This window comes from Aotus nancymaae, unplaced genomic scaffold (assembly GCF_030222135.1).
Source record: "Aotus nancymaae isolate 86718 unplaced genomic scaffold, 86718_ANA_hifiasm-v0.15.2.pri h1tg000099l, whole genome shotgun sequence".
Lineage (NCBI taxonomy): Eukaryota > Metazoa > Chordata > Mammalia > Primates > Aotidae > Aotus > Aotus nancymaae.
In genome coordinates this window covers 7,487,709-7,766,646 of record NW_026988514.1, presented here as the reverse complement: position 1 = coordinate 7,766,646, position 278,938 = coordinate 7,487,709, and the positions used below count along the sequence as shown (strand labels likewise).

At 43.3% G+C, this 278,938-nt stretch overlaps 4 protein-coding genes, 1 long non-coding RNA gene and 1 pseudogene across 9 annotated transcripts; 4 read left to right on the top strand and 2 right to left on the bottom strand.

Moving 5' to 3' along the window:
- Window positions 1-42,778: 42,778 nt before the first annotated feature.
- On the bottom strand, window positions 42,779-150,262 carry LOC105734598 (chimeric ERCC6-PGBD3 protein). 5 transcript variants are annotated; one of them, XM_012477475.3, is made up of 22 exons: window positions 150,105-150,177; window positions 148,160-148,357; window positions 144,096-144,531; window positions 142,266-142,386; window positions 139,932-140,043; window positions 135,736-136,483; window positions 114,230-114,358; window positions 108,487-108,645; window positions 101,130-101,265; window positions 91,796-91,966; window positions 91,133-91,309; window positions 80,435-80,551; window positions 78,310-78,405; window positions 75,831-76,046; window positions 75,276-75,386; window positions 74,710-74,829; window positions 74,141-74,235; window positions 72,777-72,922; window positions 71,984-72,691; window positions 47,913-48,117; window positions 46,994-47,072; window positions 42,779-45,850 (listed from the first exon to the last, which is right to left on the bottom strand). In XM_012477475.3, exons 3-22 carry the CDS (start codon window positions 144,515-144,517, stop codon window positions 45,431-45,433), a joined length of 4,488 nt encoding a protein of 1,495 aa, XP_012332898.2. In that variant the 5' UTR covers window positions 144,518-144,531; window positions 148,160-148,357; window positions 150,105-150,177; the 3' UTR covers window positions 42,779-45,430. The 5 variants fall into 5 exon arrangements, with proteins under 5 accessions (XP_012332898.2, XP_012332899.2, XP_012332900.2 ...); XM_012477476.3 differs by lacking the exon at window positions 150,105-150,177 and adding an exon at window positions 149,537-149,763; XM_012477477.3 differs by lacking the exon at window positions 148,160-148,357 and having other exon boundaries at window positions 150,105-150,262.
- On the bottom strand, window positions 56,998-57,817 carry LOC135271954 (pyruvate kinase PKM-like; annotated as a pseudogene).
- LOC105734600 (small ribosomal subunit protein uS8-like) lies at window positions 120,532-120,982 on the top strand. Its single transcript, XM_064370064.1, has one exon. It carries the CDS (start codon window positions 120,545-120,547, stop codon window positions 120,935-120,937), a length of 393 nt encoding a protein of 130 aa, XP_064226134.1. The 5' UTR covers window positions 120,532-120,544; the 3' UTR covers window positions 120,938-120,982.
- A 64-nt stretch (window positions 150,263-150,326) lies between the features above and the next one.
- LOC110568583 (uncharacterized) lies at window positions 150,327-160,050 on the top strand. Its single transcript, XR_010340096.1, has 2 exons — window positions 150,327-150,612; window positions 159,733-160,050. It is a non-coding gene; the product is annotated as an uncharacterized LOC110568583 (long non-coding RNA).
- A 61,105-nt stretch (window positions 160,051-221,155) lies between these two features.
- SLC18A3 (solute carrier family 18 member A3) lies at window positions 221,156-223,565 on the top strand. The gene has a single exon (XM_012477471.3). It carries the CDS (start codon window positions 221,583-221,585, stop codon window positions 223,179-223,181), a length of 1,599 nt encoding a protein of 532 aa, XP_012332894.1. The 5' UTR covers window positions 221,156-221,582; the 3' UTR covers window positions 223,182-223,565.
- Window positions 223,566-228,032: 4,467 nt separating this feature from the next.
- On the top strand, window positions 228,033-277,804 carry CHAT (choline O-acetyltransferase). Its single transcript, XM_012477467.2, has 14 exons — window positions 228,033-228,098; window positions 231,617-231,808; window positions 232,382-232,500; window positions 233,899-233,952; window positions 237,455-237,635; window positions 239,538-239,715; window positions 258,497-258,666; window positions 261,763-261,863; window positions 262,800-262,928; window positions 265,187-265,309; window positions 268,294-268,435; window positions 268,576-268,638; window positions 275,110-275,247; window positions 277,535-277,804. The coding sequence occupies exons 1-14, from the start codon at window positions 228,033-228,035 to the stop codon at window positions 277,802-277,804; spliced, it is 1,926 nt and encodes a 641-aa protein (XP_012332890.2).
- Window positions 277,805-278,938: the final 1,134 nt, after the last annotated feature.

Sequence of the window (278,938 nt, the reverse complement as noted above, 5' to 3'; positions counted from 1 at the left end):
GGGAAAACTGACTAGTCGTGCAGAAAACAGAAACTGGACCCCTTCCTGACACCTTACACTAAAATTAACTCCAGATGGATTAAAGACTTAAACATAAATCCTAAAACCATAAAAACCATTGAGGAAAACTTAGGCAAAACCATTCAGGACACAGGCATAGGCAAGGACTTCATGACTAGAACACTGAAAGCATTGACAACAAATTCCAAAATAGACAAATGGGATCTAATTAAACTCCAGAGCTTCTGTACAGCAAAAGAAACAATCATTAGAGTGAACCAGCAACCAACAGAATGGGAAAAATTTTTGCAAACTACTCATCTGACAAAGGGCTAATATCCAGAATCTACAAAGAACTAAAACAGATTCACAAGAAAAAAACAAACAAACCCATTCAAAAGTGGACGAAGGACATGAACAGACACTTTTCAAAAGAAGACATATATGAGGCAAACAAACATATGAAAAAATGCTCATCATCACTGGTCATCAGAGAAATGCAAATCAAAACCACAGATACCATCTCACGCCAGTTAGAATGGTGATCATTAAAAAATCTGGAGACAACAGATGCTGGAGAGGATGTGGAGAAATAGGAACACTTTTACACTGTTGGTGGGAGTGTAAATTAGTTCAACTATTGTGGAAGACAGTGTGGCAATTCCTCAAGGACCTAGAAATAGAAATTCCATTTGACCCAGCAATCCCATTACTGGGTATATATCCAAAGGATTATAAATCATTCTATTATAAGGACACATGCACATATATGTTCATTATGGCACTGTTTACAATAGCAAGACCTGGAACCTACCCAAATGCCCATCGATGATAGACTGGACAAGGAAAATGTGGCACATATACACCATGGAATACTATGCAGTCATAAAAAATGATGAGTTCATGTCCTTTGTAGGGACATGGATGAATCTGGAAACCATCATTCTCAGCAAACTGACACAAGAACAGAAAATCAAACATCATATGCTCTCACTCCTAGGCGGGTAATGAACAATGAGAACACATGGACACAGGGAAGGAAGCATCACACACTGGGATCTGTTGTGGGGGAGCAAGGGAGGGACAGCTCAGGGGTGGAGAGGTTGGAGAGGGATAACATGGGGAGAAATGCCAGATATAGGTGACGGGGGGATGGAGGCAGCAAACCACATTGCCATGTGTGTACCTATGTAACAATCCTGTATGATCTGCACATGTACCCCAGAACCTAGTACAATAAAATATATATATATATATACATTTTTTTAAAAGTGTACTTGTGTATGTGTGTGTGCACGCATGTGTGCCTGGAGAGAAACAGAAGAGGAGGAGGGGAGGAGAGAGAGAAAGAGAGGAGAAGAGAGATGAGGAAAGAAGGGGAAGGGAGAGGGGAGAGAGTATAAATGGTAAAACAAATGGAACAAAAAGCTAACAGTTGGTAAAATCTGGATCAAAAGTGTGTGGGAGTTCTCTACCATTCTCATAGTTTTTCTGAGTTTGAAGTTATTTCTAAATAGAAACATCTTTAAAGTGAAAGATATTTGACTGTGTGCTGATCCAGATGCTCTGCTTTGAGCACCAAGGAAAGAGTGACAAAAGGGTGTGGCTGACAGCTCCCAGCCCCCCAGCACCTGTGTGTGAGGTATCTGGGGACTCTCCCCAACCATGACCTCCCCACACCTAAACACTGGCGCCAGAAACACTGGAGTAGGCTCCTCTGAGATGAAGCATAAGATGAAGCATACAGAAGCATCGGGAGTAGTGTCTGGCAGGTTCTGGGTGCTCCAGACACTGCTCCCCTCACCCCTGAACCCCTCAATCCAGAAGGTCCAGGCCCGCCTCCTCTTATGTCTGGGTAACATCAAATGTTAGCCAGCCTTGAGAGGCCAGAGGTACGTTTCTAGTCAAGAAGAAGTTCCCTCCTTCTAACTCTGGGGTAGATTGAAGGAACTTGTAAATTTTACCTGGGGACATAGCACCCTTGCCATGAGCTTAGCCCTCACTCCCAAAAGAGGAGAAGAAAAGCTATACACAGTGCCCTTGAGAAATGAGATGTAGGTGCAAGAAAAGCTTGTTGCCATGCAAGCAGGGAGGTGGAAGGTGAAGGGTCTCTGACCTGGAAAGCCTTGCAAGAAACTGATGTAAAATGAGAGGGGAGAAAGATTTCATGCATGGAAATGTCCAATAGTGTTATTTATAACAGGAGAAAATGGGAAATTGATGTTAAGTAAATTATGATACAGGCTTGATACAATATTATGTGATCCAAAGAATTCTTAACGGGGAAAATGATTGGATTAAGACATCAAATGAAAATATATGGATAGATAAACTATAATCTACCATGAAAAACTATTCATAAGAAAAACCTGGAAGGAAATACATATGGATGTCAATTACAGTTGCTCCTGAGTAGTCCGATCATGGGTGTATTTCTTGCCTCTCCTTTAGACTTTACATAGTTCCCATGGGTTATGTCACCTTGTTGCCTGTGGAATAAAATCCAGCTTCTTTGTTCCCATTCCAGCCCTCCTTGTCCATGCTGTCCTCCTCCTAGAGTCCCTCATGGGCCTAACAATGTCTCAGCACCTCTCAAGTCCAGCTCAGATGACAGAAGCACTTCTGGGGAAAACGCTGGCCTCCAGCACTGCCCAGTGATGAGCGTGGAGGAGTGAGTGCAGTGCCACCTTGGACACCTGTCTCCTAGACATCTAGCTCTGTCCCTCAAGACCATCCCCAGACGGGCATTGCCCTGCCTCTCCATGGCTCCCGGAGAGCCTGTCTCTCCACCTTGTCTCCTCAAATCAAGGTCTCTGAGGACAGAGCCCTTACCTGACTTACCCTTAGAAATAAACAACAAATACCAGTAAAGGAGTGAGGGGAACAGGGAGAGGAAAGGAGAAGGCTGGGGCTTGTTAGATCACCCGGAAACACAGAGCGCCCACCTTGTGCCACCTGCATGCTGGCTGCTGGGTCGCCCACCCTGGCTCCTTCAGAAAGAGCTCTGGGGCCAGAACAGCTGCCCTCGAGGCTTCTCTCCCACAGGCCTCCCCCAGCGAAAGCTTGAGGCCAGGAAGCTGGCTTGCAGGGAGCCCAGGGGAAATGCACTGGGACCGGCCAAAGCCAGCTGTCCTCCCTAGGAGCTCTCCCTCCAGTGTGGACTAGCAGGCCCCCTCACCTGTGCTAATTCTAGGTCTTATTACAGGAAGGGGTAACCTGCGGATGGCAGAGCTTGAACAGGTGGAGCTGAACTTGGCTGTCAGAACCTTCTCAAACTTGGCCCCGAGGAGACCCTGGAGGAAAAGGCGGCATTCGGTGCTGTTAGGAGCCTGCGGCCCCTCGCACTTGCCTTGGGCCAGGTTGGGAATGAAGATAAGGCCAGGGAGGCTGGATCCAAGGAAGAAAACGTTAGGTCTGGGGTGGCATTCCTGTCCTCGAGTGGGGGGACCTCACTCTTGCTCCCCCTCTCCCCATCTGTTCCCCTCTCCCTTCACCCACAGGCCCCCAACTCCAGACCAACCCACCAGGCAGCCCATTGCCCCCTCCCCCGGAAGCAATACACAGTGTTGCCGGTGGCGGCATTGGTCCTTGGTGACCCTGCTGGGGTTGGCACCCCTCTGGAAGGGGTCCTGCATGCAGCCAAGTGTGCGTGGGAAGCACATGGTCACGCTCCTCCAGGGCAACAGGTGTTCCATCCCCCACACCAGTCGCTTCTCCTTCTGGGCCTCCTCCCTGGCCACCAGCAGCCCCAGGCCCAGGAGCAGAGGACCAGGCTGGCCCAGCACCCCATAGGCAGTAGCTGCAGGGCAGTGGCTCCCACCCTGGGGCTGGGGGTGGTGACCAAGGGCTGGGCGGGTCTGGCCCCACACTCCCTGGAAAGGAGTCCTCCTGAGGAGACAGAGTGGGCACCCTCTGTGCCTGGGACCATCCTTGTGTTTGGGCCTCAGTTTCCCCATCTGCAAAGAGCTCCTGAAACCCCCATAAGGGGTACTCGATGGACACTCTGAGGTTGCAAGTGGAGCACCAGCAAAGCACAGGCACCAAATATTAACTAAGTTAACAATTTCACACTGGATACCTAAAGAAAAAAAACCCAATCCCAGAAGTGCGCAAGAGGAAAATCAGTGCTTCGAGGGGCCTCCCGTGCTTGTATTTGGTATTGTTTTTATTTGGAAGTGAATTGTAGGGAAGGGCATTTTATCATCTTCAGGTTTGGGGGGTTCCAAAGACCCTTATAGAACTCTCACCTGCCTCTCATGCCCTCACAGAGGCAAGAGTGGAGCCCCGATAGGGAACGCTCCCAGGACAGAATGTGGGCCCCAGGGGCATTTCTCAACCAAGAGTTCAGGCCACAAACCCGGCTTCTGCCCTGCCTCAGCACCCAGAGCTGGGGGCAAATCACAACTGGTCCTGCCTCAGTTTCTCCATTTGCAGTCGGGAATGAACACGTCATGCACCGGACTGCAATGAGTAGTAAATCAAATGAGGGTGTGAGCCTACCCAGCTCACAACCACTGCTGGACAAAACCCAGCTCTGCCCACCCCATAGCTCTTTCAAATTCCCAAGTAGGCATGAAAAAGATTGGTCAGTCTGGTTGGCCCCCAACATTTTTAAAACCAGAAGTTTGAGAATCTCTTTTAGGGAAAATATGGGAACAATGTTGTGGGTGTTCCACCAGCTCGGTTCAGTAAAAAGAACTTGGCTTGGAGTGATGGTGTCCTAATTTCTGGTTCTGCCCCTATCAGGGATGTGTGCAAACTCAGGCATACTGCTTGAGCTCAGCTTCGTCATCTACAAACAGGAATAATAACTCCCCTGCCAAGGGCTGTAGGGAACATCAGGGGTCAAGATCACTCCACTCACCGGCTCTGTGGGAGGCTTGGTGCTGGCTGAGGTGTGCTAGTGACTGTGGCCCCAGGACACCAAAGGTCAATGGGAAATATCCAGGTATGATGGTGGATCCTGGGAGTGCCTCACAACAGCTACCTTCAGCCCAGGAGGACTTTGGAGACCCTAAAGATTGAACCAAAAATGAAGCCCCTGCCCCTCTCCCCATATGGGATTCAAACTGAAAAGCTACACCATAAAATAAGGGAAGCCACAGAAGCAGAGTTTTCCTCCTGGGGGCAAGCCTGACACTTTTCTAGAGTATTAAAATCACTCCAACCCTGTTTCTCGTGTAGACCTTGGGTGACTGACCCAGGAGAGGACCTGGGAAACTACTACCTTCCAGGCAGCTCTGGCTTCAGCCTAAATGGCCTGGGGCTGTCAAGAACTCCCTCTGGGAAGAGCTTCCTGGCTGCCCAGAACCCTCTTTCTCGCTCCTGCATGTGACTCTGAGGGGTGTCACTCACCCCAGCAGCCCAGGGTCACCAAGACCACCATTCCCCAGGGCTCAGAGGGGCTGAACAAACATCCTTGTGTGTGGAGGGGTAGGGAGTCTGGAAATGGGGAATCATAAGATTGCACCTGCCTTGGGATAGGCTCCTCCTTGGTCCAAGGGTGAGTTGGGTATGGGAAGTGTGTTAGTCCATTTGTGTTACTATAAGGAGTTGCCTGAGGCTGGGTAATTTATAAAGAAAAGTGGTTTATTTGGCTCAAGGTTCTGCAGGCTGTACAAGAAGCATGGCACCAGCGTCTGCTTCTGGTGAGGCCTCAGGGAGCTTCCACTCATGGAGGAAGAGCGAGCAAAAGAGAGAGGGGAGGCACCAGGCTCTTAACCAGATCTCGTGTGAACTCACAGAGCGAGAACTCACTCATTATGGTGAGAACAGCACCAAGTCATTCATGAGGGTTCCACCCCCATCATCCAAATACCTGCCACTAAGCCCACCTCCAGTATCGAAGTCTGCATTTCAACATGAGATTTGGAGGAGAGAGTCATCCAAACAATATCAGGGAGAGGGGCCTGAACTGGCTCCCAGTTCATGGGGAGCTCGTGTGTTAAATCCTTGGCAGCTTCATGTCACCTGCACTACCGTGGGCTGGCAGCTGCTCCAAAGTCTCCATTGGCTGATGACCACAGGCAAGAGCCAAAGTGGGGCAGAACCAAGCCTCTAGCAGACACACAATCAACCTCCACCGGGACAGCACCTCTAAATTATTTGAGAGGTAGCGGCTAGCCGATGGATGGCCTTTAAACCCCAAATACTTCAGCATATATTTCCTAAGAACAAGGACATTCTCTGACGTAACCAGTTGCCAAATCCAGAGAGTTCACAGTGACACGCTGCTACTATGGAACAAACTACTCAGTCTGCACTCTAACGCAAATGTCCAGTTCTTCTCTGATCAGGGGCTTCCTGGACTGCATTTAGAACTCTAGTCCTTCGTGTCTCCCCTCTTGTAGAACAGCCTTTTGGGCTGTTTTACGACTTAACATTTTTAATGAATTCAGGCCAGATTCTTTTATAAGGCACTGTTTCTAAACAGAAACGGTATCACGTTGCAAGGTCCTGTTCCACAACAAGTTTTTCCCACTTAGCTGTATACGTGTGAGCTATTTCTGCGTCAATAAATAAACAGCCGCTGTGTCCCTTTGAAACTACAGCACTCAGGACTGTGACCAAACCATGATTAGTCCTGCCTGGATAGACAATAGGTTGCCACAATTTGAAATGAAATGCCTGTGTATGTGCCTCTTTGTCAATAATTGTCAAGAATAGAGATCTGGACTTGCAATTTAAATAGATACCGCAACCTGGTCAGTTTACATTTCCATCAGCAGAAAGCTCCCCTTTCCAAAATGGTCAATAGCATCCGTTTTCGGTTATTTTTCCCACATAATGGTTCACAGGCACCTCCACTGTGGCTGTGGTGGGTCATTTGACTCTGCAGTCGAGATTCTGCATCTGCACCTGATACTGACCATGTGAACTTCTCCAGGCATCATTGTTTTCTTATCACTTTCTACATGGTTTCTATATTTTGGGTACAAATCTTGTGCTGGAAATGTCGCAGGTATGTTCTCCCAGATTGTCTTTTATCATTACTTACAGTGTCTAGTACAGCTCAGCTTTAAAGTTCTGACAGATTAAAATAAATACATCTTCCCGTCTGTGTTTTATAGTTCCTTATGTGGGTATGTGGATGTGTTGCTTTTGAAGGCCTTTCCTAGTCTGTTTATACACAAGTTATTCAGTACTTTCTCCCAGTGTTTTTAAGTATTTTTGGGTTTTTTTTTCCTTTTAGTTTTTCAATTTGATTTTTCTTTTTGGAGACAGGGTCTCACTCTGTCACTCAGGCTGGAGTGTGGTGGTGCAATCACGGTTCACCGCAGCCTCAAACGCCCAGCTCAAGGGATCCTCCCACCTCAGCCTCCAGAGCAGCTGGGACCACAAGTGCACACCACTACACCCTGCTAATTTTTTTATTTTTTAATTTTTTTTAGAGACAGGGTTTCACCATGTTGCCAGGCTGGTCATAAACTCCTGGGCTCAAGCAATCTGTCTGCCTTGGCCTCCCAAAGTACTGGGATTACAGAAGTGAGCCACCTCACCTGGCCTTGAAATTAATTTGTAGGTGATTATCTACAACTATCTGCAATATTTTACAAGTAGATCCAGGTTTTCAGTACTGTTTGTTAAGCAAGTCACCTTGTCCTTCCAGTCCCAGACCACGTAGATTTCCTGTGTTCATACAGGCTGTTACTGGATCCACTCTGATCCATTGATAGGTTTGTCTTTTTCATAGACCAACAATGCTTTATCATTATCATTATTGTGTAACTCTGTGATCCATCTACATGTCTGGTGAGGCTGGCCTGCTCTCTCTGGGCCTCTTTCTCAGAGCTTTCTTGGCTAACCTGCCCTGTCGGCTGGGTCACGCCACCCTCCCTTCTGCGCCAGGCTGAGTTTCTATGGTGGAAATTCCCCTTCCCCATCCCAGTCTCAGTGATCAATGGGTAATTGATAATTAGCATAATTCCACTTAATTCCTGCCGGCCTGAATTTGTGTCTTCACACCCAGAGGAAGCAGCCAAAAGCCAGACAGCCCCTCCCAGGTGGAAAAGAAAACCCCTGCAGGGCAGTGAGTTACAACAGGAAGAAAGCGCTGAAACCTAGGACTGGAAGCTTTGTTTTCACAGAGTCAGAGGGCAGAGGCCCCGGAAGAAAAGGTACTTGTCCCAGGTCGCCCAGAAAGAGGTTCATGACCCCCACCAGAGTCCCTGTCTTCTCCCTCCTGTTGAAAGAGATCCTGGCCCAACCAGAGGGCCCTCCCCTCAGCACTCCACTCTTTCATAAGGAAATCCATACTGATCTCCTCCACCCAGCCCTGGTTGTGCAGCATGAGGAAGTGACCAAGAGAAGAAAGGCCCCAGTTCCTGGCAGCAGCTGCCTGGGAATCTGCATTTCCCTCCCTTAGGGAACCTGCTTTAGAGGGAAAGGTTTGGGTTGACCCTAGGACAGGAGAGCCTCCTGGGCAGAGGAGAGTGGGGCCCAGGCCTTCCCTACTAGCCCCACTCCCCGGACCTCTGGCCAGGGACTTGGGGAGGACCCATCAGAGTCCCCTCAGTGGCCGGAGCTCCTTGGTGCAGCCGGGGCTGATGGATGCCTTTAGCCCAGGCCCTTCCTGAGAGATGCCATGGGCCCCTCTCCCTCATCTCTGCTGCCAGCCTTGGCCTTTGAATTTTTCTTGGGCACCTTGGAATCACCTAGAATGGAAATAAAATCCTCTTTTCTTGAGCTGCCTATGGCTCCAGTTCAGGGATGCTTTCTTCATCCAAAGCTAGGAATATGGGTGCCCCAGGGATCCTGCTTCTGCACAGCACAGCCTCACCCTCTCCCCACAGGCCCCTGCTTGTCAGCGTATCATGTGGTGAGAGAGGAAAAAGATGCTAGGCTCGTTTTGACAATCAGATCTCACAGCCGCAGAATGAGAATGAGAACTCATTCATTACCTTGAGGATGGCACCAAGACCTTCATGAGGGATCCGCCCATATGACCCAAACACCTCCCACTAGCTCCACCGCCAGCACTGGGGATCACGTCTCTATGTGAGATTTGGAGAAGTCAACTATCTGAACTGTATCACCCTCTGTCATCTGCATCCTGACTTGAAGAAAATTTTTAGTATGTCTCAACCACGGTTTCCTCCTGGTTCTCCTGCCCTTGTGGGTTTACACCACAGGGTTTCAGGAAGGAGTGGGGAAAACGCGAGCTCAATCTCCCTTTCCAGCTCAAGGCCTCTGCTTCGTTTTCTAAGTTGCTATAATGTTGTTTAGGGTGTTTCCTAACTTCTCTGGGCATGGATAACCAACCACCTTTGTAAGCCAAGAATGCCGAGTTTCAAGCATACTTAAGATCTCCCAAGTGCCCCAGGTTGTTGGTGGCCAGGATAAAGAACTGTCTTTGAGATAATAACTTTTCACTGATGGCAGACCATGGCACTGGAGGTCACAGCATGGAGCAAAGTCTCTGCAATAAAATTCGGTACTGAAGCCAAAGGGAGTCTCTGAAAAAAGAGAAAGAAAGAACGCCTATTCTGCTTTCGTACCAGATGGGCCACTCCTCTGGAACATGGCCTTGGCTTCCCCATCCTTATTTGGATGAAAGCACCATTGTTCAGGGTGCAAGAACCAAGGGAGGGAAAGGATGTCAATGATAAATGGAAAATGGTGAATGGAAGTGAATATGGTTGGTGAATAGTGAATAGTGGGTGGTGGATGGTAAATAGTGAATAGTGAATGATGGATGGTGGCTGGAGAATAGAGAAAGGTAAACAGTAAAGGGAGATGGATGGTGAATTTAGGCGGAAGGTGAATAATAAATGGTGGGTGGTAAATAGAGGTGAATGGTGGATGGGGAACAGTGGATAATGAGTGGAGATGACTGATAGATGGTAAATGGTAGATGCTGAGTGGAGGTGACTGTAGATAGTGAATGGTGGTTGGCGAATGGTGAAAAATACAAAAACTAGCCGGGCATGTGGCACGTGCCTGTAGTGCCTGAGGTGGGAGGTCAAGGCTACAGTGAGCCATGATTGCACCACAAGATCCTGTCTCAAAAAAAAAAAAAATACAATGGGAGCCACAGATTGAATTATAAATGTTCTAGAAGCAACATTTTTAAAAAGTAAAATGACACAGGTTATGTTAAATTATGTTTTATTTAAACCAATACATCAAAACATTATTATTTCAACATGCATCCATATTCAAATGTATTGGAATATTTTACTTTTCTTTTTCACCCAAGTCTTTGAAATCTCACGTGTATTTTAAGCACATCTCAATCTGTGTGCGCCACACTGCGAGCACTCAGCAGCCCCCTGAGCCTGGTGCTTACCGTACTGGAAGGGGCAGCAGCGCTGGATGCTGCCCCACCCACACACCCCTCTGGGAACCAAGAACTGCCCTGGGGTGAAGGCGTGCGCCCACGACTCTGATGGCGCTCTTCCTCTGCAACTGTCCCCTTATTACTGGGAGTAGACATTTCATCACTGATTTCACATTCAGAAAATTCACACTTGCATTTGAACATCTCTGTTGCTCACTTGTGATAATTAGCCCTATCCTTTACTGAGAGCGAACGACAAACCCGAACACCATAATCCCAAACACTATAATCCTGAATGTTGAAATACTGAAAGAATTGAAATCCTGAAAATATAACTCTGGAAAAAATAATTTTAAAAAATTATTGAAAAGATATTTATTTACATTTTCTAAATGGGATTTGAGGAACGTATAAAAACATAACAGAACACAGGCTGAGGTGCGCAGATCACTTGAGGCCAGGAGTTCGAGACCAGCCTGGCCAACATGGTGAAACCCCATCTCTACTAAAAATACAAAAAATTAGCCGGTGTGGTGGCCCATGCCAGTAGTCCCAGCTACTCGGGAGGCTGAGGCATGAGAATTGCTTGAACCTGGGGGCCAGACATTGCAGTGAGCAGAGATAGGGCCACTGCACTCCAGTCTGGGTGACAGAGCAAGACTGTGTCTCAAAAAAAAATAAAATAATATAAATGACAGAACACTTCACAGGCCACTTTACACAATGGGCAATAATAACATACATAATTTGCAAGCATAAACACTCAGGTCTACTAAAGACAGTCACATGCTTATAACAGTAATGAGCAGATATTCATGAAGAAATAGGTCAAAAAGGGATGTATAAACACATATCATTATGGTCAGTCATTGTGTGCATCCAGCTTTATAACTGTGGTCATCTGAAATACCATGATGAACAGTCGATCTTTTCAGAAGATCGATCAAAAAACCACAATGGGTCACCACCACATAAGCAGTCACCCAACCAGCCAAGATCTCAAGAAATCTCTTTCACAAATTCAGATCTACAAAAATAACATCTCTTCATTTATTGAAGAAATTTCAACATTCCTATGTATACACACAATACTTAACACACAGTCAATGCTGTGATAATGCACTCTGGAGTCAAATTTGCAAAAAAATGCATGAAACAAATTAGAACTCTCTAGAAGTCTCTATACAATTTATACCTCCAGTATTGGAAATGATGCAAAGATGATATACATAGCCATATACATCTCCTTGAACCATACTTAATTTTCACATGAAGACAATATGAAGGTAATAGTTCCACTTAACATGATGCAGCTATCCTATGTAGAACAAAAGCACTAATCCCTTCCTCAGAATTTGGCTTTCAGGATTTCAACATCCAGGATTCTAATCTGTTGGGATTGTGATTTTTGGCCTTTTAGACTGTAGGAATTTAGACATTAGGGATGTTGATTTTTTGGATTCAGCATTCAAGATTATGGCATTCAGGATGCATCCTCCAAGATTATAATTCAAACCCACTTTACTACCCCACAAAGAGAGAGGAGAAGACGCAGTGTGTGTGTTCAAGCTAGAGAACTGGAACTACGTAAAGGTGAGATTCTTGAGAGTGGGAGGCTGCTATGAAAGGAGAATGAGGAAAATTCTGCCCACTAGCATATAAGAGCCCAAGAAAGCTGATATCTGCCTAGAGCACTGAAGGGAAGGAGGAGAGAAGAAGGACTCTCCCAAGGGAAACTGAAACCCTGAGCTTACATTATGCACAGGTTTGAAGTCCATGTGTCACTGAAATCCCTAAACTGAGAAAGTAACATGACAATTGTTTATAATTAGTTGAGACTTCAGGTGTCTCAGAGAAAGCAAAAGCAAAACCCATCCTTAGAAACAATTTCCCAGACCAGAGATTCCTACATAAAAACCAACAAACAGAAATCCTGCCATATAGGAGGTCCCAATTTAAAAATTTCAAAATTCACAAGGAAATAAGGCACAATGAGTAAAAATCAACGGAACTATTCCACTCAGTTTTTCTGCAAACCTAAAACTGCTCTGAAAAACAAAAAAAAGCAGAAAAGGCAAACCAGATTAGCCTCTCCTGACCCTAACCAAACTTGAGTCAGTAAAACATTATGAAAAAGTTTATAAAATAAGACTATTTCAAAAGATTAAGGAAACTAAAAACCATATGAGAAAAAGAGAACTTCTAACAAAATAGGGAAAGGAAAAATTAAAACATTAAAAAATATAAAAAGTCACTAAAAGAATAGATTTTAAATGTTCTAACTACAAAAAAATGGTAAGTATGTTAGGTGATAGGTTAAACAGCTTGATTGTGGCAATCATTTCAGAATGTATAGATATATCAAGTCATCATGTACACTGTAAATATATACAATTTTTATTTGTCAATTATACCTCAATAAAGCTGAAAAATAAAATTAGAAGGCATTAAAATTAAAAACTCAATGGGCAGGTTAAAAGCAAGTTAAACACCTGTGAGTAGAGAATTAGTAAAGTGGAAGATAGTTCTGAGGAAATCACCTAGAATGCATTACAGAGAGATAAATAGATTTTTTTAAAAAACCTTGAGGGGCTTAAAAACTGGAGAAAAGAATAAGAGCTGACACATAGCTGATGGACATTCAGAAAGGAGAGCTTTCTGAACGAAGAGGGAGGAGAGGCAATATTTGAGAGATTTGTCATTTTAAAGAAATATTAAAAATATAAATCCTTGGGTCAAGTAAATACAAGTAGTTCTGAGCACAAAAAGTAAAAAATGAATATATAGATTGGGTGTGGTGGCTCATGTCTGTAATCCCAGCACTTTGGGAGGCCAAGGCAGGCAAATCACTTGAGGTCAGGAGTTCAAGACCAGCCTAGCCGACATGGTGAAACCCTATCGCTACTAAAAATACAGAAAATAGGCATAGTGGCATGCACCTATAATCCCAGCTACTCAGGAGGTTGAGGCAGGAGAATCACTTGAACCCAACAGGCGGAGGTTGCAGTGAACCATGATCATGCCACTGCACTCCAGACTGGGAGACAGAGCAAGACTGACTTAAAAAAAAAAAAAAAAAAGAATACATGGTTATACCTCAATAAAAATCATAAAATGTCAGAGACGAAGAGAAAATCCAGATAACAACCAGGGAGGAAAGACCAATAACCTAGCAAGCAGTGCCCACTTGACTGATTGCAGATGCCTAAAGTACAATAGAAGAAACTTGAAGACAAGAGAATCTCATCTTCAATGTGCTAGAAACAAATAACTTTTAACTGAACATTCCTTGCCCTGTTCAACAAGCATTGTAGAGTGAGAGTGAAATGATTTTTATTCAAGTAGAGCACACCCCCTGCTCCCTACCCCCCCACACACACTGAGAGAACTAGTGAAGAACATACTTAAGAAACACAGAGTGAGATGCAAGGAGCAGGAAAAGTTATAAACATGCAGGGAAATCCAAACCTAGTGCCCACAAACTGTGTCAAACAACACTAATGGTGGATGGGGCTCATTAGAAACAGGGTGGAACTAAAATTAAGACAATAGAGCATGCAAGCTGAAGGAAAGATACAATAATAATAGTTAAGGAGTTCTGTGGTTCTTTTATTCTGGGGAAAGAAGATGAAAATATTGGCTTTAAAAGTGCATATTAAATTTGTAAAGACTTGTAATAAACTGTATAACTTTAGTGAAAAAGGGACAGGGAATAACAAAATTCCAATTAATTCATAGAAGACAGTGCCAGGCATGGTGGTTCATGCCTGTAATCCCAGCACTTTGGGAGGCCAAAGTGGGTGGATCACCTGAGGTCAGGAGTTCGAGACCAGCCTGGCCAAAACATCTCTACTAAAAAATACAAAAAACTAGCCAGACATGGTGGCAGACGCCTGTAATCCCAGCTACTTAGGAGGCTGAGGCAAGAGAACTGCTTGAACCTGAGAGTCCAAGGTTGCAGTGAGCTGAGATCGCACCACAACACTCCAGCCTGAGCAACAAGAGCAAAACTCCATCTCAAAAAAAAGAATTAATAGAAGACAGGAGAGGAAAATAAAGTTAAAGATGAAAACAAAGCATGATAATAAATACAACACACCCACAATGACAGATATAAATCCAAATTTATTAGTAATCTCAGTTATAAATTGACTATATTTGTATACTGATGAAAATGATTTGTATACTGATGAAAATTATTTGTAAAATAATGAATGGAAATACATACTAGGCAAATATTAATCAAAAGAGAGCAGTTATAGCTATACTTACATTAGACAAAATAAACAAGACAAAAAGCATTATTAGGGTCAAAGAGGTTATCATGTGATCATGGGAACAATTTCTATCACATATGACAATGAAAATTCACCATAAAGATATTTTTAAAATCCAGAATCTGTATGTTTCTAATAATAGAGTTTTAAAGCAGAAAAAGCAAAAAGTCATAAATTTATCAAGAGAAATTTTAAAATTCATATAACGGAAAAATTAACATACGTTCAATTCAGATTAAGCAGAGAAAATAAAGATTAGCAAGGACACAGAAAATTTAAGCAGCCCAGTTTACATGCTTGACCTAATAAACAGTCACAGAACACCCAACAATCAGCACAATCCGACCAGTTGCTAAACAACAAAGCTGGCCTCAATAAACACCAAAACAGCCGACCCCACACAGATCACAGCCTCTGACCACAGTGAAATAGCATTCAAAATCAATTACAGAAAGACAGTCTACCCTGCAAATGTATTTGAATATTCAACACTTTAAACACCTTATGAGTTGAAGAAGAAACCATATTGAAAATTAAAAATTAGAACCAAATAATGATGAATGCATAGCATATAAAAACTATAGGATGCACCTAAAGTGGTACTTAGAGGGAAAGTGATAGCTTTAAATGTAAGTATTAAATAGCAAGGAAGAGGATGGGGTGCAGTGGCTCATGCCTGTAATCTCAGCACTTTGGGAGGCTGAGGCAGGTGGATCATTTGAGGTCAGGAGTTCAAAACCAGTCTGGCTGACATGCTGAAACTTTGTCTCTACTAAAAATACAAAAATTCATGGTGGCAGGCACCTGTAATCTCAGCTACTCAGGAGGCTAAGGCAGGAGAATCACTTGAACCTGGGAGGTGGAGGTTGCAGTGAGCCGAGATACCGTGCCACTGCACTCTAGCCTGGGCAACACAGGGAGACTTCGTCTTAGAAAAAAAAGAGAAAAGAAAGTAAGGAAGACTAAAAAATCATGAAACAAAGATCCAACTCAAACTATTATTTGAAGAATAACAGACTAAATTCCAAAGCCACCAAAGGAAGAAAATGATGATGAGCGTATTCATTTGGGGAAACAAATGCAACTGAACCTCTACCTCCTGCCATGCTTAAAAATTAACTGTAGCTGTATTAAGTACTTAAATGACAAAAGTAAAATGGACACAGGGAGGGGAGCACTATACACTGGGGTCTGTTGTGGGGGAGTGGGGGGGACAGCAGGGGGTGGGGAGTTGGGGAGAGATAGCATGGAGAGAAATGCCACATATAGGTGAAGGGAAGGAAGGCAGCAAATCACACTGCCACATATGCACCTATGAAACAATCTTGCATGTTTTTCACATGTACCCCAAAACCTAAAATGCAATAAAAATAAATAAATAAATAAATAAACAAAAATAAAAAATAAAAAAAGTAAAAATTTCAGTAGGAAATATAAGTAAATAACTTTCCAAATTTATAGTAGGAAAAAATTTTTTAAACAAGACACAGCAAACACTAGCAATAAAATAAAAGATCGATAAATTTGACTATATATAAAAACATAGGCTCATCAACAAATATCTTAGTGAAAGAGAAAGACACATTACAAACTGGGAGAGAATATTTCCATAACCTACACTGAATCTGAATCAAGAATACAAAGAACCCCTACAAATCAATAAGAGAAGGACAAACAAGCCAATAAAAATGAACAGGAAAAAGAACTGAAAGGGAAACGCATATGAAGAAATGTCTGAAACATAAAGAAAATCAAAGGTCAGAATGAGATTTTAAACTCATTTGGTCTACAAAAATTAAAAAGTCTGATAGCATTACATGTTGGAAAGGATACAAATCAGCAGGATTTCTTATACTTGAAGTGTGATGATTTGCACAATGAATACAATTCCATTCCTGGCTCTATGTCCAAACGACCACCTCACTAATGTGTATTACGAGGCATATATCAGAATGTTGATAGCTGCAGTATTTATAATGGAAAAACCTAAGATAACTGAATGCCTTTCAATAAGAAATCACATAGGAAATTACAAAATAGAACCAGATAAGAGAGAATAGATAAATTGTGGAATATACAAAATGGCATATCATACCATGGTGAAACTTAAAGTACAGTGATATGGTTTGGCTGTGTCCCCACCAAATTTCGTCTTGAATTGTAGCTCCCATAATTCCCACCTGTTGTGGGAGGAACCCGGTAGGAGATGACTGAATCATGGAGAGTGGTTTCCCCTATGCTGTTCTTGTGGAAGTGAATAAGTCTCAGGAGAGCTGATGGTTTTATAAGGAGAAACTCCTTTTGCTTTGTTTTCGTTCTCTCTTGCCTGCTGCCATGCAAGACGTGCCTTTGTTCTTCCCTCACCTTCTGCCATGATTGTGAGGCCTCCCCAGCCTCGTGGAACTGTGAGTCCACTAAACTTTTTTTTTATATAAACTACCCAGTCTCGGGTATATCTTTATCAGCAGCATAAAAACGGACTAACACATACAGCTACATGCAATAATGCAGATAAAATACAGTAGTATAACATTGACTTTAAAAACCAAGTCTCAGAATATTATGTACAGCAAGATGCCTTTTTATTACATTAAGAAAAACTAAAAATAATGTTCTTCTAGGTATACATAAACATAGAAGCAAGGAAATAGCACGGAATTGAGCATTTTGGTTACTAGCTGAGGAATAAAGGTGGAGGAGAGGAGAAGAATAAAGAAATAGCTGTGAGTTACTGGGGTGTCCTTTCTCTCATGCTGGGCAGGGGGCTCATGAGTGCTTACTAGTACAGACATAACCAAAATGAAACAAGCATGACAGGATGAGTGGGAGCCTCTTCTGCCAAGAATTCTGACTTATCTGGTTCTGAGCACCTGAAGTCTGTTAGAAAGCTAACAACAGAGTAATCAAATAAATAATAGAAGGACAAAAGCTGATTTTTTTGAAGAGACTAATAAAAGAGACAAACGTCCAGCATGGGATCAAGGTGAATAAAGGGAAGAAAAACATAGAAACCATCTTAAAAATATTTTTTAAAAAACATAATTGTAGTTAAAGTCAAAATTTAAATAATCATTTGAGAATGGGACACATGTGCATATGACCTAGGCACATCCTCCTGTGTACTTTACACCATTTATAGACTACTTGTAATGCCTAATACAATGTAAATAGTATACAAATAGTTGTCATACTGTCTTGTTTTTGTTTGTATTATGTTTTATTGTATTGTTATATTCTAAAAAAATATATTCTTGATATGTGGTTGGTTGGATCTGCAGGTGTGGACCCTGGGGACAGTGAAGGCCAGGATGCCATGGTCAGTGAATCAAACACACCTGGAGACCAATACATATCAACTTTAGAAGGGGAGTATATTAGTCTGTTTTCACCCTGCTGATAAAGACAACTCAAGACTGGGAAGAAAAAGATATTTCATTGGAATTCCAGTTCCACATGGATAGGGAGGCCTCTGAATCATGGCGGGAGGCAAAAGGCACTTCTTACATGGTGGTGGCAAGAAAAAATGAGAAAGTAGCAAAAGCAGAAACCCCTGATAAACTCATCAGATCTCATGAGATTTATTCACTATCACAAGAATAGCACTGGAAAGATCAGCCCCCTTGATTCGATTACCTCCCACTGGGTCCCTCTCACAACATGTGGGAATTCTGGGAGCTACAATTCAAGTTGAGATTTGGGTGGGGACACAGCCAAACTATATCATTCTGCCCCAACCCCTCCAAATCTCATGTCCTCACATTTCAAAACAAATCATGCCTTCCCAACAGTCCCTCAAAGCCTTAACTCATTTCGACATTAACCCAGAAGTCCACAGTCCAAAGTCTCATCTGAGACAAGGCAAGTCCTTTCCGCTCATGAGCTTGTAAAATCAAAAGCAAGTTAGTGACTTCCTAGATACAATGGGCGTACAGGCACTGGGTAACTACAGCCATTCCAAATGGGAGAAATTGGCCAAAACAAACAGATTTCAGGGCCCATGTAAGTCCAAAATCCAGCAGGGCAGTCAAATCTTAAAGCTCCAAAATGATCTCCTTTGACTCCAGGTCTCACATCCCGGTCTGGCCGATGTAAGAAGTGGGTTCCTATGGTCTTGGGAAGCTTCACCCCTGTGGCTTTGCAGGATACAGACTCCCACCCAGCTGCTTTCATGGGCTGGCATTGAGTGTCTGCAGCTTTTCTAGGCACATGGTGCAAGCTGTTGGTGGATCTACCATTCTGGGGTCTGGAGGATGGTGGCCTTCTTCTCACAGCCCCACTAAGTGGTGCTTCAGTAGGAACTCTGTGTGGCGGCCCCAACCTCACATTTCCCTTCTGTACTTCCCTAGCAGAGGTTCTCCATGAGAGCACTGCCCCTGCAGCAAACTTCAGCCTGGGCATCCTGGTGTTTCCATACATCTTCTGAAATCTAGGTGAGGTTCCCAAACCTCAATTCTTGACTTCTGTGCACCCTCAGGCTCAACACCATGTGGAAGCTGCCAAAGCTTGGGACTTGCACCATTTGAAGCCATGGCCTCAGCTCTATGTTGGCCCCTTTCATCCACAGATGGAGCAGCTGGGATGCAGGGCACTAAGTTCCTAGGCTGCACACAGCTGGGGGGCCCTGGGCCCAGCCCACAAAATTGCTTTTTCCTACTCTGGGCCTGTGATGGGAGGGGCTGCTGTGAAGACCACTGATGTGTCCTGGAGACGTTTTCCCCTATCTTCTTGGGAATATAGGGAACATTTGGCTCCTCGTTACTTATGCAAATTTCTGCAGCCAGCTTGAGTTTCTCCTCAGAAAATGGATTTTTCTCTTCTAACACATTGTCAGGCTGCAAATTTTCCAAACTTTTATTCACTGCTTCCCTTATAAGACTGAATGCCTTTAACAGCACCCAAGTCACATCCTGAATGCTTTGCTGCTTAGAAATTTCTTCTGCCAGATACCCTAAATCAACTCTCTCAAGTTCAAAGTTTCACAAATCTCTACAGTGGGAGCAAAATGCCACCAGTATCTTTGCAAAAACATAACAAGAGTCACCTTTGCTCCAGTTCCCAACAAGTTCCTCATCTCTATCTGAGACCACCTCAGCCTGGACCTTATTGTCCATATTGCTATTAGGCTTCTGGTCAAAGGCATTCAACAAGTCTCTAGGAAGTTCCAAACTTTGCCACATTTTTCTGTCTTCTTCTGAGCCTTCCAAACTGTTTCAACCTCTGCCTGTTACCCAGTTCCAAAGTCGCTTTCACATTTTTGGGTATCTTTGCAGCAACACTCCATTCTACTGGTACTAACTGACTGTATTAGTCCGTTTTCACACTGTTGATTAAGACATGCCTAAAACTGGGAAGAAAAAGAGATTTAATTGGACTTACAGTTCCGCATGGCAGGGATGGCCTCAGAATCATGGTGAGAGGCGAAAGGCACTTAGGTGATGGCAGCAAGAGAAAATGAGAAAGAAGCAAAAGCAGAAACCCCTGTAAACCCATCATATCTCATGAGACTTTTTCATTATCATGAGAATAGCATGGGAAAGACCAGCCCTGTGATTCAATTATCTCCCCTGGGTCCCTCCCACAACACATGAGAATTCTGGGAGCTACAATTCAAGTTGAGATTTGGGTCAGGGCACAGCCAAATTATATCATGGAGTTACCTCTGCAGAGAGAGGACATGGAAAGAAACTGGGGTGGCTAATTCTTTTCATCACATTTATTTCTAAGGGAAAAGGAAAAGATCTGAGACAAATTTTGCTTGATATCTTGTTATCTGTTAAACCAAAGATGCAATGTCATTGTAAAAGGCAGAATGGCACCATTTAATTGTGCCTTCACAAAAATGCACAAGTCTAAAAGGTAGGTTTCAAAAAGAAGTCAATAGTTAACTAAAAAACGGGGAGAAAATCTCTGAGAGGAAACTGGTGAGCAGCCAGGCTTGGTTTACAGGTGTGGTGGGCAAGGCAGGCACTGCTTTATTGGACGCTGCTGGCATGGCCTCTCTGTTAACTACAGCAAAGTCATAGTCACAGAAATTCCTAGAGAAGATGACCCTGGAATGGGTGCAATGGGAGGAATGGGAGGTGGTATGGGAGGTGGCATGTTTTAATTCCTAGAATCGTGCTTTACTTTTATTAATGAACTGTGACAGGAAGCCCAAGGCAATGTTGCTCAAAAATAACTTCAGAGAAGTCAGTTGGAGAAAATAAAGAAAAGGCTGGCTGTTTAAGACATCACTATAACCATCAGTTACCGGTTTCACTTGACAAAATATATAATGGTTTATTGCTGTCATTGTCCATGCCTACAGATAATTTATTTTGTATTTCTGAATTAAAAGATTCGTACAGCCAGGCATGGTGGCTCACTCCTGTAATTCCAGCACTTTGGGAGGCTGGGGCGGGTGGATCACGAGGTCAGGAGTTCAAGACCAGCCTGGCCAAGATGGTGAAACCCTGTCTCTACTAAAACACAAAAATTAGCTGGGCGTGGTGGCGTACGCCTGTAGTCCCAGCTACTCGGGAGGCTGAGGCAGGAGAATTGTTTGAACCCGGCAGGCAGAGGTTGGGGTGAGCTGAGATCGCGCCACTGCACTCCAGCCTGGAGCCTGGCGACAGAGCAAGACTCTGTCTCAAAAAAAAAAAAAAAAAAAAAAAAAAAAAAAATTAGCCCGGTATGGTGGCAGGCAGAGGCTGGGGCAGAGAATTGCTTGAACCCGGGAGGCGGAGGCCGCAGTGAGCCGAAATCGTGCCACTGCACTCCACCCTGGGCAACAGAGTGAAAATCAGCCTCAAAAAATAAATAAATAAATACACACACACACACACACACACACACACACACAAACACACACAGAACCAAAAAAAGATATTTGTACATTCCTGCTACTGGGTTCAAGAGCCATGTACCAATGTACTGCTTTCAACTTAAATCACTGAGGCATTTTTACTACTATTCTGTTAAAATCAGGATTTTAGTGCTTGCCACCCCCATATGAGAAGTTAAACAGCCTTTCTGTTGAGGCCGAGGAAAACCATCGACGCACGCGGCGCAGCTTCCACACTAAGGTCACCAAGTGGAGGAGGGGCCTCTCTCTCAATGCAAATTACAATTATTCTAAAATGCGATTGTTAGGAAAGCACGATTAATGAAAAAAAATAAATAACTCACGTTGTCCTCTTAGTAAACTCAGAAGAGCTGTTTACATTTCCCCCTCTTCCCTTGCCTCTGTAGACCCAATTCTGCACGGCGTGCCATTTTGCATTCTGATTTCTTAAGCACAAAGCGAGCTGTCCCCCAACCGCCGGCGTCTCTGCAGGTAGGGCGCTCTATTTCCTGTCTGTTGGCAGCAGCGGGTGCGGACGGGAGCAGGGAGTTCGCAGCCGGGGTGCTTGGGTGCGCGCAGCGCTCTCCCTCGCAGCGCCAGCCCCGCTGTGCATGGGGTTTTCCTGGTGTCACGGGCTTTGTTTCGGGTTTGTTTATTTATTTATTTATATTACTGGTTACGACCAACTTTTGGGTTTGTTTAGTTATTTATTTATATTACTGATTACGACCAACTAAAAACTAAAAGGAGAAAAGGCAGCATATGAAAGAACCAGACAAGAACAAAGGCAGGCAGAGAAAGGATGCTTTGCCAAGAAAGCAAAACTTCGTCCTGTGAGTTGAGCCGAGAAACTCCCGGGAGCGGAGCGGCAGAAGGGCCTCCTTCTCCTCCAGGGCAACCTTTGTTGCCCTAACACATCCCCGCCCCGGGGCGCCGGCATCAAAACAAGACCCACGCCCCCCGGGGAAGGGGTCGGGGTCTGTCTTAGGAAAACCAAGCTGAATCGCCAGATCTGTAAATATCCAACATTGTTTTTCCCCAGGCAGAAGAGTTAAACAAATGCCTGGTTTTCCTAACTTGTATCACTGTCCTCCAAAAGACAGGTAAAACGAACGAGTGAGCTGAAGAACGTGGACCCCCACCCTCTCGCACTTTCTTCCTCCTCCGCGCCCGGTGCGGGGTCCGGACGCTGAGTGGGGGACCCATGACCAGGTCAGCCTTAATTGTCTTGCACAGAGAAAGCAATAACATAGGGCACCGAATTCACTGTGAAGAAGGATCAGTGGTGATGGCCAATATTGAGAAACGCAGTTCCTCAAACCAAGGCACAAAGCTAAGGTGCTGCCATTCCTAGCTCCCAAAGAAGCGGAAAGTTGAAACAAGCAACATCGAAATTCTTGACAGCCACAATGCCAGTGATATGCATTAGTCAGATTTTTCCTGTCTTCAGTCCAGAAACTGGGCAAAACAATACAGTAACCTCTGTGGACGTTGGTGCCAGTCTTCTTTTAAATCTGAAACCTACACTGCACGCAAGGGGCGATACTCAGCACATTACACGGTGCTTGGTTGACCATGCTGGGGTAGGTGGTCATGGAACCAGGAAAGCCATAGGACTACAAGAGTTTCTTCTGTTCAGATGAACAATTACCTTCCCAAGGCGCTCACTGCAGACTTCTTTCCATTCTTCCATCTTTTTATTCCTATTTTTAGTGAAAAATATTTTCTATTTTAAGTACACTGTACTTGCTCAGCAAAATGTAAGTTTTATTCTCCAGATTAAAACAATTTCAAAATTCTATTGCAAACATTAATTTGAGGATTAAAACATACCCAATAGACTGAAAATGTTAGAGTGTCACTCTTGATCTGCAGATAGAGTGACTTTGTTTTCATTTTCTTCTGACACTTGTGTCAATGAGGGTATAAAATGTATCCTTAGTGTGGCTTGGTGGGCAGGAAGTTACCTCTTCTGTTAGATCACATTCCCAGATTTAACGGAAGAGACATTGAATGGGAAACTGAATTTCAACTTCTGAAAGAACCTTTCGCCATTTGGATTGTAAAGATTCAGATTTTAAAAGTATGTTCAATTACTTTCATGAATTGTTAATAAAATGAGGTTAAAGGAAAGTTAGATCAGTGTCGTTAGATGAAGACTGGATCAAGTGGCAGACTGAGCATAAATGCTGGACACCCTTTCCAGATAAAATTCTGAGACAACAGAAAAAAATAATATATGTACACACAGAAACACTCATAAATACTTGTATACTATGTAGCTATATACAATCACACACCACATAATGATGTTTCATGGATGGAATGCACAATGGTGGTCCCATAAGACTATAATGGAGCTGAAAATTCTTACCACCTAGTACATCACAGCCCTCAGAACACTGCAGTGCAACATATTATGTGTTTATCTTGACGCTGTTGTACACTGCCAGCTTTATAAAATGTATATTTATATCTTAGGCCTTCACAGTCACTCACCACTCACTGACTCACCTAGAGCAACTTCCAGTCCTGCAAGCTCCAGTCATGATAAATGCCCTATAGGGGTGCACCATTTTCTTTTACACCTTATTTTTCCTGCACCTTTTCTGTGCTTAGATATGTTTAGATACACAAATACCATTGTTACAACTGCCTACAGGAATCAGTACTGTCACACGCTGTACAGGTTTGTAGCCATATAGCCTAGGTGTGTAGTAGCTGTACCATCGAGGTTTGGGCAAGTCACTCTATGAGGCCTGTACAATGATGAAACTGACTAACGACATGCTGCGCAGAACGTGTCCTTATGTCCCTGTCATTAAGTGACAACTGTCTGTATATATATATTCATAAGTGGTGGATAACAGGAAAAGGAGGGCCACTGTGAATCAGAAACCACATAGGATGGAATAAGAAGGAAAGTGCACTCAGATGGGGCAGGTGGTGGCTGCCAAGGTGGGAGTGCTGGCAAGGAGAGCTGCACTGCGCCCACAGGCAGCAGTGCTGGAGCCCACAGGGTCACTGCATTAGGATCAGCCAGAGATTGGGTCCTCCCTCCCCTGCCTCTGCCACACAGAGACCTTCATCTACCTCTGCCCCAGCCATTTCTGTGGACACTTTGACAAAGAGGCCTTGCCATGCTCTCAGGACTGGAAGCAACCAGGAGAAATAGGAGCCTTCACCCTACTGAGACATGCTCCTAGACACCCTCCCCAGCAACCCCACCTAGCTCTCTCCACAGTGCTGGAGGCAGGTTAGGCTCCACAGGATCAACAGGACAAGCAAACATGGGGCCTCAAATATATCAAACATAGCTAAGACCACCCAAGATCTGAAGAAAACCAACACCACAAAACTCAACCAACTGCAGCACTGGAGGAGGCAAAAGGAGATCGGGAGGATAGATCTTGTACCTTAGGAGAGCCCAGTACATCCACGACACAGGACGGAGCGTTGCGAAAGAAGGACCAAAGGCAAATCCTAGGAGAGAATAGTTGATTGTGAAATTACAAGAAAACAGCTGGGCATGGGCAGAATACCAGAATTGACACCACTGAAAAGCAATTTAGTGAGCATGAGGATCGCGCTGAAACCTTCTTCCAAAATGTACCAAGCCCAGTTTTACAAGTAGTCTATGAAATGTGCATATAATTCCTATGTTACAGGAACTCTTTTCAGAACATAAAAAAGTGGAGCATTTCCCAACTTAGTTTCCAAGACAAGAATAACTTTCACACATGCGTGCATGCACACACACACAGCACAGCAAAAAGTAAAGAAAAAATAACTATGCAGCAATTTCCCTTATGATCCTAGAGGTTAAAAATCTAATAAAGTATTAGCCACCTGAAACCAGCAGTATATTAAAAGCAAAATGCATCATGACCAAATAGGGGTTACCCACCATCATCCCAGGACTGGGAATATTCTAGGAATGATGAAATGAGTTGATTAAAAAAAAAAAAAAAAAAAAAAAAAAAAAAACAACTAAGTTACTATGCTAATCCAATTCAGAAACCTCATAGATTAAATAAAGTATTATCATCTCAGTACACGCAGAAAATGCAACTAAAAAATTCATCATTTGTTTCTAATAAAAACTGTTTGCAAGCTAGGAACAGGAAAAGAGATTCTTAACTCATTAAAAGGTGTCAACCAGAAATTTAGAGCACATATGCTTGACCCATACAAAGGGTTCCTCATTCAAGTTAGGAAAAAGACACAGGTGACCACTCCCATCATCATTCCTGGCTAATCCTGGGCTAGAGGAGCATGGTAGCACACTATTTGTATATCTAGAAAATGGCCAGGCGTGGTGGCTCACGCCTGTAATCCCAGCACTTTGGGAGGCCAAGGAGGGTGGATCACAAGGTCAAGAGATCAAGACCATCCTGGCCAACATGGTGAAACCCTGTAAAAAATTAGCTGGGCATTGTGGTGTGCACCTGTAGTCCCAGCTACTACGAGCCTGAGGCAGGAGCATTGCTTGAACCTGGGAGGCAGAGATTGCAGTGAGCCGAGACTGTGCCACTGTACTCCAGCCTGGTGACAAAGTGAGACTTCGGGAAGGAAGGAAAGAAGAAAGGAAGGAGGGGAGGAAGGAAGGGAGGGAGGAAGGGAGGGTGGGAGGACCAGTTGTTGAAGCTTTAGAACTATAATAATCCGGCAGGCAGGCAAGCAGGCAGGCAGGCAGGAGAACCAGTTGTTGAAGCTTTAGAACTATAATAATCCAGCAGTAATAAAAATCAAAAGACAGTAAAAATGAAATAGCTAACACATAGCTCTTATTTTTGCGCCAGGCACTATTCTAAGCCCTTTAGACCAACATGACAAATTAGAAAATGTAATCGTTTTAGCAACATAACAGGTAAGATTACCCAGAATACCTTCTAAACAAATGTTATTATAATGTTAAATATAATGTGACCAAAAAAAAAAAAAAAAAACCCTGTTAACAACATAGCTGAGATCTTAGCAAAGTCAAGTGCCAGGAAACACAAATGAGAAAGAAACTGTAGAGTGGTCCATACTGCCTGAAAAGTGCTGTTCCTGAAAAGAGAAGTTTGGATTTAACACCAAGGCATGGATAGCAGACAAAAATGTGGGTTTGCTTCAGAGAAAGAGGGAGAACAGGGATCCCCTCATACAGCCGTGGCCTTCAGAAAAATGATGGGCTAGAATGTTAATAGAATCCACCTCCTGCTACAGAGAAGCTTTGCTGTTTGAGCTGGATTCTTAGTGGGGGACTTACTCTCCCTTGTATCTCACCCACCTCCACACTCGGACAATTCATAACTATAAGTTCATATGAATTTGGAATTCAAACTTACATTACCACATGATCCAAAACACTGAAAGTTAAGAAATAACCAGAAAAATATTGTCCCCAGGTTGATAATACTTATGAGACGCAAGTATATAAAAAAACCACGCTGGTGAGAAAGCCCCCATGAAGATGACTCACCCATCTTTACATACAAAAAACACCCCCCGCCACACACACACACACAACCAATTTACTGTGAGGGAGAGCCAGCAGACACCACAAAGAGCAGGATCAACAGCAAGACCTGCACCCAGTGCAGTAATCCTTTGGAGACTATGAAACAGTGATGTTTAAAATTATTATAGCCACAAGAAGAAAAACTCAATGTAAAAAAAGGCATTGTAAGACAAAATCGGGAAGCTTAGAGGGGAGAGAGAAGCAATTTTAGAAACAGACATTATAGTTGTAAAATTAAAACTTCAGGCTGGCCACAGTGCCTCATGCCTGTTATCCCAGTGCTTTGGGAGGCCAAAGCAGGAGGATTACTTGAGGCCAAGAATTCAAGACCAGACTGGGTGACACAGCAAGACTCTGCCTCTCTGAAAAATTTTTCAAACTTTAGCCAGGTATGGTGGCACTTTCCTGTAGTCCCAGCCTCTTGGGAGGCTGAGGCAGGAGGATCACTTGAGCCCAGGAGTTTGAGGTTGCAGTGAGCTATGATCAAAAGTTTGCGGTGAGCTATGATCTGAGCTATGATCATGCCACTGCATTTCAACCTGGGCAAAAGTGAAAGTATGTCTCAAAAAAATAAAAATAAAAATTCGATGGATAGTTTAACCAGAAAGTTAGAAATAAAAAGTTCCAGAAGGGTGAGAGCAAATGAGGAGAGGCAGTATCCAAAGAAGGAATGCCTACAGTCTTCCAGAACTGTTGAAGGACATGAATCCTTAAATTCAGGAAGCAAAGTCTTCATACCAGATGAAAATAAATCCACGTTATCTCTGAGGACTGAACCAGAAGGGGAAAAACCACATAAATCAGAACAAAACTACAGGACACCAATGACAAACAGATGATATCCACAAAGGAACAACTTTTAAAACAGACAAAATAAACAATTTTCTAGAAAATTATTACCAAAATTGACTGAAAGAAATATTGAACACCAGAAGATATTTTTTAAAATGTACAAATCAGCGGCCTTTATTACATTCACAATGTTGTGCAGTCACCACCTTCATCTAATTCTAAAGCACTTTTATCACCCCAAAAAAGAACCCTGTACCCATTAAGAAATCACTCCCCATCCCTCACTCCCACCCACCCTCAGCCTCTGACAACCACTCATCTGCTTTCTGTCTACAGAATTCCCTGTTCTGGGTATTTTACATAAATGGAATCATACAGTATGTTACCTTTTGTGTCTGTTGTGTCATCCATGTTGTTGCATGTATCAGTACTTCATCCCTTTGTAGCTGAGCAATATTCCACTGCATAAATATGCCACATTTTGTTTATCCATTCATCTGTCAATGGACGCTTCAACTGTTTCCACATTTTGACTATTATAAATGTGCTACTATGAATATTCATATACAAGTATTTGTTTGAGCATCAGTTTTCAATTTTTGGAATCTTCCACAAAGTGTAATTGTTGAGTCATACGGTAATTCTGTGTTTAACTTTTTGAGGGACCACCAAACTGTTTTTCACAGTGGCTGCACAATTTTACATTCTCACCAGCAACATATAAGGGTTTGTTTATCCACGTCCTTGTCAATACTTGTTATTGAGTTTAAAAAACTTTTTTATTACAGTCATGCTCGTGACTGTGAAGTGGTTTCTCATCACGGTTTTGACGTGTATTTCCCTAAAGACTAATGATCTAAAGCGTCTTTTCATGTGCTTTTTGGTCATTTATCTTCTTTAGGAAATGTCTATTCAGAATTCTTTAAGCATTCTTAATTGGGTTGTTTGTCTTTTTGTTAAGCTCCCAAATCTTCTTGTACCTTATGTTATTTATTAACAACTGTACTGAGATATAATTCATATACCATAAAACTTATTTCAGTAGTACAATTCAGGAGCTTTTAGTATATTCAAAAGATACATGCAACCATCGCCACCTCAATTGTAGAACATTTTTATCACCTCAAAATCTAAAACGTACCTCCAAACCACCAACTTTTTCTTTTTTTTCGAGACGGAGTTTCACTCGTTACCCAGGCTAGAGTGCAATGGCACGATCTCAGTTCACCGCAACTGGGACTACAGGCGCACGCCACCATGCCCAGCTAATTCTTTTAAACTATCGTCCTCACTTATGACCCTTTAAGCAACCTACTTACCACTCTTTAATCAACCACTAACCTACTTCCCGTCTCTATAGAGATTTCCCTCTCCTAGACTTTCATATGGATGAGATCACAGCGTGGGGTCTTTTATGACTTTTTCACTTAGCAGAAATTTTTAGAGGTTCATTAGTGTTGTAGCATGTATCAGTCTTTCATTGCTTTTTGGGTCTGAATAATATTTCATTCAATAGATATACTGCACTTTAAAATCCATTCACCTGTTGAGGTATATTTAAGCTGTTTCCACTCTTTGGCTATTATGAACAATGCTGCTAGAGACACTCATATACAAGTTTCTGTGTGGACACGTTTTCATTTCACTTGTTTATATACCTAGAGGGGAATTTCTAGGTCATAGGCTAGCTGTGTGTTTAATCATCTGAGAAACTGCAACTGTTTTCTAAAGTGGCTGCACTATTTTACATTATCACCAGCAGTATCTGTGGCTTCCAATTTCTCTACAATCTCTTGTCAACACTTGTTAATGTCTGACTTTTTTATTTTGGCCAACTTAGTGGGTGTGAAGTGATATCTCATCGTGGTTTTGCTTTGCATGGCTCTGATGGCTAATGATGTTAAGCATCTTTTCTTTTTTTAATTTATGTATTACACTTTAAGTACTGGGGTACATGTGCAGATCGTAAAGATTACATAGGTATACATGTGCCATGGTGGCGGGTTTGCTGCATCCATCACCCCATCATCTACATTAGGTATTTCTCCTAATGCTCTCTCTCCCCAATCCCCCTACCCCCTGCTATTCCTCCTCTAGCCTCCCACCCCTAAGGCCCCAGTGTGTGATGTTCCCATCCCTGTGTCCATGTGTTCTCATTGTTCGACACCCACTTATGAGTAAGAACATGCAGTGTTTGGTTTTCTGTTCTTGTGTCGGTTTGCTGAAAATGATGGTTTCCAGCTTCATCCATGTCCCTGCAAAGGACATGAACTCATCATTTTTTACAGCTGCATAGTATTCCACGATGTATATGTGCCACATCTTTTCACATGCTTATTGGCCACTTTTATATATTTGGAGAAATGTCTAATAAGATCCTGTGTCCATTTTTAAAGTTATTTCTCTTTTGAGTCTTTATTAGATATGATTCAGAAATATTTTCTTCAATTCTGTAGGTTATCAGGTTATCTTTTTACTTTTGTGATGCTATCCTTCGGAGTATAAAAGCTTTAAATTTCAATGAAGTCCAAATCCTTTTTTCTTTTGCTGCTTGTGTTTTTAACGTCATATCTAAGAAAGCTTTGCCAAGTCCAAGTACATGAAGATTTACCCATTTTCTTCTAAGAGTTTTATAGGTTTTGCTTTGACAGGTCTTTCATCAATTTCTTTTTTCTTTTTTCTTTTCTTTTTTTTTTTTTTTTTGAGATGGAGTATCACTCTGCCACGTAGGCTGCAGTGCAGTGGCACGATCTCAGCTCACTGCAACCTCCGCCTCCTGAGCTCAAGCAATTCTTCTGCCTCAGCCTTCCGAGTAGCTGGGACTACAGGCATGCACTACCATGCTCAGCTAATTTTGTATTTTTGGTAGAGATGGGGTTTCACCATATTGGCCAGGTTGGTCTTGAACTCCTGACCTTGTGATCTGCCCACCTTGGTCTCCCAAAGTGCTGGGATTACAGGTGTGAACCATCATGCCCAGCCTCTTTCATCTATTAAGAAAAAAAAAATTTTTTTTTTTGAGATAGCATCTTAGTTTGTCATCCAGGCTGGAGGACAGTGGCATGCTCATGGCTCACTACAACCTTGACCTCCTAGACTCAAGTGATCCTCTCACCATAGCCTCCTGAGTAGCTGGGACTACAGATGCACATGACCATGACCAGCTAATTTTTTTTTTTTTTTTTTTTTTTTTTCTGTAGAGACATGACTTTGCCATGTTGCCCAGGCTGGTCTCAAACTCCTTGACTCAAGCAATCTCCCCACCTTCACCTCCCAAAGTGCTAAGACTACAGGCATGAGCTGTCACACTCAGCCATTTTAAATATAATGTGAAGTGAGGTTCCAACTTCATTCTTTTGCATGTGACTATCCACTTGTCCCAGCACCATTTATTAAAAAGACTGTTCATTCCCCATTTAATGGACTTGGCACCTTTGCTGAAAATCAGTTGACTACAGATACTTGGGTTTATTTCTGGAATCATCATTTTTTTAAAAAATTAATACAATTATCTATGTCTATCCTTGTGCCAGTAACACTTATTAATTACTGTTGTTTTGTAATTCAGAATGAGGAAATGTGAATTTTTCTTATTCTGTTTCAGGATTGCTTTGGCTATTCTGGGTCCCTTGCAATTTCATAACTCTTAGCATCAGCTTGTCAACTTCTGCAAAGAAGTCAGCAGAGATTCTGACAGGAATTATGCTGAATCTGTAGGTAAGTTTGAGAAATATTGTCATCTTAACAGTATTAATGCTTCTGATCCATGAATATAGGATGTTTTTCCATTTATTTAGGTCTTTACTTTCTGCAATGTTTTGTAGTCTTCAGAGTATAAGTTTGACACTTTTTGTTAAATATGTTATTAAGCACCTTGTTCTTTTTGATGCTCTTATGAATATTCTTAATTTCATTTTTGACTATTCATTGCAAATGTGTAGAAATATATTTCTAAATATTGATCTTGTATCCTCCTATCTTGCTGAACTCATTAGTTTCAACAGTTTTTTTCAGGAGATTCTCTGGAACTTTCTTCATATAAGATCATGTTATTTGTGAACAGAGCTTTTCTTCTTCCTTTCCAACCTAGATGCCTTTTCTTCTTCTTGCATAATTGCAATGGCTAAAACCTCCAGTATAATGTTGAATAGAAGTGTGATAATGGGCATCCTTGTCTAATTCCTAATCTTAGGGGGAAAGCATTCAGTTTTTCACAATTAAGTATAAAGACAGCTGTAGATTTTCATAGTTACTCTTTATCAGGTTAAGGTAGTTTCCTTTCACTCCTAGTTTTTTGACCATTTTTTATCACGAAAGGGTATTGGATTTATTCAAATGTACTTTTTTTGCATCAATAGAGATCTTTTTTTTATTATATTGATATAATGTATTACATCAATTTTCACGTTAAGCCAATCTTATATCCTGGTGATAAATCCTACTTGGTGATGGTGTATAATTCTTTTTATACGTTGCTGGATTTGGTTAGCTAGCATTTAGTTTAGGATTTTTACATGTATTTCATCAGACATATTGGTCTGTAGTTTTCTTGTGGTATCTATCAGTGTTTTTGGTATAAGGGTAATACTGGGAAATACTCCCTCCTCTTCTATTTCTTGAAAGAGTTTGAGAATAATTGCTATTATTTCTTTGATTGTTCGGTAGAATACAGTGATAAAACTGTCTGTGCCTGGGCTAGTCTTTGTGGGCAATTTTCTGATTCCTGATTTGATCTGTTCAGTTGCTATATAGGTCTATTCAGATTGCCCATTTCTGTAAGCTTGGTGGTAGTGTCTACTCTTTTATATCAGATCCTAGTAATTTGAATATTGCCTTTTTATTGGTCAATCTACTAAAATATTTGTCATATTTACTGATCTTTCCAAAGAACCAGTTTCTAGTAATATTTTCTCTACTGTTTTTCTATTCTTTATTTCATTAGTTTCTACTCTAACTTTGTAATTTCCTTCCCTCTGCTTGCTTCAGGTTTAGTTTGTTCTTTCTTCAGTGACTTAAGGTAAAAGGAAGGTTATTGATTTATTTCTTCCTCTTTAATACAGGCATTTACACCTATAAATTTCCCTCTAAGCACTGTTTTAGCTACATCCATACAGTTTACTTGTGTCTTCATTTTCATCAGTCTCGAAGGACTTTCTGATTACCTTCTTTTCTTCTTTGGTCTATCGGTTATTTAGTAGTGTGTTGTTCAATTTCCTAATTGTGAGTTTTTCAAATTTTCCCATTTTTTAATTTCTAATTTAATCCTATGATTATCATCACAAAATGCTCTTTGCATTATTTCTATCCTTTTAAATGTATTGAAGTTTCATGGCCTAGCATAAGGCCTATCCTGAAAAATGTTCCCATGAGCATTTGAGAATGCACATGCTGTAGTGCTTGGGAGAAGTGTTCTATAGATGTCTGTTGGGGCTAGTTGGTTTACAGTGTTGGTCAAGTCTTCTATTTCATTGTTAATCTTCTGTCTAGTTCTGTCCATTATTGAAAATAGGTTATTGGAGTCTCCAATTACTATTGTGGCCATTTTCTTCCTCCATTTCTGCCAGTTTTTGCTTCTTGTGTTTTGATACTAAGTTCATATATATGTTTAAAACTGTTATATCCTTTTGATGGGTTAACATTTTTATCATAATAAAACGTCTAGGAGTATTTTTGTCTTAAAGTCTACTTTGTCTGACACAAGTATAGCCAGTCTAGCTTTCTTATGGCAATTGTTTGCATGATTTCTTTTTTATTTTATTTTATTTTATTTTATTTTTATTTTATTTTATTTTTTTATTGCATTTTAGGTTTTGGGGTACATGTGAAAAACATGCAAAGTTGTTGCATAGGTGCATACATGGCAGTGTGATTTGCTGCCTCCCTCCCCCTCACCCATATCTGGCATTTCTCCCCTTGCTATCCCTCCCCAACTCCCCCCCCCCCGCTGTCCCCACCACTCTCCCGCAACAGACCCCCGTGTATAGTGCTCCCCTCCCTGTGTCCATGTGTTCTTGTTCAACACCCTCCTATGAGTGAGAACATGTGGTGTTTGGTTTTGTGTTCTTGTGTCAGTTTGCTGAGAATGATAGTTTCCAGGTTCATCCATGTCCCTACAAAGGACGTGAACTCCTCATTTTTAATGGCTACATAATATTCCATGGTGTATATGTGCCACATTTTTCCTGTCCAGTCTATCATCGATGGGCATTTGGGTTGGTTCCAGGTCTTTGCTATTGTAAACTGTGCTGCAATGAACATTCGTGTGCATGTGTCCTTATAGTAGAACGATTTATAATCCTTTGGATATATGCCCAGTAATGGGATTGCTGGGTCAAATGGAATTTCTATTTCTAGGTCCTTGAGGAATCGCCACACTGTTTTCCACAATGGTCGAACTAATTTAAACTCCCACCAACAGTGTAAAAGTGTTCCTATTTCTCCACATCCTCTCCAGCATCTATTTTCTCCAGATTTTTTAATGATCGCCATTCTAACTGGTGTGAGATGGTATCTCAATGTAGTTTTGATTTGCATTTCTCTAATGACCAGTGATGATGAGCATTTTTTCATATGTTTGTTGGCCTCTTGTATGTCTTCTTTTGTAAAGTATCTGTTCATATCCTTCGCCCATTTTTGAATGGGCTTGTTTGTTTTTTTCTTGTAAACCTTTTTTAGCTCGTTGTAAATTCTGGATATCAGCCCTTTGTCAGATGGGTAGGCTGCAAAAATTTTTTCCCATTCTGTTGGTTGCCGATTCACTCTATTGACTGTTTCTTTTGCCGTGCAGAAGCTGTGGAGTTTGATTAGGTCCCATTTGTCTATTTTGGCTTTTGTTGCCAATGCTTTTGGTGTTTTGGTCATAAAGTCCTTGCCTACGCCTATGTCCTGAATGGTTTTGCCTAGGTTTCCTTCTAGTGTTTTTATGGTGTTAGGCCTTATGTTTAAGTCTTTAATCCATCTGGAGTCAATTTTAGTGTAAGGTGTCAGGAAGGGGTCGAGTTTCTGCTTTCTGCATATGGCTAGCCAGTTTTCCCAACACCACTTATTGAACAGGGAATCCTTTCCCCATTGCTTGTTTTTATCAGGTTTGTCAAAGATCGGGTGGTTGTAGATATGTTGTGTCGCCTCCGACGCCTCTGTTCTGTTCCATTGGTCTATATCTCTGTTTTGGTACCAGTACCATGCTGTTTTGATTACCGTAGCCTTGTAGTAGAGTTTGAAGTCCGGTAGTGTGATGCCTCCTGCTTTGTTCTTTTTGCTTAGAATTGACTTGGCTATGCGGGCTCTCTTTTGGTTCCATATGAAGTTTAAGGTGGTTTTTTCCAGTTCTGTGAAGAAGGTCATTGGTAGCTTGATGGGGATAGCGTTGAATCTGTAAATTACTTTGGGCAGTATGGCCATTTTCACGATATTAATTCTTCCTAACCATGAACATGGAATGTTTCTCCATCTGTTTGTGTCCTCTCTTATTTCGTTGAGCAGTGGTTTGTAGTTCTCCTTGAAGAGGTCCTTTACGTTCCTTGCTAGTTGTATTCCTAGGTATTTTATTCTCTTTGTAGCAATTGTGAATGGCAGTTCGTTCTTGATTTGGCTCTCTTTAAGTCTATTATTGGTGTATAGGAATGCTTGTGATTTTTGCACATTGATTTTGTATCCTGAGACTTTGCTGAAGTTGCTTATCAGTTTCAGGAGATTTTGGGCTGAGATGATAGGGTCTTCTAGATATACAATCATGTCATCTGCAAATAGAGACAATTTGACTTCCTCCTTTCCTAATTGAATACCCTTTATTTCTTTTTCTTGTCTGATTGCTCTGGCTAGAACTTCCAGTACTATATTGAACAGGAGTGGTGAGAGAGGGCATCCTTGTCTAGTGCCCGATTTCAAAGGGAATGCTTCCAGTTTTTGCCCATTCAGTATGATATTGGCTGTTGGTTTGTCATAAATAGCTTTTATTATTTTGAGGTACGTTCTGTCGATACCTAGTTTATTGAGAGTTTTTAGCATAAAGGGCTGTTGAATTTTGTCGAAGGCCTTCTCTGCATCAATTGAGATAATCATGTGGTTTTTGTCTTTGGTTCTGTTTATGTGGTGAATTACATTTATAGACTTGCGTATATTGAACCAGCCTTGCATCCCCGGGATGAATCCTACTTGATCATGGTGGATAAGCTTTTTGATGTGCTGTTGCAATCGGCTTGCCAGTATTTTATTGAAGATTTTTGCATCTATGTTCATCATGGATATTGGCCTGTAATTTTCTTTTCTTGTTGAGTCTCTGCCGGGTTTTGGTATTAGGATGATGTTGGTCTCATAAAATGATTTGGGAAGGATTCCTTCTTTTTGGATTATTTGAAATAGTTTCAGTAGGAATGGTACCAGTTCCTCTTTGTATGTCTGGTAGAATTCGGCTGTGAACCCATCTGGACCTGGGCTTTTTTTGGGTGGTAGGCTCTTAATTGCTGCCTCGACTTCAGACCTTGTTATTGGTCTATTCAGGGTTTCGACTTCTTCCTGGTTTAGGCTTGGGAGGAGGCAATTGTCCAGGAATTTATCCATTTCTTCCAGGTTTTCTAGTTTATGTGCATAGAGTTGTTTGTAATAATCTCTGATGATGGTTTGAATTTCTCTGGCATCTGTGATGATATCCCGTTTATCATTTTTTACTGCATCTATTTGGTTATTCTCTCTTTTCTTTTTTATTAGTCTGGCTAGTGGTCTGTCTATTTTGTTGATCTTTTCAAAAAACCAGCTCCTGGATTTATTGATTTTTTGAAGGGTTTTTCATGTCTCTATCTCCTTCAATTCTGCTTTGATCTTAGTTATTTCTTGTCTTCTGCTAGGTTTTGAGTTTTTTTGATCTTACTCCTCTAGCTCTTTCAATTTTGACGATAGAGTGTCAATTTTAGATCTCTCCTTTCTTCTCATGTGGGCACCTATTGCTATATATTTTCCTCTAGAAACTGCTTTAAATGTGTCCCAGAGATTCTGGTATGTGGTGTCTTCGTTCTTGTTGGTTTCGAAGAACATCTTTATTTCTGCCTTCATTTCAGTGTTTATCCAGTCAACATTCAGGAGAAAGTTGTTCAATTTCCATGAGGCTGTGCGGTTCTGGGTTGGCTTCTGAATTCTGAGTTCTAACTTGATTGCACTGTGGTCTGAGAGACTGTTTGTTATGGTTTCCGTTCTTTTGCATTTGCTGAGGAGTGATTTACTTCCAATTATGTGGTCAATTTTAGAGTAGGTGTGATGTGGTGCTGAGAAGAATGTATATTCTGTGGATTTGGGGTAGAGAGTTCTGCAAATGTCTATTAGGTTTGCTTGGTCCAGGTCTGAGTTCAAGTCCTGGATATCCTTGTTAATTTTCTGTCTCGTTGATCTGTCTAATATTGACAATGGGGTGTTGAAGTCTCCCACTATTATTGTGTGGGAGTCTAGGTCTCTTTGTAAGTCTTTAAGAACTTGCCTTATGTATCTAGGTGCTCCTGTATTAGGTGCATATATATTTAGGATCGTTAGCTCTTCTTGTTGCATTGATCCTTTTACCATTATGTAATGTCCTTCTTTGTCTCTTTTGATCTTTGTTGCTTTAAAGTCTATTTTATCAGAGATGAGAATTGCAACTCCTGCTTTTTTTTGTTCTCCATTTGCTTGGTAAATCTTTCTCCATCCCTTTATTTTGAGCCTTTGTGTATCCTTGCTTGTGAGGTGGGTTTCCTGGATACAGCACACTGATGGGTTTTGGCTTTTTATCCAATTTGCCAATCTGTGTCTTTTGATTGGGGCATTTAGTCCGTTTACATTTAGGGTTAATATTGTTATGTGTGAATTTGATCCTGTCATTTTGATGCTAGCTGGCTGTTTTTCCCATTGATTGATGCAGATTCTTCATTGTGTTGATGCTCTTTACCATTTCGTGCATTTTTGGAGTGGCTGGTACTGGTTGTTTTTTTCTATGTGTAGTGCCTCCTTCAGGAGCTCTTGTAAAGCTGGTCTGGTGGTGATGAAATCTCTGAGTGCTTGCTTGTTCTCAAAGGATTTTATTTTTCCTTCACTTATGAAGCTTAGTTTGGCTGGATATGAAATTCTGGGTTGAAAGTTCTTTTCTTTAAGGATGTTGAATATCGGCCCCCACTCCCTTCTGGCCTGTAGGGTTTCTGCTGAGAGATCTGCTGTAAGTCTGATGGGCTTCCCTTTGTGGGTAACCCGACCTTTCTCTCTGGCTGCCCTTAGTATTTTCTCCTTCATTTCAACCCTGGCGAATCTGATGATTATGTGCCTTGTGGTTGCTCTTCTAGAGGAATATCTTTGTGGTGTTCTCTGTATTTCCTGGACTTGAATATTGGCCTGCCTTGCTAGGTTGGGGAAGTTTTCCTGGATAATATCCTGAAGAGTATTTTCCAGCTTGGATGCATTCTCTTCGTCACATTCAGGTACACCTATCAAACATAGATTAGGTCTTTTCACATAGTCCCATATTTCTTGTTGACTCTGTTCATTCCTTTTTACCCTGTTTTCTCTAATCTTGCCTTCTCGTTTTATTTCATTGAGTTGATCTTCGACCTCTGATATCCTTTCTTCTGCTTGGTCAATTCGGCTGTTGAAACTTGTGCATGCTTCGCGAAGTTCTCGTGTTGTGTTTTTCAGCTCCATCAATTCGCTCATATTCCTCTCTAAGTTGTCCATTCTCGTTAACATTTCGTCAAGTCTTTTTTCAAGGTTCTTAGTTTCTTTGCATTGGGTTAGAACATGTTCTTTTAGCTCACGGAAGTTTCTTATTATCCACTTTCTGAAAGCTGATTCTGTCATTTCATCACGCTCATTCTCCATCCAGTCTTGTTCCCTTGCTGGTGAGGAGTTGTGCTCCCTTGTAGGAGGAGAGGTGTTCTGGTTTTGGGTGTTTTCATCCTTTTTGCACTGGTTTCTTCCCATCTTTGTGGATTTATCCACCTATCGACTTTGTAGTTGCTGTCTTTCTGATTTTGGTAATTTTAAGTCTGTAGTAGCTGAACTCATAAACCCCCTTTTCTTCCCCCTAGGTGGTCTGTCCCAGGGAATTAGGGCGTTATGATTTTCCGCTGTTGCAATGGTTTTCCCTGCCCACAAGGTGGCAGCCTTGTCACACTCAGCCTGCAGAGGCTTCGTTGAGCTGCTGTTGGCAAATTGTCCTGGGAACTGCAGGGTGTTTCCCGGTGGGTGACGCCCCTCCTCCACAGAGCTGGACTGTCCCGTGTTCAGCCGTGTTTCCAGAGGCGTCCTCTTTGCCCAGGAAACTCTTGGGTTGAGTCCCTGCCTCAGCTCCCCTTGCTGGCCCAGAGGGGATCCGGTCTTGCTCACTCTGCACAAGGGGCCGCTGCTCCCTGCCTCGGGTGCAGGCAGAGCAGCCGCGCCAGTCCAACCAGCGGCACTGGCAACCCGTGGAGCTTCTCCACCTGTGAATCTCCTGGTCTGTGGGCAGTAAAAATCCGCTGCCCTGTGAGCCGCTGCATCAGCCAAAGCAGCGGCTCTGAGATTCGTGGCGCGCCCTTGCCCGGGAGTGTCCTGGCTTGAATCCCTGCTTCAGCTCCCCTTGCTGGCTCAGAGGTGATTCAGTCTCTCTCGCTCTGTACATGGATCCGCCGCCCCCCACCTCAGGGCGTAGGCCGAGCGGCGCGCCGCTCCGTTCAAACCAGCGGCGCTGGTGACCCGTGCGGCTCCTCCTCCTGTTAATCCCCTGGTCTGTGGTCAGTAAAAATCTGTCTGGAAATGCGGCGTCCACTCACCCTCTGCGCCTTCTTTCGGAGCTGCGATCCCGACTTCTTCCTAATCGGCCATCTTGAAACCGGTCTCGCATGATTTCTTTTCCTATCCTTTTAATCAATCTATTTGTGTCTTTGAACCTAAAGTGTGTCACCCATAGATAACACAGAGTTGGGTTGTATTTTTCTAATCCAATCTGACAGTCTCTGCCTTTTGATTGAATTAATTCATTAACATTTATTATTGATAAGTTGAATACATTGCTTCTTGTTTTCTATATGTTCCATTATCTTTTGTGTTCTTTTCATCCTCTTTTACTATTGCCTTTTGCATCAAGTGAGTATTTTTAAGGTAGTATTTTATTAATAATTTTTCAACTATATTTCTGGAGTTATTTTCTTAGTGGTTGCTCTAGGGTTTACCATATACATCTTATCAGAATCTATTAGAATTATACAAGCTTAACTCCAATAATATACAGAAGCTTTACTTCTATATAGCTATTCCCTTATCTCTTTTTTGTGACATTTTACTTATACATACTGCATCTATTAATGTTCCAAATCCAACACATTGTTATAATTATTACCTTACCATCTGCCATCATTTCATTAGTCTATTACAGCTTTATTCCCAGCCACGTCCTTTGTGCTGTTTTGACAAATGTTACACATATATGACACTGCTATATGTTATAGCCCAACAATACATTATATACATACTATTTGATATAGTTGCATTTTGAATCAGTTTTGAGAAGAAAAATGTGTATTTAAACATTTATGTGACTTTTATAATTATATAATTGCTTTCACTGGTGCTCTCTGTGTGGAGTAGAATTACTACCTAATATCACCTGCTTTCAGCCTAAAGAACTTCCTTTAATACTTATTAGGCAGGTCTATTAACAACAATTTTTCTGTTTTTGTTTATCTGGGAAAGTATTTCACTTTCATTTTTGAGTAATATATTTCTGAATACAGAATTCTTGGTTGACAGGTTTTTTTTTTTCTTTGAGCACTTTGACTGTTATACCTACCTTCTGGCCTGTATTATTTCTTCTGAGAGGTCAGCTGTTAATTTTGTTCCCTAAGTGATGTATCTTTTTTCACTTACCACTTTCAAGGTTTTCTCATATTTGTTTTCAGCATTTTTTACTACGATATGTCTGTGAATCCCTCTGCATTTATCATACTGGGAGTTCACTAAGCTTCCTAGATGTTTTCCAATCAGCTTGGAGAGTTTTCAGTCATTATATCTTTAAATATTTTTTTCTTTTTCTTCTGTCCTTCTTGTACTCCCATTACATGCACACTTAATGGTCTTAATGATGCTTCATATGTCTCTGAGGTTTTGCTCATTTTTCATTCTTTTTTCTCTCTGTTCTTTGGATAGCATATCTCTTTTATTCTATCTGCCAGTTGGCTGACAATTTCTTCTGCCAGTTAAAATCTACTATTGATCCCCTTTAGTGCATTTTTTGTTATTATACTTTTTAACTTTATGAATTTAGCTCTTGCCACTTGGAGCTGGAGGGCATTAAGAAATGTTGGCATCTTGGCCCTCTCTGTGAGGTACCATATCCCTGGACAGGGAGCTGAAGGAGAGGGAGCTCTGTCTTCTTGGCTCCACCCACTGAAATGGGAGAGAGAGGGCATGTGTTATGGCTGAAGTGTCAGATTCACTGTTCTTAGCAAGATTTGGATTTTCTTGAATAAGTGTTACTTTATTCTACATGCTTTTAGGACAATTTTTGGAGACATTAAGTGTGTGTGTGTGTCTCAGTATAAGAGGGAGACATTTATTTTTTGTTACAATTTTCACCAGTTATAGCTAATTCCTAGGATAGTGGGTCCACAGGGCCCTTCACATTGCTATTCTGGAAGTGAAAGTCTAAAGGATATTTCAATGTTAGAAAACTTAACTGTATACTGTACTACACTAAGAAAAGCTATACAATTATATCAATATATACCAGAAAAGATTTTGAGGATAACCATTTGTGATAACCAATTGTGACATCACAATGATAAAAACAGTGGGTTACTAGCAAAGTTAGATAAATGGACCAATTTAACAGAATGCAGAGCCAAGAAAAATTCCTATAAATTATATGTAAATTGGTAAAGGTGGCCTTATATATCAGGAAGAAATTAATAAAATTTTTTAAAGGGAAACTAGCTATTGATATGGGATTAACAATTTATGAGAATGTATTCATGGCCTTAGGTAGGGAATGGTTCTTAAATAAGGATACAAAAAAAATGGTAAGACAGAATTTACTATATTTTAAAACTTCCATATGATAAACAGCACAAAGTAGATACATGAATATGCTAATTATCCATATTTTTATATAAAAGTTAAAGATTCACAACTAAAACTAAAAATCTATACAAACATCTAGGAATAAGACTATTATGCAATGTGCAAGACATTTATGAAGAAAGTTATTAAAATTTCATCCAGAATATAAAAGACTTCAATAAAATAAGGCCTATCACAATACTAATGGGAAACGTTGTATTAATTATAAAGAAGTCTATTATTCTCAAATTAATGTGTAAACAAACGCAATCCTAATCAAAAGAACACAACAAATTTACTGGAATTTAATAAACTAATTCTTGATTCAGCTGGAACAGAAAACACAAAAGAATTAGACACTGAAGAGGTGCAGAAAGGAAAAGGAACTTGCCCATGAATAGCAAAACAATGCAAAGCACCAAATGACAGTGTGAAGACCGTGGTTGGTAGAACAAACAACTGGATCGACTGGTCAGAAAAAACATAGCATGTGATGAGTTGAAAGCTGACATTTCAAACTGGTGGAGAAAAGAATATTTGTTGATCACTGGAATAACTGCCTTTTTGTTTTTGTTTAGGGGAGCAATCCTAAAAGATAAAAAAACCACAGAAAAACTAGGCAAGTATAACACAAATAGGCAATGTATGGTAGAGAGCTACAAATGGCCAATAAACATGGAAATATTTGATTTTATAAGTAATCAGAGAAATTCAAGTGAAAACAAGATATTTTCAATCATGATACTGGTTAAAACAAAACAAAACAACCTACCAATACTGATACCACTTACTGTTGTCAAGGGTTGGAGGAATGGGTCCTTTTGTGGAGGGTTAATTGAAGGAAGCAATTCTGCCACATCCACTGACATTTAAAATCTACATCATTAATCCAACAATTCTATGCAGGCAGAGCTATACTTACAGGAATAAAAGTCTTGCATATAATATTAAATGAAAAGTTAGTTGCAAAATAAGGATGGTATAACCCCATTAATATCAATTACATATATAAAGCAGACTAGTTGCTGTAACAGAGAGACTTCAAAAGACAGTAGTTTAAGCAAGTCAGTACTTTATTTACTCTTAAATAACAGGTCAAAGGATAGCAGTTCAAGACTGGCAAGCCAGCTTCTCCTTCCTCAACACATGACTTCCATCTCTTGAGATTCCAGGTCACTACTGAAGCTCCCACTGGCCTCCCAGACAGCAAGAAAGAGGAATGTCAAGGAGAGTGCATACTTTGCTTCTTTATTTAAGGGGCCAACTGGCAAGTTTAAAACTTAGTCATGTGGCCACAATTAACTGTAAAGGAAGCTGAGAAGTATGGTCTTAAGTTGAGCAGCCAGACGTCCAGGTAAAACTCAGAAATTTTATTAGTAAAGGAAGAATGAGAAAATGAAATTATAGCAGCAGTCTGTGTCACGTGCTTCTGTAAATGCATAAAGAGTAAACACCAAACACAGGACTGTACTTAGCTGTGGAACAAGAGCAAGACGGTGTGGGGGTGGAGAGGCAGTGTATTGCTTGAACGCTTTTAATAGTGATGGTATTAACATATTTAATTTTTGACAAAATTTTAAAATCCTTTATCTGTGCTGATAAAACATGTTAAACACATTAAATCTGTCTACAATGTACAAAGCTTTTAAAGTTCCAAAAATTATAGATTTTTATCTAAATGAATAAATTACTCTATATCACTAAAACCATTCTACTTACAGCACTGTTCTCCAAGTCCCTCCATCTGGGAGGCACAATAGCAATGTGTACAGATCTCCACACTGAGACACCACCTTCCCAAGATCATGGTACATCACTAGCAGAACTGAGACAAGAACTGGAACAAGGACCATCTTGCTCTTGCTGCATTATAGCTGTTGATAGCATCTACTTCTTGAAGAGAAGGCTATACCCTGTCTAGCTCATACAGTTTATGCTTCAGACAGTATAAATATGATGCCCAAATGCTTCACATGGGTGAACAAGGTCAGTACGTCACCCTGAGAACAAGGAAGACACAATTTCCTTATAGGCTAATGATTATGGAAATAGAAATTAAGAGCTCCCCAGAAACAAACCACTTAGTCCAAAAGAAAGGAGTTTTGACTTCCTTCTAAGCCAAGTACTCAAGTTTATGACTTACCAGCCTGTTTAAAAATTCTTTCTATGACCTCTAAACAGTGATGGCAAAGTAACAAAAATAATGTAATCATCTTCTCTCGTTATATATAAACTAAACTAAAAACAAAAGAAATAAACTATAATCAAAAAAAACTAGAAAATCCTGGTGGGAATCATGTAGAACATCTCTAAGAAAGAGATTCTTGGCTTAAGCAAAGTATTAGAGCAGAGAAAGCAAAACCCATGTCTTCTCATGCAGTCTGATGAGGCTCCCTGTGCCCAGACCCCTCCTCTCTGAGTCACGGGGATGAGCGGACAGATCTGGACACAGCTGTCCACATTAAGCATAAGTGAGATATAAGCAGGGTAGGAGGGCAGACATACTACAGAAAAACAAGAGAGAGGAAAAACAGCAGGCCAGAGAACACAAACCCAAGAAACAAACTGCACTGAGACAGTTACAGAAGAAATTCCAGAAGTACAATGAATTTCAGAAAACAACACTTCAAAGATGAGATGATAAAATCATACTGAGAAGCAAACAAGAAAAACAAGGGTAAGAAGATAAACTGAGGATCAAAGCAACACCATCATAGAACCATAAACACATAAACAGTAGGGAGAAACAAACAGCCTTGGCTGGAAACCAAACCACAGAAACAGGAAAGCCGCTGCAGGGAATGCAAAGGCAGGCACACAACGAAGGCAACTGGAGAGAAGACAGCCTGCCAGCCTGCAGACAGAGAGGCCTGGAATGGTGTCACTTCATGGTAATGATGGCTGTGCCTGCTGTGGGCTGCAGTGATGTTTGTGTGCATGCATATGTGTGGTTTTTATGTACTTATTTTTGGCTTTAATTGGATTTTTTTTATGATAACACATTTTGTGACTAGGAAGGAAAAAGTTGCCCTTTGCTTAAAGGAAAGCCAGGATAAACTGAATACCCTACAACTTTCCACAAATACATGTCTCATCATTTATTATCATGCTATTTCATGCTTTACTAATAAAAATACCCACCAATTTACCAGTACCTTGAAAAGAGGATCTTTTCAAGACAATTAATATAATTAACAAACAACAGATAACAAACCTGATCTTTTTGGTGGCAAATGATACATTTAAACATCTAAAGGTTATGCATCAAAATAATGCTGTTATCAGACATTGATTAACTAATTTACTGAACAGGTTTGACTGAATGTAAGATCTGTTTTTAGCACCAATAAAAAAAATTACTGAGATTTCTGTTCTGCAAACTTGTAATTATGCTCCCTCACAACATTTTTTGGGTAAAGGAACAAATATGCTCAAAGGAATAACTGTAAGGTCCCTGATTTTATAACATAATTCAGAATGCCAAAAAAAAAAAATCAATCCAAGTATTTTCTCCTTTAGTTAGCATTATTAAAACTTTTAACTTTCAGAGAAGAGTTTCTTCTTCCTTAAAATTTTAATTCTGAGGTAGACATCATGCAAACAAACATCAAGTGCAGCTAACTTCCGTCAACAAGCATGATTATTAATAATAATAATCAGAAATGCTGTTAGAAAAAGTGACTTGAAAGTTTAGGAAGCAATGTTGTTTAGCAGTATTCTGGCTTGAGTTTCCAAATTCCTTCACCACCAGAAGTTCTATGAAAAGTGCACAGATTTCTCAATAGTTCTCGGAAGACACAAGACTGTGATGCAGATAACTTGGATTCGAACTCCTGCAGTATCTCCCTAGTGCTGGCCTGGCCATCAGTGTGGGCCTGGAAAGCAATGAAGTTTCTCATCTCCACCAGAAGGTCATCATGTTCTGTGGTGGGCAGTGGGGCAGAAGCTTCCTGCAGGTGCCCACTTTCACTTTCTAAACGTTCTGGCAGAATCAGGTGGTTTCTAGCTCTCATTTTAGCCAAAAGTGAGGACGAAGCGAGGGCCCCAGATGAAGACTCTGCATCTTCTGCTCTTCCACTAAAATGCCCAGGGACATTATCTTTTCCCTCCTTTTTCATGACGCCATCCTGGAAAAAGATGACCACTGTATTGATATATTTAATTTCTAGTTTATGCCCCACTTCCTTCCCCAAAGGCTATGAGGGGTCTCAAGACAATACACATGCCAGGGTGGTAAGGTTGACCAGGTAAGACTGAGACTCCACCTAATGAAAACGAAATGGAGGAGAGTCCGGTATCTAAATCCTACCACTGTTAGAGACTATTTTCTAAAAAAATTAATTAATTAAAGGGAGGGCAACAAAGCCATTCCCTTAGCCACCATTGCATGGTGGTGGAAGGGAAGGCATAGTAGTGGCTACCAGGCAAGGTTCTAGGGAAATCTGTATCTAGGAGGCCCAGGACTGTTTTCAGTGCCTGTGGGCTTTTCCTGTTCTTCCTCTCAAATGGCCCCTGACCTGTACACTGTGAATAAGGAACAATATCATAGCTATACTTCTTTTTCTTCACTTTTAAGTCTTCTTAGTCTTTCCTACCTTACATCTAATCCAAGTTTCCTTAAAAATCAACAACATGAATCTAACTCTGAAAGAGTCTCAAATTCCTACTGCTAAAAGCACAGAACATGGGAAGTCAAAAAGGTAGTCTTACTCCTAAACATGTTCATAATTAACTTAAAATTAGAGTCTGAATCTGGGAGTTTTAACATAATCCTTAATTAGAAAGACCAGAAAGACTTCCACTGAGTGGTGAAGTCTGGACTAGTCTTACCCACTGAAGCACTCAAGGCATGCAGGGTGTTCTTGAACAGAGAAAGACAGGCACTCTGCTCTAGCAGTTCGTGAGTTATAGACAGCAACATTCAAGGCAGTTTCTGGACCTTCATTTCAGAGGCTTGTGGTCTCTGGAGCTGGCACTTCCCCTCTAGACAAGGCAAGCTGTCTCGGCAGCAACATACCTATCCCTGTGTTAACCTTCTAATGGCAAAACAGAAATGCTGCTAAGGATCTTGGGTTAAAGACTTTGTCTAGGAAATCAGCGGGTCCTTTTAGATTCAAGTGAATGTGCATTGTAAATCAGATCACAACACAAATATCAGGTGTCATTACACCAGAGATAACTATTTTCTTCATATTCAGAATCAGCTGAAATTTTCAGAGCATCCAATCAAGCAAGTCTCATCCTGAAAAGCAGAAAGGTTATCATATTACCTGGCACTTCTCTGCTGGAGATTTTAATGAAGGATGCTGCACAGAGAAGTTAGAATTCCTTTTCTTACCAAATCTACTCCTAAAGAAGGAAAAGAATCACAACAGATTAAATGTTTGCTTTTGAGACTTAGAGATCAAAATACTCTTTCAACAATGAACCTCTTCCTGGAAACATTTCCAACTGCATGGTTATGCTTTCACAGCCATGCCATTTCTGCTCTATCACCCTGATTCTTCCACTTCAGTCTCCTAGAAAGTAACTGCTAGTCCCAGCACTTTGGGAGATTTCACATAGTGAAATCTCGTCTCCACTAAAAATACAAAAATTAGCCTGGCGTGGTGGCAGGTGCCTGTAATCCCAGCTACTTGGGAGGCGAAAGCTACAGTGAGCTGAGATCACACCACTGCACTCTAGCCTGGGCAACAGAGTGAGACTCCATCTCCAAAAAAGAAAAGAAAAGAAAGTAACTGCTGCATCTCAGAATGAAAACAACTCAGTATCTTTGTTCAAAAGATAATGGGAATCGCCTTCAATTCCAGGTAGGAAAACCATTCTAAAAGAGCATACTGAATAGCAAAGTAATTACTGTGTGTTGTAAATTGGCTAATTATCTCATTAAAGTTTAATCATTATTCTGTATCTCTTACTATTTTTATCAACACCATCTCTCAAAAAAAAAGCAATCTCTTCTTCCCCTGATCTTCCCCTGAAACCACTTTGGAAAACAAGGGATGAAAGCAAGGAGGAAGGCAACGTTATAACAGGGTTTCTCCAAGTCACCCAGATTTGGCTGCTATAGTCCCTCCCTGAGGGACTTCCTATTCCTGAAGGGAATAAGCCTTCTACACCTGCCCTAATTTTATTTCTAGCCTTAGTTGTTTGGCCTCCTTACAAGCATGGCATGCAGCAATCTCTTACTTTGTTCCTGCTGGTGCACCAGAAATTCCCCTGTGGCCAGTCCAGGTGGGAACACCAGACACTGCTCCCAGACACCGCTGACGAGAGAGCCTCAGTGCTTTCAAGGCATCCTGGGCCACTCGGTTGGCTTCTGCCTCCACCAGCACGAAATCTGGGCTGGCTCCATCCATGATGGCATCATGCTTCAGGACACTGTGCACGCCAACTAGCAAGAAAAGAAATAGCACAGTGATATTTCACTTTGTACGCAAGAAAGACACTTTCTCCTCTGTATAAGTATAATGTTGCGATAGACAAAAAACAATAAATACTTCTAGCTGCTATTTACTGAGTGGCTATTATGACTTACGAACCTCATGAATGCCATTTCTATTCACAGTGTCACCACTACCATATGAGGTATTTTCATTGTCTCTGTTTTATAATAATTGAAGCATAACACTTTAATCACAACTTTAACATTTAATCTTCCTGCTACCTAGAAGGGAAGTGAAAACCTTCCACTAAAAAACTTTTCATGAAGGAAAAGTATAAATCAGAATTATATAATTTCTAAAAATAATAATCATGAAAACAATGCATTATCAGAATCACTGGGATACATTTAATGCAGTAAAAAGTAGAGAATTCATACCCTTGAATACTTAAATCAATAAAATGAAAAAAGATAATAAACAAATACTTGAATTAGTCTTGAGCAAGATGGCCAAATAGGAACAGCTCCGGTCTGCAGCTCCCAGTGAGATCAACACAGAAACAGGGTGATTTCTGCATTTCCAAGAGGTATCTGGCTCATCTCATTGGGACTGGTTAGACAGTGGGTGCAGCCCATGGAGGGCGAGCCAAAGCAAGGTGGGGTGTTGCCTCACCCAGGAAGTACAAGGGGTCGGGGAACTCCCTCCCCTAGCCAAGGGAAGCCCTGAGCAACTGTGCCATGAGGAACATCACATTCCGGCCCAGATACTATGCTTTTCCCATCATCTCCACAACCCGCAAACCAGGAGATTCCTTCAGGTGCCTACACTACCAGGGCCATGGATTTCAAGCACAAATTTGGCGGCCATTTGGGCAGATACCGAGCTAGCTACAAGAGTTTTTATTCATATCCCAGTGGCACCTGGAATGCCAGCGAGACAGAACCATTCACTCCCTTGGAAAGGGGGCTGAAGCCAGGGAATCAACCGGTCTTGCTCAGCAGATACCATCCCCATGGAGCCCAGCAAGCTAAGAACCACTGGCTTGAAATTCTCGCTGCCAGCAGAGCAGTCTGAAGTCAACCTGGATTGTTCAAGGTGGGTGGGAGGAGGGGCGTCTGCCATTACTGAGGCTTGAGTAGGCAGTTTGCCCCACACTGTGTCAACAAAGCTGCAGGGAAGTTCGAACTGGGTGAAGCCCACCACAGCTCAAGCCACTGAAGCTAGACTGCCTCTCTAGATTCCTCCTCTCTGGGCAGGGCATCTGTGAAAAAAAAGCAGCAGCCCCAGTCAGGGCTTCTAGATAAAACTGCCATCTCCCTGGGACAGAGCACCTGGGGGAAGGAGTGGCTGTGAGCGCAACTTCAGCATACATAAATGTTCCTGCCTGCCAGCTCTGAAGGGAGCAGCAGATCTCCCAGCACAGAGCTTGGGCTCTGCTAAGGTAGATTGCCTCTTCAAGTGGGTCCCTGAACCCCATGCCTCCTGATGGGAAGACACCTCCCAGCAGAAGTTGACAGACACCTCATACAGGAGAGCTCCAGCTGGCATCTGGCAGGTGCCCCTCTGAGACAAAGCTTCCAGAGGAAGGAACAGGCAGCAATCTTTGCTGTTCTATAGCCTCCACTATTGATACCCAGGCAAACAGGGTCTGGAGTGAAACTACAGCAAACTGCAATAGACCTGCAGCAAAGAGGACTGACTGTTAGAAGGAAAACTAACAAACAGAAAGTAATAGCATCAACATCAACAAGAAGGATGTCCACACAGAAACCCCATCCGAAGGTCACCAACATTAAAGATCAAAGGTAGATAAATCCACAAAGATTAGGAAAAAAACAGTGCAAAAAGTCTGAAAATTCCAAAATCCAGAACACCTCTTCTCTTCCAAAGGATTACAACTCATCACCAGCAAAGGAACAAAACTGGACAGAGAACGAGTTTGATGAATTGACAGAAGTAGGCTTCAGAAGGTGAGTAATAACAAACTCCCCTGAGCTAAAGGAGCATATTCTAACCCAATGAAAGAAAGCTAAGAATCTTGAAAAAAGGTAGAGGAATTGCTAACTAGAACAACCAGTTTAGCAAATAACATAAATGACCTGATGGAGCTGAAAAAAACAGCACGAGAACTTCGTGAAGCATACACAATTATCAATAGCCGAATCGATCAAGCGTAAGAAAGGCTATCAGAGATTGAAGATAAACTTAATGAAATAAAGCATGAAGACAAGATTAGAGAAAAAAAGAATGAACAAAGCCTCCAAGAAATATGGGACTATGTGAAAAGACCAAACCTATTTTTGATTGATGTACCTGAAAGTGACAGGGAGAATGGAGCCAAGTTAGAAAACACCCTTCAGGAAATTATCCAGGAGAACTTCCCCAATCTAGCAAGGCAGGCCAACATTCAAATTCAGGAAATACACAGAACACCACAAAAATACTCAAAGAAGAGCAACCTCAAGACATACAATCGCCAGGTTGAAATGAAGTTAAAAATGTTAAGAGCAGCCAGAGAAAAGGTCAGGTTACCCACAAAAGGAAACCCATCAGACTAACAGCAGATCTCTCTAAAGAAACATACAAGCCAAAAGAGAGGGGGGGGCCAATATTCAACATTCTTAAAGAAAAGAATTTTCAACCCAGAATTTATATCCAGCCAAATTAAGCTTTATTAGTGAAGGAGAAATAAAATCCTTTACAGACAAGCAAATGCTGAGAGATTTTGTCACCACCAGGCCTGTCTTACGAGAGTTCCCGAAGGGAGAACTGAATATGGAAAAGAAAAACCAGTACCAGCCACTGCAAAAACATACCAAAGTGTAAAGACCATCAACACTATGAAGAAACTTTATATATATATAAATATATTATATATATATATATATATATATATATATATATATGGACACATCCCATACAGGAGCACCCAGATTCATAGGGCAGAAATATATGTTATTTGAAACCAATGAGAATAAACACACAATGTCCAGAATCTGTGGGACATGGCTAAAGCAATATTTAGAAGGAAATTTATAGCACTAGTTTCATGAAGCAAGTTCTTAGAGACCTACAAAAAGACTTAGACTCCCACACAATCATCGTGAGAGACTTTTAACACCCCACTATCAATATAGACAATTCAACAAGACAGAAAATTAACGAGGATATTCAGCACTTGAACTCGGCTCTGGACCAAGCAGACCTAACAGACATCTACAGAACTCTTCTCCCCAAATCAACAGAATATACATTCTTCTCAGCACCACATCGCACTTATTCTAAAACTGACCACATAATTGGAAGTAAAACACTCCTCAGCAAATGCAAAAAAAACAGAAATCATAACAGTTTCTCAGACCACAGATGCAATCAAATTAGAACTCAGCATTAAAAAACTCACGCAAAACCTCACAACTACATGGAAACTAAATAACCTGCTCCTGAATGACTACTGGGTAAATAACCAAATTAAGGCAAAAATATATAAGTTATTTGAAACCAATGAGAACAAACATACAATGTACGAGAATTTGTGGGACACAGCTAAAGCAGTGTTTAGAGGGAAATTTATAGCACTAAATGCCCACAGGAGAAAGTAAGAAAGATCTAAAATCGACACTCTAACATCACAATTAAAAGAACTAGAGAAGCAAGAGTAAACAAATTCAAAAGCTAGCAGAAGACAAGAAATAACTAAGATCAGAGCAGAACTGAAAAAGATAGAGACGTGAAAAACTCTTCAAAAAAAAAAATCAATGAATCCAGGAGGGGGTTTTTTGAAAAGATAAACAACATAGATAAAGAAAAGAGAGAAGAATCAAATAGACACAGCAAAAAATTATAAAGGGGATATCACCACTGATCCCACAGAAATAGAAACTACCATCAAAGAATACTATGAACACCTCTATGCAAATAAACTAGAAAATCTAGAAGAAATGGATAAATTCCTGGACACATACACCCTCCCAAGACTAAACCAGGAAGAAGCAGAATTCCTGAATAGACCAATTAACAAGTAACAAGTTCTGAAACTGAGGCAGTAATCAATAGCCTACCAACCAAAAAAAGCCCAAGACCAGACGGATTCACAGCTGAATACTACCAGAGGTACAAAGAGGAGCTGGTACCATTCCTTCTGAAAGTATTCCAAACAACAGAAAAAGAGGGACTCTTCCCTAAATCATTTTATGAGGCCAGCATCATCCTGATACCAAAACTTGGCAGAGACACAACAAAAAAAGACAATTTCAGGCCAATATCCCTAAGTAGCATCAATGCGAAAGTCCTCAATAAAATACTGGCAAACCAAATCTAGCAGCATATCAAAAAGCTTATCCACCACAATGAAGTTGGTTTCATCCCTGGATGCAAGGCTGGTTCAACATATGCAAATCAATAAACATAATCCATCACATAAACAGAACCAATGACAAAATCACATGATAATCTCAGTAGATGCAGAATAGGCCTTTGATAAAATTCAACACCCCTTCATGTTAAAAACTCAATAAACTAGGTGTTGATGGAACATATCTCAAAATAATAAGAGCTATTTATGACAAACCCACAGCCAGTATCATATAGAATGGGCAAAGCTAGAAGTATTTCCTTTGAAAACTGGCACAAGACAAGGATGCCCTTTGTCACCACTCCTATTCAACAAAGTATTGGAAGTTCTGGCCAGGGCAATCAGGCAAGAGAAAGAAATAAAGGGTATCCAAATAGGAAAAGAGGAAGTCCAATTGTCTCTGTTTGCAGATGACATAATTGTATATTTAGAAACCCCCATCATCTTAGCCCAAAATCTCCTTAAGCTGATAAGCAACTTCAGCAAAGTCTCAGGATACAAAATTAATGTGCAAAAATCACAAGCATTCCTATACATCAATAACAGACAGAGAGTCAAATCATGAGTAAACTCCCATTCACAATTGCTACAAAGAGAATAAAATACCTAGGAATACAATTTAAAAGGGATGTGAAGGACCTCTTCAAGGAGAACTACAAACCACTGCTCAAAGAAATAAGAGAGGGCACAAACAAATGGAAAACATTCCATGCTCATGGATAGGAAGAATCAATATCGTGAAAATGGTCATACTGCCCAAAGTAATTTAAAGATTCAATGCTATCCCCATAAAGCTACCATTGACTTTCTTCACAGAATTAGGAAAAACTACTTTAAATTTCATACAGAACCAAAAAAGAACCCGCATAGCCAAGACAATCCTAAGCAAAAAGAACAAAGTGGGTGGCATCATGCTACCTGACTTCAAACTATACTACAAGGCTACAGTAATCAAAACAGAATGGTACTGATACAAAAACAGATATACAGACCAATGGAACAGAACAGAGACCTCAGAAATAACACCACACATCTACAACCATCTGATCTTTGACAAACTTAACAAAAACAAGCAATAGGGAAAGGATTCCCTATTTAATAAATGGCGTTGGGAAAACTGGCTAGCCATATGCAGAAAACTAAAACTGGACCCCCTCCTTAGATCTTATACAAAAATTAACTCAAGATGGATTAAAGACTTCAACATAAGACCTAACACCATAAAAACCCTAGAAGAAAACCTAGGCAATACCATTCAGGACATAGGCATGGGCAAAGACTTCATGACTAAAACACCAAAAGCAGTGGCAACAAAAGCCAAAATTGACAAATGGGATCTAATTAAACTAAACAGCTTCTGCACAACAAAAGAAACTATCATTAGAGTGAATAGGCAACCTACAGCATGGGAGAAAATTTTTGCAATCTGCCCATCTGACAAAGGGCTAATATAATCTACAAGGTACTTAAACAAATTTACAAGAAAAAAACAACCCCATCAGAAAGTGGGTGAAGGATATGAACAGACACTTCTCAAAAGAAGACATTTATGCAGCCAACAAACATACGAAGAAAAAAAGCTCAACATCACTGGTCATTACAGAAATGCAAATCAAAACCATAAAGAGATACCATCTCACATAAGTTAGAATGGTGATCCTTAAAAAGTCAGGAAACTAGATGCTGGAGAGGATCTTAAAAAGTCAGGAAACAATAGATGCTGGAGAAATAGGAATGCTTTTACACTATTGGTGCAAGTGTAAATTAGTTCAACCATTATGGAAGACAGTGTGGTGATTCCTCAAGGATCTAGGACCACAAATACCATTTGACCCAGCAATCCCATTACTGGATATATACCCAGAGGATTATAAATCATTCTACTATAAAGACATATGCACACATATGTTTACTGCAGCACAGCGCTGTTCACAATAGCAAAGACTTGGAACCAACCCAAATGCCCACCAATGATAGACTGGATAAAGATAATGTGGCATATATACACCATGGAATACTATGTAGCCATAAAAAAGGATAAGCTCATGACCTTTGCAGGGACATGAATGAAGCTGGAAACCATCATTCTTAGCAAACTAATGCAGGAACAGAAAACCAAACACCATATGTTCTCACTCATAAGTGGGAGCTGAATGAACAATGAGAACACATGGACACAGGGAGGGGAACATCACACACTGGGGCCTGTCAGGGGGTGGCGGGGTTAGTGAAGGAATAGCATTAGAAGAAATATCTACTGCAGATGACAGGTTGATGGGTGCAGCAAACCACCATGGCACCTAAACGTTCAGTACACGTAACCCAGAATTTAAAGGATAATTTTAAAAAAGTAAAGAAATACTTGAATTGATAAAAATGAATTTTTAAAAAGAAAAAAGCACTAAAAAAAGAAAATAAATTAATTTTCAAGTAAAGTTATAAAAAGAAAAACATTAAGTCAAAAACTCCTACCAAAATGCAACAAAAACAAAAGCATGAGGAAAACTTTTATCTTGCTTTTAAAGGTAAGAGCAAACATTAATGAGGTAGAAGACAACCATGAATCTAATTAATAAATTAAAATCCTGGTTTATGTAAAAAAAAAAAAATCACAAAACAGACAACCCACTAACTTAGCTTAAGCAATGAAAAGAGGAAAAATATACAAAATTATAAATGACAAGAGGGAAATTTTCTTGAAACAGAAACACATTTTAAAAATCATTTAAAAATTACTTCATACACCTGAATGGAAACTTGAAAACTAGACAAAATACATAGTTTCCTAGGAAAACAGACCAAAATTATAGAACAAAAAGAAAGGTGCCAAGAAACTACATTACAAAAAAACATGAGGCCCAGGTAGTGTCACAGGAAAATTTTAACAAATCTTCCAATACCAGTTAGTCCCAATGCTAAATAAATTATTCTGAAGAACTAAAAATGAAAAGAATTTTTCAAATTCTTTTTATGAAAAAGTATATATTGAACAGTAAACATAATATATAATATAAAATTACACAACAATATAACTTATGAACATAAATGAGAAAATACAAATACTTTAGCAGACAAAATCCAAAAGCAACAACAAAAAATACACTACAACCACGTAAAACTTATGAATTCAAAGTTAGGAATTCAAGGTTGGTTTAAATCTATTATGCAATAAACTTAATATGGTTTATTACCTCCACAGATAATATTCCTATAGATTCTAAGAATGCCTTTGACAAAATTTAACATTAATGTCTGATGAAAACACTCAGAAAATTGGGAATTAATACTTCCTTAATCTAATAAAACATATGCCTTCATCTTAACACCAGAATCTTAATGAGTAAACACAGGAGGTTATTCCCACTAAAAATAGGAAAGATAAGATGTCCACTATCTCCAATATTTAATATTTATTTCATATGTGTTAGTGTAATTACAAGAGGGAAATCAATTAGAGACATAAGAACTGAAAATGAAAAAGTACAATTTTCTTTCTGAGGATTTTTTAAAAAAAAATGATAGTACACCTAGAAAACCCTAGAGAATCAATGATAAAACTTGAACAGTAAAATAATTCAGGAAACATAAAAAATATAAAATTCACATACAGACACCTATAACCTTCCTATTTACAAACAATAGCCAGCTAAAGATATAATGGTGAGAAAATTCTATCTACAGTAACAGAAAAGATTAATACACTTAGGAATAAACCCAAGCAATGTGTAAAGCTTAAACAGAGAAGACGTGAAAACACTCCTGGGAACATATACTATTAGACTTAAACAAACAGAAAGACTTCCCTTGCTCTTGACTAGAATGACTCTATAACCATTCTCTCTGAGTTAATTTATATATTTAATGCAATTTCAATAAAAATATCAAGCTGTTTTATGAAGCCAGACAAACTGAAAATGAAGTTCATATAGAACAAAAAACTTTCAAGAACAGATCAGAAAACACGGAAAATGCAAAGTGACACTCTATTGGACAATAAAACATGCTCCAATTACAACAGTCTGGTGCTGATGAAGGAAAAGAGACAACAGGAGATTAACTAGAAACTAGAAATAGATCGAACTAAATATGGAAAGGTACTACATGATAAATGTGGCATCTCAAATCACTGAGAAAAACAGATTTGAAACAAATGATGCTAGAAAAGTTGGGGCATTATTTGAAACAAGATAAAATCTACACCTCATTTTCCAAATGGATCAGAAATCTGAATGTAAAAAGCAAAACCATACAAGTAATACAAGAAAACATGGTGAATTATCATATGATCTATATGTAGAAAAGGCTTAGAACTATGACTCCAAATTAGTAACAGATAAATCTGGCAAATTTATTTTTAAAAAACCTGTTTCATAGAAAAAAAGTCATCATAAGTAATAAAGGATATCCCATGAGGAAATACTTGTAACATACATGAAAAATGAAAAGCTAACATCCCTAATATATTAAGAACTCTTTAAAACTAAGGGTAAAAGGGGGCCAAAAATCTGATTTAGAAAATGGACAAAAGGCATGAACAGACAAATTCACATGAAGAAAATTTTAAAAATATAAGTTTTTACAGCCCAGAGTGAGCTCTACAAGTGTTGCTGGCCTAATGGATGGGTTGGGGGAAGGGGGTGGGACACGGGCTGGAGGAGGGGCTCTGGGGTCTATCACGGCACAGGAACAACACGCATGGTGTTGGTGAAGCCGGAGCCAGGGCGCTACCCGGTCAGCACAATGACCACATCTCCCTTCTTGAAGAAGCCTCGGGCCTTGCCGACATTCATGGCCAAGTTCACCTGGAGGTCTACGTCCTCAGCCCAGGCCTCCTGGACAGGGTCCTTACACAGCACGGGGAAGATGCCACGGTACAGGTGAGCCTGACGAGCTGTCTGGGGATTCCGTGTCACAGCAATGATGGGGGCATGTGGGCGGTATCTGGCCACCTGGTGAGCAGACCTGCCAGACTTGGTGAGGACGATTATGGCCCCATTGCAGCACTTGAAGGAGGCCTCCACGGCACCCACGGCGGTGGCTTCTGTGGGGTCGCTGGTAATGGGCGCCAGGCGGCGGAGTTCCTCAAATAATTGCAAGCAGTAGATGGCAGCCTCTGCCTCACAGGCAATCAGGTGCTGCATGCGCACAGCCTCCAGAGGATAGTCCCCTTTGGCTGTCTCTCCAGACAGCATGATACAGTCAGCTCCATCCAGGACTGCATTGGCCACATCACTGCCCTCAGCCCGGGTGGGGCGGGGCTTCTTGATCATGCTCTCCAGCATCTGAGTCGCACAGATGACAGGCACTGGTGGGCTGGGACACCAGAGAAGAAGATAAACGCCTCGCTGAAACATGGCTGTGTTTACAGCCTGCTCTGGTGGGACAGCCCAGAGCCTGGCTGCCCATCATGCGGCCCCACCCAGTCAAGGGAAGAAGGAGGAATGCCGGACTGGCAGCCCCAGGAGCCAGATGGCAAGAGGGTGACAGCTTCCTTTCCTGTGTGTACTCTGTTCAGTTACTTTAGAAAATGGATGCCCAGAGGACTCCCAACCCTGGTCTGGGGTTGGGAAACAGCCAGCGAGAGTTAGGGGCCTTAGAGCACAGAGCAGTTGTTCCATTTAAGCCGACTCTGGCCCTGGCCCTTACTTGCTTCCCCAACCCCCTGGGCCTCCGCAGTTCACACCTGTCCCCACAGTTCACACCTGTCCCCACCCTCCACTCAGCTGTCCTGCAGCAAACACTCCACCTTCCATTTTCCCCCACTACTGCAGCACCTCCAGGCCTGTTGCTATAGAGCCTACCTGTACGTCAATAAACAACAGCTGAAGCAAAAAAAATATATATATATATATATGTTTTTAAATTTATATTTTTATATAAATTTATATATGGTCCTATAAAAAGTTCAATTTTACTCAAAGAAAATAAATGCAAATTAAAACTTGAGATATCCTTTCTCACCTATCAGACTGGGAAAAATTAAAAGTATAACACCACACTCTTGACAAGGCTCTGGGAACAGACAGTTGTACATTGCTGGTGACAATTCAAATTGATCTAAACCTTACAAAAGGGAGTTAGGCATTATTCAAAAAAAATAAAAACCAACCAACCGAAACAACCTTACATTTGTGTTTACCTTTTGATCTAGCAATCCCTCTTGTATAAGCACAGGATTATTTACCGCAGCATTGTGGCTGAAAGAAGCTATAAACAATCTAAATTCTGATATGTGGATAAACTGTGGTACAGGTTGAATATCCCTTATCCAAAATGCTTGGGACCAGAAGTGTTTCAGATTTCGACTTTTTCAGATTTTAGAATTGCATATACATAATGGGATATTTTGGGGCTCAGCCCCAAGTCTAAACACAAATTTATATATTTTTAACACACACCTTAAACACATAGCCCAGAGGTAATTTTAATACAATACTTTTATCAATTTTGTGCATGAAACAAAATATTGACTGCATTTTGACTGTGATCCATCACATGAAGTCAGATGTGGAATTTTCCACATCTGGCATCATGTCAGTACATAAAAGGTTTTCAATTTTAGAGCATTTTAGATTTGGGGTTTGGGATCAGGAATGTTCAACCTGTAGGTCAACATAGCAGAGCACTCTAGCAATAAAAATTGCTACAAGGAGGAAGAGCTCTCTGCTAACTAATTCTGGAGTGGCTGTCAGGATATATGAAGTTTCTTTTTAAAAGTACAGAACGGGGAGGATCCAAGATGGCCAAATAGGAAGAGCTCTGGAGTGCAGTTCCCAGCAAAAACAATGCAGAGGGTGAGTGCCCACCGCATTTCCAAACAAATTTTCACTGCCCACAGACCAGGAGATTCCCGGGCCAAAAAGTGCCACAAGTTTTCAGCACGGCAGTTTCAGCCAGTGCCGGGTTGGCACACAGAAACTCACACAAATCTGGGTGGCCATTTCAACCGGTGCCTGGAACACCTGGGAGACAGAGCCGCCAAATCAACTGAAAGGGAGGGGGCAGAGACAGAGAGCCAGATGATCTAGCTCAGTGGGTACCACCCCCACAAAACAAGCAATCTGAAATGCTCTGGATTGAGAGTTTTGCAGCAAGTGCAGCTGGACCCAGGACAGTCCAGCTCCATTGGGGGAAGGGCAACCACTACTACTGAGGGAGTTCACACAGCAGCTGTGGCAGCTCAGCAACACCTCTGCTGGCAGACTGTGACTAGACTACTCCATGCAGGGCAGGGCATCTCTGAAAAAAGGCAGCAGCAGGACAGGAACTTATAAATAAAGCCAACCTTCCTAGGACAGAGCATCTGGGAAAAGAGATAGTTATGAGTTCTGCTGCAACAGACTTAAAAGTAACTGCCCAGCAGCCCTGCACAGAACAACGGAGCTCCCAGCACAGCACATGAGCTCCTAAAAGGGACAGACTGTCTCCTCAAGCAGCTCCTCAATCCCTGTATGCCCAAAGAGACACCTCATAAAGGAGAGCTCAGGCTGACATCTGGCAGGTACCCTTCTGGGATGAAGATAACAGAAGAAGAAACTGGCAGCAACCCGTACTGTTCTGCAGCCCCCATGGGTGATCCTCAGGCAAGCAGGGTCTGGAGTGGACCTCCAGCAGTCCTGCAGCAGAAGGGCCTGACTAACAGAATGAAAAATAAGAAACAGAGAGAAATAACTTCATCATCAACAAAGAGAAGGTCCACTCAGAGACCCCATCTGAAAGTCACCAACTACAAAGACCACAGGTAGATAAAGCCACTAAGATAGGAAGAAACCAGCGCAAAAAGGATGAAAACACCAAAAACCAGAACGCCTGTCCTCCTCCAAAGGATCACAACTCCTCACCAGCTAGGGATCAAAGATGGATGGAGAACATCCATGAATTGACATGAGTCTGATGAATTGACAGAAACAGGCTTCAGAAGGTGGGTAATAACAAACTTCTCTGAGCTAAAAGAACATGTGCTAACCCAATGCAAAGAAACTAAGAACATAGAAAAAAGGTTAGATGAAATGCTAACTAAAATAAACAGCTTAGGGAAGAATATAAACGACTTGATGGAGTTGAAAAACATGAGAACTTCACGAAGCATACACAAGTTTCAATAGCCAAATCGATCAAGCAGAAGAAAGGATATCAGAGATTGAAGATCAACTCAATGAAATAAAACAAGAAGACAAGAATAGAGAAAAAAGAGTGAAAAGAAATGAACAAAGCCTCCAAGAAATACGGGATTATGTGAAAAGACCTAATCTACATTTGACAGATGTACCTGAATGTGACGGAGAGAATGAATCCAAGCTGGAAAACACTCTTCAGGATATTATCCAGGAGAACTTCCCCGCCCTAGCAAGCCAGGCCACCATTTGAGTCCAGGAAATATAGAGAACACCACAAAGATATTCCTCAAGAATAGCAACCCCAAGGCACATAATCATCAAATTCACCAGGGTTGAAATGAAGGAAAAAATGCTAAGGGCAGCAGAGAGAAAGGTTGGGTTATTCATAAAGGGAAGCCTATCAGACTCACAGCGGATCTCTCCGCAGAAACCCTACAAGCCAGAAGAGAGTGGGGGCCAATATTCAACATCCTTAAAGAAAAGAACTGTCAACCTATAATTTCACATCCAGCCAAACTAAGCTTCATAAGCGAAGGAGAAAGAAAATCGTTTATGGATAATCAATTGCTGAGAGATTTTGTCACCACCAGGCCTGCCTTACAAGAGCTCCTGAAAGAAGCACTAAACAAGGAAAGGAACAACCAGTACCAGCCACTCCAAAAATGTACCAAATGGTAAAGACCATCAACACAATGAAAAAAATGCATCAACAAACGGGCAAAACATCCAGCTAGCCTCAAAATGGCAGGATCAAATTCATACATAACAATATTAACCTTAAATGTAAATGGGCTAAATTCCCCAATCAAAAGAAACAGAGTGGCAAATTGGATAGAAAGTCAAGACCCATTGGTGTACTGTATTCAGGAAACCCATCTCATGTGCAAGGATACACACAGGCTCAAAATAAAGGGATGGAGGAAGATTTATCAAGCAAATGGAGAGCAAAAAAAAACAAGAGTTGCAATGCTAGTCTCTGATAAAATGGAATTTAAACCAACAAAAATCAAGAGACAAAGAAGGGCATTACATAATGGTAAAAGGATCAATGCATCAAGAAGAACTAACAATCCTAAATATATACGCAGCCAATAGAGGAGCACCCAGGTATGTAAAGCAAGTTCTTAATGACCAACAAGGAGACTTAGACTCCCGCACAATAATAGTGGGAGACTTTATACTCCACTATCAATATTAGAGAGATCAATGAGACATAAAATTAACAAGGATATCCAGGACTTGAACTCAGATCTGGAGCAAGCGGACCTCACAGACATCTACAGAAATCTCCACCCCAAATCCACAGAATATACATTCTTCTCAGCACAGCACTGCACCTACTCTAAAATTGACCACATCATTGGAAGTAAATCACTCCTTCGCAAATGCAAAAGAACTGAAACCATAACAAACAGTCTCTCAGACCACAGGGCAATCAAATTAGAACTCAGAATTCAGAAACTAACTCTGAATCACACAGCTTCATGGAAACTGAACTGGCTTTTGAATATTGACTGGATACACGATGAAATGAAGGCAGAAGTAAAGACGTTCTTCTAAACCAACAACAATGAATACACAACATACCAGAATCTCTGGGACACATAAAGCAGTGTGTAGAGGGAAATGTATAGCAATAAATGCCCACATGAGAAGCAAGGAAAGATCTAAAATCAACACCCTATCATTCAAATTGAAAGAACTAGAGGAGCAAGATCAAAAAAACTCAAAAGGTAGCAGAAGACAAGAAATAACTAAGATCAGAGCAGAACTGAAGGAGATAGATACACGAAAAGCCCTTCAAAAAAATCAGTAAATCCAGGAGCTGGTTTTTTGAAAAGATCAACAAAATAGACAGACTGCTAGCCAGATAAATAAAAAAGAAAACAGAGAAGACTCAAATAGATGCAATAAAAAACAATAAAGGGGATATCACTACTGATTCCACAGAAATACAAACTACAATCAGAAATTACAACAAACAACTCTATGTACAAAAACCAGTAAACCTAGAAGAAATGGACAAATTCCTGGACACTTGCACCCTCCCAAGCCTAAACAAAGAAGAAGTTGAAACCTTGAACAGACCAATAACAAGGGCTGAAGTTGAGGCAGCAATTAATAGCTTACCAGCAAAAAAAAGACAGGTTCAGGTGAGTTCACAGCTGAATTTTACCAGACGTACAAAGAGGAGCTGGTACCATTCCTTCTGAAACTATTCCAAACAATACAAAAAGAAGGAATCCTTCCCAAATCATATTATGAGACCAACATCATCCTGATACCAAAACCCGGCAGAGACTCAACAAGAAAAGAAAACTTCAGGACAATATCCATGATGAACATAGATGCAAAAACCTTCAATAAAATACTGGCAAACCGATTGCAACAGCACATCAAAAAGCTTATCCATCATGATCAAGTAGGCTTCATCCCGGGGATGCAAGGCTGGTTCAACATACGCAAGTCTATAAATGTAATCCACCACATAAACAGAACCAAAGACAAAAACTACATGATTATCTCAATTGATGCAGAGAAGGCCTTTGACAAAATTCAACAGCCCTTTATGCTAAAAACTCTGAATAAACTGGGTATCGAAGGAACATATCTCAAAACAATAAAAGCTACTTATGACAAACCTACAGCCAATATCATACTGAATGGGTGAAAACTGGGAGAATTCCCTTTGAAATCTGGCACTAGACAATGATGCTGTCTCTCACCACTCCTATTCAATGTAATATTGGAAGTTCTAGCCAGAGCAATTAGGCAAGAAAAAAAAATAAAGGGTATTCAATTAGGAAAAGAGGAAGTCAAACTGTCTATTTGCAGATGACATGAGTGTATATTTAGAAACCCTATCATCTCAGCCCAAAATCTCCTTAAACTGATAAGCAACTTCAGCAAAGTCTCAGGATACAAAATCAATGTGCAGAAATCACAAGCATTTCTATACACCAATAACAGAAAAACAGAGAGCCAAATCATGAGAAAACTCCCATTCACAATTGCTACAAAGAGAATAAAATACCTAGGAATACAACTAACAAAGGATGTAAAGGACCTCTTCAAGGAGCACTACAAACCACTGCTCAAGGAAATAAGAGAGGACACAAACAGATGAAGAAACATTCCATGCTCACGGTCAGGAAGAATCAATATCGTGAAAATGGCCATACTGCCCAAAGTAATTTATAGATTCAATGCTATCTCCATCAAGCTACCAACAACCTTCTTCAAAGAACTGGAAAAAACCATCTTAAACTTCATATGGAACCAAAAGAGAGTCTGCATAGCCAAGACAATCCTAAGCAAAAAGAACAAAGCCAAAGGCATCATGCTACCTGATGAAACTATTGTAATATAGTAATATAGTTTAAACTATACTACAAAGCTACAGTAATCAAAACAGCCTGGTATTGGTACCAAAACAGAGATATAGACCAATGGAACAGAACAGAGGCCTTGGAGGCAACACCACACATCTACAACCATCTGATCTTTGACAAACTTGACAAAAACAAGCAATGGGGAAAAGATTCCTTGTTTAATAAATGGTGTTGGGAAAATTGGCTAGCCATGTGCAGAAAACAGAAACTGGACCCCTTCCTGACACCTTACACTAAAATTAACTCCAGATGGATTAAAGACTTAAACATAAGACCTAACACCATAAAAACCCTAGAAGAAAACTTAGGCAAAACCATTCAGGACACAGGCACAGGCAAGGACTTCATGATTAAAACACTAAAAGCAATAGCAACAAAAGCCAAAATAGACAAATGGGACCTAATTAAACTCCAGAGCTTCTTTCCAGCAAAAGAAACAATCATTAGAGTGAACCAGTAACCAACAGAATGGGAAAAAAATTTTGCAATCTACCCATCTGACAAAAAGCTAATATCCAGAATCAACAAGGAACTAAAACAGATTTACAAGAAAAGAACAAATCCATCCAAAAGTGGGCAGAGGATATGAACAGACACTTTTAAAAAGAAGACATATATGAGGCCGATAAACATATGAAAAAAATGCTTATCATCACTGGTCATCAGAGAAATGCAAATCAAAACTATATTGAGATACCATCTCACATCAGTTAGAATGGCGATCATTAACAAATCTGGAGACAACAGATGCTGGAGAGGATGTGGAGAAATAGGAACACTTTTACACTGTTGGTGGGAGTGTAAACTAGTTCAACCATTGTGGAAGACAGTGCAGCACTTCCTCAAGGACGTAGAAATAGAAATTCCATTTGACCCAGCAATCTCATTACTGGGTATATATCCAAAGGATTATAAATCGTTCTATTATAAAGACACATGCACACAAATGTTCATTGCAGCACTGTTTACAATAGCAAAGACCTGGAACCAACCCAAATGCCCATCAACGATAGACTAGACAAGGAAAATGTGGCATATATACACCATGGAATACTATGCAGCCATAAAAAATGAGTTTGCATCCTTTATAGGGATATGGATGAATATGGAAACCATTATTCTCAGCAAACTGAAACAAGAATAGAAAATCAAACACCACATGTTCTCACTCACTGGCAGGTGATGAACAATGAGAACACATGAACACAGGGAGGGGAGCATCATACACTGGGGTCTGTTGTGGGTGGGCCAAGGGAGGGACAGAGGGGGTGTGGGGAGGTCAGGGAGGGATAACATGGGGAGAAATGCCACGGGGGGATGGAGGCAGCAAACCACATTGCCATATGTGTACCCATGCAACAATCCTGCATGATCTGCACAAGTATCCCAGAACCTAAAGTACAATAAAAAATAAATAAATAAATAAGTAAATAATAAAAGTACAGAAGGGAATATAGTGTAGAACCTTTTGTGTAAGAGAATAAGGGAACAGGAAATTATACATGCGCCTACTTATTTCCACAAAAAGAAACTGATAAGGTTCGGCTGTGTCCCCACCGAAATCTCACCTTGAATTGTAACTCCCACAATTCCCATGTGACATGGGAGGAACCTGGTGGTAGGTAACTGAATTGTGGGGACAAGTCTTTCCTACACTGTTCTCATGATAATGAATGAATCTCATGAGATCTAATGGTTTTAAAAACTGGAGTTTCCTTGCACAAGCTCTCTTTGCCTGCTGCCATCCATGTAAGATGTGACTTGCTCCTCCTTGCTTTCTGCCATGATTGTGAGGCCTCTACAGCCATACGGAACCGTTAAGTCGATTAAACCTTTCTTTTGTAAATTGCCCAGTCTGAGGTGTGTCTATCAGCAGCGTGAAAACAGACTAATAGGATACAGTCAGCTGGCACCAGTAGAGTGGGGCGCTGCTGAAGAGATACCCCAAAATGTGGAACTGGCTAACAGCTAGAGATGGGAACAGTATGGAGGGCTCAGAAGAAGATAGGAAAATGTGGGAAAGTATAAAACTTCCTAGAGACTTATTGAATGGCTCTGACAAAAATGCTAATAGTGATATGAACAGTAAGGTCCAGGCTGAGATGGTTTCAGATGGAGATGAGGGATTTGTTGGGAACTGGAGCAAAGATGACTCTTGTTATGTTTTAGCAAAGAGACTGGCGGCATTTTACCCCTGCTCTAGAAATCTGTGGAACTTTGAACTTGATAGATATGATTTAGGGTATCTGGCAGAAGAAATTGCTAAGTAGCAAAGCATTTAAGAGGTGACATGGGTGTTGTTAAAGGCATTCAATTTTATAAGGGAAGCGGTGCATAAAAGTTTGGGAAATGTGCAGCCTGGCAATGTGATAGAAAAGAAAACCCCATTTTCTGAGGAGAAATTCAGGCTGGCTGCAGAAATTTTCAAAAGTAACAAGGAACCAAATGTTAATCCCAAGACAATGGGGAAAATGTCTCCAGAGCATGTCAGAGACCTTCATGGCAGCCCCTCCCATTACAGGCCCAGGGGCATAGGAGGAAAAAGTGGTCTCATGGGCCTGGCCCATGGTCCCCGTGCTGTGTGCAGCCTGGGGACTTAGTGTCCTGCTTCCCAGCTGCTCCAGCCATGGTTGAAAGGGGTAAACACAGAGCTCAGGGTGTGGCTTCAAACGGTGCAAGCCCCAAGCCTTGGCAGCTTCCATGTAGTGTTGGGCCTGCAAATGCACAGAAGTCAAGAATTGAGGTTTGGGAACCTCCACCTAGATTTCAAAAGGTAGATGGAAATGCCTAGGCGCCCAGGCAGAAGTTTGCTGCAGGGCCAGAGTTCTCATGGAGAACCTCTGCTAGGGCAGTGCAGAAGGGAAATGTGGGGTTGGGGCCCCCACACAGAGTCCCTACTGGAGTAATGCCTAGTGGAGCTGTGAGAAGAGGGCCACCGTCCTCCAGACCCCAGAATGGTAGATCCACTGACAGCTTGCACTGTGCTCCTGGAAAAGCTGTAGACACTCAATGCCTCCCGTGAAAGCAGCCAGGATGGAGTCTATACCCTGCAAAGCCAAAGGGGTGGAGCCTCCCAAGACCACAGGAACCCACCTCTTGCATCAGAGTGACCTGGATGCAAGACAGGGAGTCAAAGGAGATCATTTTGAAGCTTTAAGATTTGACTGCCCCACTGGATTTAGGACTTGTGTGGGGCCTCTAGCCCCTTTGTTTTGGTCAATTTCTCCCATTTTGAATGGCTGTATTTACCCAATGCCTGCACCCCTACTGTATATAGGAAGTAACTAACTTGCTTTCGATTTACAGGATCATAGGTAGAAGAGATTTGCCTTGTCTCAGATAAGACTTTGGACTATGGACTTCTGAGTTAATGCTGAAATGAGTTGAGACTTTGGGGGACTACTGAGAAAGCATGATTGGTTTTCAAATGCAAGATATGAGATTTGGGAGGGGCCAGAGGTGGAATGATATGGTTTGGCTGTGTCCCACCCAAATCTCATCTTCAATTGTAACTCCCACAATTCCTACATCATGGGAGGAACCCAGAGGTGACTGAATTATGGGTCAGGTCTTTCCTGTGCTGTTCTCGTAATAGTGAATGATTCTCATGAGATCTGATGGTTTTAAAAACAGGAATTTCTGTGCACAAAGTCTTTGCCTGCTGCCATCCACACAAGATGTGACTTGCTCCTCCTTGCCTTCCTCCATGATTATGAGGCTTCCCCAGCCATGTTGAATTGTAAGTCAATTAAACCTCTTTCTTTTTTAAATTGCCCAGTCTCAGGTATGTCTTGATCAGCAGTGTGAAAATGGACTAATACAGAAATACATGAAGGAAATGCCAGAAACTCATCGGACTAGAAAGGGAAAAAAGGGGTGGGGACAGGGTGAGGGATGACACTTCTTTGAGTATACCTTTTTGTCTATTTTGTCTTTTGTAACTATGTTAATGTGTTACTACTCAGAAGATAACATAGAGTCAACAAGGATGGGAAGAAACCCTAAAGTAGAATACAAACAAATTAACCTACTGTATTTTAAATTGATAGTACACACTGATAATACAATGAAGGGTGAGAAAAAAGAACCAAGTTATTTTGACCCAAGTAGTGTTCTAACCAAAAATTTAAAGACAAAAAACATATAAACAAATATGGACTCTATTTAATATAACGTTTTTTTGCCATAGTTCAGGTTAAAAATTCTAAAAAACTACCATGTATCCTAGGATTGAGGAGTAAGTCAGTATGTTGTGAATGAAGGTCTTGAAGGGAGCTACAAACATGGAAAGGGCCCTAAAATGAAATTAGGCACTGAAATGAAATTGGAGACAACAGTATCCCCTCATTGTATTTTGCTTTTTGGAGCTTATTAGAGTATAACTCATATACAATAACTGCTAAAGTACAGTATTTGGTTTATGACATACCATGAAACTATCACTACAATCAAGACAATGAACATAGCCATCCTGGAAAAACTCATGTCCCTTTGTAATCTCGCCCTCCCAGACTCCATCCCCAGACAACCAACCTACTTTCTGTCATGACTGTGTGTTTTCTAGAATTTTATGCAAATAGCATCAGAGTATATACTAATCTTATTAGTCTGAAAGTCATCCATGCTGTAGCATGTATCAATATTCTATTTCCTTTCATTGTTGACTAGCTTCTTTTTTTTGTTTTGAGATGAAGTCTCACTCTGTCTCCCAGGCTAGAGTGCAATGGCACGATCTCAGCTCACTGCAACCTCCACCTCTCAGGTTTAAGTGATTCTCCTGCTCAGCCTCCCAAGTAGCTGGGATTACAGACACCCATCATCATGCCCAGCTAATTTTTGTATTTTTGTAGAGATGGGGTCTCACCATGTTGTCCAGTCTGGTCTTGAACTCCTGCCCTGAGCTGATCTGCTCACTTCGGCCTCCCAAAGTGCTGGGATTACAGGCATGAGACACCACGCCCGGCCTATTGATTAGTATTTGCTACGCCATGGTTAGTTTAACTGTTTACCTGTTGGTGAACATTTGTGCATTTCTCCATTTTGACTATTACTAATAAAGCTGCTATGAATATTCATGTACAAGCCTTTGTATGACCATATCTTTCCATGTCTCTTGGGCAAATACATACCCAGGACTGAAAAGCCTTTATCATAAGGAAAGTGCATGCCTAATTTTTAAAAAACTGCCAAACTGTTTTCCAAAGTGATTGTGCCCTTTTACAGTCCCATCAGGTGTGTATGAGAGACCCAACTTCTTCACATATTTACCAACACTTATTGTGGTCAGTCTTGTCTCATTATCGTTTTAATTAGCATTTCCCTAATAACTAATAATATTAACAAGCTTCATATACTTATTTGCCATCTACATATCTTTCTTGGTGAAGTCTGTTCAAATTATTTGTCCATTTTAAAAACTGGGTTATACATAGTTTTTCTTGAGATGGGGTCTCACTCTGCGCCCAGGCTGGAGTGCAGTGGCATGATCACAGCTCACCACAGCTTCAACCTCCCAGGCTCAAGCAATCCTCCCAACTCAGCCTCCCAAGTAGCTGGGACCACAGGTGTATGCTACCACATCCAGCTAATTTTTAAAATTTTTTTGTAGAGATAGGATCTCACCATGTTGCCCAGGCTGATCCCAAACTCCTAAGCTTAAGAAATCAACCCACCTCAACCTCTCAAAGTGCTGGGATTACAGGCTGAGCCACCACATCCAGCCAGTAATTTTTGACTGGGTGCCAGACATTGTGAATTTCATCCTATTGGATGTTGGGTATTTGTATATTCCTATAAACATTCAGGTGGGGCTGAAGCAGTGCTCACTGTAAGGCTGATCATTCCCTGCAACAGAAGCAAGACCTCCTACTCTGTACTATACCCAATGCCCCATGAAATATTTTTCCAGTCTAGCTGGCAGGAACAGGCACAATCCCTGGCCATGGGTGAGCACCAGGCATGTTTCCTCTAATCCAAAAGTTAGAGAGGAAAGGCCTTTTCACTGATGTTAAGTAGTTTTCTTGCATAGTGTGCTGATCAGCATTCAGCAGAGTGCCAAAGGAGACTCTGCAGACCTGTGGGGCTCTCTCCCTGTGCAGAGCTCTCTCCTCTATTGTCTCTTTCATATAAACACCAGCCACCCTGGCCTCCCCTGATGCTCAGCTGTGTCTTCTCAACACAGGGTCTGCCTGGGGCTCCATCTGGGTTCTCCCTCTTTCTGTCACAGCATGAAAATTCTCTCAAGGCAGTAGGGCAGGGCAACTGGAGAGTTCAGTTCATTTGTTTCCCATCTCTCAGACATCACTGCCCTTTGGTGCCTTGGTGCCTGAAAACCATTGCTTTGTATGTTCTGTTAATGTTTTCATTGTTTCACATGGAAGGGTAAACGTTAATCTCCCTTTGCTGGAAGTCAAACTCATGGTTTTTCTAGACATAGAGACAGATGTATCTGTGCAATTTGTTGTGCATATATATGCATGTATGTATGTGTATATGTATGCATACAACAAACACATACACGTACATATATCTATTTCCTGATATACTGGCTAGGAAAGCAGTGACGTACCAGTAGCAATGAACACTCTGAGAATCCAGATCCTAGTTCCTAAATACCATTCTCCAGGGATTCCTGAAGAAATGGCTGATTACAGGGCTGGCATAGAATATAAATTGAGTTTGGCATATATTAGTATGCCAAGAAGAAAGGAGGTGCTCAAAGAATAGCGGGGACACACCAGAGGCACAAAGGAGCCAGCTTGAAGGAGCTCCCACCCACGAGGCAAATCTAAGACAATATGAGCACCACAATACCCCTACTAATGGATTACAGTCATGGAAAAAAAGAATCCATTAGTCCATACTCATCTAAAAACAAATTAATAAATAAGTAAGGGAGAAGGAAAACCTTCCTTACAATAGAATGTTAATCACCATTTGGCAACCACTGTAGCAATAACTGACTGAGGAAAGAATCATCAATGGATGTTAAAACTAGTGGATAAAAGTTTGATGAGAAACAGGATATTTACACAGTCTCAAAGTATATTCCTTTAAAGCACAAATTAATTACAAAGTGAAAAATATTAATTTTAGCACTAAGAAACCTGGCAGACTCTACTTTAACCCAGTGATCTTAAAAATTAACCTGTAATAGGTCAAACCAACATGTGTCTCCTGATAGATGCACTGAGTTAAGATACAGTATCACCTCTGTGGCATTCCTGCCACAAAAATGTATGCATAGATGTGTGTGTGTGTGTGAATGTAAAGCAAAAGCTGAAAAATGTTCATAACTTGGATAAAGGATATAGGAGCGTTCTTTGTATTATTCAAACTGATTTAAGTTTGAAATTACTTCAAAATATGAAATTAACAAAAAAAATTAACCATGCTAAACAAAAGTCTTTCTAAAATGCTACACATAAACCTGCCTTTTTAAACTGAATGTCGTGAACAGCAATCTCTGGTAACTCAAGGCCATCACATTGTGAACACAGTGACTGCTAAGGGATCACTAAGCAGGGCTATCTATACGCCATGGTCTTGAGCAATTGTTGAATCTACATCTCCTAACTTTTCTCCCTTGACATTAGCTATCAGCTTTCATGCTTCTAGAATGCCTGTCACTAGCCACACGCTTGTCTGTCTCTCTTATGATGATACTTTAATCTCCTGTGGATGGAAGATCAGATTAATGTAGCACACAGCATGTAAAGAAACTGCCTACTAATGTTCAGGTAGTACACATCTACTTAAAGAATTGCACACCTCCCATGAGTGGTCGTAAGTACTATTGTTTTCCAAAGTTTAAAATTATTCTAGGTCTTCAGAAAAGATGTGTGAATACAATTTTTTAAATGTCAATATATTTCAAATCTAAATTTTTGAAGAGAAACACCTCTGCCTGAGAGCCCTCTATGCACCATCAGTTAAAGGCTGCTATTGCTAAAAACAGCCTACTCATTTTCTGATCCTAGCATCCCTGTGGCAAATGTATCAAAAGGATTACCTGATTTTTTGAAAAGCTTTTCCAAAACATAATCATCATTGCTCTGTTCCTTGGCCTCACTCTTGTTTTCAGTGTCCTGCTTCTGATACCGCCTTTTCTTCACCAGGTGTGGAATTCGAGTTCCTTCAAACTTGGCGTCTCTGCAATGCTTAGGGTTCTTAGACTTTTGCTTTGGTCTCAGATGTTTCTCCAGGATCTTTTCTTCTGCTGCATTATGATGTTTTGTTTTTGACTTGTGCTTATAAAACTTATTTTCCGTTTGTTTATTCTCCCAAAAAGATTCTGTTTGAGCCTGGCTGGGTATTTCTCTTTTATAGGAAAGACCGAACTTTTCATCAATACTTTCGTCACCAGATAGCCTAGAAGTTTTGTCTGTTCTTGAAGAATTTGAACATTCCCCATTTCCACTAATCACTGATGACTCTTCTGGTCCAGACACTGCATTTGTCTCTTCTCCAAGTCTATCATTGCTAGTTACATTACTACTCATGTGAGGGTCATCTTTCAAAGGATCACTTTGACTAGAAGTTACTGCATTTACTTCACCTCCTTTAACCTTAGGTTTCTCTTCAGATGATGTGGCATCATTTATAGGTATATTAGAAGCAGGGAACTTTTTGTGTTTTGGAATATCATGGTCTGCTCCAAAGGCTGGTTGAATCTTTCTTTTTAAATGGCATTTGGGTGACTGAACATCTGATCCAGTTCCTGTAAAGAGGAAAAACACAGCTAATACTATATTGTATCATCTTGTGCAATTGATTACTTTAAATTAAATGATTTTACAAAATACCTGCAAAAATAGCACTTGTTTCAGTGCTCTGGGATGCATCAGGACTAGTCAGAGTAAACAGCTCATAGAGATCATTGGATTTGAAAAACCGCCTTTGTTTTGGGTCTTTTAGCACTCTATTTGTCAAAAACTGCTTGAAGATTTGTCTAAAAAAATAAAAGGTAAACTGGTATAAAACAACATGTACTCTACCTAAAAATTCAAGTTATAAAGCAATATGAGAGAGAGATGGTAATAGCAGCTGCACATATGGCTAAATAATCCCCCAAACTTTCAGCCTTGGAAAATTATAATTCGGGAAAGATATAATACATCAGTTAATCTCCCATGTCTTACAGAATTTAAATTAGAAATAATACCTTTTATTTACACCAAATGAGCTTTTTCAACCTCCAAAATCTAACACATTTCAAGAAACACCTTTTCACATGCCATCATGTGACTCAGCCTCTCTTAGCCTCCTTGACTTGAGTACCAAGGGTCCTGCCCTGCCTAGGACCCTCCTATCATAGGGTTCAGCAAACTCTCTCACCCAGGCCTTGCAAGGTCTTCACTCTGACCTGTCTCTCCCTGCTCCAACCTGCAGGTCCACACTCTGCTGAAGCCCCACACCACTGCCACTCTGGAACAGGCACCTTCCCCAGCCACACTGTCCCTCCCTGTCATTTATTCTCCTAGCTAAAGTGTGAATCTATAAGAGGAAGCTCTCTTCTCACAGAATCCAACTCATCCCCCACCCTCGCACAACAGTCCCTTGAAAACATATAACATTCCAGGAATAGCCCAGCATATGGTGAAGGGCACAGGAGCCAGGCTATGGCTCAAGGATAAAGTCTGTGGTGGGGCAGTGGGAGAATCTGGCAATGTCTGGATTCTACTGTTGAAGTTATTACTGTCTAAAATCCCCTAGTCATTATATAGAAAGACAGAGTAATAAACAGGCATCCTGTCAACTTCTCTGTAAGGGGCATCAGAGTCAAAGACCACCAGGACACCCGCACTGATCCCACCTGCATGTTGTGTGTAAATACCAATATTCAATCTTGTCGCTTTTTAAACATTTCCGAAGGCAACACACCATAGTAGGCAGAAATATTTCTCTCAAATAACAATTAATATGAAGTTTACACATAAGTGATTATTGAGGTAGAATAAGGTAAAAAAATTATCATGTTCTAAGACATTTTCTGACAACTCACAGTAAGCCATCTAAGCATGTTTTAAAGAAAAAGAAAAAATACAAAACAAAGACCAAAACCTTAAGTTATAGCAACTATTACTCCAAGATGTAAAGACTTTTAAAAACAACACTTTGGAAAAATTCCCTGCATGCCCAGCCAAGAGCTGCTACTGGGTGCACTGACCGGTGGTAGATCTTTTCTTCAATGGTGCCCGCAGTCAGGAGCCTGTACACAGTCACCTGCTTCTTCTGGCCTATTCTCCATGCTCGCTCCCGGGCCTGCGGCAGAGAGAGAGAGAGAGCTCTCAACAAGAATCCTTCCCAATGACAAGCACTGACTATAAGAAACAAAGCCAGCGGGTCACTACCTTTCATCCTGAGAGTTAGAATTTTGACTCATGATGTCAAGTGTACCTAAGGCCTGCTCAGGAAGATGAACAGCCAGTTGAAAAGACATCTCTACCTGAAAGAATGTTTGTAACTTTGCCTATGTTCTTTTGACCCCAACTCTAGGAATGAATGCTATGGATAAACTGCTGAAGATGGTTCCTGTCCATTTTCAACACTTTGGCTCTGACGGGTGCCTTCAGGGTGTGTGACTCTGAAGGGTCTCTTCTTCCGTGTCAAATAGGAGACAACCAAAATGTGAACTGTACGCTGAAGCCAACCAGAACATCAAACGAGTCATAAGAGCTAACCATGAAACTATATTTCTAGTAATACATTCTTTTTAAAAAAGAATTTAAAACAAACCTGTGTGTCGGTGCTTGGGTTCCAGTCAGGGTCATAGATGACAACTCTGTTTGCCCCTGTCAGGTTGACACCTAAGCCTCCTACCCGCGTAGTCAGAAGAAACACAAATATGGACGTGTCCTAGCGGTAAGACACAAAACACCGAGCACACACATTTACGACCAGTTGCAGCTCTCAGCCTCTGCCTCCATATTGTACACGTGGAACTACTGGGCTGTTCCCAATACAAGGAATGGTAATGTCCTAGAGACCTCTGGTGAATCAAAATCTCATTTCACAGCTTTTATTTTTAGTATTTATTAGAAATATTTAAAAATTGGGTTTTTAGGAGGAAAACACATTCTGTGGAAAACACATTTTTTGTTTGAGCACACACGCCCACCACCCCGTCCCCCGCCGAATATCCAAAAGTGCATAGAGTTAAAAGCAACAAGTCTCCCCTTAGCACCCCCTCCCCAAGCCCAGATGTCAACACTACTTCAGTGGGTAAGTGTGTGGATACGCTTAATACTTTCCCTCCAGACACAGCAGCACCGCTCAACTTCCCTGTTACATTCCCATGTTACCTCATTGTATCTTGTAATTAGTGGCTGTCTTGAAGCTATTGTAGTGGTACCATCCATCTTGAGATAGGTATACTTTTGGGCTCTAAGGAATACTTCGAGTATGTCCAGCATCTGTTTGTTTGGAGGTGAGGGATAAGAGTTTGCAAAGCAAATACACATTCCCAGTGAGTGCTTCTCTGTTTATACAAATAGTCACACCTTCCCCAACAGGCCTAAGTTAAAAGGAGTTTCTTGCTTTATGACAAATAAACAGAACTGTTAAGAGTATTTTTGGTGTTTCCTTATAGTTAATTCTTACAACTTTTGTAAACAACCGAAGCTCAGGCCTAAACACAGTTGCACACCAAAATCACACGGTGAGCTTTTTTAAAAAGTCAACTTCTAGACATCAACTCTAGAGAAAGATCTAAACTCCCAAAGAAATCGGCAGACTGCCACCTCAACGTGAGTGGTAGACTTGCTTCAGAGTCATTACTTTAGATTGAATCCCATTTTGTGAGTTTATGGCTGTCATAAAGAACCAGCCTGTTTCCCGTATGAAGTCTGCGCACTCACCTGCCTTGACTGAGAAAATAGCAATACTCGCTGACCCTGCTTGTGCCATATTTTCAACAAAGACTCAACAACAATCATTTTCCCAGAACGTTTCCAGTACCCAAACTGATCTTCTTCTAGTTCATTGTCAGGAAGACCTTTGAGATTCTTGGGACCTCCAGAAAAGAGATCAGGGTGGTTGCAAATTTTTCTTAGGGCTATAAGTCCGGAGAAAATCTGTGGTAAGAAAGAACATAATATGTGCAATCAATGACCCCATGTAAAATAAGATTCCCTAGGGAAGGAGGCTGTTTAACATATAACAGACTAAAAAAACTGTTCTCCACAAGCTTCTTAGTTTCTTCCCTAATCACAGCATTATCAGGAGCTGGGAGAAATTAACTTTCACTCATCTTGTTTCCCTGTTAGAACAAGTTCTCAATAACAAAAAAATTCTACTGGACTGAACACGTTTACAGGGGTCATATTCAATTGCTGATAATTCATTTTCCCTCACTAGAAAAAAGGTATGCATTATAAACTTAATATAAAAGAGGAACTTGCCTTTTAAATATAGATCAGAAATGTCCTATCAACCTAAATTTGGAGATATCAGTCATATGACTTATCAAATGCATTTAAATATTACACTCCTAAGTACCTCACTAAAAGTTATGTAGTTTAATTAATGAGTCAGAAGTTGAGGATCCATTGACCTTTAGATTATTTTTAGATCAGAAAAAAAATGCATGAAAAAATGCAAATATGTGAAAGATATGAAGTATGGCCCATGCAGCAGAAGGGTATAAAAGACGAGGGGTGAGTGCTCCTAGCTCATCCCCATGAAAGGACATTAACAAAACTCCAATAATGGGGCTCTTCCAGCCTTGAGAGGATGACTCAAATCAAACTCACTGGTATAAAAGCTTGAGCAGCTGGGCACAGTGGCTTAGGCCTGTAATCCTAGCACTTTGGGAGGCCAAGGCGGGTGGATCACGAGGTCAGAAGTTCAAGACCAGCCTGGCCAAGGTGGTAAAACCTCATTTCTACTAAAAATACAAAAATCAGTCAGGGGTGGTGATGGGCACCTGTAATTCCAGCTACTCGGGAGACTGAGGCAGGAGAATTGCTTGAACCTGGGAGGCGGAGGCTGCAGTGAGCCAAGATCACGCCACTGCACTCCAGCCTGGGCGACAGAGCGAGACTCTGTCTCAAAAAAAAAAGCTTGAGCAGAAAAAGAGAAAATCACCATTAAGCCAATAATCAAAGGGTATGGTAGCCATCACTAGTAAACAACAGTTAAACAGATTAACAACAATCTGAATAAGTCAGGAACACTGGCAAACCTCCCCAGAGTCATCTGTGACTCATTTTTCTTCCTTTCAATCTGCACTGTCCAATGCAGTAGTCACCAGCCACATGTGGCTACTGACCACATGAAGCATGGCGAGTCCAAATTGTGATGTCCTGTGCTGCATATGTAAAATACACACCCAATTTCAAAGACAGTATAAAAAAGGAGTAAAATACCTTGTTAATCATTTTTAATTTTTGATTACATATTAAAATATTTTAGATACATTAGGTCAAATAAAATATATAATCAAAATTAATTTCACCTGTTTCTCTTTTTCCCTTTTTTAATGTGACTACTAGAAAATTTACAATTCCAAGTCTGGCTTGCATTCTCTCTCCTGAATAGTGTGATCTAGACCCCCTAACTTGGAGAGACCTGAAGGGGAGATTCACGGAGATGAATAGATGTGAATGACTAAAAAACCTCTTGTAGCTACCAATAAGAGATAAAATAAGAAATCGTGAGAGATGATTAAAAGAACTGAAATGACCTAATCACACTCACATATTTATACAATAGAGTCTTTTGGAGAAGACACTAGCTAGGAACTTCTGAATTCCGGACACTAGTAGAAAGAGAGCTTTCTCAGTATTGAAAAAAATAGAATCACCATAAATACATTACTGTCATACCCTGGGGACAACCAGAATTAGAGTCAGGGACATTTGAACCAAATTTATATCTGGTTCCTAACATTGTAATGGTTCATAAACATTTATTGAGGCATGGGCTCCTTTAGGAAGCTGATGAAAGTTATGAATTCTCATGATCCTCTCCACAAGATATATAATTTTGGTCATAATTTCTGGAAAAACCCAGCTATGCACCTGACACCCGCCCACCTACCAGTTAAGACCCTCGGGAGTAACAGAAACTGCACAGCTTGCCGTTGCATCTGTGTCTGGGTTCAGATTCACCGTGCACAGCTGTGCAACCTACCACCTTCCACCAGTTACCTAACTCCTCTGCACCTAACGGCTCCAGGCCATAGACTGACTGCACATCTACCACGCAGGACTGCATGCAAGTGAACTGAGATGACAGTATGTGAAAAGCCTGGCGCACTCTAGATCCTAGTTTCCTTTCTTCCCTTGATTCCCTTGGTCCACAATTCATTTCTCCAGCTTCTATTCTTTAGCTGACCTGCATCTCTCCATTGAGAATCCTGTAAACTTCTTTGGAATCAATGAAATTTTGGTAGACTTTATGCTGCTCATCTGTAAGACGGCAAAATAAGACCTACAGAAGGAAAAACAAGGAGACTATAATTTCAAAAAAAATTAACAGAAATAATTAAAATATCAACAAAACTTCCCGATCAAAAGAGCACAATGCATGCGATTTTAATGGTATCTCTATTATTAATATTAAAACAACAAAGGGTGATGATACTTCTCACCACACCCTGCTCACCAGCCCCTTCATCTCTGTCACTCATCTACCTCCAGCCGCCATCCCACAGTCCCCAAAGACTGGCTTCCTGCTCACCAGCAAGTTCAGGGACCAGGTGCACAGACCATCCTCCATGTTAGCCTCCACATGGTCAAACCATCCCATCTCCTGTGACTCATGCCATGCTCTAATCAGCAGAACTGACCAGAGACCACAACCTCACCTGGAGCTCTCCCTTTCCTGGAGCTCTAAGTACAGGTCCACGAGATACCAGACTCACCTTGGACAGCAACCCTTACCCTCCCAGCCCACTGCACCAACCACTCCATGCCATCATGCTCTGTGACCTTCCACCTCCCAACCCTCCCTCCTTCACCAAGTCCATCACCAACAGTTACATTCCCATGGATGCTCATTCAGCCACCCCTCTGCCACCTACCTGGACCCCTTTCAACCCCCTGCATATTCCCTGTAAACTTCTAAATGTAGGTCAACTCAACCATCAGCCTTCTCTAGGCCTAAGGTCAGTGCTGGTGCTGCTAGAGAAAAGCTCCTTCCTGGCAGCATACTGCCACGGGCTGTCCTGCTCCACAGAGTCCTCCACACATGCCCACCCAGCACCTTCCACAAGCCCAGAGCAGATGTGCCCGTGTTCCTCACCACCCAGCCACCCACAACTCTGTCTCAACTTTTACTTAAAAACAATCAGACAAATAAAAACAACATGAAAATCAAATCTGAACCTACCAGGATCAGGCACAATTCCCTGGTTTTCACTCCCTAATATGTCTCTACTTCTGCACCCACTTTGGCTCATTGTCCTTTATTCCAAGAGGAAGAGGTTCCTGTACAGGATGGAGGGCAACCCTTCAACCTGTGCACTACATTTGAAGACCCACTCATTCTCCTCGGTATAGTGCCTCACCTGTTAGTCTCCAAGTGGAAGATGGGGGCGTCCCTGAGAAAATATGGTCCAATCCCTACCTCCATTTCCTCACCTCCAGTCACTCCTGAAGCCTGCACCCAGAGCAAGCCTCATGGGCACCTCTGTTGATGCCACTGAGGCATCACTCATGACTTCCTAGGGACCAAACACATCGGGTCCTTCCCAGGTCACCCCACTCACCTTACAAGGCCCAGGCCTTCACTTCTGTTCACGTATCTGTTTGATCCAGCCTCCCCAGTCTTTCCAGCTAGCTCCTCCTCTTCTACCCTCCTTGTTGCTCCCAGCCCTGACCACACTGGCCTCCCTGCTGTCCATGGATGCCCCAAAGCACTGTCACAGCCCACCATCTGCAATGCTCTGCCTTCGAAACTGGTATGACTCACTCCTTTGCCTTCTTTAGGCCTCTGCTCAGATGTCAGTTCATCAGAGGTCTTCTCTAACCATCCCTTATAAATGGCCCACTTCCCCAGCAATTCCAGCTTATCCTTGAACCCTGCTTCATTTGTCTGCACACTTATCGCTGCCACCTGACATCTTCTATACCTTTCTGTGACACTCTCCTCAAGAATAAATGTGAGTTCCCATAAGAAAAAAACTTGCTTGGTTCACTGCTATATCTCAGAGCCTAGGGTCATGACAGGCACATGGTTGACACCTGATACAATTTGTAGCATGAATAAATTAGGGACTTAAGGAGAATGGAGATGTTTAAAAGAGTAGCTGTAGGAACCCATGTGTCAATAAGGGGGAGGTCAAAGCCTGTGGACTAGAGAAGAATCCACTGAGGGCAGAAGCCACAGCAGGCCTAGCCTGCCCACAGTCCCAGGACCACACCTCACCAGACTCTCTCACCCAAAGAGAAGAATCAGGGTGAAGGGACAGACACACTTATGCTTTAGGAATGCTTTGTTAACTCCTGCATTTACAGACCTGTTCATTTTTATCTGGCAAAGAAAGGCTCATCTTGACATCTGACTTCATTCTCCGCAGTAGGTATGGATTTATGGTATCTCGTAAGACACATGCACACTTGTAAGCAGTTTTGACCTTTAATAAGAGCATAGAGGGAAATATTACTATATATGTTTGAGGAACGCATTTGTTCTTACCTCTCAATTGCTTCCATTCCTTAAAAAATAGAAGAATGACCAACAGTTGTACAAAATCAGTGGGAAATGATTGCAAAGTGGTTTGAAAAAGCAAGCATAAGCTCCATATACTCCAAGGGGTGGTAGCTTTCATAATATTATCAGTTAAAAAAAATCATCTCATTAACCAAAATGTACAACAAAAGAAAAACTGATAATTTTGTGCCTTATTTCTCTTGTACACTTTGCTTTAATTATTATTATACAGTTAAACCCTAAAGTAGAGACTTATTGGGTTCTTGACCACCACCCCCTAGGGGAAAAACTGCTTTTGTACAAATCTCTGTTTATGATCTTGTATTCTCCAAAAGCTACAAAGGAGCTCTGCTAGGCTGAAGATCAAATGCTAACTCTGGGGAAAAGATGCAGTGATGGAGCAGTCAGCCAATAAGCAGAGATTACTGCCCACTGGAGACTTATAACAGTAAGTTCAACAAGAGCCCTCTGATCCCAGAAACAAAAGGTCACTCTGCCCTAAAATGCAGCATATGGTTCTGTAATGGAGCACATCCACATGAGATGGGTACTAAATATATGCAGAAAAGCAAAGCCCCACAGTCCAGAAAACCACTCCCTCTGCAATTGACTTACAGGCAAAGTATTCAGTAAATTATTGCTACTTCAAAAAAACAATCTAAATAGGCTTAACAACTTAGTAAAAACTATTTCATGGAAAAAATTCCAACCAAAGTTTAAATTTAAGAAAGTCAGCTGTAAAATGAATGATAATAAAAAAGAGCTTGGCCACACATGTTAAAAAATATTTTAAAGAATGCTAAGAAACCTCACTCATGCATATATATGTATGTGTACTTGTTGTGTGAATGCATGTGCATAAATATTAAAATAGGCTTTACGGGGAGGAGTTCCAAGATGGCCGGTTAGATCCAGCTCAGATTGCAGCTCCGAATAAAAGTGCAGAGGGTGAGTGGACGCTGCATTTCCAGACGGATTTTTATTGCCCACAGACCAGGAGATTTACAGGCGGAGGAGCCCCACGGGTCGCCAGCGCGGCTGGTGTGGCTGGCGCGGCTGTTTTGCCTGCGCCGCAGCGCAGCGGCTCTGGGTGCAGAGTAAACGGGACTGTGTTCCCACTTAGCCAGCGAGGGGAGCTGAAACAGGGAGCCAGACCAGGAGATTCCCGGGCAAAAAAAGCGCCATGAATCTCAGAGCCGCGGTTTCAGCCAGCACAGCCGCTCCCGGTGCAGAGTAAACGGGACTGTGTTCCCACTTAGCCAGCAAGGGGAGCTGAAACAGGGAGCCAGGCCAGAAGATTCCCGGGCAAAAAAAGCACCACAAATCTCAGAGCCGCGGTTTCAGTGGCGCAGTGGGTCGCCGCACGGGAAAACACACAGATCCCGGCACCTATTCAACAGGCGACCAGGTCACCTGGTAGAGAGCGGACCTTCAACAAAAAAATAAAAGGCTCTGAGGCAGGGAGCCAGGAGATCGGGTCCGGCTGGTCCCACCCCCACAAAAACAAAATTGAAAACAAAAATACAGCAATTGGAAATGCTCTCTTTTGAGAGTTTCACAGCAAACACAGCTGAACCCGAGACGGTCCAGCTCTGTGGGGGAGGGGTGTCCGCCATTACTGAGGCAGCCTGCTGTTGCTGTGGCAACGCACCATTACAGAGAAAGTCCGTGATTACAGAGGCGGGCCAACATTGCGGAAGCAGCTCTAACTACACCCATATAAACAGGACTGCAGGGAAATTCACACGGCAGCCGGCCAGAGCCCACAGCAGCTCAGCGAAGCCTCTGCAGGCTGAGAGCGACTAGGCTGCCTCCTTGTGGGCAGGGCAGCCCTGAAGAGAAAAAAAAGGGCAGCAGTACAGCTGAGACTCATAAAGCCCTAACTCCCTGGGACAGAACACCTGGGGGAAAAAAATAAAAGGTGCAGGTTTATGAGTTCTGCTGCTGCAGACTTAAATTTACCAGCCCAGCAGCTCTGAATGAACAACGGGGCTCAGAGCTCATCACCTGAGATAATATAAAGGACTGTTTCCTCAAGCAGCTCCTGACCCCCGTATATCCAAAGAGTCACCTCATAAAGGAGAGCTCAGACTGACATTTGGCAGGTATCCTTCTGGGACAAAGCAGAAGAAGAAACTGGTAGCAAACTTTACTGTTCAGCAGCTGCTGCAAGTGATCCCCAGATAAGCAGGACCTGGAGCGGACCTCAGCAGTCTTACAGCAGAGAGGCCAGACAGTTAAAAGGAAAACTAAGAAACAGAAATAACTTCATCAACAACAAAGAGAACGTCCACTCAGAGACCCAATCAGAAAGTCAACAACTACAAAGCCGACAGGTGGATAAATCCACAAAGATGGGAAGAAACCAGCGCAAAAAGGATGAAAACACCCGAAACCAGAACACCTCTCCTCCTACAAGGGAGCACAACTCCTCACCAGCAAGGGAACAAGACTGGATGGAGAATGAGTATGATGAAATGACAGAATCAGCCTTCAGAAAGTGGGTAATAAGATACTTCCGTGAGCTAAAAGAACATGTTCTAACCCAATGCAAAGAAACTAAGAACCTTGAAAAAAGATTTGACGAAATGCTAACGAGAATGGACAACTTAGAAAGGAATATAAGTGAATTGATGGAACTGAAAAACACAACACGAGAACTTCGCGAAACATGCACAAGTTTCAACAGCTGAATTGACCAAGCAGAAGAAAGGATATCAGAGGTCGAAGACCAACTCAATGAAATAAAACGAGAAGGCAAGATTAGAGAAAACAGGGTAAAAAGGATTGAACAAAGTCAACAAGAAATATGGGACTATGTGAAAAGACCTAATCTTCGTTTGATAGGTGTACCTGAATGTGACGAAGAGAATGAATCCAAGCTGGAAAATACTTTTCAGGATATTATCCAGGAAAACTTCCCCAACCTAGCAAGGCAGGCCAATATTCAAGTCCAGGAAATACAGAGAACACCACAAAGATATTCCTCAAGAATAGCAACCCCAAGGCACATAATCGTCAGATTCACTAGGGTTGAAATGAAGGAGAAAATGCTAAGGGCAGCCAGAGAGAAAGGTTGGGTTACCCACAAAGGGAAGCCCATCAGACTCACAGCAGATCTCTCAGCAGAAACCCTACAAGCCAGAAGAGTGTGGGGGCCAATATTCAACATCCTTAAAGAAAAGAACTTTCAACCCAGAATTTCATATCCAGCCAAACTAAGCTTCATAAGTGAAGGAAAAATAAAATCCTTTGTGAACAAGCAAGTACTCAGAGATTTCATCACCACCAGACCTGCTTTACAAGAGCTCCTGAAAGAGGCACTACACATAGAAAAGAACAACCAGTACCAGCCACTCCAAAAACACACGAAATGGTAAAGAGCATCAACACAATGAAGAATCTGCGTCAACCAATGGGCAAAACATCTGGCTAGCATCAAAATGGCAGGATCAAATTCACACATAACAATATTAACCCTAAACGTAAATGGACTAAATGCCCCAATCAAAAGACACAGATTGGCAAATTGGATAAAAAGCCAAAACCCATCAGTGTGCTGTATCCAGGAAACCCATCTCACATGCAAGGATACACAAAGGCTCAAAATAAAGGGATGGAGAAAGATTTACCAAGCAAATGGAGAGCAAAAAAAAGCAGGAGTTGCAATTCTCATCTCTGATAAAATAGACTTTAAAGCAACAAAGATCAAAAGAGACAAAGAAGGACATTACATAATGGTAAAGGATCAATGCAACAAGAAGAGCTAACGATCCTAAATATATATGCACCTAATACAGGAGCACCCAGATACATAAGGCAAGTTCTTAATGACTTACAAAGAGACTTAGACTCCCACACAATAATAGTGGGAGACTTCAACACCCCATTGTCAATATTAGACAGATCAACAAGACAGAAAATTAACAAGGATATCCAGGACTTGAACTCAGACCTGGAACAAGCAAACCTAATAGACATTTACAGAACTCTCCACCCCAAATCCACAGAATATGCATTCTTCTCAGCACCACATCACACCTACTCTAAAATAGACCACATAATTGGAAGTAAATCGCTCCTCAGCAAATGCAAAAGAATGGAAACCATAACAAACAGTCTCTCAGACCACAGTGCAATCAAGTTAGAACTCAGAATTCAGAAACCAACCCAGAACCGCACAGCTTTATGGAAACTAAACAACTTTCTCTTGAATGTTGACTGGATAAACAATGAAATGAAGGCAGAAAAAAAGATGTTCTTCGAAACCAACGAGAACGAAGACACCACATACCAGAATCTCTGGGACACCTTTAAAGCAGTCTCTAGAGGAAAATATATAGCAATAAGTGCCCACATGAGAAGAAAGGAGAGATCTAAAATTGACACCCTATCGTCAAAATTGAAAGAGCTAGAGGAGTAAGATCAAAAAAACTCAAAACCTAGCAGAAGACAAGAAATAACTAAGATCAAAGCAGAATTGAAGGAGATAGAGACACGAAAAACCCTTCAAAAAATCAATAAATCCAGGAGCTGGTTTTTTGAAAAGATCAACAAAATAGACAGACCACTAGCCAGATTAATAAAAAAGAAAAGAGAGAATAACCAAATAGATGCAATAAAAAATGATAAAGGGGATATCACCACAGATTCCACAGAAATTCAAACCATCATCAGAGATTATTACAAACAACTCTATGCACATAAACTAGAAAACCTGGAAGAAATGGATAAATTCCTGGACAGTTGCCTCCTCCCAAGCCTAAACCAGGAAGAAGTCAAAACCCTGAATAGACCAATAACAAGAGCTGAAGTCGAGGCAGCAATTAAGAGCCTACCATCCAAAAAAAGCCCAGGTCCAGACGGGTTCACAGCCGAATTCTACCAGACATACAAAGAGGAACTGGTACCATTCCTTCTGAAACTATTCCAAATAATCCAAAAAGAGGGAATCCTTCCCAAATCATTTTATGAGACCAACATCATCCTGATACCAAAACCCGGCAGAGACTCAACAAGAAAAGAAAATTACAGGCCAATATCCATGATGAACATAGATGCAAAAATCTTCAATAAAATACTGGCAAGCCGATTACAACAGCACATCAAAAAGCTTATCCACCATGATCAAGTAGGATTCATCCCAGGGATGCAAGGTTGGTTCAATATACGCAAGTCTATAAATGTAATTCACCACATAAACAGAACCAAAGACAAAAACCACATGATTATCTCAATTGATGCAGAGAAGGCCTTTGACAAAATTCAACAGCCCTTTATGCTAAAAACCCTCAATAAACTAGGTATCGATGGAACGTCAGCAAAGTCTCAGGATACAAAATCAATGTGCAAAAATCACAAGCATTCCTATACACCAATAACAGACTTAAAGAGAGCCAAATCAAGAACGAACTGCCATTCACAATTGCTACAAAGAGAATAAAATACCTAGGAATACAACTAACAAGGAACGTAAAGGACCTCGTCAAGGAGAACTACAAACCACTGCTCAACAAAATAAGAGAGGAAACAAACAGATGGAGAAACATTCTATGTTCATGGTTAGGAAGAATCAATATCGTGAAAATGGCCATACTGCCCAAAGTAATTTACAGATTCAACGCTATCCCCATCAAGCTACCAATGACCTTCTTCACAGAACTGGAAAAAACCACCTTAAACTTCATATGGAACCGAAAGAGAGCCCGCATAGCCAAGTCAATTCTAAGCAAAAAGAACAAAGCAGGAGGCATCACACTACCGGACATCAAACTACACTAAAAGGCTACAGTGATCAAAATAGCATGGTACTGGTACGAAAACAGAGATATAGACCAATGGAACAGAACAGAGGCCTCGGAAACAACACAACACATCTACAACCACCCGATCTTTGACAAACCTGACAAAAACAAGCAATGGGGAAAGGATTCCCTGTTTAATAAGTGCTGTTGGGAAAACTGGCTAGCCATATGCAGAAAGCAGAAAATGGACCCCTTCCTGACACCTTACACTAAAATTGACTCCAGATGGATTAAAGACTTAAACATAAGATCTAACACTATAAAAACCCTAGAAGAAAACCTAGGCAAAACCATTCAGGACACAGGCGTAGGCAAGGACTTCATGACCAAAACACCAAAAGCATTGGCAACAAAAGCCAAAATAGACAAATGGGACCTAATCAAACTCCACAGCTTCTGCACGGCAAAAGAAACAGTCAATAGAGTGAATCGGCAACCAATAGAATGGGAAAAAATTTTTGCAGCTTACCCATCTGACAAAGGGCTGATATCCAGAATTTACAACGAACTAAAACAGATTTACAAGAAAAAAACAAACAAGCCCATTCAAAAATGGGCGAAGGATATGAACAGATACTTTACAAAAGAAGACATACATGAGGCCAACAAGCATATGAAAAAATGCTCATCATCACTGGTCATCAGAGAAATGCAAATCAAAACTACATTGAGATACCATCTCACGCCAGTTAGAATGGCGATCATTAACAAATCTGGAGACAACAGATGCTGGAGAGGATGTGGAGAAATAGGAACACTTTTACACTGTTGGTGGGAGTGTAAATTAGTTCAACCATTGTGGAAGACAGTGTGGCAATTCCTCAAGGACCTAGGAATAGAAATTCCATTTGACTCAGCAATCCCATTACTGGGTATATATCCAAAGGATTATAAATTGTTCTACTATAAGGACACATGCACATGAATGTTCATTGCAGCACAGTTTACAATAGCAAACACCTGGAACCAACCCAAATGCCCATCGATGATAGACTGGACAGGAAAATTGTGGCACATATACACCATGGAATATTATGCAGCCATCAAAAACGATGAGTTCACGTCCTTTGTAGGGACATGGATGAACCTGGAAACCATCATTCTCAGCAAACTGACACAAGAACACAAAATCAAACATCGCATGTTCTCACTCATAGACGGGTGTTGAACAATGGGAACACATGGACAGAGGGAGGGGAGCACTATACACTGGGGTCTGTTGGGGGGAAGTCGGGGGGACAGCGGGGGGTGGGGAGTTGGGGAGAAATAGCATGGGGAGAAATGCCACATATAGGTGAAGGGGAGGAAGGCAGCAAATCACACTGCCACGTATGCACCTATGCAACAATCTTGCATGTTTTTCACATGTACCCCAAAACCTAAAATGCAATAAAAAAAAATTTAAAAATAAATAAATAAATAAATTTTAAAAAAAGAAAAAATAAATAAATAAAATAAAATAGGCTTTACTTGGAATAATACATACAAAAGAAGCTCAACTAATCAACAACTTTTAGTTATATATAATCCCTTAAATGTATCATTCATTGATAAAAATCACCTTGAAAATGATGATGAGGTACATATTATGATTTCTGATGCAGAGATGATGGAATTTCAGAATTTAAAAATACAGTCCCACTGAAGAAGCACAAACGTACAGTGTGTGAAGGAAACTGCCCCACATCCTCCCTCTGCCCACACCCCCTCAGGCAGAAGAGCAAGCATGCTGGTTGGAGGTGTTTGGTCAACTAAACCAAGGCTAGGCTGGGGAGTGGCCAGGCTGTGGCTCCTGCTCTCTCCTGCATGACACCCTATGGAGATGATCTTCTATCTCATTCCCAACTGGCTCCCAGTCTGCTTCTCTGTTCATAAAAACACAAGGTGGGGATCCAGCTAGATTTCTCTACCAATGCCCACACCCCAGTGCTATGGAAAACGGACACCTTATTGAGCATGCCCACACTCTTTCCCTCCTGACAAGGCAGAGCTCTTCCTCTTCCTGAGCACAGTGATCAGGTTAGTCACCAGAATGCTGAGAATCAAAAACCTTGCTTGTGAAATGAAGAGGTTCAACGAGACATCCCTGTAGGCTCTTCTCAGTTCTCACATGCTCTGCCCCAGTTGAGCAAACCAACCTCAGCAGCAGTCTGTATTTGGGCTGCTGACATGCTCCCCATCACCTTCCTCACCTTTCAGGCCCCAGCTTAGTCATCCCTTCTCCAGAAAGCCTTTCTGAATCCCATAAGCTCTGACACTGGGCATCTCCCCTGATCACAGTCCTCACCGCCCTGTACTGGAACCAGGTTTTATTTGTCTTTTTCCCCTGTGCCCACCCTTACTGGACTGGAAATATTAGTCATGGGAGGGTTCCGGTTTCCAGCCCCTGCCATCATTTTAGCACCAGCATGACAGAATAAATACCAGCACACGGACTATCTTCATAGAATTCAATAATACAAAGCAACATGGTCTTAAACAGAAAGCAAATACAACCAATACTCTGCTCCCAAGTATCTTACCTGCTACAAAGGAGAGAAAGGTAAGTACATAAACTCCTAAAACAAGAACTTCAAGGAAAAAATAATAGATCATAATGACATGTTCTCAAATCATTTTTCTATAAATGACTTATTAATGCCAAAGGAGAAGGGGTAACATCACAGTTTAGATCTGGTCAACGCCACCTTACTTAAAGTAATCAGAGTTAACATCACCCATAATGGGAAAAAAAGACAGCATGTTCCTCCAGATACCATGCACTGAGGAAGACACATCGCTTCTGTGATATTCCTGGCTAAAATGTATAACCTGAATCCTATCATGAAGAAACGTAAGGCAAACCCAAACTGAGGTACATTCTACAAACTAATAGGCCTGTAATCTTTAAAAAATGTCAAGGTAATGAAGGGCAAAAGAAACTGTCCCAGATTAAAGAGGACTAAAGACATGGAAACTATTGGAACAACTGGCAAAATATGAGTGATTATAGACTAGGTAACAGACTCTTATCAATGCTAAACTTCCTTCTGATTTTGTTGCTTACACTGGCTATGTAAGAGGCTATCCCTGTTCTTGGAAATACACAGTGAAGGATTTGGAGGAAGGGGCATCATATCTGCAACCTGCCCTCAGATGGTTAGAACACTAACTTTAGCTGTGAATCTACATGGCAAGAGGCTGGGGAGAAATGATAAAGCCAATGTGGCAAAATGTTTGCAAAATGCTAACAATCAGTGCCTCTGGGTGAAGTGTACTTAAGAGGGTTTTCTTGTTTGTTTTTTTACAATTCTTGCAACTTTTTGTTAAGTTTGAAATTATTTCAAAACAAATTTTCTCTTTAAAAAAGAAAGAATGGTATAACAGGAGATTCGGAGAAAGAAGAGTGTCCTTATAAAAGTTAACTGAAAACCATTCAATCTCAAAATGCAAAACATATTAAAATTGTTTTTGACAATCTTTTGATCTTAAAGGTCTAAAATTATTTTTCTAATTAAATACTCCAAAATACAAGAGCTTCTCTTTTGGTGAACGACCTAATCCCTGGCTCAGCCATGGCCTGGTAGGCACAGCCCCACCCATGAAGGGCTGTGCAGAAACCCTGCCTCCCACCCAGGCTGGAGCCTGCCCTGCAGGCCACAAAGCTCCCTGCAGCTAACTTCACCTCCTGACATTCCTGCCTGTGACCACCCATTCCATCAGGTGCCAGGGCCTAAAACCTCAGGAGTCAGTCAGTCAATCACAGCAAGCTTAGCCCCTACTCCATCTCCTCGACCCTATCAGCCTCCAAAATGTTTGTTTGTTCTGCCTAAAAATGCCACCTGGGTATCCTGCCTCATCACCTTTCTCAGACCACCACCCAAGATCAGGTCCAGGTCCTCATGGCCCTCACCCCAGTGGTTCCTACAGGTCACTCAATGCCAGCCTCCCTCCTGTGACTACCCTGTAGCCTGAGGAACCCCTGAGAACCAGCATCTTACAGCATCCTGCTCAGACACTCTCAGTAACCCAGCTCTCCCTGAGTGCGACTACTTCCCTTTCAAGGTCCCCCAGTTCTGGCATCCATAGCTTTCTAGCTATGCCCTCACAAGCATCTCCAGTCCAGTCAAATGGGTCTCCTCACTGCCCCCAGCCACATATGGTGGCTGCATCCACATGGTTGCCCATCTAGAACGCCCTCACTCTCCGTGGCCTACATTCCCAAAATCAGGTTAAGGGACATGTCTCATTAAATCATCCCCAAACAGTCCGATCCTCCTGGTGTCCCCTTTTCTAAGTTTCTCCAGTACTTTATAAGATGCACTACCCCAATTTACAGAACTAAATTACATGCTGTCCCAAACTGGTTTGCCCATTTCGTAATTTCTAACTGTTCTTCTGACCACATGTGACATCTTTTTAAAATTTCTTATCCGACCAAAACATCCCAGGAACACAATGCCAAAACTGTTTAATTTCTATTAAGCAAAGAGAAATTTTATTCTAGGGTTTTCCTCTCTGTGAATGTATTTCATGTTTTAAGTGAAAAAATATGATCAAGCAAAAATAATTTTGTGATTTTTTTTTTTTTTTTTTTACCAGATACCAATAAGCTTGGTCATCCTTCTTACATTCTGGGTGACTTGGTTACAAAATACAGTATTTAGTAGGAGCATTTTAAATATTAAAATGCCAAAAGTGTTATCTTCCTAATATATTACCTGTACTGGGGAAGCATTTGAATATCCCCCCATGGTGATGGGGACGGAGAACTGCTCCAAAAACACAGGCAACGTGCCTAACTTTCCCGGGAAGATGAAGTCGAAGAGAGACCACAACTCTCGGAGGTTATTTTGCATCGGTGAGCCAGACAAGATGATCCGATGAGGGGTGCGAAACTATTTGAGGAAAGAAAACACCTTTTTATTAAATGTACCCTGTAGCATACAATCACCATGCCTATCCCAAAACGCTCCTCTGCAATATTATTTATACATTTACTCATCATTCTTGCATCGTTTTGGTACACTCTAAAACATATACATTTTATGCAATTATAAATCCTTAATTACATTTAGATGAAAAAATGAGGAATAATTTTTCCTTATTGTTCAAGCTGAATACTATAGATTAGAGTTGGGTTTGGTTACATTCTAACAACTGGTCCCTACAAGAGACATTAAATAACATGAACAATCAGCATTAAAGACATGATTAAGGGTAAAAACACAGAGTTTTCTGCATTAAGGAAAATGCATATTTTAAATTCCTTGTGCAAAAGCACAAGGAAAGATTCAATAAATGTGTTACTAAAAGCAGAGAGTTTATTCTGAATTAAATATTCTTCTCCACCTGGAAATCTCCCTTGTTATAAGAGGTCATACCTGTTTGCAAGCAAGGGTGATAGCAGCATTTGGATTTCGAATTTTGTGTCCTTCGTCCAAGATCACATAGTGCCAGTCATACCTGCTAATGTCATCTTGCATCAGTCGAATGTAGGAGTAAGATGTGATCAAAATTCCATGACAATGAACAACATCTCGAATTAGTTTCTCCTAAGACCATAATAAAATGATAAAGTCAGTTTTAAATAAGAAGTGACACCCTTTCAATCATGACACAATCTAAAGCACTTTATAAAAGTGCACAAATACAAACATAACACTCACAATCAAAGACATTATCAGCACTAGAAGTGTACTTGTTAACCTGGCAAGTAGTAAACACTGACTAATACAGCCATTATTGGGGAAAGGAGACTCAAAAAGATGACAAAGTTATAATACATATACATTAAATATATATATATATATTACATTTTTATTTTTTCACAACAATCCTTTGTGTCCAACCTTGTTAAAACAACAATGTGGATTGAAAATATATTGATTTAAAACAAAAGCGAGAATATCCAGAGACAAGGCAGACAAACCTAGGATCTCTAACAGTGTATAACATGAATTCCAGGACACAGTGGAAAGGATATAAAAGCAATTATTTTAAAATGATAGAAAAAGGCCAGGTACAGTGATTCACACCTGTAATCTCAGCACTTTGGGAGGCTGAGGTGGGTGGATTGCTTGAGCCCAGGAGTTAAGAGACCAGCCTAGGCAACGTGGCAAAACCCTATCTCTACAAAAAATTTTAAATAGCTGGTTGTGGTGTCAAGCACCTGTAGTCCCATCTACTCTAGTCCCATCTACTCAGAAGGCTGAGGTGGGAGGATCCCTTGAGCCCAGGAGGTCAAAGCTGCAGTGAGCAGTTATGGTGCCACTGCACTCCAGCCTAGGCAACAGTCAGACTCTGTCTGAAAAAAAAAAAAAAAAATCTCCATAAATGGAGCCAAGATCTGAATCTACAGAACAAAACATCTCCCAGAGTGTCAGGCAGAGACACACAAAAAAGACATATCTGTAGACATATCCTACTAGATGTCTGAATTCCAAAAATAAAAATAAAAACAGCCAGGCCAAGTGGCTCATGCCTGTAATCTTAGCACTTTGGGAGGCTGAGGTAGGAGGATCACTTGAGGCCAAGAGTTCAAGACCAGCCTGAACAACAAAGCAAGACCCCTGTCTTGACAAAACAAAAAAATCAGCAGTGCATGGTGGTGCATAGCTACAGTCCCAGCTACTTAGCAGGCTCAGGTAAGAAGATCCCTTGAGCTCAGGAGTTTGAGGCTGCAGTGAGTTATGATCACACTACTGCATTCCAGGCTGGGCAACAGAGTGAGATCTCAACTCAAAAGAGAAAAATATTTTAAAATATAAGGAGAAAATATCATAGCTTCTAGTCAGAAGAAAATAGAAAAAGAAAATATTATCATCAGAGGAAAAAGACTCTGCCTGCATTAGACATCTTTTCTGCAACACTAAAAATGTCTGAGGGCAAAGAGGAAAATCTTTACATAATTCTAAGAAGGAAAAGTGGTGATCATGCATTCTGCATCAATCCAAACTACCAGTCATGCTTGACAAAGAAAATAAATTCCAGCTTCAGATAGGCAAGGATTTGGAAGACCAGTCACCAACAGATGGGCTAGCTACAGTGCACTGTACCCAGACAGCAGAGTGGCACCGTTGTGGACAGAAGAGGAAGGATGAAAAGATACTGCACCCTGAAGAAGGGAACACAGCAATGCTCCCACCCCACATTCTCACCACAGACCATGCTCACAGCAGCTCCCTAAGGAAGGACAGAGGGGTCATCACTAACCCCATTTTACAGACGAGGGAACTGAGACTTGGGGATGGTAACTAATGTACCAGGTCACGCAGCTGCTAAGTGGTGGAGTCAGAATTCAAATGGAGGAAGGCAGCCAAATCCAAAGCTAGTACTATTAATATTAGGCTACACTACCTCCTACTAAACTATAAAAGAAAAAATTTAAAAAGATTTTATGTGATATACATACCATTTCTTAAAATAAATCATTAAAGCATAATGACTAATTATGCCTAATAAAGCCTAAATATTAAACACTTAAGTATGAATGAAACTATTAAGAAAGGATCTAAAATATTAAAAGGCATATATTTTTAAGTGTTACTGTAATTCCTGTTTAGTTTCATAAAAGCTGGAGTGAGATTAGGAGAAAATAAAGGTGGACTAAAAATCTCATTCTGTCCAATGGTAGAATGAGACACAGGCAATAGATAATGTTTAATTCTTAACCATGTGATAAAAATGTTAAAATAAATTTGTCAAAACTTTAAGCTAATTACTGAGTAACAGTTGCTATTTCCACATAAATAATAGAGAATAAATAGAACGTAGAACTCTCAAATCATTATAGGGAAAAATAACAGAAAATAGCAAAAATTAGGAGAAAACAGAATAAACAAAAACAAGGTATCAGGTTTCAGACTAAACCTGGTAACCTACCACAGGACAGTGGGTTATTAACAGTGAGATATTCCACTGGGTAAGGCAAAAACCTAGCCTTGTGTTTAAAAGAGACCCAAACCAGACTGGCACTCAAAGTTGTAATATGGGAATTATCAAAGATATATCAAAGAAATGCAAATGAAAAAAGGCCAGGATTAGCAATATAAATATGAAACAAAAAGGAGTGAACAGAAAGAAGAGGGATATTTTATATTTTAATGGGGATGCCGCAATGAGAAAACAGACCCCTGAACCTTTACCTACCAAAAAGCAGAGCAATAAACACAAAAGCAGAGCCCTTAGAGCTGCCTGTCAAAGTGACACACCCACAGCCTACCCAGAGAGCTGACCACAGCCTCTCTTAGAGGGAAAGTAAGATCAAAGAAAACAAAATGTTTAAAAAGAGGATGCAAAGGATTTGAGTATCACCATCAGAGATCCTTTTAACAGTGATCAGCAGCACTTTATACAAAGAATATTCATTCTTTACACTCTATTAAGAAAGGCTGAAATCAAAACGAGCAGTCAACATAACCTGCTAAAAAAGGAAAATGAGAGAATTAGTAACATAAAAATTAGTGGGTATTAAAAAAACCTGGTAGAATTGATAAAGCAAAATAATAATATCCCTTTGGAAAGACTAAACCAAACAAAGCTTTGAAAAGTCAGCCCAAAGAACATATTCAGATGTACAGCATCAGAAATGTTAAAGGAACACAATTACAGATGTAGGGAATACAAACTGGTGACCAATATACATGCCACAAAATCTGAACATTCTGACAGAGATGATAGCTAAAAAAATCATTGCCAAAATGTACCCAAGAAAAATCAGACCAACAGAACAAAACAATACTGAAGACTGTGAAAAAGATGTTAAACTCTTCTCACCAAAAGTCTACCAGACCCAAAGGGTTTCATAAGTAAAGTAGGAATAGATCCTGTTATAAAGTAGGAATAGATCCTGTTATAAAGTAGGAATAGATCCTGTTACTGAAATTGTTCCAAAATACAGAAAAATAATGCATTCCAAATCACTGTTACAAGGCTAGCAAACCCTGTTTTCAAAACTGACACAGCACACTTACATGTGTGTATATACTCCTCTAAACTAGAGAGCCATTACTTTACAGATAAAATCTAGTAATATATTAACCTAATAAGGCTTATCACAGGAATACAAGAACAGCTCTCAGGAAGCCTAATATGATTCATGTAATCACAATTATACAAATTTTATAAAATTCAACATCTTCAAAAAATGGCAATTTTATCAGTATCTTCTTAAAGAATTAAGATTAAAATATGTTTTAATTCAACAGAGTATAAAAGGTTACAAGAAAGGCTAAGAAAGTCTGAAGGAACAAAACAAAGAAGGGAAACTGTCTTCTCATATGTTGTAATTCATGTGACATTCAAAGAGTTAATACAATTGCTGCAGAGAATAACCACAATGCCTGGACCTATTAACAATCTGACAGGTATGTGCCATACTTTTATTACTATTATGACTACTCATCTTCCATCTTCCCTTTCACAATATTCAACACCTGCACAATACCATATTGAAAGCCACACCTGAAAGAACCATTTCCTGACTTTTGACCTCACAATAATATAGCAATAAACATCTTGGGGTACATAACAGCCTTAAAAGCACATGTACAGGTTCCCTCAGGACTCCCTCACAACCAGCCCCACTCAGCTGCTGGTGCCAGTGAAGAAAGCAGTCTGACCAAAGAAGCACCATCCACCTCCAGCACCTCACCTGGTCAGTCCTGCTACCTTTAGAAGCCAACACTGAAGTAAATTCTGGACATTGCCTAATGTAGCTAGAGGTTTGCCACAATTACCAAATGAGACACCAAGCTTTTTAAATGTATACCGCTGGAATGATGTCTAGTTTCTTTTTTTTTAATTACACATTAAGTTCTGGGGCACATGTGCAGATCATGCAGGACTGTTACACAGGTATACATATGCCATGGTGGTTTGCTGCATCCATCCCCCTGTCATCCACATTAGGTATTTATCTTAATGTTATCACTTTCTTATGCTTGCTTAAGGATTGAAGTTTATTTAGAAAATTCTAAATATTATTACAGCTATAGAAATGTTAACTAAAGAAATACAAAACTTCGACTGTGTTCAGGAAGATGTATTAATGATTAACAAGAATTAAAAAGATGCATATATAAAAAGAACAAGAAATTGTTCCAAATGTTCCAATTGAAAATATATTCTCCACTTAGCCACTGGGTAAAACCCCATCTAAGACCATTTGTTATTATCTGATTCAATCACAGAATTCTATAGCTGCCTAGACTGGAGTTTCAATAATGGTGAATTGTTGAATATTATGGACGTCTCTATCCAAACACTTAAGACAAATCATCTCGGGCGGTTTCAAATTAAAAGCTTGTAAAATATGTAACCTCTCCTAGTTTTTGCAATTAATAGGGTACATCTGCAATTAGCCTGACTTACTGAATGCAGTGCTGTTGTCATTAAAAGATGTCTGTGAAAGTGCTGCTGTTATTATGGAGGCTCAAGAGACCAATCCCTCCTAGAGGGCAAACAGTGGACTGGTGGAAAACAACAGCCATAAATCACACTGTCAGGTGGCGGGGAGAGGAGTGAAGCACAGGCACATGAAGGCCATTCACGGGAAACACTGTACAGCCGCTTCCTAGGCAGGATTTACTGCACCTGTAATTAATTAAAATTTCCTTCAAGCTAAATCTTTAATAAACAAGGATTTGTGCTGACAATAAGAAAAAAAAGGGCTCCAGCAACATAATTTTACAACATACCTCGCAGAACAAGCCCAGCATCTATCAAGTCTTCTATCAGGTGTATACACTGACTCTAAAGTTAATAGGAATGTTACCACTTTGCATTCTATTATAATTTGTGTACTTAGAATGCGTCTGAAACATTTCAGATGCTTGAGGGATAATGTGGCCCCTTTCTCTTTTTTTATGTTTTTTATTCCCTTCTAGCTTTTTAAAAAGCCATGTCTTTTTGCTCTAGTGTTTCAGAAAACAAGCCCTTTTAAAGAACATGTGATGGGAGTTTTATCAGATGGCCACGTTTTTGTGTCATTTGCTTTTTAACCACACCCTGTACTTCATTCTTTCCATTTGGGGCCAAATGTATCTAAACCTGAGAATAAAAGGTCTAGACGATGTTGAATGACCATGAACATTTTTGATAAAGTAATAGACTACATATTCAGTCAATCAGAAATGCCTAATTCAGCATCTTTTCTCAACTACTGAGGTGAAGAGGCCAAAATATTCTTTGTTTCTAACACCAGCAAGAATTACCTGAGTAAATGTTACCTATTAGGGACCACACTGAGCTCTTCATACATACATATTAACCCAAAAAGTCCTCACAAGCTTATAAAAACTTACCCATTTTACAGGTGATCAAATCAGGCTCAGAAAAGCAAGTGACTTGCCCAGGGTTACAAAGTTATAAAACAGCGGATCCAAGATTCGAACCCTGGCCTGGTAAGCACAAAACCAATGCACTTAAAACTGCATGCTCTTCTTGCTTTTCCCACTCTTATGCATCCACATGATCAAAATGAGACAAAATTCTTTACATTATCTAAAATGTTACATTACTAGATCCTACATAGCAAAAAAAAAAGAAAAAGGTAGGAGAGAGACAACTGTTTCAGAACATAAGCAATTTCTCATTATGTATCTTCCAATAAATTGAAAAAAGGATCCTTAATCATTAAATAAACTTTACAACACAGTGCTAAAGATGTCACCACCTACTATGAGTAACGGGATAGATACCATGAGACTACCTCCTTTCATTATCTCTTCATTTATTATATTTTCTTTCCCCAAGGAAACAGTTGGTTTATTAAGGTTAGTTAAAAACATCATATCCATTTTTTTTTGGAGCCCTAGCAACATCAAACACCTGAAATGCAGTGTTTATGGTTGTTTTAACAAATAAATATTAATCAACTCACATGAAAGTTGCTCTATATTAGAAAAAAGAATCATAAAACATGAGAAAAAGGAAATCTTGAACTTTTATTAAATGAGATTTCAAGTGACCATTAAGAGATTCAGAAGTCTAAAAATGTCTTTATCAGATTTCATAATGTGGTTGAAACTATCAGTTGTATATTTTTTTGCATGGCTGCTGGGTGTGCATTTGACAATTCTAAATTATGCTGCCAATCAGAGACTATTAACAGAGCTAATATAGGATCAAAGGGTGTGAGAGGTAGGAAGCTAAAGGGCAATTTGGGGAAGAAGAATGACAGATATGCTCTATTGAGAAACTGACCATTTGATATTTTTCCAAATGAAAAATTTTTTAAATTTATGTCATACCAACTACAACAAAGCATTTAGAAAAATAAAGATAATCTACTTGAATGATAAGCAAAACTATTCTGGCATTATTATATTTTTAAATATTTCTAAAGAGAAATTCTCTTTTCTTCCCTGTTCTGTCCAGTATTGAATGTTCCAATGTCAGAGTACCATTATTAAATTTAAGACAAGACAGCCAGTGGGCACAGAAAGCTCACTCACTGCAAAAAGAAATCACAGCTGATAAGGAAGTCAGGCATTAGATGCTGAGTTAGAGAACAAACCACCATAAACAGAATTTCTGAAATTAGAATAAGAAATATAGACTCTATTGCAATTTAATACACATGTAAGCTAGCAGGTAGGCATGTGTGGTGACAAAGATATGCATATACACAGAGGACAGAAGGTACAGAGGAAGCAAATACCCCTTCAGTAGTTGAATCCAGAAACCAAAGTTATAATCTTAGAAATGTCAACAGCAAGGCCTATGGAAAGGAACTATTAATACATTTTCAAAGTATCATCACTGCAAATAATAAACCAATATTAACATGAATGAAAAGTAATAAATATAGGGCTTCTAAGTCAAGAATATGGTTTGATAGGTATAAAAGTACATCTTTTCTATCTTTTGCCTAACAGTTTACATCTTTAGTGATCTGAGATACTTTACAATGGAAAAGGAACAGTAGGAAGAGAGTTAAGAGTCTAAGTAAAAACACAAGGAAACTGTAATGCTGTTTTTCCTCAAAAGTTAAGTAAGAATCTTCAAGTTGAAGTCCTTGGTAAACTGTAAAACACTGAAAAAATTATTAACAATCATACGTATGCATGTGTCTGGTACGTAAAACAACCTCAGAAGGTAGAACCACTGCAACCAAAAGTGAAGTATCTCTTCTTATAAGTTTGCCCTCCAAAGTTAAGGAAGCAAATTTCACCAAGTTCACTGTCAATTCTATTTCCATAATGAGTCCATGTATGTGGTTTACATGAAGGCAGTTCTTCAGACTATGGTGACAAAGGGACTGGCAGTAAGCCACGATCCAGGTGAAGGTGTCCAATACACACACTTTACTACTCCAAAAGAAAATAAAAGAAAAAACAGTTTTTAAAATTGCCATTACAAGACAAACATCAGCTAATGAGTCCTGCTACTGGATTTGGCAGCACAAAACACTAAGAGATGTTAACAGTTTAACAGAAATGAAAAAGGAACCACAAATGTTCTACAAGGGTAATAACAGGATAGTTTAAAGTTTGACAAACAATTTAAGGTTGGCAATACAATAATTTAAACTGCTATTATCTTCATACTGCTAAAAATCACTTTTTATAACTCACAGCATTTACCCTAATTTAATAATTATCTTAATTCCAGTTTATTTTCCATTTATCACTTAAAATTCTGGGCAAGGTCAGTTGGTTTTAACAGTAACAGTGTAAGCAAGATTCTATCTTGCCTTATTTGAGCTACCAAACCATAGATCTTCCTGAGTCACTTCTATCAAAAGTTTGCTTTTCCATGAACACAAACACAACAGGAATCCTGGAGTTTCGTGGTCCCCGTGCATCTGTTTCCGTGAGGCAAACATTCCATAGCCCTTGCAGCTGGCATTGCTTTCCTGGGGCCCAAGAATTCACTCAAGAGCTCAGAAGACTCAGCAAAGAACAAACTAATTCCTAACAGACTGCTGCTTCTCCTCAATAATGTAACCTGCAAATCCACAGTGAAACTGTATGATTACTATTTACTCAGCAAATGCTTATGAATCACCTGGGATACAAAAATGAATCAGACACAGTCCCTACTCAACAGAGCTCACAGTCTGGATGGTTAGACAGATGAGAAGAAAAAAAGAATACAACATATCTGTGCTACCCACAGGAGCACAGATAAAGTTCCTTCTTGATACTGTGATGTTACCAAACTATAAGTGAAGAAATACAACTGTCTATATATGACAATCAAGGATTCAGGGAACAAAATACAACTAAAAGCAACAATACTTGCAAAATTCTCAAAATGGAAGGTTTCTTCTTTCATTCAACAAAAACAGGATTTAAAAGCATATTAATGAATGCGTTTACCCATTAAGAGTTGTTATTTTACTTTTGTATACACCTTTCTAAAACCGTTTAAAGCTGCTAATGCCCAGAGTTTCTCCTTACTGTCCACAGCCACCTGACTTATGACTCCAACCCACACTGCCAGGCTTGTGCCCTGTCCAAGACGATTCATATTTCGCTGGACAAGAGACATGTCACAACACCACCAAAGACTGTTAGAACAACAAGGCCTATAATCATAACTTCTGAAAACACAGAGCTCTAAAATAAGTCAATAATAATAAAATAACTTTAAATGCAGGAAAGAAATACAGGAATACACATTTGAGAAATACATGGATCAGAGAAAAGCCAAGTATGTAAAATGGAGGGCTTTAAAACAAAACAAAAAGGTATTGAAATATTATGTTACCTTTTTGTGGGTACAGGAACCGGTTTCATGTAGAATTGCCACTCTGAATGGAGGCCACCACGTGTGAAATTCCTTCACCCACTGATGCATCACTGTTGTTGGACAGACAATTACAGTTGGACCCAACCCCTCAAACCTGCATCCAAAGGTCCAAGAAGAAAACAATCATGAAAGAGCATATACAGTCATCAACTGCTCAAACCATCCCCAAAGCAAACAAACAAAAAACTTAGTTCAAAAAAGAAAATGCAATGTATGGAAAATTATTGATATTTTCTTTAAGAAAAAGTTACTGAGGTTAAAATCCAATAAGTAAACTCTCATAATCCCATTCATCAATTAGTGGATGTAGGTGTTAAGAGAAAACATTAAATAACACATTAAGAGATATAACATCTATAGTAACATAAAAGAAAAAAATATATTATTTAACAAAAATACTCTTCTTTTCCCTTCTATTACAGTTAGTGAAGTTTTTACACAGTGTATCTTAACCTAAGTGAACATAATAGGATCTTAAATTTGTCTGAAGGCTGATAGTCTACCAAGAGTTTTCAACCCACAGAATTTCAATCTCACTGCCCTGCGAAGCAAGCAGGCCAGAAATGTTCCACTCATGGGGGCTCAGAAGGCTGGCATTGCCCAGGTGACATGGTTACCAGGGGACGGAGGGCTGCCCAGTGGCCAGTCTTCACTTCCTGCAGCCTGTCCTCACTACACCACCCCATCCTGTCTGCTCCTCCAAGCCATGAAAGCACTGTAGAGGAGCATCCCAGTGAGTGTTCTCTCCTGGGAAGACCACACCAACTGACCAAGTGCAAGCTGGCACTGCTGTGTGGGGAGGCAGTTGAGCAGCAAAATCAAGAGCCTTAACAGCACTCATGCATTGACTCAGCGATCCCAATGCAAACATTTACACTGCGTGGACTCAGCAATCCCAATGCAAACATTTACGCATTGGGATACACACTGGAGCATTCTTTATACTGATGAAAAAGTGGGCACTACCTACATCCATAGCGAAGAGGAAGGCTGAATGAACTACCCCATTTCTTTAACACAGCACAGGCCAGTGGTTAGGGGCACTGCCTGGATCTGAATCCCAGCTCTGCACACACTGTATGAGCTCGGGCACACTATTTAACCTCTGGGAACCTCAGTTTTTCATTTCCAAATGCGAATAGCAGTATTGATCTTATAGGGTTATTATGAAGATTAAATCAGTTAACATCTTTAAAGTGCTTAGAACAGGACCATATGAAAAATACTCTAAGATTCTGTTAAATAAGATGGAATATCATGTAACTATTAAAAATCATTTTGAGGAATAGTTAATAATCTGGAAAAATGTTCATAATTTCTAAAAATTATTTATGGAATCATCCCAATTTCCTTAGACATAAGTATAGGTGGACAAACTGGTTGTAGCCATTGTCTCAACATCCATTCCCCTCTCTTCCTCTTGAAGAAACCGATTTCTGCAGGTGCCCCTCCTTCTTCCTTCCAGCAGACACAGTTTATGGGACTCTGACCACTGCCTGGCTCAGGAGCAGGAATCCTGGCTCATCTATAGCCCGTCAGTGCATGGTACTCCCCTGAAATTCTCACTAGTTGATAAAGCTGGCCTAGGAAGACTGATGGACTGTGTAAGGAAGAATTACATTCTAGGTTGGGAGAGAGTTTTCTCTCCTGGTCTCTTTGGCTACAGGTACAGACCAATGGTCACTGGGTAAGGAGATCTAATGATCACAAGGAGACCTGGCCTTAGGCAAAGGTCTGGTTCCCTGAAGACATCATTGGGCTGCTGATCATGCTGTGTCCACCAGCCGCCTCCTCTGTAGGTTTCTAGGTGTACCATACATTTGTGAACATTTAACCCAATTTGAGGCCAGGTTTCACTTAGGAGCAGTCAAACACCCTGATACATCCTACACTGTATTCCCTATCTGCATCTGCACTCTTCCTGCCCTTCTGGGACAATGGGACAAGTGTCCTTTTTCTTGTTTGAAACCAATTCCTTTACCTAAACTCTTGAGCTTGTATCTCCAGGAGCAACACTCCCATTACTGTAGCCAATTTATCTTCAGTCTTGCAGGGGGTTGGGTGACAGTCAGTGCTTAAGATAAAAATTAAGAAGAAGTCAAAACTAACTGTGGCAACCTCTTCAACAACACACTCAGCTCATGCTACAAGAGGCAACTAAGAACTGGGACTGACTGAGGGCACCACAGGACCATACGCATTCCTCTCGCACACCTGGAGCAGAGTCACTGTACTCTGCACCCTGTCATTCCTCCCCTCCACTCCCTTTTCCTGCCCCACAAAGATGCTGACTGTGGGAAGCAAAATGCATATACATTACTCCATTGTATATACTACCCCCATACTCTCTCACTAATTCCCACAATTTCAATTCTAGATGCTGGTAATACCATATCTAGGTCTCCAGCCCAGATTACTCTTCTGAACTCCAGACCACCACACACTAGATATCTCACTGCTGACTGGGATGTCCCCATAGCACCACATACCATCCTTCCCAACATGGCTGTCCCCTGCCCCCGTGTTTGCAATCCACTGCATAGAATTGTCCCCCACTGTCCAGATGCCCAAACCAGAAACCTAGGCCTCATCCTTGAGCCAACCTGTTTGCTCTCCACCATGAGCAACCTACACTGAGTTCACATCACTTTTACCTCCTGAATCCTTTCAGTAGCCATGTCTCTCCCTCTACGCTGTTGCTATGCCAGTTCCAGCCACTCACCTCTCTCATCTGGGTTACTGCATCTTCGAGGATGATCATTTCAAACAGCAAAATCTGAATTCCTTATCCCCTCACTTCAAAACCTCTAACGGCTGCCCACTGGTCTTGAGACAGAGACTAAACACTTGGACCTGGCCTATGAGGCCAAAAAGACTGACCTCTGCTGGGCTCTCCAGCCTTACCTCTCATTGCCACTATCCTAACACTTGCTCCTGTGGCCAGCAGTCCCCAATCGACCTTCACCTGGTCCTGATTACACTCTTACTCCTCCAGCTACATTCTACTCAACATGCAGATCTCAGCTTCCTCGACAAAGCCTTCCCCGTCCCTTTCTCTATAAATAAGTTAAAGACTCTTCCTTGGTTTACCCCACACTAACCCTGTCAGAAAGCAAATCATCTTTACTGTAATTGTATGAGATACTCCCTAAACTCTTAGAGAGCAGAGATAATCTCTTCTTCAAATGATCTCAATGCCTACCTAACAGCAAGCAATTAATGAATACTAACTTTATTAAATTAAAACATTTTTTAAGATTGGAAGAAAATATGTCAACATGTTAAAAGAGATTATTTCAGAGTTGGGGAATCATGTGGTTTTTATTTTCTTACTACAGCTCAGAAATAAATGATTCCTGAACTTAAAACAACTTTTGGCCGGGCATGGTATCTCATGCCTGCAATCCCAGCACTTTGGGAGACCGAGGCAGGTGGATCACCTGGGGTCAGGAGTTCGAGACCAGCCTGGCCAACACTGAAACTCCGTCTCTACTAAAAATACAAAAATTAGCTAGGCATGGTGGTGGGTGCCTGTAATCCCAGCTACATGGGAGGCTGAGGCAGGAGAATTACTTGAACCCGGGAGGCAGAGGTTGCAATGAGCCGAAATCACGCCACTGCACTCCAGCCTGAGCGACAAGAGCAGACTCTGTCTCAAAAAAAAAATTTACAAATAAGAGTAAATCATACAGTGCTTAAAATATTAAAAATCATCTACTACACAACTGAAAAGTAATTTGTAGTTCTATAGAAAAACAATAAAATTTTGGTCAAGCCCTAACTTAAATGAGGCCTACCCTTATACTCCAACATGATAAAATGCCTCTGTCTACTTTGAAACACCCCTTGCCTCCAGCTACAGTCATTGTCCCTGTCCTTCAACTAGGTGGAAAGGGTCAAACTACAAGAGATTCCGACACTTCCTACGGCTTTCCTAGGCCATGCTCCTCACCAAGGCAGGACCTGTCCAGGTGCCCCTCAAACTCCCTGATGAAAGTGGGACTCTGCCCTGGTCCCTTCCATGGCAGCAATCCTCTCTAAAAGGATTAAATACACCAGCTTCTTTCTATCCTCCAAGAGGAATAAAAGAGTTATCATCGATATGCACTTAGCAGGGATTAGAAAACAACCAAAGGCTGTCCAAAATATTTTACAACAAACTCATATTCAAATAAGCATAAACACATGCATATGTTTTTTCAGGTTACACATCACTTTTTCCTCTTTTATAATATGCCTTCTACAAACTGCTACATTGATGACTCACATTTTGTCATCTGCTAGTACATTCTTCTGGCTGAATATCTATCTGGTATTATCATGATGCCCTTTAATTTCTGCTATTTTCTCTCTAGTAGAAAAATTTTGAGATTTTCATACTGAGTTGAGATCCAAGGGCAGACCCAGATTGTTGCTGGATCACAGCAGGACAATCAACTCCATTAACAGTCACATCATCAACTGAACCACCCTTTCTCAACCCTTAATACCAGTAAGATGAACATGAGAAATGGCTAAGTCTACTACAGTGATTAGCATCAATTACCAAACAGACTACAATTCCTTTAATCTCTGATTACCATCGATTACCTAATAAATTTAGGGCAAGGCAATAGCTCCATGGTCAAATATATCAACCTGCTAGTCATACCCAGAACTTATCAGAAATTACAAAGTAAAATATTTATCCTTGAAAGTTTATTAACTTTAATAACATTAGAAAATTAACAAACAGATTCCAAGACTTTAAAAAATTAACTGAAGTTTGAAAAGTTAATTTTTTTCCTCTTCATTATAAGATTGAGGGACCTATCCTTACAATATGAATGGCAAAGTGAAAAGAAGGTGGTGTATCTATTATGAACAGGGAACACAGCAACCAGTGTAGATGTTTATTAACCATGTATAATATGCTTCACTGTCTTCTAGAAATATGCATACAACATACATTTTTAAAAAACAACAAATCAAACTTCTTTTACCATGAAGTTTCTTGGTATCACAGAGACACTGTTTCCATTTCAATGTTCACGGTCCTTAAAATTATAACACTAAAATGATCTCAAATTAGGGACCCTCTACAGTTTGTATGAGTTCACAGGAAATATACATAGCCAATGAGGCATTAACAGCTCACGCAGAACTTCATTTGACCTTAAGAGCTATTTTTCTGTAAGACATAAATATAGAGAACTCCCAAGTTCAACTGGTTCCAGAGGAGGGCGTGTTATGAAGTTGTTAGGAAGATGTGATCCAGTCTGCCCTGGCACATGTGAGTGAAGGGGACCACACGCCTCTGTAAACTTCTACTCATGAGGAGCCCAAGTGTTTGTGGTGCAGCACCACATTCTTGCAAGCCACTTCCACCAATACCATCTTAAGAAAGACAATCTAGGCTATAGTCCAATATGCTACATTATTTCATTATAGAGAAGCGGATATAAACATTGATAGTTAATTGATTACAGCTGCTGTTCATTATTAGCCTTGACTTCATTCTTAGTAGGACTGTCAATACTCAAGAGAGCATGTTTTAATATTTAGATCAAAACTACACTGCAGGGATGATTTTAGGTTTCCTAGGACCTGAGCATTAGACTCCACATAAGTTTCATGATAATAGGAAGGGAAAGAAAAGAAATGGGAAACAAGAAAATTCCAAAAATCATTTAAGGAGAGAAAGAGTCCTAGAAACCACTTGGAGGAGTTTGGGGTAGTCTAGTTACCAAAAACACCCAACAGAGTTGCAGAAAACAAGCCAACCAAAGAGCTTATTTGAAACAGAAAAAGCATTTTATTTAAAACAGAAAAAGTATATTAAAAAAATAACAGTCATAGATAAGACAACACTAAATACCCACTTTCAACTTTGAGTTTTCCTTTGCTCTGGAATGCTTTCACATGCTTCCAAGCAAAATGTAATAGAATTCTCCTATTTGAAAAAAAAATCTCCCGCTTCAATATAACCTCCTTGTAACAACAACAACAAAATGTTTAGCTTTCAACAATCTCCAAGTGTTTTCTTTCCCTTCCTACATCTGTATAAATGCAACTGGGATTCTAAAATATTCTAAGACTCCAAACACTCCTCACATGAAATACTGATCTGCTAAATCAATGAAAGAGTAAGAAATAAAAACAAAACACTAAACTCTGAAGGCTAAAGAAACGTGATCTTGAATCAGTTTATGGTTTGTATCTGGCTCTCTACTAAGCATTTTGCTGCTGATGAGCTGGAATGTAGGAAGAACTTTCGGCAGTTGCTGACTGCAGGCACACTGACACTACTGTAAAGGTATCTACAAATCATACATAGTGAGTGTCTGAGGTTTCCAGGGCACACCTCTCCGGTAAATACCTTGCTCTTACTCTTTACATAAGCCTACTGAAACACAGGAGCTTGCACTTATCTGGGTTCAAGCTGATGAAATATCCTACATAATTTACCTATCAATATTTTTACCAATACCAATTTCTATAAAGTTAATGTACAGTTTAAATATGGAAATGCTCATAGAACTTTCTTTCAAAATAAAATATTTCAGTACTACCATACCAAATAGATTAAATGCTTATTTCTTCTGGAATACAAAAGCCTTAATAGTTTATTTAAATTTCTAAAGAGAATAAAGATTAACATCTAAATAGTTTCCTACCATTTTAGGTAGTCACTTAGGTTTTGGCCTTAGAATTTATTACATAAAGTTCACAGATTGGGAAGGGCAGAAAGCACAGGGATCAGACAAACAACTTCATTCAAAAACAAGAGAGAGAGAGAGCTATCTAGAAATGCTATCATGCATACTCATTATAAAGGAAATTAGGGAGAATGGCTTCTTCAAAGCTCCAACTCTCCCCATGAATAGACTTTGTACTTACTGTAATGCTCACCTGGTCTCCTGCCAGAACAAATATTTTAATGTAAAATTTAATAAATGGAACTAAAGGTATTATGTCTAATTTAAAATTCCATATTGTGTAAACTATTGATATTAACATAATTGAGTTTGTAAACAATCCATTTGTAGAAGCTAACCTTAGACATCGTATTGACCCAAAATATCTAGTGGGGCTCATCTGCAAAATGAAGCATCAATGCCTGGAATTCATTAAAAGTGTTACATGTTTAATTTCTCCTGCCCTACAGCTCCATTGTCTCGTAAAATTTTTCCTTTGATGTCCCCCACTAAAAGAATTAAAGGAATATTGTAATTGAAATGTCATCAATAATTCACAAGACCCTCCTCCACAGCAATACATCTGATGAAATATTAATTGAGCTCCACAGACTGACAGTCTGCAGAGGAGCACTTGCCTGTAATTTGAACCACGAGTCCTGATCTTGCTGTAGCTCAGACCTGCCAAGAAGGCAATTATCTGGATGGTCTTGCCCAATCCCATTTCATCTCCCAGAATTCCTCCTGCCTGCTGGCAGTGCAATTCCCACAGCCACCTAACACCTGTCTGCTGGTACCTACAACAACAAACACCAACAAGAAAAGAGAAAATGGCAAATGGTGGATAATACAGATCATAACAGAAAGTACTCATGAATTAATCATTTGGCTAGGTTCTAGTACCAGTCAGAGAAACATGCGGGATGTGTGTTTTACATGAGTATTATATTTATAAGGTCATACATTTTTGATCACCTAGGCATAAAATCACAAATTTTTCTTTACAGAACATTAACACATTTCTAATTAAGCTGATGGATAGGGTAATTAGAGACTATTTCCTTTCTTTTCAACATTAGAAATAGCTTGGTAAACAAGCATAAACTTATTATTTTTTACTCACTTTCTGGGGGAAAAAAAATTCCAAATATTTTTTATAAAGTTCCATTAATTTTTCTGCAAAAAAAGCAATCAATCGGAATAGGCTCAAAAAAGCAGGACGGAGAACACCACAACCTAGAGCTTATACTGTTGAAAAATCACTTCGTAATCATATTCTCTTTTACTAGAAAAAATTAAATTTTAAGGCCATAAACAAGTCGAAAAAATAGGGCTGCTCTCAAAATTAGTACATAACAGATGATTTTGTCATATTATTCACAGATGCAAAAAAGAAGTTTAAAGACTCAACAATACAAAAGGTCTTTTTAATATGTCAAAGCAGAAATTGATTCAGGGATTTTACCATAAGTACAAAAAGATCATAGCTATTAAGATTTTAAATAAGGAATATGGGTCAAAGAGAAATAATTTACCCCCACCCCTGCAAAACACAGAAGTTGATATTTTTCTTTCTCCATCAATGATACGTTTAATTTAATAACCTAAAAATAAAGTTAAAAAAGTAAAAATACAAAAAAATCTTTCTGAGAGTGGAAGAAACACTTAATAACAGGGAATGGTATGAAGATTATATGTCAAGTTAAAAAATCTAAAGCAAAAGTCACTTGAATCAAAAGATGATGGGTTGGATGAGGTGGCTCATGCCTGTAAATCCCGGCACTTTGGGAAGCCAAGGCAGGAGGATCACTTAAGCCCAGGAGCTCGAGACCAGCCTGGGCAACATAGTAAGACCTCATCTCTATATGAAAAAAAAATTTAGCCTGGAGTGGTGGCACGTGCCTGTAGTCCCAGCTACCTGGGATGCTGAGGTGAGAGGATCGCTTGAGCCATGGAGGTTGAGGCTGCAGTGAACCATGATTGCACCACTGGACTCCAAACTGGGCAACAGAGTGAGATCTGATCTCTAATAAATAAATAAAAAGATGATGGAAGCTAAGGGATTTTTTTTTCAAAGAAAATATCAAGGCTAAGGGGCTACCCACCTTAAAAGAAGATTGGGGAGGGATAGCATGGGGAGAAATGCCAGATATGGGTGAGGGGGAGGGAGGCAGCAAATCACACTGCCATGAATGCACCTATGCAACAACTTTGCATGTTTTTCACATGTACCCCAAAACCTAAAATGCAATAAAAAAAAAAAAAAAAAGAAGATGGTTTTGTTGTGCTGCCCAAATATTTACCATCTGGTACCTGGTATGTCTATCTAAAATTTCAATTTGGACTTCAGCTCATTTAACTGGTTTTATTTAATCTCCTCTCAGTAAATATGTCATAATTAACTTTCCCCCAGTATTCTGCAAAGCAATTCTAGAAGTCTGACTCTAGCTGTTCCATTATTACCTATCACAGAAGGAAAACTCTGAATGAGAATTTTGCTGCTTATTAAGTTTGCAAATTATAATACACACACTGGATATGCACCTTGGAGAAAAGGACTAAAAATCAAAACACAATGAAGTCTAGTACAGATACAAGATCATTTAATTTGGGAAGAAGGACGAATTCCAAAAATATGTGGTATGTAATCAGAGAATAATGGCTACCACTTAAGGAGCTGACTGCCGTAGAGGCACCAGGCCAGGTGGTTTGGACACAGCCTCACAATCAACCTGTACAAAGGAGATTAAGAGCACACTTTATAGTTAGGAAACAAAAGCTCAGAATGGTTAAGTAATTTGCCAAAGGTCACATCACTAGAAAAAAACAATGAGCAAGCCAGAGCTGAAATACAGAATTGTATGTTTCCAAAGTGATTCTGGAAATGACCTAGACCAGTAGTTCTCAGCCAGGGGTAATTTTGCTCCCTGTGGGACATTTGGCAATGTCTAAAGACATTTTTGTTATAACCAAAGAAGTGCAATAATATAGGCCAGAGAAGCTGTTCAATAACTGACACTGCACAGGACAGCCCCCACAGCAACAAATTATTTAGCCCTAAATGTCAACTGTGTCAAGGTTGAGAAACCATGATTTAGAAGAAAAGCTGGTTCATGAATTGGCTACACTAGAATAATCTCAACTTTTGAAAAAGACATATTGCAAAAAGCTCTCCAAAAAAACTGATGTGCAATTAGTTTCCAGAATCACTAAATTCTAGTCAATGACCTCTTTTTGCTGGGATACAGAACAACCATGGGACCAGCTCCTTCAGTCAGGGAACAAAATCTCCCAGTGATCATTCTGGTGTATTACCCCTATACCATACTGCCTCCATCCTACATGGGTCCAGCAACTCTTTTTGCTTGGGGCTCATCAACTTAATTAAAGTGGGAAGAATCTGGAGAGGAGCAATTGAGAAATTATTAAAGGAATGGTAGACAGCATAGGATCCCAAAAGGACTTTGGGAAGGGGTTAAGAAAACTAGATTCTCTGTGGCCCAGGAGGGGCAGCATACAATGTGCTGGGTGTTTCCTCATCTACAAATCTAATCTTCAAGGGCTTTCAAACAACATGTGTGTGTTTACAAGATGATCAGCACTACAAAAATGACATTAAAAAAATATCTTACTAGGCAGCATGTAAGTCATATCTCTAGCAGGATCCCCAACAACTAGGGATAGTTACAAAGACAGCAAAGAGTGGCTCTTTCCACACAACACATGAAGGCCCTCAGATGGTATTTAAAGAAAATTCACTTGCAGATTAAAAGCACCAGCCACACAGTTGGTAGATGGTATACATAGCTGGTATTGCCAGATGAGGAGTTAGGAACCTGAGCTCAGGTTTCGGCTGTGCCACTAAATGACTTTGGTTTTGTTGTTTCACCTTCCTAATAATAAACAGTGTAAAACAATTAGTTTAAATAAAAACATCTTATAGAATCTAGTTTTCAAAATTTTTGAAAAGCATATAAAAATTACTCTTTAGGGACAGTTAAAGATTTTTATAAATATAAAACATTAAAAAATCTATTCTGCTATCCCTTGAGACTGAAGCATCACAATGTGACCACAGATCATTGGTGTACCTTGGCACTGCCATACTAATCCAAGATTACATTTACTAGTGTGGCTGAAAGTAAGGTCAAAAGATTGACATTTGTCATTTGACTGCTAATTAGATAGAGAAGTGTACTTGCTGGGCAAACTTTCATAACAGAAATTTAAAAGTTAAACATTATCTTGCAGAAACTAGTACTTAAATGGCTAATTGTACCTTCTGACTCCCTTGTGTACAACTCTATACCCTGTTAATTCAATTCCACAGAATGCAGCAAATACAGTAAAAAAATATATCTACAGTTTAAAATTAAATTGGCCTTGCTAAAACATAATCATAAAAAAAGTAGACTCCGCCGGGCGCGGTGGCTCACGCCTGTAATCCCAGCACTTTGGGAGGCTGAGGTGGGCGGATCACGAGGTCAAGAGATCGAGACCATCCTGGTCAACATGGTGAAACCCCGTCTCTACTAAAAATACAAAAAATTAGCTGGGCATGGTGGTGCATGCCTGTAATCCCAGCTACTCAGGAGGCTGAGGCAGGAGAATTGCCTGAACCCAGGAGGCGGAGGTTGCGGTAAGCTGAGATCGCGACATTGCACTCCAGCCTGGGTAACAAGAGCGAGACTCCGTCTCAAAAAAAAAAAAAAAAAAAAAAGTAGACTCCATCAATCCTATTTCTTCTTTTCATATAGCAGAAGAAAATGAACAGAAGTTTTATGACATTTATAAAATATTTAAAATACTATTTTTGCAGAGATTAAAACAACACAATACTTTACAGGAAGGTGCAATTAAGACTAATTTAAAAAATATATATATATATTATTTATATTAAAGAGTTTTGTTAATATACTGAATCCTAAACACTTTTAGTAAGCAACGTTTATTTCTATTAATTGTGAAATATCTTTGCTAGAAAATCTGACATTTATACAAAAACGCACACTCAACTTGATCCTTGAGGATATTTGCCAAATCACTTACTACGCGCACACAGAAGTATCCTGTCTTTTTAAAATCAATTTAATCTATAATTTGGGTATTCCTTTTGCTAGTACAACACTGATGCTATTTGGCCTGTTTCTCAATAAACAATCACTTTAGAGAAAACAGAATTGCCAATAAATGTGGTCTTTATTTACCTTTCCATAGTTAATTTTCATTTGAGAGAAGCAATAAACAAAGCAACCACCACTCTGCAAATATTATTAAAGATTAGGATTTCAATCTCTACATGGTTGTTCCTCATCCAGCTACGGCAATCACATCAAGTCATTTCACATTTAGAGTTTGGCTTTCTATAATGTTTAGTGGGATAAAATAATTACTCTTCACTTTCCACTACCTCCATACAGAAAAATTAAAACTATAATATAAGCTCTTTGAGAGAAACTATAAAGAGCATGTTGTTTTTAAGTAGACTTCTTCCACAAGTTTAGGGCATGGCTGACAGCTGAATCTATAAAGACTAAACTTAATCATCTTAAAGAAAGAACTTTGCATCCTGCTCTCAACTACAAATTGATGATACAAAAGAGAGAGAAGCTACGTAATGGTTTAACTTCCTAAATGCATCTAAGAAGCCTTCCAAAAGTATCTTGTTAAGTAAATCCCAGGAGTGATGAGACTGAAAATGTTCCTCAGTATTTACATTCATCATGGAGACTGGCCAGCCCTCACAGACGACGCGCACGCATCTATCAGGGAGCATCCGGTCATCTGCAATGCTTGGCCACTTACACAAGAAACTTAACTTCAAATAGCAACTTAATCTTTAAGGTGTTGCCATATCTTCTCTTTTGACTTTAGAATGACATCTACATAAAATATTTAGATGCACATTTGATCAGTTCAAAAGTATTATACCCTCAGGTACAATATAAGACACTCAAAATACCTCAAAAGTTTTTTATTTCCACATAGAAGGAAAAAAAACCCTTCTTAATATTGATTTCAATATGCAAATCTTCCTATTAATCTGATTTAGGAAATTAGGAGTTTGGCACCTTAAAATTACTAAGAACAAAACAATTATTCAACATCAATGGCTTTTAAATGTGTTGCTTTTAGTCTGCTGAGATATGTCCATATAGATTCATCAGTTTACAAACATACCCAATGCACCCTTTAGTCAATTTATTATCATCTAATTTTAATGAACAGCATGTGGCTAAAATTTCATTTGACAGTATCTGTATTTGCAATAAATTGCTGCAAATACCTTCAGGGCCCACAGGTAACTACTATGTAATTCCTAAAATGTTAATTTGTACATAATGGCTTGAAAGCAAATAGGAAAGAACACATGGTACATACTTAAAAAGCTTTTTGAACAGAAAACCTGGCACTTTAAAACCTTCATCAAATTCCGCATCGCTTTCCTCCGAATCGTCCTCCAGCTTCAGACGTTTCTCTTTGTCCTGCAGTCTCAGTTTATTCCATCTCCTACCATGAAAATAAAAATAATATTTCCATTATTTTGATCACAAGACAGATTTAAAAAGGTAGCTCCTGATAATGTACAAGAAAAAAACAGGCAAATTATAATGGTCTCTTAGGTTTCTGCTGCCATTATTACCCAAAACACTGACATTCAAAGAGGAAAAACAATTCTCTTCTCCAGCCATCTCAATTCATTTCTTATGTAAATTATTATAGCTGCCCTAGAAATATTTCTTTAAGGTCCCATTTCATTATCAAAACTACTTGCTCCTCTTCTGGCATACCCTAAGGGAAAATTTCTCTGCTAGTTCATAAGACATGAAATTAGTTCTAGAAAAGATTCAGTAAAAATTTCAATATAATTGAGTGTCTCCACAACAGCAATACTGTGTAACAAAAATAGATTTTATTTATAATTACTATTTCTGTGCTAAAGATATGATAGTTACAGCGTAAAAGAGCAAAGTACCTTGAACATAAAGCAAATTTTGGGTCAAAATAGCTGTATTAGGTTCACATTACTGATTACTTAACTGGGGGAAGAGATATCAGCAATATACAATCACTAATAGTACTAACACTCAAAAAAATGTGTTCATTGAATAAAATCTAAGTTACAAATTCAGTAATATGACACTTTCAGATATAAAATAAGGTGAACCCTTATATTTCAGAAGGGTAACACCATGTATGTGCAACAGAAGAAATGTCAGTCATCTAAATAACTGAAAGTCTTAGCAATACACCAAGGTTGTGGAAAAGGTGCAGCCATTTAACCAGGCTAATTTTACATTCATATAACTATAATAGACCCTAGTTGTCATGAGTGGGGAAAAAAAAAACAAAACAAAGTCAGCCTCAAGTTCTATACACTTTCAAAATAAAAAGATGAGTTTTTTCATTCAGCATGGTACAACTGATGCTCTGGATTTCACAAAACAGTAGAAATGGAATAAAACAATACAGAGAAATGCTTTCAAACTACAATAACTCACAGGAAGCAAATAGAGCAGCAACACATATAAGAAGGCATTTATCTGCCACTGACTATGCAAGAGTAAGACAGAATGTCTGAGGGAAGGCAAGAGAAAATGGAAGGGTAATACTACACATACTGCCTGGCCAGAGGTATGGTGTGTTTTCCAGTATCCATTACAAAACCAGCACAGAGGCCAATGCTAATATCTAGGTAGCTGCTAGTGGACCTTAAAGGACATCTTCTGATAAATTCTTATCCTGTTGGAAACTTCAACTCTTCAAAGTAATAAAAGGAAGGGCTAGCTGAAATTTACTTGTGATCAATAAGAACTGGTGATCTGAAATTGCACTGCACGGTAGTAAAGGACCTATAAATAAGATCAATGAAGCACTGTTGGTCATTTCCAGAGAAGAACAGTAAATGGAAGAGGCAGTATATGGCCAAGTCTAAGGAAATAGCTATCATCTAACAACAGTTTAATAAGTGATACCCTTTTATATAAAAATCTAATGTCCTTTTTGTGCTTAACTTCTAAAGGCAATCTATTCTTCTCTATTAGTATTTTTCTTCCTTAAAAATAATCTCCATGCAACGGACAAAATGAAGTATCTCTATGTGGCTGTAAGAGTCTTCTGAGTTTCATGTTATTTACAAATTTAGTTAAATGCAATGGTGTACAACAGTGGTTCTCAATGGGGGCAATTCTGTCCCTTCAACCCCTGGGGTAATCTGACAATGCCTGGAGATATTCTTGGTTGTTATAACTGTGGAAGGAGTCGGGAGGATATACTATTACTGGCATCTTGCAGGTGAGTCCAGGTTTACTGCTAAACATCCTACAACACACAGGACAGCCTCCAAACCCTCCAGTAAAAAGTTATCAGGTCTCAAATGTCAATAATGTCAAAGATGAGAAGACCTGGCATGTAGGTAACCCTTACTATCAAAACTTAGAAACTGAACAGATATATATATGCTTTCCTGATACACATCTCTGAATTCTTGCCACTCTGAAATTCAGTCATCATAATGAGATAGTCCTCAGTATCAAAACTCTTACTATGAAAACTCAGAGCCAAACTTCTGCATAACAAAGGATACTTGTATTTATCAAAGTTGTAGATAACATAAACCTTGGAAGAATCACAGCCACTTAAATATACTTCACTTTGCAATTTCTCCAAGATAATTTTACAGAAGGAGAAATAAAAATACCAGGAGATATTGCCTTTAGAAGTTTAGCACAACAAGGTCATTAAATATTTTACATACAGGGGTATCACTTTTTAAACTTCATTGATAGATGACAACCATTTCCTTAGACTTACCCAGCCAATCTTTGTGGCTGTTAAATTTTCCACCACATCACTCTGCATCGACAAGGTTTAGCTTCCTCCTCCTCTCTCCCTCCTAAAATATACAGGCATCTTGTCACCACAGAACTCAGCACCTAGGAAACCACATAAGCCACTACAGAAACGATTGCATTCTAGTGTCTTCCGCTTCATAAAGAAAGATGAAAAGGGCCGAACACTTATTCAGTTTGGCTAAAGGATGACTAAAGGTGGTAGGGAAAATCATTATTGCCTGCAAGCATTTGTATCATTGTGAAGACAAATCGCCCCAGTAGAATTATACACATATTAAAGACAGAAAACACCATGGTTATAAACCACATGCATACAAAGCTGAGGCGAAGAGATTCTTCTGTTCCATAAGCAATACTTCCTCATGTGGCTTGCAGCCAAAACAGACCTGACCATCTGATGAGGGTCGACTGAAGCAGCACAGCTGAAGTGGGGGCTGACAAGTACACCACAGCACACTAGGGAAAGGGGGAAGAGAACCAAGTCCATTTGCACATACATAGAAATATGCCTTCCCCATACCAGACACTGCCAAGAGACTGAAAGGTGCTCCCTTTAGCATGTCTAATCAACTTGTCCTGTAGTCTGGCAGGCTGAGCAGTCTATCTGGCCAGCAAATGTAAATGGATTCTGTGTATGAACATGCTAGGTTTGACATACGCAAAAACGCAGGCCCAGGCACAAAAGTCTGAGCTCAGACTGGCTGGAGTCAAATCCTGGTGCCATTTACTAGCTCACAAACCCTCAGCAAGTAACTTAACTTCGTCAGCATCTAAGTTTCCTCCACTGGGAGATAGGGAGAACAGCAGCACCTACTTCACTGGGTTCTGGGAAGGATTAAATGAGGTGTCACATGTAAAGCACTTTAACACAGAGCCTAGAAAAAGAAGTGCTTAATAAATTAATATAGTATTATATATAACCACATATACTTTCTGAAATCCTCACGACAACCCTGCAGCAGATACTATTACTATGTTCACTGAAAGAAAACAGGTCATATATGTGGCCCAATATAATGTGAATATTGTAATGTATCACAACTGTTTAACAGAACTGCCTGAACATATATACTTGAACCGAAACTATGATAGCTCATCAAATGGATGCTCAGTAAATTATTATGAATAATGTGCTCACCACTGGAGTAAAGACACCTAGTGTTCAGATGGTATCTGCTGGAATATCTCAATTTAAGAATTCTGTCACAAATTTGTAAATAGTAAACTGTCATTAAGTATGGTAGAGTCTTTCACATGATGGTAACAAAAATAGATACAGATTGACTTAAGATTGGTAGGGAGTGGGTCAGAATTAAGATCTGAGTCAAGTGAGCTGAAATCTTAAAAATGAGAAATGACCTCAAAATGTCTAAATTCCGTCATTTCAATAAGTAGACCAGTTAACTAAGAAAAAGCAGAAGAGGGCAGTAAATAGTCCAATATTTACCCTTTTAGAAAAGAAATTACTTTTTCATGTTCTCTCTTCTCTCATTTTAAGAAATCCACACACATAATAGTCACAGCTGCAGCCACATAAAACGAAGTAGTGGGCATGGTGTTCACTGGCTGTGTTTCTAGCTCCTCATACAACTGCCAGTTTCAGCCTGCTGTCAACTCCACTGGCAGCCAATTACAAGAGAAGCCGGGAACAAACATAAACCTACAATTCCAGTCAGATGCAGACAGAGAAAACACTCCCTGGTTTCCCTATATTCATGTAGGAATGAGAATCTGGCCCAGGCTGTGGGGCCTGGGGCTGAGATTGCAATAATCATCTGTCAGAAGCAACTCAGACCTAGCACAGCCAGTTGAACTACACCAGGAACAATGCTTCCTCCAGTTGTAACCTATTAGGGTGCCTTGTCAATGGAACCCTGAAAGCTAGCTGCTGCCATTTAATTTATTTTAGAAGAATTTCCAGCATTCCAAGGATGTTCAAAATAAATAAGTGGAAAGACAAAGCTAGCTACCACTGCGCCATACCATGTATGCGGCCTCCTCATCTCTGTGCACCTGCATTTCCGTACTGTCCCTAAATCCTTCCCCTAACACACATATCCACCCACTCAGCAGACCTTTCAGACCCTCACTCATGCAGAATCACCTCTCACAGAAACCTCCCCTGACCAGCTAGACTTAAGTGTCCTGTCTTCTAAGGGCCCTCCTAATCCGGTGACATCTTGGACACACCTGGGATCTCTACTATAGTGCCCATCAAGTGTAGCCTATTGTGAAATCCATACCAGTATCCTCCACTGGACTGGAAACCACCTGGGGACAGACACTATCTTAGACATTTTTCCAGCACTAGAGACTAGTATAATGCCTCTTCATGGCAGATAATAGCGCTGAACGAACGAAGTTCAGAATTCGGTCAGGGATAAGGAAGATAGAGACAGAGAAGCATGGCTTGAAAATGGTCAAATGAGGTCATCCAGAAATGGGTTCTGGAAACTTTCTATCTCATTTAGAATCTACTTCTTGTTTCATTTCCTGCTCCTTCTACCCATATGACTTTAAAGCACTGCTCTTAGCTCTGTCCACTAGATAAAGATGGTTATGGTCCACTATAAAAAATGACCCATAACACAGGATGGCTGAAATATCAGAGAAGCTCGTAATTTAGAATCTTATAACAAAAAAAAGAGAGAGAGGAGGAGAAGGAAAGCTCATTGTCTTGAATAATAAAAAGGTAAATAAATAAAATTAAAATTGTGTGAGTGATTTAAGTCTGAGCTCCATTTTTCGGGTTCACCACCAGTAGGTCTGCTCTGTAAGGAGCTTGGTTTCTGCACACCAGCTGACGGGATGAACCAAGAACCCTGAGTTTGGTCCCAACCTTCCCCAGGACCAGGTGGGAAATTCGGCTGGGTAAAAGAAGCACCTTCTTTAAATAATTCTTATGATGTGAAAAAAGTCTAGCCCTAAGCTATATTTACATTACTAAGAAGGAAACAGTGTTTTTGATGTTCCCACTTTCATTTTTTTCTTTCATCTATACATGAAAAAGTCACAGCTGCAACCAAATAAAACAAAGTAAGTGTGCTGTTCATCAAGGCATATTCTTTTTTCTTTTTAAGATAGCTTCTCACTCTGTCACCTTGGCTGGAATGCAGTGGCACAATCTTGGCTCACTGCAACCTATACTTTCCAGGTTCAAGCAATCCTCATGCCTCAGCATCCAGAGTAGCTGGGACTACAGGTGTGTGCCAACATGTCTAGCTATTTTTTGTATTTTTTGGTAGAGATAGGTTTTGCCTTTTTGTCCAGGTTCGTCTCAAACTCCTGACCTCAAGTAATCTACCTGCCTTGCCTCCCACAGTGCTGGGACTGCAGGCATGAGCTACCATGCCTGACCCATCAGGGCATTTCCTAAATCCTAAAGCCCCTGTCGGGCTCCGGTGGTGACCACCGGAGAACTCAGCAACAGACACAGACTTAAGATAACTACAGAGAGCTGAAAACTGAATGTACACAAAAGAGGTGCATTACAGGCCTTTAACTGGTAAGGGGAGGCCTGAATTTTAGAAAACATCATATAACATTGTTGAATCTGCCTCCTTGACCACAAAATGAGCCAAATGACTTTTTATGAGGACTAAACGAAATAATGTACATACAATATACTTTGGAAACTACATATATTTCAGATGCTATCTTGTAACAGTTGGTAGATTACACAAAAAGGTTGATAAATTTTAATTGCAGGTTAAATGTGAATTAAAAATAACAAATGTCAAAACATCTTTTGCAATCTTGGGCCAGGAGGAGCTCAGTTCAGACCCCAAACATAGAAGACTGTCATGCGGTCCTCTTTCCGCCATCTTTCTGTGCCGCCACAATGGTGCGCATGAATGTCCTGGCTGATGCTCTCAAGAGCATCAACAATGCCAAAAAGAGAGGCAAACGCCAGGTGCTTATTAGGCCGTGCTCCAAAGTCATCGTCTGGTTTCTCACTGTGATGATGAAGCATGGTTACATTGGCGAATTTGAAATCATTGACGATTACAGAGCTGGGAAAATTGTTGTGAACCTCACAGGCAGGCTAAACAAGTGTGGTGTGATCAGCCCCAGATTTGATGTGCAACTCAAAGATCTAGAAAAATGGCAGAATAATCTGCTTCCGTCCCGCCAGTTTGGTTTCATTGTATTGACAACCTCAGCTGGCATCATGGACCATGAAGAAGCAAGACGAAAACACACAGGAGGGAAAATCCTGGGATTCTTTTTCTAGGGATGTAATACATATATTTACAAATAAAATGCCTCATGGACTCTGGTGCTTCTTAAAAAAAAAAAAAAAAAAAAAAAAAGAAGACTGTCATGCTAGCTCACTCCATACTGGTCAGTCAAGATTGATAGGACATTCCAGTGAGGACATCCTATTATCCAGGACAGCAAAAAGTCTGGAAATCAAGCCAAAAGAAGAAGACACAGAAGAGATACAGAGAATGATCTGGTACATCTACCTTAGAATACAACTGTGAGAAATCACTCTGCAACCTTGACCTACCTACACTTAGAACCAAGGGGCATGTTGCAGGTTCTAGACATCCCCTAGACAGATGTCTAGTGCCCCCTAGTGGCTCAAAAGAGAAATAATTATATTTCTTCCCAATCTTGATATGGTACTTATATTTTTATAGATATTTATCATTAAGTGGGCCTTAAGCTTTTTAACAAAAATGAAAGGTACCAAAAGCATAACATCAATAAAACAAAGTTTGTAACAGCTAATGATTTTACTATGCCTATTATAGGCTGAATAACCCTTATCCAAAATGCCTGGGACCAGAAGTGTTTTGGATTTTGGAACATTTTCATATACACAATGAGATATGTTGGGATGGGACCCAAGACTGAACACGAATTCATTTACATTTCATATGTAACTTATACACACAGCCTAAAGGTAATTTTATACAACATTTTGTGCATGAAACAAAGTTCTGACTGTTTTGACTGAGACCCAACATATGAGCTCAAATATGGAATTTTCCACTTGTACTATCATGTTGCTCAAAAATTTTCAGATTTTGGATTTTTGGACTAGGGATGATCAACCTGTAATATCAATTGTTAAACTGCCTTTACTTGTGAAAGGTCACCTTTTCATATGTATCAATATTTATACACCCTCCTTTATGGTTCTCACAGACCCTCATTTCAAGCATCTTACTGGCTTGGTGGAATCTTTATCATAACTTTTAGCTAGTGGGCATGGGAGTAACAAGAATAGCTAATATTTACCAAGTGTCTGATATATGCCAAATATCTTACATGTATCATCACGCATGAAGAAGATACTGCTATGATCCCCATCTTACAGGTGAGAGGATACACAAGACCTCAAAGCTACTAGGTGAGGTTCTGGCACTCACTCCATGGCCCGTGGCATCTATCCCCTATGCTATATACTGCCTCCTTAAGGAAAGTCAGCTAGCTCTGGACAACTTTTGTTTTGAGATTATATATATACACACATACATACATATTTTTTAATTGGTTCAGAAAGCAAATAGTAATTATGACTGACAGTGACACTGTGTACTGGGCACTATTTTAAGTATTTCACATTTATTAATCCTTACAACCTAATAAGGTAGATACTGTATGTATGAGTCCATTTTCACAGTCCATTTCACTGCTATAAAGAAATACCCAAGACTAAGTAATTTATAAGGGAAAGAGGTTTAGTTGACTCACAATTCAGCATGGCTGAGGAGCCTCAGGAAACTTACAATCATGGCGGAAGGTGAAGAGCACCTTCTTCACAGGGTGGCAGGAGGAAGTGAGTGCAAGCACAGGAAAAACTTCCACTATTAAAAGCATAAGCTCTTGTGAAAACTCACTATCTTGAGAACGGCATGGCGGAACACCACCCCCATAATCGAATCACCTCTCATCACATCACTCCCTTGACACACGGGGATTACAATTCAAGATGAGATTTGGGTGGGGACAAAAGGCCAAACTGTATCGATACTATAGTCATTCTCTTTTTTTTTTACAGTTAAAGCAGACAGGGAGAGAAAAAAGAAGCTGTCCAAGATTACCAACAAGTTAAGGAAAAGACTCAAACACAGATAATTAGGTTCTAGAGTCTATATTCCTATCTGTTACATAATACCGCCTCTCAAAAAGTATTTTCCCAACTCCCTAGCAGCACTCCTTTTCTCACAGTGCTAGCAGAAGGGTCCTCTTTAACTGCCACAGAATAAAAGCAATTGTACAAGAGCAAACGGAACTCTAAAACTTCAATTCAAATTTTGTCTTTAAAAAAAAAATCAGTCCCAGCACTTCGGGAGGCCGAGGCAGGTGGATCACGAGGTCAAGAGATCGAGACCATCCTGGTCAACACAGTGAAACCCCGTCTCTACTAAAAATACAAAAAATTAGCTGAGCATGGTGGCACGTGCCTGTAATCCCAGCTACTCAGGAGGCTGAGGCAGGAGAATTGCCTGAACCCAGGAGGCAGAGGTTGCGGTGAGCCGAGATCGTGCCATTGCACTCCAGCCTGGGTAACAAGAGTGAAACTCAGTCTCAAAAAAAAAAAAAAAAAAAAAAAAAAAATCAGGACTAAGGTTTAAAGAAGGGAAAGACTGCCTTCATTTCTGTACAATAACATGATTCCTTCCCCACCTCAATATCGTCCAAGGTAAGTCAAAACTCACTCTTCAATACACCCCTGCAAACTTTTTCAAGTAACAGGAAAATAAGTTTAGCAGTTCTTTGGACTGTAATCTAGGCTGAACAATCACGTAATACACATTTTATACCAGACAAATCAACGTACACAATTGCCCATACCAACCCACAAAAGGGACAGATTAAAGGGAATTGTCAAATATTAGTAGCCTGAGATCATGCCCTCTCCAAAACTTCAAGTAAGTCACATAGCAAGGTGCTCAAAATTCCAGAGACCTTAATGCTCTATCGTAATATTTTTATGTTGCAAGGGTCACTGCAAACAGAGCAGTCTGCGCTGACTGTAAGGAAAAAGCTACACACCATACAGTTAAGTCATTCTTAATACAGAGTGACCTTTCAACCTCAGGATTATTCTCTACCTATTGCAATATCCATTTAAGAAATTTGACAACAGAGGCACGATGAGTACCATTTGATTTTTAAAAATATATTCAGGCACTAGGCTGGGTATTTAATATAGTTTGCATTCTGTAGTACAATAGGTTTTCTATTTCAGACAGCTAAGAATCCCTCACAGATTAGTCTAATTTGCTAAATTGAGATACTTGGTGTTTTACTTTTCTTATCTGCCTTTTTATAGTCTATCTGGGTAAACTTAATTGGCACATCTGAGCAGATGAAATACCCTCAGTTAGGAGTGCAGATCTCATGCAGTAAATTAAGACTGATGCAGACAATTATGCCCAGAGCTGAGAATGAAAGGTGTGTGCAGAGCAGGAAGCAGAATTAGTCTTCATTTGTGTCTCAGCTTTGTTATTTAAAAGAAGCCAATGTGCTAAGAAAACATCTTCAACCCATTTATGTCTGAGGTTGCAATTTTTTAAATTTCTGCATGAAATTCTTATGTTACCTGGAAAAAAACCAAGGAACAAAAATTTGAAGAGAAAAAAATTTATTATGTCCCATTGTTATGTAATGCTCCAAAAGTGGAACACTAGGCAAAACCACTGCTATATTGTATATAATGCATAAAATTATGTGTCTTGTCTCAGGAGGTGATGACACCTGCTATTCAGTGTGATATTCAACAGAACACTTCACGTGTAAGGCAACATCACATTTTTCACATCGAAAAGTGGTGTTCTTATGACATTCAGCACATCGCGTTTGCTTTCCCTGTTTGACTATCACATGATTTATGCCATCAAAACGTGAGTCAGTGTTTCGCTTCTGAGGTCTTCCTTTCTGGCCAGGTTCTGGAGGATGACCATGGGTCTCCAGATAATGGCATACCACACGTCGACGAAACTCCAGAAAATCCAATGGCTTCTCATCATATGTTTTATGCAATTGCCAAGCGTTTTGTAAGACCAATTCAAAACAGAACAAAAGAGGGCTTGAATACCATTTCTTTCCACGGATTGATGCCCGATACTTATCAATATTTTCATCAGCTCTGTCTACGCCTCCCATGAACTGGTTATACACTTTGATCATGTTTGGCTGCTGAACTTGGATCTTCTTTTTCAGTTTCTGGGAATAACGATTGACAAGACACAGGGGATGGATACCAGCACCAGATGACGCAACAGTAACAACACTGCTATCATTCCATCTGCAGACAATATTGCCTTTGCCATCAATTCGATAATCGAATGTGCCTCTTTCTTTTTTCTTTAAAGCTACATCTGATTCCAAAGGAGCTTTGTCAATGCGATCCTTTCTCACCGTACCTGTTGCCTGATGTCCCATTGAACTGAGCTTATCAAGAAGTGCAATACTGGTGAAAAAGTTATTGAATACAAAATGGTATTGTCCAGGGTGTGCCTCTGTAAGTGCCTCACTAAACTGAAGGACAACTGACGCACCAACACCATATTCCTCATGTTTAGTATTTGGGTTTTTACCCTGATATGGCTGAAACCAGCAAATGTAACCCAGACATGTGGCACCACACCAAAACTTATAGCCAAACCGAATGGGCTTTCCCCGAATAAAGCGTTTGCACCCATGACGACCAAAATAAGGAACCATGAATTCATCAAAGCTGAAATATGTTTCATTTGGAACAAACTTCATACATCTCTCATTGAGTTTGCTTATGAGAGGTCGCAACTTGGAAAACTTGTCCCCTGGATCCAAATTTGCATTATCAGCAACATGCAAATTAGAAAATATAGTTTCAAAGCGGTCACGTCTCATGGCAGCACTAACCAGTATATTATGTACATCTGTTCTTTGTTCCCAAAACATACGCCTTCTAGGAACTGAGACGTAACCACTCAGAAAAATAATTCCCAGAAAACATTTGAATTCGGAGCTAGTCAAGCCAAGATGTACACCTTTACTGCAAGCGTATAAGTTGGAGTACTTGACAACGAGTTCAATGATCTCATCATCAAGAAAAAGTTCAAGAATTTCTGTGGGAGTTCTCATTTTGGTGAAGAAATCGTTTGGTGGTGCTGTAACTCTACCTGCTACAGGCTGTACAGTTAAGTCAGCTTTTTTCCATTTGCAAACAATTTTTGTCATTTTCCTCCTCCTTGATGGTGGAGGTTGCTGCACAGTAGATGTAGATGGAACTTCATCAGGAGAGTCATCTTTAGGTGTGTATGAGGGATCATCTGAGTCAGACTCAGCATCAGAGCCATCTTCAATAAGATACGCAGCTGTGCACAACAAAGAACCTGGCAGATTATTTATTGTTCCACCTTCTTCATCTCCTGAGTCCTCATCAGAAACAGGTGCTGTAGCATTTTCAGGTGGTTGTATCACTATAGCACTTGCTTCTATGCTGTCATCTGTCTCTAAAAGGTCAGTTATTTCATGTAAACTTAGAGTTCGAGGCATCTTGGGACTAAAATGGAAAAAAGGTATTATTAGTCCTAGCAGTAGTGGTTTTGCCCAGTGTTCCAAAAATGGAACATGAAAAATGTCAAACCTGTAATTAATGCAACAATAATTTCTGTATTTTCTTTTTACAAAACAATAGCATAACTAGTAGTTATTTTTTTTAATTACTAATATAGGATGTAGTGCAATGAAGTTTTATGTACTTGTCTTTGGATACTTCCTCAAAAATGTTTCCAAAAACTCCCATCACTTTTTGATAAACTCCCAGCATGCCAGTATCTGCAGCAGTGACTAACTCTGTGCACCATGTGATAACATTACCCTCAGGAGGCAGACATGTGTGAAAAATCAGACCTTTGCAATTACCTTGAGCAGTAGGATATAAATAACTCCCACATGCTTAGTGTTCCAATAATGGAACACTAGGCATAAATGGGTTTTGAGAGTGTAACTTTTTCTTTCAACTTAGAGATTCCTAAAAGAAAAAGAACAACATAGGCTTATTTCTTCTTTTTTTTTTTCCTCCCAGGCTTAAGTGATCCGCCCGCCTCAGCCTCCTGGGTAGCTGGGACTATAGGCACACACCACCACACTCAGCTAACTTTTTCTATTTTTCATAGAGGTGGGGTTTCACCATGTTGCCCAGGCTGGTCTTGAACTTTTGAGTTCAAGCAATCCTCCTGCCTTGGCCTCCTACAGTGCTGGGATTACAGGTATGAGCCACTGTACCTGGCCAGGCTTATTTCTTAAGAAAAAAGAACTCTCAGAGATGATAAGAACATTCTTAAAATTATTCCATTTAGGTTTCTGGTCAAAAATCTTAAACTTTTACTAAATTGAGATTTTGGCAGTTTTTTTTTTTAATTTAGGCTTTTAAAAAAAAGTACAAGCAAATCAACCTCCATAATGCGAATTGGCCTTTGCTGAAGCACAGCCTAAAATTGTTGAATCCTCATCCAGTGCAAACCAGGGTCCAAATGAAGGACAGATAGGACAATCCCAGTGCAAACAGGCACTAGGCAGAAGGAAGAGGAAGAGGTTCCCAGAAGACAATAAAATGGAGACAGGCTGGGAGAGTGGTGGTTCTCAGGGCACCACCTTTAGAAGCATTTCAGGCTAGGAATGGGACAGTGTGGTGGAGATGGCCCCCATCAAGTGGAGGAACAAACCAGGCACTGAAGCAATGTTTGTCCGAGTCTGCTGCAGCAAACCAAGCTGCTAGATCAGTCTCATGTGTCCCAAACCACCTTCAGACCCCTTCGCCTTCTCCAAGCCCTTCCACTGACTGCTGTCTTGAGCAAATGACTTCATCTCTCTGGGCTCAAAGTCCTATCTCCTGGGTGACTGTAAGGATTAAACAAACTAATCAATATAACAAGAACCACAAGAACCACTAAGTGGTATGCATTCAAACATGTCAGCCGTCATTGTTCCTGTGTACCACCCCACCCTTACCCCCACACAATGCCACCCTTGCTCAGGCCCCTCAAGGCCTCAACGTTCCAAATCCATAAGACTCTCTTCACAACAGTCATCCTACTTAGCTTGACTCCTCAGCATCTGAAATGCTGACAGCCCCCTCCTCAGAACAGTGCATGTGCCCAGTTCAACCCTCCAAAGCCAGGATCCAACGGGCCCCTGGCCACAGAGGCCCAGTGTTCAGCAGGAGGACAATGAAGAGTATTATCTTCACAGGAGATTACATCTCACAGACTATTAGAAGACACTCCGTAAGACTTACACAATGAATGGAATCTTTATCAGCCCTTTACATCTCAAAGTTATTCATGTAAGAAAGGCAAAAAATAGGGCATAAGAAAAACCATTAGGATCAAAAATGTATTAAAACCCAACTATATCAACAGGCATCAAGACTACAGATTCAGGTTACACCATACCATGAGGTAAATTCTATCCCCATCCACCCCATATCTGTCAGACCCCTTCCAGACTCCTGAGCCATCTCTCTGAATCCTCATCCAATTCCCAGATCACAGGCTTAGGTTTCTGATTTGGTTTCCAGACCAAGAAAGGTGGGGGCAGCTATGTGTTGATTCTTGGCACCACCATGTGGTCATACCTAATATTGCACCTTCCACCCAATTCCACAAAGGGAAGAAAATACATGTACAGGGCCCAGCCAACTTCAAACCTCAGCTCTACTTCATAGGGTAAGACTGTGGGCAAGCCAATTAACTGGAAGGGCCGTGATTATAACTACATAAAGACATGTATGCACAGAACCAAAGACTGGAGTGACATGTAGAAAATAAAAACATAAAATACAGAGGTCATTGTTTCATCTTAATATTGTTATCATATTTTTACAATAAAAAATAGGGACTCATCAGAAGTGTTGAAAGGTGGGGAGGGAGGCTTCAAACCATTTAGAGGAACCAACTCAAATCCATCTCAGGCTGTGCACTCAGCAGCTTAGCCCAATGCACCACATCATCTGAAGAGACTCACGCACCACCAACTGAAGAGTCCATTTCTGAACTCCCCACTGTGTTTCCCTCATGGGGGTGAGCACAGGTTGGGGATTTATCCCAGAGGCAATTATTTGCTGACTGTGGGCTGAAGTAGAGAAAAAAGCATTACATTCTCAAACCTCAACATCCTTACCAACAATGCTTTCCAACTGCCTCAAAGCTTCCTAAATGAGAACATAGTTCGTACTGAACAAGGGCCTGTGACTGTGAAGAATGTCACCAACCTCCCCTCGGAGTCAGTAAGAGCTCAGCCAAAACACAAGTGCAGCACCCAGCTCTTGCGGCCCTGCACCTGCTGCCTCAGACTCCCCAGGCTGAGCCCAGGCCCCTGCCTTCTGAAAGTGCTCCCCAGGTGACTCTGACGCACATACCCTACAAGAACCAGATGCTCTATGACACACGGCATTTAACTAAGGCCCCCTGCCAGGCCCTCCCCTGCGTACATACAACTATGTAGGGCACATAAAAGAGGATGTTTGAGGAACTGATATACAAACTGCATCAGCCAAAAGCTGCAGCCCAAAAAAAAGTACGTAGATCCAAGATGGCTGATCACTAGCAGCTCGGGCACGTAGCTCCCAGTGAAAGCGCAGAGAACGAGAGGACGCCACACTTTCAGACGAATATTTGTAGCTCACGGACCAGGAGATTCCCAGCGGAGGAGCTCCACGGGTCGCCAGAGCGACTCTTGTGGCCGGCACAGCGGTTTTGCTGGTGCCTTAAAGCGGCAGTTCTTGGTGCAGAGTCCAGAGATTCCTGGGCAGAAAGGCACCATCAACCTTAACACCGCTGTCTTGGCCGGCGCAGTGGATTGCTCAGATTTCGGCGCTGGGAATCAAAAAGTTGGACGTCCGCTCAGAGACCTAGTTAGAAAGTCGGTAATTACAAAGACGACAGATGGATAAAAATATAATCAAGGGAAGAAAGCAGCCTAAAAAGGCAGAGAATACTCAAAATTAGAATGCCTCTCCCTCTACAGGGGATCGCAATTCCTCATCAGTAACGGAACAAGGCTTAATGGAGAACAAGTGTGTTCCAATAACAGAAGCAGGTTTCAAAATGTGGGTGATGAGAAACTTCTGTGAATTAAAAGAACTTGTTCTAACCCAATGCAAAGAAACTAAGAACCTTAAAAAAAGGTTTGACGAAATGCTAACGAGAATGGACAATTTAGAGAGGAATATAAGTGAACTGATGGAGCTGAAAAGCACAACACAAGAACTTCGCGAAGCATGCACAAGCTTAAACAGTCGAATTGATCAAGCAGCAGAAAGGATATCAGAAGTCGAGGACCAGCTCAGTGAAATGAAACGAGAAGACAAGATTGGAGAAAAAAGGATAAAAAGGAATGAGCAAAGTCTCCAGGAAATATGGGACTATGTGAAAAGACCTAATCTACGTTTGATAGGTGTACCTGAATATGATGAAGAGAATGAATCCAAGTTGGAAAATACTCTTCAGGATATCATTCAGGAAAACTTTCCCAACCTAGCAAGGCAAGGTAATATTCAACTCCAGGTAATACAGAGAACACCACAAAGATATTCTTCAAGAAGACCAACCCCAAGGCACATAATTGCCAGATTTATTAGGGTTGAAATGAAGGAGAAAATACTAAGGGCAGTCAGAGAGAAAGGTCAGGTTACCCATAAAGGGAAATCTATCAGACTCACAGCAGATCTCTCAGCAGAAACCCTACAAGCCAGAAAAGAGTGGGGACCAATATTTAACATCCTTAAAGAAAAGAACTTTCAACCCAGAATTTCCTATCCAGCCAAACTAAGCTTTATGAGCGAAGGAAAAATTAAATCTTTTGCGAACAAACAAGTACTTAGAGAGTTCACTACCACCAGGCCTGCTTTACAAGAGCTTCTGAAAGAAGCACTATACATATAAAGGAACAACCAATATCAGTCTTTCCAAAAACATATCAAAAAGCAAAGAACATTAATACAATGAAAAATTTACATCAACTAATGGGCAAAACAGCCAGCTAGCATCAAACGCCAGTATTAAACTTATATATATTGCAATTGGATAAAAAGCCAAAACCCATCGGTATGCTGCATCCAGACCCATCTTACATGCAACAATACACAAAGACTCAAAGAGAAGGAGGAAGATTTACCAACCAGAGAGTACAAATAAACAAATAAACAAAAAGCAGGAGATGCAATTCTCGCCTCTGATAAAGTAGACTTTAAAGCAACAAAGATCAAAAGAGGCAAAGAAGGACATTACATAATGGTAAAAGGATCACTGTAACAAGAATAGCTAACGATTCTATAGATCAACGAGATAGAAAATTAACAAGGATATTCAGGACTTGAACTCAGACCCGGAACAAGTAAACTTAAACATTTATAGAACTCTCCACTTCAAATACACAAAACATACATTACCACCTCACACCTATTCCAAAAGTGACTATATAATTGGAAGTAAATCACTCCTCAGTAATCGCATAGCATTTCATAGGTTTAAATGAAATATTGGTTGGCTGTTTGTTTGTTATCTTCTTCCCTTATTCCTTCCTGACTACATCATTAAGTATAATTATCAGTATACAAGAGGTTTTCAATACCCATTACTAAATTGCATTCTAGCCTGGGCAAGAAAGCAATACTCCCATTCTCTCTCCCTCTTTCTTTTCCTTTTTCCTCCTCCCCATTCTCTCTCTCTCTTTCTCTTCCTTTTTCCTCCTCCCTATTCTCTCTCTCTTTTAAAAAAAAAAAAAAGAAGTACGTAAGATTGACTTATTTCAGTCCCTAGCTCCCAAATCTGACAATGCAGCAGAGCCACTTGGGAACATTTTTAGAAAGTAATGCCTGGTGACCCCACACTAGACTTCCTGAGTCAGCATCTCCACCACTGGGGGCTCCCGGTGATGCCACATAATCAGTCTGTTGGTGGGGAAGCTTTGCTCTAGTCTGTGCTCATTGCCAAGGAAGTACAGTCTGTGAAGGCAGCAACTTAAACAATAATTGCCGGCAGATGAAAACAGAGTACGAGCCTGGGGGATGAGTTTAAGTCAAATGATAAATACTAACCCTAGTTCTGCCACCAAAAAGAGACAAAAAGTCTCTGGAAATGCATCTTCTCACTCAGGATGCAACCCATCTAAGCTCCACAGTCTGACGAAGCAGTGCTGAACACTACTAGACAAAGAGGCAAGAGTCAGTGACATTTGTTTTACTATGTCAATTGGCAAATATCTAGCATGAATGTTGCTAGTTCCCCACTGTGCCTACGACAGACATCACTAAGGAACTACAGCACTCTTTCCCAGCCTACCCAAACAGAACCTAGGAGCCCCCTGAATAGACTACCACTCCCCAGAGATCAGAACTGGCTGGAGGGTGAAGCGCACCTGCCCTCCCTGTTCCCAGCCTCTCTGTACATTGTGACATCACATCAATCTCCAAGGCAATCCAAATGAGACCCCTAAGGAAATAATGTGCCTCCAAAGCAAAGCAAATTCCTTCCCTTCTTATTCATGCACCTAGAATTTAGGGCAAATGCGTAACATTGTTAATTTGCATCATAAGGGCCATATTAATATATCTGAGCTATCCAACAAGACAAGGCCCTATAGTGGATGGACTTCCTCCACAGTCTCTTCCAAATACCTCAGTCTGAATTCAGTATTCCCTTCACACTTGGTTAGGTCCTATTTGTGCCCACATCCACTAACAGACTGCAGATTTTTTGCCAGAAACCCTGGAAGCCAGTCCAAGAATGCAGATATGCATTCTTGACATGGAAGCAAAGATAAAGCAATGGGAGCTGACCTCATATATGTCAACTGGGAGGTGAATCAACAACACAGAGGTAACAAGGACTGGAGACAAGCACCCTGATCTTTGTCACCCTGAAGGGGAAAGGTACACATACAATGTATGTTCTTCTGGGCCATGCAGGGCTGTCTTGGCTGCACAGCCTAGACTAGGGAAGTAGCATGTAAGTGCTCACCAGGAACACACATCAAACACTGCAAGTGTGTTAGTTCTATTAAATCTTTATTTGGTACCTGGAGCTCCCAGGACCATAATGTGCAAAGCAGTAGTATATTTTAGGAAAGCACTAGACCTCACAACCAAGAGCCATAACCAAATGGAAACCGTGTTAGCACAAAATTAAAATGAAAAAATAATGGATGTTTTATAAGACCTGTATACTACTGACATGAATAAGAACCGACAGAACATTTACTTCTAAGCAGTGGCTCATTCATCCTATATGATGTGAAAGGGCCTGAAAACCAGGGAATCCACTGAGGAGCCAGCCTCCAGATACAGTTCAGTGCAGAGAAAGCAGCAGAAACATGTGGGAAGCGGGAATATACAGTTTGAAAAATGGTTAAAAATTCAAAGACTGAGCCGAGGGCTTGAGCCAAATCAAAGAAAGCAGGATCCAAAGTGCGACTGCCCAGTTCCAGAAAGGAGCTATGGAAAGAGCCTGGCAGGAAATTCCTAGTAAGTATCAGCTAAAACAAAGGTACCTAGTTAGTGGAAACCCAGTGCCAGTGAAAGCCTGGTGGCTCTCAAGCTGAGAGAATAAAGAGGATGAGACATCCAGAAGTCACCCACTCTCACTTCCTAGAGTTGGAAAGAGCATTATAATTAACAGACTATAATCTCAGTAAAAGGTGTTAAGTTCAGCAAAAGGTACCTACCCTGGGAAGTATTCCTAAATTCTAATCACCAAAAAAAAAACACATTTTCTATGTTGTAAACTACATGACTTTATTCTAATCATCCATCTCAAACCACTGCTAAGACAAGCAACCCTAAAGGTCTTTTTGTTTCTCAAGGGAATAGCATTATCATTTCAATCAGGCTACCAATGGAGAGATGGCAGTTCTAATATGCTTCTTCTCAATCCTGAGCATTTTACTTTCTTTCAACATCCCCCAATCCAAACAGCACCAAAGGAGATGTAATACAAATATTTCAATGTGGATATCTGCGGTTTAACAGCCTTAATAACTGTAGCTATAAAATGTTAAGAGCTATCATATTTTGGTGGCAATTAAGAGTTATTTCTGAAATTCACTTGAGATTTTACTGTAGCTTTAACAAAATATTGGCTTATAATATGGCTCTGGAAATAATAAATTGTTTTACAATCTTAACATTATTAAGAAAAACTTACTGCCATGAAATTAAACTAAACCCACATTTAAAATTCAATCAAAATAAATTGCTCTTGATCAAAATACTAATATACTTAAAACATATTTAATATTGACCCAATTTAATTGGAAGAATATATATTGCTCCATTTATAATCAATATGTAGAGATTTACACTTAGTATTAATTTTTTGCAGTACTTAAGAAAAAGTCGGACACTGTTCACTGTTCAAGAGTACTAGGCAATGTTCCTCCAACATCTTTACAGGTAATAAACACAAACAGAAAGGAAAGCTGTGCTGAGGAATGACAAATATATGCCACTCCTCAACTGTGCATTACTACATAAGGTGCTACAAGAATGTGAGTGCCACGGCTTTAAACAGGATTTAAGTCACAGGTCCTCAGATTACTCTTTAAAAGAACTCTGATGCATCTATTTTGGAAAGGTTATGGAATGTGTGTAGTGTCTGGACAGGGGTAACGAGCAGTTCTAAGTAACAAGAAAAACACCAGGTCAACCTTCACTCATGAAGGCCAATAAATATAACAAACTAGGTCTCCTCACCTTGAGAAATAAGAAAAAACTGTTAAGGATTGGGAAAAAGTCATCCCACTGTCAAGTATTTTAAAAGTAATAAGGTTCCTTTTTCCCTTTGACTTCCTTAGAGCTAAGTGAGCTAATGCAGACTTGAAATGCGTGGCAGTAGCACCGTGCTCAGTGGGCCACCGTGAGGAGGCCTGCGATGCACAGATTAGTTTTCCTGGCTCATAGAAAACATGTTGAAATATGCAATTCAGACTTCATGTTTCAAATGGTCACCTTCCCTTTTATGCTGCTTGCATCAAACACTGACAAAGTCATGGAGCTAAAAGCCAAAGTCAGTCTCTAGCATAAAAAAAAACAGCGAAAAGAAAGGTATGCTGTGCATACAAAGAACATTTTTCACATGATTGTCATTTATAATTATGCAGATGACTATTTCCTCAAGGCAAAGGAATGATTTACAAAAGTAAGCTTATTCTTTCTATGTCAAAGCTTAAGTTTCAGCTCTTTTTTTGGAAAAAAGTTCTCCAAAATTACTTTCCTGCTTCAAAAGGAAAACAGAAACCCCTATCCAGTATGCATGACATAAATTCACCCCTTTCTTTTTCCTGACACTTATTCCAGAGTGAAGGCTGGTATAAAGGAGACACAGCTCACACTCAGCCCTCTGTATGCCTCTTGACAAAGGTATCACCTGGCCAGTGCGAATGAGCTCTTCCCAGGCAGCCTCCTGTACAGGCATGAGCATGCTGCTGAGACTGGATGGCCCCGGCTCTGAAAGAATAGTTCTTTTTCTTTCCCTTAAGTTTTTCATCTTAGACTTGCCTCCAAATCCAACTAAAGAACTATAAGTATGCCAGGCGCAGAGGCTCACGCCTATAATCACAGCACTTTGGGAGGCCGAGGCAGGGAGATCACAAGGTCAAGAGATCGAGACCATCCTGGCCAACATGGTGAAACCCCATTTCTACTAAAAATACAAAAACATTAGCTGGGCGTGGTGGTACGCGCCTGTAGTCCCAGCTACTTGAGAGGCTGAGGTAGGAGAATCACTTGAACCCGAGAGGTGGAGGTTGCAGTGAGCCGAAATTGTGCCACTGCACTCCAGCCTGGAAACAGAGGGAGACTCTATCTCAAAAAAAAAAAAGACCTAGAAGTACATGCATGTGGGGACAGCTCAATTAAGGACTTAGGGGCCCCACTGCTTCTAGCAGGTTAAGGCTAGAAGAAATCCAACCTCTGCATCCTCAGGGGTCTACTATATTAAGTTGCATCTAGAATGTTTACACAGTAATAAACCTGTCACCTAAGATAAAGAAAACAGTACAATGTATTTATGATCCCTGCAGACTGACCTTAACCGCTGCTTGTAATAATCTTCATCTCCATCATCTCGATGTCTCCCTACTTTCCGCCCTCCTCCTACTCCTCCTCCTACAGGAGAAGCTTCAGCTTCTTCTCCAGAACTTGGGAAAAAGTCATCATCAATCTCCTGCACTGGGACTTTCTTCTGCCGTTTCCGGCCCTTGGGCAGAGGCTTCAGTTCATAGTCAGTACCATCTCCAGACAGGTCCGCCTCCATCCCCTCCACCTCATCATCTTCCTCCTCCTCTTCCTCCTCCTCTGTGGGGAAGTACTCAGACTCTTCACCCCCAGAGTCTCCCTCTGCCTGTGGCCTCATGTCTGACTCCCAAGGTCTCCTTGTCTTTGGTAATCCCACCTTCCCCTGGAACTGCAGAGCCCTCTTCTGGAGTTTCTTGATGTGCTTTTTCAAACGCTCCTCTTTTTTCGACAGAACTTTGGTTTTCTTGTTTGGTTTGTTTTTATTTTGCATTGGGGCCGGAGACATGACTGGAGCTGGAGCTTTTCTAGCTGCTCTTTTATTACAAGCTTGCTTCTTCCTTTCAAAAGACAGTTTTGCTTGATCTGCCAAATACTTTTCGAAGCCTGATGCTTCATTGAGCATGATTTTTCTGGGCTTTTTCTCCTGTTTCTGAGGGATCTGGGTACCAAAAGGTGTCATCTGGCCAGTGCGAATGAGCTCTTCCCAGGCAGTCTCCTGGACAGGCATGAGCATGCTGCCGAGACTGGATGGCCCAGGCTCTGAAAGAACAACAGCAACGCGTTTCACACTAGCAGGAAACTTTCCCAGAGTACAAAAGAAATGCTCACTCTTTCAAGAAATATTAGGCATCTACAAGTAACTCATATAAAAAAATCACCCATGTACTAAAGCATGTTACACATAAAGGACAGAATAAAATGTAGTATAGCACCATGCTATATTTAATATATTCCCATTCAAAAATATGACTTCTCAGTAACTTTCCCCCAAAATATTTCACTATAAATATACTCTCTGCCATCCAAGAATAGGCTTATTACTCTATAGAGTTATAAATAAACAAGTTTAGCTGTGTTTCCTTATCAGCTGAGGAATAGCCCATGAGGAAGCAAGCTCCGAAATTCCCACATCATTGCTAAAACCAACACTCAGATGGACTTAAATTCAAGAGACAGTAAAACCAAAAACAGGCATCTGAGGGACCATGTGCCTAAATAGGAAAAACATAAATGTCAGTTCTGCGCTGCCCAGCATGACAGTTACCAGTCACCTGTAGCTATTTAAATTTAAATTCCATTAAGTCAAAAACTCAGTTCCATAGCTGCACTTGCCCTTTTTCAAGTGCTCAAGAGCTACACGTGACTAATGGCTACTATAATGGACAACACGGAGAATGTTTTCATCACTGCAAAAAGGTCTATTGGACAGCAGCACAGTGTTAGATATGTGAAGTTAACTGACTTGAAGATATGAATTAAAATTGGAAGTTACGTAAGTGTAAAGTCACCCAGAAAGAATCCCTCTTTCGTTAGTTGAAATTCATCTCCAGCAAAGTTACCACATAACCAAAATACCAAAAAACCTAAGGCTTAATAGAAAGGAATCCATATTCTAAAATCTACGATTCTTGTAGGCCAATGATACCCAGTTTTTCATTAAACTTGCACTGAAATAAAATATACATCTGAAAGTGCACAAATTATTAAAGTGTAGAGCCCAGTGAATATTCAGAAAAAAAGTGTACTCATAAACTGGCACCCATATCAAGTAAAAGAAATTACTAGCACCACCAGATGAGCCCTTCAGGCCACCTCCCCGCCTCTATACCCACCCCCAAGATAATGATGGACCTGACTCCTAACATATAGACAAGTTGTGCCTGTCTCTGAACGCTATGTAAGTGGAAATGTCTGTGCTGTGTCCACCTTCTTTCACGTAACATAATGCTTTTGGCCTGCATACTTACTGTTGAATGTAGCTGTGGTTTGTTAACTGTCATTGTTAATGTACATTTGAGTGGCTTCCAGGTTTTGGCCACTAGGAATAATGTTACTATGAATATTCTAATCTTTTGGTAACATGTATAGATAAATAAATAATTCTCTGGGTATGATAAGCTTTAGTAGACACTGTCAGTTTTCCAAAGTGTTACCTTCCAAAGTCCCACCAACTGTGTCAGAAAGTTCCAACTTGTGCACATTCTTGCCATTCCATGTTAGCTATGCTGGTAGATGTGTAGTGGTACCACATTGTGGCTGTAATTTACATTTCCCTGATGACTAACAAAAGAAGTACCTTTCATTCATTTATCTTTTGGACAGCCTCTTTTGTGTAGAAAGTGTTCAAGTCTTTTGCCCTTTTTTGTCTATTTTTTAAAATGATTTCTAGGAGTTCTTTATACATTCTAGATTTCAGTCCTTTGATTCACACATGTATGGCAAAATCTTCTCCAGCTCAGTATCCTGCCTTTTCACTCTCTAAATGCTATCTTCTGATAAACAGAACTTCTTGGTTTTATCTATAGTCCATTTAACAAATCTTTTCCTTTACACTGAGCATTTTGCCTCAATTCTCAAGTACTGGCTGGTGTCCAGATAGAGAGATATAATAGGAACTAGGAGCTCAAAAAAGGCAAAAGCAGACGTCTACAGATCTGTATAAGATACTAGAAGAACCTATGTGGCTACAAAAGCCATAGAAATAGATGACATTATTCAAGGAGAGGCAGAAGAAGAAGAAGAGGGCTCAGAGAAATCCTGAGAAACATCAACATCTAAGATAAGGCCAGAAATAACTATGCAGAAGTAGTCAGCAGGCCAAAAAGAAAACCAGGAGAGAAGCAGGGATCCAGAAGGAACAGAAGTGTCAGCTGCTGTAGACAGGCAGAGTGACCAAGAATAAAAAGGGTCTCTTGTACTTGAGGAGGTAGCTATTAACCGTAAACAATGTAACTATTAACCCTACTACCAAAGTCACAGTAGGAGGTGAAAGACAGTAACAGCCAGACAGGAACAAACATCTGTTACCAATGAGAAACATAGTACACAGCAGTCAAAAGCACTGGTCATAGGTTTAATGAATTCTGAAAGACTGAATTTTAAAACCATGTATTTTTGGGCCTGGCGCAGTGGCTCATGCCTGTAATCCCAGCACTTTGGGAGGCCAAGGCAAGCAGATCACCTAAGCTCAGGAGTTTGAGACCGGCCTGGCTAACGTGGTAAAACCCTGTTTCTACTAAAAATACAAAAAATTAGCCGAGAGTGGTGGTACACACCTGTAATCTCAGCTACTCGGGAGGCTGAGGCAGGAGAATCGCTTGAACCTGGGAGGCGGAGGTTGCAGTGAGCCGAGATTGTGCCATTGCACTTCAGCTTGAGCAACAAGAATGAAACTCCGTCTCAATAAAAAAGGAAAAAAAAAACCACATATTTTTCTAATATTTTTTCTATAGCCTCAATTAATTCTTCATAAGAATTCTCATCTTACTGAATAAACTTCTAAAGCTGGTAGAAAATAGTTGCTTAGAAAATTTAATCCTAAACAGCTTTAATCTATATTTCAAGTAGTTAATGACTAAGCAGCCACCAACAACTTCTATACACACACACACACACACACACACACACACACACACACACACACACACACACACAGACTGCAAAGATAATTTAGTTCCAGAGCTTACGAATTTTCCCAAAAGGTTTTCCAAAAGACAACCATCCAAGACAGTAATGGCCAAATGAAATACTGGCCATAGTATAACCTGAAAAATTTGTCTTTTCTTAAACAACAGAACTGATGCTTGGAAAGCCTACCAAAAACACTCCTAAAAGACATGTGAGAACAATTCTATAAATGCGAATTGATGATGTTGGGCTTCCAACATGTAAATTAATCATGATGTTACTTGTCTTTATCAAATTAACAATATAAGAATATTTGAGATTTCCAATGTATTAAATGTAAAAATAAATGTGTACCAGCAGCCTCCAGTGAGCTGAGTTAAAAATTTACTTTCATTCTCTTTGAAAGGGATTTGGCTCTGCAGATATAGAGAACAGAATTTTCCTAAATCTGTTTTGACACTAAGGCAAAGAAGTGTGTTTTTCTCAAAACCCAGGCAAAGACTAAAGAGACACCATCCACTGACTACAGGTATCAGGCATCTATTCAAGAACACAGAGAAACTGTTCCCAGCATCCTCACCTGCATCCTCCTCCTCCAGACTGGTATGATCTAATTCAACTTTCACCTCTGCTCCTCCAAGGACGGCCTGGAGACGCTTTTGTTTTGCAGTGATCTTTTTTAGCTGTTGTTCCTTGAATGGTAAATATCAAATATAAAAAACAGCAATGAAGTGATTTATTGTTAAATACAAAAGACAGCATTACGAAATTTTAAACTTTAATCCAAAGGAAAATACAAATAAAATATACATTATATAAAAATTCCATACATTTCTATTACTAGAGAGCCCTATATGAGCAACTACCACTTGTCTAGCAGCAAAAGGGCCTTGAGCGTTCCCAGCAGACAGGCATGCCTGCACCCCCATGCTCTCCTGAGGGCGGCAGACAGCCTTCTATGTGTCCGAGCCCTTAAATACACGGGCACTGACCTGAAAGGTGGATGACTTCTACTTGGTTTCCCCATTATACACTGGGAAAATCCCTAAACTACTCTGTGTTTCTCATCTTAGGAGCCAATGGGCTATGGAAGTCAATAAGCCGTAAGATAAGAAATAAAAATACAAATGTTCAGTTGAAAAAGTCAATCCCCTTTGATAACCTACCATATTTATGACTGTCCTTTTAGTATTCTACCCTATCAAAAAGCTTTAAGAGAAAAATATATTTTGCCATGCCTCTTCATCCTGACTCCTCTTTGTCTCATTTCCTTCCACATCACGAGAACTCTGATATGTGCCCTTCCTGGGCCTCCCCAGTGAACTGGGCCTGGGATACCTGGTTCATCTTCCCAAGGTCAAGAATGTTCCAACTTTAAATATCAGTTGGAGCAAGGGGAAACCCTGAACATAAATGCCACACTGCAATGGCTTGCAATTTGTTTTTTCTCAGTCTTTCTCTCAGCAACATCCTGTTTAAAGCATTTTCCCTCTGAATAGCCTACCTCTAACCATCAAAGAGCTGCTGAAGAAAGACAAGAATGCATAACTAAGTTAGACTAGGACCTGAGGTGGTCTCAAGTTTGGTCCTCTATACCCTTAAAATTCCAGCCCCCAAAAATCCAAGAAGGTCTCTGCACACCAATTTCACATGCTCCCACAAGAGACTAGATGTCTCTTTTCTGATTTGGGAGGACCCCACCTGCCTTGAGCAACTGCTGGCTTTGACCTTTGGACTGCTATTCTGGAAGCCAAGTGAGAAAAGATGGGGTGGTGCAGATAACAGACTGGTGAGTGGGAAGTATAAGGGCCACATCAACTGAATCTATGCACAGCCCTACCCCTGGAGAGCTTAAAGAAAAGATGCAAGGACTCTACTCGATGCAGTGAATCAACTGTAAGCACAAGGACATCTGCTAGTCATTTGGGATGGCAGAAATGAAATAGTCACAACTAGTCTTTCCTATCTATTGCAATGTATTTTAACAAAGAGGTATATAAATCTTAAAAAATGTTTCAAACCTCACAAAGCTGTATATAAATCATTAAAAAAAGTTTCAAACTTCATAAAAATAATATTCTAAGTAACAAATATTCCCTACCCTTAAGTTCTCTGAACCTAACTACAGCCCCAGTGTGGCTGGGTGCTGACTGTAACACCCAAGGAGGGAGAAAGGGCCAGGCTCTCTCAACAATGAATAGAAGTATGTGAGGGTCAACAATTCCACCACCAGGAAACAGAGTGGAGACAATCAGAGAAAGCAAGGGATAAGCAGAAAAAAGAATTCACACAAGACCAGGAGACGGAGCAAGAGGCCAGTGTGACCCTAAGCCGGGCCAAAGAAATGGTGATGCAGGAAAACTAGGGAAGTGCACCCGAGTGAGGCAAGCAATGCCAAAAAGGAACTTTTCTCAAATACACAGATAGTCCCTGACTTATCATGGTCTGACTTATGATTTCTCAACTTTATGATGGGTTTATCAGGGCATATTCCCACCGTAAGCTGAGGAGCCTCTGGACTTAAATATGGTTTGACTTACAATATTTTGACTTTAAGACAGGTTTCTCAGAGTATTAAATGCATTTTCGACTAACGATATTTTCAATTCATGATGGGTTTGTTGGGATGTAACCCTGTTGTAAATCAAGGAGCAACTGTATACATATGGATGTGTGTATGGATGGATGTGTGTGTCTATGTATGTATGTTTTATTAAATGTGACAGAATGGGATATTAAAGGGAAACAGCAGAAAGATTAAACATACAAAAGCAGCCCAAAATTTTTCTACTGTAATTATAAGCATTTGCTTCACATCTTATAAGCAGTTTTTTAAATACCTCCTAAATTCTTAAGTGGGCCTACATGATGACTTTTTTAAAAATGCAATATTGAATACATTATTCTGAATCACCTTATTATACTTCTGTCGTTTTACAGAATCTAGTTTCCTGTTGATGTCTCTGCTGGTGGCAGCTTGAGGGCTAAGCTGTTCAATAATTTTATCGATTTGCCTTAGGGATGTCGTACATGACCTGAAAAATAAAATAAATTTCTATTTTCCATTCTGATAACATTTTTATAGCATACTATAAAGAGAAAAATGCTAAAAACATGTCCCTTTTACTTCTTATTAACTAAAAGATAGAAGAAACTAAATCAGAGTACATTATCTTTATTGGCCACAAATAAAACTTGAAGGATCATTAGAGTTTTAAGATGACTGCTAGTGTCTTCTTTTATCTAGCTGATTTAAATCAGCTCGTTCCCATTTATAAACTGATTCATTCATTCTACAAGCATTATTTAAGTACCTACTTTATTCAAGACACTATGCTAGAACAATGTGCGGTAAGTTGTCCTTTTACATGAAAAAATACATACATGGGTTTTTAAGCCTGTTATAGAAGCCTTCTAAAATTTAGAAGCATTCTAAAAATGCTTAAACATTTTCTTACATAAATCACACATCTGTGACGATATTTTTCTTTTACATAAATGGAAGATTCACTTACTATAACATTAAGTTCTGTGGTGCAAAGAAAACAAATCCATTTAAAGTAAATTACTCCTAAAATAGACACCACAGAATCGTAGCTTCCAATTTTCAAAACACAAATTCAATCTCCTGACGCTTGTGTAATTTCCTGTTTGTAACCTCTGTGGATTACAGGATAAACAATGCATATTTCTGGCTGAGGCACCAAATGCCACCAGTCACCTAGCATCACTCGGCATGGAGACTCCACAACTCTCCTTTGTCACCTCTGTAGAAAGAGGACACATTTCCAAGATCAAATGTAAAAGTGTCATTATAAAGAGTTGATGTCCTCAACACTCAGACTATAACTACAAGCACCTGCTACTGAGGAGGCCAAAAGAACACACCAGGGAATGGTTAGCAGAAAACATGTCTCTGAAGTACCAACAGCCACATTCATGACAGCCTCAGCCACGGGCTCCACACTCCACCCTCCCCAGCTATCCTCTGTGACACTGCTCCATCCTCCATCCAGTTCAACACTCACCTTCTTTCTTGCTTACCTGACACTGCCCAGAACACTGCCCAACAGGGAGCCAAGCAGCAATGATAAGTGAGCTCAACCCTCCTGCTTCCCTCTCCTATCTTCACCTCCCACCCTGGCTCAAGTCCATAGCCTCCCCTTTTTCCCCACTAATGTGCTATGCTCAGAAGAGCTCAAGTCTTCCCCCTCTCTAAAACACAAATGAAATCTCCATTCCTAGAGTAAAAACTAGGATGGAAGAAAAGAATACCAGGGAGTCTTTCTCATTATTTCTAGAAATGCAAATCTGAAAAATCACCAAGGGACTGAACACTAAGTTTGGGGACAGCAAGCCAGAAAGAAACTACTGCACAGAGAAAAACGTGAAGGGGGCAGAATGTATTCCTGGTATCTCAAGTAGGAAACACCAGAATTTTAGGTGCACTTCTCCTGAGATCATTTTGTGCATATGCTGGTGAATAGCCCTTCTCTTCTGGACATTATGGATGAAACTGGCTTGCATGAGCTGGACGGAGACTCTTAGCATGTACAATGCTGCTCCTGAGGGGAAGGGCTGGGGCTCAAAGACAAGGCTGAGGACTACCCTTATTGACTCTGTCCTCCAAATAAAAGGTTCTACACACCTCCTAAACTTCTGGAATACTAGAGCTCCCCATTACCTGAATATCCCTATTATGTTTAACCACAACTTTGAAAGGGAGAAGATGGGCCACACTCACGTGAGGTCATCCAGGACTGACCGATACTCCTTCTCCGCATCAGCAAGCTGGGAGGCACAGCTGGCCTCATGGATGGCGTTATCCACCTGCTGAAGCACACCCTGTTCCAGCACGTCCTGGTCATAGACGTCCACACCCAAGCCCTGCAGCTCAAGGGCCTGGGCGCTAGGTTCCACCGCCTGGATCTGATGTCGGTCGATGTGCAGCAAGGCTGGCCCTCTCCTTGGAGCTGCTGATGCGCACCCCTCAGCAGAGGTGAACAGCCCATCACCCATGGAATGAGAGCGCAGGTATTCCTCCATCTCCCCATCACCACTACTTTCTTGCTTGATTGCCATTTCTTCATTATTACTGACAGGCTGACTCTGTAAACAGTCTTGCTCCTGAGTTTGACTTGAGTGGGGGATTCCCTCATTTGGCATTCTCTACAGACTAACTAAAAGGAAAAAACGAAATTTATAAGCCATTTCGTTATGCAGGATTCACTGTAGTTCTTAAATATTGCATAATTAGAGCAGACTGATTTATCAAAAGATCAAGTAATAATCTTTCAATTATATAAATTCAAGTTTCTAACTATTAATTCACTAAAAAGGCACAAACGATGTAGTTTCTTGAGTTCTGATAATAAGAAATTAACCAAAAAAAGAAATGCAGTATCAATTAGGCAGCCAGCTAAGAAAGTCAGCCACCAAAACCCTGGGGGCCATGGAATATTCTTCAAAACAGCTGAGTCATTTGGCTGCTGTTTTCCAAGTCAGCATCTTCATTTCATTATGACACAAATGATTTATATTATAGTGGCAAGATCAACCGTAATGCATAGGAAACACTGATGTTAGGAAAGAGCTTCTGTATGAATATGAGACTACAAAGTCTGAGGCAGAACACCTATCCAGTAAGTAGGAACTTTGAACAAATCAGAATCTCAGAAGACTAATTAGGCCAAGTACAGTGGCTCATTCCTATAATCCGGGCACTTTGGAAGGCTAAAGCAGGAGGACAGAGACCAGCCAGGGAAACACAGCAAGCTCAGTTCAAGACCAGCCTGGGATACATAGTAAGACCTTATCTCTACTAAAAATTTTAAAAATTAAGCAGGCATGGTGGTGTGCACCTATAGTCTCAGCTACTTAAAGGGCTAAGACAGGAGGATCACTTGAACCTAGGAGATGGAGGCTGCAGTAAGCAACAATAGCACAACTGCACTCCAGCCTGGGCAACAGAGCAAGACCTTGTAAAAGAAGTTTTTTTTAAAGATTAATTAAAATATTCTCAAAAATAGGCCAGGCATGGTGGCTCACGTCTGTAATCCAACACTTTGGGAGGCTAAGATGGGCAGATCACTTGAGGTCCAGAGTTTGAGACCAGCCTGGCCAACATGGTGAAACCCCATCTCTACTAAAAATACAGTAATTGGCTAGGCATGGTGGTGGGCACCTGTAATTGCAGCTACTTGGGAGAATGAGGCAGGAGAATCACTTGAACCCAGGAGGTGGAGGTTGCAGTGAGCCAAGATCTTGCCACTGCATTCCAGCGTGGGCAACAGAGTGAGAGTCAATCACCAAAAAAAAAAAAAAAAAAACCCTCAAAAATAACTCCATTTCAATATACAGTATAATTTCTCACCCATCAGGTTGGCAAGAATGTAAAGCCTGATAAATCCAATACAGACAAGGAGGAGGATCTCCCCTCACATGCTGCTGCTGAGAATATAAATTAGTAAAGCCCTTTGGGGGGCCAACTTAGCAATACCTACCAAAATCTTAAATGCACACGACCTTTGTCAAGCAATTCTAGGTATTTATTCCAGAGAACTAGTCACACACAGGTGCAAGGACGTTTAGTGGAGCACATTTTTAATAGTTTAATGTACCTACTAAGCATATTCTGTAGTACTGATATAAAAGCCATGTTAAGTGAAAAAATTCATGGTATGAACACATTTAGGTTGAAAAATGTACCCTGCACACAGAATGATCTGGCAGGATACAAACTAAGCCTGCAAATCAGGAGGGGGAACAGAAGGCACAGGGAAAAGTAAGTGGGAACTTTCACATTGTACTCCACATACTCAGGACTTGCTGCTTTAAGGAGAATATATTCACTGTATTACCTATACAACTATCACATCTAATAAATATATTAAAAAGCAACACAATAACCAAGAGACCAGTCTTGCTGTTCGTTTAACTGTGAATAAACTAACGTTTCTTTGAGCACTATAACTTTTCTGTGAAATGACAAGTGCCCCCAATGGGCCCCACTCATTACTCATTAAATAAAATAAGCCCAGCAATAAAGCACTGGGATACAAAGAATTCAGAATCATCTATACCCACGTGGCTATCTACTGGAGAAGTAGCATGTCAGTAACCACAGAGCAGGGCAGGTCAGCTAGCCCAGGACACAGACAAGAGGTCACATGAGCATTGAGGGAACTATATACAGTGACCGGGGCCCAAGAAATATGACAGAGGAGCTAAGATTTGAACACATCAGCCATGCAGGGTCTGATATATGGGAGGTGCTCAATATCTGCTGAAAGGAAGGGAGGTTCAGAGCTAAGTCTAAAATAATAAAAAGTTTGGTCTGGACAAATGAGTCCCAAGTGAATTCAGTCACAAAAATGAGACTCTCAAAAAGGAACCAGATGGGAAGCAGGACTGGCAAGCAGCTTACATGTAATCGGTACCGTGTGCAGCATCCAGTCAGAAATGCCAATCTGAGCACACAGGAAAGTCCAGGTGACACGTGAACACATCAGCAGAGTGAGAAGTTCCAGGGTTCCCTAGGCTCTAACAGGTACCCGAGGTTATTTTAGAGGGCACAAGGAGGCTAACATTGGAAAGGTTAAAAAGTAAACAACACAGTGAGAAAGTTCCTCCTTTTGGGGCCTGCTGATTATTTTCAAGAGGAAGGCTCAGCACACCTCCCTTTCCAACAGAGGGAGCAGGATTCCAGCTCAGTCTCTGTACTAGCCAGCAGTTAACAATTCTGTTTTCATTTTTTCTTATTTGTACACATATGAGAATTTTTTAAGAAAAAAGGATGCCAATTCAACCAAAAATATTAAGTAATCAATTTTTTTATTTTTGTAAAATAATATCAAAAACAATAGTACTGTAGTGCAAAGGTAAGGTTAAAAGTAATGAAGTTTGGGGAAAACTTCAAACAATAAAAAAGGAGAAAGAGGGTCCCATGAATTAGAAAGAGCTGAGTGAATCTGGATACTAACAGGTCACCATTTATCTTGGTAAAAGAAGTTTCAGGCCAGGAGCAGTGGCTCACACCTGTAATCTCAGCACTTTGGGAGGCTGAGGTGGGTGGATCACCTGAGGTCAGGAGTTTGCGACCACCTGACCCTGTCTCTACTAAAAATACAAAAATTAGCTGGGTGTAGTAGCACATGCCTGTAATCCCAGCTACTCGGGAGGCGGAGGCACAAGAATTGCTTGAACCCAGGAGGCAGAGGTTGCAGTGGGCAACAAGAACAAAACTCTGCCTTAAAAAAAAAAAGTTTCAGTGGAACAATGGGGCCAAAAATCATACTGCAGTAGTTCAAATGTCGTTGGTGTGAAATGAGTGGATGAGGAAATGGAGGCCACAAGGGAGTGGCCTGTTCTTTAAGGAGCTTGCCTGTGACAGGGAGACAGCTACAGTGATAAAGTAATAATGGGGTGGGGAGAGAACTAGGGCAAGAAAAACTAGAGCATATAATGGCTAGAGGGAGAGAGAGGAGATAACCCACACAGAAAGGTGTACCAGAAGAGACAGCAGAAGGGGAAAGTCCCGAACATAAATGAACAGGAGGCACAACACATCTTTCTCAAACTCTGGCAGAAGGAGGACTCCTGATAGATCTAAATTTGCAGGTGGAGAGGAGGGAAGCTCAAGTGGATCATAGACAAAATATCCCACAAAGTAGCAAGTCGGGCAGTTCCTGAGTCAGGAGACAAAGTTGGGACAGGGGCTGAAGACTAAGAGTCTAAAATAAATGTCCTGTGCAAGAGAAAAGGGAGTTGACAGAGAACAAACACTGATGATCGCTGTGGAGGACCTACCTGAGGATCTCCTCACCCCACAAAGTCATGGATTGCCAACAATCTCCAGAGCTGCACAATCTTCTCTTTCAGTAATTAGCAGTCCTGGGGGAAACGGCACTATTGAGGGTTTTCAGAGCAGAAGTGATAGAGCACAAAGTGCCACGGGGTTGAAGATGCTGAGAAGTGTAGCTGAAGTAACTGACTTCAGGGTCCGAGCTGGGCAAGATTTAAAAAAAAAAAGAAAAAACAGAAGGTGACTGGAAATGGGAGAAAGGGGTTAGAAGCTACTTAGTGTCTGGCAATGGCCAAAAAACCAAGTCTTCTGGGAGTGAGAGTTGGAAATCAGAAGGCTCTTATCAGGTTAAAGCATTTCAGAAGTCAAATAATCATACATCTAACAAATACTTACTGAGAGTCAATTACACCAGGCAATGTACTAGGTTAATTCCTGTCTCCATAGAGCTTAGAGTCTCTTGGGAAAGACAGACATTTTAAAACTACATGTATGTGTGTGTGTGTACACATACAAATATAATTGTGGTGACTGCTGTTAAGAGGAAAGTACAAGACTTTCTGACAAAATAAGAGAAACCTAATTGAAACTGTGGAGGTAGGTGTGGGGTCAAGACAATCTCTCTGATAAAGCGACATCTGAGTCAGGAGTCAATCAGGTCGAACGTAAAGTGAACGTCTTGTAAGGAAACAGCATGTGTGATTTTCTTTTTTTTTTTTTTTTTTTTTTTTTTTTTTGAGACAAGAGTTTCACTCCTGTTGCCCAGGCTGGAGTGCAGTGGCACAATCTCAGTTCACAGGAACCTCCACCTCCCGGGTTCAAGTGATTCTCTGGCCTTAGCCTCCCGAGTAGCTGGGATTACAGGCATGAGCCACCATGTCCGACTAATTTTTTGTATTTGGTAGAGACGCGGTTTCTCCATGTTGGTCACTCTGGTCTCGAACTCCTGACCTCAGGTGATCCACCCACCTCGGCCTCTCAACAACTAGTGTGTAACTTTTAAGACTAGAAAGAGCTGGTGCATTTATGACAATGCAAGAAGGCTGGAACACAGAATTTTTTACTTTGACAAAGAGCATTTACTTAACTTTGAATTAAGAAGAGCCAAGAAGGGCTCCGTTCCTAAGTCTTGCAGAGTATCTTCTAAGGCTTAATCATCTGGGACAATAGTATCCACCGTCCTCCCCCCAGCACTGAGGCTCCCATAGCCAGGGTCGAACTGGGTCTGGTTTGGAGAGTTGGTCGGACGCAGGCACAGTTGAGAGGGGACAGGCAAGGGCCAGATCACACAAGGCCTGGGAAAACACGAGCATGGATTCCACTCCCCGTGCAATGGAATGACTCTGAAAACTGTTAAGTAGGGTGATGATGGCATGACCTACTTTATGCCTGAGACCACTTGAACAACTGTGCAGATAATGGACTGGCGCAGGCGAAGCAGCAAGATGATGGGAAAAGTTGAGGAGAAAAGCGAGGGCAGCCTGTCACAGGCTGACAGCAGTGAAGACGCCGAGTGAAGTCACGTAACAGCAGCTTTACAGGCGGCCTGCCTCATCCGCCCAAACTCTAACTTGACTCTATCAACGCCCAAAACGTCGGATGTACATCTAGCCCGACTCTCTTTAAAATAACAGCTCCAGTATTTTAATCGAGATCAAATAGGACCCAGCTGATCCTGCGCGCAGGGGTCTTACACAAAGTAGGAGATGCTGCTAGGTCGCTGGCCAGCAAGGGACTCCGGCCTTCTCAGGTGAGAGCTCAGCGGCGCTACTTCCGGTCGCAGGTGAAGCGGCCGGAAGCGGAGTGCGTGGCTTTAAGACCCGCTACAGTCCGCTCTCGCGGACAGGCTCAACCACCGCGACGAGACCAAAGCATGGGGCCGCGGCCGCCCGAGGAGACTGACCCGGCCCCGACACCCCCAGCCCGAGGCCGGGCCGCCCGAACACTCACCCAGGGCCGCGCGGCCGCCCACACAGAAACGGAGACGGTGGCGCCACCAGCCGCTTTGGGACCCAGCTCGGCGGGTCACAGCGCCTGCGCCCTCAGCCCGCCATAGACGCCGCCCCCAACAGCGACTCCGACTCGGGCTCGCGCGGAAGACCCACGGCGCATGCGCTGGGCTCAGCGTTTGTTGTTATGCATGGGCGGGACCACGTGGTTGGAGGGAAGGGCTTTTGTACCTGCGTGCCCGTAAGCCGGAAAAGTTATCTCAGCCGCTGGCCCACTGGGCGCTTTGCGGAGGCCGCCTCACTCCCAGCGAAAATACCTAGCTAGTAAGACAGTTATGAAACTTAAGACATATTACCAGGTAGAGGGGGATGCGAGTGTGCCGTGCGAACGTAAATTCTCACAATTAACCTTGAACCCTGAAGAGAAAGAAAGCTTGGGCAGGGGAGTTAGCGGCACCTTTTGGTCGCCAGGCTGTGACCTCTCCTGTCATCTGGCGCGACTGAACACGGTAAGAGATAGACTGGATGAATATGACCATATTCCTCATAAATGTGGAAAAACTACTGAAAAATATTAGATGTACTGGAAGCACAATGAATATTTTGTAAAAATCATAAGTCAAAAAAGTAGAAGCATACTATTTAGAGTTATGTTGAAAACCACCAGAAAAACTTATTTTAAATGTATGTTGAATAAATGAACAAGCAGTCTTAAAAGCAATTAATGAGCCGGGCGCAGTGGCTCACGCCTGTAATCCCAGCACTTTGGGAGGCCGAGGCGGGTGGATCACGAGGTCAAGAGATCGAGACCATCCTGGCCAACATGGTGAAACCCCGTCTCTACTAAAAATACAAAATATTAGCTGGGCGTGGTGGCGCGCGCCTATAATCCCAGCTACTTGGGTGGCTGAGGCAGGAGAATCGCTTGAACCCAGGAGGCGGAGGTTGCGGTGAGCCAAGATTGCGCCATTGCACTGCAGCCTGGGTAACAAGAGCAAAACTCCGTCTCAAAAAAAAAAGAAAGGAAAAAAAAAAAGCAATTAATGTATAAAAACCATTATGAACTGTTAACCGAAAGGGTTCCCGATCCAGACCCCATGAGAGAGTTGTTGGACCTTGAGCAAGAAAGAATTCAGGGCAAGTCCATAAAGTGAAAGCAAGTTTATTAGGAGAGTAAAGGAATAAAGAATGCCTACTCCATAGGTGGAACAGTAGCTTGGGCTGCTTGACTGAGAATACTTACAGTTATTTCTTGATTATATGCTAAACAAGGAGTGAATTATTCATGAGTTTTCTAGGAAAAGGGTGGGTAATTCCCAGAACTGAGGGTTCTTCCCGCTTTTAAACCATATAGGGTAACTTCCTGACATTGCCATGGCATTTGTAAACTGTCATGGCACTGATAGGACTGTCTCTTAGCATGCTAATGCATTATAATTAGCATATAAGGAACAGTGAGGATGACCAGAGGTCATTTTCATTGCCATCTTGGTTTTGGTGGGTTTTGGCCAGCTTATTTACTGCAACTTCTTTAATCAGGAAGGTCTTTGTGACCTGTATCTTGTGCCAACCTCCTATCTCATCCTGTGACTTAGAATGCCTGCCCTCTTGGGAATACAGCCCAGTAGGTCTCAGCCTTATTTTACCCAGCCCCAATTCAATATGGAGTCGCTCTGGTTCAAATGTCTCTGACATATTTCCCTCTTCCCTTTTACAAGGGAACCCTAATCCAAAGGGTAGTAGAGGGAGGAAGATACATCTTCTGTAACTTTTTCAGGCTGAATAAGGGCTATGCTATTCCTACCTAACTATTATGGTCTCTTGTATTCAGGATAGAGAGGATCTCAGTCAGAAGGCATCACTATGGTGAGGGCCATTTGTAATTCTTGAGGGCAGAAGTGGTATCTGGAAGATTAATAAGTATTCAATTTAAGAAAACATTGAGTAAACTTATTCTGTACTCCCACACAAAGAGTACAACAGCAATATATTCCAAAACAGTAAAGCAAAATAACTAAAATTATCCCAAGTAAACTAAATTGGAAGGCTTTCCATGAACTGGGCAACTATCGGAACCAAGCTGAGATGAAGTTGCTGTACATGTACATGCTGTATGTTCCATTATGTGCCCAGAATTAGAATATTGATCCAGATTTTTACATTACCTATTTATGTTATTTTTTTCTGAGCAGCAGCCAGAGATCACTGGTTAGTTGGCAGTAGTAAATCGGGTGAGTCTAAATTGAAGGGGAAAAAAAACCCTTGAAAATAACTGATGAGACTGAATCTAATAACAGGTGTAGTTAAAACAATTTTTTCTCTCTTCAGGCTCCCATTTTTACTAAAGACAAATCATAGACTGATTTGCTTCCAAAATAATCTTTAGTTTTGTAGTTGGCCTGATTATTTGTAAAAAGTGCAGCAAAAATAATTATTTTTCACATAGGTTTTTTGTTGTTGTTGTTGTTGTTATTGTTGTTGTTTTTAATTGGCTTTGATGAAGCTTTGTTCTATAAGGACTTTTAGATAAGACTTTTTTTAAAGCTGAGACCAGCCATGGGTTGGTGCCATCAAATACCTGTAAGTTGGGTAAATTCTTCTCCTCCTTTGGCCCCAAGATATTGGGGCTCCTGGGCCTGCCAGAAAGTTGCATTCTTTACTTATCACACAACAGAGAACCTTGTACAGGGACTGTGTAGACAAGGTATGAGGCCAATTTTCCCAAGGAGCTTTTGTTGTCTCTGTAGGTCAAGTTTGATTCCTTAAAGCAGTTTGTTTACATTTGAAAGCATGCCATTCCATTCAAAGCCTTGGTAAAATAACGTTCCTCCAATTGTGCCCTGTTGTAAAAGATAACAGATTCTTATTGCACTTAAACAACTAACTATGTTGCCATATGAATGCTTACAAATAGTTTACAAATTCTGGAGAAAACAAGTTGAGAGAAATATCCTTCAAATTTCATTTACAAGCTTACACTTTACTCAGTTGCTACAAGTTGTAAATAAAAGAAAAGTTGTCTTACAGGATGAAAATGAGTATTAAAAAAAAAGTTTTCTTAATTGTGAAAAACAAATGATCAGCGACATTTTAAGCAAAATGTCGAAAAGATTACTTCAGGCTTCTATTAGTTTACTCCATGCAGTTGACTCCTGTTCTGCTTGATAGTCATGAATATTTCAGCTCTCCATGAGAGTCCTGAACATTTTTTCCTCTATTCTAATGTCACAATCTCCAAAGTTATCAGAAACCTGCATTTAAGAACACCTGTCAGAGTTCTATAGTTGATTATAAACCACCTTTTGAAGACAATCAATACAAGATAACAATTGTCTGTGGATGACAAAAAGTCTTAGGATAGTCACTATTAAAGTCACAATTGACTAGGAATTTTGGTTACTTCTGTGCATACAAAGACTTTTCATAATTATAATTATTAACAATATACCGTAAGTCATATAAGAATTATAGGAATTTCTCATAATTTTGGAACACATACCAATGACATAGTATAAAAATACAGCCCAAAGAAAGCCAAATACCATTTTATATTTGGCAGTGCTTTCTGTATGACTTTTATACCAAATAAGCCAAATTTCACCATGACATTAGTGCATTACTGATGTTAAACCAAATTCTTGGTAAAACCTAATAGACAAATCTATCCAATTTTAATGTCTGACCATAAGATAAGAATCTCATAAATTTTTTATAACCCTTTACAAATTTTTGTTAAAGAGTAGATCAGTGCTTTAAGAAAAACCTGTTTTGTTTTTATTCCAATGTTCAATTTATGAAAAAACTGAATAATACCCCTTTAACTTTAGCCAGTATGTTCACACACAGAATTTCTTTTACAATATGCATTTTTCACAAACCTTCCACAACTTGCTCAAACCTTCAGCTTTATCTTATCTAACTTAAAACAATCCTTTAACCCTCTAAACTAGGCCAAAAAAAAACCCCACATTCCCATGCATTCTTATAATATTTTACCAAAAATACATGTCACTTTGTTTACACACCTTGCATGTAAAACTGTTTCCCTAGTAGTCCTTTTTTTTATTTTTCTTTTTTTTTTTTGGAGGCAAGGTCTGGTTCTATTACTCAGACTGGAGTACAGTGGCACAATTTCGGCTCAATGCAACCTCCACTTCCTGGGCTCAAGCTATCCTCCCACCTCAGCCGCCCGAGTAGCTGGGGCTACAGACAGGCACCACCATCCCTGGCTAATTTTTGTATTTTTTATAAAGACAGGGTTTAGCCATGTTGCCCAGGGTAGTCTCAAACTCATGAGCTCAAGCGATCTTTCCACCTCAGCTTCCCAAAGTGCTTGGGATTACAGGTATGAGCCACCATGCTTGGTGTATATCGAGTAATCTTAATTACATGTTACAGTGTTAACTCTTAGCAACTTTTACTTTTGGCAAAAAACCTGATAAACAAGTGATTCTAATTATGTACCAGCTGTGGAGCTTAAGACACCAGACAGAAGTGTAGATAAGGTCTGACTCTTTTTAGCATAGCCAGGAGGCATGGCTAACTAACTCCACATGTCCTCAGGCCTTACTTAGAATCTAATGGCTCCAAAGCAGGTACTAGAACAATTTTTAAAAGTCAAAGAAGCTGTTGACCTTAAAGCATGCAGCAACCAGCATAATTTAGACCAAATGTCTTTATTTTACCAATAATCTGTAAAACTGTCTTTATTTCCCAAAGATTAAATCAAATAATCTTTGGGAAATAATATATACACATCACACATACAACACATTTAAATAAACAGACAAAAGATCCAGTAGTGGTAAGATTTTTCATTTGCCAGCTTTTAAGTTTCTTTTTAAAGTATGCAGTTTCTAGGGCCTCATAAGCAGGCACAGATGGAAGGCAAAACAGATTCCCCAAAAATGAGGGTCCCATATTTATACCAGATTCTGGATCCCAAAAAGAGGGAGTCAGCCCATTTCCCATGGGAGTCTTATCTCTCAGTGGTGAGTGGGGATATTTCCATATCTTCAGGGGGCCAAAAGCATGCCTCTCTGATCCAAACATGCAAAGAGTTGAGTATCCCTTTCTGCTAATATCTTCCTGGTGAACCACGAAGGGACTAAAGAGTGGCAAGAAGACAAAAATGGAAAAGAATAGTTTATTCATTTGAAAAGAAAAAAAAACTTTTTTCCAGAAAAACATATTCCAAGAAGAGAAGAAACATAAAGGCCTTTTAAATAAATGTAGAGCTTGGCTGCCCACTTTTAATTAAGCTGACTTTTAACCATGGCACTCTTTTTAAAAAGTCCTTTTAAATTTCTTATTACTGATCTCAGCCAGGCCAAATGGCCAATATTTCTGGCTTTTGAACATTACTGACAATAACCTCACGGGCAAAACCAGTAAGCCTTAATTAAGGTTATTACTTAACCACAAGTTGACAAGGTTTTTTCAAAGAGATGTTTAGCAGTTTTTACAAAATCTAAAATTTCTAAAGGTAGCTCAGAGAAAGCAAAATTCAAGAAGGAAGTCAGAAGTTGTTCATGGAGGGGCGGAAAATCAACAAATGGCAAGGTTCACACATATATGAACCAAAAAGTACTCATTCCCTAGGCCAGGAATTGAACCCTAAACTTGGGCACCCATTGTGAAAAGACAAAGCCTTAGCTACTAAGCTACAGCATTGGGCAGTTTCCATTACTCTACCCAGAAGGAGCCTAGAAGCACCCAATTTTTAGCTTGCAAAAACTTTTAACTGCTCAAGACAATTTTGAGAACTATGATATGAACTCCAAAATTCTTATTCTCTGGATAGTAGAAACCAAGAGAAACTAATGCCTCATGGTTAAAAGGTCAAGCTCCAAAGAACATAGAACAAGATGAGAGGGAAACCTCAGTCAGCTTTTTTTGTTTCAGGGACCTGCAGCAAAGTTTGTTTCTGACCACTTTGCTGGAGTGTCTTGAACAGTGGTTTTATGGGATCCTAAGCACATGTTCTCTCCTAAGGTGCTATTCTTTATGGCAGAGTGATACAGAAAGACAACTTTATAGCACAAAGTATACCAGATTCACTACAGCTTAAGACTAGCCTCAGAAATCCTTTTTCTCATTAATTAAAATTGCAAGAGATAATGCAAGAGATGGCGATTTTTACCATTCCTACAACCAGTTTGTGCAGAGAGAGAGGAAAGGGAAGGGAAAAAAGAATTGCCTGCAGCGGGGTAGGGAAGGCAAAGAGCTCATGGAGGCCAGAGAAAGACCCACCCATTCCAGTGACACTGAACCAGTTCAAGTGGTCGCTTGTCAGTCACAAAGGAATCTTTTCCAGCACTCCCATCAGCTCTCAGTTGTCCCCCTTTGAGAAGAAAGAAGCTTTCCATGTCCCTGGTCCCGTACATGCTTAATTATCTCACCCACAGCCGTCACCAAAGAGTACAAGACAGATTAATCCAGAGAGAATAATAATTAACATCCCATAGTGCCAAATCCATTTTTAACCAAGAAGGACTTTACTGAGAGGGGCCTCTAACCCCCTAAATCGTAGGAAGGACTCTAGCCTTCCTAAGTTGGGCCTTAAGTCCAAGTTCAGTCAAGCATCCTTGCCTTTTATTAAGAGGGGCCTTTAACACTCTCTGTGTTAGGAGAGACCTAACCCTCCTAAGTTGGGCCTCTAACCCAATCTCATCCTTTACCTGAATAAAATGTGCCTCACCATGTACCCAAAGTTAGCCAATTGGTGCTGCAGTCTAGTTCCTTTGGGTCAGGGTCTCCTCAGTATAGTCCCTTCATGGTTCACCAGGAAGATGTTACCAGAAAGGGAAGTTGATCCAGACCCCAAGAGATGGTTCCTGGATCTTGTACAAGAAAGAATTTGAGTCAAATCCGTAGAGTAAAATAAAAGCAAGTTTATTAAGAAAATAAAGGAATAGGGCCGGGCGCGGTGGCTCACGCCTGTAATCCCAGCACTTTGGGAGGCCGAGGCGGGTGGATCACGAGGTCAAGAGATCGAGACCATCCTGGTCAACATGGTGAAACCCCATCTCTACTAAAAATACAAAAAATTAGCTGGGCACAGTGGCGCGTGCCTATAATCCCAGCTACTCAGGAGGCTGAGGCAGGAGAATTGCCTGAACCCAGGAGGCGAAGTTACAGTGAGCTGAGATCACGCCATTGCACTCCAGCCTGGGTAACAAGAGTGAAACTCCGTCTCAAAAAAAAAAAAAAGAAAAGAAAGGAATAAAGAATAGCTACACCATAGGGGGCTGTTGGTTGCCCATTTTTGCGGTTATTTATTGATTATATGCTAAACAAGGAGTAGATTATTCATGGGTTTTCTAGGAAACAGGTGGCAGTTCCCAGAACTGAGGGTTCCTCCCCTTTTTAGACCATATAGGGTAACTTCCTGACGTTGCCATGGTATTTGTAAACAGTCATGATGTTTGTGGGAGTGTCTCTTAGCATGCTAATGCATTATAATTACTACGTAATAAGCAATGAGGATAACCAGAGGTCACTTCACCACCGTCTTGATTTTGGTGGATTTTGGCTGGCTTCTTTACTGCATTCTTTTATCAGCAAGCTCTTTGTGACCTGTATCTTGTGCCAGCCTCCTATCTCATCCTGTAATTACAAATGCTTAACCTCCTAGGAATGCAGCCCAGTAGGTCTCAGCCTTATTTTACCCAGAGCCTATACAAGATGGAGTCGCTCTGGTTTAAACACCGCTGACATAACCACCCAGTGGATTCATCTTGCCTGCTGCCTAGACAGAGCCCATTTATCAGGACAGAGGAACTGCAATAGAGAAAGAGTAATTCATGCAACGCTAGCTGTGCAGGAGACCGAGTTTTATTATTACTCAAATCAGTCTCCCTAAGAATTCAGGGATTGGAGTTTTGTTTTGTTTTGTTTTTGAGACACAGTCTCTCTGTGTTGCCCAAGCTAGAGTGTGATTTCAGCTCACTACAACCTCCATCTCCCAGGTTCAAGCAATTCTTATGCCTCAGCCTCCTGAATAGCTGGGGTTACAGGCAAGCATCACTATGCCCAGCTAATTTTTTTATCTTTAGTAGATATAAGGTTTCACCATGTTGGCCAGGCTGGTCTTGAACTCCTAGCTTCCAGTGATCTGCCTGCCTGGGCCTCCCAAAGTGCTGGGATTACAGGTGTAAGCCATTGTGCCTGGCTGGGAATGGGAGTTTTTAAGGATAATTTGGTGGGTAGGGGCTAGTGAGTAATGAGTTCTGACTTTTCGGGTCAGAGATTGAATTACAGCAAGTAGAAGCTGTCCTCTTGTGCTGAGTCAGTTCCTGAGTGGGGGCCACAAGACCAGATGAGCTGGTTTTATCAATCTGGGTGGTTCGAGCTGATTCATTGAATGCAGGGTCTGCAAAATACCTCAAGAACTGATCTTAAATTTTACTCTAGTGATGTTATCCCCAGGAGCAATTTGAGAAAGTTTAGAATCTTGTACCCTCCAGCTGCAAGACTCGGAAACCATTTCTATCCTTGCAGCTAATTTGTTAATCCTGCAAAGGCAGTCTAGTCCCCAGGCAAGAAAGTGGTTTGTTTTGGTAAAGGGCTGTTATCTTTGTTTCAAAACTACACCATAAACTAAGTTCCTCCCAAAGTCAGTTAGGCCTACACTCAGGAATGAACAAGGACTGCTTGGAGGTTAGAAGCAAGATGGAATCAGGTCAGATGTCTTTCCCGAAGTAATTGTCTCAGTTAGAATTTTTGCAAAGGCAGTTTCAATTGCAGAACATGGAGCTCCATAGAGTAAGCCAGGACAAGTGAGAGCCAAATGGGCACTGGGAGAAATAACTAAACTTAGGCAAAGGAGACCCTAAGAAGATGAGAGGTGATGTCATATACATTCTTTGTGCAAACTTGCCTGGAGGAGCAGAAGCAGCACCCAGACGCTTCAGTCAGATTCTCACAGTTTATTAAGAAGTGGTCAGGATGTGGCAGTCCATATCTGCTAAAGGGAAAGGAAAAACCTGAAGACATACCAAAGGCAGACAAGGCCTGATATAAGAGAAATGGAAACCTATCTTCCTCCTAAGGGAGAAACAAATAACAACTTCAAGAATTTCAGTGTGCACAAGAGGACTCCTCAGGCATTTTTCTTATTCTATTCTATTGCTCCAGAGTCAAAGGAAACCATCTGGACTATCCTTTGGGGATGTTGCAGAGAAGCTGGGAGAGAAGTGGAGTTGGTGTGAAAGGAAGAAGCTGAGGCAAAATTAATACAAGTAGAGTTTATTTGGGCCAAGCTTGAGGACTGCAACCTGGGAGCACAGATTCAAGTTGCCGTGGATATACATTCTGTTACAAGTAGGTTTTTAAAGGAAAAGAAGAGGAAGTTTTGAAGTTGTTTGCCAATAATTTATATTAAAATAACATAAGCTATTGATTGTCTATACATTGTTCTGTGTGTAGGAATATGGAGATAATTCAAATTCCAGGAACATGAAGATAATGGATGAAGTAGATAGGAACAAGATGTCTTTAAACAATTGCCCCCGGGCATGGGTGTAGGAGGGCATGACTGAAGTCCCATACTTATGTCTCTGTGGACCGGATGAATTTTGCATACTTCACATAGCTCAGAATGCTCTAAGCTGTTTTTCTTTTCTCAGGAATAATAATACTGGTGCAAATGACAGGCAGCCTTAGGAAAAGAAAGCTGAAAAGCTGAAGGAAGAATATAAAAAGGAAATTACTGCATACCAAGCTAAAGGAAAGCCTGCCAAAAAGGGAGTCATCAAGGCTGAAGAAAGCAAAGAAAAAAGGAAGATGAAGAGGAGGAAGAGAAACATAGAAAATGAAGATGATGATGATGAATAAATTGGTTTTAGCCCAGTTTTTTTTTCTTGTCTATAAAGCATTCAACCCCTCTGTATATAACTCACTTATTTTAAAGAAAACAATTGAAATACGTAAGATTTGTTTTTAAACTATACAGTGTCTTCGTTTTATAGCCAACACACTACCTAATTTGTCTTTAGATAGCCCTAATGATATTTTCAATAGACTTTAACCTTGCCTGGTACAGTATGTGGGTTGTAAATTGGCATGGAAATTTAAAGCAGGTTCTTGTTGGTGCACAGTACAAATCAGTTACATATAGGGATGATGGTTTCTTCATCTTCAGTTTGCTCTGATGTGGCTTGTATAAAATAATTGTTTGTTAGGCTGGGCGTGGTGGCTCACGCCTGTAATCCAAGCACTTTGGAGGCCAAGGTGGGCGGATCACCTAAGGTCAGGAGTTCAAGACCAGCCTGACCAACATGGTGAAACCCCACCTTTAAAAAAAAAAAAAATTGTTAACTGAATAACACTCTAATTGAAAAAAAAAGAAAAAGTTGCTGCACTGCTGCTAATTTGTAACTGCCCAATGGATTTTTCTTGCCTACTATCCAGATGAAGCCAATTTATCAAGACAGGAAAATTGCAATAGAGAAAAAGTTTAATACATGTAGACCCAGGTAAATGGGAGACCAGAGTTTTATTATTACTCAAATCAGCCTCCCCACAATTTTGAGGCTAGAGTTTTTAAAGATAGTTTGGCAGGTGGGGGACTGGAGACTGGGTCCTGCTGATCGGTTGGGAATGTAATCATACAGGTGTGGGAAAATGGTCCTCATGTGCTGAGTCTGCTTCTGGTGGGGGCCACAGGACTGGGTGAGTCTTGAGTGACAGATCTGGATGGAGCCTTCTGGTCATGAGAAATGCAAAAGTCTGAAAAGACATATTAGAAGGCTAATCTTAGGTTCTACAATAGTGATATTATTTGTGGGAGTAATTGGGAAAATTACGAATCCTGTGACCTCCAGAACAATGATTGGTACTTGTTTAACTATACCTACATTTTAGCAAGATTCAGGCCACTCTCACAGTCCTAATTGTCAGGCCTCCATGCCTGGACCCAGAAAGTCTGAAGTCCTACCTGCCTAGGATGATCATCCCCCATCCCCTGCCTGCATTTGCCATTATCCCTGCCACCGGAGGAGCTTCCCCTGGACATTGAGCTTCTCTCCCCACCCTGCCATCTTAACTGTTATGATAATGTGAATACTCCTCACCCCACCCTGCCATCTTAACTGCTCTTGCTCTGTGAATATCCCTCCACCCCACCCTACCATCTTAACTACTCTTACATCTTACCCCACCCACCATTGTAACTGAACTTATGGTAATATATACTCCTTGCCCCTACCCCCACCACTGTAACTAGTCTTACTCTGTAACACCCCTACTCCCTTTGCCTGTCCTTTCTCAGATTTGGCCTGCTTGCACCCAAGCACGAAATATAACGGCCTTGTTGCCCACACAAAGCCTATTTGGAAGATCTCTTTATTAAATGTGTTTAGTAGTCTGTACTGTTGTATGCAAATAACACTAATCTTGTGGACTTTATTATTAGTTTTACAAAGGCAGTTTACTTTTGGGAACGGCTCTTACCAGTTAAACCATAAACTAAATTCTTCCCAAAGTTGGCTTGACCTACACCTAGGAATGAACAAGGCTAGCTTGGAAGCAAGATGGAGTCAGCTTTGTCAGATTTCTCTTGCTGTCATGATTTTGCAAAGGTGGTTTCAGTTTTGTTGACATTCTGAATGCTTCTAAGTAAATACAGTTTTTCATTAGTAAAAAAAATGATTTCATTGAATCATGTGTGTGTGTGTATGCATGTCTATAGTGGGAGGGTGAAAGGTAAGAGTGAGGAACAGTCTCCTAACTTTTTAGTCCCACCTCTACCATGGTGTTCTATGCCTTTTTTACTCTTTTTCTCATTGTTTCCTGTGTTCTGTCCAACTTTGTCTCTGCCCTGACTTTCTGTCAAGATCCTCCCTGATTTATTTTGGGCATTGCTTTTTTGGTAATCTTTTAGGGTCATTTTGATAATTTCCAACAATCACGTTACTCTTCAAAGCTGATTTAAAAGATGGATGAGCAGAACTTTAAAAAGTTCTGCTCAAACTTTAGAAGAAAATATGAGCTGATCTCAGAGTGCCTTAATTTCAGCAGCTCCACTGTTTCAATCTATTTTATCATTAATAACCAGCATTGTGATTAATATATGCAGTTATACATAAAAGAGATTTTGAAGATACATGAAGAGATTGTGAAATTGTAATGATTCTGAACACAAGAGGAAAAGTTATTGCTGATCTGTTATTCATATAAGAGGAATCTGATTGCAAGTGTGAACATAAATAAGAATGCAGCAATAGTAAAGAATAACGTCAGGACATGGACATGTTTTCGGGATATCTAATTCCAGATAAAAGCTGTAGAAATAAAATAGAATCATATCTGTTTTAGGGTTCTCTAGAGAGATAGAACCAATAGGATAGAGATAGAGAGATGGAGATGGAGATGTAGATAGATAAAGATAGAGATAGGTAGAGAATGAGATAGAGAAAATAGAGATAGGTAGATAGAGATAGAGGCAGGGGTAGGGGTATGGGTAGGGATAGAGATAAGATAACTGAGATAGTGATAGAGAGAGAGACGTAGAGATAGAGATAGCAATATAGAGATGATAGAGTTATAGTAGGGATAGAAATAGAGCTGTATGAGAAGGGATTTACTAGGGAAATGGATTCATGTGACTATGGAGGCTAAGAAGTTATGCAACAGAACATCTGTAAGCTGAAGACCCTGGGATGTCAGTCTAAATCCTAAAACCTCAGAACCTGGAAGCCAATGATTAACTTTCAGTCTGAGGCCAAAGGCCTGAAAACCCAGGAGACCACTGTTATAAGTGCTGGAGTCCAAAGACTGGAGTTCTGATGTCCAAGAGCAAGAGTGTCCCAGCTCCGAGAGAGAGAAGAAAAAAAAAAAATCCCCTTTATTCTACCTCCATCCAGGTCCTTAGCTGATTGGATGGGGCCCACCCACAGTGAGGGGGGATCTTTCCCATTCAGTCCACTAACTCACAGCCAATCTCCTCTGAAAACACCCTCATGCTCACACCCAAAAATGATGCTTTGCCAGTTATCTAGATATTCCTTAATCCAGTACACCATTCCTTAATGCTGTACACCATGGGGCAATTATACTTGTTTGTTCTTTAATTGTCAGTGCCACTCCCTTTAAAATTAGCCTACTCTCAGGGATTGCTATTCAGCAAATGGCCATGAGAGAGACCAGAACACCACCTGATGAATGTGGGCATTTTCCATTTCAACAGATTCATTTTATTGAGTGGCTACTTGGAGCTAGGTACTCTGTTGGTTGTGGGGGATGCGAGGTGAACAAGGCAGACAAGGTCTCTACTGTCATGGCATTTGTATTCTAGCAGAGGAAGAAAATTAAAAATGCAATAAAATCAAATATATAAAGTAATAAATGCTATTGAGGAACATAAAACAGGTTAACAGAGAGCAAGTGGGCTGCCTCTTTGGTGGCGATGAAGTGGTATCTTAATAGGAGACATTTCAACTCTGGTCCGAATAACAGGAAGAATATAGCTGTAGGAGGATCAGGCAGAAGAAGATTCTTGACAGGAAGCAGTAGTGTAAAGAGGGTAAGGCACAAAGTTGGCAAGTTTCAAGACTAGAAACTGGGACTCTGGCTGAAGCCAAGACAGAAAGGGGCCAAATATCTAGAGCTCTGTAACCTAGGCATGAAGTTTTATTCTAAGTGCAAATCAAACCTGTTGGAGGGTTTTAAGTAAGAAAGTGACATGATTGCATTTACATTTAAAAAGTATTCTTGCATAAGGATAGTCATATAGATCAATGGGATAGAATTGAGAATTGAGAAATAAACTCATCTGTCTATGCTCAATTCATTTTCAACAAGGGTGCCAGGGCCACTCAATGGGAAAATAATTGTCTTTTCAACAAATGATCCTGGAGGAAGTAGATAGATGTCTACACACAAAAGAATTAACCCTACCTCACACCATATACAAAAATTAGTTCAACATGGATCAAACTCCTAAATGTAAGTGCTCAAACTCTTAGAAGAAAATCTAGGGGTGAGTCCTTATAACCTGGGGTTTGGCAATGGATACATTTCTTTTTATTTTTATCTCAAACAACCTATATTTATTATCTGACAGTTCTGTAAGGCAAAGTCCAACATTGGTCTCATGGATGTCAGGTCAACTCGGGGCATGTGACTAAGGTTGTCCTACACCATCCAGCACAGCTGAGCCTTTAGTTGACCTCAGCAGTCAGAAAGCTGACCCAAATCAGAGAATTTCCTAGCCAACCCATAGAATTGTAAGAACTCATGCATATTCATTATATTAAACACTGTTTTCTAATGCCTTGTCATGCAGCAAAAGCTAACAAATATGGGAGGTAACCCTGAAAGCTGTCACATGCTCAGTGCCAGAGATGTGGAGGACAAAAAGCTGGCTCCCTCTGAGGGCTTACAATACCAGGCAGGACCTGCCATTTGCACAGAAGCACTGGGGCAGGCAGCGGGTCACTGCACAGTCATCTTGGAGCAAGCAGATCCTCAGGACTTTAAAGGCTGCACAGATGACCAGCTTTCAGAGGAGATGCAAGAATGAGCCAGCAATGGTGGCTTCCTCCACCAGCCAGTGCTCCCTACATGGGACTATCTTCATGGCTTCCCAAATTCTGTATGGCTGGTGCAGAGAACAGAGGAGAGGGAGGAGAGAGAGGTTTGCAGGGAGGGCAGGCCACGTGGTCTCCTCTGCCAGCACCTCACTGCTGAAGACCAGGACAGAGGATCATCACACCCAATAAATTAAGTATTTGCCTGAAAGGGGGCAAAGGTTTTAACCATGTATCAGAATACTAGCCAAACTTATAAGGCAAGAGACCAAGTTTTCTTTCCTCCCCACTTTCAGGATCAGAAAAAGAATCTGAAAAGGCAAAACTGATAGTAGTGGTTATTGTGAGGGCGGGGGGCTGAGGAATTCACACTTGTACATTACTGGATTAAAATTCCCTGATTCAGCCTGTTACAGTCTCTCATTCCTTTTTCTCTCCCTAACATTTGGAACTAGTGGCATGCCTGGCCTTTGGAGAATGGAGGGATGAATGTCTGAATGTTTGCTTATGTCCTCTCCAGCTAGTCAGTCTGGTGATATTCTAGACGTCCTCCATGATTTAGCTCAAATTCCAGCCCTTTTCGAAGTTTTCCCAACACCCAAGGCTCAACTCTACCTCAACACAACCAAACTGTTTTGTAATTGGCTGGATCAATGTCCATTTCTCCCACTGATTTGGGATTGAGATCTCCACTGCCCCCACCCAGTCTCAGTCCTCCAGGGACACAGGACACCATACCAGCCCCATCCCCTCTCCCACAGCTTCAAGGATGTCAGACAAAGAGATACTCTCTCCATGCATCAGCTCCTGGTGGCCCCAGATCTTAGACCCAGAAACTATTCCAAGGTTGTAGGAAATGGTGAGACTTCAACAACTTACCTCCTCCAGCCTGCAGGAGCCCCCACCCACAACCCACCTCATTTCTGTGAGGTTTATGTTTTGAGACCCACAGATTCTTCAAGATGCTTTTTAAGACTTCCTGCTCTCTCTCTGCTGGTAAATTGTTAATCAATTTGTGGCAGCATAAATAAAATTAGAGGGTTTAATTAAAACGAATGAGTGAGTGGAGACCAAACTGGCTGCTTTGCACTTGAGTCTGAGATTAATAAATAATGCACCTGTCACCAGCGAGTGATGTGCTTTAGCAGAAGTGTGAGGGCAGCAGAAAGGGAGCCATGGAGAGCTCCTCCACCCGGCACAATTTGCAAGTTGGTGGAATCTCCATTGGGTGTATCTTATTAATGAATTCTGCAGGAACTGTTTTTGTTTTCTAGGCCTTCCAAAAAAGTGAGGAGAGGACCACACATAGGATGCCCATTCTCTGGGCACCCCTTAATGTCATGGTCCTTGTTAAGTGGAACAGTGGACATATGGATGGGGCAGCACCATAGACATTTAGTGGACAGGGTGAGGATTCTAACATTCTCCACATGTAAGATGCAGATAGAGTTGTCCTACATCACATAGGACTTTCAAATGCTTTCCCAGACATTCACACAAGAGAGAAATGTTTTTATAATTATTTGGACCTAGATCTGAACTCCATGTAAATATAAAGTCCTTTTTGCAGAGTTTTCTATGTAAGGCATTTTTCTAGAAATGCAACTACTGTGGGGAGTGAGGTAAGCTGGGACTGGCAGCTTTTTTATTTTTTATTTTTTTTACTTATTCATCCAGCCCAAAATGTCAATGGCAGCATTTTTAAAGCCACATCCCCAATGGAGACACCCCTCCTAGTGTTCATGTCTCTGGTATAGCAAACTGTGACAGTCTGCATCCAAGACTAACGCAATGTGTTATACCACACATTGCCATACTCATGTTGACTCTACACACAGGTGCAAACACCTTACTATTCACTTTGTCTTCAAGGGCAGGCCTGCTTGGACATTTACATGATGAAACAAACATTCTTTTAATTACTTTCTTTTTATTTTATTCAGCGGAGGCATTATACTGACTTTAGAAAAACCGTGTGTGTGTGTGTGTGTGTGTGTGTGTGTGTGTGTGTGTGTGTGTGTGCAGCAAGTATTAAGAAATATTTATTACAGAAATGAGTGCATTGGGCAGATGAGTTTGAGAGAATCCTGGCTCATGTCAATACATGGTCAGTAAAACTTGAGAGGATTTTGGAGAATGTATTCTTCCACTACTGTTCCTGTTCCCAGTCCCCATCAACCTGTCAGTTCTGGTTCAAGTCCTAGGAGAGATCGAGAAGCCATTCCAGGGCCCCTGGAGCAACTTGTCAGTCTGGGCACACAGTCCCCTGTCTAAATCCTCCACCAGGCTGGCTGGCTGCTTCTTTTCCCCTGTTCTTTGCCCCCACACCCTCTCAAGGAAGCCCAAGAGTGTTCCTTACCAGGGTTTCCTGACTCTCCCACCTGCTGTTATGCCTGGGCTGGGGGGCCATGAAGGTAGGGGGTCCAGGCCTGAGCTGAACACAGAGGTAGCATGGTAGGCAGGATTCCTCATGTAAATCAAAGAAAATGACTGAAGTCAGTCTCAGTCAATTCAGAGTTTTATTTTGCCAAAGTTGAGGATGCGCCTGGGAAAAGGAACACAAAAATCACAGGAATATCTGTGATCCATGTTTTTTCCAAAGAGGATTTGGGGCCTTCAGTATTGAAAGGGGAACAAGCAGGCAGTAGAAGAAAGAGAAAAAGGGGAGAGTAGATGAAAGAGGCAAGTGATTGCATTCTTGCGAGGCTTTGATCAGCGTTCATGGAATCCACATTGCACATGTGAAAAGAGGAGGTAGAGGAACTGTCAACTATGCATTGGCATTGTGCTAGGTGAATCTGCATTTTTTTTACATTAAATAAAGTGAATATAGAGTTAAGGATTCAGTCAAATATGCATTTGTCTCAGGTAGGCAGAGCGATAAATATAAGTCCTATCTGTCCTGTACCTGTGAAGATAAGCCGTTGATTAAATTGTCAGAGTGAAATTCAACAGAAGTCTGTTGTAGAGTAAAGATCTTGGAGCCCACAGGAATTTCCTTGTGAGCGAATTGTGAGGGAGGCCCCTGGGAGGTGTGTGGCTTCTATCTTTGCAGCTATCCATTTAGGAAATGGGAGGCAGTTTTGTGTGACTCAGTTCCCAAGCCTAACTTTTCCCTTTGAAATAATGAGTTTGGGGTCCTGAAATTTTTATTTTCCTTTCACACAAGATTACCCCCAGGATTTCCCACCCCCTGCCTCTGCCTTTCCTGTGACTGCATTCCAATTGAACTTTCTCCCTCTGCCTGGTCCAGCTTCCCTCCATTCCACACTGTACTGTTACCAAAAGCACTTCCCAATGAACTTCCTCTTCCTGAGAGTCTGTTTCCCAGGAAAGATGACCTAAGACAAATGAGGCCAGGAGTAGTTCAAGGAAGTAGACTCAAAAATGGGATTTCAGGGTTGTATCACCCACTGGTTGACAGTGAGGATCCCATAACTGTGACAGGTAGAGTCGAGAGTCCCAAGCATGTAGAAGCAGGGCAACTATTAACACTTACACGTGCCATGAACTTGAACAGCATGAAATGGGCCGTGAACAGCAATGAAGGGATAATGCAGGCACAATGATTCAGGTATCATAAAGTAATTATTAAGACAAACTGGTTGACCCTTACTGAGCTCCATTGATACATCAGAGAAAGACCTGAGAGTGATTGATTATCAATGAAAGGTGTGGTGTGAAAGTCAGAGAGCCTTCTTGTCAACATAAAGAGATTCTCATCTCTTGCAGAAAAAAAGCTGAGATCAGGCCTGGGAATTGACTCTAAAAGTAGTAGAATGCCAAGGAGGTTGAATCCTTATCCCCAGCAAGTCTGCAGTTCCAAGATCAAAGCCTGAGATGGAAAGAAGTGAGACTTTGAGGGACAGGGACATCTGGGTTGATGCTTTTTTTTTTTTTTTGAGACAGAGTCTTGCTCTGTTGCCAGGCTGGAGTACAGTGGCGTGATCATGGTTCACTGCAACCTCTGCCTCCTGGGTTCAAGAGATTCCCCTGACTCAGCCTCCTGAGTAGCTGGGACTACAGGTGTGTGCCACTGCGCCCAGCTAGTTTTCAGTATTTTTTAATAGACACTGGGTTTCACCATGTTGGCCAGGATGGTCTCAATCTCCTGACCTCATTATCCACCTGCCTCAGCCTCCCAAGCTGGGATTACAGGCATGAGCCACTGCGCCCAGCAGTTGATGAATTTAAGAACGTTGAAACTCCATGTCTCCCTGAATACTCTGGGTCTTCAGGAGTGGCCCACCCCTCCTTATTAAAAATAGGGGCAAGTATCTGCCTTGCTAGAGAACACAGATCTCCTCAGGATCTCCCCCACCCACTTTCCTAATCACCATACCAAGAACTAGGGTCAAACCACAACATATATCCTGGCTATGAGTGCTGAGTTGACCAAGGGAGAAAAGGAAATTTAAGAGCTAGCCACCATATACCAACAGAAGCTGAGAGTGTGGACAGGTGGCCTGACTTGCAGAGAGGTGTGGACATGAGGCAGTATAATATGGAATTCCTAAGAACAAGAGAGGAGGGCAGTCAGTGAAGGTATTGCTCAATCTATACAATCAAAAGAAAGCTCAGATGATGGGCAGAAGGCTGAGGACAGCCACTTCAATAAAAAGTCAAAATTTGTCTCAGCATGGTCTGCCATGACAGAAAACCAGGTAGATTAAACAACAGGAATTTATTTCTCACAGTTCTGGAGGCTGGGAAGTCCAAGATCATGGTGCCAGCAAGGTGGGTTTTATTCTGAGGCCTATTCTCTTGACTTGCAGGCTGCCACCTCTCACTATGTGTTCACATGAACTCTTCTTTTTGCATGAGTTGGGAGAAAGTAAGAAAGCTCTATGGTATTTCTTATTATAAGGGCACTAATCCTATCATGATAGCCCCACCCTCATGACCCCATCTAATGCTAACTACCTCCCAAAGGCCCCATCTCCAAATACCATCACATTTGGGTTAGGGCTTCAACATATGGTTTTGAGGGTAGAAGACACAAATGTTCAGCTCTAACATAAATTTTTGCCCAGTTTCTGGGCCTGAGACACTTTTGGGACCTCAAATCCATTGACTGAAAAAGAGACCAGGTCCTCAGAAAGAAGGACCCCTGCAATCACACATGATCTCCCAAATTTAATGGACTATTATCTCCAGTGTTCTATGTCAGCCCCAGAAGTAGAGGCTGTTCCTTGTGTCTGCCACCCCTGTGCTCTTTAGCATTCTCTTTATTTTTTGCTACCCAATCTCTCCATTCCTCAGTTGTGATTATTTATATTATTCCCTACATTCAAATTATTGTGTGGTTTCTCTCTCCTGATTGAGCCCTGACTGATACTGAAATGGCACCTGGAATGGTTTTATCTCCTACCCTTTAACTTGCATATATGTTACTAAGGCACCCAAAGAACTTGCCACTTCCTGCTCCTCAGATCTCATCAGCACAGTGCTGTGAATGCAGTGGGCTATGGTGATGTTTCATCAAATGTCAAGATGATCCAGACCTCTGTGGACTGTTATGTGGCAGAGAGCAGCAGAATTGACTAGCTCTGAGGCAAGAGTGTGAAGGAGCATAGTTGAGCCTCACAGATGAAAAGCAAACTGATTTGCTGGTGGTCTTCATAAATAGATATGGAGAAAAAGGTATCAGCTAGATCAATAGCTGCATACCAAGTACCAGGAACACTTTATTTTTTTCTAGTAAAGCTATACATTTAGGACAGCAGCTGAAATTGGAGTCACCATTTAAGTTTACAGCAATCCACAGTCATTCTCCAGATTCTTCTGACTTCTGCACAGATCGCACTGATGTGTTACATAGGGATGTGACAGCTGTCATTGCCTCTACTCTTCCTACTATAAGTCTTTTGTAGTGACTGATCTCTGCAATTCTCCCAGGGATGTAATATGGCTCTGGTTTACTAGAAGTTAGTTAGTTCTTAGCCATCCAAATCATAATGATCCTTATCTCATAGATCAGAGAGGCCACATAGTTGCCAAGTGTGTCTATTACCACTATACATTCAAGAACTGAGGGCTGCACATAGTGGCTCACGCCTGTAATCCCAGCATTTTTAGAGGCTGAGGGGGGCGGATTGCTTCAGCCCAGGAGTTTGAGATCAGTGTGGGCAACATGGTGAAACCCCATCTCTACGAAAAAATAGAAAATTTTAGCTGGGCATGGTAGCACATGCCTGTAGTCCCGGCTACTCAGGAGGCTGAGGTGGGAGGATCACTTGAGCCCAGGGAGGTCAAAGGCTGCAGTGAGCTATGATCCATCCCACCACTACACTACACCCTGAGTAACAGAGTGAGACCTTGTCTCAAAACAAAACAAAACAAATGAACTGAAGAAATAACTACAGAGTTGGTCTGTGGACCACAGGGCCCACTGTGAGTCAGACCTGGGCTAAGATTCTGTCACCTGACACCATAAACCCTCACTCTGACTGGTGAGCCACTGGCATCTTGAGTCCTCAAGAATCAGTATCAACTCAGAGCCATTGTCTAGTAATCTTGGAAACGTCTGGAGTTCTCTTCTCTCAAACACAGTCACTCTAATAAACAGCCATAGAAGCTTTGGATAAGGCTGAAAGTAAGATTTACAGTGGAAATTTGCAATAGTGATGCAGGGTCCGTGCTCAAGGGGCTTCTTTATTCAGGGACACACTAAGTATGTAAATTGCCTTAGGTCTAGAAATGGGGTGAGAGGCCATGACTCAAGTCAGATTTTTGGCTACCAGACCTAGAGTTTTTCCTGTTACACAGATCAAACAATGTAGTAGGCTGTTTATCTGTTTGATTTCTGGGAATGCCATATCAATTGACCACTGCCAAAAATCTCTGTGGGTGAAGGCGTTCTGACTGCCTGCACAGCCCTGCTGCTCTTTACAGTGAATGTGCCTTTGGCAGTTAGGTGTTGCCTCTTGGCCTATGCTCCACTGAGATTTCATCCTTATTGAAACCAGAGACCATCTCAATGCAACATCCCCCGCAGTCATATCTGCCCTTCAGCTACTGCAGAGTTGATCAAAGGCAGGTGCTTTCCTCACTAATGCATTTCTCAATGCCTTAGTCAAGGGAATGTCTTCTAGGTCTCCTCCTAGAACATAGGTGGGGGTAGATGTACATTTGCACATGATAAATCCAGCCCAACACTCCTATCTCCATAGCCTTTGGAATCTATTCATTGAATCACACCAGGGAAGCTCTAGTACCTCAGCCTCATCAAATATAGGCCACTATTGTGTCCAACTTTTAGTCAACTAACAGGTAAGCCATTAGAATCACCTTTATCTGCATGAGCAAACACACTAAATCCAGAATCTCCAGTAAGTACACCCATATTAACAATCAGGGCTGACCTAGTGTTAGATTCCACCCTCCTTGGTCTAACACCCTTAGAATGCACTTCCACACATGTATCCTAGGCTTCTAACAATATACATTAACAAAACCTTATCATTATTTCTGTGTGTAAGCTACTTCTTTTTGGGTCAGTGTGTCTACCTGTTACCTGGAGCATGCTGAGATTTGACACTAGTTATGGGTCTACGTGCATATGGTTTGACTGGGTCTTGAGAAAGGGCATCCCCTTTCAAAGTATCTGCCTCAGGTGAGCTTACCACAGGATTCTCAAAGAAAAGGAAGGCTATTATTCTCAGACACCAGAGGGCAGGCTCCTTCCATGGGTAAAGGGGTATCAGAGCGAGTTGAGTTGGAGGTCTAAGATTGTCAGTTTCTTCTGAATCCAACCAGAAGCTCCTATTCCAAGTTTCAGAATCCCATTCTTTACCAATCAATGTTCTAAATTTCAAGTGCAATTCGGCAAAAAATTAAGTTGGCATTTTATTTTCAGCATTATCATTCCAGCTACAAAAAATAAAAGATCTTTTTAGGGCTCTCCAGTTTTCAGACTGTGACTCAAGCTGAGAGTGAACAGAACTGCGCTTCCCATTTTCTCTCTGTAAGTGCCCAAGTGTGCTTAAAAAGGAAATCCGCCTCACATTGCAGTCCTCATAGTCATCATTACTGCCATCACAGGTCAGTGCAGCACTTGGGTTCCCAAAACTCTTGCTTCTGCTGGTTCTGCCTCACAATCAGCCATCGGTGACAGCTTGATTCAATGTGGCACCGCCACATGCCATGGGTTGCTAGCATTCCACTGCCCACTGGCAAGGAGCTCAGAACTGCACTTGAGCCCAAGGACCCGACCAAACCAATGCTAATTTCTGCCCATGCGGCCTCTCTCCTGGGATAACTCCTGATATCCATTCTGTATCAGTGAGAATCCAATCAGAAGAGCAAAACCACACAGTAATTTTATCAGGAAACAGTTCAACATAAAAAAATTATTACTATATCAGAGTATGAGTGTGATGAAGGATTCTCTGGTAAAAAGGTCTCAAGAACTTGAAATAACATCCAAATGTCAGGTATAAAGAGCAGCCACCACCCCTAGGGCTGAGATGAAGTGGCCAGAGAAGAGGTCCCTCAGGCTGAGATGCAGACTTTATAGGAGAGGCCTTGGCCAAGGGTCTCTGAATGGCAGAGAAGTCACAGTGGGGCTGCAACTGGGAAGAAGAGCCTCATGGAGAGAACTTCCTAATAGGAGCTGTGACATGAGGCAAACCTGCCCAGAGAGTAAAGACCCTGGCCTCATACCTCAAAATAATGAGCCATTTATGACAAACCCACAGCAAACATCATACCAAATGGGCAAAAGCTAGAAGCATTCCCCTTAAAAACCAGTACAAAACAAGGATTCCCTCTCACCACTCATATTCAACATAGTATTGGAAGTCCTGACCAGGGCAGTCAGGTGAGAGAAAAAAATCAAGGGCATCCAAATTGGAAGAGATGAATCCAAACTATCCCTGTTTCCAGACAACATGATCCTACATCTAGAAAACCCCCTAGTGTCTGCCCAAAAGCTTCTTAAGCTGATAAAACAACTTCAGCAAGTCTCAGGATACAAAATTAATGTACAAAAGTCATTAACATTCCTATGCCCACAACAACAGTCAAGCCCAGAGCCACATCAGAAAGGCAATCCCATTGACAACTGCCACGCACACACACACACACACAAACCAAAAAATGAAAACCTAGGAATACAGGGAAATGAAAGACCTCTACAGGGAGAACTACAAAACACTACTCAAAGAAAACAGAGATGATACAAATGGAAAAACATTCCATGCTCATGAATAGGAAGAATCAATACAGTAAAAATGGCCATACTGCTCAAAGCAGTTTATAGATTCAATGTCATTCCTATTAAACTACCATTGACATTCTTCACAGAACTAGAAAAGACCCCAAAAGACCCCAAATAGCCAAGGCAATTCTAAACGAGGAACAAAGCTGGAGGCATCATATTACCTAACTTCAAACCATACTACAGGGATATAGTAACCAAAACAGCATGTTACTGGTACAAAAACAGACACATAGACCAATGAAACAGAATAAGGAACCCAGAAATAAGACTGCACACTCCAACCATCTGATCTTTGACAAAGCTGACAAAAACAAGCAATGGGAAAAGGATTCCCTATTCAATAAATGGTGCTGGGACAACTGGTTAGCCATATGAAGATTGAAACTGGACCCCTTCCTTATACCATATACAAAAATCAACTCAAGATGGATTAAATGCTTAAATGTTAAACCCAAAACTATGAAAATCCTCTAAGGCAACCTAGGCAATACTATTTAAGACATAGAAATGGGCAAAGATTTTATAACAAAGACACCAAAAGCAATTGCAACAAAACAGAAATTAACAAATGAGATCTAATTAAACTTAAGAGCTTCTATACAGCAAAAGAAACTATCAACAGAGTGAACAGACAGCCTACAGAATGGGAGAAAATTTTTGTAAACTGCATCTAACAAAGGTCTAATATCCACATCTATAAGAAACTTAAACAAATTTACAAAAAAAAGAAAAAAAACCTAAGCAATCCTGTTAAAAAGTGGGCGAAGGACACAGACACTTTCAAAAGAAGACATACAAAATTAATGTACCAACATGCAGCCAACAAACATGAAAAAAAGCTCAACATCACTAATCATTAGAGAAATGCAAATCAAAACCACAATGACTCTCACACAAGTCAGAATGCCTATTATTAAAAAGTCAAAAAATAACAGATGCTGGTGAAGTTGTGGGGAAAAAGGAACGCTTACATGCCATTGGTGGGAGTGTCAATTACTTCAACCACTGTGGAAGAGTATGGCAACTCCTCAAAGACCTGAAAACAGAAATACCATTTGACCCATTACCGGGTATATACCCAAAGGAGTATAAATTGTTCTTTTATAAAGGCACATGCACACATATGTTCATTGCAGCAGTATTGACAATAGCAAAGACATGGAATCAACCTAAATGCCCATCAGTGATAGACTGGATAAAGAAAATGTGGTACATGTACACCATGGAATACTATGCAGTCTTTAAAAGGAACCAGATCATGTCCCTTGCAGGAACATGGACGAAGCTGGAGGCCATTATTCTTAGCAAACTAACACAGGAACAGAAAACCAAATACCACATGTTCTCACTTATAAGTGGGAGCTAGATGATGAGAACACATGGTCATATAGAGGGGAACAATAGACACAGGAGTCTCTTAGAACATGGAGGGTGGGAGGAGGGAGAGGATAAGGAAAAATAACTAAAGGGTACTAGGCTTAATACCTGGGTGATTAAATAATCTCACAAGAAACCCCCATGACACAAGTTCACCTATATAACAAGCCTGCAAATGTACCCCTGAACTTAAAATAAAATTTTTTTAAAAGACCCTGAGCTGGCTCTTTCCTTCATGTTGTCTCCTGTCAGGGGTGCCCATTGGCCAAGACTTGCTTGCTGTGGTTTTGACCCTCTGAGATCTTGGTTCAGCCCTCGTCATTCATCCTTTGTTGTGAAAGGTAGCACAACTGAGTGCAGTTGACCCTGGAGCAATGTGCGGGGTGGGGCACAGATCTCCCACACAGTCAAAAATTTGAAAATCCATGTATAATTTTGGCTTCTCCCAAACTGAACTACTAGTAGCTTATTGGCTGGAAGACTTACTGGCCATGTAAACCGTTGATTAACACAACTGTTTTGTATGTTATATGTATTATATACTATTTTCTTACAATAAAGTAAGCTATAGAAAAGACAATATTATTAAGAAAATCATCAGGAAAGGAAAATATATTTACTATTGATTAAGCAGAAGTGGATCATTATAAAGGTCTCCATCCTCACTGTCTTCACATTGATTAAGTAGGGGGAAGTGGAGGAGAAAGAGGAAGGGTTGGTCTTGTCTCAGAGGTGGCAGAAGTGGAAGAGGTGGAGGAGGTGGAAGCAGGAGCAGGAGAGGCAGGACACCCAGTGCAACTTTTACTGAAAAAAATCTGACTGTAAGTGGACCCGCACAATTCAAATCCACATTGTTCAAGGATCAGCTGCAGTTTTCTCACCCCATTTCCTGACAGCAAAGTCTCAGGGGTCCAGCAGGCTTCTTTTGTTTTGCACTCTCTGTCTTTTATAGGACTTTTAGTCCAAGCTGATAGTGTTTCTGCCGAAATAATTTTCTTAAGAATTTCATAGTCTTGTGTATTACATTAGAGTTCCTTCCATTAGACAAAACCCACACCCACACATTGTTAGAGGATAATCCCTTCTCTATTTTTGTCTCTTGCTGAGACTGCTAAGGACAACAACCTTAAGTCTAGAAGCCCTCCAGTTTGGCCCAGAAGATCCGTGGGGCACACCCTTAACCTCAACTTGAAAACCCCCTTGCATGACTGAATACTCTGACCTTTTGGTCTTTCTGAGGTTTTCACAGAAGGTTGTGCAGTCACACCGTTGGCTTTTTTGCTCTGCCAGACTTCAACATGCAGTCTTTTCTCTTTAGCATTTTTGCCACCTGGATAAAGTGAGAATTTCCCAAATCAAGAACAGTGTTTCTGTTTCACTGTTCTTCTCTCAATTTCTCTCTCTTTTCTGGCATTTTACTATAAGCAGCAAGATGGAACCAGGCTGCAATTCAAGTTTCCTTGGACATCTCCTCAGCTAAATATCCAATTTCATCACTTAGAAGTTCCACTTTCCAAGGAACTGGAGTAGATAACTCTGCTAAGCTTTCTTCCGCTCCATAACTAAGGATTCCTTTCCTTCCAATTTCCAATAAAATGTTCCTCACTTCCTTATAGCCCTCACTGGCAACCCTTAAAGACCAGATTTTTACTAGGTTTGTCCAAAATGACTTCAGTTTTCCCCATCATGATCTTCAAAATTCTCCTCAAATTCTCTTCAGCCTCTGCCCACTCTCAGTTCCAGAATCATTCCCTCATTCTTCGTGTAATCACCTGACAGGTTCTTCCTGCCCACTGCACATATAGAGCTGATTCACTGAGACAGTGGTATTGCAACAAAGAAAGTTTAATAAACACAGCTAGCCAAGCAGAAGACCGGAGTTTATTACTCAGATCAGCCTCCCACAAAGCTCAGAGGCCATGGCTTCTCTAGGATAGTTTGGCAGGAAGTGGCTGGGGAATAGGGAATGATGATTGGTTGGATCAGGGATGAAATCATGGGAGTGGGGGTTAAACCTGTCTTCTTGCACTGAAGCAGCTCCTGGGTTGGGGGCTGGGCACATCACAGAAGACATTGAATTCATTCCATGGTATGAGTCATAAGTCCAAGTAAAGTCACCAGAATGCAAAAGTCTGAAAAAATCTCAAAGATCAACCTTAGGTTTTGATAATAGTGATGTTATCTATAGGAACAACTGGAGAAGTTACAAATCTTGTGACCTCTGGCTACATGACTCCTAAGTCATAATCCTACAAAGACAGTTTTGGTCCCTGAGCAGGAGGGGGTTAGTTTCTGGAGAGAACTGTTAGTCTCTGGAAAAAACTGTAATCATCTTTTTAACTAAATGCCTCCCAAAGTTAGTTTGATTTAGGCCCAGGAATGAGCAAAGATAGCTTGTAAGGTTAGAAGCAAGATGGAGTAGGCTATGTCAGATTTCTCTCACTGTCATAATTTTTGCAAAGGTGGCTTCAGCAGTGCCCCACTCTACAGTACCAAATCTGTCTTAGGTCTCTATTGCTGCACAACAAAGTGTCACAAATTTAGCCACTTAACACAACCGTTTATCAGCTCGCAGCTTTGCAGGTTAGAAGTCCAGGCATAGCACAACTGGGCTTTCTGCTCAGGGTCTTACAAAGTTAAAATCAAGGCATTGGCCAGCACTGCATCCTCATCTGATGAGCCCAGGGTCCCTTTCCAAGGTCATGTGGTGGTGGCAGAACTCAGTTCCTTGCAGCTGTGGGATGAAGGTCCCCTTTCTTTGCTGGCTGTCAGCCGGGAGATACTCTGAGTCCTAGAGTCCTTGCCACATTCCCTCCTCCCCATCTTTAAAGCCAATAATATGGAAATCTCTCTCATATCAAATCCTTCTCACACTTCAAATCCCTTTCATCAAGAAGAGCCCAATCCCTTTTAAGGAACCTCATGATTAGGGCTGGCCTGCCCAAAATCATCTCCCTATCCTTAGGTCAATTTTTTGGTGATCTTAATAACATCTACAACACCCCTTTGCCGTATAATTTAATATAATAATGGGAGTGAGATTATGTTTACAGGTTCTGCCCATATTCAAAACCAGGTGATCACTCAAGGGCGAGAGTCACTGGCGATTATCTTAGAATTCAGCCTACCACCAGCACCTACCCCACAGAGTTATTTAGTAAGGACTAAATAAGTTGATATATATGAAACACTTAGGACAATGGCTGGAACATAGCCATTGTCGATTGTTGGCTTTTATTATTGTTGTTTTTAAACACAGATTCCTAGGCCTCCTTCCACCACTGGAGCCAGAACCCTCAGCATGAGTCAGGAAGGAGTCTGTCTCTCCAGCTCCCTGGGGACTTGGTGCCCACTGAGACGTGGCCTCCAGGATCCAGACCAGGTGGCACATTTCTAACTCTGCCTTCCTCGGGAGGCACCTCTCCACCTCTGCTGCTCCCTAGTGTGACGGATGTGGCTTCTTCTTCTGTTTCCCTCAATCTGCTGGTTATTTCCCTGCCATCAGCTCGGCATGTCTTGCTCCCCAGAATAACTATCATGGTGTCCAATGGTAATGCTTTTTCCAAAAGTCACAGTTTCACATTATCCACTTCAGAAATGTGGTATTTTATTTGTGCTTGGCTGTTCCAGCCTAGGGGGTCAACACAGAAGGGCACAGGTAGAAAGCAGGAGCCAGGGTGCAGAAATCAGCAAATATCCCAGGAAAAATCCCAGTAGAACAGAATAATATTCAAGAAAAGAACGCAAAACTTTCTCAAACAATTAACACCTTGGGATCATGGCTTTGATAAAAAAATTTTAAATCCTTATTGGGGATGAGGGCTGGGAATCGCAGCCAGTGTGGTGTGTGGTGTTTTCTGACTGATAAAGGAATCTGAGGCCCTTGGTCCAGCAGAGAAAATGCCAGACTCAGCGAGTTTCCGTAGTGGAAGCAATTTGGAAGTGGTTTGGAGTAGATCAATTCCCTGCCCAAAAGGTCTAAACAAACCCAAACCAGGGCTTTTTACACAAATGATTAGAAATGAAAGCAAAATTTCATCAAAGCAAAGGTGTGTGTGCAAGATATTGGCCCCTTGGTGTCATTTGAAGGAAATTAATGTGGAGAGCCAAAGAGATGGAGTCTGCAATATGCAATGCTCCAGAGACCTGCCTGTGAGTTTGTTCCTAGTGTAGCAGAAATAAATGCTCCCAGAAAACCTTCAGGGAGAAACAAGATGTGTGCATAAGTAAGATTAATCAGTAAAGCTAGCATCCACCTAATGAGTCATCTTTGACATCATAAAACTTGAAAAATACAAGGTTGTGGCCTGTCAGATCTCTATACTCTTAGCAAAAGTAAAACAGTCCTACCCTAGTGCACAGCTTGGGGTGGCTCTGGAGCACACTGGACTCAGCAGAGAGGAAATGATAGAAAAATGGCTGTGTCCTGAGTTTTATTGAGTTAACATGTGAAGAGATTCAGGATGGAGTGCTGGGGTGGAGAAAAATGAAGGCGTAGGGCTCATGCACCTTAACCCTTCAGGAATCCTCCTTCTTTCTATCCACAGAAACACAGGGGGACTGTGTTTCCATCCGAACAACCATCCCTCAGGTTTTTTCTGGAACACGGTTCCAGCTTCCAAGAGGCTAGGAGCAGGAGAGGTGCAGAGCATCCCACACACACCAGGCTGCTCTGCTTTTAGATGCAGGTCCAGCGCTCACGTGTTCAGGGCCTGCTCGGGCCAGAGGCTGCTCTGCATCCTTGCACATCATGTTTTCTTTTTGTGTCTTAGTGGTTCTACATTCTCCATATTATTCCCACTTTTCAGATAGACAAACTGAGGTTCCAAGTCACGCAGCAGGTACTATGTGAAGCTGAGATTCTGAGCTCAGATGTCGGCTTTTAGCAGAACCTCCATGGGGCGAGACATTCAGAAGTTTCCAGACCCACAGGAGGATGCTGGAGTGACCTTCTGTCCACCCATGCTGCCAGTTCTCTGCCCCCATCTGTTACCAGGTCTTGCAAGCCAGCCCCCACCTGGAATGAGCTCTGCTTCTCTGCCATCTACCCAAACCTGCTCACACACCTCTTCTACTTCCCTTGAATCTGAACATATCTTCATGTCCCTGAAGAGACCTAAGTTTCTGCCACCCTAGCCATCAAAATGCTAATCTCTAATCCTGGAAACTCAGAGGTTACAAGCAAGTCAGACTGTGGCTGCCTGACCATACACTCCCCTGGAACTTCCCAGTTTTGAAAGCTTTCTTTAAACACTTGAAATGCTGAAACCCACCCTCCCCTGATTGACTGATTCCATCCAGATGAGTGACAGCAGGCCCCAAGAGCCCTAAACAGTTCCTCTGTAGTTAGAACCTCCTGAAAGAACATCCAGTCACCTCTGCTGTGCACAGTCAGATTCCATGGGAGCAGCATCCTCCCTGCAGTGACCACACCACCTGGCACCACACTGCTCACCCTCAACCTGCACCCAGAACACACCAGCCTCATGGGCTGGCTCCCTGGCTTATTCCATAAGACTCAATGGCAGCATCCCACAGTCTGGACACACAGCACCCTGTCCCAAGTGACTGATCCTGACAGCCTTCAGCAGGGGGAAGATCAGGCCCTCTCTCTCAGGCCATCGGCGTGCTCCCTGTATAGCATGCAGGGAATGAAAGAGGAGGTTTCTGGGACTCTTCCTCATGATAGCCGTTGAGTGTGTATCTGACAACACACCTGGACTGGTGCCCTGGTGTTACCAGTGGAGGGTGTTCAGGTTCTTGGTGTTTTGAACAAAGAATTGGACAAAATGCGCAAAGCAAGCAAAGAATGAAGCAACAAAAGCAGAGATTTATTGAAAATGAAAGTACACTCGACAGTGTGGAGCAGTCACGAGCACAGGGGCTCAAGAGCCCCTTTACATAATTTTCTGGGATTTAATACCCTCTAGAGGTTTCCCATTGGTTATTTGGTGTACACCTTATGTAAATGAAACAGGGGTCTGCAATCGGTATGATCGGTTGTGGAAAACAATCCACAATTTTCCATCTGCCACGCAGAAAAAGAGGTGGGGGGTTGCAAAGGGAGTAGCCTCCAGTCCTTTTGTCACTTAGGCATGAAAAGTTGGGGTTTTCCTTTTGAGTTAGTTCTAGGAAGTCAGCATTAATTGGCCTTAGGTTCCCTTCCTCCAGACCCTGTTTTCCTGCCTCACTGGCTCAATCCCAGAGTCCTATGCATCCTGATGAGCCAGTTAATCTCTCTGAGCCTTGTTTCCACATCCTTCACTCATTCAATGAGCATTTACCATGCCTACCATGGGCCTGCACTGAAGATATAGCAGCAAAGAACAAAGATGCAATCTCTGTTTTCTTGGCACATACATTTTAGTAGAGAAAGAAAAATGATAAATGCATAAGCAAATAAATAAATGCAATATAGTCAGACAGTGACAAATGCCTTGAGCAAAAGAGGAAAGTTCTGTGACAGAGAGACTGTGGCTGGTCAGATGATGGGGACTTGGTTAGAGTGGCCAGGGAAGGCATCTCTGAGGAGGGATCTTTGAGGTGAGGCCTGGTCATCACAAGGAAGCCAGCATGGGAAGACCTAGAGTGAGGTGCGAGGAGTGAGGAGCACAGGTCAGAGAGGCTTGGGTTCAAGGAGCAGAGAAGGGTGAATGGCCAGAGCGAATGGGAACAATCTGAGGCTGAGGTGTGAGTTGGGCTGGATTGCATGGGGCCAGGGCCTACAAGGCCCTTGTTTGAACTGCGTTCTAGTCTTAATACAAAATCACTGGATGGTTTTCGGTAAGAAAACCTATGCTATAACCCATGTACCATGTTATTGTACTTAATACTGTCAGCAACTGTAGCACATGGTATTTGTGTATCTAAACATAGAAAAGATACAGTAAAGAGATACAAAATGGCACACCTGTATAGAGCACTTACCACGACTGGAGCTTGCAGCACTGCAAGTTGCTCTGGAGGGTTAGTGAGTAGTGAGTGCATGTGAAGGCCTAGAACATTATTGTATACTGTAAACTGTATACTGTACACTTAAACTACACTAGATTTCCTTAATTTTTTTGCTTCAATAATAAATTAACCTTAGCTTATGTCAGCTTTTTTGCTTTAGAAACTTTTAATTTTTAAGAAGCTTTGACTTTTCTAACAACGCTTAGCTGAAAACACACATAGCCAGGCACAGTGGCCTTTGTATTTGATCATGCTTGTTATCCCAGCACTTTGGGAGGTGAAAGTGGATGGGTTGAGCCCAAGAGTTTGAGACCACCCTGGCCAACATAATGAGACTCTGTCTCTACAAAATATACATAATTAGCTGAGTGTGGTGGTAAATGCCTATAGTCCCAGATAGTTGGGATGGCTTGAGCCTGGGAGGTTGAGGCTGCAGTGAGCCCTGATCACGCCAGGCTGGGCAACAGAGTGAGACCCTGTTTAAAAAAAAAACAACAACACTTTGTACATCTGTACAAAAATATTTTCTTTATTTATATTATTATTCAGTAAACGTTTATCTATTTTTAATTTTTTTTTACTTTTTAAGTGTTTTTGTTAAAAGTAAAGAAACACACACAGTAGCCTAAGCCTACGTGGGGTCAGGACTATCAACATCACTGTCTTCCACCTCCACATTGTGTCCTACCAGATGGTATTCTGGGGCATAACACACCTGGAGCCGTCATCTCCTGTGATGATAAGGCCTTCTTCTAGAATACCTCTGGAAGGCCCTGCCTGAGGCCACTTCAACTGTTTTGTTTTTATTTTTTTTAAGTAGAAGGAGTACACTCTACATAATGATTAAAATATAGTATAGTAAATACATAAGCCAGTAACATAGTTGTTTATTATCATGATCAATTGTTAAGTACTGTACATAATGGTGTAATCCTTTTTTTTGCGATGGGGTCTTGCTGGGGAATACAATGCTGCAATCATAGCTCACTTAGCTCTCCAATTCCTGGGCTCAAGCAATCCTCCCACCTCAGCCTCCTGAGTATCTGGGACTATAAGCATGTGCCACCATGCCTGGCTAATTTTTTCCCCCTTTTATAAAAATGGGGTCTCACTGTGTTGTCCAGGCTGGTCTCGAACTCCCAGCCTTAAGCAATCCTCCCACCTCAGCCTTCTGAGTAGCTGGAACTACAAGCATGTGCCACCATGCCTGGCTATTTTTTCCCCCTTTTATAAAAATGGGGTCTCACTATGTTGTCCAGGCTGGTCTCAAACTCCCAGCCTTAAGCAATCCTCCCACCTCAGCCTCCCAAAATGTTGGCATTGCAGGTGTGAGCCACTGCACCTGGCCCTGTTCAAAACTTTTATGACTGGCAGCACAGCAGGTTTGTTTTACACCAGCATCACCATAAGCACATGAGCCATACGTTGCGCTATGAAGTTATGACAGCTACGATGTCACTAGGCAATAGGAATTTTTCAGCTCCATTATAATCTTATGAAACCATTATCATCTGTGTGGTCCCTCATGGACCAAAATATCATCATGCAGCATGCGACGGTATGTGGATGGAACATGAGTCATGAGACCAGATGAGAGCACCTTGAGGCAACGTGTAAAAAGAAAAGATGGGCCAAGCTCTGGTGCCTCTACCATGGAGAGGACAAGCACAAGCAACCAGCAAAGGAGAAGGAGAAAGAACAGGCTACTGGGGTATGAGGCAAACTGAGAATGAGAGAATGCCACAAAATGCAAGAAAGGAGACATGTCAAGAAGCAGGGAGTGGTTTGATGCGTTTATGCCACACACTGCCTAGGACCACTTTAAAAACTGAACAAAATGAGAGCTCCTATGGGGCATGATGGGGCATGCCATGTGTGCCAGCGTTATTACTATTGAAAGGTTGTGGCTGGGCACAGTGGTCACACCTGTTATCCCAGCACTGTGGGAGGCCGAGGCAGGAGGATCACCTGAGGTCAGGAGTTCAGCACCAGCCTAGCCAACATGGTGAAACCCCGTCTCTACTAAAAATACAAAAATTAGCCAGGTGTGGTGGCTCACGCCTGTAATCTCAGCTACTTGGGAGGTTGAGGCAGGAGAATCGCTTGAACCCAGGAGACAGAGGTTGCAGTGAGCCAAGATCGTGCCACTGCACTCTAGCGCCTGGGTGACAGAGCGAGATTCCATCTCAAAAACAAAACAAAACTAAACTAAACTAAAACAAAACAAAACACTGGGCCTCCAGGGCCCACTGTTCTCATGAAGCTATGTTCCACTGTGGGCCTTTCCATTACAAATTGCCAGTGACCTTTTTCTTTTCTTTTTTTTTAGAGACAGCGTCTTTTTCTGTCACGCAGGCTGGAGTGCAGTAAGCGCAATCACCTCTCACTGCAGCCTTAAACTCCTGGGCTCAAGTGATCCTCTTGTCTCAGTCTCCCAAGTAGCTGGGTTTACAGACACGTGCCTCCATGCCCGGCCACTTTTATTTTCATTTTTTGTAGAGATGGAGTCTCACTGTGTTGCCCAGGCTGGTCTAGAACTCCTGGCCTCACGCAGTGCTCCCGCCTCAGCTTCTGAAAGCACTGGGATTGTGGGCATGAATGACCATGCCCAAATTGCTGGTGACTTTTAACAGAAGAAAGAGCAATATGGCATCATTTCTCTCGAAATTTAATTGGAATTGGAGTGGCCATTGGATACCAAGAAACTTCTAATGAAGTGGACCCAGAAGGATCAAACAGGAGAAGAAAATGAAAAAAAAAAGGCACAAAGAGTTTACAAACATCATGCCGGAGGGCCAGAATTTTCCCAAAGGATGCAGAAAACTGATTGCCAGAGGAAGAGCAGAGGATCATCCCAACCTCATGAGGACATCAGACCCCAACATCACCTAGTTAGTCCTGGCCACACATTGGTTGATAAAAGGGATTATCTTATAAAGCAGTGGGTCAGCAGAAAGAACTGAGTAACTTTGGGGTTATTTATAAAAAAGCAGGCAGTATGAAACCATTGTTTCAAAAGGTAAAACAACCCAGTCATTTCTAAACATCTCTATGCTTCTCCATGTCTTGAACAAGCCACAACTAAACAGCTGCCCGACAATAATGAGTTTCTCTGGTGCTTGACTCTGTGTGGTGTGTGTGTGTATGTGTGTGTGTGTGTGAGAGAGAGAGAGAGAGAGACAGAGAGAAAGAGACAGAGAGAAAGGTACAGAGATTCCCATATGCCTCCTGCCCCCACACATGTATAGCCTTCTCCTTGTCAACATCTCCCCCCGCCATTTGTTGTAACTGATGGACTGCAGTGACACATCATTGTCACCGAAAGTCCACAGTTTACATCAGGGTTCACTCTTGGTGTTATATACTCTATGGGTTTTTGTAAATGTATAATGACATGTACCCGTCATTACAATGTTACACAGAGTTGTGTCACTACCCTGAAAATCCTCTGTGCTCTGCCTATTCATCCTTCCCTGCCACCAACCCCTAGCAGTCACCAATCTTTTTACTGTCTCCACAGTTTTGCCTTTTTCTGAACATCATATGACCGGAATCATACAGTATGTAGCCTTTTCAGAGTGGCTTCTTTCTCTTAGTAATATGCATTTGAGGTTTCTCTGTATCTTTTCATGACTTAATAGCTCATTTTTTCTTAGTGCTAAGTAATATTCCGTCATCTGGATGTAGCACAGTTAATCCATTCACCTACTGAAGGACATTCTGATTGCTTCCAATTTTTGATATTTAGAAATAAAACTGCTATGAACATCCATGTGGTAATCCTTTTCAATTCCTTTGGGTGAATAGAATACTAAGGAGCACAGTTACTGGGTTGTCTGGTATGTTTAGCTGGGCTGGGCACAGTGGTTCATGCCTGTAACCCAGGCATTTTGGGAGGCTGAGGTGGGAGATTGACTTGAGGCCAGGGGTTTGAGACCAGCCTGGGCAACATAGTGAGATGTCATCTCTACTAGAAATTAAATTTTTTTTTTTCAACAAGGAAACCACCTGTATTAAGCCATTCTTGCATTGCTGTAAAGAAATGTCTGAGGCTGGGTAATTTATAAAGAAAAGAGGTTTTAATTGGCTCACGGTTCTGCAGATTGTATAGGAAGCACCACCTACCGGCACCGGCATCTGCTTAGCTTCTGGGAAGGCCTCAGGCAGCTTTTACTCATGGCAGAAAGCAAAGCTGGAGCAGGCCCTTCACATGGCCAGAGCAGGAGCAAGAAAGAGGGTGCGGGGGAGATGCTGCACACTTTTAAACAACCGGATCTTACCTACCAGTGCTCACTTACTGTCAGCACAAGGACAGCACCAAGCCATGAGAGATCCACCCCCATGGTCCAAACACCTCCCACCAGGCCCCGCCTGCAACACTGGGGGTTACAATTCAATATAAGATTTGGGCAGGACATATATCAAAACTATATCACCAACAAACTGCCTTCCAAAGTGCCAGTTCCAGCCGGGCACGATGGCTCACACCTGTAATCTCAGCACTTTGGGAGTCCAAGGCGGGCGGATCACTTGAGGTAAGGAGTTTGAGACCATCCTGGCCAACGTGGTGAAACCCCATCTCTACTAAAAATACAAAAAGTTGCCGGGCATAGTTGGTGCAAGCCTGTAATCCCAGCTACTTGGGAGGCTGAGGCAGAAGAATCACTTGAGCCCAGAGGCAGAGGTTGAAGTGAGCCAAGGTCGTGCTACTGCACTTCAGCCTGGGACAGAGCAAGACTCCGTCTCAAAAAAAAAAGAAAAAGAAAAAGAAAGTGCCTGTTCCTGCACTCCAGCCTGGGACAGAATGAGACTCCATCTCAAAAAAAAAAAAAAAAGAAAAAGAAAGTGCGTGTTCCCTGTTGCATCCCCACCAGCAGTGAATGAGAGAGTTCCTGTTGTTCCACCTCCTCACCAGCATTTGGTATTGCTGTGTTCTGAAGTTTTGCTGTTCTAGTAGGTGGATAGTAGTCAAAACTAGATTTTGAAATGAAGTAACAAGGAACATATTTACCCTTTCACCCGGAACAATAAAAGATCTAGTCAAAATATATGAAACCACGTATTTCAACACATTGGATATCAGGCAGTGGAGGACTAGAATACCTGAGAGATGGGGGACAATGAGATTAGCACTTATTTACTCAGCTTGGCACCTTGAGAGTTTCCAGCCTGCAGGGGGTCTGGCAGGGTGGGGGGGGCAGCGCCAAAGAGAACTGGAAGACTGGTTTGAGAACATGGAGCTGAGAGTTTGGAATAGCTAAGCTAGAGTTCAGAGGACAGAGTACCAAAGAAGGGAGCACTACACAGAGATACAACTATGGAGACTTACAGAGGCTTAGAGCATTTAGCAGACTATTGACTGCATGTGTGTGTAAGGAATTTACCCAGCTCTGGGGAAAGAAATATCCAAAATGATTAGAAGGAGCAATGCCCAGTGCTCACACAGAGACAGGAATAGTGCCTTTTCCTACCAGGCAGATGGAAAAACTTCCTAATTTCACAGTAGGAGACTCAGGAATGTCTTGCCTCAGTAATGCAAAATAATCAGACTGAGACTGGGCATTGATCCACACCCACCAAACAAATCATAAATCGATACTTCAAAGATCAAGCTGTCTCTGAATAAATTAACTGCATTCCAGAACTAAGCTCTAGAAGATTTATAGGAATGGAAAATATTTAGCACCCAGTAAGGCAAACACTCTAGGTCTGACATCCAAAAAAACATACAAAAAAAAAAAAAGGATTAACAGGCATTCACAGAGGCAGGAACACATGACTCACAATTAGTATAAGGAAGTTGTTTTTTTAAAAGACCCAAATCAAATTCCTGAGATGAAAATTACATTCATGGGATTAATGGCAGAATAGACACTGCAGAAGAAAAGGTTATTATTATTATTATTATTATTTTGAGACGGAGTTTTGCTCTTGTTACCCAGGCTGGAGTGCAATGGTGCGATCTCGGCTCACCGCAACCTCCGCCTCCGGTGTTGAGGCAATTCTCCTGCCTCAGCCTCCTGAGTAGCTGGGATTACAGGCACGCACCACCACACCCAGCTAATTTTTTGTATTTTTAGTAGAGACGGGGTTTCACCATGTTGACCAGGATGGTCTCGATCTCTTGACCTCGTGATCCACCCGCCTCAGCCTCCCAAAGTGCTGGGATTACAGGCGTGAGCCACTGCACCCGGCTAAGAAAAGATTATGGAACTTAAAAACATTGTAATAAAAACTACCCCAAATGAAGAGAAAAATAAATTTTAAAGTGAAAAGAATATCAGTGAGTTTTAGGACAACTTTAAGCTTCCTAATAAATGTGTAAGTGGAGTCTCTGAAAGGACAGGGTCATGCAGACAATATTTGAGAAATAATGGCTGACAAATTTCCAAACTTGGTGAAAACTATGAGTGCACAGACTCATGAAGTTCACCAAACCCCAAGCATAGAAACATGAAGAAAACTACACCGCGGCATATTGTAACTGAATTGCTTAAAGCCATTGATAAAGAGAAGATCTTAAAAGCAACCAGAAGAAAAGGACATGGTATGTACAGAGGACAAAGATAAGGATGACCATTGTTTTCTCTTTGGAAACAGTGCAAGCAGAAACACAGTAGAGGTATCTTTAAGCACTGATAGAAAAAAAATAATAATTCAGATTTCTAAGCGCCCCCAAAAATCTTTCCAAAACAAAGGTGAAATAAAGACTTTTCCAACATATGGAAGCTGAAATAATTCATCATGAGTAGACACAAACTACAGGAAACAGTAATGGAAATTCTTCAAGCAGAAGTAAAATTATACCAGATAGAAATCTGAATCTACACAAAGAACTGAAGAGCACCAGAAATAGTGACTACATGGGTAAATGTATAAGACTTTTTAATTATTTAATTTGCTTTAAAATATAAATTGTTTAAACAAAATAATGACAATGTATTGTGTAAAATGTGAAATAGCATAAAGGCCAGAGAGAGAGAGTACCATAGAAGACTCTTATACTCCAGAGTTTCTCAACACAGCACCATTGACATTTTGGCCCAAATAATTTTCCACTGTGAAAAACTATCCTGTGCATTGTAGGATTTTAGCAGTGTCCCTGGCTTCTACCCACTAAAGGCCCCTAGTCTCTGCATATCGTCAACTGTCCTCTGGAGGACAAAATTGTCCCTGGCTGAAAAATCAATGCTATATGTGAAAAGTGCAAAGTTCTTTGAACTGACTGCATCATGGACTACACCATAGTCAAGCCATGGTGACCCCTGTGACCCACAGGTACACCTCCAGATGGCCTCCCAGAGCCAGAAAGTTTAAGGTAACAGAAAAACCACAAAAGGAGAATAGCTAGCTCCTGCAGTGCCTGATTAACCAACTTGTGACATTCCACCATTGTTCCTGCCTTGACTGATATGTCAACCCTGTGACACTGGATCCTGTGACCTGATTTACCAACCTTTTGACATTCTGCCACTGTTCCTACCTCAACTGATAGGTCAACCTTGTGACATTGGACCCTGTGACACACCCCCCGGCTTGCAAAAATACACCCTAAACTGTAATTTTTCATTACCTACCCCCAACCTATAAAACCAGCTCCTTTCCCACCACCTTCTGCTGACTCTCTTTTCGGACTGAGCCCACTCACACTGGAGTGAATAAACAGCCTTGTTGCTCACACAAAGCCTGTTTAGGTGGTAAATTCATTCAGAGCACGCTTAACAAAAAGGTTTAGTATCACTTGAAGATAGATGGTGATAAGTTAAAAAATACATAATAAACCCTAGAGCAAGTACTAAAATAACAAAATAAAGAGATAATAGGCCAACAGATAGAACAAAATTGAGCATTAAAAACATTCAATCCAAAGAAAGCATAAAAAGATTCTAAAAGAAATAAAGAACACATTAGATGGGATACACAGAAAACAAGGAAAGGTGACAGTCTTAAACCTAACCATATTCAAAAAAATCACCTTAGATGTATATGGTTTAAATACCCAATGAAAAGGTAGAGAATGTCAAACTAAATAAAAAATCAATACTGAATGTCATGTTGCCTAAAACAATTGCACTTTAAGTATGAAAACAGAAATAGATTAAGAATCAGGATGGAAAAAAAGATATATAACACTAACACTAATCAAAGAAAGCTGTAGTGGCTATATCAATATCAGACAAAGATTTCAGAGCAAAAAATAACATTAGGGATGAGGAAGGTCATTTCTTAAAGACCAAGGGGTCAATTTACCAAGAGGACATAACAATAATAAACATATATGCCCTAATAAGGGAGTTTCAGAATACATGAAGTAAAAGCTGATAGAACTAGTCAGATCTATAGTTATAAATATTAATAGTCTTCCTCAATAATTGATAGAATAAGCAGACAGGAAATCAACAAAGATATAGTAGAGCTGAATATTCTCAGTCAAGTTGACCCATTTGACATTTATGGAATGCTCCATGGCAAAGTACTCTTTCTTCTCCAGTGGTTGCAGAACATTTACTAAGATATTCCAGAATACAAAATTGGTCTCAACAAATCTCAAAATACTCCAATCATACAAAATATGTTTTCTGAACAAAATGGAATTAAATTAGGAACCTGTAACAGAAAGGTGTCTGAAAACCTACTAAATATTTGGAAATTATATAACAAACTTCTAAATAATCTGTGGGTCAAGAATAAATCAAAGAGAAGGTAGAAAGTATGTTGAATTTAATAAAAATGAAAACACAACATCAGAATTTTGGGGATGCCAATAAAACAGTACATAGCGGGTAAGAAAGGTCTCAAATCAGTGACCTCAGTTTTCCTCTCAGTAAAGTAGAAAAGTTTAATTTAGGTCAAATTAAATTCAAAGACAATGAAGAGGAAAGAATAAGGATCAATGGAGAAATCAATTACAATTGAAAACAGAAAAACAAGAGAGAACATGAAACCAAAAGCTGGTTCTCTGGGAAGATCAATAACCTTGGTAAACTTCTAGCCAAACTGATCAGGAAAAATGAGAGAAGACCCAAATTACCAATGTTAGAAATAGGAGTGCTGATATCATTACAGATTCTACAGGTATTAAAACAATAATAAGATAGTATTATGAACAATTTTATGCCAATAAATTCATGACTTAGATTAAGTGGACACATTTTGGCTATGTTTCTGCTATTACCTTATCATCTTTCGACTTCTAAATGTAGGAGTACACAAAATTGCCTTTGGCAATCTTCTCTTTTCAGCCCAACCAGCAAATAGGCCCCTAAAAGCCACAGGGAAATTTGAAATGAAAACATAAACACAACATATAAAAACTTACGGGATGCAGAAAACACAGTGCTCAGAGAGAAATGTACAGCCATACACATCTACATTAAAAGAAAAGAGGCTAGGCACAGTGGCTCATGCCTGTAATCCCAGAACTTTGGGAGGCCGAGGAGGGTGGATCACGAGGTCAAGAGATGGAGACCATCCTGACTGACATAGTGAAACCCCACCTCTACTAAAAAATACAAAAATTAGCCGGGCGTGGTGGTGCGTGCTTGTAATCCCAGCTACTCGGAGGCTGAGGCGGAAGAATCACTTGAACTGGGAGGGGGAGGTGGCAGTGAGCTGAGATTGCACCACTGTGCTCCAGCCTGGTGTCAGAGCAAGACACTGTCTCAAAAAATAATAAATAAATAAATAATAATAAAAGAAAAGAAAGATATCAAATCAACAACTTAACTGTGTGCATTAAATAACTAGAAAAATCAGAGCAAACCAAACCAAAGCTAACAGAAGAAAGGAAAAAATAAATACAGAGCAGATGAAATAGAGACTAAAAAACAACAGAGAGAATCAACAAAACAAAAAGTTGATTATTTGAAAAGTACAATATTGACAAACCTTTACCCAGACTAAGAGAAAGAGACAATGCAAATAATTAAAATGAGAAGTGAAAATGGTTACATTACTACTGCTTTACAGAAATAATAAGACTTACAAAAGAATACTGTGAACAATGGTTGTATTAGTTTGTGCTACAAAGATTGTATTACACCTGCTATAAAGAATACCTGAGACTGGGTAATTTATATAGAAAAGAGGTTTAATTTACTCACAGTTCCCCATGGCTGGGGAGGCCTCAGGAAACTTAACAATCTTGGCAGAAGATGAAGGAGAACCAAGTACATTCTTCACGAGGTGGCAGGAGAGAGAGTGGGCAAAGGGGGAAGAGCCCCTTATGAAACCATCAGATCTCATGAGAACTCACTCACTATGTGAGAACAGCATGGAGGACACTGCCCCCACGATCCAATCACCTCCTACCAGGTCCCTCCCTCAACACGTGGGGATTACAGTTCAAGATGAGATTTGGATGATGACACAGAGCCAAACCATATCAATTGTACACCAACAAATTTGATAACCCAAATGAATGGGACATATTGAAATTACCAAATTATCAAAACAGGCTCAAGAAGATCTCACAAAAGCAATCTGCATAATCGGTAGATCTATAACAAGAAAAGCAATTGAATCAGTAATCAAAACCTCCCCAAAAAGAAAAGCCCATCTTCACTAGTGAATTCTACCAATATTTTAGGAAGAATTAATCACCATCTTCACTAGTGAATTCTACCAATATTTTAGGAAGAATTAATATCTTTTTTTTTTTCAAAATCTTCCCCAAAAAATAGAAAAGGGGACACCTCCTAACTTATTTTATGAGGTCATATTTATGCTGATACCAAAGTCAAACAGACACCACAAGAAAACCACAGATAAGGCCGGGCGCGGTGGCTCACGCCTATAATCCCAGCACTTTGGGAGGCCGAGGCGGGTGGATCACGAGGTCAAGAGATCGAGACCATCCTGGTCAACAAGGTGAAACCCCGTCTCTACTAAAAATACAAAAATTAGCTGGGCATGGTGGTGTGTGCCTGTAGTCTCAGCTACTCGGGAGGCTGAGGCAGGAGAATTGCATGAACCCAGGAGGCAGAGGTTGCAGTGAGCCGAGATCGTGCCATTGCACTCCAGTCTGGGTAACAACAGCGAAACTCCATCTCAAAAAAAAAAGAAAAAAAAAAGAAAACCACAGATCAACATTCCTTTTGAATATAAATGCAAAATTCTCAACACCACTAAACCAAACCCAACAGCATGTCAAAAGGAATATACACCATGACCACGTGCAATATATCCAAGGAATGCAAGACTGTTTCGACATAAGAAAATCAAGCAATGTAATAAACAACATTATGAGAATAAATGGGAAAAAACCCACATGATCATCTCAGTTGATGAAGAAAAAGCATTTCACCAAATCTGGCACCATTTCATGATAACGACATTAAGAAAACTCATAATAGAAGGAAACTTCCACAAAATAATAAAGTGTGTTTATGAAAAACCAACAGCTAACATCAGCTTCATGGTGATAAACTGAAATCTTTTCCCCTGCTGTGATTTAAATGCACGTGTCCCTTTCAAAGATATATGTTTGAACTTAACACCCAAAGTGATGATATTAAGAGGTGAGGTCCTTGGGGTAATTAGGCCAAGAGCAGTCCAGCCTAATGAATGGGATTAGCGACCTTATGAAAGGGCTTGAGGGAAAGAGTTTCTCCCTTCAGCTCCTCCCACCACATGAGGCTACAACAATTGTCCCCTCTGGACAATGCAGCGACATGGCACCATCTTGGAAGCAGACAGCGAGCCTGTAGCAGACACCAAATTTGCTCGTGTCTTGATCTTGGACTTCCCAACCTCCAGAAGTATGAGAAATAAACTTCTGTTCTTTATAAATTACCCAGTCTAAATTGTTTTGTTATTCTAGCTTGAATAGACAAAGGCACCCCCAAAATCAGGAACAAGACAAGGCGCACTCTTTCTTTTCTCTCTTTAGCCACTGCTATTCAGCATTGTCCTAGACTTTCCAGCCAGAGCAAGTAGGCAAGAAAAAGAAATAAAAGTTATCCAAATTGGAAAGGAAGAAGTAAAACTATACCTATTCATAGATGACATAATTCTATATATGAGAAATCCCAAATGATCAATTCTTAAAACATACCAGAGCTAATGAATGCAGCAAAGTGTAGGATACAAGATAAACACACAAAAATCAGTGGTATTTTAAGCACCAGCAATGAACAGTCTGAAAAGAAAATTGAGGAAACATTCTGCTATGACTAAAATGTTTCTCCCCTCCAAGACTATGTTGAAACTTAATGCAACAGTATTAAGATGTGGGGCCTTTAAGAGGTGATTGTGTCATGAGGGCTCTGCCATTAACCACTAATGGGTTAATGGGTTACCGAGCTATTACAGGGGTGCATTAGTTATGACGAGAGTGTCTGTTACAAAAGCCAGTTCGGCATGCTCTAGCTCCCTCTCCATGCGATGTCCTGTGCTGCTGCAGGAAGTCTGCGGAGTCCTCACCATCAAGAAGACTCTTACCAGATGTAGCCTCCAGAACAGTAAGAAAATCCAGCGGTCCTACTACTAGGTATATATCCAAGAAAAATGAAATTAGTATATTGAAGAGGTATCTACACTCTCATGTTTATTGCAGTGCTATTCACAATAGCCAAGACATGGAATCAACCTAGGTATCCGTCAATTGATAAACGGATAAATAAAATGTGGTATAAATACACAATGGAATACCATTTAGCCATAAAAATGAATAATATTCTGTCATTTGTGACAACATGGAGGGACGTGGAGGACATTTTACTAAGTGAAATAAGCTAGGTACAGAAAAACCAATACTGCATGATCGGACTCAAATGGAATCCACAAAATGTTGATCTCATAGAAATAGAGAGCAGAATCTATACCAGACGATGGGGAGGGCAAGGGGGTGGGGAGATAGATGGAGAGAAGCTGGTCAACAGGTACAATGTTACAGTTAGATTGAAGGAGTAAGTTCTGGTGTTCTATTGCACAATAGGGTGACTATAGTTAACAATAATATATTGTATATTTCAAAGTAAGAGGATTCTGAATATCCTCACCACAAATAAATGTTCGAGGTAATAGATTTGCTAATCACCCTGATTTGATTATTGCACAACGTATGCATGTATCAAAACAGTACATCATGTCCCATAAATATGTGTGATTATTATACATCAATTAAAATACATCTTTTAAAAAGTACTAAGTACATCATTTAAAAATACATGAGCTAGGTGTGGTGGCTCATGCCTGTAACCCCAGCACTTTGGGAGGCTGAGGCGGGTGGATCACTTGAGGCCAGGAGTTCAAGACCAGCCTGGCCAACATGGCAAAATCCCGTCTCTACTAAAAATGCAAAAATTAGCAGGGCATGGTGGTGTGTGCCTGTAATCCCAGCTACTAGGGAGGCTGAAGCAGAAGAATCCCTTGAACCCAGGAGGTGGAGGTTGCAGTGAGCTGAGATTGCGCCACTGCACTCCAGCCTGGACGACAGAGTGAGACTGTCTCAAAAAAAAAAAAAAGTACTATAAAAGATAAATATATTTTCTTTATAAATTACCCAATATCGGCCAGGTATGGTGGCTCATGCCTGTAATCTCAGCACTTTGGGAGGCTGAGGCAGGCGGATGGCCTGAGATCAGGAGTTTCGGACCAGCCTGGCCAACATGGTGAAACCTCATCTCTATTAAAAATACAAAAAAAATTAGCCACATATGGTGGCGGGCACCTGCAGTCCCAGCTACTTGGGAGGCTGAAGCAGGAGAATCACTTGAACCCAGAAGGCGGAGGGTGCGGTGAGCTGAGATCATGCCACTGCACTCCAGCCTGGGCGGCAGAGTGAAACTCCGTCTCAAAAAATAAAAAATAAGTAAACAAATTACCCATTCTCAATTATTCAGTTACAGCAACAGAAAACAGTCTAAGACAAATTCCATTTACAATAGCATCAAAAAGAATAAAATACCTAGGAATAAATCTAACCAAGACCGTGTACAACTTGTACACTGAAAACTCCAAAAACATTTCTGGAAAAAATTAAAGAATACTTAAAGAAAAAAAAATCATATTTAAGGATTATTGTCAGGATGGCAATATTACTCAAAGTTATCTACAGATTCAATGTAATTCCTGTCAAAATTCCAGTGGCCTTTTTTTTGCAGAACTGGAAAACCTGATCCTAAATTTATATGGACTTAAAGAGCCCCAAATTGCCAAAGCAACCTGGAAAAAGAAGAATAAAATTCAAGGACTCACATTTCCTGATTTCAAAACTTACTATGAAACTAATCAAAAGATTGTGGTAATGCCAGAAGTACAGACATTTACACCAGTGGAATAGAACTGAGGGTCTTAGAAATACAGATATGTCTATGGCTAACTGATATTTAAAAAGAGTGCCAAGACTATTCGATGTGTAAAGAATAATCTCTCCAACAGTGTGCTGAGACAACTGGATATTCACATGCAAATGAATGACGTTTGATCCTTACTTCATACCATATGCAAAACTTCACTTGAAAATGGATGAAAGACCTATATATAAGAGCCAAAACTATACTACTCTTAGAAGAAAATATAGGTTAAATCATCATGACCTTGGATTCACATTAGTTTCTCAGATATAATACCAAAGGCATCAATAACAAAAAAATAGATAAATTACACTTCATCAAAATTAAAAACGTTCATGTTTCAAAGGACACCACCAAGAAAGTGACGACAGTCCTCAGAAGGGGAGAAAATATTTGCAAATTGTATCTCTAATAAAACTCTAGTATCCAGAATATATAGATAACTTCTACAGTTCAATAAGAAAAAGACAGACAACCCGATTTTCAAATAGACAAAGTACTTGAATACACATTTCTCCAAAGAATACATACAGATAGCCAAAAGGTACATCAAAATATGCTCAACATCATTAGTTATTAGCGAAACGCAAATCAAAAACCACAAAGTGGCACCACTTCACACCCATTACAGTGAGTACAATTTTTTTAAAACTGGAAAATAGTAAGTGTTGGTGAGGATGTGAAGAAATCGGGACACAAGTGCATTGCTGGTGGGAATGTAAAGGGTACAGCTGATGTGGAAAACGGTTTGGTAGTTGTGGAGGAAAAGTTAAATATTAAATTTTAACGCAGCTGAGCGTGGACACAAACAATGGTCACCAAGTCCCGGAACAGGTTGTGTGAGCCCTTGAGGTGTTCATCCAGCACTGTTTTGGAGAAATCTCTGTTTCAATCTATTCCTATATGTTACTTATTGAAAAACAACAGACAGTTGCAAAAACAAGTTGACCTTTTTGTGTTCCTTAAGCTCAGTTGCAAAGGGCCCTCGTGACTAGGCTTCATGCAAAACAACTCATTACAAAAAAAGTTAAAGTCCCAGACCACACCATAGCTTCATGAGACCTCTCCTCGTCTGTGCACGAACAAGGGACCGAGTCTGGAGCCCAGGCTGTTGCTTCCCAATCAGGTGATGAATCCTCTGTAGTCTGATTAGTATATATGTATATGTCTTTTCCCTTCTCCCCTTCCCATTACAAATTTGCTTATTATATCAACCTGCTTATTATATCTGCATTGCCATTTACATGAGATAAAGGTTGTTTACCCTTAAAGGTATTGTATGTGTGTCTTTTTGTCTCCCCTTGCACGTTTCCTGCACAGAACAGTAGTTCCTCAAAAATTCAAATGCAGAATTCCATATGACCTAGCAATTCAGATTCTAGTTATATACCCCCAAAAATTGAAAGTGGTACTTAAACAAATACTTGTACACAAATATTCATAGCAGCACTACTTGCAATGGCAAAAGGTGGGAACAACCTAAATGTCCGTCAATGGATGATGGATAAACAAGCAGTCGTGAGAGGGGATAGAGAGTGACAGTTTAATAGATACCAAGCTTTTTGGGGGGATGATAAAAATATTTGCCATGTTACAGAGTAATATTATGAACATACTAAATGTCACTTTTAAATGGTTTCTTTTATGTTATATGAATTGTGACTCAGTAAAATATCTATTTGGCCAGTCTCGGTGGCTCACACCTATAATCCCAGCACTTTGGGAGGCTGAGGCAGGTAGTTCATCTGAAGCCAGGAGTTCAAGACCAGCCTGACTAACATGGTGAAACCCTGTCTCTACTAAAAATACAAAAATTAGCTGGGCGTGGTGACGGGCACCTGTAATCCCAGCTACTTGGGAGGCTGAGGCAAGAGAATCGCTTAAACCTCGGAGGTGGAGGTTGCAGTGAGCCCAGATCATCCCATTGCATGCCAGCCTGGGTGACAGAGTGAGACCCCCTTTAAAAAAATAAAATAAAATATCTACTTAAAATTTGATTATATATTTTCTAAAAGATCTATTCTTTTGCTGTGTCGAGGTTTGTATTACTCAGGATAGGATAGACTTGGTACGGTGTGCTGAAATTAGGATATTAGTTTTGGACATTTAAATTTGAAGTATTATAAGCTATCATAGTGTAGCTGTTGAATAGAAAACTAAATATACATGTGTTGGAGTTCAAAAGACCGGTCAGGCTGCAGAAAAAAGTCAGAAATCACAGCATTTAGATAGTGTTTAAAGGTATAGGATTAGGAGGGATCACACTGATAGTGAATATAGGCTGCTGTTATGAGTTCATCTTGAGTCAGTTTGGGTAATTTATATGCATATTAGTCCATTCTCGCACTGCTATAAAGACATACCTGAGAGTGGGTAATTTATAAAGAAAAGAGGTTTAATTGGCTCGCTGTTCTGCAGGGCTGTACAGGCTTCTGCTTCTGGGAAGGCCTCAGGAAACTTACAATCCCCGCAGAAGGCAAAGGGGAAGCAGGCACATATTCACGTGTCTGGCAGGAAAGAAAGAGCAATGGGGGAGGTGCTATACACTTTCAAACAACCAGATCTTGTGAGAACTGTATCATGAGGCGCAGTACTAAGGGGATGGTGCTAAACCACTGGAAGCCACCCTCATGATCCCACCAGGCCCCACCTCCAACACTCGTGATTACGATTCAGCGTGAGATTTGGGTAGGACACAGAGCTGAACCGTATCAGTCTGTGTCCCTTTCATGTGGAGTATCTAATTTGTTGGTGTACAATTGTTGATAGTATTCTCTTATAATCCTTTTTATTTCTGTAAAGCAGTAGTAATGTTCTCATTTTCATTACTGATTTTAGTTATTTGCATCTTTTCCTTTTCCTTTTTTTTTTTTGAGACAGAGTTTCACTCTTGCACTCCAGGCTGAAGTGCAATGGTGCCATCTCGGCTCACTGCAACCTCTGCCTCCCAGGTTCAAGTGATTCTCCTGCCTCAGCCTCCCAAGTAGCTAAGATTACAGGCACCCACCACCATGCCCAGTTAATTTTTGTGTTTTTAGTAGAGACGGAGTTTCACCACATTGACCAAACTGGTCTCGAACTCCTGACCTTAGGTAATCCACCTGCCTTGGCCTTCTATAGTGCTGAGATTACAGGTGTGAGCCACTGTACCTGGCCTCCTTTTTTTTCTTAGACTAGCTAAAGGTTTGTCAGTTTTGTTGTTCTTTTCAAATAATCAGTTTTTTGTTTTGTTGATTTTCTCTTTTGTGTTACTAGTCTCTATTTCATTTGTCTTTGCTCTATATTATTTCATTCCTTCTATTGCTCTAATTTTTCTAGGTATTTAATATATTACAGTTAAGTTGCTGATCTCTCTCTGAGTGCTGTTTTTGCTGTATCCCCTACATTTTGATATATTGTGTTGATGTTTTTCATTCATCTGTAAGTATTTTGTATTCCTCATGCTTTGGAGCGATCTATTGGTTAAAAGTATGTTGTTTAGTTTACAAGTATTTATGAACTTTTCAGTTTTCCTTCTGCTATTAATTTTTAGTTTTATTCCATTGTGGTCAAAGAAGGTATTTTATATGATTTCAAACTTTAACTTATTGAGAGTTGCTTGTTACCTAACATGTTCTATTGTGGAGCACAGTCAAGTGCACTTGAGAAGAATGTGTATTCGTCTGTTGTTGGGTAGTATCTGTAGATGTGTTAAGTCTAGTTAGACCTTTAGTGTTGCTGAAGTCCTCTATTTCCTTATAGTTTTCTGTCCATTATTTAAAGTAGGTATTCAAAGTCTCCAGCTATTATTATGGAAGTATTTTCTTTTAAATTCTGTTAATCTCTGCTCCACCTAATTTAGGGTTCTTGTGATTGATGTGCACGTTCAGAATTGTTGTATTTTCTTGATTAATTGACCTCTTTATCAATGTATAATGATTTTCTTTGTTCCTTGTAATGATTTTTGACTTAAAGGTTATTTTTTCTGATATTAGTGTAGCCACCCTAGCTTTGTTTTGGTTATTATTTGCATAGAATATCTTTTGCTATCTTCCCATGTTCAACCCACTTGTGTCTTTGGATCTAAAGCAAGTTTTCCATATACAGCTTTTAGTTGGATTGTGTTTTCTTAATTCATTCTGCCAATCCCTGCCTTTTAATTGGAGAATCAATTTACATTTAAAGTAATTACTGATAAGAAAAGAGTTATTTCAGCCATTTTGCCATTTTTTTCTGTATGTTTTTTCTGTACCTTTTTTGTTCCTTATTTCCTCCATTACTGATTTCTTCTGTTTAGTTTATTTTTTGTAGTGTACCTCTTTGATTCCTTTCTCATTTTATTTTCTATAACCTATATATTATACATATTATATATATGTGTGTGTATGTGTGTATATACACATACACATATATACACACATACACACACACACACACACACATATATAACAGAAAAGTAATATACATATTCCTTTTACACCAACTGGTGCTATTCCACTTCTGGAACTAGAAATCCCATGTAGTTCCAGAAGTGAAATAGCACCAGTTGCTGCAAGCTCATAGCAATGACCGTGGGTTTGAGCAGTCACTGCATGATACAGATGGGAGCCTGCGGGATCTAGGAAGTTGAGCTGCTGTGAGGCAGTGAGGAGGATAACATTCATTTCTGACTATTCTTGTATGTATGTGTATATATATATAGATGTATATAGTAGTTACAATGAAGATTAATACTAAAATCGTAAATTTATAGCAATCTGATTTGAATTGACACCAAGTTAGCTTCAATACCATGAAAAATCTTTGCTTCTGTATGCCTCTGCTTCCTTTTATGTTGTTATTGTCATAAATGTATACATGTATGACCATTATCATAGATGTGTAAGTATTGTTTTATGCATTTGTGCTTTAAATCATAACAACAAGAAGAGTCACATATAAGAAATACAATAATGTTAGTTTTTATATTTACCTATGTCGTTACCTTTGCTAGAGTTTTTTATTTATCTATATGACTACGAATTACTGTTTAGTGTCCTTTCAGTTCAGCCTGAAGTACTCCCTTTAACGTTTCTTGTAGGGCAGGTTAACTAGTGACAAACGCCTTCATTTTTGTTTATCTGGGAATGCCTTAAGTTCTCCTTTACTTTTGAATGATAGTTTTAATGAATACAGAATTCTTGCTTGATAGTTTTTTTTCTTTCAGCAATTTAGAGATGTCTAAAATGTCCCCTGATGATTTTAATGTGCAGTCAAGGTTGAGACCAACTTACCTGTAGGATGATGGAGAATAGGATGAAAAGAACTTAGATCCCTGTGTGACTACATGGAACAGAGCCTCTTGCTGACTTGGAACATTCACTTAGCACTTTAGTATGAAAAAGGAATGAGAAATATCTCTGTTATTTACTTTTCCCCTTTAGAAAAAAAAATGCAGCTCACTGCCGGCTCTCATTTAATTTTATGTAAACACACTCTTTGAGGCTGAAGCATATCTGACTAATTTTCATTGTAAAAATAAAATATAAAAACTGCTCTTGGAGTTATTTCTAAACAGAAGTAACATCATAATCACCTGAATCATCTGAATCATCTACTTCTGAAAAATCGGATTCATCAAATGACTCTTTGGCCAACAACTGTCCCGGAGCTATGTTAACATCACACATAGAAATGCTGCATTTTCTAGGATTTGACATTTTCAGGGATCAAGAATTACTATATTTTGTAAATGGAAATACTACTACTAAAAACAGAATGCTACAAATAGAATGACGTATTTTGTTTCTGAAGTCTATATACTAGAGTGATGCAAAAATAATAATAATAATGAGATACTTTGTTATCTTGGGTAAATGCTGTAGCCACAAGTGCCACTGGGGAGTATTCTCAGGGCAAACGGGTAAAGAGTTAGGTCGTACAGTCACTGGTGTCCTCTTTTTAGCCTGACTAATATAGAACTCCCTAAGGATATGACTCAGACTTGGTGGTTCACCCTACTCTGTCCCAGTATTTCCTGTCTAGATCCCCTTAAATGAGTTGCCCCACCCCAGATTAAGCTCTTGAGACCCAAACCCTAGCTCAGGCCTACCTGATCCACCTCAGCCACCATAGGAAGAGCTTCAAACTAAGGGAGTGACTGGCACACTCGGAGACAAGGAGGGACGGGTCTCAGTGAGCTGAGAAAAGGTGAAACAATAGAGAGTAGGAAGGTTCAGGAAATGGGAGGTTCTGCTCAGGAAAAGGGGCTTCTGGTTGCAGAAGTAGAATAGCATCCGTTGCTGCAAGCTCATAGCAATGGCCGTGGGTTTGAGCAAGCACTGTGTGGTACAGATGGGAGCCTGTGGGGTCTAGGAAGTTGGGCCGCTGCAAGGCAGGGAGGAGGATAGCATTCATTCCTGCCCAATCCTGCCTCACCCCACCCAGCCCTTCTCCATTGGGTGCTCATGGACCCACAAAAGGACGGATGGCCAGAGATAGTTACAAAAAGGGGTACTTTCAGGTTTTGAGTTTCAAAACCTAAGAAGGCCCTTAGATTCTGCCTGCCACTATCAGATGGAGCTTCACAGGGGAGAGATTCACTGAAAGATGATCCTTGACAGATGAATAGGATTTCATGGACAAGAAAAATGTGGTGAATAAGAATAAGGATTCCACCACCTCTCCTTACTCCACCACCAGCCTCCCACCAACTAGGAACCCATTACTGAGGCTATCGGGAAAAAGAGGAGTTGGGGGGACAATTAAACAGTAAATTTGAGTGGATCCCAAAGAGGGGGTCCTGCAAATTGCTTGCAGGCTGACAGTGAGGGAAACATAAGAATCCAGATAAGTCTGTTGGGTCTGTGAGCAGAGGCAAGCAAAGCCTGTTTCCAGGTAAGACTCTGGAGATGTAGCAGGGATGTTCTCAAGAGAAATGGTAGCATCAGGCCTGGCGTGGTGGCTCATGCCTGTAATGCCAGCACTTTAGGAGGCCGAGTCAGGCAGATCACTTGAGGTTAGGAGTTTGAGACCAGACTGGCCAACAGGTGAAATGCCATTACTACTAAAAATACAAAAATTAGCTGGGCATGGTGATGTGTGCCTGTAGTTCTAGCTACTTGGGAGGCTGAGGTATGAGAATCATTTGAACCCTGGAGGCGGAGGTTGTGGTGAGCCAAGATTGTGCCACAGCACTCCAGCCTGGGTGACTGAGCGAGACCCTGTCTCAAAAAAGAAAGAAAGGAAAGAAAGAGAGAGGCGGGGAGGTAGGGAAGGTGGGAGGGAGGGATGCATCAGACATCTAAGCAGAGGGAATCTTAGGCACTCTCTCAGCAGAATTCCTGAGAGCCAAAAGCAGCCCAGAAGGGGCAGGAAGGTAGCCAGCCAGACCCTAAGAGGTCACACAACAGGGATGAAGGATACCGCCCTCCCTACCCCATGACATGCACAGACAAATGACACCCAGAAGCAGAAGCCCTCTCTTCTCCAAATTCCAACCTCAGCTATAAGAGAGAAACCTGTGTTGGATTAGGATTTCTGCACTTTTTCAGAGTGGGGCTGGAATTAGAATAAAGAAAATTTCTTTCTTTTTTTCTTTTATTTAACATTCTTGGAGTATAAGCACAAAGAAAATTTCTATTTCCTGCATGCCTGAGTAGTGGCTGCAATTTCTGCTCATTGCTGCAGAGAGCAAGACAGGCAGTAGAGGCAGATGTGAGAGGGTAGAGACAGGCTGTGCACTGGAGAGAAAGACGTGGCGGGGCAGACAGCACCAGATCCTCCAGACTCCGCCAGCAGTGCCTCCCCAGAGTTACACAGCTTTCAGGGTTCCCATAGCCTGTTGGGGTGGGGTGGCACAGGCAGGGATGCTCTGAGCGTCTGGCAGGTTGGCATCTGGTTGCTCTGAGCTGCAGAAGGAGAGCGCTGCTGTCAAGACCTCCTTTTTGTTTCTTTTTTCACATTTCCTTGAACTTCTTCAGAGGGGGGCTGGAAATGAATGGATCAATGCAGTGAAATAACCAGGAAGTGACCACTCTTGGCTCATCCATTCATTCAAGGGACGGTATTCCAGGCAGCAGTGTAGGGAGCTGCTGATTCTGCCTGGCACCACCAGGGGGAGCTTCACTGAGGAGGGATTCATTGAAAGGGGAACCTCGAAAGGTGGATAGGATTTCTTGGAGGAGACAGGGTGGGGTGAGTGGCTTTACATCCAGACATGTGAGGAAAGGCTATTGGATCTGGAATCTGGACCGAAGGGCCATGGCCCATTTTCCTCTGTGTTCCCATCACCCAGCAGATAAATCGACCCAAGGAGGACAGACGGTCAGACAGATGAATGGGTAAAGGAGTCAGTGGGTGAATGGTTGCATTATGTCTATTTCAAGCAAGGTGAAAAAGACTCAAGAAACACAAGAAGCAAGTTCAAGTCTCTAATACAGTAAGCCTAGGCACCAACTCACCCTCATTTCACGCTTGCCCCTCTGTGTGCAATGCTCTGCTCCATGGCTCAGTGCGATGAGCCCCAGCTGAGGCTGAGAGCCAGCGTGGTATGGTGGATGAACAGCCCTCAGCTCAGCCCAGCCTCCCCTCCACCCTTTGCACCATCACACCCAGCTCTGCTCAACTCCGCCTGGGTCTTGAACCAGCAGACTCCCTTCATATGGGCCGTCCCTCCTCCTGGAAAAGCACTGCCCTCTCCATGTCCAGTGAACTCTGATTTATTCTTAGATCCATTTGGGGACCCAAAAAGGAGTCTTCACTCTATTGTAAGGTGCCGCCTCCCTACCACTGCCTGGCTGTTAGGGGATTTCTTCTCTGCCTTTGTAGCTGTTCTCTCCTCTCCCCTCCAGAACATGTGTGGTTATTCTACATTTCTGGGGATACACAGCTTAGTCATCATTCCTTGGGAAACCTTCCTTGATTCTCCCACACTGGAGGGGTTGCCACTTCCTGGGTGCTCAAAGAACAAACTTCGTTTCCCACATTCAAGTGTCTGTCCCACCACACCCAAGTCACATCACTGTGAGTGGCATGGCCAGGATATGGACATCAGCGGGTCTGAGATGAAGGCCCAGGCTCTCAGTCAGTGAGTGACAATGCTCTCCGCCCTGTCTCCAAGGACCAACAGGGAGTAGGGTCTGTATTGTCAGCTGTGCCACAGTCATCTCGCATACAGACAACCCCCAGCCCAGTGACTTAGAGCAACAAGCATCTGTGTCTCTTTTCTATCTGTGGGTCGCTATGGTCTACTGGGCTCAGCCGGGATGGGCTGGGGAGTCTTCAGGCTGGGACCAGCGCCATGGGGCCTGACCTGAAAACAGAATAGAGGAAGTAGTAAAAGATTCTCAAGCACACCACCCGAGCACACAAAAGCCTCTGGCCACCATTCTATTGGCCAAAGTAAGTCACACCAAACCCAGTCCAGTGGGACAGGTCTTCCAACTCGTATGATTTCGCCTTTCTTGGTTCTTCTTAGAAAGAGGTGAATTCATAACCCTGAAGCAACCCCCACACAAAGTGAGACTGCTTTTTTAATGCCAGTGACATTTGACCAAACTGCCTTAGGTGGAGGAGCTGAGAGAAAGGTGTACTAGAAATGACACTGTCCAGGTGCTGTGGCCCACACCTGTAATCCCAGCACTTTGGGAGGCTGAAGCAGGTGGGTCACTTGAGGCCAGGAGTTTGAGACCAGCCTGGCCAACATGGTGAAACCCCGTTTCTACTAAAAAGATGAAAATTAGTGGGGCATGGTGGCATTTGCCTGGAATCCCAACCACTCCATGGGTTGGAGCACAAGAATCGTTGAACCCAGGAGGTGGAGGCTACAGTGAACTGAGATCGCACCACTGTACTCCAGCTTCAGCGACAGAGTGAGACTCCATCTCAAAAAAAAAAAAAAGAAGAAGAAAGAAAGAACCAATACAAAATGCAGTAGGTAAGTAAGCACAGATAAAATTTTTAATTGACTAAACCATGGATAAAGTAAGAGTTCATAAAGAAAACCTGCAGAGGCAGAAATTACATTGGCAAAATTTGACATGGATTTTTAAGGTCCAATGGATAAACCAAATCTTCATTGAGAGACCTATAAGAAAGATAATTTATCCCAGTGCAATAAAAATTAAAATGAACAACCGGATGGATGGACGCAATTGACGCCAGCCGGAGAAAGAGCACTGCATTCTCATGAGTGACCAGATGGTGGCAGCAAAGACCAGTGATGGAATCGGCCCTCTCAGCGTTCTGGAGTGTGCTCTCACCAGTACCGGAAAGTGTAGAATCATTCCAGGCAAGGACAAACAACACGCTGCTGCGAATGCCAGAAAGGCAAATCCCTAGCCCACTGAATCAGTAACTGCTGGGAGTGAGGCCAAGCAATCTGCATTTTGAGAAGCTATCCGTGTGATTCTGGGGCACTCTCAGGTTTAACTACCCTGAGAGTAGTTAAGCCCTGCAGCCAAGCACAGGGCGATTTTCTCCATTAGCAGGCGCTAGTGGAAGGGTTGATTATGTGCTTCTGAACTTTGCCAAACAGCTTCTGCCTAGCCACTAAACTGCTTGTCTTTGAAAGAAACAAAATGCAGGCAGCTCTGTGAGACTCTGGCGCCTGCTGCGTTCAACCTTGTGTCCAGTCTGAAACAGGCACAGGCAGGGTCTGAGCCCCGCGTCTGCAAGAACAGCCCTGAGGCTGGCCACCCTTGCCCCAGCTGTCCTGCTGGCTTGGGCACTGTGGCCACCATCTCCACCTGTCTCCTCCTTTCCTGTCTCTTGCTTCTCACACTGATTCCCTGGAGCTGCTAGTTTTCTGTTGTTCTTGGGTCTCCTCTTGGGAAAAGACCCCATAATCTATCCTTGGGAATGGAGTTTGAATTTTTGGCTCTTGGCTCCTCCCCAGCCCTGGCACTGGAGGTCAAACGTTATGCACCACAGAGCTCTCCTTCCATGGGTCCCCAGCTGATAAAGGAAAAACCCAAACCCGGCCCTCCTGTTCCACCAGCTCTATCCTGGTTCCTCCCACAAAAGGCTGAATGGTACACTCAGTCACACCCCATGAGGGTGTTCCTCCTGGGGTGACTAGAGGGAAGCAAAGCAATGATGACATGGCCCCAAAGCCTTAGAACAGAAGTCTGGGTACAGCAGCTGACAGAGAGCACGGGCTATGGAGGAGAACACACCGGCCCAATCTTTGTCTGTCACTTTCTGCAGTGTTCATCCAAGTCACCAAACCTCACCAAGACGTCATCTGCTGAGATATGGGCCTGGGATCCTGTGCCATTGGAAGCTACAAAGATCAGTGTGGAAGGTTGTGTCTGAAGCCCCTTACCTGGATTTCTGCAGCTGGGTTGTAAATGGAGGCTGTTTCTCTGAGCCACAGTGAGCCCCTGGCTTGGGTCCTCCAGAGACAACTGGGAGGTCCCATTCTCACTTAGGATTCCAAGCAGCCCAATCTCTGACTGTCTAAGATTTCAGAGAACAAGGTTCCTCAGCACCTTGTCCTCCGTGGTCCTACAGATGTGGGGTCCTAACAACAGCAGGTGCCCCTCCAGCACTGTCCAGGTTCTCCTCTCAAAGCTGCACACAGTCAGCTCAGCCCACTCCCTCCTGCTCCTGCCGCTGTGGGCAGCCACCTGTCTCTGTCCCCCACCTCCTCAAACCGGCCCTCTGTCTCTGGGATTTCCTGGATCCTGGATCTCCTTTTCTGCATTTGTTTGTTTGTTTTGTTTTGTTGCTTTTTGTTTTTCAGAGATAGAGTCTCTCGCTGTCACCTAGGCTGGAGTGCAGTGGTGCGATCATAGCACATCACAGCCTCAACCTCCTGACCTCAAGTGATCTGCCTTCCTCAGCCTCCCAAAGTGCTGGAATTACAGGCATGAGCCACCGTGCCCGGCCAGGACACTGGCTTTCTCTGGGGACACCATCCCTTTCCTGCCCTGTCTCTGGGTTAATTCAACAGCCCCTCCAGGGCCTCTTAGTGCTAGCACCTGCCACCTCCAGGTCCCCGTCAGAGGGGACCATATATCCCGCCTTGGCTACATGTCATAGAATCGATGGTCACCCAACTCCAGCGGAGGCAGAGAACACCCAGAGGCCTCCTCTGCATTAATGCATGGGTCTCTGGTCAGTGTGCTTCTCCCTCCTCCTCCCTTCCCGAAAGCAGCAGAGAGTCAGGCACCGGAGGCATCGCCAGCTCTTCTCCCACCCTCCTGCAGGGTCCTCAGGCCCTGCCCACTCTAGCCAGCAGCAGGTGCTGGGCCCCTAAGGCCAGACTCCCCCTTCTTTCCAGCTGACATCCAGCTGTTTCTTCCCCGACACCCCCTTTGTTCCCTCCCCACATGGACCCTCATGGGGCATCCATTCCAGGGAGGAGGTACAGACAGTAAACATAGTCCATAAACTATGTCACACATCAGATGGGGACACACGCTGGAAAAAACTAAAGCAGCCAAGGGGGCTACGAAGTGAGTGCTGGGGTGGGGTTCTAGACAAGGCCGCCCTGGAAGCCTTCATTAACAAGGACGGATGGCAGGGAGGTAAGGGAACAAGATGGCAGATGGGTTCCCTTCCAGGCAGAGGAAGGGCCCAGGCAAAGGACCAAAGGTGGACAGAGCAGGGTCTGCTGAGGAGCCGCTGAGTGAGGTGAGGGCAGGGCAGGGCAGGGCCTGGGAGGGAGGGACAACACTGCCAGCAGTCACAGGGTGGTCACTAAACAGCTTGGCTGGAATCTCGCGTTAGCTTGTTGGTGTTTTATAGGTGATTATCTTAAAGAGGCCCCTTTCATGGTGGGTGAGGTGGAACCCAGCATCGTGCTTTTAGAGGGCATTTGACTTTCTGCACTAAGAGGCATAAAAATTGTCCTGCCTCTACCTTTTAGACCAGTCATTCCACATCTGGGACTATATCCTTAAGAATAAGCCCAAACATCAGAACCCTCAGCTTGATTCCTTTAATGAGCCATGGGAAGCCAGGTGGCTTCCTGGGCCTGGCACACTTCCCCTCCAGTCCGCGGGGCTCTGCAGTCCTGCGTCACCCTCCCCACACCTGGCCTCCCATCTGGACCTGAACTGCCTGCCTAGGGTGAGGCCTAAATCTGCCCTCACCAACGCAGGAAAAAGTCGTCTTCCTCTTTCTTCTCTCCTAAATGCCTTCAGTCTTGGGCCAGGTGTCCTCTCTGACATCCCTTTTACTGGGCTCTAAAGATGGGCCCATCTGACACAGGAGAGGAGACAGCTTGGGCCAGCCTCTCCCTCCTGCCATGAGTAGCAGGTCTTGTCTGGAAGTCCTCGTGTGGGTACAGCCTGGCCCCGGTGCCTGCTCAGTGGGTCCCACCCCTCACCACAGACAGCCGAGCAAGGCTACTCAGGGCCAGGCCTGGCCCTGCTGGTCTCCCTCCAACCACTAGGGAAAGGATAGTCTGTTTTTGAGACAGGGTCTCGTTCTCATCCAGCCTGGAGGGCAGTAGCAGGATCATAGCTCACTGCAGCCTCCAACTCTTGGGCTTAAAGGATCCTCCCACTCAGCCTCTTAAGTAGCTGGTACCACAGGCACATGCCACCACACCTGGGTAATTTCGTAGTGATGGGGTCTTGCCTTGTTGCCCAGGCTGGTGTCAAACTCCTGGCCTAAAAGCAATCCTTCCACCTCAGCCTCCCCAAGTGCTGGGATCAGGTATGAGCCACTGAGCTCAGCCTGAGGCTTTCTGAGCTAATCAACCACCATGCAGACTAAACACTGCACAGAGAGTCTGGAATCTGCTCCTTATCTGGGGTCAGATGAGAAGAACGTCCCAGGTCATGCAATATGCATCCAAATGGCATCTGAGATGTTCAAAAGAGGAATGGCTCCCTACCATTTATCACTCGGTCATTTACAAACCCATGGACCGTCCACTCTGTGCCAGCCTGGCAGGGCATGGAGCCCACCCAAGCTCAAACACATCTCGCTAGGGCTTCACAGCCCAGGGGGAGACAAGTACACTCCTTCATGAAAGATACACGTGTGTGTCATAAAGAATTAGTCTGAAACCAGCTTTAAATGCAGTTTAATTAATAGCATCTTAATTATCCGGTAAAACAATGCTCTGGTAATTCTTCTTGGCACTCCAAGCAGACCATGTTTTCAACTGGGTTGGAATGCCTGGTTGATAGACCCTACAGGCATCCCCCGACACCTGTGGGGTGCACACAGCTGAAGGCTGCACCTGAATTCCTCTCTCTAGCTACAAAGTCTCCAAGTCCCTGCCGTGTCACCATCTGGAGCTCCAGGCCTAGCTAGAAGATGCCCCTCCCCTGCTCAGACAGCAGATGTCAGGCCTCCCTGCAGAACTTGACCAATATGGATAGTCGGCCAGAATTAGGGTCAGTCAGAGATGTCCCTCACACCTGCCCACACCCCAAGGAGCCAGTTCTTCCCATTGCAATAAAGGCCTTTTTCCCAGGCGCTCTCCTTGACATCACCAGGAGGTTAGGGTCTGGTTCTCTCAGGCTCTCAAGTCAACAGCCCAGACTTTTTCTTTCATGGAGATCTCATCTTGCCACGTGGACACTGTGTAGGCCACCAGCTTCCTCAGATGTTTTAACATCCTGTATCTCAACAAGAGAGAATCAGAACTCTGGTCAGTTAGCTTCCTGAGAGACCCTCCAAATGGAGCCACCTTTGATGTGTTCCTTCTGCATGGGCCAGGCACAGCACTGGGTGCTTGGACACGGTGATGACCCATCTGAGAGGGTCACAGACCATGTATTGATGCACTATCGGAGAGTGGTCAATGGTAATGATAGGGGCAGCATTGCCTGGTAGCCCGCTGCCCACACCCCAGGACTGTCCACATGACCACCATTCCTCCTGGATGCTGCTCTGTGGCCTTCCTGCTCTGCTGGGGTTCTTCCAGCTTCCTGTCTGAGCCCCAGCCCCGTCCCTGAACACAAACTGCAGATGAGGTTAGGACCCCAATACCCCTTGCTTCAGTGCAAAACCACTGTCCCCTGGCTTCTGCAGGGGTGAGAGCAGGACTCTGGACAGAGCCACCTGCAGCTGAGGCTGGACCCTGGGGGGTAGGGTGAATGCTCCAGCTCTTTCTTCCTGCTGCCACTTCCCAAAGGTGGGGAGGAGCTGGAAGCCACCCCTGAAGCCACTCGGTATGGCCTCCTGTGCTATAAGCCACCCAGCTCCTGGAGCCCTGATCAATCATCAAAGTTACATTTGTGGGGGCTGCGCACACAGGATCTGGGACCACCTGCCTGGGTTCAGATCCCGGCTCTGTCACTTCCTAGTGGTGCAGTAAATTACTTCATCTCTCTCTGTGTCAGTTTCATCACATATAAAATGAGAGAGAATATGGACATAAGGGTATTGTGAGGAACTGCAGGTTATAAAACCAAATTAGTGGGTTGTGAACAGCATTTGATGAATATAATGAATAAAAGAGCATGCCTCACTTTAGAGGGGTTGGTATGTATGTGTGGCACAAACCATTCCAGGTGTTTTTCTGCCTGAGGTACCATTGTTTGGGCTTGGGAGCTGTGAGATGGATTCAACACAGGCCAAGAGCCCTTCGTGACGAGGCTGTGATGGATGCATGTGCACCCGGGCCAGCACATGCCTGTGTTGAAGACCCCGTTCTGCTGGGAAAGGGGGAAATAAAACACAGTCAGCAGTGGGATCAGGATAGCAGGACACAGGTGTCCTGGGCAGGCACCCTTGTGTGTGGCAGAGAGTACAAGGACTACACATCCAGGGCCTCAAAAGCCAAGCTGAGCTGGTACGTTTGACTCCAGGCAATGAGAATGGAAAGCAGGAGGATGATCATTAGACAACTATTAATGAGTTCCTACTATGGGGAAGAGCTACATTTCAAAAAGTTGACTCGGGGGCAGTTTGGGAGATCAGGAGCTGGTGTCAGCACTGGGTGAGGATATTTGCCAACAGGCTACTGCAATAGTCCCCACAAGAGCTCATAAGGACACAGGTCAGAATGTCTGGAGAAAGAGATAAAGGGTGCCCAGCCCCCTGTACTTGGGGCTGAAAGGTCTCCCTTACCCAAGGGAGGACACCTGCATTGACCCTGCACACAGGTTGGAGGGACATGGAAAGAGAAACACTTTGAAGGCCACAGAGGAACCCCTTAGACCTCCAAGCACCAAAGCCACATGGCCAAGTGGGTGAAGAACTCATGAGCATGAGTCAGACGGCCTGTGTCTCAGCACATTACTCACCCGCCTGTGCTGCCAATTTTCAATTAATAAAATGGGGCCCAGAAGAGGACTGACCTCACAGGGGTGTTCTGAGAGTGAAAGCTAATGACAGTAAAAGCCTTCCGCCGCGTCTGGCACTGTCACATCTCCTGACCTCTCTCTCTCACATCAGACTTGCCTAGACAAGGTGGTGGCTGACAGCCTGGGAAGACAGACATCATTGAAACTGGGGGACTTTGCAGGCACCGCTGCTCCTCTCTGGGCCCAGCCTGCAGTGCCCATGCAAGCATAGTGTGCATGCTCTTCAGGGCTCAGCCTTCCCACTGGATGGGGCCTCCTCCTTGTGTCTCCCCGCAACTGTCCACATCCAGGAGCCCTTCTCAGTAGGAGCCTGTTTACTCCAAGACAGATGATCTTGAACTCATGGCTTCATTAACCAAGCACACAAAGTAGTTGGTCTCTTTCTACCCATCCAGAACAACTGGCTCCAAAACAAGCTTGTCCACTGGATTTTCACTTAGCTCCCCTGTGCCAGGCACTGGGATATACAGCAGAGACACAGCAAGCATCTGCCTGAGCTTCCTTCCGAGGCAGTCCCGTGTACACGGCCCCATGCTTCCTCTGCCCTGGTGTCCTAGGTGACCCCTGCACCAAACCTACACTTTTCCAGTCTGAAAATGGAAGTGATCTGGCTGATTAGTGCACACCTTTCCAATCACGACAAGCCTCAGAACTCAAGGGAGATGGCTGGCAGCCAGTTTTCCCAACAAAGCCAACTGCCTATAAAATGCAGTTTCCCATAAACATCTTTTCTGCCTACCCGACTAGTCAACCAGGGGGGCTGTTTCCTGGTCTCCCCAGGGTGTGTCTGGAGTATTTGACAAGAATACTTCAACTTCCTTCTAAGTGTCCCTTCATCCACTCCAAGCTCAGTAGAATTTTGGCATAACGAGAAAGCCCAAATTCTTTTCAAAACTAACAAACAGGCTTGTTCCTCCATTCCACAGTTATTGATTCAGGGTGTTCTGTACCAGGCAGTGAGCCTGCCCACCTCAGCCCCCATCCTCAAGGCTGCCCTCAGGGTGAGGAAACAGCCATGTGAATACATCCCCACCATGCAGTGTGATGAGTACGGTAGTGGATGTGTGGTCAGAGAACAAAGGGGTGGGGTGGGGAAAACAGTTAATTTGATCATAAAAGATGAATAGAAGTCATCTAGGTAGACAGGAAGTGGTATAATTAACAACAGTACTCGCTTACCTTACAAGTAATCTCATTCCATTCATACCAAACCCTACAAGGTATTGTCAATGCACCCATTTTATAGATATGTAAGTAAGGTTTGGAAAGGTTAAGTAACTTGCACAAGGTCAGAGTTAAAAACTTGCAAAGAAGGGACAACTCTGTAAGTTTTTTTAATGACAGACCCTAGACCCAGAACATGAAATTAAATTTGTTCAAGGTTAGATAGATAGAAAGTGATGGACTTAGGAATCAAATCTAGGCATCACATTGAGAGCATGGAGGTAGACAGATTACAGAGAATCTTTTATGTTGAGAATCTGGACTCTCCCATTGATGAAGAAGAGGCTCTGAAGGGTTTAATTGATGCAGTAACCTCACATCCACTCTAATTCATTCAACCCAAGAAGTATTAGCCATAGAATCTATTAGTAAAGAAGTAGCAATAATTTTCATCCACAATGTAAGTATTTGGGGCAAAGACATTCTATTTTAAAATGTTGAGAAAAAGACTAATAGAGAAACAAGTCACAGGCAATTCTCAAAAGAGAAAATACAAATGACTAATAAACATATGAAAAAGTATTCAGCCAATTAAACAATTAAATGATTTAAATGATAATAAATACCCTTCTTCTCCCACTAGATTGACAAAAGGGAAAAAGATAAGCGCAAATGTTGGCACGAGTGTGGGGAATTGTTTACAAACATCCATGACCAGTATGTGGTCTGACTTAAGATTTTTTCAGCTTTGCAGTAGTGCAAAAGCGATATGCACTCAGTAACAACCACACTTCAGATTTTGAATTTTGATCTTTTCCGGTCTAGTGATATGCTAGACTCTACTCTCAAGATGCTGGCGCATGGCCACGAGTCACAGCTCTCAGCCAGCCATGCCGTACTCCATGCTGTGTGACCAGGTGATTTTACCCAACTGTTGTTAGCTAATGGAAGCTTTTGAGCGTGTTTAGGGTAAGCTAAGTTATGACGTTCTGTGCATTAGGTGTATTAAATGCATTTTCCACTTAGCAATGTTTTCAGCTTCCAGTGGGTTTATCAGGACATAGCCCCATCATAAGTGGAAGGGGATCTGTACTCCCATGTGCCGTTTGTGGGAGGACAAGGGGGTTACATTTATACTGCCACTTTACAGGGCCATTTGGAGATTTAAAGTTTAAAATGTGGGGACTGCTATAATTGACCCAGTAGTCCCCGCTTTTTGTATCACTTGGGGAAGCACCTCCACACAAACACAGGGAAATCCATCTCAACACTATAATACCTAGAAATCAGACCTGACCCAACGCTCCTCCATAGGGGACAGCTGAAAATACTGGGACATGTTCACAACCAGAAATATTCTGCAGCAGGTGAGAAAATCCAACTATTTGTTTATAGGCTAAAGTAGATATAATGTCGAGTGGAAAAGGAGAGAAATATAGAATGATACACATATAAGAACATTTATGTGAATATATACTCATTTAAGCATAATGTTACTTATGTTAAATTTTATATGAGCTCATATGTATATTTGGAAACAAATTTAGAAAGGGTTTGGAAAACACACATCAAAATAGTAAGGATGGTGGCATCTGAGAGGTGGCCACCACTCAGACCTTTCATAGTGCTCTGATTTCTATGAAAAGAATGTGTATATGTATGACTTACATGATGAATTTTCATTCTAATAAATGTAGAGATGGATTCAAAAACCACTGACACATCAGTTCTCATGCAAAATGCTATGGCCAGTACTGTACAGAATGCCTAACAAGCAGAATACAGATCTTGTCTGCAAGGGGCTCTGAGGTGTGTGGGAACGCTTCCAACGTTGTGTGGGATACATTTCAGAAGAAGAGTAGAAAATTTGAGTGGATGGGGGCATGTTCACAATGTATCAGGAATCGGGAAAGAATATGGCAACCAAGGAGAGACAAAGCTGGGAAGGAACTGAGGCAACACTGGTTCCAAGGTACAGAGGTAGGAGCTCCTGGGGCCTGCCAGGGAAGACGAAGATGAGGAGAGCAGGAAGGGTGGGAGGCATTGTGTAAGGTTGCCATGTGGGGAGAAGACACTGACTCCAGTCCCAGGCAGCAGGGGTCCCTGAGAGGTCTGTGAACAAGCTGGGAGCTTGCCTGAAACTTTACAGAGAAAAGAAGCTTGGCATCCCTGCAGGGGTGGATTATCAGGGTCAGGAGGCAAGGGACAAGTGAAGGGATTAACTGTCCCAGTATGGGGGAAGATGTAGGATCTGGGCTGGAGGTAGGTAGGGAGTGGTCTCAATGGAGGAGGGAAATGAATCTGACACATTAATTGGATTGAGATGGAAAGAAAGTGGAGAGAACAGAAACCAAAGGCATTTGGAGGCCATGCTTCCAACCAGTGATTCATAGTGTCAGGGACCTAGAAAAAAAGTGAGCAAGGTCCTGTCCGTCCTGTCCCTGGGAGCTGTAGAGAGGGGCCCTGAGGCCCACCAACAAAGCAGTCTCTTTCCCTATCGAAGCCCAGCTATGTTGTACACAAAGCAAGTCTGGGCACCAAAGACAGGCTGGCCAAGGGCAGGCAGGCAGGCACGTAGTCCTCTGGCTTCCAGCCACCAGACTTACAGGTTTCTGGGAAAGGCTGACTCGGGCCACTCCATTCCTTTGAATCTGAGAATATATGACTGGGGAAGCCTAAATTAATTAAGTGATGCTGAGGCCCTGAGGCCCACCTGAGCCAGTGCCCAGGGGACTGGTTATGGAGCCCTGAGCAAACTGCACCCTCAACCCCCAGTGCTGGAATCCAGAGAGGCTCATGAGCTTCATTGGAACGAAGCCTGTACTTAAATGCTCCCAGAGAGACAAAGAAATAATAAATCAGGAGCCGGTGCTCCGCCCACACACTGCCATCACCAACACCAGCCTGCTTCTCCACAGAAATACAGTGGTTTCACCTCTCTGGAACCAGATGTTTCAGGAAAGCAACAAATAGCAAAGCCCTGGAACTGATATGGCCGCATGACCTTTTCAGAAATGAGGCCAGGGTGGGCTGGCACCTCCCTCCACAGCAGCACCCCCCACCGCAACCAGCCAAGACCTCCAAATACCCCCTAGACCTCACCCAGGCACTGGTGCATCACGGCTCTCCTTCCAGCCCTCCCAAACTTCCACAAACCAGGACTCCTCCCACCCCAGCAACCACCCCCCCACCATGGCATTGGTTCAGCAAGGAACAAATTTTAGTCCATCAGACTGTGGACACAGTTGTATCTTGTGGATAAAATGAGAAGAAGGGTTGTCAGTTAAAATCACCAATTTGTCCCTATCCGTGCAAAATAATAACAATTAGGCTCCCACTAGGTATCGAGCATTGGACTAGACTCTTTCAAGTGAGTCATCTCACCGTCTTCAGCCATCCTGCAGCAGGGCCACATGGTGGCTGGGAGCAGGATGCTGGAACAAAATCACCTGCGTGTGAATCCCATCTTTACCACTTGTGAGCTCTCTGACTGTGAATACATTACTTTACCTCATTGTCCTTGCCTAAGAAAGTAATATGAAGCTTGGTGAGAGTTAATACTTGCCAAATGCTTAGAACAGTGCCAGGTACCTTATAAGCTCTTCTATGTGTCTACTAAATAGGTTCGTTCCTTCCTCTACTCATTGAACTTTCATTGAGTACCAGATAGGAACGCTGCCGCAACAGTTGCTATTTCTGGTTGAGAAAGGAGAGAAAAGTGCTTCGATTTTCTCCTCCAGAATTGGATGGGAAGTTCTCTGTTGCCTGCAAGTTATGCTCAGATAGGGGAGTCACGAAAGGAATTTACAAAGCGTTCAGGTGAAGAGGAAGCCAGAGGGGCGGGGCCTTCATGGGAGGCTTCTTAGTTCGCGGTAGGGCCAGGGCCAGCACCCTGGACAGCTCCCCGCGGCCGGCGGTGGGAGGAGGCTTTTGCCAGGTCCTCTCTCGGCTCAAATCCTCCCTAGCCTTTTGCTGCAGAGGCCTCTCGCCTCCCTGCAACCCGGGCATCCCAGTCTTTGGAGCCATGATGGATTGGGAGGTGGCTGTCCTCTGATCTAGACGTTAGAGAATGAGGGAGTTTAGTGTTTTTAGAGGGCCAGCCCACGACCTTTCTCCTTTCATGGGTCTTAATCTGTCCCTCACCTCTACACTGCCAGGGTGCGGCCACCTTGGAGATGGAGCAGCAGGAACACAACGCAGTGCGGGCAATAGGGAAGCAGTGTGAGCACCACAAGACAGGTCCCCCAGTCTGGGTTTAAATCCAGGATCTGTTGCTGGGAGCTTGGGCAAGCAACCCAGTGTCTCCATGCCCAGGCTCCTCACCTGTTAAGACCAGGAGAATAGCACCTACACTGTACCAGGATTACGGAAGGATGGAGTAAAACAGCACACACAATGCTCCTAGCACAAAGCAAGTAATAAATGAGTGTGCATCCTGCCATACAGAAACTGAGTACTGGAGAGTTAGTTAGGCATCAGGAAAAGCCATGTGGGCCAGGGGGCTGGAGATGTGATCTGCACCTTGAATGCCCTGAGAAAGAAGTTTCTCTCCTCTAAGATTCCTCTGTTCTTCAGCCACTAGACCAAAAAAAAAAAAAAAAAAAAAAAAAAACCTCCATCAAAAAGTCCTCCTTCCTCTTTTTTTTTCCTGAGTCTCACTCGATTGCCAGGCTAGAGTGGTGCAGTGGCATGATCTTGGCTCAATGCAACCTCCACCTCCTGGGTTCAAGCAATTCTCCTGCCTCAGCCTCCTGAGTAGCTGGGACTACAGGCACAAGCCACCACACCCAGCTAATTTTTCTATTTTCAGTAGACATGGGGTTTCACAATGTTGGCTAGGATGGTCTCGATCTCTTGATCTCGTGATCCACCTGCCTCGACCTCCCAAAGTGCTGGGATTACAGGTGTGAGCGACTGTGCCTGGCCCCTTCCTCCTTTTTTTAATCAGACAGGGAAAACATCATGTGCATAAATAATAATGGCTTTGTAGGCTGGGAGACTGTCCCTTTAAGAGCCTCATAATGGGAGAGTCAGAAGAACCCAAAAGTCTCAAACTCAAATGACTGGATAACCAGTAAGTGGCATAAGTGTGTGAAGTGTGTGAAGTCAGCTGGGGGGAGACTGGGATGCACTGGAGAGTGGCATGTACTGACAAAAGCCATCAAATAAAATTTAAAATAATTAGCCCACTCCAAAGAGCCCTTCCGCGGCACACATTTCTGCTGAAGGCTGCAGTGAGTGGGCTCTCACCTCAACCTGAACCAGACAGATGCTAAGGCTGGGCCTACTGAGGGGCTGTGACTTGCCCAAGGTCATCCAGGTCCAGGCCTGTGCCCACACTGGGACTCTTTTCCTCCCTTAGACAGAAGGCACTTCAGCCGCTGCAGAGCAGGTGCCAGCAGCCTTTCAGTGGGTGAGTTTCTTCTCCTTTCCCAGGTTCCTCGGTGGGTGAAGGGATTGAGCAACAGGTGGCCAGGCGGCCGCCTCTCACCCTAACACCCTGATCCCCATCCCCTCATCCCACAGTCATCTCAGGGACAAACAGAGACGTTCCAATGCCCTCCGCAACCTTCACCAACCCAGACAGAGCCTCGAATCACAATGCCCACCTAACCAGAGGGACCAGCCAGCTAGCTAGGTGCCCCGTCTTTCATCTGTTCTTCACAAGACCCACAACTGAAAAATGAGTATAAACCGCACATTCTACACACGATAACAGAGCAAGTCCTTACACCACTCTTACTTTGTCAGGTCCCCTCAGCAGTAGGTACTATTATTATTCCATTTTACAAAGAAAGTAACTGAAGGGCAGAGAGGGAAAGTAATTCCCTGCAGGTACTCTAATGAGTACGTGGCAGAGCTAGGAGCCATCCTGGTAGTCTGCCTCCAAAGCCCACAGTTTGCACTGCATCGCGGCACTTCCTGCGGGGTGGGGGACACGTTGGGAGAAGCATCTATGTCTAATGCTGCTTTGCTTTTGAGGCCAGAAAAACAGGAAGGCTCCCCTGACTCTGGAAAAGAGAAGCAAACTAATCTCAACAACACAACCCCCACCCCAACCTCAGCCGCCCCGGAGCCTCTCTCCCGCCAGTCCGCCCACTGGAACACCGGCTCCATGTGCCACCCAGGGTCAACGCCGCTCAGGGGACGCGTCACAGCTCGGCCTGTCAGTTGAGCAAGGGCGCCTCAAGGGGTGCGGCCCTCTCGGAAGGAAGGTGAGCCTCTCTGGAGCTTCTGACGACAGCTAAGCGGCTGGGCTCTCTCCGGGGAGTGGGCGCGGCACCCAAGAAGGGTTTCATACAGTTCCAAGAGAGGACTCCAGCTCCTCCCGAGCCCACCCGGGGCTTGGAGGAGGCTCTGGAAAAGGAGTGATAGGGGAGTGGGTAGAACAGAAGGCGGAGGCTCGCAAGAGCCGAGGGAGGGCTTGGTCGGGTGCGAAGAGTGCCTGGGAGGAGTTAGAGTGGGGAGGGGGTGCAGCAGTGGGGAGGGAAGAGGCGGAGCTGGGAGACCCGACCACTAAAGCGGAAAAGGGGAGTCCAGGCAGCTGGAGTGTGGGGGGAGCGGCGAGGTAACTTCTCCCCTCAGTCCCCACGAGCTCCCGGCTGGGATTCGCTGCGGAGAAATTCTGCGGAGGGGCCGGTGGGTCAGAGACATGCCCGGCTGTTGCTGAGCCTTCCCCCGCTCTCCTGGTGGGTGTGTGTGTGTGCAAGGGGCCAGGGGGCGGAGTCGGAGAAAGGGTTGGGGGTGTCCATGTCCAGCGCTCCTCCAGACGCGGCTCCACAATCCAGCTGCGAGAACAGATGGACGCAGCGATGGCTCACCTCGGGGGCTTCCTGCCCGCTGTGCGCCGAGGTCCAGGCTGAGGCGCAGATCTCAAGCCTCTGCCCCCCCCCTGTCCCGAGGGGCCCCGGGGAACCGGCTGCCGCGACCCCCTTCCCAGTAGGAGAAGAGCGGGCGCTGACCCCGTGGGTCCTAGAACCGTGGGCGGGGTTCGGACAGGGGGCGGGCAGAGGGCCGACACCCGACACGGAGCACCCATCCCAAGGGCTGGTTCAGGACTTCCACACCGAGACCCCTTCCTGGGCCTCCAGCCCTGGCGCCTCCGAGGAACGGACCCCTGCCCGACCACGCCCCGCCCCCAGCCCCCGCCCCGCCGACGTCGTATTAGCATGAGCAACGCAAGTGGCCTGGGCACCACTCGGGGGCTGGGACTCGCCGCGTCACAGCCCCGAGTGGAAGAGAAAAAAAAAAAAAGAGGAGGCGGCGGAGGAGGCAAGAGCTGACGCGAGGGGAGGGGAGCGCGGCGGCGGGGCGAGCGGGCGGGCTGGCGGGCGGCAGCAGCATGCCCCTCGGCCAGCGCGGGCGGCCTCTCAGCGCGGCGGGGGCTGCTCTGGGCGCGCCCCGGGCGCAGTGCGCCCAGTCTCCGGCCCCGGCCCCTTAGCGTGCCCGTCTCCCCTGCCGCCCCTGAGCCCAGCAGCAGCGGGTCCCGGGATCGGCTAAGAGCAGCGGCAACGCCTCGCCAGACGGAATTCTTTCCTTTCCTGGGACGCTGGGCCATGAGCCCCGCGGCCTCCTGAGGCACAGGGTGGTCTGCTCGGCGAGGACCGCGCCCCCGAAGTCCTGTGCCCTGGTCTCTGCACTGCGGGACGCCCGCGCTCGGCCCTAGCGGAGGCGTCCTCGGAAGAGCATCGGGGTGGGGGCATGGAACCCGCGGCACCGGCGGGCCAGGCCCGGGCGGCTGCCACCAAGCTGTCGGAGGCGGTGGGCGCGGCGTTGCAGGAGCCCCGGCGGCAGCGGCGGCTGGTGCTGGTTATCGTGTGCGTGGCGCTGTTACTGGACAACATGCTGTACATGGTCATCGTGCCCATCGTGCCCGACTACATCGCCCACATGCGCGGGGGCGGCGAGGGCCCCACCCCGACCCCTGAGTTGTGGGAGCCCACCCTGCCGTTGCCTACTCCGGCCAATGCCAGTGCCTACGCAGCAAACACCTCAGCGTCCCCGACGGCTGCGTGGCCAGCCGGCACGGCCCTTCGGCCCCGCTACCCTACGGAGAGCGAAGACGTGAAAATCGGAGTGCTGTTTGCTTCCAAGGCCATCCTACAGCTGCTGGTGAACCCCTTGAGCGGGCCCTTCATCGACCGCATGAGCTACGACGTGCCGCTGCTGATCGGCCTTGGTGTCATGTTCGCCTCCACGGTCATGTTCGCCTTCGCCGAGGACTACGCCACGCTGTTCGCCGCGCGCAGCCTGCAGGGCCTGGGCTCAGCCTTCGCGGACACGTCAGGCATTGCCATGATTGCCGACAAGTACCCCGAGGAGCCGGAGCGCAGTCGTGCGCTGGGCGTGGCGCTGGCCTTCATTAGCTTCGGAAGCCTGGTGGCGCCGCCCTTCGGGGGCATCCTCTACGAGTTCGCCGGCAAGCGCGTGCCCTTCCTGGTGCTCGCTGCAGTGTCGCTCTTTGACGCATTGTTGCTGCTGGCGGTGGCCAAGCCCTTCTCCGCGGCTGCACGGGCTAGGGCCAACCTGCCGGTGGGCACTCCCATCCACCGCCTCATGCTGGACCCCTACATTGCCGTGGTGGCCGGCGCGCTCACCACCTGTAACATTCCCCTCGCCTTCCTCGAGCCCACCATTGCCACGTGGATGAAGCACACGATGGCAGCTTCCGAGTGGGAGATGGGCATGGTCTGGCTGCCGGCCTTCGTGCCTCACGTGCTGGGCGTCTACCTCACCGTGCGCCTGGCGGCGCGCTACCCACACCTGCAGTGGCTGTACGGCGCGCTCGGTCTGGCTGTGATCGGCGCCAGCTCGTGCCTCGTGCCTGCCTGCCGCTCCTTCGCGCCACTAGTGGTATCGCTTTGCGGCCTCTGTTTTGGCATAGCCCTAGTCGACACAGCACTGCTGCCCACGCTCGCCTTCCTGGTGGACGTGCGCCACGTCTCAGTCTACGGCAGCGTCTACGCCATCGCTGACATCTCCTATTCGGTGGCCTACGCGCTCGGGCCCATAGTGGCGGGCCACATTGTGCACTCGCTGGGCTTTGAGCAGCTCAGCCTTGGCATGGGCCTGGCCAACCTGCTCTATGCTCCCGTCTTGCTGCTGCTCCGAAACGTGGGCCTCCTGACGCGCTCCCGTTCGGAGCGCGATGTGCTGCTTGATGAGCCACCGCAGGGTCTATACGATGCAGTGCGCCTGCGTGAGCGTCCAGTGTCTGGCCAGGACGGCGAGCCTCGCAGCCCGCCTGGCCCTTTTGACGAGTGCGAGGACGACTACAACTACTGCTACACCCGCAGCTAGCATCCCCACTCCTCCTCCAGTACACCCACCCGCCTTGGGTCAAGGTGGCTGCTCTGCAAGCGCACTGGCCAGCTCTGGCTCAGGGCCCACCTTCCCCAACGAGTACCCCAACCCCTCCTCAACCTTGACTTGTGCCCGAATCCCCTCCCTGTGACCCATTCCATATCCTTCTCTCTCTTGTCCAGTGGGGCTTGGAGCACCGAGGCAGGCAAAGTCAGAGCGCTCCTTACAGAGTGAAGAGGCGCCCACCCCAGTCCCCACCTGGGGCTCCCCTGTGTAGAGCCTGCATCTGTCTGTTCTTCCTTCCATTACTCCCAGTGCCAAACTTGGGCCACTGCACTGCGGTGCCTCTGCCCAAATCAATAAACCGTGTCTGTCCCAGGAGGCCGAGTCTCTTTACTGGTGGGTCAGTGCATGGTGGGCGCAGGGCCAGAGCAAAGGGGAGGGTGAACTGGGTCTTCAAGTTCCAATCTAGGTCTGAGCCAAACTGGCACGCAGGACACTGTAGCTCTTTTTCTACCTGGAAAAGGGCTTAGGAAGGAAGCAAACCCAACAAAGGCTAGGCTGTCACCCATGGTCACCAAGGAGCACCACTCCCCTCAGTCCATGACAACCCCTCCTTTCCAGGCCCAGCGCAGAGCCTGGGGGTGCCACCCGGGGGAGCCTGAGGACCCGTTCCAGCTAAGCAAGCCAGGCTCCGCCCTTTGAAGACACGCCCCACACCAGCTACTGAGCTCTGAGGCCCTGAGCTGAGCTTCCCTTCAGACCTGCATCCCGCCCCGTCCAGGCTTTGAGAAAGGAGTAGGAGCGGAGCTTTCCAGCAGAGGAAGAAAAACGGCCTGTCTTTCGTGATCCGACCTCTGGAAATGCGTGTACGATGTGATGTGTGTGTTCAATAGAGAACTAGGCTCTGTCCTAGCAGCAGCAGGGGAGTGGTGGTTGGTGTTCTGTGTCCAGGTCAGTCCTGAGGGTCTGAGTCTTGAAGGGAGGGATGCAAGTGTGGAACCTGGTGCCAACCCCCACCACCACCCTGTCTTGAGTGAAAGCAGCAGCCCAGGACTGTCAGGAAAGTTTCCTATCCTTAGTTCCAGCCCTGAGAGCCCCAGGCCAACGTTAGGGCAATACTCCATGTTCCAGAGACCATGGTCTGATGACAGAGGCAGAGTCTTCCCATCCCAGCGTCAAGAGGCGGCTGGTCGGGGTCGCCTCTGTGTTAACTGCCTCTGTGGGGGTCTGCTCTGCTGTTGTGCGCATGTCTGTCTTCAGTCTGCAAGATGGGCTGTGTGTGTCTGGGTGGAGTCTGCCTTTGTCAGTCTGTCTGCGCTATTTGTGTGTGGGGGTCTCTACCTGGGGTGGGGGATGCTTTTGTCTGAGAGGAGAGTCTGCCTCTTTGCAGTCCTTAAGCATCCCTAGGTCTGCCACCAGGATGGTCCCAAGTCTGTAGCACCCCACCTTTCCTGTCCACCCCAAAGTGCCAGCAGCAATGGGATGGCAACAGAAAGGGAAGTCTTGCAGTGGACATTGAACCGAGTTATTGTTTCTTCTTCTTATTTTGAAAGATGGTGCAGTTGGGTTTGAGACTGGCCTGGATTGGGGAGCGGGCAGAGAGCAGAGACTTCCTTGGACCCAATCCTCTCCAGGACTCTGAGCAGCAGCACCTTGGCTGGCATAATGGGGTTGGGGAAGTGCGGTGACTGGGGAAGGCTGAGCTATGAGCAGGGGGCATGTGCCGGGCAGTGTTCTGTGCCCCCTTCTAGAGCCTAAATTTGTTGCCCTACCTCCTCCGGGAAGCTCTCCGGGTAGATTCTGGAGGCCTGGAGCTGGGATCGCTGGGCGGGGAGTGGGGAAGGGATGGGGGACTGAGGACCGAGAAGAAGAGAGAAGAAGGGGGGGTGTTGGGGGCGGGAGGAAATGGGAGAGAGGGGAGGGAGGAGGAACAAGAGGAAGGAGAGAAGTGCGGCCAGCTTGCTTTCTCCAGTCGGGTGGCCGCGGGGACCCAGGCGACGTCGGAGACTCTGCCGGGAACCCGGGAGGCAGCCCCCACCCCTGCGCTGCTGACACGCCCCTCACCCCTTCCGGCTCACACCCCCGCCCTTAGTCCTGAGCGGAGCGGTGCAGCGGCGGCCGAGGCAGCAGAGCCGAGGAGAGCAGGTGAGAAGGGCTGGGCTGGGCTGGGCTGGCGAGCGCGGTGCCGGGAGCAGGGCGGGAAGCGAGGGCGGCTGTCAGGGTCTCTATCCAGGGACAGCACCCAGGCCAAGAGCCACCAGGACTGGCGGAGTCCAACCGAGTCCTGAGCAGCAGCGGCAGCGGCCGTCGGGGGTCAGCTAGCAAACTGCGGGATTGAGCTGCTTTGGTGCCTGGACTTGGGGAGGCTTGACCATCTGGGCTTCGGGACTCCAAGTGCATGTTCTCACTTCACTTGGCCCAGGATCTGCTAAGTGCCCAGGTCTGTGCTTTCTGTGTCCAGTCGGAGGGTCCGCGGATCCGACCGGACTCGCCAGAATTGCGGGTTCGCACCAGTCTCTGTCCAGACCTTCCCGGGAGCAGGGGATTGGGAAGGAGGAGCAGCTGCTGGTGGCAAGTCTGAGCCAGGTCACAGCTGATGACAGCCTGTGATGACTGGCCAGACTGGGGTTGGACCTTCAGGGCAGAGCAGGCAGCCCTTGGAAAGCCAGGGTAGCAGGAGCATGGGTGGGAGGCACGAAACAGACAGACAAACAGACATCCACACATACATCTTCCCGGCACCCACCCAGGAGTGATGGAGGAAGAAGAGCTGGCAGGTGGGACCTCTAGGAAACCATCCTGCCCAGCTCTGCCCTATTCTACAAGCTTAGTTTCCCTGAAGCCTGACTAGCATCTCCCGAATCAGCAGGGCTCCCAGCCAGAGCAAGAGGAGGCATTGGCTGCATCCAGAGCAAGAGGAGGCATTGGCTGCATCTTCTGTAGGGCGACCAACCTGACCTTGTCCTTGTTGTCCCCTCAAAAGACTGCCATGCTCCAGTGAATCCTCACCAGGATGCCACCTCAATCACTTTGCAGTTGGGGGCAGCCCCTACGAACCCACAGCACTGGTAGGCTTGGTGACCAGCCAGTCGAGAGTGCCACTGCACTGTGCCAGCAAGGGCTTTACATTCTCTGCCTAGCACTGCAAGGCAGCCCCAGGCTCCTCCATCCTTGGGCCTGGTTCATCCATCTTTCGGGACTCTCTGTTCCTGGCAACAACCCTGCCATGTGCCCATATCTGGGCCATGCTTGCCTCTGGGTAAGTGCGGTGTTGGGTGGGGAGAGGGGCGGGGAAATGAGCTAAACATCAGCTTTAGACTCTTTTTATGTTATTATGCTTTAAGTTCTAGGGTACATGTGCAGAGCGTGCAGGTTTGTTACATAGGTATACATGTGCCATGGTGGTTTGCTGCACCCCATCAACCTGTCACCTACATCAGGTATTTCTCCTAATGCTGTCCCCTAGCCCCCCAACCCCCAAAAGGCCCCAGTGTGTGATGTTCCCCTCCCTGTGTCCATGTGTTCTCATTGTTCAACTCCCACTTACGAGTGAGAACATGTGGTGTTTGGTTTTCTGTTGCGTTACTTTGCTGAGAATGATGGTTTCCAGCTTCTTCCATGTCCCTGCAAAGGACATGAACTCATTCTTTTTTATGGCTGCATAAATTAGTTCAACCATTGTGGAAGACAGCATGGTGATTCCTCAAGGATCTAGAAACAGAAATACCATTTGGCCCAGCATTCCATTACTGGGTATATACCCAAAGGATTATAAATCATTCTACTATAAAGACACATGAACAAGTATGTTTATTGTGACACTGTTCACAATAGCAAAGACTTGGAAACAATCCAAATGCCCATCAAAAATAGACTGGATAAAGAAAATGTGACTTTAGACTCTGGAGAGAATAGATGGTGGGCTGGTGGAAAACATGGGTATGTGCTTGTACATAGGTTCAGAGGGATCTCAGAGTGTAGCAACTGTGACCCACAGCCTTATAATAACAGCCTTTGACTTCTTGGCCTGGCTCACTTCTACTGCACCTTCAAAATTAATCTGCCTCTCCCCAGACTAAAGCAGGTGACCCCTAGGGGCCCTGGCTGCCCAACCTCCCTGCATACCTCCCTGGCCACTTCCCATAGCATCTACACTAGCAGCCTGCAGACCTGAGACTACCTAGGTCACAGCCCCTCCAGCAGGCCCAGAGTCCTCCCTGCCCTGGCCACAGGCCAGGCTCCCAATTAGCCCGGATGCATCCTGAGCACAGGGCCTTAAAGGCCTCAGAGCCATTCATGCACGTATCCTTTCACCCACGTATGCATTCCTTTCCCTCGGCCAACCGACTGAGGGAATACACCCTACTCCACACGAGACTCCAGGCCAGGCCCCACAGATGAAGCGCTGAGCACAGCAGGTATGGTCTTACCCTTGAGAAGCTAGTGGGAAAGAGTTTGATTAGCAAAGTGCTTATCTATTGGGTTCCAGGAAGGAACAAAGCCAACACTGCCAGAGACCCTTGCCAATTTGAATTGCCCTGAGGTGGTCAGCTGGCCTTGGGTGGCAACAGCCTCATGAGAGCAGACCCTCACTTCTCCCATATGGGGGTCCAGAGAGAACACTGTGGTCAGCACATACAGCTGGAAGTCGAGACTGGGATCAGGCCTTCAATGAGACCCTTATACACAGCTGTCAGGCTCTGGCCTCCTCATGGGGTGGGGGTGTGGGTCCAGCGGTGGGAGGTGGAGGGTTTGTGGCAGGCCTATGTGGCTGCTGTCCTGATGCTTCCCACTTCTTGGTCCCCAGGTCTACACCTCTGCATCCCTGGACCAGAACTCACCAAGATGCCCATCCTGGAAAAGGTCCCCCATAAGATGACAGCAAAAACTCCCAGCAGTGAGGAGGAGTCTGTGAGTGACTTTTGGAGCTCTCTCTCAACCCTGCTTTCCCCACCCACATGCCCTTGCTTCCAGAACAGTCCTGAGTGGGACCGGCCCCCAGCATTTGCCTGGCCCCAGCGCTGCCCTCTCCTGGCATGGGGCCCAGGCTATAGCCCTGCCCCCAGCTTGCTGAGGATCCCAGAAGGGCCTGGAGGAGCTGAGAGGGGCCTCAGGGTGCCAAGGGAATGCTGAGAGCTAAACTTCCAAATCCCCAGACTAAGCTAGGCACTATCTTTCCATAATCCTCTCTTCATCCCAGCTTCCACTTCTGTTAGCTTTAAGCCCAGTGATTTTGCCTTAGGATGGGGCTGAATTCCTACTCCAAGCCCTGCAAGTCCAGCTCTAGCTGTTGTCACTAGTTCAGGCTTAGAGCCTTATGTGCCATGTTCTCCAGTGGCCTGAGACAATGCCACCCTCCCTGTGCAGGTATCCTCCCTCCCACCGCAGTCAGCCCTCAGGTGACAGAGTATCACACATGATTTCGGATTGCTGCATGTGTTTGCAGAACCACACTTCCCCCAGCCCTCATTTGAAACCCTGAACAGAATTTTCTGGCTTCTTCCCAAGAAGTTGCTCACTCCATTGCCCTGACCTCTACAGCTGACAAACATCTGTTGTCACCTCTGGTCCACTGGCATGCTCCCCCACCCACCCCATTGGGCTGTGACTGCCTTAAGAGCAGGCTCTGTTTCTCCATCATCTCCGAGTCCAGCCCAGCACCTGACTCACATGAACTGCTCGAGAAACATGGAGTTTTCAAGTATTAACGTGAGACTCCCAGGTTCAAAGACCTTCCTTAGTACAGGGCCAGAAGTCCAAGCGAGTCTGGGTAGGAGCCCGGGGGTGGGGGGGTGGGCTGAGATGTCTGAGCTGAGATTTCCTGCTTTATTCCCTTTTATCCACTGCTGATTCCCTGTTAGCCAGGCTAAGTCGCAGCGCACTGTCAGAGCCGGGAAGAATGGGGAGCAGTGTCTGGCAGAGGCTATAGCCAGACTTGCAAGCCCTTTTGGCCAGACCACTAACTGGGCTGGGCTTTCTGTTGGTGCTCACCCACCCACCCTTCACACAGACTGCCCCCCACCACAAGAGATGGAGGAACCAGAGCAGCTGGGTGGGGGGCCTGGACCTAACCAACTGGGGTTGGGCAGGGCAGCCTGGGATGCTGCCCATACCAATCCTCACGTCATTCCCCAGGGCAGGAGCAGCCCAGAGTTGGCACTGACACCCCACCCCTGCCAGAGAAGTGAATAATGCCCCTAACACCCGCATGAAACAAAATTCCCTGCCTGGGTTTTATAAGTAGGAGGGACTTATATGATGCTCAGGGCATGAATCATCTGCCTAGGAACCATCTTACAGAATGTTGGTTCTAGAGGCAGGATCAGGCAGGTGGAGGGTGGTCATTCATCCATCAGCAGCAGGGATAGAGAAGGAGGTGCTTTTAAGAGGCCCCTTCACTCCACAGCCTATGGGGAGGAAACCTTTGCTGTCTCATGGAAATTTATCACTGCACAGAGGTGAAGCCCCTGAAGGAAGGCGCCAGTGTGTCCACCAGTGTGTCCCAGGAGCCATCCTGCAGAATTCTGGTCATTAGTACTGAATTTTGTTTCTCATCCAAAGTCACCTTTTATCCTACCAAATATCTCCATAAAAGTAGACCCTTCAGGTCCAGAATCTATCCTGGAGATTCGATTCTGGAGCCTCAGCTGAGAACAATTTATAAATTAAGAGTGACCAGCAGCCAACAATATCGATAACAGGACTATTTCACCTTAGATCCATCCTTTATGGCTTGTAAGCACTTTCACATGCATTAGGTCTTTAATCCTATGAGAGGTAGGGCTACTACCCTCACGTTACCGGAAAAGAAACTGTACAATTTAACCCATATTATTAAAAGTTCTGCCTTCCTATCATCACTGGCCAAGTGAGGGACAAGAAGAGGAAAGGGGCTGGGCGCGGTAGCTCACACCTGTAATCCCAGCATTTTGGGAGGCCGAAGTAGGTGGATCACCTGAGGTCAGGAGTTCGAGACCAGCCTGACAAACATGGAGAAACCCCATCTCTACTAAAAATACAAAATTAGCTGGGTGTGGTGGTGCATGCCTGTAATCCTAGCTACTCAGGAGGCTGATGCAGGAGAATCGCTTGAACCCAGGTGGTGGAGGTTGCAGTGAGCCAGGATTGCACCACTGCATTCCAGCCTGGGCAACAAAAGCAAAACTCTGTCTCAAAAACAAACAAACAAACAAAAAAAACAAAAAGAGGAAAGGAATGGAAAAGGGAATGAAAAGGAAGGGAGAGAATTATCCAGGAGAAAGAAGCAGAGTGGACATGGAAGACTGATTTTAGCTCCCAGTTCTGCCATCAGATTTTTGTGTGACCTTGGACTAGCCGCTCTGGGACTCAGTTTCCTCATTTGTAAATGGGAAGTCACAAAACTGAAGCCACACAGAAGCCTTCTGTGGTGAAAGCTGCTGGTGAACTGGGAGGCACAGCATGCGTACAGGAGGGTGGGGTGGCGGGGGGGTTCTTCTCAGACTCTAGCCACACTTTGCGGCTCCCAAAGAGGATGGGTTTCCTCTTGGGAATTCCTCTGGAAGGATAAGACATCGAGGTCGTAACATTTTAGATGTGCTTATTTGAGGCCAGTTGTTTCTCTCATTTAATTCTCTCTGTGTTCCTCTGAGGTAGGAATTGTTATTTATGTCCTCTGGATGAGGAACAGAGGTTTGGAGAGATTCGGAGAGGAAGGGCATCCACTGTATCCCTACCCCTGCCCCAAATACCCACATGAAACAAAACTCCCTGCCTGGGTTTTATAAGTAGGAGGCACTTATATGATGCTCAGGGCATGAATCACCTTCCAAGGAATCATCTTGCAGAATTCCAGTCATTATGTCTGACTGGAATTGTGTCTCTCATCCAAAACCATCTTTTATCCTTCCAAAACTCTCTGTAAGAGTGCACCCTTAGGTCCAGAGATCAATTAGATTCTGGAACCCTAGCTGGGAACAGTCTCTAAATTAAGAGTGACTGGCAGCCAACAATATCAATAACAGGACTATTTCATCATAGATCCATCCTTTATGGCTTATAAGCACTTTCATATCTATTATCTGTTTGATCCTATGAGAGACAGGGGTTACTACTCCCATTCTACAGAGGAAGAAACTGAGGCACAGAGGGAGGGTGGCTTGCCCAAGGTTGCAGACCTGGTCAGTGGCAGGGTGAGGGTACGAACCCAGGTCTGCCTGGTACCAATATCCTGGTCTTTTCCTCTGCACTTCATGTCTTTCTGGGGGCAGAGAACAATGAGATCAGGGACACCAAACAGGAATTTTTCTGAGCTGAGCCCTAGAAATGGACAGATCCCAGGATAGAGAACAAGGATTGGGGCAGAACGACACAGATACTAGGGACCAAACTGGGGACAGACATGGGGGGCACATACGAGAGGCACAATGCCTATAAACCCTGTCTTCCAGGGGCTGCCCAAACTGCCCGTGCCCCCCCTGCAGCAAACTCTGGCCACGTACCTGCAGTGCATGCAGCACCTGGTGCCCGAGGAGCAGTTCAGGAAGAGCCAGGCCATTGTACAGCGGTTCGGGGCCCCTGGTGGCCTCGGTGAGACCCTGCAGCAGAAACTCTTGGAGCGGCAGGAGAAGACAGCCAACTGGGTAAGAGGGGCTGACCAGGAACCCACAGAAGATGGGTGGGAAGCAGACCTAGAGACAGAGGGATTTCAGTGAGAGGCACATAAGGGACAATGACAGGGCAGAAGAAGAGACGAGGGACAGGGATGGGGACAGGAAAGGGAACAGGCAGGTGGTATGGATTGGAGGACAGGAAGGGACAAGGGTGAGAAACAGACAAGGTGAGAGATGGGAAATACGGATAGAGAAAGAGGGGGACAAACCGGGGACACAAACAGGGGACAGAGATCATATTGGGAAGCACAGAGGGTGAAAGGCAGGAAGGAGACACCCATAAGGACAGGCAGAGGACAGCAATGTAGCACCAAACCACCATGATGGGCGCTGGGACAGAAGAAAGGAGATGGGAGGGGCAGAGGTGAAGGACAGGCCTGGTGACTGGGGAGCTCCCAGGCTCTGGCACATACCTGCGGCTCAGCGTGTGTTTGTGGAAGAAGTATATTAATGCTCTGGTGAAGTGTCTTGATTTTGTCTCAGGGCTGTCAAGATGGGCCTGCTTGGGAGGGGTGTGACAGCCTTCCCTGCCCTCCCCTGCAGGTGTCTGAGTACTGGCTGAATGACATGTATCTCAGCAACCGCCTGGCCCTGCCCGTCAACTCCAGCCCTGCCGTGATCTTTGCTCGGCAGCACTTCCCTGGCACCGACGACCAGCTGAGGTGAGGCCTTGGTGCTCCTAGCTCATAGCCTGGGGACCCACACAAGGCAGGGGCCCTTGCCCCAGTGCCAGCAAAGAAAGGCTAAAGCTGGAGCTTCGGCTGAGCTTCCTAGGGCCAAATGCCCCGAGACAGTGGACGTCCGGGCCATCAGGTCGGGAGTGAGGTTAGGTGTAGCTGCACTCAAGTGACAATCACACCGTCAGCCTTTGTCCATATTCGTCTTGCAGTGGACTGGACACTCATGGAGGTGATGGGTCCAAATGTCACCATGGCCTCCACCTGAGGCCTTGGGAGGAGGCGTGTGTCCCCGGACCCCGCCAGTACTTGTCCCTGGGATACACTGTCCCAGGCTGTCTGAGGGGGCCTCTGCTTCCCTCCAGAGCCTCCAGCTCTAAACAGAGGCCCCAGAAGGGTAGAAACAATTCCTCCCTGCCAGCAGCCAGAGCTTGTGCCATCTGCTGCAATTTCAGAGCTCACTGAGCCGTTGGAAGGGCCTCTGGGCCACTGATGACAATGGAGGATGGGGGCAGGGGAAAAGGGTCTCCCTGCTGGAGTCTCTCAGAGTCTGGTCTTAAGACCTGAGTGAGGCAAATGCTGGGGACAGTTTAGAGAGAGGGCAGGCCAAAGTGGCCCAAGGAAAAGAGGCAGGGCCCACCTCACCTCTTCACAGGGCTCAGCCTTGCCAGGAAGACCCCCCACCTCCATCTTACCAGGTGGTAATCCTCCCCTCCCATTGTAGCTGGGGTCTCCCCAGGGTAGAAGGAAGGCATGGACAGATGAATGACTTCTGAAAACAGTTGTCGCAATTTCATCTGAGGAGGTATTTTCCTCTGGGTGCAATTAAGCCAGGCCCAGCATCCCAGGATGGCAGATCTCAGCTCGGTTCTTGGTGTCTTTCCCCCAGCACTTGATTTCCTTCTCATTAGTACTGGGGGGTGGAGGAAGGGGACCAAATTACTGGCTTTTCCCAGGAGACAATTTTTCACAAGGCCAGGGGTCCCGCCCTGTCCAGCCCCTTCACCATCCGCCCCTTCCTTCCTGCTCTGTGGCCCCTCCTGGCTTCTTTCTCCCTCTCCGCTCCTCCTCCTCTTCAAGGCGATTCCAGTTCCCTCTCCTCTACCCAAGAGCTGCTCCACCCCCAGTTCTCACCAAAGAACCATTTTGAATCCAAGGCTTGTGGTGGCCTCACAGCATTGGGCTGCGGGGAGGAACCACATCTTATTAGTGCACACTGCAGCCCAGGATCACAGTTTGTTGGGGATGGGGGAGGGGGAAGGAGGGAAGAGGAAGGAAATGGAAGGAAGATGGAAGCGGGGAAAGAAGGCAGAAGGGAGGGAGGGAGGGAGGGAGGAAGCCAGGCCCTGGGAGGAAGGGCTCAGGCCTCCCTTCTCCCTGCAGGTTTGCAGCCAGTCTCATCTCTGGTGTACTCAGCTACAAGGCTCTGCTGGACAGGTAGGATTGGGGGGGGGACAGTGTCCTGTTCCAGCGCAGTCTGCCTATGCGTCATCTCCTTTGCAGGGACCTTGTCTTTTTCTAGCTCTGTATTCCCATTCCTGGTTCCTGGCACAGAGCAGGAGTCCCCGCCCCTACCTACTCCCCCACCATCAGGATGACCTTTAGCCCAGCTGGCCTGACTGTTAACTGTTCCTTTTCCTGGGGTAAGCAGCATCCTTCCTTGATCTTTTAAAAATGCCTCCTCCCTCCACACGTATGTACCCAGGTGGCGTGAATTCATTTGAAGCTGGAGAACACATCGGAAGGCAGGGAAGGAAGAGTTGGTAGAGTAAGGAGATGGGGAGTTCTGCTTTGCCCCCTGGGGGAATGGTCTCCCCAGCTGGAGCTTCTGGGTTGGATTGTCCTCAATCCCACCAAGCTCATGGACACGAGGCTGTTCTGACAGATGGAGAGGGCTGCTCAAGCACCACAGGCTCTTTTTGATTTTAGGAGGAAAGTCCCTCTCCTGGCCAAGCTTGGGAGAGCAGGAGTGTGTCTGAGAGCCGCAGGGAGAGTAAGAGGGTCTGGAGGACCCAAGTCTCTCAAGATAGAGACTATAAGGGCATTAGAAGCTGGAATAAGAGAGAGAGGCCCCAAAAAGCATCCCTTGAACAGATGAGGAAACTACAGCTCAGAAAGGTTAGGTAACTTGTCCATGATCACACAGCTGGGAGGTGGCAGAGCAAAGAGGGGACTACACTGCTGTCCTCTGCCTGTCCTTATGGGTGTCTCCTTCCTGCCTTTCACCCTCTGTGCTTCCCGATATGATCTCTGTCCCCTGTTTGTGTCCCCGGTTTGTCCCCCTCTTTCTCTATCCATATTTCCGATCTCTCACCTTGTCTGTTTCTCACCCTTGTCCCTTCCTGTCCATCTGTTCAACATGATCCATCTCAGTCTTTACTCAGCCTTGTGACAGAGGCTCAGACCCACACCCCCTCCAGGGTAGGGCTATTCCCTCTGGACAGGGGTAGGCAGGGCTCCCAGGCTCTCAGGGTGGAGCAGCTTATGCTGTCCAGGGCATTCCTGCACCACGTGCTCGTGGACGCTCTGCTCACTGCTCTCTAAATGCCATGGGTCACTAAACCCTGGGCTGCTGTCTCCTCATGGTGTGTCTTTGGCCTCTCCCTTCCTCGTGGACAGCCCTCTATTTCCTCCCTGAACTCACCCCTCCAGCTCACTGTCCTCTCTCTGCTTTCAAACAGCCTTTTTCTCGCTGGGCCTGGGGACTTGGTGCCCATTCATCACTGACTGCCCCCATGAGACATCACTTTCCTTCTGATCCCAGACTTTCACATGTGCGTGTGCACACTCACACAGGCATGAATACCCATGCATATCCACGTGGAGGTTCCCATGTCCAATGATCAAGACTGGAACTTTTGCCTGAGTGCCTGTTTTGAACCTTTAATTAATTCATTCATTCCTTTATTCACTTATTCACTTTGCAACATAGTTATGCTGGGAAGATGAAGAGAAATAAGGCCTCATCTTTCCCTCAAGCATCCTTAGACTATTGGGCAAGACAGTCACATAAATAGATACAAAATACAGCTGTGTCCTTCCCCTGAGTCCCACACTCACTCATCCAAGCCCCAGCCATCCCCACCGGGGTGTCTCTCAGTCATTGCAAATGAGCCCAGGAGAGCTTTGCCTCTCCCTCCCTGCTCCCCAACTTGCCCCTCACCTTGTCGTGCCATCTGTCAGTGCACCAGTGCACGCCCTGTTGGTGAGTCTGGGAACCTAGAAGTCACCTGTGCTTGTTCCGCTTTCTCCCTTGCACCCTCAAGTAACCCATGGTGCTCAGATGTGGTCATTCTCCCTCCCCACCATGTCCCCAAGCTCCCTCCTGCCTCCCTGCTGCCCTCATGAGACGTCACTTTCCTTCTCAGCCACAGCCTCCTTCCTTGCTCTTCCTGTGACACCTTTCAGTCCATTCTCCCCATATAAGCAGGGTCAATAAAAAGACAAAATGTAAACCCAATCATGCCCCTGCGTGCTAAAGCCTCCTGAGCCACTGCAGCCCCACAGGACCCGGCCCGTCCACCTCTCTGGCCCTGTCTTCTCTGGGCCTCAGCCCCACTGGCTTCTCTCTGCCTTTGACCAGTGCTTCTTGAGCTCCCTCTGGGGAAAGACCAATATATTTTCTTTCATTTTGTAAAATTTGTGTAAAACAACAAAAAATGGATTACTGAAAAATGATACGAAATATGAGACCAAATGTTTTGTTATTGGATTCAACAGACATAAAATTCCCATCACATTACTACAGACATTTCTGGTTTCAGGCATTACACCAAGTCATGGGTCAGTCACAGCAGTTCAGTGCAAAACTCAAACTTTGAGCTTCCGTGCCATGGGACACTTTACCCTTGGGACTCAGCTCAATCAACCTGTCTCAGTGAGACTGCCCCACTGGTCACCACCTCCCACCCCTGCCAACACTCTGTCCTGCTACCTGAAAGTCTCCTGTTCACTGGTTTGCTGCTTGTGGTCTACTCTTCACCTACACATCCCAGGACCTGCACCCCAGGAGAGCCGGAGCTGCATGTCTTATTTGCTGCCATATCCCCACATCTCAGAATGGTGCCTGACCTATACAGAGGAGGTGCTTCACAAATATTTGTTGGCTAAAAGGGTGGAAGGATGGATGAATGGATGAATGGATGGATGGGTGGATGGATGGTTGGATGGATAGATGGATGGATGGATGGTGGATAGATGGGTGAATGATGGATGAATGGGTAGATGGTAGATGGAAGGATAGATGGATGCTTAGTGGATGGATGGGTGGATGGAAGGATGGAAGGATGCCTGTTGGATGGAAGGATGGATGGATGCCTGGGTGGATGGAAGGTTCGATGGAAGGATGGATGGATGGTGGATAAAGGGTGGATGGTAGATGGATGAGTGAATGGTGGATGGATGTTTGGTGGTGGATGTATGGTAAACGTATGGATGGATGATGGATAGATCGATGGGTGGATGAATGGAATAAAGGAAGGGAGAGAGGAAGGATAGAAAAAAGGCATGCTGAGACCACAGGGAAAAAGAACTACCTGAGTTGACCTCAGAGGAGGCTTCTAAAAGTGAGGATAAAGGAGTAGGCTCTTGAAGAAGGGAAAGGAGTTTTCTGAATAGAACAGTTGAGTGCCGGGGTTGGGGCAAAGGCATGCTGAGAGAAGATCAGCATAAGCGAAGGTGCAGAAGGCTAACTGGTAAGGCTTGCACATGCTGTGCATGAGGCAGAGGTTTGAGAAAATTCTGAGGATCTCCATGGGTTGTAGAATGGGGCCTCCACTACTTTAAAAAGAGAATTGAGCTCTGCAACTGCCATTGTGATGCAATTCTTGGTTCTGTGCCCCATTTTTCCTGATCAGGTTATAATAAAACACATTTTCTGTCTCCCCTCAACCCCTGCCGTCCCCTCACGGTGTCTTCCCTTCCCGCTCCTCTCCTTCAGCCATTCCATTCCCACTGACTGTGCCAAAGGCCAGCTGTCAGGGCAGCCCCTTTGTATGAGGCAATACTACGGGCTTTTCTCCTCCTACCGGCTCCCCGGCCATACCCAGGACACGCTGGTGGCCCAGAACAGCAGCATCATGCCAGAGCCCGAGCACGTCATCGTGGCCTGCTGCAACCAGGTAAGCAGCCCCTTGTTTTCGCGAGGGAGGGCACAGAGCACCCAGTGGCTACGTGTTCACATTTGAGGGTGCTCAGTCTTTTTCCCTGAGTCACACAGAGAGCTGGGGCACCATGTCTCCAAAGTGGGGTCCCTACTTCCAGTCAGTCCCATGTCTCTCCACCAGTTGGCTTCTAAGAATGAGAGCCATCAGTCTGAGAATATCCTCACTGGACTCTCACTTCAGCCCTGATGCACTGAGGGTCACAATCGAGACCCTCCACCTGTACATCTGTTCTTTTCCATGCAGTCACCCAGGCCCTGGCCTTACTAGAGACCACACACAGACAGACAGTGTTACGGACTGACAAATAGGACCTTTCATGTGCCAGCCTGTGGTCTCAGCACTTAACATGTATTCATCCCACTTAATCCTCACAGCGACCCTGCAGAGGAGGCCTTAGGATCTCCATGTGACAGATGAGGACATGAGACTCAGACAAGTTATGTGATCTGTCCAAGAGTGGGAAGGACTCCTAGGTCTGGCCAGTGCCCTAAGGTCACGCTCTACCCTCTGCAGCTCAGGTCCTCAGATTGGGTTCCACAGAGCCAACAGGGACCCATGAGGCCTGGGGGACGGGCTGAGCGTGAGGGCTCCTGACCTCTTCCCGGTGCCCACCACACTATGTATGCCCTATATTGAGCTTCACATAAATATTTCCTCTGACAAACAGTTTTGTTTTTGTTTTTGCTTTACTAAAACCCAAGTTTGGCAACCATCCCAGGGCCTCCCCTGGGACTTGCTTTACAGTGTGATCTTCTTGGGCTTACCTCACATTTGTAGTAAGTTGGGAGCTCTGTGGAAGCTTGACATCTAAGGGCAGCTGTGACCTCTGCTCCTAGATTCAAAGGCCAACTAGGAGGCCTTGCAGCCCACCTGATACCTTGGCCACAGACCAAGGTCGTTTCTCTATCTTCATTCAAAAGTCAAGCCCAGTATTTCCCAGCTCCCACGGGCCACCGTATCCAGCCCTTCCAGACATGCTCTGGGCCCCTGCACTGAACCAGGCCATACAAACACTGCTGGGGAGTTGGAGGGGAAGGGAAAACAAGGTACTCATGTTAATCAGTTGAAAAGGGTATCTTGACCTGGGTCTGGGAATAAACCCTTCACAAAGCCCAAGGCTTTAGCCTTCAAAGCTACAAAATGACAGAACCACAGGGTTGACATACAAAGCACATGTAGGTACACATGTGTAGGCGCACATGCACACATGATGTGTGTTGGTTTTCCAGTCTTCCTCTGCATATGATTGCTGGCTTGCTTTTTTCCTCCACTCACCAGTGGCTCATCCCTGTGGCTCTATTTGCTGCTAATTCACTCTTTTCAACGGCTGGGTAGACATGCCCCAGACATATACACTACATTTCACTTAGCCATTCCCCTTCTGGAGAACAGTGAGGCTCTTGCTACCATTTTGCTGTTGCAAACAAGGCTGAGAGGCACATTCCTCACGTCTTCCAATATACTTGGGTATGTTTCTCTAAGCCTCAGGCTAAAATATGCATTTGTAAGCGCAATTGCTTAGTCATAGGTATGCACATTTTTAGTTTCGATAGACACTGCCCTACAACAGTAGCTGTGCCAATTTATACTCCATTCCTTGCGGACATGATGGATTCTGTGAACCATAAAAGCACATTTTCTTTTGGCTAAGTTATATGTTGCCTTCTTTGATTGGGGGCAGCGTGGAATCCAGCACAGTCAACAGCCTTGGCTTGGTCCCTAAACTGAGAACCACTAAACACCTTGAGAACCTGGGGCCTGAGCTTCCCTATCCCAGGCTCACCTGTGAAGGCTGAGTGAAGGCCTGGTGCCCCGGGCCACCCAACGAGTGACGTGTTTGACCTGTTTCCCCCACAGTTCTTTGTCTTGGATGTTGTCATTAATTTCCGCCGTCTCAGTGAGGGGGATCTGTTCACTCAGTTGAGAAAGATAGTCAAAATGGCTTCCAACGAGGATGAGCGCTTGCCTCCAATTGGCCTGCTGACGTCTGACGGGAGGAGCGAGTGGGCCGAGGCCAGGACAGTCCTCGTGAAAGGTCAGCGACAGTGCCCAGTGCCTCTCCATGCCCATCTCATGCTCGTGCCCATCGGCTTTCCCTCCTCTGGGGTCGGGCCAGGGCCTCATCCCCATCAGCCATAGCGCGGGAGCTCAGGGCCACAGCATGCCCTGTCACCAGCCACGGTGCCTTGCTGCTGAAGGCACATTTTGTGCCCTCGTGTTCTATCTGACGTTATCTGGCGTTCTTGGTGGGGCTAACCAGTGCTGGAACTGGGGATGTCTGGGAATGTTGGGTGGGGCTGGGGGTTAGCTGGAGGAAGGCTGGCTGCAAGTGAGCAGGTGTGTTTTCCTGGTGGGCTGGGATGGTGCTCACTGAGAGTGGCTGGGGGATCTGCCATCGAATGGGGGTGTGGGATGGAGCCTGCCTCTGGGAAAGTGGTTCACCACCTCTATCACCTGATCTCTCCATCCTGGGACTCCTCATCTTCAAGCTACCCCTTATCTTTTGGTACTATTCTTATGAAAGTCTCCAAGCATTCCCATAAGAAAGCCAGGAATACTCTTGAAAATTTTTCATCAGCCTTCTGGAAAGTACTTTTCAAATCTAAAGTTGGTCCTATTTTAGGAGCTAATGGAATGCCCTCCTTCCTTGCCCATGTTAGAGATACTGAAATGAGAAGCAAGACTTCTGTGAGTCTCTGTTTGCCCCTCAGAATGTTACTGGGCTAGGCAATCTAATCAGACTCTCCCGGTCTGTTACTGAGGGCCTTGGGCTAGGCCCGCGGAGTGTGGGAGACAAAGGGATGAGGCCTCTACCCAGGAGCAGCCCCATAATGGGAAGAGGAAGAGAGGGCATGGGGAGGAGACTCACATCCAGGGGCATGCAGCGCTGACCAACTCAGGTGTCAAAAACATGCTCCAGGACTTCAGAGAGGGGAGGGAGCCAGCCCTTTAGAGTGGGATTGTGAAAGGCTCTGTTAGAAGAGGTGGGAATGGAGCAGGGCCCCATGTCATGAGTGAGAAAGGCTGCAGGGAAGGATGGTACCCAGGCAGGCAGACCAACCCTGGGCAAAGCCCGCTGCCCAGCAGGGACACACCCATCCTGCCCCTGGGGTGAGGAGGAGAACAGCCGTCCAGCGAAGGTGGCCTGAGCCGGATGTGCTGGGCCTGGCTGTCTGACAACAGGCACTTGCATTTTCTGGTCTCCCTCTCTAGAAGGGTCTTCCCCCAGAGCCAGCTGGCTCCTTGCCCCAAGCAGAACTCAGCCCAGGCGTCCGGCCCCAGGCCCTCCTTGGGCATCCTTCCTGCATACTCTGTCACTGTGGCCCATTCTCTTACCTTGATTCTGTTGCTCACTTTCTGAGGACAGCTTTGCATTCGTTTGATGAATGCTGATTATCTGCCTTCCCCCCTCACCCCCTGCCCCCAGCCTGTAAGGTCAGAAGGACAGGGACCTTGTCTGTTTGGTTTAATTTCTGAGAAACATAGTCAGGGCCCAGTTACATTTATTAAATAAAAGAGTGAAGGGTGATTAAAAATGCCAGGCCCCAGACTTATTCCCCACTTACCAAATTAATTATTCTTTCCTCTAATTATTGGGCACCTGTTGAATGCTGTCCTAAATAGGGGGCTGTATGGGCCACAGAGTTGAGAGCCGACTATCCTCCCTGACCTAACCTCACTTAATACTGGAGAATTAATAACTTAGCATTCCAGAGTGAGTTAATTCCCTCAGGAGCCATGGTATAATCAAATCCCACTCCTCTCCCCTCCAGGGACAGAGACAGGCATCAAAATAATCGCCTCTGCCTCCAACATAGTTTCCACTTTATTAGCAGGCCAGGCCCAAGACTCGCCCTTCTGGGCTGGCCGGATTGCTCCAAGGTCTGAGTGCTTAGGCTGTGGATCAGAATTGATCTGTTAATGGCACTTGATCTGGCTTTCTGAATGGAAGTGCTGTTTCTGAGAGAAATGTGACAGAAAGAAGGGGACACACGTGCCTCCCTTTGGGTAAACCGATTAATCCAGTTAGCACCAACTGTGTCATCTACACAGCGGGAAACTGATTCTTCACAGAGTCCCCCTCCCCGGAGCAGCCCTGCCTATGAAACAGAAACAGGGAGATCATTCACAAAATGATTTTGGTTTCCCAGTGAAAGAGTATGGCAGCTTGGGCCAGGGTTGAGAGCGAAGATGGAGAGACCAGTGGGGTCAAGGCCATTAGAAGCGAGAACAATTTCTGGACTTTTTATCCGAGCCACGAGTGGATGTTCGTGTCATTTAGTGAGATGTTGGTGCCATTTAGTGAGAGGTCAAGGAGTGGGTACAGGATGGAGAAATCATTTCCAAGCATGTTGGGTTCCAGGTGCTTGAGTCATCTAGGTGGAGATGTCAAGCTCGATCTATGCTTTTGGAGCCCAAGGAAGAGGTCAGTACAGAGCTATAAATCTGAGAGCCATCAGCACATAAATGATCCTTAAAGTCACGGACCCGGGTGAGATCATCTAGAAACAGAAGAACAGGGGGCCTGGAGGTCATATAGAGAAAGATGCAAAGGGATTGAGAAAGAGCAGCCCCTAAGGTAAAGGAAACCCAGGAGAAGAGTCACAGAGATTCAAGAGGGAAGGAGCAGCCAGCCACGTGGAATGCCGTGGAGAGCTAGGAAGAACAGGTCATGGGAGACCAGGCTCGGCAATCCTGAGGCTGTCACCAGGCTTGCTGAGGGTCAGACCGGAGTACCAGGAAGAACAAATGGTTGCACACTGATGGAAGTGGTCCAACAGCACAAAGAAATTGTCGATGAGTCAGTCAATGAGTTGAACCAGTGAGAACGGTTGACTTTTTCCAGATATTTTGATACTAAAAGGAGCAGAAAAATGAGGGATTGCTGAAAGAGGTCAAGGGAGGTGTTTTTAGGAAGAGAGACAAATGTGTGGAAGGAATTCAGTAAAAGAAATTGATGAAGAGATATGAGATATATTGAGGGGTGGAATTCTTGCAAAGGCAAAAGGAGATGGAACTAAGAAAATAAGAAGCCTTTGGTTGGTATAAGGCGAAATGGAAAATTTGGGTCTGGAACTGTGGAGGTAGAGTATGCAGAGGCTCCCAACTGGTACCAGATGGTCTCAGATCACAGCCTTGAGATAAGAGGTAAGAGGAAAGATAAGAGATAAGAGGCGGGGAGTTGGATTCTGAAGACAAAATAGAATGTATGAAATAGCCTCCTGGAAAGTAAGAAAGAGGACTTGAAAAACTTGTTAAGATTTATGGACAATGTTGAGCTCATATACGAAGCTTGAGTGATACATTTTCGGAGAAGCTAATTGACATTGTTATGTGATCTTCCCCACCAATGCTCAGCTCCTCAGGTTCAGCCAGAGTTGGTGAGTGTAACTGGCAGGGACGGTCAAGGTGTGGCAGGGAACGGTCATCCTGGAATCTGAGCTGAGTAAGGAAGTGTGTTCAAGTCTGCTAGAGCAGCTGTAACAAAGTACCACAGACTGGGAGGCTTCAACAGATACTTGCTATCTTACAGTTCAGCTGGGTGGGTTTCTCCTGAGGCTCTCTCCTTGGCTTGTGGATGCCGCCTTATCCCTGTTTCTTCATGTGGTCTTTCCTCTGTGCATATCTGCATCCTAAACTCTTCCTATAAGTTGACCAGTCATATGAAATTAGGCTTCACCCAAATGGCCTCGTTTAACTTAACTCTTTAAAGGTCTCATCTCCAAATACAGTCACATTCTGAGATGCTGGGAGTTAGGACTTCAAATAGGAATTTTTGGGATGGCAACAATTTGCCCCATAAGATGAATGAAGTGACAGACAGGGTAGATTGTGAGAGCTCAGTAGGACCAAGGGGTTTGGCTGTCTTGGTGACATGAGATGTGTTCAGTGGTATCAGAGGATGTGAACTAGAAAGCTAGAAGTGTGCTCAGAGTGTGGATGCTTGAAACTGAGACATGAGAGGTGGTGGGCTCCTGGTAGACAGAAGTTCCCAGATGTGATCTTGGCCATGGGTGCACGGGTGAGACTGTCAAAGGTAGAGGAGGATGGGGGCTGGGTAGCCACATGGATGCTCATGTTACCATGACCATGATTCCAGTAGCATGGGGGAAGCAGGTGAACTGAGAACCCAGGTCTTCATGATGGGAACCTAGGCAGGAAGAGATTGGCGCAGCACAGAAACAAGGGGGATGACAGTGATGGCGGGGGTAAAAGTCTAACAGCTCCAGCTCCAAAGCAAAGTGGGATGAGGGAGGAGTTGTTTAGAAGCAGGAACAGAGAGAAGGAAGCTGTCTACTCAACCTGGCCCTGGGGTGCATGAGTGTGAAGGAAAACAACAGAGAGTTTGAGAGGGTGTCAGGGGAGCAGGCGCCTTGAGGGAGCAGCCCCTCTGGGAAGCACCACACTGCAGTTGAGGCAGACCTGGGGGGACACCTACAAAGAGTCTAGCCATGCAGAGGAATGGCCTGTTTGAGATAGGCACAAAGGGCTCTAGAAGGAGGAAAGGACAGGTGTGAGAACTGGGTGCACTTAGGGGACATATAGCATGGGGGGGGTGGGGGAGCTAGGGAGCCCCCAGGGTAGCTGCCCAGCTGTGGCTGTTGGGGCTGAGGTACTTTCTGACCTACAGCAGTATTTCAATTAACTCCACAGAATGGGTTGAGCTATTTTAGGGCAGCATAGCTCCCAACCCTCTCAGCTCAAGCCCTGATCCCATCCCCCCTTCCTGGAGCCTGGGTAGAGACAGTGACCATGGGCACAGGGTCCATGCAAGCGGTGGCTGGCAGGAGGCCTTGGCTAAGCTGAGCTCCACCAGGAGGTCTGGACCAGGGAGCTTGAGCTCAGACAAAACACTTCCCCGGATTCTCACACAGTCAACTGAGGCCCGGGGTAGGGGCTTGTCCACCCCGACCCTTCATTGCATCAACTTCTCTCCTTCTAACACTACTCCTGAGCCTCCATCCTGCCCCCAACCAGGACGACTCCCTCCTGTGAGCCCCAGGCTGCCCAGCCTGACCCTGTGCCGTGAAACTGAGGGCATGAGGCTCACAGGTTTCCAGGGACCACCAGGGTGGCACAGCCCACATGCAGGGGAGCCGGGCTGCCTGCCACACCCTCCAGCTCTGGCTCAGACACGGGCTCAGACACGGTGTAGGATTGTGTGTGCTGACATCACTGAAGGTGGTCTGATCAGCCACAGGCCACTGCCAGTGTCCTCTGGGGGCCCAAAGCACCAGGATACACAGGCTAAACCAAAGCAGCATTTCAGACAGAGTCCTGAGGGGCTGGGAGGCCGCCTCCATAGAGGAACTTGAGGCTAAAGCCAGGTGTGCTGAGGCCAGTGTGACTCAGCCGTGGTTCCAGACTGGGGTTGGATGATGACATCAGGATTGTCTAGAGCATTCCTTAATAAAACAAAACAAAACAGATTCCTGGGCCCCAGTGATTTTCCAGAGGGACAGAGTGGGGCCAAGAAATCTATTTTTATAGCACTCTGGTGTTTTCATGTGCAGCCCAGGGTGGGACCTGCTTCCTCAGAAATTAGCAGTGCATCCAGGTCTCCCTCTGTGCCTGCTCTGTCCCGGGCACCTTCTGTCCTTTGTTACACCTGTGCGGTGGGATTTCATTCCCACAGAACAGAGGAAGAGGCTGCGTCTCTCTTAGGGGTGGCCGGTGGTGACACGGGGGCTGACACCAGGAGGGAGCGTTTGCCTAGCCAGCCTGAGATCTACAGTGCCAGGGAGGCCGGGGTGGGATTCTGAAGACAGGCTCGGGGCCTCAAAGGGAGCCTGCACACCCTCTTAGAACCTCCCTCCCCACTGCCTCGAAGCTGTGGCCTTCCTGAACCCAGGAGGAGCCAACCCGTTATCCTGGTCTGGAAATTTGATTAGACATTCGGCCCTGAGTCTGGGAGACTACAGCGCTTGTCAATTTGTAGGAAAAGGATGGCCAGCTTGGAGAGCCCCCCAGCCCACTGGCCTTCCCGGGTGCTGCCGTGGAGAGCCTGTGACCAGACCTGAGAGGCAGATGCTCTTCGTTTACACAGTCCCGTAAATATTTATCCCCAACAGCCAATTAGAGCTGAGCCACTGCTTGCAAGGAGGGAACTGACAGAAGGCAGCTGCAGCTGCAGAAGCCCATGGTCATGGTTTACAAGAACCACTCAGGATGGGGGCATTTTGCTATTTAAATATTGTCATCCAGAGCTAGGCATGTCTGCTGATTTTAAAACCAATTACACATTAGCACTAACAGCCTCTCTGATTTAATTGGCCCAGAAATTCCTCCCGAGCTCTCAAGACTGAATGTGATTTTCTTGCTCTGGGAAGGGGCTGAGCCAATGCCTCCCTCCTTCAGAAGAAGCATGAAGGCCTTTAGGGACAAGAGCATCCAGGCAGGAAAGGCAAGTGGTCCAAGGCAGGAGGGCTGCACTTGACCTACCATGGCTGCTGTCTTCTGTGGCCTAGGCTTCCTAGTCTATATGAAGATCACAGTGTGCCCTATGGGCAGGACCAAGGGGACAGGCTGTAAAGCAGATGGCCTGGCACCTGGCACACAGAGGGTGTTGACTAAATGGTAGCTCTTATTAGATTTGGGGATCACCCTGGGGATGCTTTGCCCAATGCCCACAACCCCTCTGGAAAAATCTGGGGAACTTGAATATGGGCACTGTCCTTGTGGTCAGAGGCAGGGGCCCGAGGGCCCGAAGGCTGCTTTGCTCTTTGCATAGAATCCTAATCCCTAAAAACTCTGCGGTGCATTTTGCTTTCCCTGGGCCCTCCACATACCACCCTCTCTCTGTGTACACACACTGGACTCCTGTCTTTACCTTCTCCCTGGTCACCATCCCTCTGGCCCTCATTTTCCATTTTATGAGCAGCACAGTAATGTTTGGGGTACAAGACAGCTGGGAGGTGTTTTTCTGTGTTTTTTTTGTTTGTTTGTTTTTGTGTCTCCTGCCTTTCTCCCCCAACATCCTTTCTCCCAGTTCTGGAAGCATGCCAGCTCTTTGTGTCCTCTGCCTTTGTGGGAAGAGTGGTTAGAACCCAGATGAAAGAAAGAGCACTTCTTGGTTCTTAAGTTCTTTTACATAATATATATATATATAATACATATTATATATTATATATAATAATATTTATATATTATATATTTTTATATAATATGTATTATATATATTTATATATATTATATATATTGTTATATTATATATTTACATATATAATATAAATATATATGTATTTGAGATAGGCACAAAGGGCTCTAGAACGAGGAAAAGAGAGGTGTGTTTATATATATATTTATTTATATATAAATTAAATATAAATAAATTTAATTTATATATATTATATATATTTATATAAATAATAAATTATACTTTTTTTGATATAACTCTAGATTAACATCCGGTTGTAAGAAGTAATACAGAGATCTCACATGTACCAGTCTTCCCCTAGTGGTAGCATTTTCCAAAACTATAGGACAATAGCACAACCAGGACACTGACATTGACACAGTCAAGACTGGAGCATTCCATCACCACCAGGATCCTTCATGTGCCCTTTTATAACCACAGGCACTTCACCCCCTTCTTAACTCCTGGGCAACCACAAATCTGTTCTCTATTTTGGTAATTTTATTGCTTCAGAAATATTATATATTATATACGTGAAATATATATTATATACAGGAAATCATGTAGCATGTATGATGTGAGGAATGGCTTTTTTCAAAGAGCATACTTCTCTGGATGGAGATTCATCCAAATTGTTGCATGTGTCAACAGTTCTTTCCTCTTTATTGCTGAGTGGTATTCCATGGTGCTAGGTATCACAGTTTCTTTCATCATTTACCTATCAAAGGACATCCGAGTTGTTTCCAGATTCAAACTATGAAAAATAAAGCTTCTGTGAACATTTGTGTACAGGTTTTTGTGTGAACCTGTGTTTTCACTTACTGGAAAAAATGTCCAGGAATGTAATTTATAGGTCACATGACAGTTGTATGTTTGGTTTTTTAAGAAACTGCTAAAATGTTTTCCATAGTGACTGTACCATTTTACATTCCCATCAGCAATATATGTATGTATAATCCAGTTTCTATACATCTTCATCAGCACTTGGTGTTGTCACTATTTTTTATTTTAACCATTTTGTTAGGTATGAAGACAATGTAATCCATCACATTAACAGACTAAAGAAAAAAATAGCATGATTATATTAATCGATACAGTAATAGCATTTGGCAAAATTCAACATCCATTCATGATAAAATATCTTAGAGAACTAGGACCAGAAGGGAACTTCCTCGACCTAATAAGGAACATCTACAAAAAGCTTATAGCTAACATCATATTTAAAGGTGGAAGACTGAATGCTTTCCCCGTAAGATCAAGAACAAAAGGATACCTACTCTTACCACTTCTGTTTAACACAGTATTGGAGTTCTGGACAGAGGAATAAGGCAAAAAAAGGGAACAAAAGGGATACTGATCAGAAAGAAAAAAGTAAAATGATCCCTATTTTCATGACATGATTACGTATATAGAAAATACTAACAAATCTACAAAGCTAAAAATTCCTAGAATAAATGAATTCAGCAAGGTTGCAATATAAAAGATTCACATATGAAACTCAATTATAGTCTTTCACTTTTAAATATGCTGTTAGCTATAAGCTTTTTGTAGATGTTCTTTATCAAGTCAAGGAAGTTCCCTTCTGGTCCTCCTAGTTCAACAAGAGATTTTATCATGAATGAATGTTGAATTTTGCCAAATGCTTTTACTGTATAAATTAATATAATCATGTTATTTTTTTTCTGTAGCTTGTTAATGTGGTGGATTACACTGATTGATTTTCAGATATTGAACTAGCCCTGCATCCCTGGAATGAGCCCCAGTTGGTCATGGTGTATAATTCTTTCCATATATTGCTTAATTCTGCTTGCTAATATGTAGTTCTGTATTTTTTGCCTCTATATTTGTGAGGGCCACTATTCTATAGTTGCTTTGGGTTTTTTGTTTGTTTGTTTGTTGTACTGTATGTGTCTTCTTTTGGTATCAGGATACCAGGTTCATAAATTGGGAAATGTTCCCTCCTTTTATATTTTCTGAAACAGATTGTATAAATGTGGTATAAATTCTTCCTTAAATGTTTGTTAGACTTCTTCAGTGAAATTATTTGGCCTGGAGATTTCTTTTTTAGGAGTTTTAATTTTGCTAATTAAATATCCTTAACCTATTTATGCCTAGTGTTCCATTACTGGAATGGTAAGCTCTTGGGAGTTATTTATATCCTACTGCTTAAGGTCATCACTAAGATCTGATTTTTCATTAAAAAAAATTTGCAACCTCCAGCGTAAATAGGTTAATAATTATAGGACTATTCAAAAATCATAATATTCAATGCATTGTGGTAGTTTATACTTTTCAAGGGATTGGTCCATTTCATGTAAGTTGTCAGATTTATGTGTATAGAATTGTTCATAGTATCCTCTTATTATACTTTTGATGTCTGCATGATCTGTAGCGATATCCTGTTTCATTCCTGATATTGGTGGTTGTGTCTTTCTCTCTCTCTCTCTTTTTTTTTTTTCTTTTTTTTTTGGTCAGTCTCTCTGTAAATTTGATTGGTCTTTTAAAATAACTAGCTTTCTTTTCATTGATTTTTTTTCCTGTTTTTAATCGCATTGATTTCTGCTCTTTATTATTACCTTCCTCTTTCTTCCACTGGGTTTTTTCTGCTCTTCTTTTTCTAGGTTCTTCAGGTAAGAAATTAAATTATTAATTTGAGACTTTTCTAATGTAAGCATTTAGAAAAGATACTTTAGGTGTATCTCCCAAATTTTCATATGATGTGTTTAAATTTTCATTCCAGTATATCTTTAACATTTCCCTTAAAACTCTGACATGGTTCAGCTCTGTGTCTCCACCCAAATCTCATCTCAAATTCTAATCCCCACATGTCAAGGGAGGGACCCAGTGAGAGGTGATTGGACCATGGGGGTGGTTCCCCCCACGCTGTTCTCGAGACAGTGAGTGAGTTCCCAGGATACCTGATGGTTTAAAAGTGTTTGGCAGTTCCCCCTCATTTTCTGTCTCTCCTGCTGCCGTGGGAAGGAAGGTCTTTGTTTCCTCTTCTCTTCTGCCATGATTGTAAGTTTCCTGAATTCTCCCAAGCCATGCAAAACTGTGAGTCAATTAAATATTTTTTCTTCATAAATTACCCAGTCTCCGTTAGGTCTTCATAGCGTGTGAAAACAGACTAATACAACTCCCTCTTTGACCATTAATTATTTATAAGTATGTTGTTCAGTTTCCAAATGTTTGGAACTTTTTATGTTATTTTTCTGTTACTGATTTCTACTTTGAGTTCACTGTGGTCAGAGAACACATGTTGAATGACTTTAATTATTTTCAATTTGTTGAGGGTTGTTTTATGGTCCTGGGTATAGTCTATCTTGGCATATGTTTCATGGGTATTTGAAGAGAATGATTGATGATATTGTTGATTTCTTTTACGTCCTCGCTGAATTTCTGTCTAGTTGTTCTAACAATTGTTGAGAGCAGTGTTACAGTCTCCAAGTACAACTGTGGATTTGTCCATTGCTCCTTTCAGTTCTGTCAGTGTTTGCTTAACATATTTTATGGTATGCTTGATACAGATGCATTTAGGATTGCCATGTCTTCTTGGTGGATTTATCCTTTACTTTTAAATCATGTCCTTCTATGTCTCTGGTAAATTTTCTTTGCTCTAAAGTGTACTTTACCTGACATTAAGATAGCCATTTCTGCTTTCTTTTGATTAATGTTTGCATGAAAAATATGTTCCTTCCTTTTATTTGTAACCAACGAATATCATTATATTTGATGTTCATTTCTTGTAGACAGCATATAGCTGGATAATGTTTTGTACTATATTCTGTCAATCTCTGTCTTCTAACTGGTGTATTTAGATCATTTACACCTTACATAATAATTGATGTGTTAGGGTTTAATTCTAACATTTTTTTTTTGTTTTCTGTTTTTCAGTTATTGTTCTCTTTTTCTTGCCTTCCTGCAGGTTACATGAACATTTTTTAGAATTCTATTTTTATTTACCTGTAATTTTTTTAGCATTATCTGTGTGTATAACTTTTTCTAACAGTATCTATAGATATGACCTTGTATATACATAACCTATCATAGTCTATTAATGTTGAAATGTTACCAGTTCTAGTGAAGTGTAGAAAGCTTACCACCTTTTATTCTCCTTTGTTTATAATATACTTGTCTTAAATATTATCTCTATATACATTTAGAACCACATCAAGCAGTGTTATGATTTTTGCTTCAACACTGAAATATAGTTTAGAAGACTTAAAAGGAGAATGAAAATGAATTTATTTACAGATATTTACCATTTCTGTTGTCCTTTCTTTCTTCTTGATGTTCCAATGTTTCCCTTTTTATCGTTTTCTTTCTTTAAAAAAAAATCTTTTGTTAGCCATTCTTTCAGGACCGGTCTGCTTGGCATGAATTCTCTTAGTTTTTCCTCATGTGAAAATGTTTTTATTTCCCCCTCTTCATTTCTGAAGGATATTTTTTTCTTGATATAGAATTCTGGATTGATAGTTCTTTTTTTTCAGTACTTACAAAATATCATGCCAATTTCTTCTGGCCTTCATGATTTCTGGCTGTTGTCTTAGTTGCTTTCTCCTATGTAATATGTGTATGTGTGTGTGTGTGTGTGTGTGTGTGTGTGTGTAGATATATGTGTGTGTTTATATATATATATACACACACACACATATATATACATACATACATTTTATATATATATATATATGTGTGCATATATATCTCCTGTTTGAGGTTAACTTATCTTCCTGAATCTTTAGATTTGTGTCCTTTGCCAAATTTGGGAAAGTATTAGCCATTATTTCCCTGAGTCCTTTCTGCTCTGTCCTCTTTCTCTTCTCCTGGGAATTTGGTGACATAAACGTCACCTTTTGTCTCACAGGTGCCTTAGGCTCTGTTTATTTCCCCCAGTCTGTTTTCTCTCTGTTGTTCCAATTGGCTAATCAGTGTTGTTCTGGCTTCAAGTTCACTGAAGACCTTCAGGTTCTTTTCTCTGCTCTGTAAGTTCTTCTATTGAGTCTATGTACTGTGCTTTTTATATTAGTTATTCTATTATTCAGTCCTAAAATTTCTATTTAGTTCTTCTTATATCTTTTATTTTCTCACTAAGAATTTCTCTTTATTTGTCGAAACTTCCTATTTTTTTTCATTTGTTATAAATATGTTAAAATTGCTTATTGAATTTTTTATGATGACTGCTTTTTATTTATTTTTGTTTTATTTTATTTTATTTTTTTGAGATGGAGTCTTGGTCTCTTGCCCAGGCAGGAGTGCAGTGGCATGATCTCAACTCATTGCAACCTCTGCCTCCCGAGTTCAAACGATTCTGGTGCCTCAGCTTCCCGGTAGCTAGGTTACAAGGGCACACCACCATGCCCAGCTAATTTTTGTATTTTTAGTGGAGATGGGGCTTCACTATGTTGGCCAGGCTGGTCTCTAACTCCTGACCTCAAGTGATCTGCCCACCTTGGCCTCCCAAAATGCTGGGATTAAGGGCGTGAGCCAGAGCACCCAGCCGTGATTTTTTTTTTTAGTCAAGTTGAGATTTTCCTAGTTCTTGGTAGAATGAGCAATTTTCTTTTGAAATTTGAATGTATTGTGTTATGAGACTTGGGATCTTATTTAAGCATGTTTTAGCTGGCTTCCTCTGACACTGGTCCAGTAAGAGAACGGGGGAGGTTATAACCAGGTGGAGGTGGAAGCACAGGCTCCTCACTGGGTCTCCGTTGACACCCTGGGGGAGGGGACTCCTTATTAATGCCGGGTGGCGGGGTAGGAGTCCAAGCTCCCTACATGGTCTCTATTAATGCTGCGTGGGGAAAAGGAGGGAAGGGTGGTTATTGCCCAATGGAGATGGAAGTCCCAGCTTCTGTCTGAGGCTATGCCTTCTCTGATACCCCCAGAAGTTGAGATGCCTCATTACTGACTGGTGATGGTACAATCTGGGCTCTTCTATTGACCTTTGCCGGTGTGGTGGCCAAGGGAGGGACAACACAGTTTTTCTCTGTGGTGTTTGGCTGAAGTGGAACAGCTATTACCTAAAAGTCTTATGTTTTGCTATTCTGATCCTTTGGCTAGAGAGAGCAGGGTTTTGTTGTTTGTTTGTTTGTTACTTTACCAACTTGTTTCTATGCTGCTGATTTCTTCAATGCCAAGTTGGATATTGTAGGTAAAAACAAAACAGAACAAAAAAAAACCTCACAGGTTATTAGTTTGCTAGAGCTGCCATCACAATGCCACAGAATGGGTGGCTTAAACAGCAGACGTTTATTTCTCACCGTTTTGGAGGTTGGAAGTCCGAGATGAAGGTGGCACAGTATAGGCATCGACAAGCCATCTTCTCACTGTGTCCTCACCTGGTCTTCTCTCCGTGCACACATCCTTGGTATCTCTTCCTCTTCTTATGATGACACTAGTCCTATTGGATTAAGACCTCATTGAACTTTAATTATCTTTGTAAAAGCCCTCCCTCCAAATAGAGTCAAACTGAGAGCTGAAGCTTCAACATTTGACTTTTCAGGGGACGCAGTTCAGTCCATAATACTCAGAGAATCTGCCCATGTGGTGTTCCTTGGGTCCTGAGGTCACTGACTGGTCTGCCTTCCTGTCTCCATCTTTCAGAGTCTTCTTATGTTTGTTTTAAATAAAATGTCCAAGCTTTTAGCGGGAGGAATAGGGAAAATTATATGTTCCTGGAATCAGAAGACCCTCCCTCCAGAGCTCATTAAAGGAGGCTTATGTAACTCAAGTCAAAGCAGCTCTGATTTGCAAGAGTGAGAAATACTTTAGTCCAAATTCTCATAGCCTCTAAGGACAGACAGGATAAAGATCACCCCCTAGGCCAGAGAGCTGGGAAGAATATGAGATGCGTGATGGCAGATTTACCTCTTAAAAGAAGAAAGTACTCCTTCATCTAGGGAGGAAAGATGCTCAGATAGGATTGGGAAATGTTAAGAAGGGCTAAGCCCCTAAGAAAGAGCTCAGTTCATCCATCTCCTGGATTGTGAGAAGGAGGATGGGCACAGCACAGAAATCTAACTTGTGCTAACTTCCCAGGGAATAGATCAGAGCAAGCACAGGCAGGCGTCTTAGAGTGGTGTATGTCTGGTGGTGCTTGTGCACAGTAGTGCACATTAGAGAGCAGCACCTGAGTCTTGCAGCCCTGCACAGACAGAGGTACCAGGTGCTGTTTCATCTGTGCTCACCAGAGTCTCGGCCTGTAAGCTTCCAACCTCTAACACCAGGCTCAGGGCTCCCCAAGGCCTCCTGGCCTTTGGAATTTCCACACCACCAAAGCTGTTAGCTCCCACCTCAGGCACGGGTGTCAGAGCAAGCTCCTCCTATTACTCAATCCCCACCTCTCACTATTAAGCAGGGCTCCTTGAGGAAGATTGATTCACCACTTTAAAGGAGCCTCGATGTGCTCAATGAGCATACCACAAGACAAACAGCTCCTGCCACGTGCCTCCAGCCCGCCGTCCCATGTTTCCATTACATTTGGGCCAGAGTCATGGTGGATGAGCTTGGGTGTAGTGTTCATTTTCTGCCTTACAGGATAAACTTGTCAGCATTTGACTGATCAGCTACTTATATGCAGGGAGTTCATTTGCAAGGCCACCTGGCTTCCCACTCTGTTGTCCTGCTTCCATTTCACCCTGTCTAATGAGCCAGGACCTGGTTCCTGTTCAGCGGCGCTGGGCTCCTGGGCCCTGCACAGCCTGCACGTGATGGCAATGCTGTGATGCCTCCTCACAATCCATCTTGCCTGCCTGGAGGTGACCCGGGCAGTGATGCCCAGGGAGTGATGCCTCCTGGTTGGGCAGGCATGCTGTGGGCAGCTGCCTGAGGAGCTGCAGTCTGCCCACTTCACATGGCCTTTGGGGCTGTTTTTAAAGAACCTTTAGTGAAGGCAACTACCAAGCCAGGGCTCTCAGAGCTCACCCTGAAGTATAGCCAACAGGGATGAGGTGGGCAGCATTCAAGCTGCTCATGGCCCCAGCGTGGCTAGTCTCCAGGCCCATGCCCTTCCCAAGCTGCCAGGTATCCTAGACTCTGCTCTGACCACACTGCGCTCTTCCATGATCCTTCAGTGACTCCCTGTTGTTGCTGGCTGAAGTCACATCACTGAGCTGGGCATTCACAGCCCTTGTTGATGAACCTGAGCATTGGGATTGGATGCCTGAGATCAAACCGAGCTCCCTCTACTTACTGAATAATTAATATCATCCCTGTTTACAAAAGAGGCCTTATAAATGGCCTGAGGTCAAGACATTTGGTTTCTCTGCTCCTAACCTGTAAATGAGGCATGACAATGATACCTATCTCATATGCATCAGTATGTATGTTTAATTTGATACCTGGCACAATGGTAGGTACCCGACAAATGTTAGCTAATAGTATCACATCATTGTGTTCTTCCAGCCCTGCCTAAATCCTGTGCCCTCACCCATAAGCTGGAGGTCAAGCCAATTACTCACAAGCTATGCTTACAAGCATGGGGGTCTGTTCCCCACCATCCAAGCCACCCTCCCACCCTCCACCCACTACCCTGCACTGTTATACACCTCCTGGTATGCCTCTCCCTTCCTCTCTGCTGATCTGAACCTGACCCAGACCTGGCCAAGGTCTCCCCATGCTCTGAAGGCACTGGCTAGCCTAGGAAAGCCTGAGGGAGAGCCTGAAGGGACCCCGAGCACAGCACATAGTAGAGGGCTGAGCACCGTGGCCATCTGCAGGTTTCCTAAGGAAGGGAGAAAGGCAGAGCAGGGAGTTTGCAGAGGTAAAGGAACCCTACCTTGTCCCAGCCTCACCCTACCCCCACTCCCCCACCAACCCATGAAGCTCAAAGCCTCAAAAGTAGTTGGTTTTTGCCCTTCAGAAGGACATGGCCTCTCCCTTTCCCATTAGCCAGCTGGGCACCTCCAGGCCCCCTTTCTGAACTAGGTCCACAGATCCCAGCCCTACTGGGGCCAGACCAAGGGAAGCACGATGAAGTCCATTACCCACCATGGACTGTGCTTACCTTGTGCAGGGGGCCCAGGCCCCACCCTCAGTGAGTGCTGATATCAGGGAGGGGAACAGACCAGGCATCCAGGGGCTGAAAGTGCTGACTGTCCAAAGCATGGTGGTGTGGGAATGGCAGTGGGATCATGTGCTGTGCAGCAGGGGGTGGTGGGCAGGGGTTGGGGGGCCACCTCTGGGCTCTGGTGCTATGTGAGGCAGAGTGCAGGTTCCACATCTGCACTGAGCAAGCTGTGGAGGCCTCATTCTCTGGGCGTCAGGTGACCTCAAAGGCAGGGCTGGCACTGCCAGAGGACGAGGGAGCTCAGGGAGGGCTTTGATAGGCAGAGTAGGAGAACGGTCTTGTCCTGGGCACAGTCTGCATGATTACAAGGAGATGGGATGTGCACAGAATCAGAGAGGGGCAGAAGGTTGTTTGTGAGGTCCATGCAGGGATCTGGGGAGGAAAGGAGGTAGCCTTGCGGGGCAGCAGAGGTGTGAGCCAAGGAGCCCATGGTGCCATGTTTAGAAATTGGGATTCTCTCTTGTGGGCAGTAGGAGCTGTTTCAGGTTCTGAGAGGGTGATGTGGTGACTGCACCATGCTGAAGGAGCTTACAGGAAGGGGAGTTTCCCTAGAGCCTGGGCTGGCTCTCACTTATGCTTAGATCCTCAGGGCATGGCCAGATCCTTGATGCTGATCAGACTGAGGCAGGGAAGCCCAAGAGGCCATGCAGAGAGCGAGAAGGCATCCTGGCCTCATAGGGACCAGGAGGGGTTCTGAAAGCACTGGGGTCCCAAAGCCTCATCCTCGACAGGAGGGAAGAGAGGACATCCCAAGGCTAGGCTGGCTTCCCAGAGTGGACAGCCTGCTGTGGGAGACATCTTCTTCCCCAGAATTTGCAGAAAGTGAGAGAAAGGGGATGCATGGGGACTGGAGAATTTGCAAAAAAGGGTATGCATGGGGACTGGAGACTCCTTTCAAGCAAGGGCATCTGTAGACACCCCTTGTGAACCTGGAGAATTCACCTGGGCAGAGCGAAGACCAGTGCAGTTAGCATCTGTGTACCCAGCAGACATCGAGAAGACCTAGGAGATGGTCTTAAAGACTGACTGCACCCTGGGAACGGGAGCTGTCCACTTCCCTGAGGAAGGCAAAACACAGGGGAGAGCTCCCGCCATCATATCCACGATCCAGGCAGCAGGATGGAGGAAGGTGAGAAGCAGGACAAAGAGCACGTACTAGTTATCTTTGAGGAGGTTCCCTGGAAGCTGTCCTGTAGTTTCTTGAGATCTTGCTAGCAGAATTTCGACACCTGGTTACCCCTAGCTGTAAGGGAGGTTGGGAAGTATACCTTTAGTTGGTTGTCCATGTACCAAGCTAAAAACCAGGGGTTCTATGAGCAAGGGAAGAAAGGACATGTGGTGTGCAACTAGCAGTCTCTACCATGTAATGCACCTTTATCTGCAAATGCCATGCCCCCCATCTTCCCACATAGAGCACTCTCACCCCTGCCCTAGGTGCCTCATCCTGTCCCAGCATCCAGCTCCAAGGTCAGGCTCTCCTGGTGATACACAGCCCTCACCATTGGGTCTTGAAGTGACTCCTTAGAATTTTAAACCAAAATGTTAAACTTTGGTTTGGGTGGACTTTTTAACTTTTGCTGAACTTTAAACCAAGAGCCAGGCTGTGCACTCCCGCAGCCAGTACTGAGCGGTGGAGAGAACATCGTCGCACAATAGACCCCTGTTTGGAAGAAACGGGAACACACAGCAGGAGCAGCCTTAGCCCCCAGCAGGTCCTGCCAGGTGGGCTTGGTGAACCTCCCTGTGCCTTGTGGAGGAAGCTTCCCTGGGAGGGCAGCTTCTGGTGCTCTCTGGGAGGAACCCACGTGTCTCTGGTGAAGTCGTGTCCTCTGTGCCTGACTCCCACTCCTGAAAAGCCATCTGTGTCTGTACTCCTCCAATGCCACCAGGGAGGGGGATTCCCTTTTGAAACCCGCTTCCTGTGCAAGGTCCGGAGGAGCCTGGGAATTGGTAGAGGCTCACGCAAAAGCCAGCTGTGGGCCAGGCTTGGCGCTCCTTTGGGTCTATGAGTCCAAAACGGTTCCTATGAGCTCATCCTGATGCAGGTTCAGGGATGCCTGGCCCTTCCACCTGCAGCTCTGCCTCTGAACCAATGGCTTGGGGTTTTCTTGTGAAATTGCCTAATTTTGAATTGGCAGTTTCAAAATTGGAAAACTAATGTAGATGTCTGAAAGTTACAGTTCAGGGCAAACAAGCATGCCTACACACAGATGTGGCTCACAGGAGCTTGAGTGGAGGGTGCTATTGGGTGGGGATTAGGGACCCCTCCACTGATGTGGGCAGACCTGAGGGTCTAAGCATCCCCCTTCACCTTGGCATGCAGGACCAGTGGCCCACACATCAGGAGGAGAGCCGGCTGCAGCTGAGGGCAGGGCTCCTTCAGGGACCCTGAGAATGAGCTGGCTCCTGGGGTAGGACAGAGGTTCAGGACACTCTTGCTGACTTCACTGCCCATTCATAGCAGGGCAGGATTGGAAAATCAGGGCTGGCTCAAGATGTGGGTCTTAGTGTGATCCCAGAAGACAGGGCTGCCCTGCCCCATATGGGGCTCCAAGGAGGGAAACATGGCCTGGAGAGGGACAGGTGCTAGGGCTGTGCCTGCCTCCTCTGCAGACTCCACCAATCGGGACTCGCTGGACATGATTGAACGCTGCATCTGCCTTGTGTGCCTGGATGCGCCAGGAGGCGTGGAGCTCAGCGACACCCACAGGGCACTCCAGCTCCTTCACGGCGGAGGCTGCAGCAAGAACGGGGCCAACCGCTGGTATGACAAGTCCCTGCAGGTAAGTCGTCCAGGTGACCCCGCAAGAGTACACCCTTGCCCCCAGCAAGAGAGTGAGCAGGCAAGCCCACAGAGCCCGGCACCCAGCCCGCATGTGCTTGTGTCTGGCAGGCGCACGCACTGCCCTCTGCTGCCCAAGAGGCTGGGTCTGATGGGTCAGGGGAGCTGGAGGGGTCTGAGATGTGCTGTTGATGTCAATCTCTGGACCAGCCAGAACTCTTCTTGGGAGCCAGTGGCCGAACCGAACTCAAACTCCCTAACCTTCCACAGGTTACCTGTGCCAGGAAGGTCTGGGCCAGACCTGGGGCTCATTTCCCATCACCCATCACATCTGTGAGGTGGGGTGTGCCAGGAGCAAAAGGGTACAACGGACCCCACTGAACAAATCCTTAATGCACTCTGAGAGAATCTGAGGCCCAGAGCTGTTAGCTTTTTGGATGTCCACCCGCTGATCTGGCGATTTTGACATACCTCCATCAAGCCGTGAGAAGTAGAGCAGCCCAGAACCTCCATGGAAGAAAGATCATAAGATGAGATAAAATAATTCACATTTGTTCATTTGCATGACATCAGCCTAGAAGCAAGAAATTTGCTTTGGCCTAGAGAAAAACACCCATGCAGACGGGAATGAAGTCAAGGTTAAACCATTCATTCCCATTCTGCCATCCTCCTTTTATTCCCCCAACATGCCAATCCTGAATGTAGTCTTGTTTATTTTAAAGTGACTACACTTTTATACTATATGGCATATAGTGTAAAACAGCAGGCAAAACATCTCTCTGCTTTCGGTTAACAAAGCTCACATTCATAAGCATGTCTAGACAACACCTCATTTTCGTTTCTCTCTGTCCCTACATTCTGCAGGTTTTCCTTTTTATTGGTTTGCATATTGATTCCATTATTTCTGATGTGCTCTTCTGCTGCTGGGCCAGCTGTTTTAGCCTCCACAGCGGTGCTAATGGCCTATCATCTTTCATGGAGCCGCTGTGGGGGTGAACCAATGTAATACATGCACAGAATCTGTAACTCAGCATTGGTAGCAGTTTTTAAAAGACATCGCTTTCCTTCCTTCCTTCTTCCTTCCTTCCTTCTTTCTTCTTCCTTCCTTCCTTCCTTCCTTTTAGTGACAGGGATGGATAAGTCCTAACATGGGGGTGGGCACAGCCCTCACTGCCTCTCAGGGGTGAGTCTATGCTGACCTCCAGGCTCTTTTCATCAGCAGGACAGATTATCAGGCGAGCCAGAGAAGCCAGCAGGGCTCCATGGACCTGAATTCAAAAGGATGGAAAGCTGGTCTCAGGACAGCAAAGCAGGGGACGCTGGGGGCAGGAGGGGAGGGTCTGCAATGGGTGAGTTCAGGGAGAAGCTCTGTGGGAAGTGAGTTTCTTTTCAGAATTCGAGTAAAGATCCAGGCCTCTGGCACACCAGGGGAGCGATTGGGAGGAGACCAGGGGAGAGGCAGCTCGGGACATGTGGAGTGGTATGGTGCCCTGGAAGAGCTTCAGTAAAACTCTTAGAGTTTGCTTGTCTTGTTTGTTTAGGGCTGAAGAATGAGTATCTCTTGGGTGTGATGGGCTACCAAGCAGCCTGCTTCATTTGAATTACAGTTTTAAAAAAATGAAAAAAAAAAAAAATGACAGAACTAAAACTTAAAAATTTCTAAATTTAAAAATCCTAAATTTTCTGCTAGCTGTTTAAAATATTTCCTGATACAAGTTTGCTGTTGTAACATTTAATTATAAAATTATGAAAATAAATCCATTTCCATAGGTAAACAAGTCATAATGAGTGTGTGCTGTTGGAAGAGAGACAATTAACTTCCTCCCTGTTTAAAAAAATAACAATAATGACAATAAATCATATTCTCTGCATTAAATTCTTCATCTTTCTGCTTCCCCCAATGGAAAAGAAGCCACAGGACTTCTAGAGGAAAGAGTATTTTGATAAAGCAGCAAAAGCTCTGGATATTTTAACTTTTATCATGGATATTTTCAAGCATATTCAAAAATATCATGTACATATTGTCAGTCTGGATTCATTTATTCCCTCCAGATTACTTATAATTTATTTACTGCCGAGTCACTTTAAAGCAAATAATTTCACCTACCAATACTTAAAAATAAAGCTCTCACAAATAAAGATGCTTAAAAAAACAAAAAAGAACCAAATTTTGTCCTTATTATTTTCTCCCAGTATTTTTGTGCACTAGGTATGTTCCCTTTCCCAAGTCAGCTAGAGTCTTTGTAAAGTCACCAAAAAAGTCATAAGTAAACTCAACAGCTCCTATGGATCCTTCATATACCTCCTCTCCATTCCACTTCTCAATCCATGAGCCAAGATGGGTCTGTTCTCAGTGACAGCAAACTGAAGTCCGGAGAGTTGACACATCTCGTTTAAACTCTCACAGCTGCAGAGCTACATGTGGGTCCCCGACTCGAAACCCAGGCAGCAACCAGTGGAGCATCTCCTGTATCTCCTTCCTTCACTTCTTCATCCTTCCTTCATTCCTTCTTTACTTATTCATCCTTCCTTCACACCTATCAAGGGATATTTTATTTCTCCCTAGGAATCTGCTTACCATCTGAAACAGACTGTTACCTTTCATTGTCACTCATTCCACACAATTATCGAGCACATACAATGGGGGGCACACTGGTATAGATCCTGGGAATAAAATCATTGGTGGCCAAAACAAACAGGGCCCTTCAGACAAATAGTCACATAAAGCACTGCGGGATGGTGCCTGCGATGCATGCTATGAGGGGAAACAAAGCTGATGGGTCTCGTCCATGCCCCAGAGCAGCTTTGCAGACTCGGGATGAGCTCCTCAGGAATCCCTGGACTGCTCAGTCAGGGAACTTGGGGCTCCACCTTCACTGCCCAGAGCCTTCATGGGAAAGAGGTCGTGAGTGCAGAGCTGTCTTGGATTCTCATATTCTCAGGCCACTGCAAATCGTGTTCTCTTCAGGAAATAATGTGCTCTGGTGTCCTTGAAGGAGAGGTGCTCTTGAGAAGTCAGGGGCCTGACCTGGGGTCAAGGGGCTGCCTTGCACTGCTGACTGTCCCGTGGCCGCCCACTCCCTCTTTCCTCTTGCAGTTCGTGGTGGGCCGAGACGGCACCTGCGGCGTGGTGTGCGAACACTCCCCATTCGACGGCATCGTCCTGGTGCAGTGCACCGAGCATCTGCTCAAGCACATGTGAGTCTGGAGTCCTGGGCTGCCATGCTGCGCCAAAAAAAAATGTGGGTGGTCGCTGGGGGCTGTGTCAGTCTGGAAAGTGTCTTATCTTTTCAAAAGATGAATTTGAAAAAATGTATAACACTCATACACACACACACACACACACATACACACACACACACACATACACTCAGATGAATTTGAAACCAGCTTTGAATAAGATGTCATGTGCTTCACAGGCCATGGATAGGAGGTAGCAGATTTAGGGCAGTCAGGGAGAAGCGTGGCAAGGAATTCTCAGGAACGTCTGCCGTGAGAGAGGGGAAGCCTACGTCGATACCTACTTCTTGTCCTGAGTCAGGGCCAGGCCCACAGCTGCCCCAGCACAGGGGGAGTTCTCTGAGCCTCGCTGCTTCCAAATCCCCAGTATGGGTCCCTCCTTCGCTTCTGAGCAGAGCTCCTCTGTGCCTTAAACACACGGCGTTCCTTCCTCCACTCCCAATTTTACCCATTCTCTCCTAGGATATTCTCCTTGCATCTAAGTCTTCAATCTCTTCCACGAAACTCTAGGGTCGCTGAAACCCAAACCAAGCCTAGTAGTCACAACCCTTGTAGAACAAAACGACACAGCTTGTTTCTCTCTTAAATTTCTCTCCAAGTGTTCTATAAGTGTTAGGGTGTAACATGGTCTAATAGGAAAACAATGAAAAGAAATAATGGGTTTTGGAGTCAGATGGAACTGGATGGCACCATGGCCCTGTCACTTAATGATTTTGGTGGCCTCTCTGAGCCTCAGTTTATTTATCTGCACAGTGGTTCAGGGACAGCTTGTACCCCCTGAAACTCCATGGCTGCAAACACTGACAGCTAAGATGATTGCAGAGGGCAAAGAAGCAATGTCTCCCTCAGCTCTCTGGCCACAGGGCCTCAGGAGGTCGCCTCTGTGCCCAGCAGGACACAGAGCAGCAGGAAGCTGGTTCGTGCAGACTCAGTCAGCGAGCTCCCTGCCCCCCGGAGGCTGCGGTGGAAATGCTCCCCGGAAATTCAAGGCCACTTAGCTTCCTCTGCGGAAAAACTTCAACGGTAAGGACAAACCAAAGTCTCCTTCAAGGGGGGGCCTCTAGGGACCGCTCTGCCCCTGCCCACTAGCTCCCAAGGCTCCTGGAAGTTTCCAAAGACCCCCGGCTCCCCTGCCTCCCCTTGGGCTCCACCTCGTCCCCATCCCTCATGGAAATGTAGTCAAACTAAAGGAGAGTTATAACTCTGGGGAAATTACCTTGCTGAAGTATCCATCATTTCCATAAAATGCAAACACAGAGCTATTTTTTTATGATTTATTTATTTATTTTTTCACAGTTTCACCTGACTGAGCAGAGTCACGGCTGGGAAATCATCCCCTGCTTTTGGGGGTGTAATAAACGACTGGTTTGAATAGGTCATTTGAATTCAAGCTATTTCAATTTGCTTGAATTTACATAGCAACTTGACAAGGGGGTCTTTTTCACCAAGGCGGGGCGGTTCAGGCCCTAACCCTAACGGGACCCCCGAAGGAGGGCCCGGTGCTGGGGCAGTGTTGAGCGGTGGTGGGAGCTGCAGCCTGGCAACCATGTCCACACTGTAGCTGTTGATTCCCTCATTCAGTAAGCAAGTACGAATGCATTCACTCACTGGTTTGCTCATTCATTCATCAAACATGTGCAGAGCTCTCGTGTGTGCCAGGCCTGTGGTAAGGCTCTGAGAACACAACTAAGTGCCATGGGAGCAGCACTCCATACTTTAGTGGACTAAGCAGACTCCCAGGCCAACACGTGCGATACAGTAAGATTAGTGCCAAAGGCAAAAACAACCATGCTGACCTGAACCCACAAAGAAACGGAAGCTGAACTCTGCCAGGACTGTGAGGGAGGGCCTTGCAGAGATGGGCTTGAAGGATGGATAGGAATTCATGGTGCAAGCAGATGGGGAAGAGGCAGAAAGGCAGCGTCTTCAAGCTTGTGCAAGTTCATAATGATGCAGGCTGGTTTGGAGACCAGCAAGTGAGAGAATGGCCAGAGCTGGGGCACAAAAAGGAAGTTGGGCTGCACTGTGATGAATGTCACTGTCCTCCATTAAAGGCCTAAAGCCTGCCCTGCCAATGGTAAGGAACCTCTGGAAGGTTCCGTGCAGGGGGTATGGGGACGCCCCCAAGGAGGCTGCGGGAAGGGACATGTGAACAGGACAGAGTGTAGCCAGGCTGGGCAGCTGAAGGGTGGGAAGGACCCCTCTGCTGGGAGCTGCCGTGGAGAGCACCCGGCTTTGTTGGGCGTGGCACAGCTCAGGTGTGCTATAAAGCAGTGTCCACATCTCAGCTTTGCAGGGTTGTTCAGGAGGTAAGCCAGGGGCCAGGGCAGTGAGCTGGTGGGTTGGTGAGTCCTTGGGGGCCAAAGAAGTCCACTCCCTTCCAGGAACCTGAGCAGGCTTCACGTTCCCTGAGGCTCCCAGCTCCTCCCTCCTGAGGTTGAGAGAGTCGGGAAAGGCCCATGGATGGGGAAGCAGGAGGCTCCTCCCCAAGGGGCCTGAGGAGCCCATACAAGGGGATAGGGGCCCGAGTGGGCACAGCTTGGGGGAGAGGTTTCCAGGTGGCTGTGGTGACAGCGAGCTCAGTCTGTCCCAGGAGTCTGTCAACAGGTGGGTCTAAGGGGCGAGTACTTGTGGGAACTGGGTCACCTCTGAGTCCCCCCAGTGTCTCCAGCACCTGACCCCACCAAGAGCTGAGCTGCTGTAAGCAGGAGGAATACTTCAAGGAGAGGCAGGCAGGAAGCATGGCGTCCCGAGGGAAGGTGTGGGTGCAGGCTCAGGGTGCCCACTCAGACTCTGCGCTCACACATGACTGGTGGGCAGGTGCATGAACCTTCCAGACACTGCTCCAGTGGGCAGTCAGCCAGAACCCCAGAGTCCTGATGGAAGAGGAGATTGGTCAATATGGGGGCCGGCCAGTGCTCAAGAGTCTCAGTGCAGACTCCTGTTGCTCTGACAGTGAATGACAAAGTCCCAGGCATATCACCTGTGTCACAGGGAGGCCCTGTCTCACTGCCACAGCCAGTACCATCTCTCCACCCACTCTCCAGAGCAGGGCCACCACCTCGCCCTGCTGAGCTCACCTTCGGTCATAGTAGTCCTGGCCCAGCATGCCTTCTGACATTTTCATAGGTCAAGGCATGTCTCTGACACCTCAGTGCACTCCTGGAGGGCAGGGACTGCGTCCTCACCTTCCAGAGTGCTGGGACACAGAGCCACCTCAAGAAGCCCGGGGAAATCCTGTGGTGTATGCAATACAAGCATCTTTTCTTTTTCTTCCTCAGAATAGTAAAGAACCTTGACTTCATTGTCTATAAGTTTGACAACTATGGGAAAACATTCATTAAGAAGCAGAAATGCAGTCCTGATGCATTCATCCAGGTGACCCTCCAGCTGGCCTTCTACAGGTGAGTGGAGGTGGAATGAGTCTGTACCTGGGAGGGCTGATAGACACGATGCTGTAGATTTAGGGTCTAGAAGCATCCTGGGGGAAGGACAGCCTTCTGGGGCCTGGAGGACTGGACAGTGACCGAGGCTGCATGAAGGAGGTGCAGACCAAGCTGGGTTACAAATCCAACCTCAGAATGAGAAGGAAGTGCCATCAGGGAACTGCCTGGGTGATGGCGCTGGGGCATGGAGCTCCAAAGGGCTGGAGTGTAGAGCTGAGAAGAGCCAGGTGGGGATGAGGATCATGGAGGTGGGCGGAGGGGCTGATCTCTATCCCAACTTCCCCCACCTCACCCAAACCTTGTTGCTGCAACCTGTTCCTCCCCAGTCTTCCCAGTCTTGCTAAGGAAATAGAACCAGCAGCCCCCTAGCTGATCAAGACAAAGATTGTGGCTCATCGTTGATTCAGCCCTTTCTCGTATCCCCGCACACCACCATGTCAGTTCTCCTCCAAATGTCTCTCACCTGCCCTTCACCCCAACAGCCATCAGCCCCTCCCAGGCTGCCATCAGCTCATGCTTGGCCAACCGCAGCACTTCCTAAGGTCACTGTTTCCACTGTTACCTCTAATAATCCTGTTTTCATGAAGAGTGAACTTTGAAATATGCAAATCAGACTAGATCACTTTCCACATGAAACTTCCCAGTGCCTTCACACCAGCTCCCTCCTGCCTCCTGACCTTTGCCCTGGCTATGCCTCTGTCACCCACCTCTCACCATCCTCCACACACACCAGCCCTTTCCAGCCCAGGTTCCATCCCTCAGAGCCTTTCTCCATCCCCTTATCTGACGCAGCCACCTCTGGCCCCCTTGCCACCCGTTCTCTATCATACCACATTGCGTTTTCTTTTTCTTTCAAGGCAATTGTTACTCATGTGAATTACCTTATTGGTAGATTTTCTGGCTTTGTTTTTTAGCCTGTCCTCCCAATCCTAACACTCTGGACATCTCGCATCCCTCTAAGTCCCTAGCACCCACACCAAACCTGACACAGAGTAGGTGCCAGAGACTGAATCACAGATGGGAGGTTTAGCCAGAAGTGGTCTGGCCAGGTCTGGGATTTAGAAAAAGCTCTCTAGTGGTGGCCCAGGTCGTTGTGTGTCGGGGAAAGAGTGAAGAGGAGGGAAATCAGGAGTGAAGGCAGGGGGAGAGGTCAATTAGCCTTTACAGAAGGTGAAGAAACCAAAGTGGGAAATCAGTCTTCCTAGATGTGGCCAGCTCCTGACAGTTCCAGGGCTCCAGAAGCAGCAGCTCAAAAACTTTTGGCTATGAACAGTAAAGCTCTGCCCTCAGACCTGCCTTCAGTTTGCACCTTCCATGAAGGCCATCACGTGACCCTGCAGTAAAGCCAGGGCAAGGCATTTTCACTAATAAGCAGACAGCAACCGTGTGGAAACAGCAGTCCAGTGTCCCCTGTAATTCTCAAGGAAATGAGTGCAGCCGCTTTGAGTGTCTGTCCTGTCCTGACACCTTGGGGAAGGCTGACGTCATCCCACATGAGGACTGGGCTTGCCGCTGAGATGTGAAGAGGCAGAAACCTCACCAGCACTGAGATGCTGCAGGACCTACCTGGCATTTGGAACAGTGGTCAGTGCCTTCTGATACTCAGAGGGCATGGGGCCGAGATAGGCTGTGAGGTCAGCATCCTGCCGGAGCCTCTACTAGGGATGTCACTGAGACCAGCTGTTCAGGACCTGTCTACCGTGAGCGCTTCCAAGTTTCAGATCCAGAGCTGAGGGGGCCAGTGCAGCCTGCACAGCACCTGTACTCCACCTTCCCGTGGGTTGTGCTGTCACTGGACAAGGCCAGGAATGGACACAGCCAGAGGCTCCTGGATTCATCGAATAGCCAAAGAGGATCTGCTTCCCATGAGCAGCATTCTTCAGGCTCTAAGCTGTAATAATCACAGTTGCTTTTATCTGCCCCTAGATTCAGCAGAAACCTAGAGGCTGCCTGAATTGGGCTTGGTCAGTGACTGGCCAGTGATGGCGTTTGCCTCCAGGCACCATAGAAACAGGACAGGAGCTCCTTGCCGGAGTCTTGGGGAAATTTGTCAGAGTGTACAGGAGGTCATTACCGTGCTCACCAAACAAGACAGTGTCACACATCCTGCAGAATTGGACACAGCCTTCCCAAACCTCCAGGAGCCCAGCCAGTGAGGGAGAGACATGCCCTGAAGGGCTGAGATGTGGAGCCATGACTTGCAGAGTGACATTGGGCTGTCACTGCTTCTCTCTGAGCTCTGTGTCTTTTTTCCTCCCCCACTCCCAACACTTACTGACTGGTGAGAAAGGGGGCGTGCCCTCCAGGGCTGCAAGCCCAGGGACGCTGGCTCAGTTCCCATGCATAAGGAAAGAGGCATCCCCTGGCTGGTGGCGTAGTGGCCACTGCTGCTCGGGTCATAGACATCAGGGAGGAGAGGCACAGCCATGGTGCCCATGGGTCTGTCAGAAGCTCGGCCGCCCCTGGAAGGGAGGGCCTGGGCAGCAATTTACACTCACCACCACTAAGGCCCCTCCCTGCTTCCCTCTGGAGGTCATGCTTGAATCAGTTTAAATAAAACAGGATTCCCTCATGGGTGTGAATGATTAATTACACAATTATTCCATTCTGTGTTATTCATCAAACACTCATCGGGTCTCACAGAAAACTGTAGGTTTCCCACCAGGTTGGGAATTTTTTTTGAAGCGCTGCCCATAACTTCCTTATTTTATGTCAGTGCAGCATCCCCTGTGTATACAAGCAAACGTGGCTCTCCATGTGGGAGGCTCCCCAGCGTCGTCTCTGGGAATTCCCTCTAGAATTCTATTAACATTAAAATGAAATATTCTGCTGAGTCAAGTCAGAGCTGTGAAAATAAAGCCTGCTGAGGCGATTTTTCTTTCTGAGTTTATGATTCCCCAAGAATAAATTACCATGCGCCATTCATCCTTCATCCCACGCAGGCTCCACCGAAGACTGGTGCCCACCTACGAGAGCGCATCCATCCGCCGATTCCAGGAGGGACGGGTGGACAACATCAGATCAGCCACTCCAGAGGCACTGGCTTTTGTGAGAGCCATGACTGACCACAAGCCTGCTGTGCCAGTAAGTCTCACCCCACCCCATGGCCACAGGAGACCAGTGAGGCTGCTGTGAGCTGCCCTCGGCTCGGCCCTCTGAGCACCAGACGCTTTGGCTCCAAGCAGCCTTTTGAACCCTGCGCTGCCTCTGTGTTCTGTTGACAGGCTTCCGAGAAGCTTCTGCTCCTGAAGGATGCCATCCGTGCCCAGACTGCATACACAGTCATGGTGAGTGACGTCGCACCACCTCACAACCCTGCACTCGAGCTGTGCCTGAGGCCTGGCAGAATGGATGCTATGGCATGAGAACACATGTAAGGGCCCAGCCACCTATGACCCAGGGACTTGGCAAGGCCGCTTCACCACTCAGCTTCTTGTTTCTTAGTTTTAGAACCTAAGTAACACAGCATTCCTGCTTTTGACATGGATTTTATAAGAATACAATGAGTTACCACTTTTCAAACCCTTTGAAACAACTATAATGATAATAATAGCACCTCACATATATAGCATCTTGCAGTTCACACAAGAGCAATCAACTGTGAGAGGAAGGGGCTCGAGCCTGGCAAGCAGTGGGGGCTCACACACCTTGCCCAATTGCAGGCAAGGCAGTGTCCGTTCCCACTGAGGGCTGCTTTTGCCTCTTATTTTCTGTATATTTATTCATACTACCTGTGAATAAAAAGTCTTTCCTGAAAATTAATGGGGAAATCAAAATTGCAAGGAAAATGCTTCCCTAGTTTAGAGAAATAATTTATTTTCTGGCACTGCAAAGCTATTGTTTGCAGTAGCAAACAGTAGAGAATAAGCAACGACTTGGGCTGTTATCAATACCTTCGTTGCAAGTCTTTCTAACACAGTCTTTGAAGGATCATATAATCTATGAAAAGGAGCAAATTTCACTCTAGATACCTGAAAACAAAAACAATGCATTTCTGGATTTTAGAACTAGCCAACATAGACTTTCTCTAATTTAATTGCTAGGTCCCAAATTCATCTAAATACTTAAGCGTTTGTTCTATTTGGGGAAAGTGTAGCACCCCAGCCACTCATGTATTCAGTGGGTGTTTTTGTTTTGTTTGTTGTTTTGGCCTTCACGCTTTATGCCAGACAAGGTGCTGGGTGCTAGGAAACAAAACATGAAGTCCATAAGCCCTGTCCTTAGGGAGGCTGCCATGTAGTTGAGAGAAGAGGCCCTTCATGGTGAATACCAATCCCACGTGGAAAGAGCCTTCAGAAAGTAGCAGGGGACATAGAGGAACCAGCTGTTTCCTCTGCTTGGGAAAGCCAGGAAGAATTCCCAGGGGAAGTGGTGCTTCATGTGAGACACAAAGGATGAAGAGAGGCTTGTCAGGCAGACACAGAGGGGAGAGTTGGCTCAAGAAGGGCACCAGGTGCAAAGGCAGAGAGCCTTAAGAGAATAAGACCCATTCGAGGAAAAGCAGTGCATAGCTTGCAAAGGACAGTGGAGCAGGAGAGATGTTGGATTTCCCTGTTACCAAGTGTGTTACAGTGACTGGGTAGAAGAAGGACTGGTTGGAATTGGGGTTAGGAATGTTTGCCATGAGGCAGAGTTGCTGGTTAACAACGTTTCTAATACTGAGGGAGAGCTGGTGTTTGAATTGGAGTAGGACAGGGGCAGGTGAAGGGGAAGATGTAAACGCCTCCTCTTGGTGGAAGAAACTCTTCCTGCATGGTGGACTGCACATAGAGTTGCTGTCATTCTCTCTGAAACTCTCCAGAAACAAAGGCAAGAGATTTTTGAAAGCCATAAATACACTAGAGCAAGAGAACAGGAAAGGAGTGGCAGCAACGTTTTAGAGCTGGAAAGTAGAACACGTGGCAACTGAATCAGCAAACAGTGAGAGAAGCTTGGGAGACTGGGTAATTGATGAACAACAGAAACTTATTTCTTACAGTTGTGGAGGTTGGACATCCAAGATCAAGGTGCCAGCAGGTTCAGTGTCTGGTGAAGCCTGCCCTGTGCTTCCAAGATGGTGCCATTTTGCTGCATCCTCCTGAGGGGACAAGTTCTGTGTCCTCACATAGTGGGAGGTGGAAAGGCTGAGGGCTGAACACTGTGCGCAGCCTCTTGTATAAGGGCCTTAAACCCCATTCATGACCTAATCGTCTCCTGAAGGTCCCACCTCCTAATACTATCACACCATGAAGTTTCAACACGTGAAGTTTGAATAGGACCCAAACATTCAAACCATAGCCATTGATGATCTATATAAAAAGCAGTTAGATCCTCAGTTCCTCTCTACCACTCCAGGCAACCAGGTTACTGGCCCCCTCCCCAGAGGTGGACTAGAAGTTCATTATCTGGAGAAGCAGGAGGATTCTAGACTTGAGGACACTAAGTGAAGGTGAAGGAGGGGATACTGTACTGAAATTAAATGGTTAATTAAAGTCTGCTCACTTACTACTAAGCCCTCCAGCCACTCAGCTCCATACACACTGGGAACTAGCTCTGCTACCACGTCTCACCAAGCAGGAGATTAGAAGATTTCTCTATGGTAAAATTGACTAGGCCAAGAGAGAACACTCACAGAAACTGATGGTTGGGGCCCACAGTAAAAGAACCTAGGCAGCAGATGGGGTAAACCTCTTGGTTTGCCGAGAGGCAGAGATGCTAGTTAAGAACCATTCCTATACTGAAGGAGAGCTACTGTAAGGACAGTGAAGCCCACAGGTTAACAAATACTTTCTCACACATAAATCTTCTAGTCATATTTTCAGTGCTTTATTCTTAAATACAAATAGATAGCCATAGATCCCCAGACATTGAGGAGACATAAAAGAGTAAAAGCAACACCAACAAACATTTTTTACTAATTAAAACATATTTTTTAAATTAAAAAATATATTTTTTAAAAACTTGAAATGGGCTAAGGCAAGAGAATCGCTTGAACCCAGGAGTTGGAGTTTGCAGTGAACTGAGATAACACCACCGCACTACATCCTGGGCAACAGAGCAAGACTCTGTCTCAGAAAACAAACAAACAAAACTTGAAATAAAAAAACTACAGGAAACAACTGAACATTTTTAAAGTGACCATTGAGATTTTTTGAAAAATAAAAAGAGTTATTACATCTATATATGATAGGAAACAAAAAACAGTTTTCAAGAAATAAAAAAAAACTCTGGAAGAAAATATGGTAGAAAAAAATTCAGTGGAAGAATTAGATGGTAATCTAAGACAATATCCCCAAAATACCAACACAACAAAGGGATGAAATATAAGAGAGAAAAGAGACTTAGTCCAAGAGAACAATATTCCAAATAACAGTTGTTTAGAAAAAGAAAATGGTGGAGGGGGGTCCTGAGCAAAATAATTCAAGAAATTTATCCAGAACTGAAGCACATGAGTGTCCATATTGAGAGAGTTCATTAAGTATGTTACTTAATAGATGGAAAATACTCATAGCAAAGGAAATTTTACAACACTAAAGATGAAGAGAAGATTCTAAAATCTATGAGAGGATAAAAAACATCAAATACAAAGATCCATAATAAAGATGTAATTAATTTCTGAACAGCATCATTGGAAGGTGGAATATAATAGAGCAATGCCTTTAAATTGTGAGAGAAAGTGACCTTCAACACACATTTCATACTGAGCTAAACTATCATCAAGTTTGAAGATAGATGAAAGACATTTTTAGACAGAGAAAGTCTCAAACATTTTACTTGTTAAGCATCATTTCTCATAAAGCTACTGGAGAATGTAGACTTCTAAAGTGAGGAAATAAAACATAAAGAGGAAATCATATGCTCCTAAAAATCAGAAGATTTAACACCAGAAAAAGATAGAGGAATCCCCCAGGATGATAGTAAAATGAGATCACAAATCAACAGTTGTTGAGCAGACCTAGAGAGCCATCAGTCCATAGAGGAGCAAGAAGTGAGAGGATGAGTGAAATTCTTGCTGCGTCTCTAGGAATCAATTTGAAATAGATATATGGGGCCAGGCGTGGTGGCTCATGCCTGTAATCCTAGCACTTTGGGAGGCCGAGGCAGGTGGATTGCCTGAGATTAGGAGTTCAAGACCAAACTGGCCAACATGGCGAAACCCCATCTCTACTAAAAATACAAAAAATAGCCAGGCATGGTGGTGCATGCATGTAATCCTAGCTACTCAGGAGGCTGAGGCAGGAGAATCACTTCAACAGAGGTTGCAGTGAGCCAAGATCGCACCACTTCACTTCACTCCATCCTGGGTAAAATAGCAAAACTCTGTCTCAAAAAATAAGTAAATAAAAGAAATAGATACATGGAAAGCTAAGGAAGTAGAAAAAAATTATATATTTTCAATTCTAGGGAAAACAAAAAATTCAATAAGAAACGAAATCTAGTCATAGTACACTACATGACCCAGCTGTGAATACTTGCTTAATTATACTTATGTATATTGTTCTGTATACATGATTATACTGTATCTTGATCAAACAACAAAGAGTTAAAACATAATTTTATTGGGAAGATGGGAGAGTAGAAGTGTGCTGGCGGGGCAGAGTCATAAAAGAGCTGACATTTCACTGTCTATAACAAGAAGAATATAGGTAAAACTGAGAAATTCAGTAATGGTAACCTAAGCATGTATTTGGAGGAAACAGAGTAAATACCCAAAAGAAATAGCTAAAAGACTATAAGGAACTGCCTCTACGGGGTGGGAATCCATGCTGGCCAAATGACCTAGGCTTTTGGCTTATTTGGATTTCTAAACCATATAAATATATGACAATAACAACTTTAAATTTATGAAAATATCGGGAAAATACCCTCCAAAGCATTGCCATAGGGTTGTGTTAACAATTTTAAGTTGATGAGAACTACCAAATCAGAGAGATGCATTTGGGGAAAGGAGAGGTACAAAGACACTTAGGAGGTGAATCTGATGTATGGTTGGCCATGGAGGGTAAGGAAAGTGGGAAAGAAGCAAGGAAACCTCCTAATAAATAGTAAGCATATTTGCCAGTGGTCGTGGAGAAAGGAATTTCCAATGGAGGGGCAGACAAGGTGGTTCAGAGCCCCCATCACTTACTCTCCCAGTGCTCTATGTTTTTCCTTCCTCACACTTGAGCTATGATCATGTTTTTTTGCATGGTTGATGAAATCGGCCCCCTAGTACACCATAAGCTCCACAAAAACTGAGTCTACAACTGTCTTTTTCTCTGCTACGGCTCCAGGACCTGAAGCCCTAGGCATATAGTACGCATTCAATTAATATTCCCTAAATGAATAAATGAAAGACTGAATGATAAGTCATTTTACTCATTACTACTCATGACTCTGAGTCAAACAACCTGTTAACTCAATCTCTCTTGCTACAGTTATTCCGAGGTGGTAAAAATAGGGTTGAGTTGACCCTTCGTAGGGCAGCTGCTTCTATGGACCAACACAAATCAGAAATTAAATAGAGGAAACCAGAGAAATTAAAAGAGTGGTCTCCTTCATAGATGGGCCCACCATTCTTTCCTTCTGTCTTAACAGGGCACATATAAAATGAGCTGTGGTTGTGTAATGTTTGTCTTTTCAGCCTCTAATTAGGTGCGTTCAGAGACACCAAAGCCTGAGTCATCTTTATGCATTCATTCACAACTGAAAGAGAACAGCTGTCAAATCCCAAAACGTGCCTTGTAAACCTAAACCGAGTTCACTGTGATGGGGGGGTTTCCTACTGTGCAGCGCTTTGAAAGCTAAGTGGCCATCCTATGGAACTGTGAAACCCTCAGAGTTAATCACAGTTACCCTGATATTGACCCAAGGTGATTGCTATGGGTCAGGGTGGCCCCCTGAGTCTCCCTCAGTCCTCAGAATGGCTCCAAATAAACATGTAGTCCAAAAAACCAATGTGCATAGTACATACCCAGCCTCAAGTGGGAGAGTTGTAGAATGAGTACCCAGCTCACTTCCAGCCACCTCACCCTCTGTGAACCCCTCCTACATTGACATTCTGGACCTTTCTCTATTTTTCTGTCCTTTGATAAAAGTTTAAATACCTTCTGATAAAAAGAAAAAGAGTTTTTATCATTCAACTGGCTCTTTCCCCTTGAAAATGTCAGCTGAGCCTCTGCTAAGATGTCTAGTTCCAGTTCTAAAACAAGTTCTTAGATTATGGATCCAGTTTAAATGAATTGATCCTGAGATCAGGAAATGGCAGCCAAGATTCAGGAACAGATCTCACAACCTCTATCCTCTATCCGTTGTTCCCTGGGCTCCTACTAGAGGAGACAGCGTTGGTTGTGGTGAGAGTCTGTTCGGGACAGCCTGGGACGCCCTTCACAATGCTTGCACAGGATCCAGCAGTCCCCAAGTCCTGCACACAGCCTTCTTCCCAAACTCTCTCCCTGCCTAAGAAGTTGGTAGTTGGGATGGCCAGGCCAGCCCCATTCTTTCAGAGAGCCAGGCAGGTGTAGGTGTGTAGGGGATGCTCAGACTCACTGATCTTTAGCTCAGACATCTCAAGCTAGAACCCAACCTGTTCTGGACTCATTCAGGACACGTAGAAATGCACAAGGGCCCAGGAGCAGAGACCACGTGGTACGGTGGTCAGTCTGAGCAGTAGCAGGCACTGCATAAGCAGGAGCCGTGACTGCCAAAGTCACCAGTAGTTCTGTAGACTAGAGAGGAGGAAACAAAGAGGTGCAGGGGGTCCACTTCTCATCTCCTCTTCTTTATCCCCAACTACTTAGGCTATAACAGGGATGGCCATTGACAACCACCTGCTGGCACTGCGGGAGCTGGCCCGGGCCACATGCAAGGAGCTGCCTGAGATGTTCACGGATGAAACCTACCTGATGAGCAACCGGTTTGTCCTCTCCACCAGCCAGGTACAGCCCCTGTGCAGCCATCCCCCAAAAGTAGTGTAGTCAGCAAACTTTCTTTTTTTTTTTTTTTTTTGAGATGGAGCTTTGCTCTTGTTGCCCAGGCTGGAGTGCAGTGGCATGATCTCAGCTCACTACAACCTCTGCCTCCCAGCTTCAAGCGACTCTCCTGCCACAGCCTCCCAAGTAGCTGGGATTACAGGCATGCACCACCATGCCAGGCTAATTTTGTATTTTTAGTAGAGACAGGGTTTCACCATGTTGGACAGGCTGGTTTTGAATTCCTGACCTCAAGTGATCCACCTGCCTCAGCCTCCCAAAGTGCCGGGATTACAGGCGTGAGCCACCACGCCCGGCCAGCAAGCTTTCTAAAGAGTGGTGATGATAAGCCCACTGGCTGGAGTCAGGCAAGTCCCGCCTCTGCTTTTTCTGAGCTATGCGACCTTCAGCAAAATGATCTGAATGTTCACTAGAAGATGGTTTACTGGCCAGTCTTGGTGGCTTATAACTGTAATACCAACACCTTGGGAGGCTGAGGCAGGAGGATCACTTGAGCTCAGGAGTTTGAGACCAGCCTGGGCAACATGGGGAGACCTCATCTCCCTATTTTTAAAAATTAGCTGGGCATGGTGGTGTGTGCCTGAAGTCCCAGCTTCTAAGGAGGCTGAGATAAAAGGAATGCTTGAGCTGGAGAGGTAGAAGTTGCAGTGAGCCCTGATTGCACCACTGCACTCCAGCCTGGGCGACAGAGTGAGACCCTGTCTCAAAAAAAAAAAGAAGAAGAAGGTTTCCCATCTCCTAAATGGGAGTAATCAACAGGCCCTACTCAGCCATGGTGGAGACAGTACAGGAACACACCCATTCTGGTGCCCTAACCATTATGCCTTACCACCTTTCAATCGATTACCGCGGTTTCCATGGGCTCTGACGCCCAGCAGGTCTGGAGTGAAGTCTTGGCTCAGCCAGATGCAATGATGTGGAGAGAAAGCCCAACCCAGGGCCTGGCATGGACAGGGCCCTCTAAATAGGTCACAGATATTGTTATAAAGGCCCACACGACCAACAGCAGAACATTCGTGGCCAGCCCAACATCTAACCACCGCAGCAGCACGTGCTGTGTGAGGGCCACTGCCACAAAGACAGAATGCAATCCATTAGAGAGAGGTTGTGGTTCAGGAGGGGAAATGCCCCACAGCCATCAATTTACTAAATTGCCACCTCATCTGCGAAAGCTGGACGTGTACAGGGGTTGATAAGCTGTGTCTGAGGATGGAAGCCCACTCGGTAATTGGATGTTGTCATTATGGCAGTGAGCATGCAGATGTGAATAAACGAGGATGGAACACAGCACCATAAATTCCTCAGGAAATCATCCATGGGCAAAAAGTGCTTTGGAATGGCTTTATGGCCTTCGGCTATTGCACGGCAAATTTATCTGACAATGCGGTGACTCTATTAGCAAGACTAATGGTTTGTTCTGCCCCATTAAAACGACCAGTGCCAAAGGCCTGAGCACACAGCACCAGAAACCTGTAGGTTTAAAACAAACCAGGCCCCGTACCTGCCCAAGAATCCTTTGTATTTTTTCCTCCCTGGACCAGCTAATAAAAATAATCTGGGGTGTGGGGGTTGTGTTGTTGTTTTCCAACTGGAAAGTCGCATTTGTAGCTTGAATGCCTTCAGAAACATACTTTCTTGGTTTGTGATCTGGATTATAAAATCTTGGCCCTCTGAATTCAAAACATACTAAGTGCATAAGTAAAACTCCAGTTGATGGCAATCTTTGAAACACCCAACGCTGGGTAATTGTGCATGACCAGGCTGCGGGGAGAAATCAGAGCAGCCAGGCAATACTGACAGTAATTAAGGATCTGGGGAAAATCGACAGAGAGGATGGGCCAGATTTCCTCCAGTTCATAAATTCCTCCCTCCGAGAAGCATCTAACTGTGGGGTGCCACCGGGGGCCATTTAGTAAATTACCTGATTGCCTCTGTGCCTCAAATGGCCCCCAGGTGAAGGGGAGACTCAACCCAAGATGCAGCACCAGGTCACTTTAGGAGCTTCTAACTCCATGCGTAGAGCAGATTGCCTGGGGCCCCTCGTCCTCTGATACCATGCACTTAAATGGGTCTGTTTTTATGACTGGCTGTGTCCATCCATGCTGAAGCAATCACTTGATTTGGTTAATTCAGTCAAACCCCCAGGTGAAAAACAGTCAGAGAAGCCAAGCCCAGTCAAGGCTGGCAGGCTGCATTCCAGAACAAGCAGCTCCTGACCTGTCCTCTCCTCTAGGTGCCCACAACCATGGAGATGTTCTGCTGCTATGGTCCTGTGGTCCCAAATGGGTACGGTGCCTGCTACAACCCCCAGCCAGAGGCCATCCTTTTCTGCATCTCCAGCTTTCACAGCTGCAAAGAGACGTCTTCTAGCAAGTTTGCAAAAGCTGTGGAAGAAAGCTTCATTGACATGAGAGACCTCTGCAGTCTGCCACCGCCTGCTGAGAGCAAGCCACTGGCAACAAAGGAAAAAGCCATGAGGCCCAGCCAGGGACACCAACCTTGACTCCTGCCACTAGGCTTCACCTCCTGGACCCAGCCTCTAGAGCAGCCAGACCCTGCCAATCCCTGCTCCCATCCCTCACCCCAGCTTTCCGCAGCTCCCTATCATCAGGGTTCAACCCACAGACCACACAGAGACATCACACAGAGCCGGAGTGTCGGGAGGAAAGGGTCCCCTCCTTATGCCTGGGAATGGTCATTTTCAAGGTACCTTTGGGCCTGGGCACTGGGAAATGGGACCAGCCTGTCCCGGAGGCAGCCTGGGTGCACTGGGGAGCTACACTGAGGACTCCTGTGGTCCTTGGAAGCTTAGTGTTTATGTCTCCTTCCCCAGCAGAACCTAGTGTGTCCAGGTGATGCTTCTGCCCAACGAAAGAATGAGTCACCCTATTACATGCAATGTACCTAAATGAACTACGAAGGAAGAGGCTAACTCCAGGTCATTACCTCTTTTCTTTTTGCGGGGAGAGGAGGCTTTGTTTTGCGATTCAGCGCATTCCGATCTTGGCATTCCTGGTGCCTCCACTGAGCCGTATAGTCCTGCAAGCACCCGCTCCTCCTACACACACCACAGAGCCCAAGTCCATTTAAAATATAGTGACTTGGGCTCACAAATACATTTCTGCTTTCGCTCCCAGGGGCAGCCTTCTGTTGAGCTCAGAAAATGGTGTCCAGTTATTCTGAAAGGAAAAAAAAACTTATCTGTGACTGCGCTGGAGTTGCTGCCACTTTCTGCTCAGCAGGTAGCATCAGAGCCAGTCCAAGATGAGTAAACTGCACAGCCCCAAGCAGATGGTGCCTGGTGCGGGTGGGTTCGTGGAGGACTCGGCCCCTTCCTGGGGTGCTACCATTTGCATTTTTTCTGCATCTTTTCCCCTCTCCTCCCCATTGTACATGCTCCAATAGGTGGGGAAGAGAGATGGTTACTTTGGGATTTTCTGTTTGTGTTGTTTTAAGACAGATATTTTTAAGAAAACCACCCTGAAATTAATTTCAGAAAATCTTAGTGATTCAAGCAGGACCCTTAGGCAGGTGGGCTCCTTTATTTGGAGCAGGCTATCCAGGGACTCTGACAAAGACCCATGTGGTAGAGCATAGAGCAGGGCTCTCTGCTGGCCTCAGGGACTGAGGGAACAGC

Excerpts from the sequence above, each read along its gene's own strand:
- LOC105734600 (XM_064370064.1), top strand. The coding sequence starts at position 120,545 with ATGGTGCGCATGAATGTCCTGGCTGATGCTCTCAAGAGCATCAACAAT.
- LOC105734598 (XM_012477477.3), bottom strand. The coding sequence starts at position 144,517 with ATGCCAAATGAGGGAATCCCCCACTCAAGTCAAACTCAGGAGCAAGAC. Across the intron at positions 74,830-75,275 it reads TAATTACAAGATACAATGAG|GACACGTCCATATTTGTGTT; the intron begins GTAACATGGGAA and ends TCTTACCGCTAG. Across the intron at positions 72,923-74,140 it reads GAAGAAAAGATCTACCACCG|ACAAATCTTCAAGCAGTTTT; the intron begins GTCAGTGCACCC and ends TTATTTTTTTAG.
- SLC18A3 (XM_012477471.3), top strand. The coding sequence starts at position 221,583 with ATGGAACCCGCGGCACCGGCGGGCCAGGCCCGGGCGGCTGCCACCAAG.
- CHAT (XM_012477467.2), top strand. The coding sequence starts at position 228,033 with ATGCCCATCCTGGAAAAGGTCCCCCATAAGATGACAGCAAAAACTCCC. Across the intron at positions 232,501-233,898 it reads GGCACCGACGACCAGCTGAG|GTTTGCAGCCAGTCTCATCT; the intron begins GTGAGGCCTTGG and ends TTCTCCCTGCAG. Across the intron at positions 265,310-268,293 it reads CTCCAGCTGGCCTTCTACAG|GCTCCACCGAAGACTGGTGC; the intron begins GTGAGTGGAGGT and ends CATCCCACGCAG.